We start from the raw sequence: 223230 nt of genomic DNA on the forward strand, positions 1-223230 counted from the left end.
GTTGTGGGAGGTAGGAAGCGGTGTCTGGAAGTCTGACCAGACGAAGCAGTGGCAAAAGGAACCAGCTGTGTTTCTTGGACAAAACCAGCTGGCCCTGTTCCTTCCTGGCCACCATTGAGGCATGGCTGTGGATCTGAGTCATCACAATGGACGTGACAAAGAAGGCAGAATAACCCAGAAGGGGTGTTCTTCCAGAAAGTGGAGAAGAAAGTCGGGTCACAGTAGGGCCATCTCGGAAGATCAGGAGCCCCATTGCTCCTGGAAACTTCCAAACTGGGGCAGGCATTGTCCTAGACTGGTACTATTCAATATGGCAGCCACTAGCCACAGGGGCTATTGAAATTCTAATTCAAGATCAGCTAAACAGAAAAATCCTCAGCTCCTTCACACTAGCCCTTGTTGGTGGTCTCCATGGCTGCCATTTTCTACTACATTGGTTGGCGCTGCTTCTACAAGTTGTTCCTGAGTCAGAACAAAGGTCAAGGTAGAGACAATTTTTTTTTTTTTAAGGTAGAGACAATTTGAATCCTTTTCCAGTTCATAAAGATTGACTGAGGTCTGGAATTTAATAAGTGGTTTGCATCTTGACCACCAAAAGGAGGGACCGTGTGGGACTGAAGAGAGGAAGGCGGCTCTGGGGACAGATGGAGGACTTGGAAAAGCCCAGACAGGGATTTCCCTGGAAGTCCACTGGTTAAGACATTGTCTTCCAATGCAGAGAGTACAGGTTCCATGCCTGGTTGGGGAGCTAAGATCCCACATACCTCTCGGCCAAAAAAAACAAAACATAGAACAGAAGAGGTAACAAATTCAATAAAGACTTTAAGAATGGTACACATCAAAAAGAAAGAAAATAAAAAGCCCAAATAGATTCAATCCTCTGTTGAGCATGCATTTTATAGGTGCCTCCAAGTTCACAAAGCCCCTCTGGGTTGTTGCCACTATTTATGGCTACAATAATATTCCTCTAGTTGAATCTTTATAAACAGACTCAGTTTTTTTTTTTTCAATTTTATTTATTATTATTTTTTATTTTTTGGCTATACTATGCAGTAGTAGGATCTTGGTTTCCTGGCCAGGGATGGAACTGGTGCCCCCTGCAATGGAAGCATGGAGCCCTAACCATTGGACCATCTTGGAAATCCCTAGATGCTGTTTCATAGATGATGGTAATTGGCAAAATTATATATTAATATAATAATATGTGATAATATATTAACAGTGAACTTAATTTCACCAATTATCACTACACACACACACACATACACATATACATATATATATGTAAAATGTAAAATAATATGCATCCTTTGAAATTAACTGGAGGGACAAAGACAGGAACAACAGCAGCTACAAAAGATAGAAAATACAGTAAACAGCAAAGATGAGTATTTTAAAGCATCATATGGGATTAGTTCATGGAAAACTAAGGCAGCAGTCATAGACCAGGCTTGGCTATATGGAGTCCCCACCTGGTTTTATAAATAAGGTATTATTGGTACCTGACCCTGCACATTCACCTGTATATCACCTATATAACACAAGGGGTAGTTGTCACACAGAAGCTGAAAACAGCCACACTCGGGCCTTCATGGGAAAAGTTGGCTAACCCCTGAAATTGAGGTTGATTCTCCTAGTAAAATATGAGAGTGTCACAGAAGTAAAACCGCGACCTTAGCACTTTCTTCTTTTCACACAGACCTAGACAGTTCTGTGTATGCTAGCCCCTGGGCTGTATGCTTTCCTTGGGAGAATCTCGTGCCTTCTATCCCAATAAAGTTCTTAAATAAATGGCATGGCACAGTTCAGAGTAGGTAAGCCCAAGTTATATCTAAGCAAAGCCAACCACGAAAAACCAGTGATTGCAATATTAATGCATACAAGAAACAGTATACTTATTTTGACCAAGTTTCCTGATTAATATTGCTATAGGGAAAATATATTAGAAAACTTTATGTATTGAAATACGTTGAATGAAATAGAAATTCAAGGAAGACTTAGAAAATGATACAAGTGAACTTATTTACAAAACAACAATAGACCCACAAATATAGAAAACGAAGTTATGGTTGCCAAAGGGGAAATGGGAAGAGGGATAAATTAGGAGTATGGGGTTAACAGATACACACTACTATATATAAAATAGATAATCAGGGACTTCCCTGGTGGTCCACTGGCTAAGACTCAGTAATCTTAATGCAGGGGGCCTGGGTTTCATCCCTGGTCAGGGAACGAGATCCCACATGCCGAAATTAAGAGTCCACAACTAAAGATCCTCAGTGCCATAACTAAAGATCCGTATGCTGCAACTAAGACTCGGTGCAGCCAAATAAGTAAAAAAAAATTTTTTTAATTAATGACAAGAACTTACTGTATAGCAAAGGGAACTATACTTGGGAGTTCCCTGGTTGCCCAGTGGTTAGGGCTGTGCATTTTCACTGTCAAGGGCTCAGGTTCAATCCTTGGTCAGAGAATTAAGATCCTGCAAGACACACAGCATGGCCAGGAAAGGAAAAAAAAGGGAACTATACTCTACATTTTGTCATAAGCTTTAAGGAAAAAGAATCAGAAAACACATACATACACACATAACTGAATCAATTTGCTGTACACCTGAAATGAACGCAACTTTGTAAGTCAACTATAGTTCAATAAAAAAAAAGAAATTCAAGGAAAACATGGCAGAATGACTTATTAAACATTTACAGTCACTTCTCCTGCCAGCTAAGAAAATGTATTAATTTAGTGATATGTCAATATATCACTCCCGTATTCTTGACTGGGAAATCCAATGGACAGAGGAGCCTGGCAGGCTGCAGTCCAGGGGGTCGAAAAAGAGCCAGACACAGTTTAGCAACTAAACAACAACATATCAATATATAAATTTATGGATAGATTAATTATAAAATGATATATTTATTTCTTAACATATTACTTTGTGTCCTATAATTCATTTACAAATTAATATATTAAATATTATTAAATAAAAGATGTTTTATACATAGGTCATTTATTAAAGTTTATTTGCTATCAATGTTTTAAATTTAAACTGGAGAGCCTCTCTTTTTGCCAGACTATCATCAAAGCATTTGTAAAAACTGATTTTCTTTTTTAACTGATGATCTCTTCGACAATAGGAAAAATGTCAAATTCCAAAAATACATGAGACAATACCCCCAACTGTACAGGCTGTCACCTCTAATCAGAAGGTGATGGTTGTGTGTGGGTTTCAGCTTCTTGATAACCAGTGTTGTGGCTGGACCAGCCCCTGTGGGTCTTACTACAATTGCAGAACAACCTGCAATAACTATCAGGAAACTTTTAGGGGGAAAAAAAAAAAAGTTTATTACTTACAGGACCTGGGCCCACACAGCGAGGTCTTGGGTAGAGAGAGAGCTGTCTGGTTCTGGTTTTATTGGGGTTGAGGGTGGGGGCCTAGGTTCCAAGGTCTCACTCTTTATTGGTGAATTTAAAACATACGAGCAGGAGTTTAAAGTGTGAGAAGAGGAAAAGCAAGCAGTCCAAATGGTCAGTTATGCAAACCAACCGAGGTTTAACTTCTAACTCAGTGGGGGAGGTCACCCGGTTTTTAACAAGACACCTTGTTGGCTGCAAGGTGTTCATTCCAGATGCCATCTTTGAAGTGGGTACCTTGGCAATCAAAGCGTGTAAGTCAGGCACTTGTGTCACGAGAAAAAGAAACAAAAAATGAACTGTCAGGGCTTACAGGACAGCAGTGAAACTAGAAATTAATAGCCCAAGGTTAAGTAACTCTCAGCCAATAGAAATATACTAAACTTTATCCAGAATGGATACCTCTGCATGAGGGGGAAGGGCCCAGATATTTTTTTATTAAAAAAAATTTTGGCCATATTGTGCAGGATGCAGAATCTTACTTCCCCAATCAGGAATCAAATCCACCCCTCTGCAGTAGAAGCTCGGAGTCTTAACCACTGGACCACCGGGAAAGCCCAAGAGCCCAGATTTTTTTTAAATTAATTTATTTTTTATTGAAGGTTAATTGCTTTACAGAATTTTATGTTTTCTATCAAACCTCAACATGAAACAGCCATAGGTATACATATATCCCCTCCTTTTTGAAACTCCCTCCCATCTCCCTCCCCATCCCACCCCTCTAGGTTGATACAGAGCCCCTATTTGAGTTTCTTGAGACATACAGAAAATTCTCATTGGCTATCTATTTTACATATGGTAATGTAAGTTTCCACGTTACTCTTTCATACATCTCACCCTCTCCTCCTTTCTCCCCATATCCTTAAGTCTATTCTCTATGTCTATTTCTCCATTGTTGACCTATAAATAAATCCTTTGGTACCGTTTTTCTAGATTCTGTATATATGTGTTAGAATACAGTATTTATCTTTCTCTGTCTGATTCATTTCACTCTGTATAATAGGTTCTAGGTTCATCCACCTCATTAGAACTAACTCAAAGGCATTCCTTTTTATGGCTGAGTAATATTCCATTGTGGATAGGTACCACAACTTCTTTATCCATTCATCTGTTGATGGACATCTAGGTTGCTTCCATATTCTAGCTATTGTAAATAATGCTTCAGTGAACATTGGGATACATGTGTCTCTTTCAATTTTGGTTTCCTCAGGGTATATGCCTAGGAGTGGGATTTCTGGGTCATATGATGGTTTTATTCCTAGTTTTTTAAGGACTCTCCATACCATCTTCCATAGTGGCTGTATCAATTTACATTCCCACCAATAGTGTAGAGTGTCCCCTTTTCTCCACACCGTCTCCAGCATTGATTGTTTGTAGACTTTTTAATGATGGCCATTTTGACTGGTGTGAGGTGATATCTCTTTGTAGTTTTGATTTGCATTTCTCTAATAATGAGCTATGTTGAGCATCTTTTCATATGTTTGTTAGCCATCTGTATGTCTTCTTTGGAGAAATGTCTGTTTAGGTCGTTTTCCCACTTTTTGATTGGGCTGTTTGTTTTTCTGGTACTGAGTTTTTTGAGCTGCTTGTATATTTTGGAAATTAATCCTTTGTCAGTTGTTTCATTTGCTATTATTTTCTCTTATTCTGAAAGTTGTCTTTTCACCTTACTTATAGTTTCCTTTGCTGTACAAAAACTTTTAAGTTCAATCAGGTCCCACTTGCTTACTTTTGTTTTTATTTCCATTACTCTAGGAGGTGGGTCACAGAGGATCTTGCTTTGATTTATGTCATCGAGTGTTCTGCCTATGTTTTCCTCTAAGAGTTTTATAGTTTCTGGTCTTACATTTAGATCTTTAATCCATTTTGAGTTTATCTTTGTGTATGGTGTTAGGAAATGTTCTAACTTCATTCTTTAACATGTAGCTGTCCAGTTTTCCCAGAACCATTTATTGAAGAGGCTGTCTTTGCCCCATTGTATATTCTTACCTCCTGTGTCAAAAATAAGGTACCCATAGCTGCATGGGTTTATTTAAGAGCCCAGATTTTAAGGGAAGTGTCCTGACTGTTGCTGCTACTGCTAAGTCACTTTAGTCGTGTCCGACTCTGTGCGACCCCATAGACGGAAGCACACCAGGCTCCCCCATCCCTGGGACTCTCCAGGCAAGAACACTGGAGTGGGTTGCCATTTCCTTCTCCAATGCATGAAAGTGAAAAGTGAAAATGAAGTCGCTCAGTCGTGTCTGACTCTTAGTGACCCCATGGACTGCAGCCTACCAGGCTCCTCCATCCATGGGATTTTCCAAGCAAGAGTACTGGAATGGAGTGCCATTGCCTTTTCTGAAGAGAAGCCGTTGGAGAAGTGAAGTCGCTCAGTTGTGTCCGACTCTTTGGGACCCCATGGACTGTAGCCTACCAGGCTCCTCTGTCCCTGGGATTCTTCAGGCAAGAACACTGGAGTGGGTTGCCATTTCCTTCTCCAATGCATGAAAGTGAAAAGTGAAAGTGAAGTCTCTCAGTCGTGTCTGACTCTTAGCGACCCCATGGACTGCAGCCTACCAGGCTCCTCCATCCATGGGATTTTCCAGGCAAGAGTACTGGAATGGGGTGCCATTGCCTTCTCCAAAGATAAGCCATTGAAGAAGTGGTCTCTCAGTTGTGTCTCTTGCAACTCTTTTCGACCCCATGGACTGTAGCCTACCAGGCTCCTCCGTTCCTGGGATTCTCCAAGCAGGAATACTGGAGTGGGTTGCCATTTCCTCTCCAGGAGATCTTCCCAACCCAGGGATTGAACCTGGGTCTCCCGTATTGCAGGCAGACGCTTTACCATCTGAGCCACCAGGGAAGTCCAAGTTATTAATAATGGAATCACTGTATTAGTCAGCTAGTGCTATATAACAAAACACCACACACAGAACAACTTGAGACAGTGCACATTTGCAATCTCACAGTTCCCGTGGGGCAGGAGTCCAGGCCCTGGCCAGCTGCATTCCCCTGCCTGGGCTGCAGTTAAGGTGGCAGTGAGACTGGGTTTGGAGGGGGCAGGTCTCACCTGGAAGCCCAGCTACGGAGGGATCCTACTCTATTTGAAGCTCTCGTGGTTGTTGGCAGAGTTTAGCTCCCTACAGTTGCAATACTGAGGGCCTCAGTTTCTCACTGGCCGTCAACCAGAGGCCACCCTCAGGCCCCTGCCACACGGGCCACCCCAGCATGGCCACGTGCTTCATCAGAGCCAACAAGAGAGACAGTGAGCCAGCCGGGCATTACAACCCAACATAACTATTGTCCCACTCATTGGTGTGGCTCACACTTGGGAGGGAATGGCACCAGGGCATGACCACCGGGAAGTGGGAACGCAGTGGCCACCTGAGAGCCGTCCAGCTTTTTTTCATTAAGTGGACATGAATCCCACCATTGAAATACTGGGTCACTCCATCACATGACAGGAACACAGATGGTGGCTATTTGAGGACATGAAAGCAATCAGTTATTCATCTCTAGAGAGGTCTTCCCAGATGGATCTTTCTGGGTGGCCCAGATGGTAAAGAATTCACCTGCAGTGCAGGAGACCTGGGTTCAATCCCTGGGTTGGGAAGATCCTCTGGAGAGGGGAACGGACACCCAAATGGTATTCTTGCCTGGAGAATTCCATGGACAGAGGAGCATGATGGGCTATAGTCCACAGGGTTGAAAAGAGTCAGACACAGCTGAACAATTAACACTTTCCCTACAGAGACATTGCTGATGCTTGCTCCTGCTCCCTCCTGAGAAGGCTCTCTGGACCAGGTTGTCCCCCTTAGTGCTGCTGGCATTGGGGCTGATCATCCTCTGTGGGGGGCATCCTGGGTGCTGTGGGGTATGGAGCTGCCTCCCTGGTGTCACCCCCTCGATGCCAGAAGCCCCCCACCGTCATCCCAGTGTCTCCTGGGGGCAGGACCCTCACGTGTGTGAAGGCTCCAGGGTACGCTCCTGGCACAGGAAGTTGACCCGGTCGTAGCATCCGGGGGTGCTGCCAACCTCACGACCCCACCAGCACCACCTCTGAGCCATGTCCTCTCTCACGTACGCTGAACTTTCTTGCAAGAGAGAGCAGGTGTTGTCTCAGTGGCTGTTCTCCACCATGCATGTTTTTGGAAAGCGCAGTCTTCAGCACACAGCTCCTGATCTGCAGCGGATGCTCACTGGTTTCCTCCTCTTTGTCCACCCAGACCCTTTCCTTCCACACCCCGTCAGAGCCAGGAAACATGAACTGTGTGGATGTTTACTTCACGTCCAGCCTCAGTTAAGAGGACAGCAGAGCTCTCTCCATGCGCACCTGGCACTGTCACCACACAGTCGCCAGCCGCCACTGGGCCATGCAACGTCTCTTGTTGACAAGCATCTCGGTGAACCATCGCCAACACACTCTGCAGTCCGTCCGTTTAACAGTGGACAGTTCTGGGCTTTCAGTCCACTCACAGGTCATCCAGCTGTCACCTTTTTCCAGTGCCAAAACATTCTCACCCCTGTAAAAGAAGTCCCATGTCCACTAGCAATCACCGCCCCTCTCCATTCCCCATTTTCTCTGTGGATTTGCTTGTTCTGGACGTTTCAAATACCAGTGACTCTGCTCCAGGCTCCCCCGACACTGAGGGCCTTGAATCCCCCCTGCTCCAGGAAGGCCACCTGGGAAACAGATGAGTGGGGGAGGCCACTCCCTACACCTGCCAGGCTTTCAGGGTCCCCCCACTGCCCACCTCCCAGGGGTCTGTCTGAGCACCTAGCCCATGATGGCCCAGGGGGACACTTGACCCTTTCAGCATTTTGCTGGAAAGTAGAGCTGGAGTCAGGTGGTCCCCTCCAAGCCTCCCAGCCCAGGCCCCCCAGCCCAAGTGACTGGAAACTTCTCCCTCTGGCCAAGTACTGGGCCCTAGTCCTGACCTCAGTGAGCAAGGCACCTGGTTGGCCATGAGTCAGGGAGGCGGCCTCAAGACGCCTGGCATGTGCTGGTCCCACCACCCTTCCACCACCATCTGGCCTGTTTCCTCACTTTGTGGGAGCCTGTCTCCCTGCTTGTTCCTCTGACTCCGCTCCGGGGCCCCCGCAAGTTCTTGCAGGGACTCTGTCAAGTGAATGTGCTCTTCCTTCAGTCCAGGCCCCCAACACCAGTACAGGAGCGGCTTCAGTTTGTTACAGCAGCAACAGCCAGTCAGCCCTGCATACTCAGCCCTTAGGCCGAGGTTGTTGGTTTCTCGTGACTGCTGTGATGAATCACCAAAACTTGGAGGTTTAAAACCACACGTTTGGGACTTCCCCAGTGGTCCAGTGATTAGGAATCAGTGCTTCCACTGCAGGGGGCATGGGTTTGATTCCTGGTCAAGGAACTAAGATCTTCCGAAAGATGCAAGATACAGCCAAAAAAACCCACACACATTTGTCATCTCACAGTTCTGGAGGTCAGGAGTCCCACATGGGTTACACTGGGCTAAAATACAGGAATGGGTAGGGCTAGTCTCTCTGGAGGCTCTGGGGATCACTGGGTCCTGCCTTTTCCAGCTTCTAGAGGTACCACTTCCCTGGCTTATGGCCCCTCCCTCCATCCTCACAGCCAGCAGCACAGCATGCTGGCCCCCTGGAAACAGACAGCCCACCCCAGTGGTACCTTCGTAAACCTCAAAGAATCCTGAACACGTGATGGGCTTCCTGCTGGCTGGGGCATCCCTGGAGAGTATGGACATTGTAGACAGCCCACCAGAAGGGTCTCAGGGGGCTAGGCGCCAATGGCCCTCCCAGCTCCACAGACCAAAGCCATCCCTCCAAGACAGGGCCTGCTTGGAAGCAGCAAAGGTCCTTCCAGAACAGCTGGAGGCCGTGGCTCTTCTGGAACATGTCCGGCCGCACGTCTTGGAGGGCAGTGCTGCACCTGCAGGTCATCTGTTATGGGTTAGTGGCGGGGGGCAGGCAGCAACAAAGTGTTTAGAGATTACTTAACACTAGTGGTGTGCTTTATCATTTTTGCTTCATGTTGAACTAGTTTCAGATTCACAGAAAAGTTGCCGAAATGGTACCACGAGATCCCAGATGCCCTCCACCCAGTTCCCACTAAAACTAACATCTCACAAGGCCAGAGGACAAAGACCAAAGCAGGACACCTCAGGTTAGTGGTTTTCCAGGTGCTGGGGTGAGGGGTGATTGAGGGACAGGAAAGAGGACCACCAGGGGTAAGCTGGGTCCACATCTCCAAGTCTGACATGGACCAGGGACCCTAACCAGCTCTTTGTCAATCTCCTCCCCAGATCTCTGGGCGCAGCCACCCCTCTCTATTCTTTGGGACCGGTCATGGCAGAGGCCCGGGCCTTGGGCATCTCTAGGCCCTACAGGCCACCCCTGAGGGCGCTCCAGGTGTGGGACACAGAGGGTGCAAGTGAATGTTTTTGTTTTTGTTTTTGGGGGGGGTCATTTCTGGCTGCTCTCTGCACCCAGGATCTGCCAATGTCACTTCTTACTCCTGATTTATCCTTCATTGACACGGACCACCAGACAGCAGACAGGAGGGCCTGTCCAGAGTGAGGGGACATTGCCCCCAGAGTCCACAGGAAACAGACCCACACCACCGACCCCCTTTGCTTTCCTCTGCAAGAACTGAGAAGGGGGTTGGGGGGGGATAGTGCGGGGGCATGAGACCTGGGCACAAGGGGGCCAACCTCCCGGACCTACAGGTGGAGACGGGGTCCTTGTGAGCGATGTTTCCTGGCCCTCGAGGAATAGGGATGGGTGCAGGGACCCAGGGCTGGGGACAAATCTGGTTCCCCAGCTGCAGTAGCGTCTTGGCGAGGGCAGGGGTGCGAGGGATTCGCCCTAAACCCCTGGGGCGTAACTGATCCTCCGGGTGGGGTTGGAGGAGGAGCGCAGCATGCTGAGCAGGGGGCGCCTTCTGGGGAGCTGCGGGCTCCGGATGCACTGCCCCCCGCGCTCTTGCTATGCTCACCTGGGGAGCAGACCCCTAACCCCAAACCATGTTCTCCCTGAACTCCGAGGCAAACCCGACGCAGTGAGGTTCACGCGTTCTCTTTAAAGAGGCGTGGCCCTCCTAGCACAACCTAGACAACAGCAATCCCATTGGCCCGAGAGCAGGCCACGGCCACGCCCCTTGAGTGCAACCTCTGGAATTCTATTGGCCTAACGCCAGGGCCCCGCCTCCCACCCGGAGGGAGCTCTAGCTCTGAGCCAGGTTCGATGACGCAAACGCGTTGCCCCGGCAACCGGTCCCGCTGCGGGGCCTAGGGACCCGCGCCAGAGCCAACGCGCAGGCGCGGCCTTCCAGGCCCCCGGGGCACCTAGTCCTACAGTTCACGGCGCCCCCTCTCCCGCCATCGCCCCAGGCCGACCGCCACTTCAGGGCAGCTAGCGAAGGGCGCCCCGGGAGGCCCCGCTACGAGAATGAGGAGGCGTCCGGGAAGGGCACGCCTGGCGGTGGTCACGGCGTGGGAACCGGCTGGGCGGTGCTGGCGTCCTGCTGCAGATTGCGGGGAGGGTTCAAAGGGGCCGGGTCACACGCCAGGCAGCAGATCGGCCCGAGCATTTAGCAGTACAAGCAAATCCAACACCGGGGGAGGACATTCCTGGAACCTGGTCCCTGCGCCAGCCCCAGGGTCATGCAGAACCCCCGCCTCCGGCCATAGAGGCTTCTGGGGCCCTTGGCAGGTCAGCAGACACTGGGCCCAGGTGTCCAGGTTACAAGGGCCACTGAAGACATTGCCCCTGTCCCCAGTACCTGTTCCTGGCCAGGAAGCCAGATTGGTTGGCCTTCTCCAGGCCTGGCTGGACTTGCCTCATTTTGCTCATCTGCTAAATGGGGACTCTGGGATGCTGCCGGGGTTAGTGCCTGTATGAGTCTCCGAGGGCCGCTGTAATAAAATACCACAGATTTAGGGGCTCAAAACTGACAAATTTATTTTCTGACAGTTCTGAAGGTCAGGGGTCTTCTGGTCTCATGGGGCTAAATCCAGGCATGGGCAGGGCCGGTCCCTCCAGAGACTCCAGGGGAGCACCGGCTCCTGCCTTTCCCTGGTTCTGGAGGTGCCGCCTCCCTGGATCGCGGCCCCTCCCTCCATCCTCACAGCCAGCAGCACAACATCTTCGTCTCTCTCTGCCTCTGACCCTCTCCCTCCTTCTTATAAGGACCCTGTGATGACACTGCCTGACCCCCTAATCCAGGATCATTCCCATCTTTTGGCCCTTGATCTCATTTGTAAAGTCCCTTCTGCCTCATAAGGTTTCATATCCACAGGTTCCTGGGAAAGCCCCTCACCCTCCTTAAAACCAAGGGCTCCTGTAGGTGATGCCCAGATCACTACTAGGGGGCAGGGGAGCCGGGAGTGGGAGACCTGACTTCCCTGAGAGCCACCAGGGTGACCACTGCCTGAGACCCAGAGAGAAAGCTGGACGACAAGCCAAACGACCCATATCAGTGGAAAGTATTGCCTTTGGCCATCCGTTAGGGCAGCACTGCTCAGCCCCCAACCCCACCCCCGCACCCCCTTGGGAACTTTCAGTGCCTGACCCCTGAGAGGCCACACAACTGCCACAGCAGAGCAGGCTCCACAGCTGCAGAGACACCCACAGCCAGGCTGGCAAGCCAGCTTGTGACTCCTGGCCACACCCGCCCCTGCTTTCCCTTTTCCCTGCCCTCTCCCCACCCCCACTGAGGACAGAGGGCCTGGCTCCCTCCCCAGGACTGCTGAGCCACTGGAATGGAGTGGGCTGTGAGTCAGCCAGAAGGAAGGGACACTTACAGCCACTTGCATCAGATGTTCCTGCCACCGAGCCTCATGTCCAGAGGCCCCAGCCCAGTGAAGGCCCAGTGATGACCCTAACCATGACCCTCACTTACCTGGGGATCTGATAAGACTGGGGACTGGTGGTTCCTGTCCCTGGAGGTCCAGACAGGTGAGAACATGCAGAGAAGGTATAGGCCAGACTGAGTGCCAGCCCGTGATGCCAACTCTACCTGCTCCTTAGAACCACAGCCACCCCAGCCCCAAGTACTGATCCAACTGATTCTGACACCCTGATTCTGGCTTGGAAGCTATGTCTGGAGCAGGTTTCTCCTGCCAGCCCTGTGCCCCCTCCAAGCCTCAAGCGCCTGAGCTGAGGAGGGAGGGACCCAGCGCTCCACACAAAGGCAGGGGCTTATGAGGGTACTGCAGTGGTCCCAGTACCCCCGTCCCCCACCAAGCACCGACACCTACTGCTCTCTTGTGTGTATGCACCCTCTCCATCCACTTCCACCTGCGCATAGTCTGCCCCACACGGACGAAGGCTTAGTGCCTCTCTAAACGTGTACACACATGCACACACTAGTCTGGTCACACTCGCACACACTCACACCCAACAAGTTCTGCTTTTATTTTTTGGCCTCACTACGAGTGGCATGTGGGATCTTAGTTTCCTGACCAGGGATCAAACCGGTGCCCCACACAGTGAGGCACTGGAAGCTCAGAGTCCTAACCACTGGACCACCAGGGAAGTCCGGGTACTTCTTTTTAGCACTGGAAGACAAAAGTCTTTACTATTACCCCTTGGTAGGATTGCCAGATAAAATAGAGAATACACATTTAAATTTTAATTTCAGACAAACAACGAATAATTATTTTGGATATACTAATGCATGGGATATACATGAGAATGATACTGAAAGGTTATTCGTTATATGAAATTCAACTTTAAAGTGGCATCCTGTATTTTTATTTGCTAAATCTGGGGGCTCTCCCTGCTGGGTCTGGAGGTCCTGAGCTGTCCTTGGGTCCCCTGGCTGCTGCTCTGGGAGGTGATCTCTGCACGACTGAGGCCCCAGGATCCCAGGGCTCAGCTACCCTGCCAGGCCTGGGAGGAGGTGGTCAGAGTGAATCCCACCAGCCAACCAGCATGCCTCCTCAGGCTCACAGAGGGCAGGGGGAGCAGAGGCCCGGGGGTTCAGGACCTGCCTGTTGTCTCCTCTAGGCTTTGGGGGAGATGCCCACATACAACAGGGGCAGAGTCACCTTGTAGAATCTGCTTCTCAGAGAGCTGGTTCCCTGCACCTTTGGCTCTGAGTCCTGCCAAGCCTCATACATGACTGAGGTGGAAGATGGAGGCCAGACCCCTCTCCTCTTGGCCACCTAGGATGCCACAAAGGAAGCTGGAATGGATCTGCAGTTGGGGAGGGGAGAGAAAAGCTGTGTAGCCCCGGAATTGCTTCAACTGATGCAGGAAACTTGTTCTCCTTGATCAGGCCAGTGCCTCCCAACTCCTGCTCCTTGAGGGCAATCCTGAGACCCCTTCCCCAGCTGTCTGCCTCCCTGCCATCCTTTGGGTGAGGGAGTATCCTTGTTCCAGAGTCTGCCCGTCCTGCCCACAGCTCTGTGTCATCCTTCCCCCTGCTGGACCGGCCCCTGACTAAGCCTCACTGCCCCAACTCCGACAGTGCCCCAAAGTGGGGAGGGGGCCAGGGCCCAGGCTTTCTGCCTCACCTCCTTGGCAGGTGGGGTCTCCTAGAGGCAGGCAAGACTCCTTGGGTTCCAGGGTGAGGCGGCCAGGGTGGCCAGCTCCCCAGGTACCTCCCAGCCCCTGGGCACCCAGCACCTCTGGGAGCTTGGCCTGTAAACAAGGGCTGTCCTCAAGGAAGATGGCAGCAATAGGTTGTCTGTAGCTGGCTGTGAGTCTGTGACAGGACAGGACTGAGGCCTCTGTGCCAGGAGCTCAGGCTCAAAGGTCCCTCCCCCTCCCCATTCCCATTGCCAGCACCTGCCCCCCAGTGCAGACTGAGCTGGGGCTGGCTGTCTCGCCCTGGCCAGCACAACCCAGGTCCCCACAACGGCCAGCACCCAGTCCAATTCTGCTCAGTCCTGGGGACTCAAGTGTCCCATTCCAGGGGACCTGCAGTGGTTGTTTGCATGTACCTGTATTTACCCATGGACACACACACACATGCAAGAACTCATGTTTCCAGCACACACATGCATGGCTCCTACCCTTGTTGAAAAGCCCATGTGTGCACCAGGACCCCTCCCAGCACCCAACGAAGTGCTCCCTCCTCAAGCACAGGATGGGGTCTGCAGGATTCAGGGCACCCAGAGGGCATAAGCAGTGTGTGTGTGTGTGTGTGGGGGGGGTGATCCTGCTCTCCAGGAGATGCTGGGAGGTGTCTGGTTGTCACGACTGGTAGGGGCTGAGGCTCCTGGCATTGAATGGGTAGGAGCCAGGGAGGCTGTTCAGCTGGGTTGAGGAGAGGAGATCTGGGTGGAAGGACCTTAAAGGTGGGGGCTATCTTCCCATCTCTGTTTCCTGTTTCCCCACCTGCAGTACTGGGCTCACCAAGGGACCACCTGTCCAGACTGTGAGAGTATGAGAGCTCCTCTGAGCAGTGCCCAGTGCTGGACCTGGCTTCCAGTTTAGGGAAAAAATTATGCCCCCACCAGCCAGACTCCCAAATCAAGCTGCACAGGACTGGAGCTCCACTGGACCTAGGAAGATAGCCCTGAGGCAAGGCCTCAGTTCATTTCTATTCCCTGAGGTCAGAGGCATGCATATTCTTTGTTGCATCACGTGGAATCTTGTTCCCTGACAGGGATCAAACCCAGGTCCCCTGCATTGGGAGCACAGTCTTAGCTACCAGACCTGCAGGGAAGTCTCCAGGTGTGATCAAATGAAAATGAGGTTGTACTAGATTCAGTTCAGTTCAGTTCAGTTGCTCAGTCGTGTCTGACTCTTTGTGACCCCATGAATCGCAGCACGCCAGGCCTCCCTGTCCATCACCAACTCCCGGAGTTCACTCAGACTCACGTCCATCAAGTCAGTGATGCCATCCAGCCATCTCATCCTCTGTTGTCCCCTTCTTCTCCTGTCCCCTATCCCTCCCAGCATCAGAGTCTTTTCCAATGAGTCAACTCTTCTCATGAGGTAGCCAAAGTACTGGAGTTTCAGCTTTAGCATCATTCCCTCCAAAGAAATCTCAGGGCTGATCTCCTTCAGAATGGACTGGTTGGATCTCCTTGCAGTCCAAGGGACTCTCAAGAGTCTTCTCCAACACCACACTTCAAAAGCATCAATTCTTCGGCGCTCAGCCTTCTTCACAGTCCAGCTCTCACATCCATACATGACCACAGGAAAAACCATAGCCTTGACTAGACGAACCTTTGTTGGCAAAGTAATGTCTCTGCTTTTGAATATGCTATCTAGGTTGGTCATAACTTTCCTTCCAAGGAGGAAGCATCTTTTAATTTCATGGCTGCAGTCACCATCTGCAGTGATTTTGGAGCCCCAAAAAATAAAGTCTGACAGTTTCCACTGTTTCCCCATCTATTTCCCATGATGTGATGGGACCAGATGCCATGATGTTTGTTTTCTGAATGTTGAGCTTTAAGCCAACTTTTTCACTCTCCACTTTCACTTTCATCAAGAGGCTTTTCAGTTTCTGCCATAAGGGTGGTGTCATCTGCATATCTGAGGTTGTTGATATTTCTCCCAGCAATCTTGACTCCAGCTTGTGTTTCTTCCAGTCCAGCGTTTCTCATGATGTACTCTGCATATAAGTTAAATAAGCAGGGTGACAATATACAGCCTTGACGTACTCCTTTTCCTATTTGGAACCAGTCTGTTGTTCCATGTCCTGTTCTAACTGTTGCTTCCTGACCTGCATATAGGTTTCTCAAGAGGCAGGTCAGGTGGTCTGGTATTCCCATCTCTTGCAGAATTTTCCACAGTTTATTGTGATCCACACAGTCAAAGGCTTTGGCATAGTCAATAAAACAGAAATAGATGTTTTTCTGGAACTCTCTTGCTTTTTCCATTATCCAGCGGATGTTGGCAATTTGATCTCTGGTTCCTCTGCCTTTTCTAAAACCAGCTTGAACATCAGGAAGTTCACAGTTCACGTATCGCTGAAGCCTGGCTTGGAGAATTAGGGTACTAGATTAGGGTGGCCTTAATGCAATGACTGGTGTCCTTAGCAGAGAGAGGAAACACAGGGAGACAGAAAAGATTGTCACATGAAGACAGGCGGAGATTGGGTGATGTGGCTACCAGCCAAGGAGTACTGGGGATTGCCAACAACTACCAGAAGGTGGAAGAAGTAGGAGAGGGTATGACCTTGATGATCACACCTGGATTTCAGACTTCTGGGCTCCAGAAGCAGCCTCTGGAAGCTCGCATCTTACCCAGCCCCTCTATGTGTGCACATAGACATGCACATATGCTTCAGTGGACAGGCTGAGGCCTGGAGGAGAGGGAGGACAGTCTACTCTGCAGACGTGAGACACTAAGTGTCCAGATACGGGCTCTGAGGATCATCCGCGGCAGGGCTGCGGGGATGGAGAGCTGGCTCATTCTCTCAGAGCCTGGGTCAAGGGCTCCAGCCAAAATGGGGCTGTGTTTTGCCTCCTGTCCTGGTCACCGCTACCCCTTGGGCTTTTTCTCCATCAGTCAAGGGAAACGTTCCTTTCTGCAGGACTGAGGGACGGTTCTTCACAGATCTGTCGCCAACCGCTACTGCGTCCCCTTTCCCAGTCAACAATTGGATGAACTCTTGGGGAGCACCCTGGGGAAGCAGCTGGGCCTATGAGCCTATTGCGGTGCACCTGCACGACAGCTGGTGCGCTTGCACGACAGCTGGGGCCAGGATCCGGGAGCTGAAAAAGAGAGCCACGGCAGATCCTAGAGCCGAGATATCCAAGTGGGAGCTATAGCAGGTTCTAGAGCAGGCGTGTTGCCCATAGAAGTCAGTGCATCCTAGGCCCTGACCGGTAGACTAGGGCTGTTGCCAGAGGGCAGGGCTGGGCTCCAGCTCAGAATCAGGGTCCCCCGGGTCTCCCCGAGCCTCCAGCAGACCTGTCCAAGCAAGCCAAGATCCTTCCCGGGTCCCGCGCCCGGAGCCCCGCGCCACGCACGGCGCAGGCGCGCCGACACTCCCCATGGCCCGAGGGGCCTTCCAGCCCCGCCCCTGCCGTGTGCGCATGGGCGGAGCCCAGAGGGGTGGGGTCTGCGTCGGGGCGGGGCCGAGCCTGGCCTATAAAGGCGGAGGCGACGCGACGCGCCCGGCTCCTCTCGGCGGTGGCGGCCCAGGCCGAGGAGTCCGCGGTGGTGGCAGCGGCGGTGGCGGCGCTGTTCCCCGCGCGGTCCGCGCAGCGGGGTCCGGGCTGCGCGTCTCGGGCGGCGGCACTGCGGCCCCGGCCCGCGCCCGACCCCGGTGAGTGTGGCCCTGCGACTCCGGCCCGGCCCGGCTTCGGCCCGGGCGCGGGGATCGGGCCCCACGGAGTCTCGCCGCCCTGGCCCGGGCTCCCGGCGCAGCCGGCCGCGGCCACTCAACGCCCTCCTTTGTCTGCTCCCGCCTTCAGGGTCCCCTCCCCTGCCGCCCCTCTCCCACGGGCCGCCCCCCCGGGCCCCGCGTCCCCTCCCCCGCTGGCGGGGCCCGGACAGAAGATGGTGCAGAAGAAAACAGCCGAACTTCAGGGCTTCCACCGTTCCTTCAAGGTGAGGGTCAGGTCGGTTTGGGGGCGCCCAGGGCTGGACCACTGGAAAGGCCGGTGGTGGGACTTGGAGCCCGCCCCCTGGTCCCACGGCTCATGCCAACCTCACCCTTTGCCTGGGACTGCCCCAAGCCTGGTATGCATTGTGGGGGAGGTGATCTTGGGCCACAGTCCTGTCTCAAGCACCCTGGGACCTGTGGGGTCTTTATTCCAGGAGCTCCCCAGTCTGTGGGGCCCCTACCCATGTGTACCCCTGAAGACCCCAGCCAGGCATGTGCTGGTATGGGGAGGGGTTCAGTATGCCACAGTCAGTTTCTAGTGCCCTGGGGCTTCTGGAGTCTTTACTCCAAGAACCCCAGGCAGAACTGGGGGCCCCTGCCCATGAGGGCCCCTGGCTGTGTGTCCCCTGCAGACCCCAACTGAGTGTGCACTGCTGGGGCAGTCAGCAGCCACAGTCCTGTCCCCAGCATCATGGGAGGGCTTGGGAGGGTCTGTTGGGTTCTTCCTCCAGGAGCCCCAGACTGGGCTGCAGTCCCTGGGACACCCTTCTGGGTGGTCTACAGAATGGGGCAGTGGATTGAATACCTTCCCAGCTCTGCATCTCCCAGACACCCCAGGCCCAAGTGCTATTTCCTGTCAGAGCAGGAAGTTTCTGTGGCGGCCCCATGGCCGTGGCAGCCGAGTTCTGGTCTCAGATGAGCGAGTCTGGGGGGGCGGGCAGGTGTTAGGCAGGGGCCCCACAGAGCCTGGCCCTGGGGAGGCAGTGATGTCAATGGCCACCCCACCCCGCTGGCCGGGTTATGTAATGGCTTCCCTGGGCCTTCTTGGGCAAGGACCTGTTGCCCTGTAGAGAAGGCAGGACCTGGGTGTGTGTGTGTGTCTGTGTGTGTGTCTGTGTATGTGCATGCTTGAGCTCCAGTGCCTACAGGTGAACTGCAACCAGGGTAGGAGGAGCAAGCTGAGACTAGGTTAAAATTCCCAGCCCATCCAGGCAGCGTCCCAGGCCAGCGCCCCACCCCTGCCCACATGCCTGTCATCCTGGCTTCCCCCTGCCTCCCAGGGCAGCTCCAGCCTTGGCATGTCCAAGTGTTTGGGGCTGGGCGGGAGCAGGGTGGATGAGAGACGTCCCTGGTAGTGGTCTGTCCCCTCTGGGGGCTGGGTGGGAGCCAAGATGGGGTCAGCGTGTGGGGCCAGCATGGTGGCCAAAACACACTTGAACTTTCTGGATGGTTCCACCCACCTCCTGCCAAGGCCTGCTGACTGGAGGCCTGCAGCCAGCCCTGGGCCTGGTCTGGCTACACTGCCTGGTAGCACGGACTGGCCTCTGGAGGCCACAAGACAGCCCTACACCGAGGTGGGACTGTGGGAGCCCTGAAGGAGTTGGAGGGACCCTGGGCAGGGAGTCCTGGCTCTGAGGTGGCCCTCTTAGTGGCCAGGGCTGGCCACTCTCAGCGTCTCCTCCAGCTGCACCCAGCTGCTCCCCTGGTCTGCCAGATGTCTTTGATGTGTTTTCCCCCTTTTAAGATGGGAAAGTAGAGGCTTGGAAGGTGTGGGCCTTCCCCCCACCCCACCCCGCAGGCCCTCTGCACATGGTGACAAGGACACAGGAGCAGACCTGCTGTCCCTTAATCTTGGTGGCTTGGCCATCTCTTCTCTCCAGGGTCCAGCTCTTTGCACTGGAGGCTAGGATGGGGCAGGGGGTTGGTCAGAACCCAGAGGCTCTCTCAGGTCCTTGCACCCTTCTGTGGTCCTACGATTCCCCTCAGGTGCTCAGATCAGTAGTCTGGGGTCAGGTAGCTGGTGAGGAGCCACTGGCCCCGAGCCTCACGTCCACTCCTGATCACCCCCACGGTGCCACCCCTCCTCTCCTCCCCGGTGGAGGTGGTCACCCAGTGCCAACTTATCGGAACACTGATTGCCAGCGCTGGCACAGCTGTGTCCCTGACCCCATGGGTGCCAGAGCCCTGGGCGGGCAGGGCAGGGGCTGGTGGCTGAGCCCGCGCACACTGGCTGCTGTGCTGCCTCCCTCCCTCGCCCCCGCCCGCTGGGCCTCCTAGCAACTATCTGCAGGCGGGTGGGGAGTCCAGGCGGGCCCACGCCTGTTTTTCAGCCGCTCCCTCTGACCTCTGCCTGCCCCTCTGCTGCCGGACTGGCTTCCGGGCCTCCTGTCTGAAGGAATCTGGCCTGGCCTCTTCTGCCGGTGGACCCTTGGGTGTTCCTGGAGGGTCTCCTGGCATTTCTTCTCTGTCAGATGGCCCTCCTGCCAAAGCCCTGGGTCCAGTTGTTCCAAGGCCCAGAGAGGAGCAGCAACTTGACCCAAGTCATCCAGCGTCAGGGCTGGCACCATGGCTGTGTGTGCAGGCCCCCCATACCCACCTGAAGCCCTGGCCACCCTGAATTGTGGAGCTCAGGAGAACAAGCTCCTAGAGGACCTGGTGGGCCTCAGCATCCCAACCCTCATGCCTTGCCATGGCTGCCAGTCGTCATGCTCAACCTGCTCTACAGGAACATATTTATCCCAGTTGTCTTTTGTTGGGAGGAACCCCAGCCGCCTTTGTTACTGGGTTAGGGTCCCTTGCAGAGGACCTGGAGGCCGTCGGGGGTGACCTTGAGCTGGCCCCTGCTTGCTACACGGGTTGTTTCCTTAGCTGGACACCAGGGCCTGTGAGGGGTTCCCTCCTGTGGGCTGTGGCCAGGGCAGGGCTGGGCAGGGAGCAGCCAGTGCTCATGTGGGAGACCATAGGCACCTCTCCCTTGTGCCCCTGCATGGGTCATGGTGGTGAGAATCTGAAAGCAGACGAGGAGTGGGGTCAGAGCAGGAGAGGAGGCTCAGAGCTGGGGGATGGGGGTACATCACAGGCAGTGTGGTGGCAAGAAGGTGCAGTGGGGACGAGAGGACAGGTGAGGCAAAGGGGACCTTGCTGCCCCATTTCACAGAGGGGAAAACTGAGGCCAGGAGGCCATGGGAAAGCAGGCAAGGCCACCTGGCTGGGAGCCCCACCCAGGGAAGCCAGTGATGCAGTCCCTCCCAGTGGCTGCCCCACGCCTTTGATCCCTGTGCCAGGTAATGGTGCTGGCCCCATCCTGCAGGTGAACAGACCAAGGCTCATGACACAGCCTGCGCCCCACGGTAACTCAGGCCTGGCCTGGGAAGCGACACTCCCTCCCTACCTGCAACTGACCTCTTCCTGTACCACATCCCCTCAGCATAGGCCCTGACGGCTGCAGGTGGGGGGTGAAGGCTCAATTTTCTGGTGGCCCGGCAAAGCCAGGCTTTGTGCCCTTCAGTGTGTGGACAGGGAGAAGGCCTGAGCTCTGTCCTTTCCTCTCCTGCAGGGGCAGAATCCTTTCGAGCTGGCCTTCACCCTAGACCAGGCCTGCCACGGGGAACCTGACTTCAGCCCAGAGTGCCCAACCCGCCCTGGTGAGGGGCTGAGGGGAGGGCACGTCTCTGGTGGTGGAGCGGGGGGGGGCTGGGCCGCCTCCTGAGCTGGGTGGGCCTCACCTCTGGCCCTCCTGGCACAGATATGCCCACAAGCCAGCCCATCGACATCCCTGATGCCAAGAAGAGAGGCAAAAAGAAGAAGAGATGCCGGGCCACCGACAGCTTTTCGGGCAAGTTTGAAGGTGAGTGGAGCAGGCTGGGGTGGGGGCTTTGGGAAGATGGGCTGGCCCAGGGAGGCTCTCACCCCCACCGCCGGGTTCACAGATGTCTACCAGCTGCAGGAGGACGTGCTTGGGGAGGGTGCCCATGCCCGTGTGCAGACCTGCATCAACCTCATCACCAACCAGGAGTATGCTGTCAAGGTGAGCCAGCCCACAGCACTGGAGCGCGCCCCTTGCCCCTCCCCAGCAGCGCCGGGGTCTGGCACCACCAGAGGTGGCAGAAGGAAGGGAGCTGGCATCTGAGCTGCCGGACTGACAGCCGGGGAAAACCAGTGTCTAAAAATGGCCCCAAGGCTGGTGACTCAGGCCACCCCTGGGAATCTAGGTCAGCCCAGGCTGAGCCCCCAAGTCCAGGTGAGAAGTGACCAGGGGTGGCATGCCGGCACAGGTGGCCAAGGATCTGCTGCCAGAGGGGTCGCCGAGAGCTGGGGGTTCAGTCAGAGCCAGTGCTCACCTGCTGGGTCATTCAGGCTAGGTTCCTGTTCCAGGGCTAAGGAATGCTTCTGGGCATTGATACAGAGATCAAAACCCTATAGTCTGAGTCTGGGGAGCTGGGCACCTGGGAAGACCAGGGCAGGCCTGTGAGAGCCTCCTGCCTGCCCTGTGCTGCCCTGACCCAGGGTGTGGCCACGAAGCCTGTGTGCCTGGCCAGGCATCAGACCCACCTTCTGAGAAGCCTTCCAGGCTTCCCTCGTGACCTCTGCATCTGGGCTGGGTGAGGTCATGGGAGGCTGGTTGCCCAGGAAGGAGGGCCAGGTACTCCAAGGCAAGCGGAACTGGCTAGAAACCTCAGGCCTTGGTGGAAGCCTGGTGACCTGGGTGGCTGTGGTCCCCGCCCCTTGGGAGTGCCTGGGTCGGGTGGATGATGGTGCCACAGGACTGGACACCTAGCATCAAGCACTCTCTGCATAGTTGGAGGGCTCCTGAACCCTCCTTTCTATGGGCCTTGCTGGGCAGGCTGGCTCCTGTCACTCTGACGGACAGGGAGACCAAGGCGGGGAGTGGTTAGGCTAGATGTCTGGGTGGGAACCCCAGAAGGCCACATCCCTCCTGAGAGGGACTGCTGTCTCCTTCATGGAGTGGGGGCCCTAGCCACGTTCACAGGAGATGGGATGAGGTTCAGTTAACTCTAGAAGGGCACGACTGGTGGCACTGTGTCAAGGAGCCCCTGGAATCTGTGGGGCAGGTGTATCTGTCACTCGACAGGTGGGATAGCACTTCGGGTGGTGGCCCAGGCCCAGTGGCCAGTGGACATGGTGCCAGCTTATTGCTGGAGCCTGGCCAGCAGAACATACCATAGGCATTCCCCTAGGCTGCTGGTGGGACGGAGCCCCGAGCATGCTGGTGACCAAGTCTGCCCACCCACCCAGTGAGAGGGAGCCCAAGGTCCAGCCTAGGAAGAGGGTCCCAGCAGGTGCTGGGGGTGTCCCCCCAGATTAGCGTAGGACTGGGAGACAAGATGTGGTGATATGGTGCCTGGGCAAGGAGGAGAGCTTGGTGGGAGCTCGGTGCCCCAGGTACCTCTACTCCCCTGGGTTGGGTATGAGTCACCACAGTGGCCCCCAGTGCTCCGGGCAGTGGGTGGGGGGCACCTCGTCTAAAGAACCTGCTGCCCTGAAGGGGTAAGTTGCAGGGGCCCCAGGTCCAAATCGGCCTGCTCCAGTAGGAGAGCTCCAGCTCCTCTCTGCCTCTCCTGCCATGTTACCCCTCCTGGGAGGCCTCTGGGGACACGCTACCCCATTTGTGCTGACACCACAGTTTGACTTCCGGTAAATTCTGGGCCCCCATAGGAGAGCTCTGCTTTCCAGAGCTTAAAAGTCCAAGCTCTGATGAGTTTCAGGCGTGACACAGGGGAAGTTTCTGGTGGGCTGTGGAGGACCTGGCTGGCCCAGTTGTGTTTCTGTATGTGTGTTTGTCCTCACCACCCCTATACCCCCCACCCCCGGCCCTTTCAGATCATTGAGAAGCAGCCGGGCCACATTCGGAGCAGGGTTTTCAGGGAAGTGGAGATGCTGTATCAGTGCCAGGGACACAGGTAACGTGACCTAGCCTCGTCACAGCACGGGGCCCCTAGCCACCTTTCAGTGGATGAATGGGCCCGAGAGCCTCCTCATCACCCACAGTGGCCACTTAGTGAGCACCCACTGTGTGCCAGGCCCTGTGTCGTGGGTGGGCCCAGTGGTGGGCAAGCCAGACAGTCTGAGGTGGGCAAGGTGGAAGCAGGCCTGTGGCTCTAGGCCCATGCCTCCTGCTGGCAGGTGGAGGTGGAGGAGGCACACCCCTCCTGGGCAGGGCTGTGGCTGTGGCTGCATGTGGGCCTGAGGAAGCCTCAATCCTTCCCCTGCTCCTCTGCCCTGCACCCCAGGAACGTCCTCGAGCTGATTGAGTTCTTCGAGGAGGAGGATCGTTTCTACCTGGTGTTTGAGAAGATGCGGGGTGGTATGTGCGGCCTGGCGCAATTTCTGTCTGGATCCCGATGGGCCTGGGGGCTCAGGGCCACCAGGGAGAAACTTCCAGGGGGCCTGCCCATCAGAGGGACCTTAGGGGTCCAGGGTGGTGGCCCCTGCCAGGGTGGGGTGGGTGCTGGGCGTTGGGCAGTGGAGGTGACACCAGTGTATTCTGGCCCAGGCTCCATTCTCAGCCACATACACAAGCGGCGGCACTTTAATGAGCTGGAGGCCAGCGTGGTGGTGCAGGACGTAGCCAGTGCCCTGGACTTCCTGCACAACAAAGGTGGGTGGCCCGGCCGCCTGCCCCAGGGGTCCACCCATGCACCCAGTCCACCTGCCCAGGACTCCTGAAAAACGTGCCCACCCTCCCTTGACCAGCGCTGGTGGTTCTTGGTTCTCTCCGCAGGCATCGCCCACAGGGACCTAAAGCCGGAAAACATCCTCTGTGAGCACCCCAACCAGGTGAGGGGCACAGAAGGGGGCGGCCTTCCTTTCGGACCAGGCCCCCAGGACCCAGCCCTCACAGCCCGTTCCAACCCCGCCCAGGTGTCCCCCGTGAAGATCTGCGACTTTGACCTGGGCAGTGGCATCAAACTCAACGGGGACTGTTCCCCCATCTCCACCCCAGAGCTGCTCACCCCGGTGAGGGCCTGCGAGGAGGGGCAGTGCTGGCAGGGGCGGAGGGGGCGGGAATGGTCCCGAATCCGGTCCCAGACCGCAGTTGCATAACCTCAAGGTGCGGATCCTGCTTGACTGCTGCGGCCTCAAAGTTTGAGCTTCCGCTTAGCAACAGCCGCTGATTGGCTGGGCAGGGCCGCAGCCGCGGGCTCCATGGGCCTGGGCGTGCTCCAGGCACCTGTTGATTGGGTGGGGGTGAGGGTTAGGGGTGGGGCCGGCTCCCTCGGTGGCTTCTGATTGGTCGGCAGGGCGAAGGCGGGGCTGTTTTCTTTAGTAGCCTCTGATTGGTCGGGCACGGGCTTCAGGAAGTCCAGGTCGGTGAGCCCCCTCCCGCCTCCGCGGGCCATAACGCCCTGCCCCCACCTGCAGTGCGGCTCCGCGGAGTACATGGCCCCGGAGGTAGTGGAGGCCTTCAGCGAGGAGGCCAGTATCTACGACAAGCGCTGCGACCTCTGGAGCCTGGGCGTCATCCTCTACATCCTACTCAGCGGCTATCCGCCCTTCGTGGGCCACTGCGGCAGCGACTGCGGCTGGGACCGCGGGGAGGCCTGCCCCGCCTGCCAGGTGCGAGTGGCGGCCTGCTGTGCACCCCTCCCCCAGCACTCCGCCAGGCCTGCCTCGGCCTGCGCGCACACACTCACACACAGGCTGCCACACACAGGCTGCGCACCTTCACCGCGGCCTGCCTGGTGCACCCCAAGGCCTGGTCTATGTACACACTTAACCCCCACCCTAGGGACCGGCTCGTGCTGCCCTGTGTGTACACAAACCCACATCCAACCGCAGGTCCTGTCTCGTGTACCTCTGAGCACCCCTTAGGGCTTGGCTTCCAACCGCTGGCCACATTAGCAGGCCACTGCCTCTGCATTTCCAGAGGCTCTTTGGGAGCCTGAGGGTAGGAAGCTGAGGTAAAGCAAGGCCTATGATTTGGGGTGGTCAGGTTCTAGCCTTCTACAGACCACCTGAGGCTCAGGCGTCATGGCCTGATTTCCCCTTGATTCACCTCACTCCAGCAGAGCCCAAGTGCCTCCTGGAAGCCACTCTCTGGCCCAGCCTCCCAGTACCCCAGCTTTGCTAGCTGAGCTCAGAACACTTTCCCTAACCCTAAGCCCAGGCCCAGGTCACACGGATGTGGTGGAGGAGGGTGCTCCTCCAGGTCCCGGCTTGCCCATCCAGGCGTTGGGGACATGGCCTCAGCCCTTGCTAGCTGCAGCTGACCCCTCTCCCTGTGTCCTCTCCAGAACATGCTGTTTGAGAGCATCCAGGAGGGCAAGTATGAGTTTCCAGAGAAGGACTGGGCCCACATCTCCTTTGCTGCCAAAGACCTCATCTCCAAGCTCCTCGTCCGCGATGCCAAGCAGAGGCTGAGCGCTGCCCAAGTCCTGCAGCACCCTTGGGTGCAGGGGGTGAGTGGGAGCCCCAGGAAGCGTGGGAGTCCTCAGACCTCCATCAAGCCTCTGCCGATGGGCCTGGGTTATTCAGAGCAAGGGTCGAAGAGCCCTAGAGTGAGCTAGGGCGCAGTAGGGAAACCCCCACTGCCTGCTGGCCAAGTTCAATCTGCACTGCAGGCACTCCTCGTTGCCAAGCTCTGTGTCCGGGAGGTGCTGGGGCCTCCTCTTTTCTCGAACAGCGTCAAGCTGAGGTCAGCCAGGTGGCACTCGGGCAGCAAGCCAAGGTAGACTCGTGGCCTGCCAACGGCAGTTCCAGGCTCTCTACCCACCAGTCTGGGAAAAGCGCGATGTGTCCGTCTTCTGCCCAGTGGTCGTCCCAGGGGGTAGGTGCTTAGGCCAAAGGTCGGCACCGTGGGGAGCAAAGACTCAAGGTGGAGGGGGCTTTCCACCCTCTTCCAGGAGCTGGGAACCACCTGGAAGGGGCAGCTGTGCTGAGAGGCAGGCCCCGCCCCCAACTTGGCGGGTCACCTGCAGGTGCGCTACGTTCACCACCCCTGTGCTCTGGTGTTCTCGGAGTCAGCCGGGCGGCACGCGGGCGGGCGGGCTCTCCTCTCCAACCTCGCCTCTCCTGTCTCCTTGCAGTGCGCCCCGGAGAACACCCTGCCCACGCCCATGGTTCTGCAGAGGTGAGGCCCCAAGTGGGGAGCCCTAAGTCCAGGAGGGGCGTAAATGTTAAGATGAAAAAACCCCTTTCAGTCCTGGAACAGGGAAGCTGTCCAAGCGCTTGGGTGTCCTTATATCAGGTGCAGAGTTTGTGACTCCAGGGGGGCTCCAACCTACTGCCGCCCCAGCCCCACACCCACCCATCCGAGACTGGGACCTCTTAGGGCCTGCGGCCCCTCCTCTGGAGTACTGCACTGGCCCGGGGAGGGCGGGGAGGCGAGGCTACTTCTCCCTCCTTGGTGACCCCCAACCCCGCCCGGTCCCCAGGAACAGCTGTGCCAAAGACCTCACTTCGTTCGCGGCCGAGGCCATTGCCATGAACCGGCAGCTGGCTCAGCGCGAGGAAGACGCCGCGGAGGAGGAGGCGGAGCAGGGCCAGCCCGTGGTCATCCGAGCTACCTCACGCTGCTTGCAGCTGTCCCCGCCCTCCCAGTCCAAGCTGGCCCAGCGGCGGCAGCGTGCCAGCCTGTCCGCGGCCCCCGTGGTCCTGGTGGGAGACCACGCGTGACGCCTTCCTTCCCTCTGTACATAGGCCTTCCCCACCCGTCAGATCTAAAAAGATTTTTTAAGCTATTGCCCGCCCGCCGTGACCAGCGGGCTCCCCTCCCCCCCTCCCCTCCTTCCCCCCTTCCCCCTCCCGGCTGGATTCCGAGGCGCTCTGCTCAGCTCGGGGGTCTTTTTATATAAGGTTTTTGCTGGGTTTTTTTTTTTTTTTCTTTTTCTCTCCCCCCAACCCCCACCTTCCAATAGTGTTAAAAGCAAAGCAGGCTCCGGGGGGAGGAGAGCGGAGGGCGCGCGGCCGGGTGGGCCCTCATGCCGCCCCGCCCGGAACGCCTCGGCCACTGTGAAGGCCCCTCCCTCCGCCCGCGGGACTCAGGAGAGGAGGGCGTGGCGTCTCCTGGGCCGGGCGGGGCCCCGCCGCCCTCTCTGGCCCTCGCGGTGTTTTCAGGGACCGGTCCACCCCCACCTCCCCTGGATGAGACGGTAGCTCCTTCCCTCCCCATAGACACCCTGGTGGGCGGCGGGGCCGGGGGTTTCTCAGGTCTCCGCGGTCGCGGGAGCGGGGACTGGGGCGGGGAGGGCGGAGTGACGCCCACTGGACACCCCACCCCCTCCCGCCGACTGACAATCGGGGCTCCCTCGAACCTTGACCTTAAGCTGCAGCTGATGGGCCCTCCTCTGGCCCCTCCACTGGGGACTGCCCACCCGGGAGGAGGGCGCCAGGGCAAGCGGGAGGGGCTGGACAGGCGCCCGTCAGCCGACGTGGGGGTCCCGCGGACCCCAGACCCGGGCACCCGAGTGCCCCTTCTCAGGGCTCAGTCTGACCACGGCCACGTCCTGCCCGGCCGCCCCTCGGGTCCGGCGTGGATGCCCCGTCAGCCCCCCTCCCCCGCCCCGGGCGGCGTCTCTGCCCCGCCCACCTTCAGGAAAAGGCCGCAGCTGCTGCCCCGTCCGCCCGCGCCCGAGTCAGACGTTGTCGCGTGACCCGCCGGTCTGGGGAGTCTGGGCCCTCCCCGATCTGACGCCTGGGCCCTCGGGTGGGAGACACTATGCAATACACAGGCTTCCTTTTCTACGTGCACACGGGCTTCTGCCGGGGCGGGGCGGGGGGGTGGGCGGTGTGTGTGGTGGAGGGCGCGGGCAGGGAGTCCCCAGGGTCCCGGCCGGCTTCTGCGGGTACCCCGATCCGGCTTCTAGTCGTTCGTTCTGTTTCGTTAGTTTTCTAAAACAAAAGTTGACTTCCCTTCCCTGTTCTTGAAGAATACTTGAATGTGGGGGGAGGGGTTCGAGGCGTGGGGAGCTCGGGCGCCGTCTCTGCGGTCCCCCCACGTCTGGATGTTGTCACAGTCCTAGGTGGCTGGTGGGGGCCGCCGCCCCTCCCCGCCCGCCGGATCTGTGGACTGGCCTTTCCAAAGACTCCGGGGGTGGGGAGGCCACCCCCCACCATCATTTCTCTCCCATTTGTGATTCCACGTTTTGCAGCCGAGAATTCTGCCTTTTTGTAAAAAAAAAAAACAAAAAAACAAACGGACTCTCGCCCGCTGCGAGGCGCCATGGCCATTTTACTCGGGAAAGCTGAGCTGTGAGCCGCTTTTTTTTTTTTTTTAAATCCAAAGGTGGGACATCCACTTCCTCCCCGCTGTCTCGAACAGTGCGGCCCGGAGGACTGGTCAGAACCGTTACTGTGAATGAGCCTGGCTCTCAGGCTGCTCCGGCGCTAGGGGAAGGGGGCACAGCAGTGTTTCAATGTTAAGATGGGTAAAAAAAAAAAAAAAAAAAAGATTTTTTTTAAAGTGGGGGAAAAACATCCAAGCACTTTAACTCCACTCTACCAGGTGAGCTGATACAGCTCAGAAGTTTTCCTTTACACCAACTGTCAATGCCGGAATTTTGTATTCTGTTTTGTAAGGATTTAATAAAAGTTATAAAAACCCGTTTGGGTGCTCACATCGTGGTTTTCCGTTGTCCTGAAACAAACTGCCCCAAACCTAGTGTCCCAAAGCCGTATTGTTATTCCTGACGGTGCTATGAGTCAGGGATGCAGACGGGGCTTGAAAGGCTCTGTTAGTCCTTGCGCCAGGACACCTGGGTCCTCCACTGGGAAGGTTCATCACCCACAGGTGTGGGCTGGGCTCATGCTGAGGCTGGAACCTGGGCCAGGTGCCCACAGGGGGTCTCCTGTGCGACTTGGGCTTCCTCATGTGGCTGGAGGATCTGAGCAGCCTGGCTTCAGAAGGCATGTTGCATGGCCTCCCCAAGTCCAAGGTCAGGTGGAGTTCAGCAAGCAGCTGTCCCAGGTCCAAAGGGAGGGAGGAAAACAGCTTTGAGTCGGGGCGGGGCACCTCTGGACAATGCAACCTAATTCAGCAAAACCCAGTAATTCAGACCTCCCCCTCATGGCTGGCCCTCCTCCCTCTCTAGACTCCTCTCAACCCTGATTATATTCTTGCCATCTGCAGGTCTTTGCTGGACAGCCCAGGGCTGACTTCAGATCCTTCAGGGGGGAAGCAGTGTGTCAGGGAGGGCTTCCTGGAGGCAGAAGCCAAAGGGTAGGGGGCTGTGAGGTCCAGTGGTTAAGGACAGCAGACAGGCTGGAACCCCAGGCCCTTTCAGACTGCTGTGCTTATCAGTTCCCTCATCTGACAGCAGGGGTCCTGAGAAAAAGCCAGGTGAAGCCAGCAGGTAGCACAGCAAGAAGGCAAGAAGAAAGCAGATGAGGGACTTCCCAGAGGTCCAGCGGTTACGACAACGTGCTGCCAGTGCAGGGGACATGGGTTTCATCCCTGGTTGGGGAACTAACATCATACCATGTGGTGCCACCAAAGGGGTGGAGCGGGGAAATCCTCTGCAGGGCCTGGAATGGGCCAGTCTAGGATCAGCCCCTGGAGCCTTCTGTGTCTGGCTTCTGTCTCCAAACATCACGTCCTCAAGAGTCACATGTGTTGCAGCGTGTGTTGGTGCCTCCCTCCTCTTCACACCTGAGTCATAGCCCCATTGTCTGGACCACACTGTGTTTATCTGCCGCCCACCGATGGACATTGAGGTGTCCTGCTTTCTGGAGTAGCGAGTTGTGCTGCTGTGAACACAGCATACGTTTGTCTGGATGTTGTTTCATTGCCCCTGGGTGGACACCCATAGAAGGAATGCGAGCAGGGCACATCCAATGGATGTCATTTCAGAAGGACTGATGTTGTCGCCATGTGGAGTGTGGGCTAGGGGCCAAAGGACCCCGTGGGGCACCACTGTCTCCCTTGCAGCCAGCCCAGTGAGGGCTGATAGGCCTACAAGGGTGGAGCCCAGAGAGCAGATGGATGCTTTGCAGGGAGTGGTATCTAGCAGTTCCTAGGGACAGCCTGGATGTTGTGAAGTGGGGCTCAAAGGGGGCTCTCCCTCCCCTGCCTAGGACCCCAGGCTTGGCAAGTGGCACCTCCTCCCTGACTTGGCCCTACCTGAGGAATCTTCAGGGATACCTTGGAGCCTGGCCCCGCTCCTGCATTTGCTCAGCCGCCCTGTGGAACCCTCTTCTCAAGCCCCACAGCTACCCTGCCCCAGCCAGGACCACGGCCCCCTGCCTAGTTCCCCCAAAGCCCGAACTCAATGCTGTCCCTTGCCTGGCCTGGCATATGTGGGGGAAATGGGGTGGGTGCCACATGCTAAACCACCACCCTCCCAGGTGGCATGGGGCCCTGTCCAGCCCTGCCAGGCCGCGCCACTGACCTCTGCCTGCCCCCTGCCGCCTGCCAAGACCTGGCCACCAGGCACAGCTTGTTCCCTGAGCTACAGCCCTAAGTTTGATGTTTGTGGTTTCCTCTCGGCCGGCCCCACCCCTCCCAGCCCGACCCCGCCCCTTTCACGGCAGGCCCCGCCCTTCCACGTCTCCTGTAGGAGTGGCAGGAAAATCCTGGAGACAGAGGAGCTGAAGGCTTTTCCGGGCTGGCCTTGGGGCCTCCTGTCTGCGCCGCCGGGAAACGGGGCACAGGGCAGGCAGCTGGTCCAGGGCGTCTGCAAACTCATCTGTCACCCCGAGATTACGAGGAATCATGGGTGATTCTGGAGCTTCCCTCCCCCAGCCTCCAGACAGCCACACACACTGATGTACAGTGCTTAGGATAGGGGAAACAGGACGAGTATACGTCCGGACACTTTGTATTATCGTCCCAGCCTGTAAAGTACACACGCCTGCCTGCATTGGAAGCCTGGAGTCTTAGCTGCTAGACTGCCAGGGAAGTCCCTTAAAACTTTTAAAAATATATTTATTTATTTATTTGAAAAGACCCTGATGTTGGGAAAGATTGAAGGCAGGAGGAGAAGGGGACGACAAAGGATGAGATGGTTAGATGGCATCACGACTCAATGGACATGAGTTTGGGTAAACTCTGGGAGTTGGTGATGGACAGGGTGGCCTGGCGAGCTGCGGTTCATGGGGTTGCAAAGAGTTGGACTCGACTGAACAACTGAACTGAACTGAACTGATTTATTTTTTAGGCTGCACTAGGTCCTGTAACGGAGAAGGCAATGGCAACCCACTCCAGTACTCTTGCCTGGAAAATCCCATGGACGGAGGGCCTGGTGGGCTGCAGTCCATGGGATCACGAAGAGTCGGACACGACTGAGCAACTTCATTTTCACTTTTCACTTTCATGCACTGGAGAAGGAAATGGCAACCCACTCCAGTGTTCTTGCCTGGAGAATCCCAGGGACGGGGGAGCCTCGTGGGCTGCCTTCTGTGGGGTCGCACAGAGTCAGACACGACTGAAGCAACTTAGCAGCAGCAGCAGGTCCTGTATAGTTCTGTGTATTCTTGCCACTTCTTCTTAATCTCTTCTGCTTGTGTTAGGTCCTTACCATTTCTGTCCATTATCATGCCCACCCTTGTATGAAATGCTCCCTTGGTATCTCTTAGACAGATTTTCTTGGACAGATTTCTAGTCTTTCCTCTTCTATTGTTTTTTTCTATTTCTTTGCACTATTCATTTAAAAAGACCTTCTTATCTCTCCTTGCTGTTCTCTGGAACTGTGCATTCAGTTGGGTATGTCTTTCCCTTTCTCCCTTGCCCTTCACTTTTATTCTTTCCTCCATTATTTGTACAGGCTCCTCAGACAACCACTTAGCCTTCTTGAATTTCTTTCTCTCTGGGATAGGTTTGGTCACTGCCTCCTGTACAGTGTTACAAACCTCCACCCATAGTGCTTTAGGCACTGTCTACCAGATCTAATCCCTTGAATCTATTTGTCACCTCCACTGTATATTCGTAAGGAATTTGATTTAGGTCATACCTGAATGGTCTAGTGGTTTCCCCTACTTTCTTCAACTTAAGCCTGAATTTTGCAATAAGGAGTTCATGATCTGAGCCACCGTCAGCTCCCGCTCTTGTTCTTGCTGACTTAGTTGTAGCAGGATCTTTAGTTGCAGTTTGCAGGATCTAATTCCCTGACCAGGGATTGAACCCAGGCCTCCTGCAAGGGGAGCATGGAGTCTTAGCCACTGGGTCACCAGGGAAGTCCCTCAAAACTGTTTTTTAAAAAAGAAATTTTATTTAAAAAAAAATAACATGAAATAAGCCAGATACAAAAGGTCACATAATGTGTGATCCCACTTCTGTGAAACGTCCACAAAAAGCAAATCCATGAAGACAGAGAGTGAGTTCCTGGTTGTCAGGGGCTGAGGATGACGGCCGGTGGCACTGGGTTTCTTTTGGGGTGATGGAATGTTCTGGAACTACAAGTGATGGTTACACAGCCCTGTGAATATGCTAAATGCCACTAAAGTCTTCATTTTATTTTATTTGGTTGTACCATGGAGTAGGTGGGATCTTGGCTTCCCCACCAGGGTTTGAACCTGTGCCCCTTGCAATGGAAGCCTGGAGTCTTAACCACTGGACCATCAGGGAATTCCCTGAAGTGTTCATTTTAAATGGGTGATTTCATATTCTGTGAATTTCCCTGCAATAAGAATGAAAAAGATGACGGGACCAAGTCTGTACTGAGTCTGGGACACAGTAAGTGCTCACTCAGTGTATGGAAAAGTGATTTATCACCAGCACAGGCGTCTCCACCCTAGAGTTTAGGGATTTGTTGCAGGGTTTGTTCCCAATGCTGTCACTAGTCCGCACACCAGGCCCTCCTGGTGGTTCATCCTCACAGCTTCTTTCATCATCCCGTCCCAGGAAACTGCAGCCTGTCCTGGTCTTTGACTCACCCAGAAAGAAGACAAACTGGTTTAAAGTGAAGCGTGATGAAATTCAGTCGGAGGAAGGACTTACCTCGTTGGTCGAAGCCTGGATGGGGTGAGCTGGCAAAGGAAGGAGGAAAGGAGGGCTGGGTTCTTGGGGCAGGGCCCATGAATGAGCCGGGCACTCCCAGCCCAACTCACTCGCCTCTGGATTTGGACAAGTGTCTGGAGCCCAGTGGCTCTGGGTTCATCATGTGCCGTGAACCCTCTCTGGTCCTAACACTGGGCTATGTTCGTCTCTTCTATCTGCTGGGATTTGTGCTCCCCTTCACACAGGGTTTGGGGTTTGTGGGCGACTTCGGGAAGATGCTGTGGGGTTTCCATGACATCTACCAGTTCCATCTCTCCCCTGCCTTGGTTTCCCTCTGATGACCTCTTGAGAGGATGCCAACCAGAGGGGGTCTGCCCAGTGCTGCATCCGTGGCACCAAGGGGGCCTCCAGGATCTGGGCCCTGGGATGGTGATGTGGAAGGCCCTTGGGGACAGCATCTGGCGGCAAGTCCCCAGCACAGACTGGGGGACAAACAGGGACGTGATCCTGTTGCCAGCATTTTTGTTTTGTTTTGGCTACACCACATAGCATGTGGGACTTTAATTCCCCAATCAGGGATCAAACCTGTGCTCTCACAGTGGGAGCACAGAGCCTTAACCACTGGGCCACAAGGGAAGCCCTGTGTCCAAAGGGGCATCCATTCCACAGGTATAAGAACCACATGAAGGTTGTGGGTTGGAGCCCTGGTGCCCCCCTAGCAGAGGTTATCAGCCCAGTGGGTCACCCTTGTCCAGTCTCTGGTCCCTTCATGGTCCTTACTTCCTGGACCGCTTCTCGCTTCACTAGGGAACTGATGCCAAGCACACCATGGTGAGAAAGCTGCTCATCACCTCTCCAAACCTGGTCCAGGTGCCTCACCTGGGCCTAAAATTTAAGGGGGCATCAACTGCCTGCAATGTAGGAAACTTGGGTTTGACCCTTGGGTCAGAAAGATCCCCTGGGGTGGGAAATGGCTACCCAAACCAGTATTCTTGCCTGGGAAATCCCGTGGACAGAGGAGCCTGGCAGGCTACAGTCCATGGGGTTCCAAAAAAAGTTGGACACAATTGAGCAACTGAGCAGGCACACACACAAATTTGGTCCTGGGGGTAATGTTTGTGCTGAGAATGTTTGCTGGAACACCAGTGAATTACCAGCAGTTGTAAGAACTAACATTTCCCCTAGTGGTAACATTTTGCAAAAGTCTATTACAATGTCACAAGCAGGATCCTGACATGCTACAATCTAACTAGCAAGTAATCACTTTCTCTCTTATTCACTTGCGTGCTTGCAGTTCCTCCTCCGTTTGGTCTCAAAACAAAACTCCACTTATTTCCTGTGCTCACTTGAAAATATTGGGTTGCCCAAAAAGTTTGTTTGGGTTGTTCTCTAAGATGTCCTGGAAAAACCTGAACAGACTTTTGGGCCAACCCAGGAGAAGGTATCAGGTGGGACCGTGGAAGCAGGTGCCTTCCGGTAGGACCTCCTGGAGCAATGAGCCTGTTCTCCGTCTTTGCAGCTACCAGCCACACGTGGCTACTGAGCGGGTGCAACGTGACCAGTGCAGGTGAGTTCCCTTTCATTTGTTTATTAATGCATTTCTTTGGTCTAGGGGGGCTGCTGTCCTCCCTACCCCTTTGGAGAATGCAGGTCACAAGGCCCGATATCTGTGTTTCACCCCCAGTCCTTGGTTGATCCTCAGACTGTTTGTCCTGAGCCCCGGCCATATAGTTGGTGCTCAATAAATGTGGTGGGACAGGCTGAGTGAGTGAGGGCTCTGGATGGGTGGTCTCTCCTGGCCTTCTAATCATCTCCATATGGTTCTGGCCCCGGCATGTGAGACTGAGTTTGTGCTCAATATGCCCATCTGGAAAATGGGTCAGGGCACTGGAGTACCAGGAGAGTGGGGTCCCCCATCCTTCACACCTTTACCCCTTGCTGGTGCAGATCCTTGGGCCTCATGCCCCCTGATGGCCACATAAGGGAATACACCCCATCTGCAGAGGCGTGCCACTGGTGGCTCAGATGGTAAAGAATCTGCCTGCAATGCAGAAAACCCAGGTTCGACCCTTGGGTCAGGAAGATCCTCCGGACAAGGGAATGCAACCCACTCCAGTATCCTTGCCTGGAGAATCCCATGGGCAGAGGAGCCTGGTGGGCTACAGTTCATGGGTTGCAAACAGTCGGACACAACCGAGTGACTAACACACACACACACACACACACCCCCGGGATGCACACCACAGAGCAAGAGATGGAAGCAGGGCACAGGGACCCAGTGGGAGTGGGAGCACCCTATGCCCTGCATTTGAGGCTGGGGGCGCTCTGGGTATCCCAGCAGGGAGGAGGTGTCTCAGGTGGGGACATGGAGGAGGTGCAGCCATGGGAGTCACCCACCCGCAGACATGGAGCTGATGTGTCCTTAGTTGGAGCGCGGCCTCCCTCGCACTCTCCTCTCTGCCTGTCTTCCTGTCATAAAGGAAGTTACGTATTTGTCGGCTCCACATCAGAACCACTTTACATCCCAGAATAAACATTTATAAAATATATTTGCACTGTGGGCTAAAAAGAAATCCCAAGGGAATAAGTGTTTTAATTTGTAATGTCCATGGTTTTCCTGATAGCCAGGGGTGGGGGATGGGTCCTGCCCACAGAGTAACCATCCTCCCACTGCCACGGGACCTGGGGGATCCCCACGCCCGGTGTGTCAGGTCACGTCACCTGCAGACCTACCCCTTTGGAGTGCTTGTCTGGTCTTGTTTGTTTTGCCTCCTTGGCTGGGCATGTTTAGTATCAGGGGCCTCCCCTGGCTTGGGGAGGAGCCAGGGACGGGGAGCTTCACCTTGTGAAGAATTTAGGTGCCCAGAACCTACCAGGAGATGAGGACTTGGAGGCAAGGAAGCAGCAGAGGTTGAGGGAGCTCAGGTGACTGAGCCCCAGACCTCCTACCACTCCAGAGGTGTGAGAGCTCTCTCAGTCGCTCATTTGCTCCCTTGCCCATTCTTCTTTCTTTTATTTTTGGTTGCACCTTGAGGCACGTGGGATCTTAATTTCCTGACCAGAGATCAAACCTGGGCCCCCTGCACTGGAAGCATGGAGTCCTAACCACTGGACCACTAGGGAAGCCCCAGGAGGTAGAAGATTTATCTTAAAACCCTGCACTGAGGACCATTCGGGTGGAACTGCCAGTCTTGGTTGCTTGTCATGTTCATTCCCTTCCATTTATTTATTTATTGAATTAAAAAATGTTTGTTATTGAATTATAAGTTGATTTACAATATGGTGTTAATTTCTGCTGTCCAGCAAAGTAATTCAGTTATACACATATATGCAGTTTTTTTTTTTTTTTTAAGTCACCACTTTTAATTAATTAATTTGGCTGCCTTGGGTCTTCAGTTTCGACATGTAGGGCTAGTTGGTCTTAGTCATGTGGGATCTTAGTTCCCTGACCAGGGATGGAACCTGCGTCCCCTGAATTGGAAGGTGGATTCTTAACCATTGGATCACCAGGAAAATGCCCACATTCTTTTATTTTTTGGTATTCTTTTCCATTGTGGTTTATCACAGGATATTAAATAGAGGTTCCTGTGCTATGCAGCAGGACCTTGTTTATCCATCCTATTGTAATAGTTTGCATCTGCTGACCTCAGACTCCCAATCCTTCCCCCTCCTACCCTCTTCCCCCTTGGCAACCATCAGTCTGTTCTCTATGTCTGGGAGTCTGCTTCTGTTTCACAGATAGCTTCATTGTGCTGTATTTATTTTTTAGTTTTGGTTGTGCCGTGTCTTCCTTGCGGCATGGGCTTTTCTCTGGCTGTGGCAAGGGGGAGCTGTTCTTCATTGCAGTATGCAGGCTGCTCATCGTGGTGGCCTCTCTTGTTGCAGAGCACCGGCTCTAGGGTATGAGGGCTTCAGTAGTTGCGGCACATGAGCTCAGTAGTCATGGTCCCCAGGCTCCAGAGCTCAGGCTTAGTACTTATGGCACACGGCTCAGTTGCTCTGTGGCACGTGGGATCCTCCTAGACCAGGGAGTGAACCCATGTCTCCTGCATTGACAGGTGGATTCTTTACCACTGAGCCTCTAGGGAAGCCCTGTGCCATATTTTAGATTCCGCATGTAAGTGATATCATAGGGTATTTGTCTTTTTCTGATGACCGCTTAGTATGGTCATTTATAGTTGCATCCATGTTGCTGCAAATGGCATTTCTTCATTTTTTTTTTAATGACTGAGTATGTCTGTGTATACATATACACTGTGTATATGTACCACTGCTTATTTATCCATTCATCTCTCAGTAGAATTTAGGTTGCTTCCAGGTCTTGGTTATTGTCGATGGTGCTGCCATGAACATAGGGGTGCGTGTATCTTTTCAAATTATAGTTTTACCTGGGTATATGCCAAGAAGTGGGATTGCTGGATCATATGGTAACTCTAGCTTTAGTTTTCCATTCCCCAAACTCCTGAGATGAGCTTCCAGCATGTAGAGTAGCTTGATTTTTCGCTTTCATGACTCACCTGGTTATCTCAACACCACCGATCATCACTGCTGTGACCAAGAATTTCATGAAGAGCTTCAAACAACTGGCTGGACTCAGTTGAAGCTGTCTTCTTCTTCCTTTCCCCAAATCCAGTCACATCCTCAGTTTATGACCTAATGAGGGTTGTGCTGTCTCTTGGGTGAATCTTCTACTCTGTGGTCTAGCAAACTATAGTCTGATAGAGTGTGAGAACTTAAATGGCCCCCAAAACTAAATCCAGACAGAGCAACTGGCCTGGGCTGGGTCCCACCTGTTTGGGGTCACTGTCCTCCTTCATAAGTGGTCCCCTTAGGATTTCAAGGAGAGGCTGAGAGCTAGCTTCTCAGAAGTGTTTCCACCTTGGACGCTGGCTGATTTAGGCCAAGTAGAAGCAAGAAGCATCAGCTAACAGCTGACCTCGTGGTATGGGCAAGGAAAATGTTTTCCTCTACCTTTTTTTTTTTTTAAATAAAGACTTTTAAAAGAATTATTTTTTTATTTGCCTGGCCACGTCTTAGTTGTGGCATGTGGGATCTAGTTCCCTGACCAGGGATTGGACCTGGCCCTTTGCACTGGGAGTGTGGAGTCTTAGCCACTGGACCACCAGGGAAGTCCCTCCTCTACACTCTTATATTTATGAGGGGCAGCCTGAGAATTAAACTGACAAAAGATATTTTAACAGGAGACAAAATGTACCGATGTATTCATTTTTATTTTTCCTTTGTGATGTTTAAAAACGTTTTATTAATTTTAGGCTGTGCTGGGTCTTTGTTGCTGCACGTGGGCTTTCCTCTAGTTGAGGTGAGCGGGGCTACTCTTTGTTGTGGTGTGTGGGCCTCTCTTGCGGAACATGGGCTCTAGGGTGTGCGGGCTTTGGGAGCTGCAGTTCCCGGGCTTTAGAGCACAGGGTTGGTAGTTGTGGCATGTGGGCTTAGTTGCTCCTTGGCATGTGGGATCCTCCCAGACCAGGGAGTGAAGCAGGGGAGTCCTGCCCCAAGGCCACAGGTGCAAGGCTTGCACCAAGGCTACAGAAGTGGGGCCCAGAGCCAAGGTCACCTCCAAAGCTGACTGAGTCCCTTTTATATCCATTGCCCAAAGCCCCCCCACCCCCTCACCCCAATTTGATTGTTGCCCAGAGATCAAATTGCCAATATCCGTTGGTCATTGAAAAAGCAAGAGAGTTACAGAAAAACATCTACTTCTGCTTTATTGACTACACCAAAGCCTTTGACTGTGTGGATCACAACAAACTGTGGAAAATTCTTCGAGATGGGAATACCAGACCACCTGACATGCCTCCTGAGAAATCTCTATGCAGGTCAAGAAGCAACAGTTAGAACCAGACACAGAACAACAGACTGGTTCCAAATTGGGGAAGGAGTACTTCAAGGCTGTATATTGTCCCCCTGCTTATTTAACTTCTATGCAGAGTACATCATGCAAAATGCTGTGCTGGATGAAGCACAAGCTGAAATCAAGATTGCCTGGAGAGAAATCAACCCAAGATATGCAGATGACACAACCTTTATGGCAGAAAGCAAAGAAGAACTGAAGAGCCTCTTGATGAAAGTGAAAGAGGAGAGTGAAAAAATTGGCTTAAAACTCAACATTCAGAAAACTAAGATCATGACATCCAGTCCCATCACTTCATGGCAAATAGATGGGGAAACAATGGAAACAGTTCAGTTCAGTTCAGTCGCTCAGTCGTGTCTGATGCTTTGTGACCCCAAGGACTGCAGCGTGCCAGGCTTTCCTGTCCATCACCAACTCCTGGAGTTTACTCAAGCTCATGTCTGTTGAGTCAGTGATGCCATCCAACCATCTCATCTTCTGTCATCCCCTGGAAACAGTGAGTGACTTCATTTTGGGGGGCTCCAAAATCACTGCAGATCGTGACTGCAGCCTTGAAATTAGACACTTGCTCCTTGGAAGAAAAGCTATGACTAACCTAGATAGCATATTAAAAAGCAGAGACATTACTTGGTTGACAAAGGTCCATCTAGTCAAAGCAATGGTTTTTCCAGTAGTCATGTATGGATGTGAGAGTTGGACTATAAAGAAAGCTGAGCACCAAAGACTTGATGCTTTTGAACTGTGGTGTTGGAGAACACTCTTGAGAGTTCCTTGGACTGCTAGGAGATCCAACCAGTCCATCCTAAAGGAAATCAGTCCTGAATATTCACTGGAAGGACTGATGCTGAAGTTGAAGCTCCAATACTTTGGCCACCTAATGCAAAGAACCGACTCATTAAAAAAGACCCTGATGCTGAGAAAGATTGAAAGCAGGAGGAGAAGTAGACAACAGAGGATGAGATAGTTGGATGGCATCACCGACTCGATGGACATGAGTTTGAGCAGGCTCCAGCAGTTGGTGATGGACAGGGAAGTCTGGCGTGCTGCAGTCCATGGAGTCGCAAAGAATCGGACATGACTGAGCAACTGAACTGAAAGCCCCCCCACCCCGACCCCGATCATTGCCAGCAGACTTCCTGACCACAGATGAGGCAAAGATGCCCACTCCAGTGCTCATTCTGTAGCACCCTAACCAATCACCTAACGGCAATCTTCCAGCAGGAATTTTATTTGTCTTAAGGCTATAAACATTGGCTACTAACCCATGAAAAGCATTGACTCTCCCTGATCTGTCATGAAGTTTACCCACTGCTCTTATAGAGCCCTCATCATCTCTGCTGTTTGTTCTTAATAAACTCACTTCTTTCTGAAATGCCTTGTGTCTGGAAATATTTTTCCAACCCATGTTTGAACTGCCACCACAGAACCCAAGTCCCCTCCATTGGCAGGCACATTCTTATCCAGCCCACCAGAGAAGTCCCTCCTCCACCCTCTTACATGTATAAGTGGGGACCTGCAGATTAACCTGACAAAGAATATTTTTTAACAGTAGACAGAGTGTATAACTGTATTGATTTTTAATTTTACATGCTTGGGGCATCAAAGAGGTGAATCCCCAAAGGAACAGTGAGATTTGAGAGCTCATAGACTGTCATATGTGCTTCCCTGATGGCTCAGATGGTAAAGAATCTGCCTGCAATGCAAGAGACCTGGGTTTGATTCCGAGATTGGGAAGATGCCCTGCAGAAGGGAATGGCAACCAACTCCTGGTATTCTTGCCTGGAGAAGTCCATGGACAGAGGAGCTTGGCAGACTACAGTCCATGGGGTCACAAAGAGTTAGACACAACTGAGCAACTAACAGTTTGGACACAACTGAATGACTAACACTTTCACTTTCACACCATCATATTAGAGGAGAGGTGGGGGAGAGAGGCCACTGATGGGAGAGCAGACGAACTTTAGGGAAGATAAATGGGCCTTTGGAGAATAGTTGAGAGACATGACACTTTATGACACTCTGTCTGGGAGCCCACTTGTCTCCTCCCAGAAGAGAAAATTAGAGTTGACTCTAGGCAAAGATATATGACAATGCAAAGCTCTGTGTTTAGGCAGAGAAGAAATTTCAGAAACTCAGAGGTTTTCAGCTCAGAGTCATTCTTATGCCAGAGTGGCATATTTTTGGATGGCAAAGCCTGATCTCCAGTTGTTATTGTTGTTGTTCAGACACTAAGTTGTGTCTGACTTTTTGCCACCCCGTGGATTGCAGCACACCAGGCTCCTCTGTCCTTCACTATCTCTCGGAGTTTGCTCAAACTCACGTCCATTGAGTCAGTGATGCTATCCAAACATCTCATCCTCTGCTACCCTCTTCTTTTGTTTTCAATTTTTGCCAGCATCAGGGTCTTTTTCAATGCATTGGCTCTTCACATCAGGTGACCAAAGTATTGGAGCTTCAGCATCAGTCCTTCCAATGAGTATTCAGGGTTGATTCCCTTTAGGGTTGACTGGTTTGATCTCCTTGCTGTCCAAGGGACTCTCAAGCACCACAGTTTGAAAGCACCAGTTCTTCTGTGCTTAGCCTTCTTTATGGGCCAACTCTCACATCCCTACATGACTACTGGAAAAACCACAGCTTTGACTATGTGGACCTTTGTCGGCAAAGGGATGTCTGCTTTTTAATACTCTGTCTAGGTTTGTCATGGCTCCAGTTGTCTCCTTCCAAGTTTTTTTCACTGCCTCTCCAAATTTTTCTTCAATATCAGGCATTTTTGGTGTGAGTGATATCCCGGTGGACAGCCCCAGTGTCCTAGAGTTGGCCAGGCGGGATAGGAAATGACCTCTCACCTTTCTTGCCTATGATGGTTTCCTAAAAATTTCTGAACCCCCAGAATGAATGAAAACTCCTGGGATTGGCTATGTAAACAGCGCCCTCTAAAGGCCACCACCAGCTTAGACAGGGCTGGGGGTGGTTCAGTGACCCTAAGTGTATAACTCAAACACCCTCCAGGAATGACTGAGGGTCCCTGGATGAACAAAAAGGAAACATGTCAAGGAGGTGAGGCAAAAAGGTTGTTGACCTTCCCTTGTCACTCCCGCGTCCCAGTGGGCTGAACTTTCTGCCTTCACAGATAATCTCTCTGCCTTTGAAAAGACTCTAGACATGAAGGTATGTTGATGGTTCAGTCGTGTCCAACTCTGTGCGACCCAGTAACTGTAGCCTACCAGGCTCCTCTGTCCATGGGATTTTCCAGGAGAGAACCCTGGAGTGGGTTGCTATTCCCTTGTGCAGGGGATCTTCCCGATCCAGGGATCTAACCTAGGTCTCCTGCATTGCAAGCAGATTCTTTACCACCTGAGCCACCAGGGAACTTCTGTTCAGTCACTCAGTCCTGTCTGAATCTTTGAGACACCATGGACTACAGCACGCCAGACTTCCCTGTCCATCACCAACTGCTGGAGCCTGCTCAGACTCATATCCATCGAGTTGGTGATGCCATCCAGCCATCTCATCCTCTGTTGTTCCCTTCTCTTCCTGCCTTCAATCTTGCCAGCATCAGGGTCTTTTCCAGTGAGTCAGTGGATCAGGTGGCCAAAGTATTGGAGCTTCAACTTCAGCATCAGTCCTTCCAATGAATATTCAGGACTGATTTCCTTTAGGATGGACTGGTTTGATCTCCTTGCAGTCCAAGAGACTCTCAAGAGTGTTCTCCAACACCACAGTTCAAAAGCATCGGTTCTTCAGTGCTCAACTATCTTTATGGTCCAACTCTTACATCCATACATACTAGAAAAACCACAGCTTTGACTAGATGGACCTTTGTTGGCAAAGTAATGTCTCTGCTTTTTAATATGCTGTCTAGGTTGGTCATAACTTTTCTTCCAAGGAGCAAACGTCTTTTAATTTCAAGGCTGCAGTCACCATCTGCAGTGATTTTTGAGCCCAAGAAAATAAAGTCTGTCACTGTTTCCATTGTTGCCCCATCTATTTGACATATAGTGACGGGACTGGATGTCATGATCTTAGTTTTTTAAATGTTGAGTTTTAAGCCAGCTTTTTCACTCTCCTCTTTCACTTTTATCAAGAGGCTCTTCAGTTCTTCTTCATTTTCTGCCATAAGGGTGGTGTCATCTGCATATCTGAGGTTATTGATACTTTTCCCAGCAATCTTGGTTCCCGCTTGTGCTTCATCCAGCCCAGCGTTTCTCATGATGTACTCTGCATATAAGTTAAATAAGCAGGGGGACAATATACAGACTTGACATAATCCTTTCCCAATTTGGAACCAGTCTGTTGTTCCGTGTCCAGTTCTAACTGTTGCTTCTTGACCTGCATAGAGATTTCTCAGGAGGCAGTGGTCTGGTATTCCCATCTCTTGAAGAATTTTCCACAGTTTGTTGTGATCCACACAATCAAAGGCTTTGGTGTAGTCAATAAAGCAGAAGTAGATGTTTTTCTGGAACTCTCTAGCTTTTTCTATGATCCAGCAGATGTTGGCAATTTGATCTCTGGTTCCTCTACCTTTTCTAAATCCAGCTTGAACATCTGGGAGTTCTTAGTTCATGTACTGTTGAAGCCTCGCTTGGAGTATTTTGAGCACTACTTTGCTAGTGTGTGAGATGAGTATAATTGTGTGGTAGTTTGAACATTCTTTGGCATTGCCTTTCTTTGGGATTGGAATAAAAACTGACCTTTTCGAGTCCTGTGGCCACTGCTGAGTTTTCCAAATTTGCTGGCATGTTGAGTGCAGCACTTTCATAGCATCATCGTTTAGGTAATGCCAAAGGATGTTGTCAGTTCAGTTCAGTTCAGTCGCTCATTCGTGTCCAACTCTTTGCGACCCCATGAATCGCAGCACGCCAGGCCTCCCTGTCCATCACCAACTCCTGGAGTTCATGCAAACTCACGTCCATCGAGTCAGTGATGCCATCCAGCCATCTCATCCTCTGTCATCCCCTTCTTCTCCTGCCCCCAATCCCTCCCAGCATCAGAGTCTTTTCCAATGAGTCAACTCTTCACATGAGGTGGCCAAAGTACTGGAGTTTCAGCTTTAGCATCATTCCTTCCAAAGAAATCCCAGGGCTGATCTCCTTTAGAATGGACTGGTTGGATCTCCTTGCAGTCCAAGGGACTCTCAAGAGTCTTCTCCAACACCACAGTTCAAAAGCATCAATTCTTCGGTGCTCAGCTTTCTTCACAGTCCAACTCTCACATCCATACATGACCACTGGAAAAACCATAGCCTTAACTAGATGGACCTTTGTTAGCAAAGTAATGTCTCTGCTTTTGAATATGCCATCTAGGTTGGTCATAACTTTCCTTCCAAGGAGTAAGCATCTTTTAATTTCATGGCTGCAGTCACCATCTGCAGTGATTTTGGAGCCCAAAAAATAAAGTCTGACACTGTTGTCATAGTCTTCAGCAATTGCAGCCCTCCAGTGTGAGCCAGTGAGCCCTCAGGGAACTCAGAAAGGAGAAGAATATCTGCTCTCTAGCAGCCATAAGGCTGCAGCCACTCCCTAAGGTGAGCCCTGAGGAAAGGAAGCTCAGGATGCTGGCCCCAGATAGGTGAGGTGCATATGAAAGGAATGATTTCAGTGAGTCCGACTCTTGCATCTTCCCATATATAGAAAAGTGCTAAATTCCTTGACTTAGGATATCTGTTTTTTTTTAACAATAATCTTTTGACATTTGGACTACCTGCCCTTTGTTACAAAGTTCTGTATAACCTGGCTCTTCCCCTCACCTCCTTGGAGTAGTGCTCTCAGGGTTACTTGAGATGGTGTCTCCTGGGCTTGAAGTCCTAAAAATTCCCACCAAATACAACATAATTATCAACTTTTAGGTTGTGAATATTTTTTAAGCCCACAGGAATATTGCAGCTTTTTCCCAATTTTCATTGTTTAAAGGACCTCCACACTGTCTCAGGGGGCTTCCCAGGGGGTGCTAGTGGTAAAGAACCTGCCTTCCAAGGCAGGAAACGTAAGAGATGCGGGTTCGATCCCCGAGTGGGGAAGCTCCCCTGGAGGAGGGCATGGGAATTCACTCCAGTATTCTTGACTGGAGAATCCCATGGATAGAGGAGTCTGGCAGGTTACAGTCCATGGGGTCATAAAGAGTCAGACACGACTGAAGCGACTTAGCATACATACACACTGTCTCCATAGTGGCTGTTCCCAACTGACATTCCAGCATCGATGAAGGATGCTTCTCATTCCTCCATACCCTCTCCAGTTTGGGTTCTTTGTAGAGTATTTGACAATGGCTATTCTGACTGGTGTGAGGTGATATCTCATTGTAGTTTTGATTTGGATTTCTCTAATAGCAATGTTGACATCATTTCCTGTAATTTTTTTAAAGGGTATGAATGAAACATCTTGCAACTGACTCTTGAACGTTTGCCCTGTGCTTTAATGAACACTCCTAGAACATTTCTTGAAGGCAGGTGTTGTTTACTTGCAACCTCAGGAGTCTTAGAATGTTATGTGCCCATCAGCGCCGCTTTTGATCTTGTTGTTACGATAAATGGCCACAAGGCGGCAGCATTTTTTCATGCCACCTTTTTGTTTTTCTTTCTGTGCAATTTCATTTTGATCTTATATTGGAATAGAGTTGATTTCCAATGTTGTGTTTGTATAAGGCATACAGGGACTTAATTCAGTCATGCCTAAATGCACATCTATTCTTTTTCAAGTTCTTCCTATATACAGAAGATCCTAAAAAGTACTGAGAAGCAAGAATCAGAGAAGAGAATAAAAATGCAGCAAGAGGTGGTGGAGGTGTTGGAAACAAATGCAAAATCCAGGAAATGTAATCTTGTAGAAGCAGGGCTCTACAAATTTAAATCAGGGAAACTGGATTCCGTGTCTGGCTAATGTCACTGAGCATAATGCCCTCAGGCTTCATCCACCTGTAGCCTGTGTCAGAACTGCCCTCCTTTCAGACTGGACAACATTCATAGTGTGGATGGACCACAGTCTTCTTGTCCTTTCTTCTGTTGAGGGACATATGAAATATCTACATTCATCTCTCATCTTATAATATTTGTGGAATAACTTCAGAAAGTCCCATGATCCAAACGTCATTCACCATTAACTACTTTATAAATTTTTATGTTTTGAAATCCATCAAAGCTCAGAATAAGGGAAGAACGGTATGTGAGTGCTGGGGTCCAGCCCTGGCTGGGTCCAGGGATTCCCTAGGGAGGATGGCGTTGGCGATTAAAAGGATAGCACAGCAGAGATCAGAGGCTCAATATAACTGGTTTCCGCGGAAAGCCAATAAAACCTGTGACACCAGGTTTGCACTGACCACAGAGGCTGCAGGTGCCCTCTCGAATAGCGGAAGGTGCCCCACCTTAGGCACCTTCTCGAGTGGGTCTTAGAAGCCCAGGCAAATAAGTGGTCTCAGAGAGCCCCCGCGCTCCAATTATTTGTCCTGAAGGAAGAACAGAGAAGAAAAGGAGAGAAAAGGAAGCAAGAAAGAACGACACGGGAAGACCAAGCTTTGAGCAAGGCCCATAGCTTTATTTTCAAAGGGAGCTTATATACCTTAAGTTGTGCATAGAGGATAATGGGGGGTGTAAAATCATGCAAAGTCAGCAGTCTTTGATCCCTATCGAGACCAGGCTTTCTTTTCTGCAAACTTATCGTATACAAATGCTTTAGGTGATTTACATCATCTTCTGGCCAGAAGGTCTGTTAACATTTTATGACTCTGGTAAAGGTTTGTCAACCATAAGACTTATTTTCTCTAAGAGTAATTATTTTAAAGTTTGGCGCCATCCTCCGAAGGTGTTAGATAAAGTTGCATTCCTATAGGGCAGAGGTGCAGTAGGTTTACAACAAGGAAATAATTTATTACCTTAAGGGTCTAAAATTGTTAGCACCAAGGCCACTACTTATTTTTTTCTATGTACCAACTATATTAATTAATATACTTCCAAGGATACAATACAGGGGATGTGGAAACTTGGCAGCAAGCATTGGCTCAACAATGAAATCTTCTACTAGTTCTACTCTAACAATTTCTAACTCCCCAAGAGGCTCTATACTATTTGAATATCTTAAGCTTCCCTTGCCTCTCGTGGTTGGGAGGCTGTAAACAATCGTATGTGTAGCTGTAGGAGTCCGGATAAACCTTTCAGGCAAGTTAGAGAGCCATCTGAGGGGTTTGGATTGAAATACTCCTATTATGCCCAGGAGGCTAATTAACTAGAGCTCTAAGTTGATTTCCTTCAAAGAAAAGGTAGTCGGGGATAGCCCCCCTTAATGTTAGAGGAGTTGGTAAAAGTCATAAAATAGTAAAACAGGCAGATTCTGGTTTTGGGGTAGACGCTCAGGCAGATCCAGGGGGGTCCTTGAGCCCTGACTCGCCTTGCCCATCAGGGCTCTCCCGCATGACCTTGTCATGGGTGGGAACTCCCGTGCTGGCTCCCGGCGTGTGAGCTTCACCTGTGTTTAGGAATGAACACTTTAGAGTATTCATTTTATTCCATGTGTGTGCAATGTGTGTGCGTGCACCTGTTTGCGGACATGTGCTATTCGTATGCACAGTGTGTGTAGGTGTGCAGTGCATATGTGTACGGGGAGTGGGGGGGAGGGCTGGTAGTGGGTCATGGGCTGGGGGCTTGGGGCCAGAGGTGGGCAGGCAGGCGCAGGTGGGAGCTCCCCGTGGGTCCTCTGCTCTGATGGCATCTATGCCCCACCTCTGCCCACATTTCTGCTTGGATGCAGCACGGTGCCCAGACTGGGAGCCTAGGTGCCAGCCCACCCTTCCCTCTACCCTGCGAGGAAGCAGGACCTGAGCACGCTCCACCCATAACTAACCATCAGGATGGACGGACCCGCTCTCCCCGCCTGACCCTTAAGGACTGTTCTTCCTGGTGATAGAGTCAGTTCCTAGACAGGTTGATAGGGAGTCTAGGGGTCCCCAAGGAGAGAGGGGTCTGAAATTCTCAAGGAGGAAGAAAGGACAAACTTTTTTCTTTCTCCACATTCCTTAGGATTATATACCAATAATGTATCCTGCCTAAGGACAGTCTTTGTATTCAACCTTCTGTTATTTTAAAATGTTAATTATGGGAGTATACCTGGTCTTTACAAGGATGTATCTTGCCCGAGGACAGTGTTATCTTAAAATGTAAATTATGGGAGTAGGTCGGAGGAGGTCTTTACAACCTCCAGACATTCTTTGGATTATATAACTTCATTATTAACACTAGCAAGCGGGTACTCTTTCTACCCCCTTCTGATGCCTATGTCAGAAGCTTTCTCTATCTCCTTTATACTTTAATAAAACTTTATTACACAAAAGCTCCGAGCGATCAAGCCTTGTCTCTGGCCCCGGATTGAATTCTTCTCCTCCGGGGGCCAAGAATCCCGGTGTATTCGTGTGATTCAACAACAACCTTTCACTGGGCGTCTGGGGCAGCACCTCCTGCTGGAAGCCTGGGACACTGCAGCCGGGCCACTTCCGGTCTGTCCTTGAACACTGCGCTGCGCTCCAAGAGGTTCCTGGCTCTCCCCTGGGCCCTGACCACCATATGGCCGTAGAACCTGGTCACGGTTTTGTTTTACCCATTGAAATGTTTAGTGACACAGCTTTTATTCCGTTTGCTGATGTGGGTGAAGTGTGGAGCCCAGTGATGATTTCTTCTTCAAGAAAGGTACACGTGGATGAGCCCCCTGTCCAAAGATGAGACACCCCAGGTGTGTGACCTGTGCCTCCTGGAGCGCAGCCCTAAGCTACTTTGAATCTACATGGTAGATTCAGACCTCTCTAAGTCCTGTCTACACTGATTAAGTTTAGATGAGACTGTGTGCTTCTACAATGAGAACATTTACACCTGACCGGGTTTTCTGTGCAGTAGGACATGGAGACGTGGGTAGAGACCCAGCCTGGCCTCTGTCCTGGAAAACTCCATGCCTGTGTCTGAATGTCAGTGCTCAGATGTCTGGGGTCTGGAGTTGAGGTGGATTTCTCTGGGTAATTGTGCTGTTCTCTGAGTGGGGTTCCATGGCCCTCCCAGGGGTCAGTGTGGAGGTAGGGCTCTTAGTCTTTCCCTCTGACAAGTTCACCTTCCCTGGGGCTCATCGAGACACCTCAGGCAGGCTACCTGGTTGTTGTTCAGTCTCTGAGTCATGTCTGACTCTTTGTGATTCCATGGACTGCAGCACACCAGGCTTCCCTGGTCTCCACTATCTCCTGGTGTTTGCTCAAACTCATGGCTGTTGCTTTGGTGATGCCATCCAGCCATCTCATTCTCTGTCATCCCCTTCTCCTCCTGCCTTCAATGTTTCCCAGCATCAGGGTCTTTTCTAATGAGTCAGCTTTTCCCATCAGGTGGCCAAAGTATTGGAGCTTCAGCTTCAGGATCAGTCCTTCCAATGAATATTCACAGTTGATTTCCTTTAGGATTTACTTGTTTGATCTCCTTGCTGTCCAAAGTCTCTCAAAAGTCTTCTCCAGCACCACTGGAAAGCATCAGTTCTTTGGTGCTTAGCCTTCTTTATGGTCCAACTCTCACATCCATACAGGACTATTGGAAAAACCATAGCTTACAATATGGACCTGGCTTGTTTACATATTGGGGGCCTGCCGCCGACCATAGCCATGGTGTCCTGACCAAGGGAACATGTGACCCCAGGTTAGGAGGGCTATCTGGGGACTGTGTCTCACCCCATCTGCGTGGGTCAAAATCATGTGCAGAGGGAGACCATATACACAAAACTAAGAAAAAGGGAAGGATACGTGTGAGCTTCACTTGCATTTAGGAATTAATGCTTTTCAGTATCATTTTATACAGGCCTGTACCTAGTCCCTCTGTACTCCCGTGAGGTTCCCCATCCCTGGGGTTCCTGGAGACTCCTCAGGTGAGCTACCTGGTAATTATTCCAATTCACCAGCACGAGCATGACAACAAGAGAGCAGGTTTACCTGGGCAATTGATTGCAGGGCACATGGATCAGGCAAAAAACTAATGGGCAGCAGGTGAGGTTGCTGCTGTGCTCTCCTTGCAGTAGACTGTCCATACTCAGCAGAGACCAGACCTGCCCCTCACCTTCCAGCCCAGCATCTGTGGTGTTTTCACAGCACCTCAGTGGGACAACAAAAGACCAAGACTGCCAGCACCAAGGTAGTGTGTTCAACATTATCACGACAGCTGTAAAAACAATTACTGTTACATAGAACTGAAGGGAAAAGAGGAGGACTTCTTTGGGACAAGTGTCGGGGGAGGAGACTGACCAAGTCTTCTATCTACCAAACCAGGAGGTTACAGGAACTCACTCGTTTCTGCCATAGGGGCCCAACCAGCAGACACCTGGTGTCCTAACCAAGGGTCTTGCCACCCCAGATGCAGGGTCTGGGAGGGGGCGTCACCCTAGAGACTGTGGATGTGTGACCCTAGGTGCAGGGTCTGGGGAGGTGGGGTCACCCTGGAGACTGTGGGCTTGTGACCCCAGGTACAAGTCTGGGAGATGGGATCACCCCAGAGACTGTGGACATATGACCTCAGGTGTGGGGTCTGGGGGGGTCACCCTAGAGACTGTGGACACGTGACCCCAGGTGCAGGGCTGGGGGGTCACCCTGGAGACTGTGGACATATGACCTCAGGTGCAGGGTCTGGCGGGGTCACCCTGGAGACTGTGGACATGTGACCTCAGGTGTGGGGTCTGGGGGGGTCACCCTGGAGACTGTGGACACGTGACCTCAGGTGTGGGGTCTGGGGGGGTCACCCTGGAGACTGTGGACACGTGACCTCAGGTGTGGGGTCTGGGGGGATCACCCTGGAGACTGGACATATGACCTCAGGTGCAGGGTTCAGGGTCTGAGCTATCACCCTGGAGACTGTGGATGTGTGAGCCCAGGAGCAGGGTCTGGCGGGGTCACCCTGGAGACTGGATGTGTGACCGAGGTGCAGGGTCTGGGGACTGTGTGGGTCTCATCCCATCCACATGGGTCTGGATCCTGTACCTGGAGGCCTCATATGTGCTCTACCTCAGTGTGTCTTGTCCGATCTGAGGTTTCCAACATCTGAATTGAGGGTGTTGCCCTGATTAGCCTGTGGTCCTTTTTCCTCTCTTCATACAGCTGCATTCACATGAGGTCAGGCACCTTTGAGTGAGTTGCTGCTCTGTGTTCTGCTGAGTAAAAGAGAACCTTCAGTGGCGTCATATTGATATCGTAGCATGTCACGTATCTAACTCATAGGGCCACCACTGTCTGGCCTCCTCTAGACTGAGCTCGTGGCATTTAATTTGTAAGTTATTGTTATTTTATATTGGGGTAGAGTTGACTTCCAATGTTTTGTTCGCTTTAGGTGCACATGAACTTGATTCAATTATACACAGATATATATTTATTCTTTGTTCAGTAGAGTCTCCAGTTCTATTCAGTAGGTCCTTTTTCATTATCAACTTGATATATATTAGTGTATATATTTTCATCCCAAGCTTTTAATTTATCTGTCCCTTCTAATCTTCTTTTGATAATCATAATTTGATTTTCTCAGTCTGTGTGTCTTTTTCTATTTTGTAAATTAGTTCATTGGTGTGAACTTATAGATTCCACCTGAACATGAAATCTTAGGATATTTGTCCTTTTCTCTCTGAAAAGTATTTGTCAAATGATAATTTCTTGATATATCAAAGCTGCTGCCAGTATTGTTATTTTGTTCTGTGTTAGGGCTGAGCAGCATCCCAGTGTGTAGCTGTACCGCAGAGTCTTCATTTCTCTGTCAGTGGACATTTTGGTGGATTCTGTGTCTTGGCTATTGTAATAGTGCTGCCCTGAAAATCCAGGTGCGTGTGTCATTTTGAAAGTGATTTTCTCTGGACCTAAGCCAAGGAATGGGATTGCAGGATCGTACGATACCTCTGTGTTTAGTGTTTCAAGGAACCTCTGTGCTGTTTCCCATCGTGGCTTCACCATTTACATTCCCACCAAGACTGTGGGAGAATTTTATTCTCTGTACATTCTCAGCAGTAATTATTCTTTGTAGATCTTTTCGATGATGACCGCTGGAGCCAGTGAGGTGGTACCTCATAGTTTTGTTTGGTATTGACTTAATAATTACTGATGCGGACTATCTTTCCATGTGCTTTTATTATGATTTTTACATCTTGTGAGAACAGTTTACCTCTTCAGTCTGGCTTCTTGAAAGTTGACCCTGTTTGGAATTTTTTCCCAGGACATTTCTTGAGGGCAGGTGTCATTTACAGCCCTCTTGGACTTGTGACTATTATGAGCCCTTTAGCATCTGTTTTAAGGTTATCTGAACCAGCTAATTACTCCCTGTCCCTCCGCCTTTCTTTTTTTGGTAACCGTGAGTTTCTATTCTAAGTCTATGAGACTGTTTCATTTTTGTAAAGGAGTTTATTTGTTTAGATTCCACAGGAAGTAATATCTTATACTTGTCTTTCTCTATCTCATGCACTACACTTAGCATGATTATCTCTAGTTTCTTCCTGGTAACTGGAAATGGGATTATTTCATGCTTCTTTATGTCTGAATAATATTGCATTGTGTACATGTACCCCATTTTCTGTCTTCATTCATCTGTCCTTGTACATTTAAGTTGCTACCGTGTCTTGGTTATTGTACCTAGCGCTGCCATGATTGTTGGGTACAGGTGTCTTTTTAAATTTTGACTTCCTCTGGATCTGTGCCTAGGTATGGGGTGCTGGGTCATTGGGTACATCTATGTTTAGTTTTTTAAGAACCTCCATAATGTTGTCCCTAGTCGGTGTACTGACTTACATTCCCCCCAACAGTGTAGGAGGGTTCCCTTTTCCCCACACCCTCTGCAGACTTTATTGTTGTAGGGTTTTCGATGTGGCCATTCAGATCAATGTGAGGTGGTACCCCATTGTACATTTGACTTGCCTTTCTCTAAGAACTAGTAATGCTGAGCCTCGTTTCATGTGCCTTATGGCCATCTTGATGACTTCTTTGGAGAAATGTGCATTTATTCTTTGGCCAATTTTTTATTGGGTTGTTTGCTTTTTTTTTTTTTTTTTTTTGATATTGAGCTGTACTAGTGGTTTGTATGGAGAGGGCAATGCCACCCCACTCCATTACTCTTACCTGGAAAATCCCATGGATGGAGGAGCCTGGTAGGCTGCAGTCCATGGGGTCGCTAAGAGTCAGACATGACTGAGCGACCTCCCTTTCACTTTTCACTTTCATGCACTGGAGAAGGAAATGGCAACCCACTCCAGTGTTCATGCCTGGAGAATCCCAGGGACGGGGGAGCCTGGTGGGCTGCCGTCCATGGAGTCGCACAGAGTTGGACACGACTGAAGTGACTTAGCAGGCAGCAGTGGTTTGTGTGTGTTGAAGAGAAATTCCCTATAGGTATCTTTGCAAGAATTTTTTTTCCATTCCTAGGGTTGTGTTTTTCTTTCACTGATGGTTTCCTTTGCTGTGTAGATGCTTTTAATGTTTATTATGTCCCATTTGTTTATTTTTGTTTTATTTTCATGATTCTATGAAGTGGATCAAAAAAGAACTTGCATTTTATGCCAAGGCGTGTGCTCTTTTCCTTAAGAGTTTCATAGTATCTGTCCTTTTATTTAGATCTTTAATCTATTTGGAATTTATTTTTGTGTATGGTGTTAGGGAGCATTCTGATTTCATTCTCATTTTCCTGAGAGGCTAAGGAACCTGCCCGGTGCCCTCCAGTGGCTGCTCCCAATTTCCATTCCCAGCATCTGTATAGGAGGGTTCCCTTTGCTGTACACCCTCTCCAGCAATTATTGTTTGTAGAATTTCCATCTATGGCCATTCTGACTGGTGTGAGGTGATATCTCCTTGAAGTTTTGATTTGCATTTCTCTCATATTTAGCGATGTTGACATCATTACATGTGATTTTTTAAAACAGTGTGAGTTAAACTTACTTATTAAAATCAGCTTCTTGAACGCCTGCTCTGTTTTTAATATTTTTCTGTTGTCCGCCCCTAGGACATTTCTTGAAGGCAGGTGTTTTTCACTTACAGCCCTCAAGTCTAGTGAATATTAAGTACCTGTGAGCAAAGGTTTCAAAGTTGTTGTTGTGGGAAGTGGCCACAAGGCGGCGACATGTCTTTATGCCCCTCCCTGGTTACTGGGGGAACCAGAGCCTTAGGGAAAGTCCTGTTCCTGGATTGTCAATTAGAGTGGAATGTGCTAGAAGAAACACCCCAGGCTTGCGTCCCACTCCTTCTTCCTTCCTTCCCCCTCTGCCCTGGACACATCCCAGCTCCTGCAGCACCACTCTGTGGAGGGGGCTTTCACCATAGGTGGGGTGACCCTAAGGAAGGAAGCTGAAGGTGGGAACCCCATCACCTGGAGACACGCAGCCCAGGGGGCTTTTCACAGCTCTTCCAGCCCAGAAGCTCCACATCCTTTGGGTGCAGTAGGTATAGTTTCACTGCGCCTACTGCAGCGAAACTGCCAGGATCTGGAGGCTGTGGGCCGGTGCGGAGGGGAGACACACCAGTCCATGGGACAGGGCTCATTGACTGGCACATCCTCCCAGCCTCCCTCAGCCCCAAGACCTTTCACCCAAGACACTCAGCCTGCCTAAGCTTCAGGGATGTGGCAGCAGCCCAGGTCACTAAGCCTGAAGGGAATAGCGTCAGCATTCTCTCTTTGTAATTTGTATTTTGTACTGGTGTAGATGTGACTTACAATGTTGTAGAGAGTGTTTGCTTTTTGTTTCAGGTGTACAGCAACATGATCCACTCACGCATAGCCGTGTACATGTTCTTTTATTTTTTATTTCTTTATTTTAATTGGAGGCTAATTACTTTATAATATTGTAGTGGTTTTTGCCATACATTGACATGAATCAGCCATGGGTGTACACATGTCCCACATCCTGAACGCCCCTCCCTCCCCATCCCATCCCTCAGGGTCATCCCAGTGCACTGGCTTTGAGCGCCCTGTTTCATGCATTGAACTTGGACTGGTGATCTATTTCACATATGGTAATATACATGTTTCAAATCATCCCACCCTTGCCTTCTCCCACAGAGTCCAAAAGTCTGTTCTTTACCTCTGTGTCTCTTTTGCTGTCTTCATTTAGGGTCATCATTACCATCTTTCTAAATTCCATATATATGCATTAACATACTGTATTTGTGTTTTTCTTTCTGACTTGCTTCACTCTGTATAATAGGCTCATTAGAACGGATTCAAATACGTTTTTTTAAAAAATAACTGAGTAATATTCCATTGTGTATATGTGTACATGTTCTTTTTTGGGTTCTCTTCCCATATAGTTTATTATTCAGTGTTGAGTAGGGGTCCTTGTCCTACTGTGGGTTCTTGTTGATTATTTTACAAAGAATCATGTGTATATGTTCATCTCCAACTTCTCGTTTCCTTTGCCCACCGCCTTTCCCTTTTGGTAACCATAAGGCAGTTTGCTATGTCCTGAGGCTGTTTCTGTTTGGTAGAAAAGTTAATTTGTATCCATTTTTAGAATCCACCTTCAAGAGGTATCATATGATACTTGTCTTCCTTTGTCTTCCTTACATCACTTAGTATGATCATCTCTACTTCCTTCCTTGTTGCTGGGCATGGCGTGATGTCACCCTCCTTACGGCTGAGTGACATTGCTCTGTGTGTGTGTACCCCACCTCGCTTACCCATTCATCTGTCCTTACTCACTTAGGCTTCATCTGTGTCTTGCCTCTTGTGCATAGTGCTGCCATGAGCATTGCGGTGTACCTGTCTTTTAAAATTTTGGTTTTCTGTGGATCTGTACCCAGGAATGGGACTGCTGGGTCCTATGGTACTTCTCAATCTGATTTCAGTGTTGACCATCTGGTGATATCCATGTGTAGAGTCTTCTCTTGTGTTGTTGGAAGAGGGTGTTTGCTATGACCAGTGCATTTTCTTGGCAAAACTCTATTAGTCTTTGCCCTGCTTCATTCTGTATTCCAAGGTCAAATTTGCCTGTTACTCCAGGTGTTTCTTGACTTCCTACTATTGCCTTCCAGAGCCCTATAATGAAAAGGACATCTTTTTTGGGTGTTAGTTCTAAAAGGTCTTGTAGGTCTTCATAAAACTGTTCAACTTCAGCTTCTTCAGTGTTACTGGTTGGGGCATAGACTTAGATTACTGTGATATTGAATTTCTTTGGAGGGAATGATGCTGAAGCTGAAACTCCAATACTTTGGCCACCTCATGCAAAGAGTTGACTCATTGGAAAAGACTCTGATGCCGGGAGGGATTGGGGGCAGGAGGAGGAGGGGATGACAGAGGATGAGATGGCTGGATGGCATCACTGACTCAGTGGACGTGAGTCTGAGTGAACTCCGGGAGTTGGTGATGGACAGGGAGGCCTGGCGTGCTGCGATTCATGGGGTCACAGAGAGTCGGACACGACTGAGTGACTGAACTGAACTGATGGTAGTTCTCTGTTTAGGTTTTCATGACCCTTTGTCCTGTTCTCCTTTGTGGATTTACTGACTTTCATTCCCACCAACAGGGAGGAGGGTTCTTCTCCTCTATTACCTCTCCAGCATTTATTGTAGATTTTCTATGCTGACCATTCTGACGTGTGTGAGGTGATGCCACTTCTGATTCACAGTTCTCTAATATTTACAGATGCTGAGTGTCTTTTCATGTGCTTCTTGGTTATCTCTATGTCTTCTTTGGAGAAAGATCCATTTAAATCTTGTGCCCCTGGTTGGCTGGGTTGTTTCTTTGATATTGAGGTGAATAAGCGGTTTGTATGTTTTGGAGAGAAGTTCCTCGTGTGTGTCTTTGTTTGCACATATTAGTTCCATTGTGAGCTTTGTCTTTTCGTTGTGTTTATGGTTTCCTCTGATGTGCCAGCGCTTTTAAGGGGAGTTAGGTCTGATTTATTTGTTTTATTTTTCATGATTCTAAGAGATGGGTCAAAGAAAAACTTGCTGCATTTTATGTCAAAGTGTGTTCTGCTTTTTCCCTTAAGAGTTTCCCATTATCTGTGCTTTTATTTAGGTCTTGAATCTGTTTGGAGTTTACTTTTGTGCATGCTGTTAGGCACTATTCTAATTTCATTCTCATGATCATTTCTTAAAAACCCTGCACACTGTTCTTCACAGTTCAGTTCAGTCGCTCAGTCGTGTCCGACACTTTGCAACCCCATGGACTGCAGCACGCCAGGCCTCCCTGTCCATCACCAACTCCTGAAGTTTACCCAAACTCATGTCCATTGAGTCAGTGATGCCATCCAACCATCTCATCCTCTGTCATCCCCTTTTTCTCCTGTCTTTAATCTTTCCCAGCTTCAGGGTCCTTAGTGGCCAAAGTACTGGAGTTTCAGCTTCAATATGAGTCCTTCCAATGAACACTCATGACTGATCTCCTTTAGAATGGACTGGCTGGATCTCCTTGCAGTCCAAGGGATTAAGAGTCTTCTCCAACACCACAGTTCAAAAGCATCAATTCTTCGGTGCTCAGCTTTCTTCACAGCCAAATCTCACATCCATACATGGCCAGTGGAAAAACCATAGCCTTGACTAGATGGACCTTTGTTGGCAAAGTAATGTCTTTGCTTTTCAATATGCTGTCTAGGTTGGTCATAGCTTTCCTTCCAAGGAGTAAGCGTCTTTTAATTTCATGGCTGCAGTCAGCATCCGTAGTGATTTTCACCTTTTCACTAACAGTGTGGGAGGGTTCCCTTTTCTTCACACTTTCTCCAGCACGTATTGTTTGTCAACTTTTGGACAAGAGTCACTGTGAACCATGTGAGGAAATACCTCATTGTAGTTTTAATTTGCATGTCTAATATTTAATGATGTTGACATCTTTTCATGTGGTTCTTTTAAAGGGTGTGAGTTAAACTTACCTCTTGAAATTGGCCACTTGAACATCTGCCCTGTTTTGAATTTTTTTTCAGTGACACCTAGGCTATTCTTGAAGGCAGGTATTTTTTACTTAGAGCCCCCTGATGTTTGTGCATATTAAATGCCCAGCAGCTCTGCTTTTCATGGTGTTGTTAAATTAAAAGGCCACAAGGGAGCAGCACTTCTTCATGTCCCACTCTTCTTTTTTTCCCCAGTAATTTCCTTGTTATTTTATGTTGGAATATTGTTGATTTCTGGTGTGTTTGTTTCAGTTGTACAGATACACGATTCAGTTATGGGTAGGCATTCATTTATTTTCTTTGTGTTTACTTTCCCGTATGGGTGATTACGATGTGTTCATCAACTGTCTTATGCTATTCAGTAGTTACTTTTTAATCATGTATTTGATGTATATTACTGTGACTATATTAACTCCAAACTCTTAATTTCTCCCACTTGTTTCTGAAGCTTGGGGTCTCTGCAGAGGGCAAGAGACACTCCAGGTCCATTGTGGAGGAACACTCCCTGCACATGCTCCCAATTCCCTCAGCCCCAGGACACTCCGGCCTTGGTCCCAAGCCAATCAGGCTCCAGGGATGTGACACCAGCCCAGGTCACTTATGGCCTCAGGGGAATAGAATCAGCATTTCTCTTCCATATTTTTCTGTTTTTACCCTATGATTTGAACTGGAGTATATAGGTGAATTACAATCTTGTGGGTTTTTTTTTTTTCCTTTTCAATCTAATGCAGCTTGATTTTCTTGGTGACCAGAAGTTTCTTTTCTAAATCCATTAGGCTGTATTTCTTTGGGAAAGAACTTAATTTGTATCCATTTTTAGATTATACCTAGAGGTGATATCATTATGATACTTGTCTTTCCCTGTCTCCCTTACTTCACTTGGAATGATCACCGCTACTTTATTTCCTGTGGCCGGACTTAGCATTATTTCCTACTTTCTTATTGTTGAGAAATATTACATTGTGTACATATGCCCCATCTCCTGTTTCCATTCATATGTAATTTCTACATTTAGCTTGCTTCACAGACTTGACTATTGTACCTTGTTGGGCTGAGATTGCAGGGGTTCCCATGTCTTTTAAATTTTTTATTTTCTCTGGGATTATGCTCATGTGTGGGACTGCTGGGTCCTAAGGTACTTGTGTTGCAGTGAAAAGGGGAAAAAGAGGAATTTGTTGCAGTAAAAAAGAAAAAAGAAATGAGTTTTTCTCTTTCTGCTTCCTGAGAGCAAAGAAGATAAAGGGAACAGTGAGCAGCCCTGAACATTCCTAGTTGGCTTTTTTTTTTTTTTTTACTTTAGCCACTCCTAATTCTGCATATCTATAATTAAGTTTGCTTTCCTGCCCCCCAACTCTGCAGGAGCTAAACTTTGCACCTATTTAAAGTCTCCTCCATACTGGGAGCAATTAAATCATACAAAGGATAATCAGTCTAATAACACTAGAAAGCTAGGCTGGGTGCCTTATGGACAACGCCAGTATATAGTTTCCCTAAAAAATAAGGTTTGGTGTGGAACAAGCTAAGGCAGATGACTTAGGTATATACTGGGCTACACATAAGGGAAGTTCTTGACTTAAGCTCTTACTGATGACCTTATTGCTACCTATATTGCCTGTTTCAAAAGTGTTGTCCCGAGCCTATTATACAGAGTGAAGTAAGTCAGAAAGAGAAACACCAATACAGTATATTAATGCATATATATGGAATTTAGAAAGATGGTAACGATGACCCTATATGCAAGCAGCAAAAGAGACACAGATGTAAAAAGACTTTTGGACGCCATGGGAGAAGGCGACGGTGGGATGATTTGAGAAAATAGCATTAAAACATGTATATTACCATAGGTAAAACAGATGACCAGTGCAAGTTCAATGCATGAAGCAGGGCAGTCAAGGCCGGTGCTCTGGGACAACCCAGAGGAATGGGGGAAGGGGAGGTGGGGTGGGGGGTTCAGGATGGGGGAACACATGTACACCCATGGCTGATTCATGTTGATGTATGGTAAAAACCACCACAATATTGTAAAGTAATTATACTCCAATTAAAATAAATTTTTAAAAATTAAAAAAAAAGTTTTGTCCCTTACATCACCAAGTATGTGACAAAACAGTTATGTAATGCCCCCATCTGTAGTCAGATTTATGACCTGAAGGGGCTCTGCCATCTACTTGTACAAAGATTAAATCATGGTGACTGAAGCTGCTGGCCTTCAACACCCCGGAAAGGAGTTCAGGGCGGAAATTAGGAATGAGACACTCTGTGCTTCGTCCAGTCTGGCATTTCGTGTGATATACTCTGCATAGAAGTTAAATAAGCAGGGTGATATTATACAGCCTTGACATACTCCTTTCCCAATGTTGCTTCCTAACCTGCATAGAGATTTCTCAGGAGGCAGGTCAGGTGGTCTGGTATTCACATCTCTCTCTCTTTTTTTTTTTTTTCACATTTAAAAAGAAGTTAAACCCATATTTATTTAACTAGCACTGTTAAACATTACACAAAACACATTCAAGTGGCAAGTAATTATAACGCAAGCCCTTGCACGGCAATCCAAATTTATTGAACTACTGATGCTAAGTTATACAAAATTGCACCACTTTAATTAAGGCTTTTAGTTTACATTTGGCCACCTCAAAAGTAGTTGTAACATTAGGTTGGTCAATTTAAATACTGTGGCTCCCTGTTGGATAGACACACAATCTTTACACCCAAAAGTTAATGCATACAAAGCAACAAGGCATTGTTAAATAAAACAGCAATAGTTACCGCAACTTAGGCCTTGTGACCAATTACACATGATTAAAATTACTCCCCACATTCACATCCACAGTACTCTTCCACCATTTAACATCTCAACCAAAACGTTACACATGGGAAACAATCACTAACAGGCAAAAAGACTAAACCTGTGTATTTGGTATTGCAAATACACTTATGCATGAGCAAGCAGGGGATTCACAGTGAGAATCTACAGCTGCAGAAGCCTGAAAATGATTTACAAAAATTGTTAAATCATTAAAAAAGTGTTTGAAAATATACACTTCTTGTTGTAGACCCCCACTGTACACACAACTATAAACATTGTTCCCTATGTAAACAAAAAAGGAAGCATATAATAAAAGATTTGAAAAGTCTGGACATTTCCTTCCCAACAGATATTAAAGGCAACGTCTTTAATCTAAGACATTATACTGAAAGGACTATCATATTTTAAAGACAAGATCACTGTCTCCACAGGTTTTTTAAAAATTAAAAAAACTATATAGCTGTGTTAATCAAAGCGCTTATTTGTACAAGACAATGATAATGACCTTGAATTTCTTAAAAAAAATTACAATAAGCTACAAGTATCAAAGAAGCAAAGTTATCTGGAGTAGTCTATATAGGAGCTCTTTGGACTTTCTTTTATTATGCTAAAATAGTGGTGCTTTTAGGATTTACATTATTGTACTCTCCAATACAAAGTATGGGGTGTGTTAAAGTATATAGTACACCATTTTCATACATGTACAACATTGGTGGATGAAAAATGTCTCTTAGCAGTAATATTGGATTGTAGCCTCTGGTTTTACCAGCTGCATACTCTAGGACTATTATATAAGTAAAAATCTCTCTGTGATACTGGAAAGTGATTAGAATGTGCAAACTGATGTAGTAGTTTTCATCCGCCTCTTAAAGGGTACCACCACAGAAAGTCCATTTAAGATGTTGGTAGGTTTAACAAAGTTGGAATGCTGGCACTGTTGAATTGGGCAACAGTTCTTCAGACCTGGCTCAGAGCTACAATGCATTAATATATTAAAGCAGCTGACATGACGACTTTTTGCGGGCCTTCCCAGGCACTGGAGTTTTTCTGTTAATTTGTCGCGCTAGGTCATAAAAGATCTCATTAACATTTATTTTTGATTTTGCAGAGGATTCTAAGAATGCACAGTTGTTCCACTGTCTTGCTAGATTTTGACCTTGTTCCTTTCCTACAACTCTTTCATCTTCCAAGTCACACTTACTACCAACCAGAATCATTGGAACATCATCTGTGTCTTTAACTCGAAGAATCTGTTCTCTCAGATCTTGTAAATCATTAAATGTGGACTGTGCTGTGATGGAATAAACTAACGCAAAGCCTTGTCCATTTTTCATGTACAAATCCCTCATTGCTGTGAATTGTTCCGTTCCTGCAGTATCCAAGATTTCAAGCATACACTGCTGTGCATCTACTTCAACTTGCTTTCTATAAGAATCTTCTATCGTAGGATCATATTTTTCAACAAAAATTCCTTGAACAAACTGTACAGTCAGAGCAGATTTTCCAACGCCTCCCGAGCCAAGAACGACTAGCTTATACTCACGCATGGTGCAAACTTGTAAAAACTAGTACCTCTCGCGCTGTCACCGGGTGCCTGCAGCCAGCGTCGCCTCACGCTCCCTCCGAGTTGCTGCTCCCGGCACCACGGCGGTCCTGCCGCTACCGCTGCCGCCGCCCTGGTATTCACATCTCTTGAAGAATTTTCCAGTTTGTTGTGATCCACACAGTCAAAGCCTTTTGTGTAGTTGATAAAGCAGAAGAAGATGTTTTTCTGGAACTCTCTTGTTTTTTTGATGATTCAGCGGATGTTGGCCATTTGATCTCTGGTTCCTCTGCCTTTTCTAAATCCAGCTTGAACATCTGGAAGTTCACAGTTCATATACTATTGAAGCCTGGCTCAGAGAATTTTGAGCATTACTTTGCTAGCGTGTGAGATAAGTACAATTGTGCGTTAGTTGAACATTCTTTGGCATTTCCTTTCTTTGGGTTTGGAATGAAAACTGACCTTTTCCAGTCCTGTAGCCATTGCTGAGTTTTTCAAATTTGCTGGCATATTGAATGCAGCACTTTCACAGCATCATCTTTTAGGATCTGAAATAACTCAACTGGAATTCCATCACCTCCACTAGCTTTGTTGGTAATGATGTTTCCTAAGGCCCACTTGACTTCTCATTCCAGGATGTCTGGCTCTAGATAGGTGATCACACCATTGTGGTTATCTGGGTCATGAAGATCTTTTTTGTATACTTCTTCTGTGTATTCTTGCCACCTCTTTTAATATCGTCTGCTTCTGTTAGGCCCATACCATTTCTGTCCTTTATTGTGCCCATCTATGCATGAAATGTTCCCTTCCTATCTCTAATTTTCTTGAAGAGATTCCTAGTCTTTCCCATTCTATTGTTTTCCTCTATTTCTTTGCATTGATCACTGAGGAAGGCTTTCTTATCTTGCTGTGCTATTTGGAACTCTGCATTTAAATGGGATGCATTTGAATCTTTCCTTTTCTCCTTTGCCTTTAGCTTCTCTTCTTTTCTCAGCTATTTGTAAGGCCTCCTCAGACAACCATTTTGCCTTTTTGCATTTCTTTTTCTTGGGGATGATCTTGATCACTGCTTCCTGTACAGTGTCACGAACCTCCATCTATAGTTACAGGGACTCTGTCTTATTCAATCTAATTCCTTTAATCTATTTTTCACATCCACTGTATAATCATAAGGGATTTGATTTAGGTCATATCTGAATGGTCTAGTGGTTTTCCCTACTTTCTTCAATTTAAGTCTGAATTTTGCAATAAGAAGTTCATGATCTGAGCCACAGTCAACTCCCCATCTTGTTTTTGCTGACTTTATAGAGCTTCTCCATCTTTGGCTGCAAAGAATATAATCAGTATGATTTCAGTGTTGACCATCTGGTAATGTATGGTGACCATCTGTGTCACCGTACTTGGTGATGGTTTCAGTCTAATGCCTTTGCAAAATGTTTCCTCTTCAAGATTTATGAAAAGGACTTAAAGTTTCTAACTTTCAGAACATAATACTGAGCTGAGTAAAAAAAGAATTGAAGCATTATATTGAGAAACCTGAGGACTTCATGAAGCTGTTTAACAAAAAGGATTAGTTACATAGAACTGAGTAAACTGGTAAGCATGATTGTAATATTATGGTTTCTATCTGAAAGAATTATTGGTTTAAATCTGTGTTTCCCAGATGTAAGAAAAACTTCTTCAATTCATTATGACTTGCAATAAATAGTTTGGTAGATTATGTCTTTTGGAACACTTATCTTTTTCTCTCTATTTGGTTGATTCTGCCAGTAACATATGCTTGTTTCAAAGATTAAGCTGTGAGTTAAGAGTGTGTGGCAATTTCAGTACAATGAAATTGCAGATACCTCATTAAGTCAATTATAGTTCCTTTGGCCACTCTATTATTATAAATGGATTATAGCTAGTTATACTAATCATTAGTTAAATTTGCTCTTTGTTTTCAAATCATGCTTCGTGTCTATGCTGCTCTATGTCCTTGTCTGCATTACTTACATCCTCTCTAATTTGTAAGATTGTTGTCTCTTACAGTAACCAGTGTGTAAATCAGGCCTCCAACAAAACTTCTATGACTAAACATTTTAGAAGAAATAATTGTAATAGTGTGGTTCTTGGTATGGGAAGAAGCAATGAGGGAAAATGTCTCCTGGATTATAATTAGACAGAATACAGAGAATTTTAATTATTGGTGGAAGCTGGTCCAAAACTTAACACCTGGAGTGAAAAAATCAAGAACTTTTTGACTGAACTGGAATGAAGCTCCCAGTGCCTTGGGACAAACTTTGATCATGAAATGTTTCCCAGTAATGGTCATTCATGAGCCAGAGGGGAAGGCCTGAGAAACGGAATCAGCAATTGCAGCCCTTCAGTGGAGCCCTTGTGCCCTGAGAAAGGGGAATGCCATCCCCCTGGCAGTCCTTAGACTGCAGCCACTCCACCCACTGTGGAGTGGAGGAACCTTGAGGAGACTCTGAAAGCAGGATGACAGGCCCCAGTTAGCTAAGACATATTAAATAGATTTAATCAGCCCTGACTCTTGCGTCTTCCCATGCATAGAAAAGTGATAAATTTCTTAACTTGAGATGCTGCCTCTTATGTTTAAAGTTAAATATTTCTAAGTCTACAGATGTAAAGTAGGCACTTTTCCAAGAGGAACAAAGGAAGGCAAGTCTTAACATTTAAAAACACCGGCACCAACGGCAGGCACTCCAGGAAGACCCATCTGACAAGCAAAACGGCCCCCCTTCTCCCACAAAATGGTGGGATGGACACTGAGACGGGGGATTTGTTACCAGGAAGGGTTAATTTTAAATTTACACTGGATCTGCTTCTGTGACGTTAATCCTTTTTTGTTATTATAAATATACATAAAGGCTTTCTTCAGGGAAATAACCCAAGCTGCCCACCTGTGAAAGACTCTAAGGAAGTGAAACTAACACGTTCCCCTGCCTGAGGCTCGCCATTCTAGGCGATATTTGCAAGGATTGAATAGTCTTTTTTTTTTCCCTCACCTTCCCCCTCATCTCTGATCCATAAAAGAACCTGGCAACCAAGCCCTGACAAGATGGTTATCAAGGTGCTAGCCTGCCATCTTCTTGCTCAGCTGGCTCCTCTATTGAAGTCTCTTCCTTGCCACAACCCCATCGGTCTGTCTTGCTGTGAGCGGAGCGAGCCAGGACTCCGAAACAGAAGCAGTGCTGCGGCATTCGTCGGGTGCGTGCGCCTTTTGATCGACGGTTTTCTCGGGATATAGGCCATGGTGTGAGGCCGTCAGATCTAGTTTTGATCCCTCTGAGAGGTTTTTTCCAGGTCTTCAGAGACTGTCCATTATGCTGACTATTGCCAGTGTATATTCCCAGAGACAGTTTAGGGGCATTCTTTTTCCTCCAGGCTCCCGCCTGCCTTTATTGTCTGTAGATTTGTGGTGATGGTGGTTGTGACTGGTGGGATTTATTTCCTGTTGTCATTTTGATTGGGGTTCTGGCAGGAATTCCGGATCCTTAGCATCTTGTCCTGTTGTGGAGGTTTATTTTGTCCTTTTTTTTTTTTTCCTAAGGGTGTCAGGACACTTTAACTTTGACAGTTGGGTTCCTGAAAGTCAGGTGTGTTTGGAATTTATTTCTCCAGTACACACCCCAGGACTTTTCCTGAGGGCATCTGTCATTAACAGAATCCCAGCCCTTGTGAATTGAGGTGCCCGTGAACACTAAAGATAAAGTTTTAGTTACAGAAAGTGTCCACAAGGTGGCAGCAGTGTTAAGTCCTACCTTTAGTTCCTGGGATAAGCAGAGCCTTCAACATATGCCCAACTGATGGAGGATACATCTGGGAAGATCTTGCTTTATGCACTGTGAATGTATATATATTTATACCATTCACATCACATTTTTAATGCAGAAAAAAGAGAACTGCAATTCTGGGTTAGGACACCTCAGTCATAAGTAAGGTTGGGTACCTTCTCATCCCACTTACTTCCTAGGGCTGGGAGTGCCCCATTTCGGTTATGGTTGGGGCCATGAGAGCCTCCCTTGTGGCTCAGCTGATAAAGAATCTGCTTGCAATGTGGGAGACCTGGGTTCCATCCCTGGGTTGGGAAGATCCCCTGGAGAAGGGAAAGGCTACCCACTCCAGTATTCTGGCCTAGGGAATTCCATGAACTGTATAGTCCATGGGGTTGCAAAGAGTTGGACACGACTGAGTGACTTTAGGGAAAGCTGTGGCAGAAATTGAAGAGGGACTAAAGAGCCTCTTAATGAAAGTGAAAGAGAGTGAAAAAGCTGACTTACAACTTATCATTCAAAAAACTAAGATCATAGCATCTGGTCCCATCACTTCATGGCAAATAGATGGGAAAACAGTGGAAACTCTGTCAGCCTTTATTTTCTTGGTCGTCTCCTTCACCTCCTGCCTTTAGTCTTTCCCAGCATCAGGGTCTTTTCCAAAGAGTCAGTTCTTCACATCAGGTGGCCCAAGTATTGGAGCTTCAGCTTCAGCATCAGTCCTTCCAATGAATAGTCAGGGCTGATTTCCTTTAGGATTGACAGGTTTGATCTTGCGGTCCAAGGGACTCTCAAGAGTCTTTTCCAACACCACAGTTTGAAAGCATCAGTTCTTTGGCGCTCAGCCTTCTTTATGGTCCAACTCTCACATCCATACGTGACTACTGGAAAATCATTCTTTAATTATTAAATTTTTGGCTGTGCTGGGTCTTTGTTGCTGTGAAGGCTTTCTCTAGTTGTGATGCGAGGGCTTCTCATTGCAGTATCTTCTCTTGTTGCAGAGCAAAGGCTCTAGAGCAAGCCCACTCAGTAGTCGTGGCGAGTGGGCTCAGGAGCTGCAGCTCCCAGGCTCTAGAGCCCAGGCTCAGTAGTTGTGGTGCACGGGCTTAGCTGCTCCACGGCATGTGGGATCTTCCCATACCAGGGATCGAACCCATGTCCCCTGCTTGGCAGGCAGATTCTTAACCACTGGACTACCAGGGAAGTCCCTTGGAGACTTCTTCCTAACTTGTTTTCCAGAAAAGTTACACCAGGAAATTCCCTTGTCTCTCCCTTGCTGATGTTGAGTAGTATCTTTTAGTATGTCATTTTGAAAGGCAAAAAAAAAAAAAAAAAAAAAATTGCATCTCATTCTAATTTCCATTTCTTACTAATGAAGTTAAATTTTTCCCCTTGTATTTATTGTCTTTGATTTGTTCTTTTGTGATTTGGTTGCTTTTTTTTTTCCCATTTACCCACATTTTCTCTCTGATATGTAGTTACTGACCCTTTATTATATACATTGTAAATATTTTCCTACTTTGTCATTTGTCCTTTAATTTTGTTTTCTGATGGCGCTTTCACTTTTAGACAACTAATCTTTAATTGCAAATATTGTATCCTTTTAACTCAAGAATATAAGTGAAAAATAAGAAGGTACATCTCCCTAGTAAAGGAAACTTTTAGCATCAATTTACTCTATAGCAACAAGCAGTCTACAACAGAATGACAACAATGCCCTTGGGAAAAGCCCTTGTGTTTTTAACCCAGAAATTATAACCGTAATCTGCTATCAGTTCTAAGTGTTGCCCCTTCTTTAAGCCCGGATCAAGTCCTACGCTGTCAAGCCTCTTGCAGCTGCCCCGGCTGTATCATCCTCATCACTCTTCTTTAATTTATTTCAGTGAACATCTATTGGCTATGTTTGAGTGCAAGGCGGTGAGCCAGATCTTCTGGGAAGAAGACACAACCTGCCTTTGAAGAGCTTACTGCTTAGTGGCGAGAAAACACAAGTTTGTTACACGTCCAAATGAAATGGATGCTCTATGTGATTTCTAACAGGTGGATTCTGGGAGAGGCACCTGGGAAAATCTTCGCAGGCAGGCTGTGAGAACAGGGTAGGAAAGGGCTTGGAAGTTGGACTGTGAAGATGGAATTTGGGGTAAAGAATGCTTAGTGTGTTTTCTATTTAGGATATGTGTCAGAGACACAGAAGAAGATAATATTCAAAAAGTAATCTGGGGTCATGGATGGAAGTCTTTATATGCAGTTTGGACTTTATCCTCTGCGGTAGGATGCCATTAAAAACTTTCTTCTTTTTAAAAAGTAGCTGAAATTATTTCATGATTATGAAATTAATAGTGATGTTTTCCCAATTCTCAGTAGTTTCCCAAATACGTAAAGAACAGAACACATGTTAAAGAACCACTCCTAATATTTTTCGTTTATTTTGTGAGGTTTTCTTTTTACATCCATAGATACAAATATACCATATATATAGCCATATATACCATTCTACTCAGATAGAATTAGACCACTAGCTGTCCCATAACCGATTCTCCCTTACTGCCTGTTGTAACCAGTGCTGATGTGGTGAATGGGTGGAGGAGGCGGCCCTGGAGAGGCTATGATAGGGTTTTTGTGAGAGATGGTGAGAGTCATCCGGCTAGGGCAGAAAGACAAGGATGGATGACAAAGATGTTTCAGGAGGAGAACTTGCATTATATTGCTGGGTTTCATTTTTAAAGCCACATTTCCTTTGTTGCAGTTTTCATTTCAATATCTACTTTTTATATTTTATTATCTTAGCTTTTGCAGAACAAATGCTGGGTCCCTTGAAAAAATCATTTCCATGATCTCATAGGTAGTGGAGCCTCAATCAACTTGGAATTTTGTTACTGCCCCTTCTCTGCAAGGGGAGGAGGGAGAAGCTTCCCCTGTTAAAGATCGTTATTGATTTATGTGGTTTGAATTCATTCTATGATCTGTAAGAATAGACAGGAATTAAATACTTTGCTTGTACTGAATTGCTGGTACAAGCAAAATTTATTGACAGTGCTTAGCAGGCTTCAGGCTCTGAGCTATACAAAGAAATGTGCCCAAGGTCACAGTTAATAATTCGCTGAGCCCAAACTCATACCCCAGGCTGTCTGATTCCAAAGCTCATGCTCGTTTACCATGCAAAATTGGATCACCCGTGCTTGAAATTGATGTTCTGTATGTTTAATAAATAAACTGGGGAAGAAGTCATCAAATAAAAATCCAGCTTATATAATTTATAGCTGTACATCTGAAAATACTCTGCTTTGATATATTAAGTGATTGGTTTACAGTTTGAGGACACATTAGGATGAGAATGCCAATGACATCCAGGTCCCCAGTCTGCTTTTAAATTTTGGTGCCCTGCTGCCAATGAGGCTATTCAATCATTTCTTCTAGTGACCCAGCAGTTTCCCAGTAAACATTTCCCAGGAAAATCAAATACGTAATGTATACTTACATCAAGGATAAAATTCTATAGTGTTTTGATCATGAGAGAAAGCAGTAAGAGGGACATTTGGTTCCTATCTCAGTATCTTAAATTTGGAGGAGGTCAGGGCAGACAGCTCTTTGCATTTTTAAAGTCACATTATTAAATCAATATAAAATTAAAATCCTTCATAACTATATATTTTTCATAACTATTATATTATGTAAGACCATAAAGAAAACTGAGCGCCAAAGAATTGATGCTTTTGAATTGTGCTGTTGGAGAAGACTCTTGAGAGTCCCTTGGACTGCAAGGATATCCAACCAGTCCATCCTAAAGGAGATCAGTCCTGAATATTCATTGGAAGGACTGATGCTGAAGCTGAAGCTCCAATACTTTGGCCACCTGATGTGAAGAACTGACTCACTGGAAAAGACCCTGCTGATGGGAAAGATTGAGGGCAGGAGGAGAAGGGGATGACAGAGGATGAGATGGTTGGATGGCATCACCGACCCAATGGACATGAGTCTGAGCAAGCTCAGAGATTTGGTGATGGACAGGGAAGCCTGGCATGCTGCCATCCATGGGGTCGAAAAGAGTTGGACACGACTGAGCGATTGAAGTGAACTGATGCTGCGTTGTTGTGTTACATTGCCTATTCCAACCCACCTGTGCTCTGAGCCCCATAGAGAGCTGTAGCATAGACTTTATGTTTGCAACTGTCTTGTCTTGGCATCAGTAGGCCCCTTCCATCAGGCTTAGTCCACCACAGCCTGTTTCCTCTGCCCACTGCGGTCTCACCAGTGCCTTTTTATTTTTTAGGAAGAGGAGTGTCTGGGGCCCCAGTAGGCAGGAGCCCCAGGGACATGAGGGGGATGGGCCACCCAGAATGGCTGTAAAGGGACTTTGTCCAGAGATCAGGCTTCTGTAGTCCTGACTCCAGGAACAAATCATCTTCTGTTCTTGCTTACCAGCCCAGAGGAAGCAAGAGGGGCCTCTTTTTTCTCATGCCTATGACTTGTTAAGGCCGTCCTCTCTGAGGTTCAAATGAACTTTATATCTAAATCTTAGTGACAAGTGTCAGATTCTTCACCTCTGAGTTTTCATATCTGGAATTCATTTTTCAGGCTGCTGTTCTAACTCCTCAGACTGTTACCTGGTTGCTCAGTAGGAAACAGGAGACTTGGCTGGGAGAGCTAGAAAGCTGTGTCCTGGCCAAGCGTAGCATGAGAGGATGCCTTTTGCTGCCTTTGGTCATCCCTTCATGGGCTATTTTATTCTCATAGGCAAGCTTTTCTTAAGCCCCCGGAGAGACCTTTAGGGGCTTTCACCTGGGTCAGTGTCTACTTTAGGAGGGCTTAGTTTGAGAAGTCTGCAAAATGCTGTTTTAACCATTTTCTTAATTGTAAATTAGAGTCCCTGCTTAGGTCAGGGTGGACAGATGAGCAACCCAGAGGCCAGCCTTGCATTCCATTATGGTTACCCATTCAGAAGGGCTTGCAGATGACAGCACCGCATGTTTGGAACTGTGAAATCTACCCATAGCATCTGGCCTTAGAGACGGACAGGCAGAACTAGCTCAGTCCTTCCCTGAACTTTTATTGGACAAGCACACCATGTTTTTCTTGCCTTCCATGTGACAGCATGGGTGAAGGTAGAAAGAATCCTTAGAGATCAACTTACCTAGTTTCCTAGTCACTGTTTCTTAGAGCCCATGCACAGAGAGCTGAAAATACAATAATTTGAAGTAAATTATAAGAAAAGACTGAAAGTTATATGTTGCCCGAGACCCTCCCTTCTAGAGGGAATGTGTTGGGGTCTAGCTGGGGTCTGTGTAACAGAGGGAGCAGCAAGGGGGGCGGGGTGGTGGGCAGGCAGCCAGAGGGCTAGTTCCCAGTCCTCAGGAGATCTGCGTGTTTGCCACTTTGAGACCATCCGCTAAGAAAATATTGGACAACTTTATTAACAGAGTAATAATTGGTGACCCTAAACAACAAACAAGAAGCAGGAAGATGAACTGTACTTCTGAGGCTGTGTGGTCGGGGAAGAGGTCATGAACAATGCTGGTTTTTCTTATCTAAGCATTAATAAAATGCCAGCAAGCACTGACTGAAAACGAGGACGAGATATGTCTCTCTTCATCAACTTATGCCCGCAATGGCTCAGGCTCCCGGGAGGAAGATGTTGTGTCCTTATCAGTTGGGATGTAGCTCTATATTCAATTAATATTGATAGTGATAAAATGGCAACAATTCGTCACACAAGAGTGACTTTCGTTGCTTTGATTTTTCTTCATCAGAGTGGAGCTAGAGGGCGCTGTCCACAGCAGTTATTCAGTAGTTATTCAATATGTCCCATAACTATTGATAATGACAAGACAGTAACACTTTGTCATGTGGTAATAACTCTCATCCCTTTGGCCCTTTCTTTTCGTATGGTATTCACTCTCATCCCTTTGGCTGTTTCTTTTCAAAAGTGGAGTCAGAGGTGACCGTCTACATCCCTGACTCTCAGGAAACAACTTGAATACGTTACAGCAGGTTATCATGGCTCACTAGCCACATGATTTCAGAAGCTAGGCGTGAGACCATGGAGAGGGCTGCCTTCCTGGACTTCTGGAAATGTAAACTTCTGGTTACCTTCCCAGCTGTTGATCAAATGGAGGTGAGCACAGCCTAGTAAACAACACAAACATCTATGCTGGCCTTGCGAAACTTCAATTTCAGATGAGAATGGCTGGAGCGAGAGCAAGGAACAGAAACGCAGAGGAATTTGGGGTGCTCTTCTAGAGGAGAGGTTCTGCTTTCCCACCCAGGCTCTGAAGCACAGACTACCGAGGATCTGTCTCAGTGGGAAAGGCTGGAGTCTGCAGCTGGGCTCTTCATGCGTGTGCTGGGTTGCTTCCTCTCTTCTTTCTCCTCCATCTTCTCTTTTTTGGCAATGATGATAGAATTTCCTGGGCAAAAATAATCCTTTCTTTTTTAACTGGAAAAATCTGGCATAATGTCACAGTGTTCTAATGTCCCCAGAGCTCAACATACTGGGCCTTAGAAAGTTTCCAGGGGAGAGACAATAAGACCACAGTCTGCATAGAGCCTTCTGTGCGGCTGTGGCCGCGAAGACAAAAACAATCATGTTAATGTTGCTGTTTAGGATTGGGCTTGTTTGCTGCGGCTTCTTTGTGAGTGTTTCACTATTCAGTCTAAGTTTTTAAAGGACATTGTGTATGTCTGCATTAAGACAAATTGTTTACATCTCAGAGCTAGCATGTTCTATATCCTCTTTGTTATATTCTGTTCAGAAGATGTAGTAGGTGGAATAGTGGACCCCCACCCACACCCCCAAGGACATACCTGCATCCCAGAGCTTGTGCATATGACCATATTTGGAAAAAAGCATCTTTGTGAATGTAATTAAGGATCCCAGGATGAGAACATCCTGGATTATCCAGTTGGGTGCCAAATCCAATGAAAAGTGTCGTTATAAGAGGCAGAAGTTGCAGAAGAGAAGAAGGCTATGTGAAGACTGACGCAGAGATTGAAGGGATGCAGTCAAGGAAGCCAAGGCATGCCTGCAGCCCCCAGAAGCTGGGAGAATTAAGGAAAGATTCTCCCCTACAGCTTTCGGGGGACTACAGCCTGATGACACCTTGATTTTATTTGTTTATTTTATGCTTTTAATTTTTTTTTTTTTTTTGCCAGATCACATGGCTAGCAGAATCTTAGTTCCCTGACCAGGGATGGGACCCTGGGCCTTGGGCCCTGGAGTCCTAAACACTGGACCATCAGGGTGTTCCCGACACCTTGATTTTAGACTTCTGGTCTCCAGAATTATGAGAGAACACACTTCTGCAGTTTTAACCCACCCAGTTCGTGGTAATTTGTTATGGCAGCTCCAGAAAACTAATCTAGAAGGTTAGGAGGACCCAGTGGATTTATCCAAACATTGTTGGAATGGAAGATTTCATCCCAAAGTAGCATTCCTCAAGTCTCTAGGACTCAGATAACCCAATGCTGTGACATGATCTGGCCCAGGCATGTCTCAACTAAAACCCATGGCTGTAGTTGCCAAGTCCTAATATATACATCAAATTTGGGGAGCAGAAATTCCTTGACGGTATAAAGGTATCCAGACCTGGAGGAACACTCCTCATTTTGCAAGGTATTTTATGTGATAGAATGGTAGACCCGCATGGTATTTTCACTCTGTTGGAGAGGGGTGTTTCTTGTGGGTTCATTCGCTGAACTCCTGGCTCTGTCTTCTCTCCGCTGACAGACTTTCTCTTTCCCAGAACCCACCACCGCCTTTCGGTGCCTGCACCCCTTCAGAGTCATCTGCAATATGGCATTCCATGTGGTCATCACCAAGCTAAGAGTGTTGGCAAACAAGATGAAATATCTTCATACTTCTAGTTTAAGGGGTAAAAATATAAAGGATAATAAGTGACAGTTCCTCTGTACTATAAACCATAGCCTGGGGGAGAAGACAGACACATAAATGGAGATCTATAGGAGACTATGCTTAGGGCCAAACAGAGATCTACTGGCCTCCTGGGGCACCCAAGGGTGGGAGCACTTCTCCTTGGGAGAAGATTTATGAGAAGACAAAAGATTTGTGCTAATGACCTGGAACTCTGCAAGCTGAGAAGGGAGAGGAAAGCATTCTCAAAAGAGGCATCAGCATAGACAAAGACGTATAGTCAATTTGTGGAATAGCAGGAAACTCAGGATAGCAAGAGAGTAGGGTGAGATTGGAGGTGAGTGAGTGCAGAAACACAGAAATGACGATCAGCCAGGCATTGGTTGTGATTCTTCCTCACCCTGTTTATTACTTCTTGAGCCCATCCAGCTCTCTCCATTCCTATGCCAGGCCGCCATCATCTCCAGCCTGGACACCTGTAATGGCCCTCTCGCTCCCTTGCCCTCAATGTCCTCGCTCCCAGTCTGCCCTGCTCTCCAGTCCATCTCTCTTAGCAGCCAGAGCAGTCCATTTAGAACACTGACCTGATCACATCACTCGATTGTCTTTGTAAAACTCATAACTATTTTAAATGGCTCACAAAGCCCTCTGTGATACACCTTCTAACCAAAGCAACACATGCCCAAAGGAGCATATAATGGGAAGCACCGGTGCCCTGACGTGACATTCTCTATCCCCGGGCTTTCTCCCTGCAGAAACTCATTTGACTAGTTCTAGATTTTGTACTTCTGGTGATTACATCTACATCCCAAGTTTTATGCTTGTGCTGAAGTCTCCAGGTTTATCAATCATGAATGTCCTGGTATAATAAATACCAGGGTTTAATTGACTTCTATTACCTTTTGTCTCCTTTCTCCATCCCCAGATTATTCCTGGTTCCTTCTCAGATCTGTTCTGAAACCTCAAAAAATATACTTAAGCCTTAATTTCTTTCTTTATCAATCTAGGACAGATTTACCTCTAATTTGTCATGTATGGATGTGAGAGTTGGACTGTGAAGAAAGCTGAGCACCGAAGAATTGATGCTTTTGAACTGTGGTGTTGGAGAAGACTCTTGAGAGTCCTTTGGACTGCAAAGAGATCCAACCAGTCCATCCTAAAGGAGATCAGTCCTGGGTGTTCTTTGGAAGGAATGATGCTAAAGCTGAAACTCCGGTTACTTTGGCCACCTCATGCGAAGAGTTGACTCATTGGAAAAGACTCTGATGCTGGGAGGGATTGAGGGCAGGAGAAGGGGACGACAGAGGATGAGATGGCTGGATGGCATCACCGACCCAATGGATGTGAGTTTGAGTGGACTCCGGGAGTTGGTGATGGACAGGGAGGCCTGGCATGCTGGGATTCATAGGGTCGCAAAGAGTCAGACATGACTGAGCAACTGAACTGAACTGAACTGAAGATGGGAACATTAGAGCTCCCACCCTACCCTCTGCCTTCCAAGCCCCATGTCTTGCCTACACCTTGACTTATACATTTGTCATTTGATGACATCTATATTCCACTTAACTGTAGTGAAATCGTCCACAAGTTCTTTTTTAAAATAATTAATTAATTCATTGATCTTGGCTGTGCTGGGTCTTCACTGCTGTGTGGGCTTTTCTCCAGTTGCATGGAGCAGGGGCTGCCCTCCAGTCGTGATGTGCGGGCTTCTCACTGCAGTGGCTTCTCTTGTGGATCATGGGCTGTAGGGCACATGGGCCCAGTAGTTGCGGCCCCTGGGCTCTAGAGCACAGGCACAGTAGTTGTGGCACACGGGCTTAGTCGCTCTGCAGCATGTGGGATCTTCCCAGCCCAGGGATCGAACCAGTGTCTCCTGCATTGGCAGGTGGATTCTTTACCACTGAGCCACCAAGGAAGCCCCCCAGCCCCATGAGTTCTTTTTAAGTTGAGTCTAAAAGGTAAAACAATTAAAAAAAATTTTGTAATAACCATGGAAACCCATTCACTGCAGCTCACTTCTGTGCTGTGTTTCATTTTGCTTTATATTTGAGTCCTGCCTTCTTATCTATTTTTTGTTTGTTTTCCTGGGAGTATAATTGCCTTTTTTTTTTGCCTTCTGTGGGTTTCCAGGGCTTCAGTCATACTCTCCATCCTATGGGATCCCTCCCCACAACCCCTTTCCAAGAGCCCCTTGGTCAGTCTGCCTGGTGGCTCCAGACTTGCTGCACAGCTCTCAGCTCTCATCCTGGGACTCCCCTGGACTGCTCTCCTGGCTTGCACACACTGTTTCTTAGCGCCATACCTTTCTCTCTTTCTCGGAACCTGCTGAAGCATGCTATCAAGTAACTTCCTAACAGAAGATGCTTAGGCGGTAATTTTTTTTTTAATCTTCTTGTTATGGAAAACTTCAAACATGTATAAAAGGGTAGAAAATAACAAAATGAGCCCATAACGATGGGTACATGACCCAACAACCAGCTCCAAAAATTGTCAACTCATGGTCAATCTTATTTCACCTATATTCCTAATCACTTCCTACAAAGTGAAAAGTGAAAGTTGTTCAGTCATATTCGACTCTTTTCAGCTCCATGGACTATACAGTCCATGGAATTCTCCAGGCCAGAATACTGGAGTGGATTGCCATGTCCTTCTCCAGGGGGTCTTCCCAACCCAGGGATAGAATCCAGGTCTCCCGAATTGCAGGTGGATTCTTAACCAGCTGAGCCACAAGGGAAACCTCAGTCAATTTGCTACACTCCCAGATTATTTTGAAGCAAATTCCAGATATCCTATTACTAGTAAATATTTATGTATATATCTCAAAAAGTAAGGATTCTTTTAAAAAAACATAATTACCATACCATTAACACATCTAAAAGTTAGCTATAATTTCTTAACATCATCAAAAATCAGTCAGTGTTCAAATTTTGATGTACCTAAATGTTTGCTGGTTTGAACTGAATCCAATTACAGCTGTTTGATACACCTCCTGAGTCTTTGAATCTATGGTTCCCCCGACTCTTTCTTCCTTACAATTTATTTGTTGAAAAAGAATTTTTTGTTTGTTTTCCTTATAAAATTTCCCACAACCTAGACTTTGCTCCTTGCATTCCTGTTGTGACATTTGACATAGTCCTTTATCTTCTGTACTTTCTATGGGTTAGTAATTAAAAACAGTCTTGAGCAGATTCAAGTTTGGTTATTGTGGATGTAGTTTCATAGGGGGTATCTTGTACTTCCAAAAGGAGGCACATCACGTCTACTTTTCTCTCTTTTATAATGCGAACAGTTGCTGATGATCCTTGCCTAGGTCCATTATTTTATCAGGGATTACAGCATGGGGATATTTTGTCACTCCTTCATGTACTAGCTGGAAGATGTCTGTATTAGGGAGAAATTTCCCCTCATTTACTATTTAGTTACTCTGAGGTTTCTATGGGAAAAGTTTAATAAATTCCCTTTCTTTCTTTTTTTTCATAAACCACAAGAAGTGTATGTAAGATGTAAGCTGTGGATTTTTCATTTATGACTCTTGGATTCCTTTAATTCCTAGTGTGTTGAGTTTTTTAAATTTTATTTTTTATTGAAGTATAGCCGATTAACAGAGTTGCGATAGTTCCAGGTGGACAGCAAAGGGAATCAGCCATACGTGTATCCATATACATGTATTACTTCTCCCCCAAACTCCTCCCATCCAGACTGCCACATAATGTAGACCAGAATTCCCTGTGCTATAGGACCTTGTTGGCGATCAATAAATTAAATTCCCTTTATCATTTTTTGAAATAATGGGTCCCTAGCATCTTCCAATGGAGAAGGCAATGGCACCCCACTCCAATACTCTTGCCTGGAAAATCTCATGGACAGAGGAGCCTGGTAGGCTGCAGTCTGTGGGGTCTCGAAGAGTCAGACACGACTGAGCGACTTCACTTTCACTTTTCAGTTCCATGCATTGGAGAAGGAAATGGCAACCCACTCCAGTACTCTTGCCTGGAGAATCCCAGGGATGGCGGAGCCTGGGGGTCTGCCGTCTATGGGGTCGCACAGAGTCAGACACAACTGAAGCAACTTAGCAGCAGCAGCAGCATCTTCCAAAGGCAACTTGTGAGTTTTGAAAGTTTTACTCATGAATTTAAACATATTTGATGAGCTTCAATTTGTTACAGTTATTATCAGTGATGCTCACATTGTATCTTATTTGTCAGTGGAAACTTTGTTCAGTTGGCTCCTGACCCTCTTGACTTAATTCTTCCTTGATATCTGAATAAGATGTTTCATTTCCATCTTATGTATATACGCTCCTAGATCTGGAATACATCATTTCTCACCGTTACTAGATCAGTCATTTTCCTAGTCCTTTTCAGTAGACAGAACTGGAAATATAATTTTTAAAGAGAAAAAATACATCATAATACCAAAATACTAAAACTTGTAAATCAAGTTGAAGACTGAGGAATTTTATTTAACTTCAAGGATCTTTTATTTCCTTTCTCCCACACTCTACAGAAGGTAAGCATTGTACTTTTTAAAACGTCTAAACATTTCTTTATTCTCCTTTACATTTAACTGACGGCTTCACTTGGCATAGGATTCTGGGTTGAAAATAATTTTCACTGAGAACTTTGAAGGCATTGTTCCATTTTCTTCTAAGAAACCAGTGCTGCTAATGAGAAGTCTAATACCATTCTGACATTTTTCTTGTGTGTGGCCTCCTATTCCTCCTCCTTCCCCTCCTCCTCCTCAAAGAGAAATTCTTTCTTTGCAAATATCTCCTCCTCTTCTTTTGTGTACTGTAGCAGAAAGAAATATACATAAAAATGTCCTTACAGTTATTGCAAATTGGAAAGAGATGGTAAGCATGGACTGGAAGGCTGGACGTGGTGTCTTAGCGCTTCCCCTGACCTCCAGCTCCTCTCAGTTCCTGGCACGGGCCTCTCTTTCTCTAAATGCTCTTTTATATTAGGATATTCTCGTCACCTCACAGCCCACATGGACTTTGTGTCTGGTTAACTCCTGCTCGTCTTCCATCTTGGCCCGGGCCTCGGCGTGGTCTCCTCTGATCCTTCGCTAGATTGGGTGCCCTCTTACATGTTCCCCTCACAGTCTGTTCCCCCATCACCACGTGGCTCCGTCTACAGTCATTGCTTGTTCAGTGCCTGTCTTCAGACTCTGAGTCCCTTGAAGTCTCATCTGCCTTGTTCAGGGTTGCAATCCTGCTTCAGAGAAGTGATGTGTGGGCAACAAGAAGTCAATGTGTGGCCAGTGTGGCTCCTAGCAAGCTGTCTGATGGCAACATGGGTGAGGAGCTGGAGAGAGCCGGGTTGGGGAGACCAAAGAGGAAGCTACTGCTGGAGCCCACAGGAGATGAAAAGCTCTGGACTGGGGCAGTGACACAAGGGTGGAGAAGAGAGCCTGGTTGAGGAGACGCTTCTGAGGGTGCAATCGGGATTTGGTGACCCTCCAAACAGAGGTGAGGGAATATGCGCATTCAAAGATAATTTCCACAGTTTAAGTCTTGTCAGAAGAGGAAAGCGGTGTTGCTGTTTGCTGAGATAGGAAGATTAAAGAAGGGGAAGGTTCAAGTTGAGTTTGGACAAGCTGAGGTTTCAAGTTAAGAGGTGTTTGTGTATCACCTGGAAGGTAGCTGCGAATGAGGATCTAGAGCTCAAGAGAGATGTCTGGGCTGGAGACACGGGAGTGAGCCATGAGCTTCTAGATGATGGAGGATATGAGACTGTGGGAGAGCCCTGCTAGGAAGAAGGTGTGGAAGAGCAGAAAGGAGTGGGTGGGGCCCTGGGGAACCTCAGTCCTGAAGGGGCAGGCAAAGAGCAGTCCATGGAGGAGAAGAGAAGAGAATGCATAGAGAGGCAGGAAATCCAAGGGAAGAAAGTGTTTCCAAAAATTAGAACATAGGCAGATGGCTAAAGGAGGAAAGGAATGGGGAAAGAGTGCTCAAGATGGCAAGGGGTCTAGTGTGACTTGCACACAGAGAGCAAGAGTAGAAGTCAGAGAAGTAATGAGGAGCTTACATCCTCACCTTGCAGGCCACGATAAGAACTTAGGCTTTTACTCTGAGGGAGGTGGGAGCCACTGCAGGTTTGAGAATGGCAGGGATAGGATCTAACTTGATCACCCATTAAGCAAGAGAACCGGTATTGAGAGTTGGTGCTTTGAAGCCCAACATAGTGATAGATAGAGTATGGGAGGAGAAAATTCAGAAGTTGGCGCCGAAACAAGATAAACATTTCCATGGGCCAGAAACAGAACACAAACCCATAGCCTCAAGTCACAGACCTGATGGCTTCAAAGTGCAGATGCAGTGGAGATACCCAGGAGCTTGGCTTTTGTGAAGTGCCAAGGGGAAGAACACGCCTCACAAGTCTGGGGGGTTAGAGCCTGGCCCACGGTGGGAAGTCAGGGCTGGGATGGAGCTTGTAGAATGAGGCATATAGTTTCTTATGTTTGTTTTTCTGAAAAATCAAAACTCTAACTGTGCATGAATTCTACTTTTGTTTATACCTGGACAAATATTTGGAAAGCCATGCATCAACCCAGGGAGTGGAGTGGGAGGCTGGGACAGGGGCCTCCCACTCTTGCCTTTTTATGTACTTCTGATATATTTGGCTTTTTTCCACCATGAGTATATACGGTATTGTTTCTCTCCCAGGTAGCTTAGTAATAAAGAATCTGCCTGCCAGTTCAGGAGATACAAGAGATGCAGGTTTGATCCCTGGGTCCGGAAGATTCCCCTGGAATAGGAAATGTCAGCCCATTCCACTATTCTTGCCTGGAAAATTCCATGGACAGAGGAGCCTGGCGGGCTACAGTCCATGGGGCCTTAAAGAATCAGAGCACATGCACACATATACGGTATCATAGAGAAAGTAACAGGAGCTCAGTACAGTGTGGGAGGAGTAAGATCAGAATTGAAAAGAAGCCGCTGGGTTTGGACACTAAGAAATCAGTAATAGCCTCAGCAAGCACAGTTTCCTGGGAGATATGGAGAAAAAAGACAGACTGACAGGAAATATGCGATGCCTGAGTGAGTTGACAAGTCGATTGTTCCTTCAAGGAAAGGGAAGGAGAGAGATAAGCAGGGGACACAAGGGGGCAGGTGGTTAAGACCGGAGGATGAGCAGACTTGTGGGTGTTGGCTAGGTAAGAGGGTAGGAGAAGGGAGGAGGGAGGGAGAGATTTAAGATGTGGGAAAAGGAGGGAATAATTGACACTATAAAAGGGAATGCCCGGGGAAGGGTCAGGGCCCTACTTTGTTGGATCCCAGAAGATGGTCCAGGTGGCGCTGATGGACACATGTTTTGGGCTGGGTGAGTCCTGGAGGGTGGGGTGTGGGATCAAGGCTTGGGAAGCTGGCTGAGCACCTTCACTTGTATCTGGCCCGTCTGTATTTCTCTGGCTCCTCTGTACCGCAGGAGGGCAGGAACCAGGCCTGATTCATCCCCATGGCTCTAGCACACTGTAGACCTCTAGTTAGTATCCGTTGACTGAATGAATGGAGTTTCTTTATAAAGAAGAGGTCAAAGTGTCAGTTGAGTGTGAAGGGGGATGGACTGGGGAGGAGTGACTGCTATTTGGAGCCATAGCCATGGGGAGTGGGCCAGGGTGGTGACTAGAAACAGGCGTGGGATTTCTAAGCAACCCTGGGGGTCTGCTGAGCATGGCACCACCAGGAGCTAGTGCTGTCAGGCAGCAGGGCTTGTGTTACTTTTTTTTTTTGTACAACTCCAAGCCGTGCAGGAGCATGCCGAGAAAGCAGATGGGATTTTTGTAATGTGAGCTGACCTGCTGTCATCCTCTCAGTGGAGGCCTGGAAGAGCTACTGTAGCTCCCCAAAGGCCCTGGCTGCATTCCTAGACAGTGTGCTGCCTAGGGTGGGCTCATCCTTTGTGTTAGTAACTGCCGGGGCCAGCGGAGATCCTGTGTCTGAATGTCAGCTCCGGAAGACTTCTTCCCTCTCCATCCTCACATCCTCTGGACCCCTGGCAGGGGGTACCGCGAGTCCCACTCGGAAGCTTGGGCTGAGGTGGAGATTGGCAGCAAGAGACTAGAGCAGGTTGTTGGTACATGGGGGTACAGGATTTGGGCTTCAGGATGTTGGTGCTCATGCCTTTCATTGGACCCCGACACTGCTTTGCTGAGGGCAGATTCTTAAAGGGGTGGCCAAGTTCGGCTATATGTTATTATCTTAAACACTTTTTATATTTGCTTTCCTGTTGAACTCTGAACTCCAGGAGGCAGTAACTGTGCCTCGTTATCTTCACAGCCACAGCACATGGGAAGTGCTCAGGAAATCTTTGTCGTGTAAATGATGAAATGACCTCAGTGTTTAGCCAGTCTAGGAACTTATAAAACCATAATAGCCTGGACCAGCAGGGCCCTGAGAAGTGAGCCAGGCCTTCCCTCCAAGAGGATTTCATAGATGACAACAAATTTGGAAAGCCTTGTGTCTGTAATTTAATCAGAAGAATAGACTCTGTCTCAAATGAACTCAGTATATCTGACCCCGAGTCAGAAGACTAGACTAAGTGAACTCTTGTGACTTCAAACAGCTGACTTCAGCCATTCTCCCCTTCTTTATAACAGGACTCCAATTTTATTTAGATAGTAATGCACTCAGTCCTAAAGGTTGACCATTATTGTCTGTCACATGGGAAATTATCTTGATTCCATGTGGCTTCCAAGTGCTTTATCAGGGAAGCTGTCCAGAGGTCATGAACAGAAGGACTCATAAATCAATTTAAGATGGTCGAATCACTTAGCTTAAGGATTCAGTTTAAAACTTGCAGTAATAAACAAGGGGAAAGAAGCGGGGTAGGTAAATCCACTTCCAATTCACTGTATGTAGAGTGGAAGGTGCACACTGCCTGAATCCTGAGTCCTGGTGTTCACATCCCCTCTCTCTCTCTCCCCCAGCATCCTTGCCCACTGACAGTATGCTTATGAGAACCAGAGTTGAGATTGAATAAAGGGCCTTAGCAAGCAGAAGGTGCCCGGAGCCAACACATGCTCTACCAGAGAAACACAGGCAAGTACCCCTGGCTACAGCTGTAGCATGTTGATGACCCTGCGGGAGCCGGGGAAGAGCAGGATGGGCCAGAATGGGGTGAGAATGGGTGTCACCAAGACAGTTAATTTGGGGATGACAGCTGTCAATCGGGCATTAACAGGATCCTTACCTTATAACTTACTTTTTCCATCCCCTTCTATCTGCAAATAACACTCTTGTGTTCTTGTATCCTTCTTATCTGTGTTCAACATCCATATGTTTCATTTATTCTAAATCTAGCACTTCTCACAAGTTACCAGCTTACTATCTGAAATTAACAGATCTTATTAATTTTGCATGGTTTTTTGTTGTTTTTTCTTCCATTCTACAGGAGATTCAAACATTCTCAATGATATAACCCAAACACATTACATTAGTCTGAGCCAACCTTTGACAATCCCCAAACCTCTGTGTGGCCAGGTGACTCATTTCTGGGGTCAGTGAGACCCCAGGAGGAGTTTTTAGGAGGCCATCTGGGAAAAATTTTCTTCTTCACAAAAGACAAGGGCAATGGAATGGAATGGAGGAGTGTCCCCTCAGGTCTTTGTCTGCTTTCTCAGAAGTTTTTTGTCTTGCCCCTTCCCCTCACCCCAGCTTGCCACTCCCCACAGAGGATGAATATCTGGCAAACCAGCAGTAGGAGCCAAACAGCTGAGTTATGGGGCCTTGGCTGGCCATTGGCTCATCTGGCTTAGGTTCTATACATTAATCAGGTCCTTTATTCTGTTTTCATTCCTCCATCAGCTGGCCCCATCCTTCTCTATGTGTTTTCTTTATTGCTAAGTTAGTTTTATTTCTGCTCCTAATACAAGTTAGAGTAATTTTTCTCAGCTCCCTCAGATTCATTCTTCCAATCTCTCTGGCCAACCCCTTGGTTCCAGGTAAGACTCCACCTCTCAGCGCTCTTGACTCAAACTCAGTTGTTCCCTTGGATCCCTTCCAGCAGCAGCCTTTTCCAGACCCATTTTGTCTGTCTGAATAAATTCCCCCCAGAGATGTGGTTTTCAGACTTATTTTTAGCTGCAGAAGAATCCTTTGTTGAAATGAAAACCCAATATATAAAGCAGATGGAATGGAGCTGTTTGGGAAGGGGGTAGGGCCTTCTCTTCCCCACTCTTCCCCAGGGCCCCTCTGGGCCCAGTTTGAAGACTATTGCTCTGCAGACGCCTCCTGCTCTAAGCTGTACCCTGCCGTTGCTTCTCCTGAGCTAACTGTCTCCTTTCCTGAAGTCTCCCTTTGGCACCTTGGCCAGAAGGAAGCATTCTTTCTCTCTCCACTTCGCATGTGGCCTTTGAAAGTAATTTTTTTCCAAAATTGCAAAATATTTTAACTTCCTCATCTCTGCCTCGCATATCACTATGTGGAGCTGCCTCCCACCTGCTTGTATCTCACCTGTTCATGGCTGCAGGGATGGAGAACATGCTGAAAGGGGCTGGCCAGCCAGCTGCTTATCACTGGCTATTCCATATGTGAGCATCTTAAGTCTAACATTTGTACAGCTTGTAGCTCTCTGGTCACTGGGCAGTCAGCATATTTTTCCCAGAGGATTCTTGTGATCACAGCTACCTTGGAGGAGCTGAAATGCTTCCACTATAGGGAAGCCTGTGCCTATTGGGGGAAGTGGGGGGAGGTAGGGACAGAGCCATGGGAGGAATCTTCTGACAAGTCACATAGAGTCCCTTGTAAACTTGGTATCAACCCCTGTCCTTGGCTCCAGGCCAGGTTTGGAGTGGGGTTTCCTCCCCATTGGGCAGCTCTGGACTATGGGGGTTGCTTCAGAAATCCCTGTGGACTCAGGGACTAGGCACCTATGGGTGTCTTTGTGGCCCCTTTACTAAGGACATCCTCAGTTCAGTTCAGTTGAGTTGCTCAGTTGTGTCCGACTCCTTGTGACCCCATGGACTGCAGCACGCCAGGCTTCCCTATCCATCACCAACTCCTGGAGCTTACTCAAACTCATGTCCATTGAGTTGGTGATGCCATCCAGCCATTTCATCCTCTGTTATGCCCTTCTCCTTCTGCTTTCAATCTTGCCCAGCATCAGGGTCCTTTCAAATGAGTCAGTTCTTCCCATCAGGTGGCCAAAGTACTGGAGTTTCAGCTTCAGCATCAGTCCTTCCAATGAATATTCAGGACTGATTTCCTTTAGGATGGACTGGTTGGATCTTCTTGCTGTCCAAGGGACTCTCAAGAGTCTTCTCCAACACCACAGTTCAAAAGCATCAATTCTTCTGGACTCAGCTTTCTTTATAGTCCAACTCTCACATCCATACATGACTACTGGAAAAACCATAGCTTTGACTAGATGGACCTTTGTTGGCCAAGTAATGTCTCTGCTTTTTAATATGCTATCTAGGTTGGTCATAACTTTTCTTCCAAGGAGCAAGCGTCTTTTTTATTTCATGGCTGCAGTCACCATCTGCAATGATTTTGGAGCCCCCAAAAATTAAGTCTGTCACTGTTTCCATTGTTTCTTCATCTATTTGCCATGAAGGGATGGGACCAGATGCCATGATCTTAGTTTTCTGAATGTTGAGTTTTAAGCCAACTTTTTCACTCTCCTCTTTCACTTTCATCAAGAGGCTTTTTAGTTCCTCTTCACTTTCTGCCATAAAGGTGGTGTCATCTGCATATCTGAGGTTATTCATATTTCTCCCAGCAATCTTGATTCCAGCTTGTGCTTCATCCAGTCCAGCATTTCTCATGATGTACTCTGCATTTAAGTTAAATAAGCAGGGTGACAATATACAGCCTTGACGTACTCCTTTCCCGATTTGGAACCAGTCTGTTGTTCCTTTTGTTCCAGGACACCCTGGAGCTCCTGAAACACATGAAGTTTAAGATTCCAGGCCTCTCACTTACATGGATCCCTCCCAAGTCCTGTTCTTTTCTCACTCAATTACTTCCAAACTTGTACTTGTAATTGTGTATCCTATTTTCTCAAAGAAAGCCTTCCATGTTCTATAAGCTTCAGGCTCTATAAAGCCTGGATGTGTCACTGGGAACCATGGTCTCTGGGTTCTCCTAAGAGACCCAGGGACTCACGTGCTATAGGAGGCTCTTCTGTTTAAAAAGGCAAACATCCCCATCTCCAGGGCTTTCCAAGGCACTCCTAGTACTTTGCGTATGAGGCGTCCATGCCATATGTTCTGGTGGAAGGCAGGGGGGTCTAAGCTCTGACCTGCTTCCTATTCCGCCCGCATCCTGCAGTCTCTACTGCCGGACTTGAGGTAGAGGACAGCCGGAAACCCAAGAGGCCAGGGAAGGGCTGCTTCCTGCTGGTCGTTCCCCCTATGCCACATGACTCCTGTATCCAGCCTTGGTGCAAACTCTGACCAGTTTCCTGGAAGGAGTTGGAACGTGGTTTCTTCCTTCAGGACAGCGGACTCCTGGCCTAGGCCTCAACCTGGCAGTATTGCCATTTGACTATCATTCCTAAATCTGGCTTGTAAGAGTCATGTTTTGCAAAATGGAAGAGTTAGCTTGCTTGGTTGGGACAAATTGGGACTTGTGAACTCTGTGCGTAGGACCCAGGAGGCTCCTTGGATCTGCTCTCGTTTTGGATCACTTCATAGCCCTCGATAACAAGGCAGCTGTGAAAGCCAGAGATGGCCAATGCCACTTTAAAATGGCCAGGGGCACTTCTAGATGTAGATAGTGGATGAAAGCTTCCCCATAGGATCTCTCTTTCTCAATTCCTAACAAAATACAATAAAGTAGATAAAAATCACAGGGAAAATTTACTGTCAGCAAATATAATGAACTGCAAATTTCGCATCCAAAGAAACAGCCAGAAGATTTTGGAGTGGCAAGAGGTGGCACAGCACATCTCTGCTCTGCACCCTGTCCTCAATGCCCAGAGATAGACAAAACCTTAAACATTCTCCCCAGTTCTCTTGACTCTGAAAAGAAACAGATATGAGTTATGCTTTCATAGTCTTCCTTTCCTGAATGAGTAGTGTTACAGAGTGTACTGGGGAGAAATAGAGGAAGCTTGCAGCAGGATCCATGGTGCTGACTCAGCAAATGGAAAGAAAGACTCCAGAAACAACACTCCAGCTTGAGAAATTGATCCAAAGCCCGAGTTATTCTCCTTCCCTGGAAAAGGTATATGGTGTCCCCCTATTCATCCCCATTCAGGTGACATGAGCCTTGGGCTGGACATTAATCAGAACCTCAGGGCAGGAACACGCACAGCGATTCCAACAAACACCGCACCCTGCTTTGGCTGAGTGCCCCTCTTCCCCCTGCGACCATTCAGACGACCAGAAAGTGTACAGGCTAAATCCCCAGCCTATTGCTTAGGTCAGAGGGAAAAACAGATTGGTCTCAAACCTGGGGAGATGGTCAGTAAATGCCCCTCTTTGCCATCAAGTTATAGCAGCATAAAGAAGGTCTGGACAGAGCCAGCAAATCAAGATGAAAAGAAATGGATGCAAACACATAGCAAATGAAAGATGATAAATAGAGGGAAAACATGGCCAAAAACACACCAAGGGCTCCTCTCCTCCTCCCCAAAGGAAATTTCTTACAATGGCTTCATATATAAAGCAACTTAATAAGAATGTGAACTTAATAAATTAGAGGCTCAAAGATGGGATGATAAAATAAGAGCATTGGTGGAAAGGCAACAAAATAAAGACAAAACAGCATCATTATAGAACAAATAGATACATAAAAACTAACAAGAAAGAGAACTGACCCCACAGAGGTTCAAATTACTGAATTGGGATAACTAAATAAGGTAAACAGATTTAAGAAATTAGAAAGAATAGAAACGGAATACGGATAAAGATGATCCAATATAAGGATTAATTGATATCCCCGAAGAAGAGAAACCAAAAATAGAGCTAAAAAAAGAATGTTTAATGCAGAAAAAGCAAAACTAAAACTGCTGGTTGAAAGACATTATATTCCAGAAAAGCTTTATTCAGAATGGTCAATACGAAAGCATGTTTTAGTTACATTACTGAACTGGAAAAAATAAAGGATGAAGAGGGACTGCTTTAGACACACAAGCAGGAAAAAAATAAGTCACCCACAAGGGGGAAAATTCAGGCTGGCCTCAGACTTCTTCCCAGAAAAAAAGGAACAAAACCTACCACATTCTATGGGGAAAAAAAAGTGAGACCTAAGAATATTTTATCCAGCCAGGATATGGTTCCAATGTAAAAGCAACAGACAGACATGCTTAAACATCCAAAACCCTTCTTGAAAGAACAACTTAACAATGAGATTCAGTCCATTAAGAGATGAGTTGAAATAAAGACCTCATAAATGGAGAATCTTTGATATTAGTTAAAGGACCAGTCACTGAACACTAAATTTATTTAAATCTAGAATGTATACTAAGTAACTAGAACAGAATATGATTATCATAAGCTTGGACAATGTAACATTAATATGTAACAAAAGTCAGGATGCAGGGTCAAGAGCTGTGGAAAGACGGAAAGAATCATGAGAGCTAATCCACACACACATACAGAAACGTGCAATTAAAATGCAAAAAAAACCCCCAAAACCTGACTCCAGCCTCTTAATGTTTTTCACAGTTTTTACTTTAACCTCAGAGGTATCTTTTAGGAAGTAATTTCTCTTGTGGTGAAGAAGCATTATTTAAATCTCAACGTTCCCTTCAGTTTCACTTCTTTAAATTAAACTTCTTTTAAATTCGAGTAAAATTAAATTATTGAAATGGTATCTCTATTACTGTTCAATTCTTACAAAATATCTCTATGATATTTTCTCCTGTCTATAACTAGGCATGGTGGGTTTTCTGGAATGATGTAATATTCAGGTCATTTCTGTGGTTGATTCTGAAAGGTGTATATAGCTGATTATTTTCTTGTCATTTTTTAAATTTTTAATTTCTCAATAAATAAACAAATTAAAAATTAAAGAATTAGAAAAAAATTTCAGGCATCTTACTCAACACATTCAGAAACAGATTTAGCAGAGATTGCTACCATCTCCCAAAGTCTACTCTCCTAACATTTTGTGGAATTTTTAGCTTCTCACATGATGGCCAAAATAAAGACCCCATTTCCCAGCAGTGGCCAATAGGATATAAACAGATGTGCCACGTGGCAGTTTCTGGAACCATCTGGGAGTGTTTGCTCATTGTTCTTTATTACCTTCATTCCCTCCCGCTGTCTGGAATGCTGACTTCACCACGTGGGACCATGAGGTCCAGACTTTTCAAAGCAAAGCGACATGGGAGGTGTGGACAGAATGTCGCAACACCGAGACTGCCTAGCTGGATGACGTGAGAAAGAAATATCTACCTTATTAGAACAAGTAAACCTTATCCTCACTGAGCCACAGATCTACACACACAAATAGAAATTTAGTCTTTGATACTATTTGCATTGTACATCAAGTGATGATGAAACAGTGGGTTTGGCACACACATAAACAAACCACTGAGGATCTAAATGTGAAAAAAATTAATGTTTCATTAGAAGATACAAAGAGAATATCTTTATGCATTTGAGATAGGGAAGGACTTTTTTTTAAAGGGGGCTTCCCTTGTGGCTCAGCTGGTAAAGAATCCACCTTAAAGGAGATTTTATGGTGAAAACCATAAAGGAAATAACAGGTAAATTTTACAACATCAACATTTTAAACTTTTGTATGACAAATTATAAACAAAAGTAAAAGACAAGCAACAATGAGGACTGTCAAGTTCAACTTCAGTGTGTATGTGGGGTAGGGGCATGCTACTGCTGCTGCTGCTAAGTCACTTCAGTTGTGTCCGACTCTGCGACCCCATGGACTGCAGCCCACCAGGCTTCTCCGTCCATGGGATTCTCCAGGCAAGAACACTGGAGTGGGTTGTCATTTCCTTCTCCAATGCATGAAAGTGGAAAGTGAAAGTGAAGTCGCTCAGTTGTGTCTGACTCTTAGCGACCCCATGGACTGCAGCTTACCAGGCTCCTGCATCTATGGGATTTTCCAGGCAAGAGTACTGGAGTGGGGTGCCATTGCCTTCTCATAGGGTAGGGGCATAGAGATGGTCAATTAAGTTTGAGGAGGGCTGCATATTCCCTTTACCACTCCGACAGTGACAATGCATATTACCTTATCAAAAGCTCTGAGGACTTGTACAGAAACATTTTCCTGTATGGAACTAAGCCTTCCATACATACAGTTGTTTAACTATGGGACCTCTGTGTGTATATGTGTGTGTAACAGCTATGAAGTTCTCCAGGGTTTCTAAGAAACACTAGGAAACGCTGCCCTGCTGGTAAACAATTTGCCTGAAATGCAGGAAACGTGGGTTTGATCCCTGGTTGGGAAGATCCCCCAGAGAAGGCAATAGCAACCCACTCCAGTATTCTGGCCTGGAGAATTCCATGGACTGTATAGTTGATGGGATCGCAAAGAGTTGGACACAACCAAGCGACTTTCACTATCACTATCGGGAAATGCTGCCTTGAGAAATAACATTTCGCCTCATGTGAGAAACGATTGCTGTATTCAGCTTTGCGTCTTCACAGATAACTCTCCCTCCTTCAGTAGTTCTGACCAGCAGCAACACTGAAGGAGGATGGGGTAAAGAAGGAGGAGGAGGAGAATGTGATGGAGGGAGCGAAGGAGAGGAGGAGGGGAGGGGAGGAGAAGGAGCAGAGAATGAAGCAGAGGGGAAGGAAGGAGAAGAAGAGGAACAACAAGGAGATGGACAAGAGGAAGAAAGAAAAACAAATTTGAGGTTTGGGGAGTAGATGTAAATTTTCCTAGTAAAGCCAAGCAAACATATCCCAAGAGAAGGAAGTCAGCTGTAATCTGGGCTCTTCCTTCTTACAGCCAGCAACTAGCGCTGCTAGAAGTAGATCATTTTGAAATATGCCCCACTGGGGGCTGGTGGGGAGGAATCATTTTAGAAATAATTTAGGGCAGGTCTCAGAGAGTTGTGATGCAGAAAATGGTAGTTGGGACAGATTTCTGGCCAGTTACAGTAGAGAAAAAGGAAATAACAGATCTGGTCTAGGATGATCAACTCAACACTGATTGGCCGCCCCCCCCCCCCCCCACACACACACACCCTCTCTGGATTCTGACATTAGGGCATCTGTCATCTTGACAGGAAGATTTTATTATGCATTTTATTTCAAATATAGTTTAAAGCCCTTTACTTATTTTATTGTGTTTAATGTGGCAGAGGTACTATACGTGAAAGTAGTTCAGTCGTGTCTGACCCTTTGGGACCCCATGGACTACAGAGTCCATGGGATTCTCCAGGCAAGAATACTGGAGTGATTTGCCATTTCCTTCTCCAGGGGATCTTTCCAACCCAGGGATCGAACCCAGGTCTCCCGCATTGCAGGCAGACGCTTTAACCTCTGAGCCACCAGGGAAGCCCAGGGAAGCCCTAATTATTCTCAGTTTTAATAATTTCAATGTTGTAGTTATCTACAAGAACTGGGCAAAGCTGTGGTTAAGGAAGCTGGACTTAGAGCAAACTGCCGGGGTTAGAACCCTGACTCTATCCCTTGCTATCTTTTTAACTTTAGGCGATTTACTTACCTATGCCTCTCTTTCCTCCTAAAATTGAGGGAAGCCCTAATCATTCTAATCATAAAGTTAAAAAGATAGCAAGGGATAGAGTCAGGGTTCTAACCCCGGCAGTTTGCTCTAAGTCCAGCTCCTTTAACCACAGCTTTGCCCAGTTCTTGTAGATAACTACAACATAGCTTGTGAAACACCGCGATAGGGAGGAACAAAGTGAACACACTGAGTCAGAAGGACCAGCAGGATGTCGGTTCACCTTAGTGAGTGTTTGCCCTGGAGAGAAGGGAGGGGAATGCCACTTCAGGGTGACAGGATCAACTACCCGAAAGTCAGCAGATGGGACAGGGAGGGGCTCCTCTTAAAGCCAGGTGTGCCAAGTCCCCATATGGTCTTTGGGCACCTTCAACCAGAACAATTTCCTGAGTCAGAGGGACAGGCTGGGTTGTTTCTCAGGAAACTTGGTGGGTGGGAGGGGTGTGGAGAGTGGATACACCCGGGATGAGGCCCTGGAGGAGCAGGAGGCAAGCCTTGCTATATATATTTCCAAAAGAGAGAGCAGAGAGAAAGGGAGAGAGAAGGGAAAGAAAAAGAATATCACAGGATTTAGAGATGGATTTGATATAGTCAGTGAAAAGGTCCAGAACCCCCTGAGGCCTCTGGCTTGGGCAAAGGTATTCGTTTTTCTACGTTTTGTACAGGTTTTCAGCAGTGAGATTATCAGAAAGAATGTGCATGCATAGGGAGCCGTAGTCCTTTCTGCACAGTGCCTAGATTCCATAAAGACATTTTCCCAAACCCTTGGGGGCAGGAAGGGTGACAGTCATTCGCAATCTGATGTCCTGACTGTTGAGCTCGGCTTTTCTACTGCATGAATCCCGAGACTGAAGTGCGCATCCTGAGCATTCGTTGCGCAAGAAGCTGAAGGCTGGTCCCTGGCCCGGGAAGGCCGCCTGGCCGGACGCGCGGGTCCCGCCCTGTATGCCGCCCTGGCTCGGACCGGAGCATCAGGTGGGGCCCAGGGACCCGTCATTCGAGGCTGAGGCTCCTCTCCTGCACCCCACGGGCCACAGGCAGTCCGTCGACATTCTGGCCGGTGGTCCCAGTGCACTGCAGGCTCCGGCTGACCGGTTGGAGGCGGCTTGGTGGGGGAGACCCTTAGGGCGCACGCGGCACCCCAATCTTCTCCGCACAGAACGGACTTCCCAGCGCGCGGAAGCCGGACACTCCCTCCGGGGCTCGGCCCCAGCCTCTCGGGGACACGCGGCAGGCCAGCAGACACCGGTCCCGGCCACCAGGCACTGCCCTCCCGGCCCCCCAACTTGGAGACTACAAGTCCCAGCAATCCCCGTAGCTGGCACCTCCCGCCTCGCAGCGGAGACCCCCGGCCATCCCAGCTGAGGGGCTTGGGCTGCGCTCGTGGCCGGACGGGGCCAAGCGGGGAGGCCGGTCCCGCGGGCGGGGGCGGGGGCGGCTCCGCGGCTTCTCCCGCCGCCGCCGCCAAGGGGAGTTTCCAGGAAGTGGCCATATTGGATCCATTCAGCCGCAGCCGTCCGGGCGGAGCGCGTCCCGCAACCGGCTTGTCCCCGTCGCGGCCCGGGTGCTCGCCCCGGCTCGCCCGCCCGGTGCGGAGCTCGCCATGGCGGCCACTGACCTGGAGCGCTTCTCGGTGAGGGCCCTGCTGGGCCGCGGCGCGCGCGGGAGGCGCGGGGCGCGGGGAGGGGGCCGCCCTGCTGCTGGCCGGGGGCGCGAGCCGGGCTGTCAGCGCCGCGCGGCCGGGCCTTGACGCCGGGCGGGCCGGGGGACCCTGGAGCGGGCTCTTCGCGGCGCTAGTCCCGGGTCCTGGGGCGTCGGGCGCGAGCGCCTTGCCGGAAGGCTGGCGGGGTCGCCCTCCGTGGGCGAAGAAAAGCAGACCCTTTTCGCGAAAAGGAGCAGATAAATACCCGCCTGGTTGTGGCCCGGTGTGACGATAGACTGGGGCCCCAGGGATCAGAGGGAAGATCTAGGATACTCCGGAGCCCCCTCTCCCTGAGTGTTCTTTGCACGGCTGGGGAGATTCCTGGCCGCGCAGGTGCTGCTGGATGGGCACAGTCGGTGACGATGAAGCCCTAGGGATCCTAGGAAGTCCCTCGGATGAGCTCAGGGCAGTTGCAGAGTTGGGTCCTGAAGACCTTGGCCTGCTGCTCCTTCCTGCTGCAACCCCCGCCCCCCACCCAAGCGCCAGGATCCAGGGGCGATTCCAGTGGGTGCCTCAGTGGTCGGGTCTGAGGCAGCCGTTCCCCAGGAACTGGAGCGATTCCACATTCAACCCAGTGGATGTGTGTTTGGGCCCCAGTCCGGGTATGCCTTCTGCAGGGGTATCGTCTCTGGTGGTCCCTGCAGAGGTCTCTCTGGGCTTGAGCCAGCCAATAACCAACTTCCTAAAGGCTATTATAATCTGTCCCCCTACCCCACTCCCCCCGGGAAGAGAGGCCTTTTGGGGATTGTATCTGCGTGTCCCCCAATGTCTAAGGCTGGGTTTGGGTGTGTCTGGGAGGTTGAGCTGTGACAGTGAAGGAAACTGTGTCCTCTTGCCAGCATGTGAGGCCCTGGTCGGTGCTAAGGGGGAGGGAGGAGGGCCCAGGGATGTTGTGGGTAGGGGGTAAATGCTAAATATGTGACTGATAAGGTATTGGTTCTGGGGCTAAATAAGGGATTCAGGACTTATGTAATTAATGCTATAAATATTGTCATCTGAATTTGTATATGTAAATTTTCTCTTTAATCTGAAAATACATTTGTTGGTCTATTTTGGAAACATGCGTAACTAAAGCAGGAACTCTTGGTGTCATAATTTTAGACTTGAATGTTTTATGAGGGGGCTGCGAGTCAGTTCAGTAAGTTTAAATACAGGAGGAGCAGATTCAGAGGTTGGGCAAATCAGAGATTCACCCCAGCCCTGCACTCTAAACGAGAATTTATGTACCCCAGGAGGGCTGGGCCTGAATCCCAGCAGACCTGCTGGTTAGCTGGAGACCAGCATACCTGTGTGTTTGCACATCTCTGCCTGCATGCCTGTGTGCATTTTCTGTGCCCAGCTGACCAGAAAGTTATGTCTGGGTCTTGTCTTTCTGTGGCTAGAGGTTGTTTTAACAGTTGGTCTTGCAGGTGGGAGTGGTATGTAGAGTAACTGGAATCAGGCTACCTGACATGAATCCTAGATTACTACTTGTTGGCTGTGTGATTCTGGGCAAATTGTTTAACCCCTCAGTGTTTTCATCTGTATAATGGGATAAAAATACTACCTCCCTCATAAGATTATAGGAAGGATTTAATGAGAGGGTCCAGATGAGGTACTTAGAACAGTGTCTGGCACATGATGAAGACACAGTAAATGATACATGAGACTTAGTACCCATGTGGATGTGAAGACTGGCCCTCTGTGTAAGAAGGTAGCAGAGAATGAATTTGCTCTGTTCCAGGGCACCCTCCCTAGGGGCTCCCACCACTACCCACCCAGAGATTATCCTCAGAGGCTGAGCTGAGGGGTCTAGCTGCAGTGCCAGGCAATGGGCTGGAAAGGCTCTTTCCCTTAGATTCCTGTGTTTGTAAGGATTTCTGGTATTATCACCTTGGTAATAATGACTGAGGCACAGAGAGGGAACCGACTCAAGTAAGGATGTGCAGCCTGAGTTCAGGATGGATACCTTCCACACCCTTCACACTCTGAGCCATCAGCCTCCTGGGAGGACTTGGACATGGTTGAATTTGGGTGGAGACCTTGGGTTGGGTTTGGCCTGAATCTCGGAGTCTGGACTCCATTCTCCTTTCCTATCTTGTCATCCTGGGAAAATGATTTCTTTCTTTCTCCAGCTGTAAAGTGGAACAACCCTACTGATACTCTTCAAAGCGTTTATGAAGATAATTGCAGTCTGTGACATGTTTGGAGATATGTTTAGCTGTCTTACCAGCTGCAGGGTTGAACTGGGTGTTAAGCAGTAGCCATGAAGTTATAATTTGATTGAACTGTGGCAGGTTGACACTGTTCCTCAGGCTAGCTTGGTGGTCAGACCAGCTCAGGAGGGCATGGGAATTGACCCAACCTGGAGCTTAGATGAGCGTATGGAATGATACTTTTTCTTGGGGGTGGGGGAGTCACATTGCATGAAATGTGTGATTTTAGCTCCCTGACCAGAGATCGAACCCACACCCTCTGCATTGGAAGCATAAAGTCCTAACCACTGGACTGCTAAGGAGGTCCCTGGAATGGTACTTTGCAATCAGTATGTGCTGGGTTCCTATTGTCCACAGGCTGAGCGACCTTTACATTTTGACTGGGCCTTGCTCAATCCTAGATCAGCCCTGTGGTTATGATCAAAATCTCCTAGGATGTGCATGTCTGGGACAGCCCTCTGGGGAGTCTGTTGCCTCTTGTCCTCCTTGGGCAGCCAGATTCCTATCCACTCTTCCTCTGCCCGTCCTCCTTACTGGATCCCAGACTCTCTTTCTGCCCCAGGGGCCATCTCCTGTGCCTCTCCTGTCAGAATCTCATGGGACAGGGTTCAAACTCCATGGTGGGGGTGGCCTGAGGAGGGGCTGGAGAAAATGAAGATCTGAGGGAGAGAGGGAAGAAACGTGTGGCATGGCAGCCTGGAGCCTGGCACTCCTCCCAGCCAGTTACTCCCCCTCACCCCCATCTCCACTTTATCCCCAGCACCATCTGTCACTTCTGCTGTCACCCCTGTAATCTTGACACTTTCCCAAGAAGCAGGCTATCCAGGGAATGCCTATTCTGTCCTCAAGGCAAGAGCTGGTGGGAAGGAATGTAGATAGCAACCCCTTACTCAAGTAGGGGTGTCACAGAGGGTGTCTCCCTGTCCTATAAAAATGGCCAGAGACCTCTTTGCTGAGCTGCTTGGAAGGAGAAGTGAGAACCGAGCAAGGGACATCGGTGCATCTCTCAGTGCCTGGTGGCGGGGAGGGGCCATACACGAGCACCACCTGCAGAGCTGAAGCTCCACGCCCTTCCCCAGGAGGCTGGTCCACCCAGCTCTGCCCCCCGCCCCGCCATGGGCATTGTACCATGCTATGGGTGTTCACTTTAGGAAGGTCTGCCCAGGATCCGGATTGGCATGGACCAGAGCAGGGACACTGATGAGAAGGCACTGGTGATCCAAGGGGGCACCTGACAAGGGGTTGACCAGAGTAGCAGCAGAGAGTCTGGTAAGAGGGAGACTGGCCACAGTGCAGGAGAACAAATGGAGGCTGGGAACCCAGGGCCAGATATTTATCAAAAGCTTTGGATGGCACGGAGGGTGCTGGGTGCTTTGTGCCCATCATCTTGATGCCAGCAGCTCGCCTGAGACCTACCCTCAGCCCCCATGGACCCCTTGTGATGACAGAGAGGGTGGAGCCCTCTGAGTTTGGAGCCCAAAGAAGAGCTAGGTGGAGGTATGTATTTGGGGCAATAATCACCACGAAGGTTTCTGTGGCTCTGGTCCAGCTCCCAGAAGGAAGCTGCTGCAGGATGACGGAGCAAAGGGCCTGAGGACCGGCTGGCTTCTGTGTGTCCCCTGCAGCCTCTCCGGTCTTCCTGCCTCTCCGCTGCCAGGTTGATTCTCTCTCAGGATCCCAAGTCCCGGCCCCCAAGGCACAGGCTTTGCCAGACAACTAGGTATGGAGCTCTGCAGGCAGGAGGGAGACACATGTGCCTGGGGAAAGGATGCCTCCCAAGGTCGACATGCCCTTATGACAGAGCTGGGGTGTTCTTTACTGGAGCTGTTGGCATCCTCAGGGCTCACGTGAGGAACTGTGGCTGGGAAGAGGTGGTGGACGACAAAGCACGGGGCGTGTGGGCTGTAACATCCATTGCCCCTGATGGCACTGGGGCAAATCAGACATTCTCCTCCTCAGAACACATGGCTTGCAGATGGTTCTTGGTCCTTCTCTTGGAAGCTGCATTAGAAGGACAGAACCAGGGGAGGAAGTAGTACGAGCCTATTTCAGATCACAGGTGCTGGCTTCTTTCTGAAGGCTCTCCTGGGCTTGGGCCACCTGAGGGCTGTGGTTCGAGAGGGGCTGTGGGCCATGGATCCAGGTCCACTCACCAGATCTGGCTGTGGGGCCTGGGTGCGAGTGTGACACTGCCTGGTGCTGGGGTGAGTGGTGCAAGCAACAGAGAAGTATCGCCGTGCTGCCCTGAGCCCCTGCTGGCTCACGTTGGTGCTCATGTAGCTCTCTGCTGCTTCCCAGCACCGGCATCCTGGGGTAGGAGGGGGGCGTGGTCACCTTTGCCGCCCACATTCTTCTTTCCGAAGTTGCGTGGAACAAAGGCCACCTCCGTACCACGATGTCTAGACCCCTGTGGTCATCCCTGCTGCGGGGAAGTCCCCAAGTCCCAAGTGGGAAAGTACGAACACCTGGGCTTCCAGTACCTTCTGTGGCCCAGAGTGCCTTCCCCATCTGCTCTGTGGTAGGATGGACCATTCCCTCCCATGGGAATGTATCCCGCACAGCACCACAAAGCCTAGGAGCATTTTTGTGTCCTGGGTCTGGGGAGGGCTGGGTGGGCCCAGAGGCTGATAACTGGGCTCTTGGCTTCTGGAAATCTGATTTTGACATGGGAAGTGTGAAACAAACCATCCCAAATTCCTGAGTGGCAGTCCTGGCTGTCTTTGTGCAGCAAGAGGGAGGAAAGTGCCCTCAGTGAAACAGGGAGCAGGGAGACTGAAGTTTTGGGGTCAGGGCACTGCGTGGCTTTGGACTCCTAGGGATAGTTTTGTTTCCAAAGTCCCTTCACTTCTCAGGGTAGGGGAGAGGATGACTGGCCTTGAGAGAGTGACTGGCAGCCTTCTCCTGGGTCCCAGCTGCCACCTTGCCATTCTTACCTCTTCTGCTACTGTGCTGGCACCAAGAAGGCTGATCCTGGCTTGTGTCTTTTTCTCAGGTTTGTAGCCGCCATAGGAGAGAGACATTTTGGTTCTCTGGTGTCCTCTTGAGTGGGGACAGGTATATCCTGCCTCTGTTCTTCCCTCCTGGTCCAGGGTGGCAGCATTCCCCCCGCCCCGTTCCCACCACCCTTACCCCACGCACATCCCTGTGGTTATTTCCCGTAACCTTTGACCTGGGTTTAGAGGCTCGCTGTGGAATCCTGGGACTAGAGCCTAAGCCTTTCCTGGGAAAATTCTTAGGATTCCTCTCAGACTCAAGGACAGTTGCGCCGTGACCATGCGTTCTGGCCAGAGGCCTCTGCTCTGGCTTATTTAAGGCCCAGGCTGCTGAGAATGGTGAGATCCAAGGGGAGGGTGGTTTGTGCCAGGAACATGGGTGGAGGAGGTTCCCAATGGCACAGTGACTCCTGGGTCCACTGCATGAGGACTCTATAGGGCCTCCTAGAGCTGACTGGTGGCCTCCTGGGGCCCAAGTGCCCAAGCCTTCTCCTGGGGAGAAGGCTTCCTGCCTGCCTGTGGGGTGCTCAGGGTGGCAGGAACCTGAGGGGAAAGAAGAGTCCGAAGTCTGATGCTCTTGGAGAGAACTCTGTGGAAGGCCTGAGGGGCTGCTCTTTGCCTAGGATTTAGGAGCCAAATGCTTGAACGGCGGAGTGTCACCTCTACTGCTACCCCAACAACTAACTTCACTTGGGAGGTTTGTTCTCAAGGGGCTCTTTTCACCCATAGATTCTCTGACTATGTTGGTTCAGACATCCAGCAGATTTCCATTTCCTTCTGGATAAAAGCCTGTTTCTGTGTGGGCAAGTGCAAGACATGGTTTCCCCCCAAATCCCGCCTCTCTTCTTGGTAAAAGGGGCGGCTTCTTTCGGCTGGCGATTGGGGCTGCTCAGAAGGCTCAGACAGCATTGCCTGGTCAGGAAAAGGACGTCCTATTTATCCACTGGGCTGCGTAACAAAATGCCATCCTCCACTTTGTTCTGGGTGACCGGGCATGGAGGAACGCAGTCAGCCTGAGCAGTTATTATTTTGGTTGTTGTCTTTGATGTGCCAAAGAAATGATGACATAGAAGCCCGGAGCCTGGCTCAGGAGCCAGAAGCTTGTTAGTGATTAGAAGGGGGATAAAGGCCCTGTGGAGTTTCCCATTGTGTGTGTAGAGCTCAGAGCTGCCAACTCTCTATCCTGGAGCTTTGAGTACAGTTGGAGCCCCCTGAACTGGCCCCCTGGGAGCTGGGTGTGTGGAAAGAGTCAGGAGCAGCTAGGTCTGCCTCTCATCAGAGTCCAGGTTAAGTTGGCCAGCCCAAAGGCTCCTCCCACAGAGCAGCCTCCTGTAGGTGTCCTTGCCCCAAGGGTGCACCCTGGGGGTTTTGTCCTTCCAGGTCAGCATCTTGCCAGTCCTGGGGTTGCAGACTATCAGGCCACGGATCAGGTTCAGCCCTCAGACATGTTGACCTGGGCCCTAATGGTTTTCTCCTTTGGCAGTTGTTGCCAACTTTTAAAAACTAGTGCGTTTCACATGAAAATCTGGATTTCTGGATTCTCTTTAAAAATTGGAAGATCTGGCAGCACTAGGTCTACATTCCCACCGTTGGCTGGAGTCGCGGGACCCTAGCCACCATGGACTGAGCCCAGCCTCTGCAGTTCCCCGCTGCTCCTGCCTTTCCCCGAGGGCCCCCATGCTCCTCCAAGTCACCGGGTCTTTCATCCAGCAGAGAGCGGAGTTGTGGCTGGAAGTGTGGCTTGTGCCGTCACACCATCACCCAGAGATTCTGCCTTCGCCCTCCTGAGCAGTGTGATCTTGGGAAAATTACTTCATCTCTTGGTGCTTCAGTTGTCTCTTTCTATACAGTGGGCATAATATACAGCCTACCTCACAGGGCTGATGTGTGGACGAAGTGAGATTAGAGTCATAGCGGATCAGCAGTTGATAACTGTTCCGTGTGGTGGTTGCCATTTTTGTTACTATCCTTCACCCATTTACACCACCTGCCAGGCCGCCACAGCCATTTGAGTCTAGACTAAGACTGGGCCCCTGAGGTCAAGGATCTGGTGTCTTCGTCTTTTCATTGGCTGCCATCCACTGACACCCAGTGGATGTGACCAGTGAGCCTGTGTTTTGTGGCTGAATGAATGAGTTGGGAGCATAGTAAGAGTAGGGGGCAGTATAGCTCAGTGTTCTGGAGCATGGGCTTGGCTGCTCTCAGATCCCTACTCTACCCTGATTAGTTCTTTAGCTTAGGTGCACCTCAGTGTCCTTACCTGTACAATGGGCATAATAATAGTGTCTGCCACACAGGGTGGTTAAGGGCTATATAGGAGACTGTAGGTCACTTGGCTTAGCCCACACAGGTGTCCTTGGTGGGGTGTTGGTGTCATCATTTGATGTTCATTCTTTCCTGTGGTTGTAACACCACTTTTCTTCCCTGTCTTTACTCTCCTTGCTTTCTCTCTGTTCCTCTGTGTTCAGAGTTTCACTTTGGGGACTGTAGCAGTCAGGATATTTTCAGTTGCATGTAATAGATAGCCGCATTCAGCTAGCTTAAGCAGTAGAGGGGAGATGTGGCTGGGGTAGAGGGAAACACTAGGGTGGGGGATGCTGGCTGTCTCTCCTCTGTGATGTGCTTGGCTCTGTAGTCCTCGGTGAGTGGGCTTCAGTCTTAGGCTGACTCCCCTGATGGTTACAGGATGGTCACGAAGGTTCAGTCAGGGTCGCTTGCCCCTGCCTGTACCCATCGTGGGATCGTGCTGATTGGCTCAGGACTAGTAGGACCCAGCCCTGGAGCTGGAACTAGGGGCTTCCCTGACAAATTGCAGGTAACCAGTGGGAGATCTGATGTTCCTTCCTGAGCTGTGGTAGCTGTGTCAGAGGGGCTTTGTAGGCTCCTGGCTCCTCCTGGGCTGAGACCCCATGCAAGTCAGCAGACACACCTGGGCAGGCACCTTGGAGAGAGCGGTGCACCTTGGGTCACATGTTGTTGATGCCAAATGTAGGATCAGGGAAGCTGGCATTAGTGGGAGTCACGCCTCAGTAGAGCTGGGAGGTTACACCAGTCTCTCAAGACCAGAGAAAAACACTCTGTCCCCATGAGGCCATTCTCTGTGTGCGTGTGTGCGTGAGCTCTGGAGATTGGTGCTCCAGGGGTCCCTGAGGCTCCTGAGCAGCATCAATTGCCCCAGGTCTGTGGCCCCTGGATTGACAGCACAGCTTCGGCTACAGCTTGGGGATGGAGACTGCCTTGTGCTCCACACACTTCTCCGGAGAGCCCAGCTGCATGAGGAAGGCAGGCAGGGCTCACTGAACACGGGTAGGCAGGCTTGTGTGAGACCCCCGAGTGCTGCTGTTAGAGTCGGGGAGACTCAGGAGTAGGATAGCGTCTGAATCTTTGCAAGGACTCTAACTGGGGGAGTGCGCGTGCGTGTGGCTTCCAGACACAGCCGACTTGGTGGGTTTTGGCGGTAGACTACAGGATGTTGGATTGCATCCTGATTGTGTCACCCTTGGAAGAAGAGGATGAATAAACACATAGCCTTCTCTGCAAGCACAGCACGCCTTAAATTTTGGAGATTCTCAGTCTCGCCCAAAAAGAAAAAAGCTCTAGACTAACAGCTCTGTCCTCCATTTGATCCTCAAGCTGCCATGAGCAGGTGGGACAGAGACGGAATAATGAAGCTCTGTGTAAGGTGGGCAGATGTGCCCGATGCTGTGGCAGTGAAGCCGTGCCCAGCGATTTATAAATGGTAGTGTTGTCTAGCACGTCGGCCATGGTGGTGGGAGGGTGGGAAGAACGGGAACACTGACCTCCCCCAGCCTGCGGCCCACTTTGAGGAGCTCATGGAAGAGGTGAAAGTCACGATGCATATCAGGACAGCTAATAGTGTGAAGAAATGGGGTCACAGCCAAGTGAAGGGTCTGCAGTAGGGGTACTTAGGGGCCAGGGCAGGGCAGGTGCCAGGGAAAAGGCAGTGAGCTCCAGAGCCCAGGGAGGGGGCCGAGTTTGAAAAGTATATCCAGAGATAACCAGCTGTGCAGGAACCGAGCCTGGGAAAAAGGCCTCAGATGATAAAGGGCCTGGAATGCCCTGCTAGGGAGTTTGGACCTGACCCAGCACATCCTATGCTCCATTTACTGGTTTTGCTGCGGCCTCCAGTGAGAGGAAGCTGCCTTTGGGGCCTCTTTGTTGTTATGTTTGCAGCCCTGGGGGGACCTGACTTGATTGGGAAGGTTGTGACTCAGTTCCCTGGGGATAGGGGACTCCAGCTTTGAGAGCAGAGACTCTGTGGAAAGAGGGTCATTGGAGAGAAGAGCTTAGGGGTAACTGACTTTTGGGCTTCCCCAAGGGGCCATGGAGGTCTAGGCTGCCCGTGTGCACACTTGGGAGTCTGTGATGCAGGGGTACTATGACTGAGCTGGGGAAAGGGCTTGGGGAAGGGCCAGGGGGACTTAGTTAATGAAGAAGAGAGGGTTGGGTTTAAGTGTCGAGGGGCTCTGGTTGGGAGGAAAGAATGGTTGGAGGGTTCAGGCTGAGACAACAGGCTGTGGCTGCAGAGAGACTGAGGGGCCACAGATGCTCCGGAGACCCCTGCGCTGGAGGGCAGGCAGCCGGGGCCCTACTGGCTGGTCCTCAGCCTCCTCTGCCCCCTGGGCCTGCACCCACATAAGGGCTGCCACTGTCCTAATCTGTGCCCCTGGGACTGTCTTCAGCTGGGCCTGTTTCCTCCCCTCTGGAGCTGTGGGCTGGATGGCAGGATAAGACTCAGACCCATCGTCCTGTCCTTGCTCTGTGTGGCTGGCAATCAGGGCAGAAGGGCTAGGGGACAGAGGAGGTGTGTTTCTGCCCTATACAGAGCTGCCTGGGGTCTGCCCTCGACGGGGCCAGTCCCAGGAAGGCTGAGCCTGGGAACCTTCCCTCAGGACAACATTCCACCCCCATTCCCAGGGAAGCAGAGAATCCACACAACTTGGAGCCTGACCTTGACCCTCTGCTTAGGGTCCTGCTGGGTCTTTTTATAGTGCTGTGGGCCAGCTCAGTGACCCTTGCTTGCTCAGGACCTGCTGCCTGCCTCTCTGGGCAGGCCTCCACATTCTCACCCAGAATCCTCTGTCTAAGCAACCAGGACTGGGGCGGGGCTGGGAGGGGGTCATGAGCCAGAGCCTGGGAGTCCCTAGAGAGTACCACTGAGGCCCCCAAGACCAGTCCTGAGACCCAGTGGTGGGTCTGAGTGAGTACTGGCCCCTTTAGCAGGGCTCAGTGTGCATTCCCTGCTTGGGTGCATGAGGAGCAAGGGGTGCCCATGGAGGACTGTGAGCCCACCTGAGGGAGAGCCCTCCAGCAGTGTGAGTGTGAGGGGGTCAAGCCAGACCTGCCCTTGTCTGCATCCTACTTTAGCAGGAGAGGGCCACAGGAACGTGCACACCCTCAAATCTTGGCCTTTTGAAATCTTTAAGATCTAGGGAACATCTGGGGCCTCCTCCCAAGCAGGCAGGCAGGTGAGCCCTTGGGGTAGCAGCCATGGATCTGGGGCCTTCTGCCAGGTGACACCTCGGGCTCAGGCATCCCTTGCCAGCTCAGCAGATGCAGAGCCCCAGGTGAAAGGGCCTTTCCCAGGCAGAGTCATGGGTCCTGAGGCCCATGGGACTCCCTGTGTGGAAACTTGGCCTGGAGTTGGAGTTCCAGTGCCCTCAACGATGTGTCTGGAGATTTGCTGAGAACTGAGACAAGTTTGAGGGGCGTATTGACTCAGGTTTAGCCTCCCCTCTTCTCAACCCCTCTTCCCCAGTGGGCTCACTGCGTCTTTTCTTTTCTCTTTGCAGAATGCAGAGCCGGAGCCCAGGAGCCTCTCCCTGGGTGGTCATGTGGGTTTCGATAGCCTCCCCGACCAGTTGGTCAGCAAGTCGGTCACTCAGGGCTTCAGCTTCAACATCCTCTGTGTGGGTGAGTGTCATGCCTGGCCAGGGGACAGCCTCCACTGAGGATGGACGAAGCCCTCCTGGGAGATGAGATGCCGCTGTCCTGACTGCCTGATGAGCTGCAAGGGGACCTCCCAGGCAGAGTGACACTTTGAGGGGTCAGGATGAGGCTTTGGGGTGTGTCTCTGCCAGGGTCAAGGACAGAGTTGGAGCCAGGGCCTGACTCAGCTTCCATGAAGAATGGACAGGACTAGGTACCTGAGAGTGCTTTGTACACTGAGAGTATCTGTCACAGTGGTCGGGATCCATGTGTTTGCTTTAAGAACATGTATTGTTGTTCATACCATGTGTCAAGGACACTGTGGTAAACCAGACTGTCTCTCCATTACGTTGTCATGTAGTAAGAGCTCCAGTACTCATCTAAACAAATACACCCCCCAACAGGGAGGCGCTGGAAGGTTCTATGTGTCTCAGGCCACAAAAAGTTCTGCCAGACCCTCCACAGGTGCTCTGGGAACCCCTTGGAAAGCAGCCTCTCCTGAACCTCCCCGCCCCAGTTAAAGCTTCGTGGAGTCGAGGCCACCCATGACGTGGGCTGAGCCACTGGTTCTTGTAGACCTCGGCCCTGCTGGCCCCATGGCCTTCCTGGGCCCAGGAGGAACGGCATGCAGAGCAGGTGACCAGGTCCCATTGAGGCCAGAAGAGGCCAGGGTCCATTGGTGTCTCCCAGCTGCCTGGCTCTGCCTCTTCTCACTCCCAGCAGAAACACCTTACACAACCTACATAGCTACGTCTTATGTCCAGGCCAGCCTTTTGGCTCTTCCTTCCACATGTTATTTCTGAGGCCACTAAGAAGGGATGGTTCTTGGGGTTACGGACAGTAAGGGATGGAGTGGGAGGCCTGCCCCTCTCTTGTATGGAGACCAAGGGTGCCTGAGCCCCTCCTGGCTCAGCTAGGAGCCAGGACAGCCCCAGTTCCAGTCTGTGACACCCCTCTGCCCACTCCCCGCTCCCCTAGGGGAGACTGGCATTGGCAAGTCCACACTGATGAACACGCTCTTCAACACGACCTTTGAGACCGAGGAAGCCAGTCACCATGAGGAGTGTGTGCGCCTGCGGCCCCAGACTTACGATCTCCAGGAGAGCAACGTGCAGCTCAAGCTGACCATCGTGGATGCCGTGGGCTTTGGAGATCAGATCAATAAGGATGAGAGGCAAGAGGCAGGATGGGCGGTGTCTTCCCCGTCCCTCCATGTTGGCCGTGGTTCTAACACTCTGCCCTAGCGCTCCGCACTCCTTGCTGCCCCCAGACAAGTGACCAAGCCCGCACTCCATGAGGTCCATGGGAGGGCTGCCTGGAGAATGTCTAAGGTCCTGAGGACCCCATGGGGGACCAGGAGACGGGGTCAGCCACCTGTACCCAGGCAGGAATCCCCAGGCAGAAGCTGTTTGTTCTCACAGAGAGAAGGCTGGCCGCTTGGCTGGGCTGGGCTCCGGGCCCGGGGCCGTGGCTCCGCTGTCTGCCTCCCTGTGACGGAGCTGTCTGTAGTTACAGGCCCATCGTCGACTATATCGACGCGCAGTTTGAAAACTATCTGCAGGAGGAGCTGAAGATCCGCCGTTCGCTCTTCGACTACCACGACACGAGGATCCATGTCTGCCTCTACTTCATCACGCCCACGGGGCACTCCCTCAAGTCCCTGGATCTGGTGACCATGAAGAAACTGGACAGCAAGGTGTGGCCCCCTTCCGGTGGATCCTGTGGGCGCCCTGTCCACGGAGGCGGGGTGTGGTCGCTGCCTGTGACTGTCCACTGCATTCCCCGGGGACTGGGGCTGGGGGCTTGCAGAATTGGCTTGGTTCTCTTGCTGTATCTTCTCTTGTGTCTGTCCCTGTGCCTCCAGCCGGCCCCCGTTGATCTGACCTCTTCAGAGCTCTGTCCTTGCCTCTGGCCCTGGGCACCTTCCCTCCAGCTGAGATGATTCTTATTCTCAGCCTGGTGGCTCCTTGCATCCTCCCCGTCCCCCTAGAGTTACTTCCCCACCTCGCCCCTGCCCCTCTGCCCCTCTGACCTCTGCTCCCCAGAGCATGCTGATTCTTTGCTCTTTTTCTCTCTCTCAATTCCTAGTTCCTCTGCTCCCTTCACTTCCCTTGCTCTTCCTTCTGTGACTTTCCCTTGGGGTCCTCCTGAGGCCCGCAGAGAGAGGAGAGTTAAGCCCCAGAATTGGAGTAGGCATGAGGAGTGTGTATTTAAAAGGCAACTTCATGTGAATGACAGGAGCGATGAGGGGTTGTGGAGGGTGTGCAACCCCAGGGTCACCTGTCAGCTCTCATGTGACTCTGTTCCCCATTTCAGGAGTTAATTTTCACTGTGAACAATGAGATAACTTTGGCCTGGGAGATACTGAGGTCTTCCTGTGGCTACTGCTAATGGGTCATCTAACTTGTGTAGGGGCACAGCCCCCTGGCTGCCACCCCTGTCAGGCCCCACACTGGCTAAGACCTTCAGAGCACTCTGGGTCAAAGCTGGATATGCCCACAGGACAAATTTGGGGCTGGATGGAGGTTTAGCAGAGCAGGGAGGGGCTGTAAGAAGCACTGCAACCAATTGTCACAACCTGTCAGAATGGTCCCACCTGTCTGGGTTCAGGCTGGGACTCCACTGGGGAGCTTTGGGAGCAGCTCCATCTCTTTGGCTTCCTGCCCCTCTGCCCAGGGGTGTGACCTGAGAAGGGCTATCCACAGTCAGGGAGCAACTCACCCCTGACCCCTCTCCACGGTCCTGGCAGGTGAACATTATTCCCATCATTGCCAAAGCTGACACCATCTCCAAGAGTGAGCTCCACAAGTTCAAGATCAAGATCATGGGTGAGCTGGTCAGCAATGGGGTCCAGATCTACCAGTTTCCCACGGATGATGAGGCTGTTGCCGAGATTAATGCAGTCATGAATGTGAGCACTGGGCAAGGGCCTGAGGGCTCTGGGGTTGGAGGGTTTGGAGCTAGCCCCCGGCCACTGTCTTTTCCCTGGGTTCTAGCCTTAGCTCTCCAGGAAAGATGGCTGGGAACCAGGAGCTGGCCAGTCCTGAATCCTCCGGACAGGGGATGGGAAGAATCGGGTATTGGGCTGGTCCTGGAACTTCCCCAGGTTTAAGTACCCCAAGGTATGAACTCAAGGCAGGGACCTGAAACCTGCAGGATTGAGCAGGCAGGATGCCCGGACTTGGGAACCTAGAAGAGAGGCCCAAAGGTCTTTTCAGGGAGCTTCTACCCCTGGGGAGCCCATGGACTGAAAGAATACCCTATAACAAGAGGAACAGGGTTGTGGGTTCAGCCCACTCCCTTGTTTGGAGGTCCCAGGATAATTCTCTAAAGGAGAGCCCCAAAGTGAGCATCTGGCCCACCTTGTTCGGGTCTGGGCAACCCCTCCCTGGGGCCCAGGGGCAGCGAGGGTGGGTCTGTCCACTAGCCCGTGTCTGCACAGTGCTCACATACACCTGGGCCCCTTTCCAGGCTCACCTGCCCTTTGCCGTGGTGGGCAGCACCGAGGAGGTGAAGGTGGGGAACAAACTGGTGCGAGCGCGGCAGTACCCTTGGGGCGTGGTGCAGGGTGAGTGTGGCGGTGAGAGCACAGCCCTGGTTGGGAGCCTGGACTCAGTCCCCTGTCCTGTGTCCTCCCCATGACCATCTGCTGCCTGTCTTCCCTCTGGGGTCGGCCTCTCACACCCCACCGCTGTCCTGCACCCTGTCCCCTCCGTGCTGGTGGCCGGGTCCCTGTCTGATGCCCACGTGCTCTCCACTTCCAGTGGAGAACGAGAATCACTGCGACTTCGTGAAGCTCCGGGAGATGTTGATCCGGGTGAACATGGAGGACCTCCGCGAGCAGACACACAGTCGGCACTATGAGCTCTACCGGCGCTGCAAACTGGAGGAGATGGGCTTCCAGGACAGTGATGGTGACAGCCAGCCTTTCAGGTGACAGCCTGTCTCCCCAGCCACAACCAGACTTGACTTGTGAGCCAGGTGGGGAGAGAGGCTGCTGGGACAGTAGCATCCTCCCCTGACCCCATGTGTCCACGTGATTCCAGCCCTCTGGCTCTGGCCAGCCCCCTCCCACCGTGATCCCCTCTTTGGCCTCTTCTCTCTGGGTCTCCACAGCCTCCAGGAAACATACGAGGCCAAGAGGAAGGAGTTCCTGAGTGAGCTCCAGAGGAAGGAGGAAGAGATGAGGCAGATGTTTGTCAACAAAGTGAAGGAGACAGAGCTGGAGTTGAAGGAGAAGGAGAGAGAGGTGTGTGCTGGGCTCGGGGGGTGTGTGTGTGGCAAGGCCAGGCCAGAGAGGGCCCAGGCTCCTCCGGGGCCCACACAGAGCCGGCCTCCCCACCTTCTGCTCCCAGCTCCACGAGAAGTTCGAGCACCTCAAGCGGCTGCACCAGGAGGAGAAGCGCAAGGTGGAGGAGAAGCGCCGGGAACTGGAGGAGGAGACCAACGCCTTCAATCGCAGGAAGGCAGCAGTGGAGGCCCTGCAGTCTCAGGCCCTGCACGCCACCTCGCAGCAGCCTCTGAGGAAGGACAAGGACAAGAAGAAGTAGGTGGTGGGCTCCCTGCCCCGCGCTGGCTGGCTCGCTCTCGCTCTTACTCATTCTCGCTGGCTCGCCATTTTGCTGTCTCCTTTCACTCGCTCTCCACCTCATTCTTGCTCACCTTTCTTCTTTCAGTGGTGATCTTCACATCCTCAGGCATCAAGCGTTCATGCCCACTCTTGTGTTTGTGCACGAGTGGCTCCTCTCCCCACTCTTCTACCCCACACCCTGTTTTTTTCTCTATCTCTTTTTCTCTTTCTCCTGCAGACCCCTCAAGAGCTGGGTGGAGAAGGCTGGGCCACACAGGCAGGGAGTGGCCCCTAAGAGGGTCCTAGGGTCTCAGGGAAGGTCCTTCAGGCCAGGAGATGGTCAGGGCTTGGGAATGTCAGCCTTTTCAGACAGATTCCAAATGCTCCTGTGGTTTCTGCTTGGACAGCTGTGGTGCCTCCCCCTCAGTCCTGAGACTGTGGACGTGGGGCCCGTTTTGGCAGGTGGGTGGTAACTGAGGGCAGTGGAGACCTCAGCCCAGCCAGCACTGATCCCCGGACACCGTGGTTACGACCTGCTGAAGGAAGGACAGCAGCTCCCTGGAGGGGCTGTGTGAGTCCTACCGAAGAGAGGAGCTGCTCCTCAAGCAGAGGCTGGAGCTGTCCTCCGAGCGTAGCTTTAGAGGAGAGAGAGTGATGGGAGAGGGGAGGAGATGGAGTGATGGGGGAGAGCAGGAGGCTTTTCCCAGCCTCCAGGAGTGCAGTCAACTTTGGCAAGGTGGGGGCCGCTCTAAGCCTCTTCTCCTTGGCATAGCCTGATTCCATGCGCACAGCTGGATCCCAGATGCTCTGGGTAGGGGTGGGGAGTGCCTCCCTTCCCTGCCCCACTTCATTCAGTGTCCCCCAGAGCATCTCTCCATGGGGATCCTGTCTGCCCCGGCTTCTCCCTGCCCCTGGTCTGTGTCTGGTACCTTCTTTCTCTTGCCAGCCTGGAAACTAAGCAGGTATACTCACCTTGGCCCTCATTCTTATTCTCTTGGAATTCCAGTTCCTTCTTGAATGTTTGGGAACGTGTGTGTTCAGGCTGTTCCTTCCTTGGTGGCAGTGGAGCCTTGTGGTTAGGGCCATGCAGTGCATAGCTGTGGCCCTGGGGTGCTGCCTGTGGCACTGGCCCTCCCCCTGCCCCCAGGATTGCGTTCCCTAATGCTGCACACATGCATGACACATGTACACTGTCTCACTCTTGCCCCATCACATACACAGATCCAGACACATCTCCACTAACACACACAGTCTCCGAGACACACAGGCACAGAGGCACAGACACATCAAAGTTTAAAAAGCTTCTCCCTGGGGAAGACCAGGGGACAGAACCAGGCATTTAGGAACTGGATGCCAGTTCTCATTCCTGAGGCCTGTCTCCTGCTTTGGGACAGACCCTGTAGTCTCTCCCACCCTGCTGACTGGCCCCCCTTCCCTCACCCCCACCCACACCAGCCGTTGGTCCTGCTGCAGCAGATAAGCCCCTGCTGGTCCCCAGCCCCACACTCCTCTCAACTGTGCACATTTCCCTTCTGCTTTGCATTTACTTCCGGCCCTGTCTAGATGTTGGTGAGCTTGGTGAGCACGCAGGCTCTGTGAATTGCAACCCATGTGGATTTTGAGCTGGTAGCTCAGAAATCTGGTTTCTCCTGGGAAGCGGTATGCTATCCATGACCCAGTGCTGGCTCCCAAAGAGACTTTGCCTTGCTCCCTACCAGCTTAGCCCAGGCCATCTTGTTTTCTTATTATTTTTTTTCTTTTTCTTAAAAAAAATAAAGGCAGGCAGAGTCCCCTAGGAAGTAAGCTATGAAGAAGCCACTCAAAAGCAGCTCAAGGACCTGTGGCCAGGTCAAGGTGTTGAGGGCCAGTGGGGGTGGGGTGCAGGCTGGCTGCAGGGGCACCAGGCCAACTCAGGGTGGGGCTCATCACTGATGTCAGATCTCCCTGCTTTTTTTCGTGTGATGTGGGCCTGGAGAACAGGTCTTTTCTGTTTGCTGGACATTCCAGAAAGCTTCAGTCAGTTTGGCCTCTGGGAGAGAGCCCTCTCCTCCCATGCTGGCTTTGCAGAGGCCAGGAGTGGGGTGGGTGGGCTGGCTGGGAGCACCCCTTCCCTTTGCCCTGGTCGGGACGGGTCAGGAGTACATTTGGAGGGGGGATGTTGTTTTGCGATCATTTAGTTGAATGGCTTTGATTGATTGTACTTATTCTTCAAATTTTAATTCATTTTTACAAAATTATTTCCCAATCAGATCTTGACCCCTCAGCCTGGGATGCCATAAGCTGAAGTGAATTCTCTGCTTTGCTCGTCACAAGTGCCAAACTGACTGTCCTTTCCCAGTGTTCATCTTGCTGTCTTTTGCTTCTGTTTGATTTGGTCGTCTGTGTATCTTTTAATGTGTCTGTTTTTGTTCTGTTTGTTTTATTTTTATTTTTCAGTTAACGCACGCACAGACTTACATGTCAAGAGCGGACTTTAGACTTTCATGTGTTAAGTTGCTTGAGTTACACCTTGTGACCCTTCTCCCATATCATGGTGTGAGGACGGACTGGGAGCCGGTACAGACTCCAGTGTTTACAGCCCTGCTTTGTCCCCTACCCCTATGCCCCAGGCTGCCCAGGCCTGGCGGGCCACCCTCTCTATGCAAACTTGTTAAAGCCATGAATGCTGGAATCCAAAACTGATGAGGTTTATTTTTTTCAGAGCCAGTGGCTGGTCTTCCATTTACAGTGTCACTATTCCTTGACGGAGCAGTTTTGTGCCGCTCTAGCAGAGGCCCCAGCCGGCGATGCTCGGCCTAATTGTTCAGCGTCAAGATGGCAACTCATGCAGCGCCCTAGGTGTGGCCACGTGGTGTGGTATACGTGCTGCAGAACTCCGCCCACTCCCCTTCATTTTAATTTTTCTAACCTAGAGCTTAATTTCAATAATAACTTTTAAAGCACTTCTAAATTTTTATTTTGGCACGAGCGTAAAGACAAATAATACCCCCTCCCGTTATTTTCATAAGTAACACAGATGCCCTGGTTTTTAAAGACTAAAAATATCTCTAAACCTTTCTTCTGTATAAAGTCTCCCCATAAAGTATAGGGAGAGGCGGGTAATAAACGTCCTGTAATGACAGTGTTTGGGATTTCTTTACGAATGAAAGTGGATCATGAAAAAGGCCACGTTCAGCGTTGTTACTGTGAATGTAAATGGAACAGCAGCCCGAAGCCGTTATCTCTGTGCTCCACACCCCAGGTGCTACCTGTGAACAGGGACCAGCCCCATGAGTGCGTGTTAAGTGTTTGACTCTTAACTAAGACCGCCAGCACCCCACCCCATGCCCACCCCTGCATATTCCAAATGCAAAGAGTGCTCAGCGGGAACAGGTTTCTCTCTGGGTCGTCCTTTCCTTTTTCCTGGCTGAGTTGTAGGGAAAGGGATGAAGGTGCCTGTTGTATGTGAACAATTAAGAAAAAAACTACCAGCAGAGGAGCTTTTTCCCCTTCAGCTGCATTCTTAAAGAGAACCTTCTAAGAAAGTACAGCATTCTTCTGTGTTCCTGTTGGTTGGCAAGCCACTGAGACCATCAGGGTCGAAAGCATGGCCTGATAACATGGGACATAAAAAATAAATAGATGAAAGGAAGGATTCCACTTAATGTTGATGAAGCACTGTGCTGGGCACAGGCTACCCAGAGTCCTGCACAGCTCTGCCCTCAAGGAGCTCACAGTCTAGTGCACTCCCTAGTTGGAAGCCTTAGGAAGCTGTGCTAATACATTGTTGGACTGGCGGTTTGTGTTTTTATGTCCTTCATTTTCTTTCCCATCATCGTTTCCCTCTTCCTGCCTTGGCTTGCTTTACTGATTTCCAAGGCTAGGTTCTGGTTCCCTCTTGACCTTCTCAGATCATGTTCCATTCAGAGAGGGGTGGAGGGTGAGCTGTATGTATCCACTGAGGTATGACCAGGAAAAGGTGGTCTTTTTCGCTTCACCTGGAGCAGAGCAGGTTTTGTTGAGACTCAAAGTGAAAATTCTCCAAAGTTATGCCATGACCACGGGTGAATACAGATTTTTGAAGGGCTCAAACTACTTGAGAAGCCTTCTTAAGAGAACATGAGTATAAAATCAGGTACAGGGCCTTGGAAGAGGCCCTGAGAATTAAGTTTCATTAGCTTTAGAGTAAACCCACTTGTGGTTGAAACTGGTAACTGATGCTTCACTGTGGGTATCTAAAAAGGTAAATCAGCATATCTAAGGCAGATGTGGACTGCAAGTGGCTTAACTCTAGGGTCATTATATGTCTGAAAGTGTATTCAGTTGGATGGAAGTAAGACCTTTACGCTAGCCTGGGTCAGCTAGTGTATTTCTGAAGATGAGGCTCAATGACCCAGCAGGCTCAGTTATGTAAGAAATGAGGACTCCTGGCCAATCGGGACTCTTACAGCGGGCAGATCCTGCTGCCCATCCACCCCCGTCTGAGTGTGGGCTGCACCCAGGGCATACTTGGGTGGCCAGAATTGTGGCTGGCTACCTGCCTGCAGGCCCCAGGCTTCCAAGAATCTCGGGGGAGACCTGTCCTTGTTACATTTTCTGGGGTCTGGGCTGCCTCGGCAGCACCCTTTGACTTTAGTGAGCCTCACTGCACTTTTCTCTCATGCTGTTTGTGTTTAGAATTTTGTCATTTTTAGCTGAGACCAAATTAATCTTTGGTGCACAAGGTGAGCTTAAAAGCTTACCATTCATTGTTTAACAAGCTACCCGCCTCATGGAATGTGACCCCTGTCTGCAGGATCTGACTTCCCCCTCATTTTCTGTCTCTGTATCATCTGTTGGCATTGTTAGGGCTGTCAGTGGGATCGCTGGCATTTACTATCATGTCTTTCATGAACCAAGTTGATTTTGGGGTAGAATCACCATATAATTTATTGCCCAAGCTGAGACTTTTGAGAGTGAAAGGAGATTTTGTTAATAATGACGCCAAGTCGACAAGCATAAGCCATGATTGTCTCAGGCAAACTGGGAGGTATGGTCACCCCAATTATGGGGAACCTGAGTCTAGGTGGTCTTTGCTTGTGCAGACCAACTCCATATATGTTGTGTATGTCTTTGTGTGGGTTCCCTGTTAAGTGGGGCTCCTGTTACTGGATAAGAGGCCCGAGGGAAGTGTGGCTTGCTAGTCTGTTACGTTAACATGCTTCTCTAAAACTGCTTCACTTGTTAATTCATTTATTCCTTCATTCATTGACTGTTTTTGTTCCTTTCCATTCACTTTGTACTCATTTTTTTCATTAAATTTTGCATTTATTTTGAGTTTTTGTGGTGTCTTTTTTGGGCAGTGGCTTTTCTGATTTAATGTTTCCTCTATTAATCTGCTACAGCTGTGGTAAAATACAGCTTGTTTTTTCCATGAACTTTGTGGGGTTGATCAGCTTCTATAGGAGTTACGTTTTAATAGTGAATCCTGCCACGGGCATCTGTGAACGGCTCTTGAATGAGTGTGGGATGGAGGCAAGATAGGAAAGAGAAGTTGCAGCCTGTGGTCAAAGGATCTTTATCAGGCAAGACACGAGAGAAGGCAGACCCTGCCCTTGAAAAGTTTACATCCTTGTGGAGGAGGCTTGACATAGGACAACTAACATTTGAGTTCTTACTGTGTGCTAGTCATTGTTCTAAAGTGCATTACATGTATTAATTCCGCTAATCTTCACAATAATCCTATGATTAGGTACCATTCTCTCCTTTTTATAGGCAAGGCACGAGAGGTACCCAAGGTCACACAGCTCGTAACTGGAGGAATTGAGGTTTAAATATTGCTATCCTGTACCCTTATTCCTGTTCAGTTTGACAGTGTAGGTTGGTGGACCTAAGAAGGTTTTGCTGAGGTGGGATGTTGTAGGAAGTAGGCAAATATTTGTTGAGGAAGGGATGGCAATCTCCAGGGCCCATTTGTGGAGGAGCTTTCTCTGTTGGACACTAGGCTAATCTCTGGGGAGACCAAAATGAGGAGATGGAGGACTAGGCCCAGCAGGGAGACTGGCATGCTGGCCTCCCCAGGGAAGGTACAGCACAACTCTGCCCCTGGGCAGGCAGGTGCAGGGAGGCAGTCTTCACCAAGCTCTGAAGGACCAAGACTTTCCAGGAAGCCAGGGGAAATAGGGCCACCTTGGTGGAAGGAACTTGACTCACCCAAATGAGGTAATATTTGGACAAGTTTAAGATGTGTCTGTGCTACTCATCTACTGTGTTCTTCTCTTAGCCCATCTGCCTCTGAGCCCTGTCCCATCTCTGTTTTCAGCAGTCACAGCCCAATCTCTGCCCTATGTAAATGGTGACAAATGGAAGGTGGATCACATCCTTATTTCTCCCACCACAGTGAACCCCAGTCTCTAATCTGAAGTGGGAGAGAAATTCCTAACTGCAGGGAAAAAATGTTAGAGGAGACTAAGATAGAACTTAGGGCTCCAAGGCAAGCTTGAACAACATAAAAACTTAAAAACCGCTCACAAGTGGTACTTTGGCAATATGAAAGTTTGCTTCCCCAGAAAAGGGAATACTATTTACAGAAAGATGAAGCAACAAGGCTGTCCCTTACCCCCATATTGTGGCTCACAGGTTTACCTTCTTCTTTTCCCAAGAGATGGAGAGTTGGTTTAGCTCTGGGGAATGAAACTTACATCTAGAGCTAGGTTCGGGGGGTGGGGTCCAGGTAATTCCTACCTGTTTTCTGAAGTCAAAAATAGCCTGAGTTGGCGTGGGCCCTCAGGCTTAGCCTCTGTTCCACCAATGACAGTGCTGCTCACAGTGGAAGGAAGGAGGCAGAGGAAGCTGAGGCCACGAGCAGCAGGCTGCCCCCCAGCACGTTCATTTGTGCTGGGCTGCTGCTGCTACTGCTAAGTCGCTTCAGTCGTGTCCCACTCTGTGCGACCCCATCGACGGCAGCCCATGAGGCTGCCCCGTCCCTGGGATTCTCCAGGCAAGAACACTGGAGTGGGTTGCCATTTCTCCAATGCATGAAAGTGAAAGTGAAGTCGCTCAGTCGTGTCCGACTCTTAGCGACCCCATGGACTGCGGCCCACCAGGCTCCTCCATCCATGGGATTTTCCAGGCAAGAGTGCTGGAGTGGGGGGCCATTGCCTTCTCCATGTGCTGGGCTAGGGGACAGTTACTGATAGGGTTTGAGAGACTGCATTTCACGTGTGTTTGACTCTATCAAATCTCAATGCACGGTATCTAATACATGTAAAATAAGACACAGAAAGGATTGAAAGGAAGTGTATTTCAACAAAAGCTCCAACAAGCAAATTTGTCTTAACAAAAGGCAGAGATTTGTGCTGACTACAGGACAGACACTAATACGGTATAGCTAGTATTGCACCTAGCAGCAGATCACCTTCCCCGCGGCTTCGCACATTTACAGAAAACTGTTCACTGCGGAAGGACTTCACAGATGACCTCTAAATGTGTGGCTCAGTCATTTGCATCCCCAGCACTACCTCCACAGTCCCAGCTGGCATCACTGTCAGCTGGACTCCACTGCCTAGAGAATGGCTCCATAGTGTCACTGCTTCCCAGGGGCAGCTGGCTCCTCCCTCACGGCCATGCTAGTGGTCCCTCCCTCCTCCCTGCAGTAGTGGGAGCTCAGCCTCAGGACCCGCTCATCTCAACCAAAACTTGGGGAGTGCGGCTTCCCAACACAAGGATCACCTCGAAGTGTCATTTTCTAAACACAAAAATTCCTCTAGTTAAGCCTGTAAACTAAGAGTAACCAAGCAGAAATATGCCTAAAGCTTGATTTGGTTACTGTATATGAAATAAAGCACTTTATGAATCGAGTTCTTACAAAGAAAAGACTTAGATGCTGGGCGAGTCAGGGTAAATCCCGTTTGTGCAAAGGCGGGCAGAGTACTTGGGACTTGAAGCCTGCACATGCTCTTGGTACAGGCCTGGGAAGCTGGAAAGACGCGGCCAGTTCTGGCAGGTGGAGCAGCAGAAACTTGTCTGTCAGCACCAGCCTGGCCCTTCTGCCCTGAGCAAGGCCTGCCTCTGACCTCATCGTCCAGCTGTCTTATAGGCTGCTACAGCCCTTGATGAGGAAGAAAAAGCAAGCTGCACTATGAGCATTTATTCCCTCCCCCTGGTTTCGGGCCCAGGGTTGTGAGAGAGGCAGGAGTCTGAGTTTGATTTATCAGACTACCTTTCCCTTTAGGGACCCTGACCTGTCTTTTTGCCCCCTTGTTTTTTCCTGAAGAATCAGGAGTGTTTTCTCAGTTGCTGTTTCAAGGCCTTCTTGCTTTCTTGTTACAGGACCCATAAAGCCTAGAATATAGAGGAGTCCAAGTCCAGATTTGGCATTATGCTGTAAAGGGTTCTGGGGTAGGGCACAGACACTGGCAGGTGAGCCAGAAAGTGGCTGTTCAGGAGGATGACTAAAGGCTTGCCAGTTGCTCCTTTACAAGTTCTTTGCAGCGGTTCCACTGCCTAATACCAACCTGTAATTAAAACGGAGCGGTCATCCTTGAGGCAGAACCATTTTACATTCTAAACAATGAGTAACTGAGTGCCAGAATGTCAGCATGGAGCAATTCCAGGAAGTTCCAATCACCCAACTTGAGAACATTAACCCCACCGTCTCAGGGACACCCATCTTCAACCTCAGTAAAAACTGTCATTTTTCTAACTGCATTCCATCTTATGCTGTCCATCCTGAGTGATTCTGACCTCCCCATACCTACCTCATAGTACCCTGGTGCCTGGTGCCATATAAAGGGTAAAGGGTCTGAAATTTACACTCCCCAGTGTTAAGCTCAGCGTTGTTTTCTCCTGAGCTCAACATGTCCCCACATCCTCTTGACTACCAGGGCTGCCACTGAGATACAGCTTCACTCAGTGTCAGAGAAGCCCATTGTGGTGAAGGGAACCTAATACTCAAGTCCAGAGGATTTGCCATGTGTGGAAAGCCTAGCCCTTAGGAAGACTCTTCAGAGTCATCACAGCCAGAGTATCTCCTGGAGCCCACAAGGGCCGAGAAGGGGCCACAGGTACTCTTTTGGGGGCAGAGTGCATCAGCTGAAGGGGCAAAACTGAGAGCCTGGTGTGGGGCAAAGTTGATGTCTACCTGTGCTTTCTTTAGCAGATCAGATATAGGAGTACAGCAGTCGGGCATGAGCCTCTCCAGCTCTAAGGTGATGATGACCAAGGCCAGTGTGGAGCCCTTGAACTGCAGCAGCTGGTGGCCCGCCATACAGTGCTGCAGCTGCCTGGTCAGGGACGCGACGTGGAGGGAAGGATTCCTCTGAGGCATCAGCTCCTTCACGTGGGGCCAGCCCAGGACCACCAGGGCGTGGAACTGGAGACCGTGGTTTTTATGTTAGAACAGAAAACCCCATACTTTTCATAGATCAAAGACCAAAAGTGCAAAAAACAATTTAAATTTTCATCAGGGAACATTAAATATTGCCCAACCCTTTTCGTTCCCATCCATGGCCCCAGAAGGGGATTGAGGCTTAATACCCACTGTGCGGCCAAGCTAAGCTTCAACCCTGGTGAGAAAAAGACAGTCTGCTTTGTGACATGGTCATTAAGAGCCTAAAGTACCCACTTGACAGTGTTTCAGTTCTGAAAAACAGAAGCATACAGTTCAAGATTAAGGTAGCAGAGAAGTTACTTGTACGTGCTCGACATGAGAAGAAATGCTGCCGCTTGGCCACAGTGGTCAGTTTTTATAATGGTACAGCCCTTCGTGATTTAATCGTCACACTTCATAACAGACCAAAACCCCATGACATTTCCATATTACATAATTTTGCCTTACTAACAGAATCCTATCTTTAAGGATGACCATCATTCTCTAACTAAAACAAATACAAACTAACATGACATTTTTAAGTGCCAGATCAATATGGTCTAAAGCCTCAGTAAGGACTGTGTGTAGGTGAATAAAAGACAGCTAAGTGAATGTGTGTAAAGTGCAGCAAAAGCAGACAGATTTTTATGTACAGTATTCATAGAATGGAAAGTTAAATATTTTTGCAGTGTGTATTTAAAAGAGAAGCTCACCATAATAGTGCCGTCTAAATATCTTTGTAAAGTTAATGTCCTTTAGAAGCGGGAGTCTGGCGGAACCGTGTTGGATGTAAGATAATATTTCACTTTGCCGTTATGTCGTGAGCCTTGTGGGTCACGTCACTGTGCTGCATGTGTAAGGACGTGTGCTTTGCCGTCCTATATTGTGAACAGCTGTTCCAAAGGCACAATGAGTCCAGGGTAGGCTCTGGAAGTTCCTCGTACTTACTATGGACAGAAAGTCCAGCGGTGTCCCGATGTAGAGGTCCCAGTGCAGTTTGTCCAAAATAGCCAGCTCCATCCTGAGGAGCTCATTCGGGGAATAGCCAGAGCCATAATGCTTTATGAAGTCTTTTATGCGTGGAATTAACTGTAAAAAGAAAATAAAAGAGGCCAAAGCCCTACACTCTGTCACAGTAGCTTTTGTTTTCTTATCGCTGGGGACTGGGCATCCGTGACCCTAGTAGAACTGTCTTCCAGTGACCCACCACAGAAAATGCTTCTGAAAGAAAAACCAAACCAGATCTTGGCTATCTGTCAAGTCCCCAGGTAGTCGTGACAGTGCGTAGTAAATGTCACATGGTCATCTGCTGCCAGCAAGTCTTGATCCCCAACTGCACTGCAACGCCTACCCAAAGGTGCTTTGGAGGCTGGGACTGTGCCGTCTCCTACATTCACCTGTAGGAACTCACTCAAAGCTTTCCAGCTGTGGACTCTACCCATTCCTGGTCCTGATCACTACCATGCTTGTTAGTCATAGAGAGAAGTAGGCCTTTGAGCTTCCTGGTCTGCGTCAGACAGACTCACTGATAAAACCTCCCAGAACCAGGTAACACCATAGCTGCAAACACATTCCTTTCAGCCTCTATTGAAGGCTATGACTTTTCCCCAGAGAAATTATAAGGCTTGTCTATGAGTAAACATTCAAGTACCAAGTGCATTGAAGACTTGGTCCTACTCTTTTAGATAAACAAAGTATTATATAACCTCTAGAAATTGTTCTTTTAAGGGTTATTTACTTGGTTCTTAGTTGGACAAAAGCATCTTTGCGGGGCACACATTACATTCTAACAAACAGGGTTAAAATAGTTTTTATTGCAAGCTTGGAACTGGACACACCATGCCTTTTTCTGGCCCCTTGGACCTTGAGATCAGCTAAGGGGACCTTGTATAAATGGCAGTGGTTCCACAAAGGGGGAGAGGTTGGAGGGAGGGAAGTAGGGAGAGAGGTTTGGGAAGGATACTGGGAGAGGATCTTCTGAACAGGAGCCATAGTGAAACGGAGAAATTCAAGCAAGCCTGAAGCACTTACGGGGGCTTCTCTTCCACCCACTGCTCGTGGCCCTCCTGCCCGTCCCAGATGAGGGTCCCAGACTCCCTGAAGACCAGTTTCTTTGACACAGGCAAGTCCTTAAGTCTCAAGCAGCTTTCTTGGATGTAGTTTCTGGGGGATGGCTATTAGGCCATATGGTCTGGGAGGCCACTTTCCTCTGCTTAGTGGGAAGTGACATCTTCCATCAACCAATGCAGCAAGATATATCTGCCAGGAGGTCAGGCTTCCGGGTTTGCTGGGCCAGGACAATTCAGCTGTTCTATTTTCCCTTTTGTGGGGTACCAGAATTCCCATGGCTCAGATGGGTAAAGAATCCTTCAGGAGGCCTAGGTTTGATCCCTGAGTTGGAAAGTTTTCCTGGAGAAGGAAATGGCAATCCACTCCAGTATCCTTGCCTAGGAAATTCCACAGAGGAGTGTGGCAGGCTATAGTCCATGGGGTCGCATGAGTCAGACAGGACTTAGCGACTAAACCACCACCACCAGCGTCTGACAAGCTTAAGGAAGGGACAGCAGAGATCCTGGGAGGTGTGACTTTTCCAAAATGTCCATTCCCAAGATCACAGACCTTTCAGGAAACTCGTGTTTCCAATGTTAAACACCCCTAAACCTCAAAAGCAGCCCTTAACCAGCTTCCAGGGATGCATACCTCCTCTTCTTCATTAACTTTTGTAGCAAGTCTCAAGGAAGTAATTGTGACACAATGGAGTAAATGCTTTTTTATCTGCAGTATGGAAGAGACACATTTGAGAATATGAGTGTCAGAGACTAACCATAAAGCATCTGTGGGTTTTTTGTTGTTTTTAAGAAATCGAGTTTTTTTTTTTTTTTTTAATTTTTAAAAAAGACATTGTATTTATTTGCAAGGAATTTAGCCCCATTTTTCGATGTGACCAGTGAAAACCTCCTGGTTTCAGAACCACAGATGACTAGTCAATAGCTCTTTGTTAGAAGACTGACTGGAGATGGGAAATACAGCATCATCTCAGGTAACACACAGCCCCCTCCTGGCCTCAGGCTGACCACTGATGGCCATACAACACGGAACCAGACAGGTAAGGTGGTAGGATTTTCCAATTCCAGTCCTATTCTTGGAGCCATTGACTTATTTATAATGTTGGGTTTGAGCACCTGGGATGGCTCCCCTGTCAGGTAGCAACAGGAAACAAAGGTCAGTTTCCACACCCAACCATCTGTCACCATCCCTCATAACTCCTCTACCTTTACTGAAACTATGAGGCGGCTGAAGATGGAGAGAGCCAGGTTAAACGTGGTCTGAGAGAAGTCAAAGATGTTCTCAACTCTCAGGAGCCACAACACAACTTCTCTGAAGGCTTCGCAAATCTCAGCCTGCTGAAAGGAGGAGGTGGGAGAGAGCAGAGAAGGTCGTCGGTCTCAGTCCATCAGTGGCTGGACCAGAGGGGTTGTAAGAAGCCCCTTCACCATAAATAGCGGTCACGTAAAAGTGTCTCTCTCGTGCAGTTGTTCCCCCATTCAGGCCCTCTCCTTCCTGCGCCCGTTTTTTGGGTCTTCAGCCGAATTCCCCAACTCAAGCCCTCTTCCAAAGCCCTCTAATGAAGCACCGTTTCAATGAGATAAGCTGGGGAATCTCGTCTTTCGCCTCGTGAGAGGGACGCACCTGGGGAGGGTGCAGGCTCCAGGGTGCGGCTCACCTGGTCGCGGGTGCACGTGGAACCCGGCCTCGTCCCGTGCGCGCGTGAGGGAGGGGGATGACCGTGATTCCGGGTGGGCCCCGCGAGGGTACCGGTACCTGGAGTTGGCCACCCCGCCACAGACGCGCCTCGCGGCCCTGGGCCTGCGTCAGGTAGGCGAGCAGCCGGCGCTGGTCCGGGAAGCCTCCCCAGGTTTTCTGCATGAGCCTGGGGGCGCTGGGGACAGGGGGCTGCGTAGATGGTGCGGGCGACGGCCCCCGAGCTGCGGCGGGATCGGGGCCTGCAGGTGGCCGAGCGCGCATTCCCCCCCGCACGGATCTGGTCCACGAAGGAGGCGCGGGGAACCGGAGCGCATCGCGCAGGCACGCCTCCGAGAAACTTTTCTGGATCGCCGCGGAGAGAGAGACGTTCCACGGCCGTGGGGGGAGCGGACAGCGAAGGGCCATTTCGCCTAGACTTTCGTCCGAACTCTTACCTGGACACCGGGAGGGTCTCACCTCCGAGGCCGAGTTCTGCGGCGCATGCCGCCCTCCGGAAGCCATGGCTGCGTCAGATCCTAGGTCTGGGTCCCGGCTTAGCTCGGCGTTTTCTACCCAGCGTCAGTGACTTGCAGCTGGGGAGGCCACGAGGCGGGGCGGGGCGGAGCGGGCCCAGCTGGCCCACCCCCACCTCCTGGCCCTGGGACTGTCCTGGCGCGCTGGGGCCCACTCCTCCCGGCCCTGGGACGCGGCGGGAGGGAGAACGCGCAGGTGGGTGAAAGATTCTCTCTACTCTTACTCCACCCCATGCCCACCTACCGAGCCCCTCTTCCGCACCTAAAGCCCTAGCCCCAGGTGCAGAGTCCCCAGCCGGGGTGGGGCGGCTGGGGAGAAGGTTATCTATTGAAGGCTGCAATGTGTTAGGCGCTGGAAAATAACAGTGAATAGAAGAGAAGTGAAGTGAAGTGAAATCGCTCAGTCGTGTTCGACTCTGCGACCCCATGGACTGTAGCCTACCAGGCGCCTCCGTCCATGGGATTTTCCAGGCAAGAGGAGTGGGTTGCCGTCTCCTATCTCCAGGGGATCTTCCCGACCTAGGGATCGAACCCGGGTCTCCCGCATTGTAGGCAGACGCTTTAGCGTCTGAGCCACTAGGGAAGACCTATATGAATAGAAGAGAGGTGGAACTTATATTCTAGTCAGGAAAGAGGAAAGCTTGCATAGAATATATGAAAATCCCAGCAATTCCACTCCTAGATGTATGTCCAACAGAAATGCATATGTGAGCCTACATGTTCATAGAAGCACTATTTGTAATAGCCCTAAACTGGATACAACTTAAATGTCCATCTATAATTGAATGGGATAAACAAATTGTGGTATAGTCACACGATATAGGGGATACTATACCACATTGTAAGGAAGACTCTTACAAACATAATATTGAATGTTGGAAGACAGATAAAAAAGAATTCATGCTGTATGATTTCATTTATAAAAAGCATGAAGAATGGATCTATAATTTTAGAGTCAAGATAGTGGTTGCTGCTGCTGCTGCTAAGTCGCTTCAGTTGTGTCCGACTCTGCGTGACCCTATAGACGGCAGCTCACCAGGCTCCCCCGTTCCTGGGATTCTCCAGGCAAGAACACTGGAGTGGGTTGCCATGTCCTTCTCCAATGCAGGAAAGTGAAAAGTGAAAGTGAAGTCTCTCAGTCGTGTCCGACTCTTAGCGACCCCCATGGACTGCAGCCTACCAGGCTCCTCTGTCCATGGGGTTTTCCAGGCAAGAGTACTGGAGTGGGGTGCCATTGCCTTCTCGGAAGATAGTGGTTACCCTTGGGGAATATGTGTGTATGCTACAGAAAACTACAGAACATTACTGAAAAAAATTAAAGAAGATCTAAATAAATGGAGAGACATTCCATGTTTATGAACAGGGAGATTTAAATTATTAAAATAGCAATAGTTCCAGAACTATCAATTCAACATAATCCCTGTTAAGTTTCTAGCTGTCTTTCTGATACCTATATCATATCATATACAAAAATTACTGAAAATAGATCATAGATCTAAACTAACAAGGTGTTTTAAAAATTCCTATGAACAACCAAGGAATTCAGAATGACCAAAACTACCTTGAAAAAGCAGATATATAGGCTTCGCAGTATCTAATTTCAAAACTTACTACAAGCCTATGATAATCAAGACAATATAGTACTGGATGGACATATAGATCCATGGAATTGAATTGAGAATCTGGAAATCAACCCTCATATTTATGACCAATTGTCATTTGCCCAGGTTGCTACAATAATTCAGTGGGGGAAAGAACATTCTTTTCAGCAAATGTGATAGGACAGATGAATATTCATGTGCAGAAGAATGAAACTGGATCCCAATAACATATCATATACAAAAATAACTCAAAATAAATCATAGATCTAAATGTAAGAGCTAAAACTAGAAAACTGTTAAAAAAGAAAATCTTCATGTCTTGAGTTAGGCAGTGGTTTCTTAGATTTGCACCAAATGTACAAGAAAATAAACAAGAAAAGAAAATTTTGGACTTGATCAAAATTTAAAACTTTCGTGCTTCAAAGAGCAGCATCTAGTGATTCAAAAGACAACACACATAACAGGAGAAAGCACATGTATATCATGTATCTGAAAAGAGACTTGTATTTAGAATATACAAAGAATTCTTACAACTTAATAATGAAAAGGGCAAAGAATTGATTAGACATTTCTCTGAAGAAGATATTCAGATGGTCAAAGAGTGTGTGAAATCATGTCCAACATTACTAATCATCAAGGAAGTACAAATAGAAACTACAATGAGATGCTATTTTACATCAGCAGGATGGTCATAATAAGCAATTCAAGACAAAAGCAGGTGGTGGCGAGGAGGTAGAGAAAATTGTAAACCTCATAGCTGCTAGTGGGAATGGAAATCCTCTTACACTGCTGGTGGTACAGCCACTTTGGAAAACAACTTGAGAGTTCCTCAAAATGTTAAACATTAGAGTTACTAAATGATCCATCAATTTCACTTGTAGTATATACCCAAGAGAAATGAAACATGTTTACAAAAACTTATTGTCCATAGTACCAAAAAGTAGAGACAACCCAAATGTTCATCAATTGATAAATAGATAAAAATGTGGTATATTCATACAATAGAACATTATTCAGCCATAAAAAGGATTATTGTTATGTTACAATAGGGGTGATGCTTGAAAATATTATTCTAAGTGATAGACATCATTTCACAAAAGGTTACATATTATATAATTCTATCTATATGATAAGTCCAAAATAGGCAAATCTATAGATACAGAAAGTAGATTAGTGGTTGCCTAGGGCTGGGATGTTGCAAGGGGGAAGGGGGAGTGATAGCTATAAGTGTTTCTTTTGGGTGTGATGAAAATGTTTAAAATCAATTGTGGTTATGGTCACACAGCTCTGTATACAGTAAGAATCATTGAATTGTATAAACTGGTGAATCTCAATAAAGCAGATATATATTGTATCTATCATATATCAGAGAGTGGTAAGTACTATGGAGAAATATAAACTAGGGAGGGAAGATAACAAAGCTGGGACTGAAGATAGGAATTTTGTTTTCTTCCTTAGATTTTGGCTGTACCATGTGCCATGTGGGATCTTAGTTCCCTGACCAGGGATGGAACCTGCATCCCCTGCATTGGAGAGCAGAGTCCTAACCACTGGACGACTGGGAAAATATCTGAAGGTTGGCATTTAAGTAGAGAGATCATTGGTGGGGTTCACCAAGGAGGTGATATGTGAACAAAGATATTCTGAAGGCAATGAGGGAGTCAGGCAATATTTATCGAGGAGCTTTCTAGGCAGGGCCTGGCTTTGGATCTGGGCTTTGTTGCTGCCCATATGTATGACCTTGGACAAGTTACTTACTTAATGGCTCTATGCTTCAGTTTTTTAAATCTGAAATAGTTCCTCCTATTTTCTATAAAAATGACTAATAGTACCTATTTTAAAAAGTTTTTATGTGAATTAAATTAATAATTAAAAAGGAATTAAAGCACTTAGAACAGTATGCTGACACTAAGTATTTTTATTAGCTCCTACTGCAAGCATAGAAGGCCTTGTATTCTATCATGAAACCATGCCTGCAAGGTCAGATGAATCAAGGAGGCCAACTGGAGCTGGTTCGAGAGGGATCAGATCAGATCAGATCAGATCAGTCGCTCAGTCATGTCCGACTCTTTGCGACCCCATGAATCACAGCACGCCAGGCCTCCCTGTCCATCACCAACTCCCGGAGTTCACTGAGACTCACGTCCATCGAGTCAGTGATGCCATCCAGCCATCTCATCCTCTGTCGTCCCCTTCTCCTCTTGCCCCCAATCCCTCCCAGCATCAGACTCTTTTCCAATGAGTCAACTCTTTGCATGAGGTGGCCGAAGTACAGTTTTCAATAATGAGTAAGAGGGAAGATTGCAGGAAACAGGGATTGTGATCCAAGCCTGTGACTTTTATGCTGGGAGATGAGAAATCACTGGCAGGTTATGAATGAAGGCAGTGTTGTTTTAGTTGCTAAGCCATGTCAGAGTTTTTGCAACCCTACCCACTGTAGCTGCCAGGCCATTCTATCCATGGAATTTCCCAGGCAAGACTACTGGAGTAGGTTGCCATTTCCTTCTCCAGGGGATCTTCCTCACCCAGGGATAGAACCTCCATCTCCTGTATTGGAAGGCGGATTCTTTACCGTTGAGCCACCAACAGTATCTGACTCATTTTAACACCAGCACTCCGTCTCTTGTGTTGAAAGTAGACTAGGATGGGCAAGAGGATGCACTGCAAGGAAACCAGTTCTGAGCTGTTTAGTAATACAGGCGAGAGATGGTGGTGCTCAAAGTGGTCAGATTCTGGTTCTACTTCTGAGATAGAGACTACTAGTCTAGTTCTATAGAAAGATTGGATATTAAGTATGAGAGAAAAAGACTGGTTTTAACTTTATCAATTGTCAGAATCCAGCTTACATTATTGTGATGGACTTTTAAAATTGTTTATGTTTAACAGATGTGGCGTAGGTACTAGTAGGTGATAGGAAGTGGGAATCAACGTTTCAATTTTGTACATGATAAACTTGAAATGTCTATTGTACGTCCAAGCAGAGCGGTGTTCAGGGGAGAGGTTAAGATAGATCATTCTTTCTTTCACAAATATTTATTTATTTATTTTTAAAATTTTATTTTATTTTTAAACTTTACATAATTGTATGTTTTGCCAAATATCTTTCACAAATATTTATTGAAAACCCACCTTGTGCCAGCTTCTATTCTAGGCTCTGGAGGTAATTGTGAGAATACTAACAAAGTTCCTCAGCTAATGGCGAGACAGGTCATAATCAAGTTGGCAATCAAGCACAATAACATATGTAAGGTGGCTCTTCTGAGGAAACACAATGTACAATTGCTATCGTTGTTTATAATATTTAGAACACAGCAAGCGCTAGAAGATGGGCGGCGTTGCCGGTCTACGACTGCCTCTTCTTCCCCATCGGTAGTAGTCAGATACCCCACCTCTAAATCCGGCCAGATTTCCAGCGGCAGCGGAATGGCAGCATTGCGCAAGCGCAGTGGCTTCCTAGGAGACGGACTCGGAAAGTTCTGGCGCAGGCGTAATACAAGAGGCGGAGGAAGCCTCGTGCCCGGGGACGGGGCGGGGCGAGCTCGGAGTGCGCCTGCGCACAGCGAGCTTTCACCAGAGGAGCCGCAGTCTTGGGTGCGCCAAGGTAGTGTTTCAGTAGTCTCTGATCCGCCTCTCCCGCGAGCCCGTTGTCGTTGGACTGCACCCCGGGCGGGGACGTCCGCGGGGCACGGGAGGAAGCCGCAATGCCGGTAAGGAGAGTCATTCAGCCGCTGGGGTTCCTCCTCATCTCTGCGGCCTGGCCGGGTGGCGCGGCCGTTACCATGGAGGCGAGGAGCAGGCGGGCGGCTCGGGTGGGGTGGGGTGGGGTGGGGTGGGGTGGGGCGGGGCCGGGCCGGGCCGGGCGGGCCAAGCGGTGTGGGAGCCAGGCGGTTGGGCCCGGGCATGTGGGGGTCCACACGACCCTGGGAGGGGCCCGGAGCAGGCCTTGCGACCTTGGTCGCTGGTGCATCCCGAAAGGCCTGGGGTGCTTGACATAAAGGCGCTGTGCCAGAGGATGCGCTCTCGCTCCCAGCCCTGTTCTCTGGGTAGGCGGTCTAGGAGCGGCCGCGGAGGGTTGGCTCTTGGATGCCCGGTGGATCTCTGCGTCGCGGAGCCAAGCTCCGGAAGGCAGCAGAGCACGGGTTGTCTGTCCCTACTCCAGGCCTCTGACTCGAGCTGTCATCCCTCTCGTGGCGCTCTAGCTTACAGTGCAGAATGTAATCCGTAGGTGTCTTTGTGTGTGAGGCGGGTGAGTGGTGGGTGATGGTATGCTTGTCTTGTAGGATTTCACAGATTATTATCGTGTGACTTAATAAGGGGGCGTCGTAAGTCCAGTCATGGGGAACACTTCAACTGTGGCCGGTTATTTACGTGAGGGCGTGAGTGGTGGGTGGTCGTATGTTCGTCTTGTAGGATTTCACAGATTATTATCGTTCTCTCAAGCAGGCGTCGTAAGTCCATTATAGGGTCATGGAGAACACCTGAGAAGTGGCCGGTTGCGAGGCCCTGGGTAATTTATCTTTCTGGGTTCTTCTTTTCTGCATAATTAAACTTTTCCTCATGGGGGTATCAGGATGAAATAAGATAATGCGCAGGAGGTTTGAAGGACAGTGCTTGACTTTTAGCATTAGACGCTTAATATTTGTTCCTTGTTGCTTTCTATTTAATTATCAATTTATTCAACAATTTATTACTGGGCACCAGCCACACTGGTGGCTCAGTGGTAAAGAATCCCCCCGGTAATACAGGACTGAGCGACTGAACTGAATACAGGAGAAGCTGGTTTGGTCCCTGGTTGGGGAGGTTCCCCTGCAGAAGGAAACGACAACCCACTCCAGTATTCTTGCCTGGAAAATCCCATGGACAGAGGAGTCTGGCGGGCTACAGTCCATAGGGTCACGACTTAGCTACTAAACAACAACAACAACTACATACTAGGCACTGGAGATACACTATTGAGCAAAACCAGCCAGGTTCTTGAACTTGGGAAGGGAAAAGCTTGCCCTGTAGGGCAGAGGTGAAAACCACACATGTTTACAGTGATAGGACGCTTAACTAAGTGAAGTGGATAGGTGGCATACAGTAGATAGAAGTAGACTCTGGTGAATGGTCTGAATGTTGCCATGTAGGAATGCTGGCTTACAAATGTCAGATATCTTATTTTTTTCAGAGAATCTAGAGATTGTTATTTTAATGAGATTTCTAATTTTTAAATTTAGCAACTAACTTAAAAGATTTTTAGATAATAGGAGCCAAACAAAAGACATTTGTGGGCTAAATTTAGTCCCTTGACTGAGTACCTGTTTGGAACTTCTCATTTAGATACAGACAGGGACTTTAATAGAATAAGAAGCCAAAAAATAAATAAATAAATAAATAAAATTGTAACCAATGCAGAAGAAAGAATGGTGCTATCAGGACCTATATTAGGTCAACTCTAGTCGGGGACTTAGCAGTCAGGGAAGTCTTCCCAGGTGAAGGAGCTATTGAGCTGAGCTCTGCAAAGTAATTGAAGAGGGTGGAGTATGTTTTAGGCATAAGAAACAGCACCTGGAAAGGAGTGTGGTGAGAGGAAGCATGAAGACAAGAAAAGGCCTAAAAGAAAGCCAGTGTGGCTGTGACTAAGAAAGCCAAGCAGAGTAACTTGTGAAATAAAGCTGGAGAAGTGGACATGGGCCAGAACCAGACCTCACAGACCACTGTAAGGATTTTGACTTTTATCCTGAAATCTGTGGGAAACTAAAGAGTTCTGAGTAGGGGAGTGACATAATTAGATTTGTTGAAACCAACCGCCAGGTAGAGAACAGACCATAGGGGAACCTAATTAGATGCAACAGTACAGTTGGTGGTGGTGTTTAGTTGCTAAGTCATGTCCAACTCTTTGCCACCCAATGGACTGGAGCCTCCCAGGCTCCTCTGACCTTGGGATTTTCCCAGGCAGGAATACTGCAGTGGGTTGTCATTTTCTTCTCCAGGGGATCTTCCCAACCCAGGGATTGAACCTGAGACTCCTGAATTGCCAGGCAGATTATCGCTGAGCCACCAGGGAAGCCCAGCAGTACAGTTAGGAATCTCTTATAATTCGGGACAAGATAATAACCTGGAATAAGGTGGTGAAAGTAGAGATGGAAAGAAGTGTGTTGAATTGATATCATCTATTCCTTGTGAATGACAGTGGCTCATGTTTGTTTCTCTGATGCTTAGAGTATCTGAAAGAGTAGGAATTTAGTATCTGTTCAACTTAACTGTTAAACTGGATAATAATTGGATTATATTTAATAATTGGATTGAATTTTAATATAGATGCTTAATCATAGAATTTCAAAGTTTGAAACTTGACGTATACAAATGTTCATAAGGGTAGAGTCATTTAAAAATTTTTTCCAAAATATTTTTTCTCTGCCATTAGGCTTTTTTTTTTTTTTTCTGTCTTTCACTAATATAGGAAAAGTAGACCGTATGTGGATGTATTATTTGATTAATATCTTTTTTTAAACTAATGCATTGTAGAAAAGAAAATTGAAAGTCTGAGAGGGCACAGAGGACCTACTACTGGATTCTTGATTAAAGTTATTAACCACATTCATGTTTGTTTTTCTATAGGCAGGAAACTCAGAGGAAGTCAGGGACTTTGTGCAGAAAGACAAGTCTCCTACAGATTCTGATTTTCTGCCTGAATAGCATTAACTATAAATGTAAATTAAATTACTTCTTTCCTTATTTGTATTATAAAAGAAACTATTTTTATACCTTTTTAATAAGTTTTTCTATATATCTGTAAGATCTTTAATTAAATTTAACAAATAATTATGGAGTGTTTAATGTGTGCAAGGCACTGAGGTGGCAAAGTAGCCTTTTCAGGTTTTAAATTTAATCTGTTGAAGGTAAAAGTAAATGTTCTTTTCGTTATTTGTAAATATTTTCTCCACCAGATCAATAAATCAGAGAAGCCGGAAAGCTGCGATAATGTGAAGGTGGTTGTTAGGTGCCGGCCCCTCAATGAGAGAGAGAAATCAATGTGCTACAAACAGGCTGTCAGTGTGGATGAGATGAGGGGAACTATCACTGTACATAAGACTGATTCTTCCAATGAACCTCCAAAGACATTTACTTTTGATACTGTTTTTGGACCAGAGAGTAAACAACTAGATGTTTATAACTTAACTGCCAGACCTATTATTGATTCTGTTCTCGAAGGCTACAATGGTAAGTACTTTAGTTTACTTCTAAACAACTTTTTATCAGGTTATTAATAATACCCGGTGATTTCACCCACTGTAATTGTATAATTGAATTGTACAGTTTGAGTTGTAGTAAATACATACAGTTGTGAAACCATCAGTTTTATCATCCCCGTAAGTTCCGTGTCCCTTTGCAGTCCTACCCCCAGCAACCATGGACCTGGTTTCTGTCTAGTTTTGCCTTTCTTTAGAATTTCATATAAATCAGATTGTACACTATTTTGTCTTTATCTGTTTTCTTTGACTTGATCAGTTGTATTCGACTCTGTGCCACCTCGTGGACTGCAGCATGCCAGGTTTCACTGTCTCATCGAGTATGCTCAAACTCATGTCCACTGAGTTGGTGATGTCATCCAAGCATTGTGACTCAGACAGTAAAGAATCTGCCTGCAGTGCAGGAGACCGGGGTTTGATTCCTGGGTTGGGAAGATTCTTTGGAGAAGAATTCTCCAGTATTCTTACCTAGAGAATTTCATGGACTGAGGAGCCCGGTGGGCTGCAGTACCTGGGTCTGAAAGAGTTAGACGTGACTCTTTATATGAAAACACCACCTTTTGTGATCTTTGGGGATTTGAATGATGCCAGTTTTTTTGCTATTAAAAATGATGCTGTTAGGAACATTCTTTTGTCTTTTAAAAACGTTAAGTCTTTGTGCAGATAAGTTTCAAAATTGGTCTTGGATAGATACCTAGGAGTGAAATTGCTTGTGTCTTGTGGTTTATGTATGTTTATCTTTTGAAGAAACTGCAAAACAGGTTTCCGTAGTGGTGACTGTACTTTTTTCCCGACAGCATGGTATGAGAGTTCTAATTTCTTTACATTCTCACCAACTCTTAAACTATCATTCTTCTTAATTATAGCTATTCTAGAGGATATGTAGTGGTATCTCATTGTATTTCCCTAATGATTAACAGCATGAAACATCTGTGTACTTATTGGTCATTTATATATCTTCTTGGTAAAATATCTCTTAAAATATTTTACCCATTTTAAAATTCGGTTGCCTGTGTTCTTATTATTTAGTCATGCTCTTTATATATTGGACTCATATACATGATCAGATATGTGATTTGAAAATATTTCTCCCAGTCTGTGGCTTGTCTTTTCATTTTCTTAGTGATGTTTTTTGAAAAGTTTTATATTTCGTTGAAGTCTCACTATCAGTTTTTCTTTTATCACATGCTTTTTTGGTGACATAGCTCAGAAATTTTTTCCAAACCCAGGACCACAAAGATTTTCTCCTGTGTTTTTATCTAGAAGTTGTAAACATGTAGATCTTCATTCAGTTCAGTCGCTCAGTCGTGTCCGACTCTTTGGGACCCCATGAATCCCAGCACGCCAGGCCTCCCTGTCCATCACCAACTCCCAGAATTCACTGAGACTCACGTCCATCAAGTCAGTGATGCCATCCAGCCATCTCATCTTCTGTCGTCCCCTTCTCCTCCTGCCCCCAATCCCTCCCAGCATCAGAGTCTTTTCTAGTGAGTCAGCTCTTTGCATGAGGTGGCCATGGTATTGGAGTTTCAGCTTCAACATCAGTCCTTCCAATGAACACCCAGGACTGATCTCCTGTAGGATGGACTGGTTGGATCTCCTTGCAGTCCAAGGGACTCTCCAGAGTCTTCTCCAACACCACAGTTCAAAAGCATCAATTCTTCTCCGCTCAGCTTTCTTTTTTTTTTTTATCTTTCCTGATTGCTCTGACTTAGACTTCCAATTCTATATTGAATAAAATTAGCAAAAGTGGGCAGCCTTATTTTATTCCTGATTTAGAGGAAATACTTTTTTCTTTTCACCATTGAGCATGATATATTGGCTGTGGGTTTGTCACACAAAACTATTATTATGTTGAGGTTTGTCCCCTTTAATTGCACTTTATTGAGAGCTTTATCGTAAATATCTGTTGAATGTGTCAAAAGCTTTTCTGCATCTATTGAGATAGCTATATGATTTTTACTATTCAATTTGGTTTTTTAATATTTATTTATTTTAATTGGAGGCTAATTACTTTACATTATTGTATTGGTTTTGCCATACATCAACATGAATCCGCCATGGGTGTACATGTGTTCCCCATCAGCTTTCTTTATAGTCCAGCTCTCACATCCATACATGACCACTGGAAAAACCATAGCCTTGACTAGATGGACCTTTGTTGGCAAAGTAATGTCTCTGCTTTTGAATATGCTATCTAGGTTGGTCATAACTTTCCTTCCAGGGAGTAAGCGTCTTTTAATTTCATGGCTGCAATCACCATCACTGCATTTAAGATCTTAAATTTCTTAAAAATAATTTGATTTATTTTTTGGCTGTGCTGGGTCTTCATTGCTCCATGGGCTTTTCTCTAGTTGTGGTGAGCCAGGGCTACTCTCTAGTTGCAGTGTGCAGGCTTCTTGTTGCAGTGGCGTCTCCTTATGCAGAGCACAAGGCCCAGTATATGTGGCACATGGGCTTAGTTGCTCCATAGCATGTGGGATTCCTGACCAGGGATTGAACCTGTGTCTCCTGCATTGGCAGGCAGATTCTTTACCACTGAGCCACTGGGAAAGCCCTCTGGCCAATTTTAATTTTTATATATGATGTGAAGTTGGGGTCTGAGGTTTTTTTTTTTGCTTTCTCTGTCTCACTCCCTTTTTTCCCTATCTTGCTTGTGGATGTCTAATTGTTCCAGCATCATTTATTGAGAAGACTGCTGCTGCTAAGTCACTTCAGTCATGTCCGACTCTGTGCGACCCCATAGATGGCAGCCCACCAGGCTCCCCCGTCCCTGGGATTCTCCAGGCAGGAACACTGGAGTGGGTTGCCATTTCCTTCTCCAATGCATGAAAGTGAAAGTGAAGTCGCTCAGTCGTGTCCGACTCTGTGCGACCCCATGGACTGCAGCCCACTAGGCTCCTCTATCCATGGGATTTTCCAGGCAAGAGTACTGGAGTAGGGTGCCATTGCCTTCTCCAAGAAGACTACTCTATCTCTATTGAATTAACTTGGTGTTTTTATCAAAATTCAACTGACCACAGATCATATGACATCAGTTGCTCAGTCATGTCCGACTCTTCGCGACCCCATGAATCCCAGTACGCCAGGCCTCCCTGTCCAACACCAACTCCCGGTGTTCACTCAGACTCACGTCCATCGAGTCAGTGATGCCATCCAGCCGTCTCATCCTCTGATGTCCCCTTCTCCTCTTGCCCCCAGTCCCTCCCAGCATCAGAGTCTTTTCCAATGAGTCAACTCTTCGTATGAGGTGGCCAAAGTATTGGAGTTTCAGCTTTAGCATCATTCCTTCCAAAGAAATCCCAGGGCTGATCTCCTTCAGAATGGACTGGTTGGATCTCCTTGCAGTCCAAGGGACTCTCAAGAGTCTTCTCCAACACCACACTTCAAAAGCATCAATTCTTCGGCGCTCAGCCTTCTTCACAGTCCAGCTCTCACATCCATACATGACCACAGGAAAAACCATAGCCTTGACTAGACGGACCTTTGTTGGCAAAGTAATGTCTCTGCTTTTGAATATGCTATCTAGGTTGGTTATAACTTTGCTTCCAAGGAGGAAGTGTCTTTTAATTTTATGGCTGCAGTCACCATCTGCAGTGATTTTGGAGCCCAGAAAAATAAAGTCTGACACTGTTTCCACTGTTTCCCCATCTATTTCCCCTGAAGTGATGGGACTGGATGCCATGATCTTCGTTTTCTGAATGTTGAGCTTTAAGCCAACTTTTTCACTCTCCACTTTCACTTTCATCAAGAGGCTTTTTGGTTCCTCTTCACTTTCTGCCATAAGGGTGGTGTCATCTGCATATCTGAGGTTATTGATATTTCTCCCGGCAATCTTGATTCCAGCTTGTGCTTCTTCCAGTCCAGCGTTTCTCATGATGTACTCTGCATTTAAGTTAAATAAGCAGGGTGACAATATACAGCCTTGACGTACTCCTTTTCTATTTGGAACCAGTCTGTTGTTCCATGTCCAGTTCTAACTGTTGCTTCCTGACCTGCATACAGATTTCTCAAGAGGCAGGTCAGGTGGTCTGGTATTCCCATCTCTTTCAGAATTTTCCACAGTTGATTGTGATCCACACAGTCAAAGGCTTTGGCATAGTCAATAAAGCAGAAATAGATGTTTTTTCTGGTACTCTCTTGCTTTTTCCATGATCCAGCGGATGTTGGCAATTTGATCTCTGGTTCCTCTACCTTTTCTAAAAGGAGCTTGAACATCTGGAAGTTCACGGTTCACATATTGCTGAAGCCTGGCTTGGAGAATTTTGAGCATTACTTTACTAGCGTGTGAGATGAGTGCAATTGTGCGGTAGTTTGAGCATTCTTTGGCATTGCCTTTCTTTGGGATTGGAATGAAAACTGACCTTTTCCAGTCCTGTGGCCACTGGTGAGTTTTCCAAATTTGCTGGCATATTGAGTGCAGCACTTTCACAGCATCATCTTTCAGGATTTGGAATAGCTCAACTGGAATTCCATCACCTCCACTAGCTTTGTTCGTAGTGATGCTTTCTAAGGCCCACTTGACTTCACATGCCAGGATGTCTGGCTCTAGGTCAGTGATCACACCATCGTGATTATCTGGGTCGTGAAGCTCTTTTTTGAACAGTTCTTCTGTGTATTCTTGCCATCTCTTCTTAATATCGTCTGCTTCTGTTAGGTCCATACCATTTCTGTCCTTTATCGAGCCAATCTTTGCATAAAATGTTCCTTTGATATCTCTGATTTTCTTGAAGAGATCTCTAGTCTTTCCCATTCTGTTGTTTTCCTCTATTTCCTTGCACTGATCGCTGAAGAAGGCTTTCTTATCTCTTCTTGCTATTCTTTGGAACTCTGCATTCAGATGTTTATATCTTTCCTTTTTTCCTTTGCTTTTTGCTTGTCTTCTTTTCACAGCTATTTGTAAGGCCTCCCCAGACAGCCATTTTGCTTTTTTGCATTTCTTTTCCATGGGGATGGTCTTGACCCCTTGTGGTCTTGACCACAAATAGGTGGGCTTATTTCTGGATTGTCAGTTCTATTCCATGTCTGTCCTGTTTTATTTACTGTAGCTTTGTAAAATGTTTTGAAATTAGGTAGTGTATGTTTTCTAATTTTGTTACTCTGTCAAAATTGTTTTTACTTTTCTAGGTCCTTTGCATTTTTATATAAAAGTTTTAGGGACACTTTGTCAGTTTACACACACAAACACACACACACACTCAATACCACCTAGGATTTTGGTAGGGATTGTGTTGAATTACTATTCTGACACTATTGAATCTTCCAATACATGAACATGATGTATCTATTTATGTCTTAATTTCTTTCATCAGTATTTTGTAGTTTTTAATTGCAGATCTTGTACTACTTTTGGTAAGCTTTCTTAAGTATTTTTTGATGCTTATTGTGAACAGAATTGTTCTCATAATTTTCTTTTGGGAATTGCACATTGTTCATGTATAGAAATGCAATAGATTATTTTAGACTTTTTAAATTGAGATAAATTTTAAATAACATGAGTAAGTGGTAAAGCGTTCATCATTTCAGTCATGTTTGACTCTTTGCGACCCCATGGACTGTATCCCGCCAGGTTCCTCTGTCCATGGAATTCTCGAAGAATACTGGAGTGAGTTGCTGTTCCCTCCTCCAGAGGATCTTCACAACCTAGGGATTGAACCTGGCCACCAGGGAAACCTAATAAGTTCACTATTTTAACCATTTTACACTGCACAAATTAGGGGGTTTTAGTACCTTCATACATGCAACTATGTATCTGTTCCCAGAACATTTCCATCACCCCTCAAAGAGACTCTGTACCCATTAGCAGTTACTCCCAATTCTCTCTTTCCTACCCTGGCAATCACTTACTTTGTGTGTATGAGTTTGCCTCTTCTGGGCATTTCTAATATATAGAATCATACACCATTTATTCTGGTGTGTCTGGCTTCTTGTTAACGTGATTTAAAATTTTTATTTATTTATTTATTTATTTTTTGGCTGCACTGGGTCTTGCTGCGCTTGGTCTGTCTCTAGTTGCAGTGACTTCTGTGGTTGCAGAGCCTAGGCTCTAGGGCATGTGTGTTTAGTTGCCCCATGGCATGTGGAATCTTCCCAGTCCCAGGACTGAGCCTGTGTCTCTGGTATTGATTGGCAGGCAAATTCTTAACAGCTGGACCATCAGGGAAATCCTAGCATGATATTTTTGACGTTCATCCATGTTGTAAGTATCCATACTTCATTCTTTTTTTATGGCCAAATGATGTTCCATTGTCTGGATACGCTATATAGTTTATTCATCAGTTGATGAACATTTGGGTTGTTTCCATTTCTTAGCTTTTATGAATAATGTTGCTATGAACATTGTACAGGAACATTGTACAGGAACATTGTACAAAAACATTGTACAAGTTTTTATGTGGACATATATTTTCAGTTTTCCTAGGTACCTAGTAATATAACTGCTGAGTCAAAAGGCTAACTGCCTTCATGTTCATGTTTGGCAGAAACCAACAAAATTCTGTAAAGCAATTATCCTTCAATTAAAAAATAAATTAAAACAAAAACAAACCAAAAAAAAGGTAACTGCCAGTCTGTCTTCCACAATGGCTATACCATTTTTACATTCTCACCAGCAATATGTGAGATTTCCAATGTCCGCATATCTTTGCCAAAGCTTGTTATTTGTCTTTTTGATTATAGACAATGTGGTGGGTGTGATCTCTCATGTGGGAGCTCATGTTTTTCAGCTGATTTTTGTATGTTAATTTTGTATACTGCAACCTTGGTAAATTTATTATTTCTAGTAGGCTTTTTTTTGGGGGGATAAACTCCCTAGGATTTTCTACACACGAGAGCTCACCTGAAAATGGCTTCTTTCTTTCCAGTCTTTCTGTTATTTGAATTGCCCTGACTGGAATAGAACCTCCAGTACAGTGTAGAATAGAAATGGTAAGGGGGACATTTTTGTATTGTTCCTAATCTTAGGGAGAAAGCATTCATACTTTTACCAATGTGACGTTCTCTGTAGATTTTTCATAGACCCTTTACCAGATTGAGTGAGTTCCTGTCTGTTCTTAGGTTGCTGAGTTTTTTTCAGAAATGTATATCAGATTTTGCCAAATGCAATTTTGTTGCACTTAAATTATTTTTAAAAGTTTGTCCATTACATTGATTCATTTTAAAATGTGAAATCGGCATGCCCTTGGTCATGGTATATTATCCTCTCATATAATGTTAGATTTGATTAGCTAAAATGTTTAATATTTTTGCAACTGTGGCCATGAGGGATGTAAGTAATGTAGTTTTCTTATAGTATCTTTATCTGGTTTTGGTATCAGAATAATGCTAGTGTCATAGAATGAGTTGAGAAGTATTCCCTCCTTTTTAATTATCTGGAAAAATTTGCCTAGGATTAGTAGTATATCTTCTCTAAGTGTTTGGTAGGATTCACCAGTGAAGCCTACTAGGCCGGGAAATTTTTTCATGGAAAGGTTTTTAGCTACAGATTGAATTTCTTTAATGGATACAGGAATATTCAGGTTATGTTTTTTATTTATTTATTTTTTTAGTGAGCTTTGGCAGTTTGTCTTTAATGGAATTTGTTTCATCTAAGTTATGGGCTTTATTGGAGGACAGATGTGTGTGTTAATCCTCTGTTCTTATGTTAGAATGTAGTGATGTAACCTTTTTCATTCCTGGTATTGGTAATGTGTGTTCTCTTTTTCTCCTGATTAATCTGGCAAGAGGTTTATCAGTTTTATTGATCTTTTCTAATTTTCTCAAAGAAGCGACTTTTGGTTTTACTAATTTTTCTTCATTATTTTTATGATTTTCAATTTCATTGATTTCTTCTTTTTTTTCCTCTTACTTGCTTCTTTTTCTGCTTTCTTAAAGTAAAAGCCAAGGCCATCATTTTGAAACCTTCCTTTATAATATAGGAGTTTAATGCTCTAAATTACCCCCTAAGTACTGCTTTAGTGACATCATACAGATTTTGACATAGGGTGTTTCATTTTTATGCATTGCAAAATACTTTCTATTTTCCTGCTTGATTTCTGGGTTATTTAGACATGTCTTAGTTTCCACATGGTTTGACATCTTTTCTGTTACTGATTTCTAATGTAATTCCATTCGTCAGAGAACATACTCTATGTAACTTGCATCTTTTGTTTTATGGCCCAGAATGTGGTTTATTATTATTCAGTGTTTTGTGTATATCTGAGAAGGATGTATATTTTTGCTAATGTTGGAGTTTTTGTAAATGTCCATTAGGTCAGTTTGTTTGGTAGTGTTCAAATCTTCTGTGTACTTAATTATTTTGTACTTGGTCTGTTATTGAGAAGGGGGTATTGAATTCTCTATTAATCTTGTATTTTCCTATGTCATTAAATCTGTCAGTTTTTACTTCATATATTTTGAAACTCTTTGAGTAGCTGCATAAATGCTTAGGGGTGTTATGTTCTCTTGATGAACCTCTTTTTCAGTATTAAATGATTCTCTTCATCCTTGGTAATATTCTTTGCTCCAAAATCTACTTTGTCTGATATTATTATACACATTCTAGTTTTCTTTTGAATGGAATTAACATGATATATCTTTTCCATCGTTTTAACCTATATGTGTTTTTATATTGAAAGTTCATTTCTAGTAGGTAGTTGTCCTGGCGATCACTGAGATCACCCCAGGTTTGATGATAGCTAGGAGGATTCATGGAACTCAGCATATGGTTTTTTTTTGGCTTTGGTTACTAGAACAAAAAGGATACTGGAAAAAACAATCAGCAAAGAGAAAAAGTGCATGTTGTGAAGTCTGGAGGAAATCAATTACAGACGTCTAAGAGTTGTCTCCTGGGGGACCCTCAGGATACACTTAATTCTCTTTGTGAGAGTACTTGTGAATGTTGTCTGTGAGAAAGCTCTGCAGAGACACAGTGCCCAAGGTTTTTATTGGAGGCTGCTCATGGAGGCAGCCTCAGCCTGGCACATGCAAAGATCCCAGACTCTCATAAGAAAAGCAAATGTTTAGTATAAACCACCATGTTTATACAAACAGTTTGGGCATAGTGAGTCATTCTCAATAGTCAGTGATTGGTAGGAACCCTTCCTAAATCTGAATTCCCGGATATCAGCCAAAGGCCAATTTTGAAAGCTGGACTTTGAAAGTATAGCTTTCTCAGGTCTGCTAAGTTAGCGATTTTCTGTGCAGCAGCATGTGACTGGTCTTGGGTTTTAGTCCAATCTTATCTCTGCTTCTTAATTAGGGTATTGAGACAATTTCTGTTTATTGTAATTACTTGCTTAGGTGTAAATCTGTCACCTTGCTGTTTGTTTTCTCTTTGTCCCATTTGTTCTTTGTTCCCTTTTTCTCTTTTTATGCTCTTTAAGGTTAATCAAGTGTTTTTATTATTCCATTCTATGTTCTTTGTTGGTTTATAGCAGTGTATCTTTGTTGCATTTTAGTGGTTGCTTTAGGGTTTATAATATAAATATTAAATATATTATGGTTTTTCAAGTGATATTGTACCACTTAATGGATAATATAAAAACTAACACTATACTTCCATTTCTCTCCTCCTAAGCTTTGTGCTCTTGTTGTCATACATTTTACTTGTACATGTTATAAACTGCAAACCATATTGTTATTATTTTTGTTTAAACCATCAGTTATATTTTAAAGAGATATATATTTAAGGAGAAAAATTGTATTTATTTACCCATGTAATTAACATTTCTAGTATTCTTCATTCCTTTATGTAGATCCATATTTCCACCTAGTATCATTTTTCTTCTGCATTGAAAATTTTTGTTTAAACATTCCTTAGAGTGCGTGTCTATGGGTGATAAATTCTTTCAGCTTTTGTAGTCTAAAAAAGTGGGTTTTTTTGCCTTTGTTTTTGAAGGATATTTTCACTGGATATAGGATTCTAGATTGATGGTTTCTTCCTTTAGTACTTGAAAGGCAATGCTCTTCTTTCTTCCCATTTGAATTAGTTTCTGACCAGAAATCTACTTTCATCCTTATCTTAGTTCCTCTTCATGTAACATGTCTTTCTCTGGTTGCTTTTAGGCTTTTCTCCTTTGTCACTGGCTTTGTCAGTTTGTTTATGATATGCTGTAACGTATTTTTTCTTCATGTTTCTGTGCCAAAGTTCATGAATCTGCATGGATCCGTGGGTTTAATCAAATTTGGAAAATTTTCAGTTATTTTTCTTCAAATATTTTTTCTGTCCTTTCCGCTTTGGAGCAGGGAGGGGGGGGGGTGGATTCTGTAATGACATATATACTTGGCTGCTTGAAATTGTCCCACAGCTCACTGATGCTGGTTTTTTACTTTTAATTTTTTTCTGTGTTTCGTTTTTGATTGTTGGTATGTTTTCAAGTTTACAGATCTTTTCTTCTGCAGTGCCTAATCTATTATCCCTGTGTGTTGTATTTTTCATCTCATACATTGTAGTTTTCATCTCCAGAAGTTCGATATGGGTCTTTGTTATATTATATCTCCCATGCAAGTTTTTCCAAATTTCCATCCAGAGTTTCCACTGAACTTTATTGTATATAGAGTACAGTTTTTATAACTGTTTTAAAGTCATCTGCTAGTTCTAACATTGTGTTAGTTATGAACTAATTTTGATTGATCGATTAATTGATTTCTTCATTATGAGTCATCATTTTGCCTTTTTTTTGCAAGCTTGGCAGTTTTTGGTTGAGTGTTCTGAATTTAACTTTGGGTCTTGGATTTTTTTTTCATTCTATAAATATTCATGGCTTTGTTCTGGGATGCGCTTACTTGAAAGCAGTTTCATCCTTTCAGATCTTTTTTGGAAGATTTTTTGGTTAGGACTAGAGCAGTGCTCAGTGTGAGGTTATTACTCCCCACTACAGAGGCAAGGCCCTGCTGTGTACTGTGTGTTCCTAATGTCCTGTGAATTATGCCTTTGTGAGTGCTGGGGGCTTTTCCTTCCCATCTTTCCATATGATTCCCTCCCCTACTGGCCATATTTAGATAGTTTCCTTATACTTTTGTGCTAGTGAGTATCCCGCTGAATACTTGAGGAGGAACTTCTGTGGATCTCTGGAGCTCTTTCTGTGCAGCTTTCTCTTCTCTGGGAATGTGTCCTCCAAATTCTAGCTATGTTGGCCTCTCTGGACTCTCAGCTTCTTCTCAACTCAGGGAATCTGCTGACAGCTACTTGGGTTCTTCCTCCTCCTCCATGACTTGGATTCTGTCTCACGACAGGAAGCTGGGCAATCATATGACCTACCTTACCTTTCAGGAACCGCAGCCCTTTGTTGACTGATGTTCATTCTCTTGAAAACTATCATTTTATATATTTGGTCTGCTTTTTGTTCCATCAGGAGAGTAAATTTGGTTCTTATTCCATCTTTGTTGGAATCAGAAATGCCACAAGTTGAATTTTGAATTAACAGTTATGTATATATATATAAAATAAACATTATAGAGGGTAATATGTGAATGTCAAGGACTTTCTGCCTGTTTTCTAGTGTATTATGCTGACTGAAGATTGTTGATAGTAAAAATAGAAAAATATTTTGCAAAAGGACAAAAATTAGGCATGTATATATAATGCAGTTTACTGTGCATTATTCACATGTAGTTTAATTGTAACTTTTTGGATTCTCAGTAGCAAGTACATAATCCTTCTACCATTTAAAAAAGATTTTTAAAATGAATAAGCTATTTTTAGAACATTTTATGTTTGCAGTAACATTGAACAAAGTACTGAGAGTTCCCCTGTGTCCCAAAATGCACAACCTTCCCCGCTGTCAACATCCTGCACCACAGTGGTTACATTTGTTAAAATGGATGAGCCTGTATTAACATATCGTTATCCTCCAAGCCCCATATTGCATTAGGGTTCACTCTAGATATGGTACATTCTGTGAGTTTAGACAAATATACACTGACAGTTATTCACCACTGTAATATCATACGCAGTTGTTTTGCTCCGTTCTCTACCTGTTCATCCCTCCCTCCCCCTTAAACCCTGGCAGTCACTGATCTTTTCACTGTCTCCACAGTTCTGCCTTTCCCAGAGTGTCACATAGTTGGAGTTTTATATCTATATATATAGTATGTTGCCTTTTCAGGTTGATAGTAACATTCACTTAAATTCCCTCCATGCCTTTTCATGACTTATTAACTCATCTCTCTTTTTTTAATCAGCAATAATATTCCATTGTCCTGATGTACAGCGATTTTATCTGCCTACAAAGGAAATCTTTGTTGCTTCCAAGTTTTGGCAGTTATATGTAGCTGCTGTAAATATCCTTGTGCAGTTTTTTGATGAACCTTCTGTCATTTTAAGTATTAGCGATAGTTAGAAACAAGGAGATTGGGTAAAATCTCAGGATGTTTTTAGTTTTTAAAAACTAACATTTAAAAAAAAAAATAAATAAAAACTAACATTTAAAAAGTCCATATGAAGGAAATGATAGCATTAGATTTTTTAAGAGTGACATTTAAAAAGTATAAATTTGGATTCTCATTGCTGAGAATAAGATGAGATTCTTTAATTTTAGGAGATTTGTGGTCCTTCTTTCTCAGTTTTAATATTGTAAATTAGTACCCTTTTATTTTAAAATTTTTTAAAATTTAATTTTTATTTTATATTGGAGTATAGTCGGAGAAGGCAGTGACAACCCACTCCAGTACTCTTGTCTGGAAAATCCCATGGATGGAGGAGCCTGGTAGGCCGCAATCCATGGGGTCGCTAAGAGTCAGACACGACTGAGTGACTTCACTTTCACTTTTCACTTTCATGCATTGGAGAAGGAACTGGCAACCCACTCCAGTGTTCTTGCCTGGAGAATCCCAGGGACGGGGGAGACTGGTGGGCTGCTGTCTGTGGGGTCGCACAGAGTCGGACACGACTGAAGTGACTTAGCAGCAGCATAGTTGATTTACAATTGTGTGTTTCAGATATACAGCAAAGTGATTAGGTTATATGGATATCCACCTATTTCGGATTCTTTTCCCATATAGATTATTACAAGTAATTGAGTTCCCTGTGCTGGACAGTATGTCCTTGTTGATTATCTGTTTTATATAGAGTATGTGTATTTATTAACCCCAAACTCCTCACGTAGCCCTGCCTGCCAGGTTTCCCCTTTGGTAACTGTAAGTCTGTTTCTGTTTTGTAAACAAGTTCACTTGTATAATTTTTTTCCAGATTCCACATGTAAGTGATATCATATGATAGTTGTCTTTCTCTGACTTCACTTGGTGTGATAATCTCTAGATCCATCCATGCTGCTTCAAATGGCATTGTTTTATTCTTTTTTATGGCCGATTAGTGTTCCATTGTATATAGGTACCACATCTTCTTTATCTGTTCTGTTGTTGATGGACATTTAGGTTGCTTCCATGCCTTGAGTATTGTAAATAATGCTCTAATGAGCATTGCGGTGCCTATATCTTTTTGAATTATGGTTTTCTGTGGGATTACTGGATCATATGGTGGTTCTATTTTTAGTTTTTTAAGGACCCTCCATAGTGTTCTCCATAGTAGTTATACCAATTTACATTCCCACCAACAGTGTAGGAGAGTTCTCTTTTTTCCACACCCTGTCTAGCATTTATTATTTGTAGACATTTTAACAATGGTCATTCTTACTGGTGCGAGGTGATATGTCATTATGGTTTTGATTTGCATTTCTCTGATAATGAGTGATGTTGAGCATCTTTCATGGGCCTGTTGGCCATCTGTATGTCTTCTTTGGAGAAATGTCTGTTTAGGTCTTCTGCCCATTTTTTGGTTGGGTTATTTGGTTCTTTCATATAGAACTGCATGAGCTGTTTGTATATTTTGCAGATTAATCTCTTGTCAGTGGCATACTTTGCAAATATTTTTTTCCCATTCCATTTAATTTTGTTTATGGTTTCCATTGTTGTGAAAAAGCTTTTAAGCTTAATTAGATCTGATTATTATTATTATTATTTTTATTACCCTAGAAGGTGGATAGAAAACAGTCTTGTGATTTATGTCAAAGAATTCTGCCTATGTTTTCCTCCAGGAGTTCTCTAGTGTCTGGTCTTACATTTAGATCTTTAATCCATTTTGAGTTAATTTTCATGTATGATGTTAGGGAGTGTTTTATTTCATTTTTCTTTTCTTTTTTTTTTTTTACATGTAGCTGTCCAGTTTTCCCAGCACCATTTATTGAAGAGATTGTCTTTTCCCCATTGTATAGTTTTGCCTCCTTTGTCATAGGTTAATTGACAATAAGGGTTTGGGTTTATCTCTGGACTTTTCTATCGTATTACATGGATTTATATTTCTGTTTTTGTGGCAGTACCATGCTATTTTGTGACTGTAGATTTGTTGGATAGTCTCAAATCAGGGAGCCTGATTCCTCTAGCTCCTTTTTCTTTCTCAGGATTGCTTTGGCTATTCTGGGTCTTTTTTGTTACCATATACATTAAAATTTTTTTTGTTCTGTGAAAAACGCCATTGGTCATTTAATAGAGATTGCATTGAATCTGTAAATTGCCTTGGGTAGTATAGTCATTTTGACAGTATTGATTGTTCCAATCCAAGAACATGGTATAGCTTTCCATCCGTTTGTATCACCTTTGGTTTCTTTTGTCAGTGTCTTTCAGAGTACAGGTCTTTTGCCTCTTTAGGTTTATTTTAGGTACTATATGCTTTTTGATGCGGTGGTAAAGGATTGTTTAATTTCTCTGTCTGATCTTTTATTGTTAGTGTATATAGAATTGCAACAGATTTTTGTGTTTTGACTTTGTATTCTGTAACTTTACCAAATTCATTGAGTGCTAGTAGCATTCTGATGGCATCTTTAGGATTTTGTATGTATAGTATCATGTCATCTGCAATGCTGACAGTTTTACTTCTTTTCCAGTATGGATTCCTTTTATTTCTTTTTCTTCTCTGATTGCTGTATCTAAGACTTCCAAAACTGTGTTGAATAAAAGTGGCAAGAATGGACATCTTGTCTTGTTCCTGATTTTGGAGGAAATTCTTTTAGTTTTTCCCTGTTGAGAATGATGTTAGCTGTGGGTTTGTCATATACGGCCTTTGATTATGTTGAGGTAGGGTCCTTCTGTGCCCGCTTTTTGGAGACTTGATCATAAATGGGTGTTGAATTTTGTCAAAAACTTTCTCCGTCTATTGAGATGATCATATGGTTTTTATCTTTCAGTTTGTTAATATGGTTTATCACACTGATTGATTTGTGGTTATTGAAGAATCCTTATATTAACCCCAGGATAAATCCCTCTTGATCATGGTGTATTATTCTTTTAATGTATTGTTGGATTTGGTTTGCTGAGAATTTTGTTGAGAATTTTTGCATCTATGCTCATCAGTGATATTGGAGCCTGCAATTTCCTTTTTTTTGTGTGTGGCGTCTTTGTCTGGTTTAGGTGTCAGGACGATAGTGGCGTCATAGCATGAGTTTGGGAGTGTTCCTTCCTCAGCAATTTTTGTAAAGTTTCAGAGGTGTTAACTCTTCTCTAAATGTTTGATAGAATTTGCCTGTGAAGCCTTCTGGTCCTGGACTTTTGTTTGTTGGGAGTTTTAAAATCAGTTTTAATTTTCAGTTCAGTCGCTCAGTCATGTCAACTCTTTGCGACCCATGGACTGCAATATGCCAGGCTTCCCTGTCCATCACCAACGCCTGAAGTTTGCTCAAACTCATGTCCATCGAGTTGGTGATGCCGTCCAACCATCTCATCCTCTGTTGTCCCCTTCTCCTCCTGCCTTCAGTCTTTCCCAGCATCAGGGTCTTTTCCAGTGAGTCAGTTCTTCCCATCAGGTGGCCAAAGTATTGGAGTTTCAGCTTCAGCAACATTCCTTCCAATGAATATTCAGGACTGATTTCCTTTAGGATGGACTGGTTTGATCTCCTTGCAGCCCAAGGAACTCTCAAGAGTCTTCTCCAATACCATAATACAAAGGCATCAATTCTTTGGCACTCAGCTTTCTTTATAGTCCATCTCTCACTGGGAAAACCATAGCTCTGACTAGAAGGACCTTTGTTGGCAAAGCAGTGTCTCTGCTTTTTAATATGCTGTCTAGGTTGGTCATAACATTTCTTCCAAAGAGCAAGCGTCTTTTAATTCCATGGCTGCAGTCACCATCTGCAGTGATTTTGGAGCCCAAGAAAATAAAGACTGTCACTGTTTCCATTGTCCCCATCTGTTTGCCATGAAGTGATGGGACTGGATGCCATGAGCTTAGTTTTTTGAATGTTGAGTTTTAAGCCAGCTTTTTCACTCTCCTCTTTCACTTTCATCAAGAGGTTCTTTAGTTCCTCTTTACTTTCTGCCGTAAGGATGGTGTCATTTGCGTATCTGAGGTTATTGATATTTCTCCTGGCAATCTTGATTCCAGCTTCTGCTTCTTCCAGCCCAACGTTTCTCATACACTCTGCATAGAAGTTAAATAAGCAGGGTGACAATATACAGCCTTGATGTACTCCTTTCCCAATTTGGAACCAGTCTGTTGTTCCATGTCTGGTTCTAACTGTTGCTTCTTGACCTGCATAGAGATTTCTCAGGAGGCAGGTCAGGTGGTCTGGTATTCCTATCTCTTGAAGAATTTTCCACAGTTTGTTGTGATCCACACAGTCAAAGGCTTTGGTGTAATCAATAAAGCAGAAGTAGATGTTTTTCTGTAACTCCCTTGCTTTTTCTATGATCCAACAGATGTTGGCAATTTGATCTCTGGTTCCTCTGCCTTTTCTAAACCCAATTTGAACATCTGGAAGTTCCTGGTTTACGTACTATTGGAGCCTGGCTTGGAGAATTTTGAGCAGGAGAATTGAGCATTTTAGGAATCAGTGACCATTTCAGGAATGTTTTGGGTTTTAGTTCTAGAAGGTCTTGTAGGTGTTCATAGAACCGTTCAACTTCAGCTTCTTTAACGTTACTAGAGGCAGTGATCAAGACCATCCCTGTTGTAACTTGTAATTGGTCTGTTTGTATTTTGTATTTCTTCTTGGTTCAGTCTTTGAAGGTTGTATATTTCTAAGAATTTGTCCATTTCTTCTAGGCTGTCCATTTCATTGACATATAGTTGCTTGTAGTAGTCTCTTATGATGCTTTGTATTTCTGCGGTGTCCATTATAACTTCCTTTTCATTTCTAACTTTATTGATGTGAATCGTCTTTTTTCTTAATGAGTCTGGCTAAAGATTTATCATTTTATCTTTTCAGAGAAGCAACTTTTAGTTTTATTGTTCTTTTCTGTTGTTTTCTTTGTCTCTATTTCATTTATTTCTGCTTCTCCTCTGATTGTTTGATTTCTTTCCTTCTACTAATTTTGGGTTTTGTTTGTTCTTCTTTCTCTAGTTACTTAATATACTTTTAAAATTAGTAATGTTCATGTATTTAATACATTCATAGAAATTGCATTCATTTTATTTATGTATTTTTTTGGCTGTGCTAGATCTTCGTTGCTTTGCATAGGCTTTCTCTAGTTGTGGCAAGCGGGGGCTACTTTTTGTTGTGGTGCTTGAGCCTCTTATTATTACAGTGACTTCTCTTGTTGCAGAGTATAGGCTCTAGGCACACGGACTTCATTAGTTGTGGCCCAGAGGCTCAGTAGTTGGAACTTGTGGCCCCTAGTGTGTGCAGACTTACATAGTTGTGCCACACAGCCTCAGCAGTTGTGGCTTGTGGGCTCTAGAGTGTTGGCTCAGAGGCACACAGGCGTAGTTGCTGCACAGCATGTGGGATCTTCCCAGACCAGGGATCCAACCTGTGTCCCCTGTGGTGGCAGGCAGATTCCTATCCACTGCACCACTAAGGAAGTTCTGCATTAAGTAGGTATTAATTTTGAGTTAAAAATTTTTTTTTGGTCATTATATACTGGTAAAAATACATGGGCTGTGCAGCCAACTGGAGTGTGTTCAGATTTTGTGTAAAATGACATAGAGCAAGTAATTCAACCTCTCTAAGCCTTTGTTTCCTCAGCTAAGCTGTGGGGATATAAATATTGCCTAGCTCTTAGGATTGGGGTGAAAATTAAATAGGAATGCATATAAAGTATATGACATAGCACATCAGATGATCAGTAAATGATGGCTGTTTTGTCTTTTCTAAGGTGCAGTATATGAGTTCATGGTATTTTTAGCTCCTTTTAATGTAGTAAATTATATTCTTAATGAATGAATTTGAAATATTTAGGGAGTTAGACAAAATTTACTTCTTTATTCCCACATATAGAAATGGTTTATGTTGTGATTATTTTCATTAGAAGTTTGACGATGATGACATTTGTATTAACCGAATAGAGTGGTAGTAGTTAAGGAACCTTTTTCGTTTATGCTGTCACTTCCTAGGCTACCTACTGTAGTCTCTCCTGAGGAAATCTCACCCAGTGCCATAGCTTCAGTTGGCAAATGAGTCTCACCCATCCGCCTGCTTGCTTGGCACATCCATTTGAGTGTATCGTAGACTTAAAGCTCAGTACCTCCAAACTCAGGGCATGATCTTCCCGTTCAAACTGTTATTTCTTCCAGTGGTGTTCACCATCTCAGAACATAGCTTAGCATTACATTCCCTTGGTCAGGCCAGAAATTTGAAAGTCACCCTCAGTTCTTCCTTTTCCCTGGTCCCCTTTTGACTAGTTCTTTCCCAGGCGTCTTGATTCTAACTGCTAAATACCTGTGAAACACTTTCCATCTTTCTCAGCCCCTGCTGTTGTCAGCACCATCTCTTACCTGGTTAACCGTGTCAGCCCTCTAACTGTTTCTTCACTTCTCCCATGCTTGTTTTCAGTTCTTTGTATACAGTATAGCCAGTGATGGTGACACTCTTCTGACTGAAAAATCATTGTGTCTTCACTTTGTTTTTAAGATAAGCTCTAGAACCTTAACATGTTCTTCATCACCCTGTGTAATTAATCAGTTTTTTCAGCTCTAACCGCATCCACTGTCCTTTTCCATCTCTGTTTCTTCCATTCTGGTCTCCTTGCATTTTTGCAAAATCTCCATTTTCTTTTTTGCCTTTTGCTGCCCATCTGTTTCTAACTCATGCTCATATATTAGATGGACTCTTCTGGAAAGCCTTCTTTGACCTCTTCCCCTTTCCTTCTTCCTTAGTTTTCTTGCCTTGATTATGTCCCTGACTCTCACGTAGAACTCTGTGTTTCTCATTCCCAACACTCATCTTGGTTATAATTATTTGGCTAATATGTCCTCCCCAAGATGACACATAGCATGAGATTAAAGATTGTGTTTGTCTTTATCATTGTGTCCCTGAATCATAGCACCATGCCAGACTCAGGTGTGTAGTATTTGTTAAATGAATTAATTTGCCTATTTAGAAAATTTAAGTTGTATCTGTAATTACTTTTAATATATTGTCACTTCTTTTTGTTAATTCCCCCTATTCCTTACAGCTGTTACTTAAAACTTTTATTTTGAAATAACATACTTATTTTAGGATTAAGCTATTTGCTAGGTGTCATGTTGGTTGCTTGAAGTAAATTGTTTCATGTGATTCTTACTTGTTTCATGTGATCAATGCAGAATAGTTATTCTTATCCTCATTTTACTATTGAGTTAATCTTTGGGTAGATAGTTTCTAAGGTCATACGTCGAAAAGTGGCAAATGTGTAGATTCACGTTGAGGTCTTTCTACTCTGGGACCTTTGTTCTTTTGCTGTAACTATACTACCTTCTCCAATTTAATGTCCGCATTAAGTAATTAACAAACATAAATTTCTTAGGATTAGCTAAAATGTTCGATTTTACATTTATCTCATTGGCTCTAGAACTTCAACAGTACTGTGCTCGTGTGCTACACAGTTCATGCTGTAATTGCTGATAATAAAGGAGAAATTTATATTAGAATAAACTTTAAATCCAGGCTAGAAATTGCATCACAGTGTCAAAAGAATTAATTTTAAGAGCTATTGTTCTGTAGCATCAGACTCTACAAAGTGATTGATTCTCTTCATTGTTTTCAGGGACTATTTTTGCATATGGACAAACTGGAACTGGGAAAACGTTTACCATGGAAGGTGTTCGAGCTGTTCCTGAACTTAGAGGAATCATTCCAAATTCCTTTGCTCACATATTTGGTCATATTGCAAAAGCAGAGGGTGATACGAGGTAAAATAATTATTTTCTAATATCGAGAAGTACAAACATAAGATGTACAACCTTTATAAACACGTTTTTAAAACTGTTCTAATAAATATTTCACTGTTTTCTTTACAGATTTTTGGTTCGAGTGTCTTATTTGGAAATATATAATGAAGAAGTTCGTGACCTTTTGGGCAAGGATCAGACACAGAGGTTAGAGGTAAGGATAATTGAAATTGGAATACTTACCAGAGCAAGAGAATGTGTACTGAATTAAGTTCTTTTTTGAACAAAAGGTACTCTTAATATTTTATTATTTTTGACCAGGAAACTTGGTAACATGCTTCAAAAATACAACTATTTTAAACACTTATGCATTGAAAAGTGTTGGTTCCTACCCTATTTCTCCCCACCCTAAGATAACCACTTTCGGTATCCTTTCAGTGTTATTTATGTAAATACAAATATAATTTTAGTTTTACTTTAAATGTAGCACCCTATATACATTGATCTGCACCTTTTTTTAAACTAAAATTTTTATTGAGATAAATTCACATGCAATTGTAAGAAATAATACAGAGGATTACCCTTTACACAGTTTTCCCCAGAGATAACATTTTACAAAGCTATAATGCAATATCATAATCGTGATATTGATCTTGATATAATCCACAGATATAATCTGTTTGAATCCATTGTTCAAATGCCCCAGTTTTTCTTGTAGTCATTTGTATTGTATACTGTTTTATCACATGTGTAGATGATTATATCCACTACTGCAACAAGGTACTAAATTGTTCCACATCAAAGATGCCCTTTTATAACCATATCCACCTCTCTGGTGACTACTCCCTTCTGTCCCCATCCCTAACCCCAACAACCCTAATCTGTTTTCCAGGGTTATGGTTTTGTCATTTCAAAAGTGTTACGTTGTAACTTTTTGGAATTGGCTTTTGTGACTTTGTATAACTCCCTAGAAATTCATCTAACTTGTTGCATGTATCAGTTACTCATTCCTTTTTATGTCTGAGTAATATTGCCTGGTGTGTTTAACCATTCACCTGCTGAAGGACAGCCATTCACCTGCTACGTACAGTTTGGGGCTGTTAGGAGTAAAGCTGCGATGAACATCCATGCATAGATTTTTATGCAAACATAAGTTTTCATTCTCTGGTGTGAATGCCCAAGATACTCCAGAATTTAAAGTCAGAAGTTGTGGGCTTTTTTTTTTAATTTAATGAATGAATTAATTTTTGGCCGCGCTCGGTCTTCGTTGCTGTGCATGGACTTTCTCTAACTGTGGCAGGTGGGAGCTACTCTCTGTTGCTGTGTGTGGGGTTCTCACTGTGGTGGCTTCTCTCGTTGCAGAGGACGGGTTCTGGGGTGCCTGGGCTCAGTAGCTGCAGCTCAGGGGCTTGGTGGTTGCAGCTTGTGGGCTGTAGTGCCTGGGCTCCGTAGTTGCGGCACATGGGCTTAGTTGCTCTGTGGCATGTGGAGTCTGCCTGGACCAGGGATCAAGCCCACGTCCCCTGCATTGGCACGCGGACTCTTTACTAAGTTTTTACAGGGTCAGAAATGTAGGTATTAATACAAATTATGAATGTTGTCACAGATATTTGTGCTTTTAATCTTTCTTTCACCTGAAGGAAAAACCAGACTTTGTGATTGAGAAACTCTGGTTTGTATACTTTTGGGTAATATATTGGCACTACTGTAATCCTACATCTTAGAGAAAGGAAATGTGAGATTATATACATAACTATCAGATAATCACAGAAATTGTGGATTGGTTCATTAATAGCTGATTCACATTCAGTATTTTTTCTTTTTTTCCCTCAAACTTTAAACTTTTATTTTGTGTTGGGGTATAGCCAATTAACAATGTTGTGGTAGCTTCAGGTGAACAGCGAAGGGACTCAGGCTCCATTCTTCCTCAAATCATTATTTTTTAAATTGAGATGTAATTTACATCCGTAATATTCGTCCTTTTACAGTGTACAATTTAGTGACTCTTTGTATATTCAGAAAGTTATGCAAGCATCACTACTATCTAATTCTAGAACATTTTCATTATTCCTGAGGAAACTCCATGCCCATTAGGTGTCACTCTGCATTCCTCTTCTCCCTCCTGGTAACCAGTAACTTTCTGTCTCTATGAATTTGCCTATTCTGGACATTTCATTTAAATGAAGTCACACAATTGTGGTCTTTTGTGTCTGGCTTCTTTCACTTTTTATGATGTTTTCAAGATCCATTCATGTTGTAGCATGAATCAGTATTTCATTTTTCCTTTTAACATCTTGTAAAAGTTTTTGTATGAATACAAGCATACCTCACGTTATAGTGCTTCACTTTATTATATTTGTTGATACTATTTTTTTTTTTTTTAACAAATGAAGGTTTTTGGCAACCCTGCATGGAACAAGTCTGTGCAGCTCTGTATTTCCAACAGTATTTGCTTAATTAATTCATGTGTCTGTGTCACATTTTGGTAATTCTTGCAGTATTTTAAACTTTCCACCAGCAAAAAGATTATGACTGACTGAAGGCTCAGATGATGGTTAACATTTCTTTTAGCAATAAAATATTTTTAAATTAAGGTACAAACATGTTTTAAACATAATGCTATTGTACATTTATAGTCTATGGATGGTATAATGTAAATATAACTTTTATATCCACTGAGGAAACAAAAATTCATGGTACTCTTTATTGTGGTAGTCTGGAACTGAACCTGCAGTATCTTTGAACTGTATATTTTTAAAGTTCTCTTGGTTATATATCAACGAATGCAGTCATTAGATAATGTGGTAATTCTACTTTTAGATCCTGCCAGACTGTTTCCCACAGTGGCTGTACCATTTTACGTTCCTATCAGTAATGTATGAGGAGTCCAGTTTTTCCATATCCTTATTGACACTTGTTATTGTCATTTATTACAGCCATTTTAGTGGGTATGAAGTGTTATCTCATTTGTGGAGTCTAGTTTTTCCATATCCTCATCAAGACTTGTTATTGTCATTTTTTATAGCGATTTTAGTATAAAGTGGTATCTCATTTGTGGGCTTGATTTCCATTTCCCTGATGGCTAATGACATTGAACATCTTTTTACACCATCTGTGTGTCTTCTTTGGAGAAATTTCAGTTCAGATCCATTGTTCATTTTTAATTGGCTCTTTATTTTTTTATTAAATATTAATAATTTTTTATATGGAGCTTCCCTGGTGACTCAGTGACAAAGAATCCACCTGCCAATGCAGGAGGTGTGGGTTAGATTCTTGGGTCAGGAAGATCCCTTGGAGCAGGAAATGGCAGCCCACCCCAGTATTGTTGCTTGGGAATTCCCATGGATAGAGGAGCCTGGAGGGCGATGGTTTGTGTGGGTCGCAAAAGAGTTGGACATGACTTAGTGACTAAACAATTCTTTATATGTTCTAAGTGCAAGCTTGTTAACAGATAATAGGAATTTACAAAAATATTCTCTTATGGATTGTCTTTTTACGTTTTAGATGGTGTCCTTTTGGAGCATAAAAGTTTAAAATTTTGATCATATTTGCTTTATCTACATTTAGTTTTGTTTCTTGTGTTTTTTGGTGTTGTATCTAAGAAATCATTGCTTCATCCAAGGTCACAAAGATTTATGCCTTTGTTATCTTCCTAAGAGTTTTATAGTTATTTAGGTCTTTGGTTCGTTTTGAGTTAATTTTTTATATGCCTTGTGAGTTAGAGGATCAGCTTCACTCTTGCATACAGATATCCGGTTGTCTCAGCACCATTTTAATTTTTTTTGTAACTGCGCGATGTGTGGGGTCTTAGCTCCCCAACCGGGGATCCATCCCACGCCCCCTGAGGTGGAAGCGCAGAATCTTTTTTTTTTTTTTTTGGAAGTGCAGAATCTTAACCACTAGACCGCCAGGAAAGTCCTTCAGCACCATTTATTGAAAAGACTTTTCCCCCCTCATTGTACTTTGCTTTTTTTTTTTTTTTTTCAAATTGAGCAATGAATTGTGACAGTCTTTCCATGTGAGTAAAGAGAAATGCTTCTTCATTTTTTTGTCTTTTTTTTCCCTTTCTGCCTCATAGTATCTTTAGTATGGACATAACTTTTAGTTTGCTTAGCCACCCCGCTATTGATAGTTGGGTTGTTTAAAATCTTTTGCTCTTACAAACAGTTCTGTACCAAATAACCTTGTAATTATACCATTTCATATATGTGCAGGCTTGTCTGAGGATAGATTCCTGAAACAGGATTGCTGAATCGAGTGGTAGATGACTAGTAATTATTGCCAAATATATTAAAATTGTGGTGTATAAGACAAAAGGTTAGCCTTTAAAATATTGGAATTTTGATTGGAATTGTATTGTCAATAATTAGAGAATAATGTGTTTAGAATAACAGTAGAATAGAATATAGAATCGTGGCAGCCTCTATTGTAGAACAGTGTGGAGTATACTGAGAATAACAGTAGAATAATAGAATAACTATTATTAAGAAGCTCTTATAATGCAGCAATAGGCATTTAGTGTAGTAAATGATGGTAGCAGTACATATTTTATTTCATTTAACCTTTCAGCAGTTCAATTTTGTTAATGTAAAAAAATGAAACCTAGAGGAATTTCCTGACTTGCTTGGGTTAAGGTAAATGGATTAAGGATTAAAGGGTGATTTCTGAGGTTTTAACACCTTAGCTTGAATATTGGCTCTGATCTCTTAAGCAGGTTACTTACCCTCTATGAGCCTTAGGTTTGCCACATGAACATGGAAATAATAATAGTATCTACTTTATAGGATTATTGCCAAAGATAACAAAGATTATTGCTTGACACATAATAAAATATTTAATAAATTTCAGCTTTTTAAAAAAAAATTTACTATATGAACTGAACTTTTGGAGCAATATGTTACAGGCTTAGGTGTTAATATTATTTGAATTTGTTGGACCTTATTGAAGACTTAATCCATAATGATGTATAGACAACAAATATACAGATAAGTTTCTTTTTTCTGGTCATCTTTGGTTTTGATGGATCCCTTAATTCTATGCTTTTTACCTTTTAAATGTTTGTTATTTGTACAGATTATTAGAATAAAAACCATTTGGAAAGAACATTTCCATTTTTATAATAGTAATTATAGATCACATTTATTCTCAGAAACAGTCTTGTCAGTGTTTCTCAAGTACAGTAGAACCAGTGTTCCTTTTTTATAACATATATTTTATAATGCCCCTTTGATTATCCTGAAATAAAATTCATAGATGATAAAATCTATCTACACACATAATTTTAAAGATATCAAGGTACTGTCCAATTATAATTTACTTTTAAAAAGTACTGGTATTTCAATATATAATATAAATGCTTACATGTGATCATACTCAATGACATATATAAATAGAGGCATATTTAAATCATTATGACTGCAATACCCACAAATGCAGACTGTTACAAGTATGTTGAATTGGTAATCTAAACACCTTGTTTGGTGTTACTCAATGACACGGTCCTTTACAGTAGTATCTAGCTCTTGGCAGAGTTCTGAGGAAAATAAAGTAGTTCTTTCCTCAGTTTTCCTGCATTCCTATATTATTATTACCAAGGGAAAGCACTTTGTCTTTATATGTAGAGTAGAGTTAGGATCTAAATTTAGATAATTAAATTAATAAGTTGTTTTTTTCACCCATCTGACTATCTGGTAGGACATTCAAAGTTGCATGGGACCATTCATGATTGTGACCATCCTACCTACCTCAGGGTGTTCAATATCCCAGTCTCCTGCCTGCAAATACTAATAGTTTCCTTAACTGAACCAGAAACTCCCCCTCAAGTTTCTAAAACAGTCTGGTCAGGGGAGTAGCTGCCTTCATTGAGATCTATTGTTTTGGTGTCACAAGCTATTTGTTATACAAATTAAATTTCTTTGTTTTTATGATGAAAATTCTTTGCTAGAATTACCATCCAATTTTTAAGAGCTTTCATAAACAACTAGTAGTCATAGACAGTAATATATAACACTCACATTCACATGCCTCACTTCTAGATGAACTTGCCAGCTCTGACAGCCTCTTGACTGAATTTAAACTGTTAGTTTCTATGAGTGTCTAAGACTACATTTAAGTTACCAGGACTCTAACAAAGGTAAAGACCAGGGTCCTCTAATGAGGATCAGTGTCAGGGGTGTCTCTGAGAATGATTAATCCTTTCATTTCCTTTCTCTCCTTATGGTGGGGTCTCCTCCCAAATCAGGTCCAGGATCCCGTAATGAGGGGGGAAACCAGAGAGGAAACAGAATTCACACTCATGTACTGAGACTCCCAAGATAAAAGTCAAGTTCATTTTGATGCAATGCCATAGAAACCTTTACATAAGGAATTTTATCCCATTTTCTTTCCCTTTTACAAAACAGTTCTAGTTGAATGTAGGTGTTATAGTCTACAGACAATTGAGGGGTCATTGTTCATCAGAGCCTAAAGAATACTGGGGCCATGTGGTGTTACAGTTAAATATCATTGTCTTTCTTTTCATGGGAGTACAACTTAAGATCTTCCAGGTTTGCAAAATATACCTTAGGGAACTACAAGATGGAACATAGCTTTCATTACCCATTGTTCTTTCACATGACTGATGTTACCAGAAACAGACTAGCAGATCCGTGTCTGGAGTCTTCTCAGGGTCAGTTACCTGGCATGAGAATAGGGGTGCAGATGAGCCTTGCTGTAACAGGGAGTTTCTCGATTACTGCTCAGGTGGTGCTGGACAACGAAGGGACTCTTTGATCTGGAAAGGAAAGTCCAATTAAAGTGGTAGTGTGCTCAAAACCAGGTGACAGAGTCCTACACCTCCCCCCCTCCCCAAAGTAAAATTCCAGTCAGGGCAGCCCACTAGGGAAGAATGCCCTGGACATGAGTGGTTGCACCACTTACTAGAGATCTCTTACAGACCAGGACCAGAACCTTGTTTCCTTTACCAGGGCATTGAAAACACTGCAGGCCATTGATGCCATTAGTGGTAAACACTTGGGGTGTCCCTGAGACAGAAGTGCTCAGGCACCAGGTGGACAAGATCTGAGTGCCACTGTCAGTCGGGGGTTGATGTACAGTGGATGAGATGCCTCTCAAGATGGCTGTGCCTTCATGGTCACCAAAATTGTTACTGAATCAAACTTAGATCTGCTTGCCTATCACACAGCAAGGCCAATCTATTGACAGGGGTTTGTGTTGAGGGAAAGTGCAGTGTTTTATTGCATGGTGCCAAGCAAGGAGAACGAACAACTCATGCTCAAAAGGCACAAACTCCCTAATGACTGTTTTTTGGGGAAGGTTTTTTTTAATTTGGCTGCCTGGGGTCCTAGTTGTGGCATGTGGGATCTTCTTTGCAGCGCACAGACTCTCTGGTTGCTGAACTTGGGCTTAGCTGCCCCGCGGCATGTGGGATCTTAGTTCCTTTACCAGGGATCAAACTCATGTCACCTGCATTGCAGGGCATATTCATAACCACTGGACCACTAGGGAAGTCCTCAGGAAAGGGTTTTTAAAGGCAACATTTGGGTTGAGGGTTGCAGGGTGCTTCACTTTCTTCTGATTGGTTGGTGGTAAGTTAACAGGATGACGTTTTAGGAATCTTAATCATTAACCCTAGTTTAGTCCAGTCTGGGGTCTAGTGCTTGTGGTCAGCATGTAGTCGTCATCGTCAAGCTGGATAGGGGTCTTAGTTTCTGCAGAACAGTTGTAAGATATGCATGAGATTGTTGAATATATTCCTCGAGGAGGAACTAGGACTCTGATTATAGATGAACTATTGTTTCAACTACAAAGAGCAATTTCTTGGCTTTTTCTTTGATTTTGTATTCCTTCCCTTCCTTAATTAGTGACTGCTTGACTCTGCTCTTTGGAATTCAGAAAAGGCTTAGCAGACTACATCCTTTCTGTACAAACAAGAAAGGAACATGGAGTGGCTTTTGTACATGGGAGGGTCCCACAGGGTTCTGTCTTTTTCAACTTTTTTCTTTTATATTGGAGTGTGGTTGATTTACAGTGTTGTGTTAGTTTCAGGTGTAGTAGTGTAGTAGTAGTGAAGTTGCCCAGTCATGTCCGACTCTTTGCAACCCTGTGGACTGTAGCCTCCCAGGCTTCTCTGTCCATGGGATTCTCCAGGCAAGAATGCTAGAATGGGTTGCCATTTCCTTCTCCAAACAGCAAAGTAATTAGTTGTACATGTATCTATTCTTTTTCAAGTTATCTTTCCATTTAGCTTATTACAGAATGTTGAGTAGAGCTCCCTGGGTCCTTGTTGGTTATCTGTTTTAAATATATTAGTGGGTATGTGTCAGTCTGAAACATTTAATTTATCCTTTCCACCCCGCCCCCCAGCTTTTCCATTTTGGTAACCATAAGTTTGTTTTTGAAGTCTGAGAGTCTCTTTCTGTTTTGTAAATACATTCATCTGTACCTTTTTTTCCTTTTTTTTTTTTTTTTATTTTATAATATTCTGCATGTAAGCAAATGTATTTGTCTTTCTCTGACTTACTCAACTTAGTGTGATAATCTCTGGTTTCATCCATGTTGCTGCAAATGGCATTTCATTTTTTTTAACGGCTGAATAATTTTCCATTGTACAAGTGTACCACATCTTTTTTAATCCATTCCTCTGTTGATGGACATTCAGGTTGCTTCCATGTCTTGGCAGTTGTAAAAGTGCTGCAGTGAACAATGGAGTGCATATATCTTCTCAAGTGCCCAGGAGTGGGACTGCTGGATCATATGGTAGTTTTTTTCTTCTTCCGTTTACTTATTTGGCTGTGCTGGGTCTTTATTGCTGTGTGCGGGCTTTCTCTAGTTGCAGTGGGCAGGCTTCTCATTGCAGTGCTTTCTCTTGTTGTGGAGTATGGGCTCTAGGGTACATGGACTTTATTAGTTGTGGCGCTCAGGCCTAGTTGCCCCACAGCATATGGATTCTTCCCAGACCAGGGATCAAACCTGTGTCCGCTCTGGGAGGTGGATTCTCAACCACTGGACCACCAAGAAGTCCCATATGGTAGTTCTGTATTAGTTCTTTAAGGAATCTCCATACTGTTCTCCATAGTGGCTGTACCAATTTACTTCTCCACGAACAGTGTACAAGGGGGTTGCCTTTTCTCCATGCCCTCACCAGCATTTGTTATTTGTCGACTTTTTGATGATGGCCATTCTGAGGATGTGAGGTGATATTTCATTGTAGTTTTGATTTGCATTTCTTTAATGTTGGATATCTTTCAATGTACTTCTTGGCCATCTGTGAGTCTTCTTTGGAAAAATATCTATTTAGGCCTTTGCCCATTTTTTTATTGGATTGCTAATTTTTTTGTTACTGAGCTGCATGAGCTGTTTGTATATTTTGGAGGTTAATGCCTTGTTGGTGGCATACTTTGTAAATACCTTCTCCCTTTCTGTGGATAGTCTATTTGTTTCGTTTATGGTTTCCTTTGCTATGCAAAAGCTTTTACATTTAATTAGGTTCCATTTGTTTGTTTTTGTTTTCATTTTCATTACTCTGGGAGGTGGATTGAAAAAGATCTCTCGAGCTCCTGTTACCAGCCTCGAGGTTCTCGCGAGATCCGCCTCCTCAATACCAAGCGCCTGTGTCTGGCAGAGCCGGTGTGAGACGAAGAGACAATCCTTCCCAGCCGCCAGGATAATCAAGAGTTTTGGCCGGACCTTCGAGCACACACCGAGATAGTGAGGAGCCAGACGAAAAGCACAGACTATGGCGCTGAAACGGATTAATAAGGAACTTAGTGATTTGGCCCGTGACCCTCCAGCACAATGTTCTGCAGGTCCAGTTGGGGATGACATGTTTCATTGGCAAGCCACAATTATGGGACCTAATGACAGCCCATATCAAGGCGGTGTATTCTTTTTGACAATTCATTTTCCTACAGACTACCCCTTCAAACCACCTAAGGTTGCATTTACAACAAGAATTTATCATCCAAATATTAACAGTAATGGCAGCATTTGTCTCGATATTCTAAGATCACAGTGGTCTCCTGCTTTAACTATTTCTAAAGTTCTTTTATCCATTTGTTCACTGCTATGTGATCCAAACCCAGATGACCCCCTAGTGCCAGAGATTGCACGGATCTATAAAACAGAGATAAGTACAACAGAATATCTCGGGAATGGACTCAGAAGTATGCCATGTGATGCTACCTTAAAGTCAGAATAACCTGCATTATAGCTGGAATAAACTTTAAATTACTGTTCCTTTTTTGATTTTCTTATCCGGCTGCTCCCCTATCAGACCTCATCTTTTTTAATTTTATTTTTTGTTTACCTCCCTCCATTCATTCACATGCTCATCTGAGAAGACTTAAGTTCTTCCAGCTTTGGACAATAACTGCTTTTAGAAACTGTAAAGTAGTTACAAGAGAACAGTTGCCCAAGATTCAGAATTTAAAAAAAAAAATGGAGCATGTGTATTATGTGGCCAATGTCTTCACTCTAACTTGGTTATGAGACTAAAACCATTCCTCACTGCTCTAACATGCTGAAGAATCATCTGAGAGGGAGGGAGATGGATGCTGAGTTGTCACATCAAAGGAAGCAGCATTATTCTAGCAGCATCCATTCTTGTTTAAGCCTTCCACTGTTAGAGATTTGAGGTTACATGATATACTTTATGCTCATAACTGATATGGCTGGAGAATTGGTATTGAATTTATAGCATCAGCAGAACAGAAAATGTGATGTATTTTATGCATGTCAATAAAGGAATGACCTGTTCTTGTTCTACAGAGAATGGAAATTGGAAGTCAAACACCCTTTGTATTCCAAAATAGGGTCTCAAAACATTTTGTAACTTTCATTTAAATTGTTAGGAGGCTTGGAGCTATTAGTTAATCTATCTTCCAATACACTGTTTAATATAGCACTGAATAAATGATGCAAGTTGTCAATGGATGAGTGATCAACTAATAGCTCTGCTAGTAATTGATTTATTTTTCTTCAATAAAGTTGCATAAACCAGTGAGTTAGCTGCCTGGATTAATCAGTATGGGAAACAATCTTTTGTAAACGCAAAGCTGTTTTTTGTATATACTGTTGGGATTTGCCTCATTGTTTGACATCAAAGATTATGTAAAGTTCAAGAGAGTGAATATTTTGCCATGTTCAGTTAAAAATGCGCAGTCTGTTACAGGTTGACACATTGGTTGACCTGATTTATGCAGAATTAATAAGCTATTCAGATAGTGTAGCTTTAGTATGCTGCACATGATACTGGCAGCCTGGGAGTTCATAGATGGACTTGGGACCCAGCAGATTTGAAACATGTATATGGAGTTTAAGAAATTTATTTTCCAGGTGCAACCCCCATCTAACTAAATTTTTTCTTTACCTTGTACGCTTGACAGCTGAAAAGACCATAACATGGGAGTAATAATGGGTCAAAATTTACAAAATAAAGTACTGTTTTGGTGTGGGAGTTGTCATGAGGCTATGTTGAAGTGACTTTAACCATGTGGGATATTGAGTTTTTTAATGGATTGAATATCCATTAAAATGGATTTGTTCAGCCATTTACATTAATGAGCATTTAAATGCAACAGATACCATTTCAGGTGACTTAACGTGAATGAATAAAAGTCAATGCTATTGGGAAAAAAAAAAAAAAAATGATCTCTCTGTGATTTTTGTCAGAGTGTTCTGCCTATGTTTTCCTCTAAGAGTTTTAAAATATTTAGCCTTAACATTTAGGTCTTTAATCCATTTGGGGTTTATATTTTTGTGTATAGTGATAGGGAGTGTTCTAGTTTCATTTATTTAATGTAGTTGTCCAGTTTTCCCAACATCACTTATTGAAGAGACGGTCCTTCCCCCATTGTATATTTCTGCCTCTTTTGTCGTAAATTGCGTGACCATAGGTACGTGGGTTTGGTCTGTTCCTGTTTTCTCATTCTTCCTGGTTCAGTCTTGGAAGGTTGTGCCTATCTAAGAATTTGTCCACTTCTTCCAGGTTGTCCCATTTTATTGGCATATGGTTGCTTATAGTAGTCTCTTATGATCCTTTGTATTTCTGTGGTATCCATTGTAATTAATCCTTTCACTTCTAATTTTACTGATTTGAGCTCTCTTTTTCTTGCTGAGTCCAGGTAAAGGTTTATTAATTTTGTTTACCTTCTCAAAGAACCACCTTTTAGTTTTATTGACCTGTTGTTATCCTTGTCTCCATTTCACTTACTTCTGCTCTGATCTTTATGATTTCTTTCCTTCTGCTGACTTGGGGTTTTGTTTTTTCTTTTTTTTCTAATTGCTTTAGGTACAAGGTTAGGTTGTTTATTTGAGATTTTTCTTGTTTCCTGAGGTAAGATTGTATTGCTGTAGATTTCCCTATTAGAGCTGCTTTCATTTCATGCCATAGCTTTTGGATATTCTTGCTTTCGTGTTCATTTGTCTCTAGGTATTTTTTGATTTCCTGTTTGGTTTCTTCAGTGATCCATTGGTTGTTTAGTAGCATATTGTTTAGCCTCCAAGTATTTGTATTTTTTACAGTTTTTTTTTTCTTGTATTGATTTCTAATCTCATAGCATTGTGGTCAGAAAAATGCTTAATATGATTTCAATTTTGTTAAATTTACCGAGGCTTGCTTTGTGACCCAGTATGTATGTGACAGAGTTTTGCCAAGAAAATGCACTGGTTATAACAAACACCCTCTTCCAACAACACAAGAGAAGACTCTACACATGGACATCACCAGATGGTCAACACCGAAATCAGATTGATTATATTCTTTGCAGCCAAAGATGGAGAAGCTTTATACAGTCAACAAAAACAAGACTGGGAGCAGACTGTGGCTCAGATCATGAACTCCTTATTGCCAAATTCAGACTTAAATTGAAGAAAGTAGGGAAAACCACTAGACCATTCAGGTATGACCTAAATCAAATCCCTTATGATTATACAGTGGAAGTGAGAAATAGATTTAAGGGCCTAGCTCTGATATAGAGTGCCTGATGAACTATGGACTGAGATTCATGACATTGTACAGGAGACAGGGATCAAGACCATCCCCATGGAAAAGAAATGCAAAAAAGCAAAATGGCTGTTTGGGGAGGCCTTACAAATAGCTGTGAAAAGAAGAGAAGCAAAAAGCAAAGGAAAAAAGGAAAGATATAAGCATCTGAATGCAGAGTTCCAAAGAATAGCAAGAAGAGATAAGAAAGCCTTCCTCAGTGATCAGTGCAAAGAAATAGAGGAAAACAACAGAATGGGAAAGACTAGAGATCTCTTCAAGAAAATTAGAGATACCAAGGGAACATTTCATGCAAAAATGGGCTCGATAAAGGACAGAAATGGTATGGACCTAACAGAAGCAGAAAATATTAAGAAGAGGTGGCAAGAATACACAGAAGAACTGCACAAAAAAGAGCTTCACGACCCAGATAGTCACGATGGTGTGATCACTGACCTAGAGCCAGACATCCTGGCATGTGAAGTCAAGTGGGCCTTAGAAAGCATCACTACGAACAAAGCTAGTGGAGGCGATGGCATTCCAGTTGAGCTGTTCCAAATCCTGAAAGATGATGCTGTGAAAGTGCTGCACTCAATATGCCAGCAAATTTGGAAAACTCACCAGTGGCCACAGGACTAGAAAAGGTCAGTTTTCATTCCAATCCCAAAGAAAGGCAATGCCAAAGAATGCTCAAACTACCAGACAATTGCACTCATCTCACACGCTAGTAAAGTAATGCTCAAAATTCTCCAAGCCAGGCTTCAGCAATATGTGAACCATGAACTTCCTGATGTTCAAGCTGCTTTTAGAAAAGGCAGAGGAACCAGAGATAAAATTGCCAACATCCGCTGGATCATGGAAAAAGCAAGAGAGTTCCAGAAAAACATCTACTTCTGCTTTATTGACTATGCCAAAGCCTTTGACTGTGTGGATCACAATCAACTGTGGAAAATTCTGAAAGAGATGGGAATACCAGACCACCTGACCTGTCTCTTGAGAAATCTGTATGCAGGTCAGGAAGCAACAGTTAGAACTGGACATGGAACAACAGACTGGTTCCAAATAGGAAAAGGAGTATGTCAAGGCTGTATATTGTCACCCTGCTTACTTAACTTACATGCAGAGTACATCATGAGAAATGCTGGTCTGGAAGAAACACAAGCTGGAATCAAGATTGCCGGGAGAAATATCAACAACCTCAGATATGCAGATGACACCACCCTTATGGCCAAAAGTGAAGAGGAACTAAAAAGCCTCTTGATGAAAGTGAAAGAGGAGAGTGAAAAAGTTGGCTTAAAGCTCAACATTCAGAAAACGAAGATCATGGCATCCGGTCCCATCACAGATGGGGAAACAGTGGAAACAGTGTCAGACTTTATTTTTCTGGGCTCCAAAATTCACTGAAGATGCTGATTGCAGCCATTAAAAGACACTTCTTCCTTGGAAGGAAAGTTATGACCAACCTAGATAGCATATTCAAAAGCAGAGACATTACCTTGCCAACAAAGGTCGGTCTAGTCAAGGCTATGGTTTTTCCTGTGGTCATGTATGGATGTGAGAGTTGGACTGTGAAGAAGGCTGAGCGCCGAAGAATTGATGCTTTTGAAGTGTGGTGTTGGAGAAGACTCTTAGTCCCTTGGACTGCAAGGAGATCCAACCAGTCCATTCTGAAGGAGATCAGCCCTGGGATTTCTTTGGAAGGAATGATGCTAAAGCTGAAACTCCAGTACTTTGGCCGCCTCATGCAGAGAGTTGACTCATTGGAAAAGATTCTGATGCTGGGAGGGATTGGGGGCAGGAGGAGAAGGGGACGACAGAGGATGAGATGGCTGGATGGCATCACTGACTTGATGGACGTGAGTCTGAGTGAACTCCGGGAGTTGGTGATGGACAGGGAGGCCTGGAGTGCTGCGATTCATGGGGTCGCAAAGAGTGGGACACGACTGAGCGACTGAACTGAACTGATGTATGTGATCAATCTAGAAAATGTTGCATGTATACTTGAGAAGAATGTATATTCTGCTGCTTTTGGATGAAATACTCTATAAAAATCAGTTGTCTATCTGTTCCAATGTCATTTAAGGCCTTTTTTTCCTTATTGATTTTCTGTCTGGATGATCTGTCCATTGTTAAAAGTGGGGTGTTTAAGTCTTCCACAATTACTGTGTTACTGTTAGTGTCTCCTGGTCTTAGCATCTGCCTTATATATTGAGTTACTTCTGTGTTGGATGCATATATATTTACAATTATTATATATTCTTCTTGGATTGATCCCTTAATGATCATGTTAGTGTCCTTTGTTTCTTGTAACAGTCTTTAATTCTGTTTTGTCTGATATGAGTATTGCTACTCCAGCTTTCTTTTGATCTCCATTTGCATGGAATACCTTTTTCCACCTCATCACTTTTAGTCTGTATGTGTCTCTAGATCTCAAATGGATCTGTTGTAGACAGCATATATATAGGTCTTGTTTTTGTGTACATTCAGCCAGTCTGTGTGTTTTGGTTGGAGCATTTAATCCATTTACATTTAAAGTAATTATTGGTATGTATGTTCACTGTGTTGGATTTTTTTTTTTTTTTGGTCTTTTTGCTCCCCTTCTTTTATTCTCTTTTTTTTGTGATTTGATGGTTAATTTTAGTGTTGTGTTTGGAATCCTTTTTCATTTTTGTGTGTGTATCTATTGTAGATTTCTGATTTGCTGTTACCGTGAGGTTTTGATATAGTAGTTTGTATGTAAAGAAGATTGATTTAAGTTGCTGATCCTTTCCAGTACCCTGCTTTTGTGCTGTCCTCTTCTTAGGATTATGATATCATATTTGTGTGTGGGTATTTCCTACCTTTACTGTGTGTTTGCCTTTACTGATGAGTGCTTCCATTTGTAATTTTCTTTTTTCTATTTGTGTCCTTTTCCACCTGGGGATTTTCCTTCAGCATTTGTTGCACAGCTAGTCTCCCAGTGCTGAATTCTCTTAGGTTTTGCTTGTCTAGTAAGCTTTTGATTTCTCCATCAAATCTGAATGAGAGTCTTGCTGGGTAGAGTATTCTTGGTTGTAGGTTCTTCCCTTTCATCTCTTTAAATATGTTTTGCCACTCCCTTCTGGCCTGCAGAGTCTCTGATGAAAAATCAGCTGATGATCTTACAGAGTCCCTTGTATGTTAATTGTTGCTTGTTTCTTGTTGCTTTTAATATTTTCTCTTTGTCTTCATTACTTGTCAATTTGATTACTATTTTGTTTTGGCATGTTCCTTCTTCAGTTTACCCTGCATGGGGCTTTCTGTACTTCTTGGACTTGGGTGACTGTTTCCTTTCCCCTGTTAGGGGAATTTTCAGCTGTTCTCTCTTCAAATATTTTTTCAGGTCCTTCTAAGACCCCTGATGCAAATGGCAGTGTGTTTAATGTTGTCCCAGAGGTGCCTGATACTGTTATCATTTCTTTTTTTTTCTGTTTTCTGTTCCACGGCAGTGATTTCCAGTATTCTGTTTTCCAGCTTACTTACCTGTTTTTCTGCCTCATTTACTCTGCTACTGATTCCTTCTTTTGTGTTTTTTATTTCAGGTGTTGTGTTGTTCATCTCTGTTTTTTAGATCTTGTAGCTTTTTTAAACATTTCCTGTATCTTTTTGGTCTGTGCCTCTATTATTTTTTGAGATGTTGGATCATCTTTACTCTCATTACTCGGAATTCTTTTTCAGTTAGAGTACCTATACTCCATTTCACTTAGTTGTTTTTCTCTAGTTTTATCTTGTTCCTTTGTCTGGGACATACTCTCCTGCCATCTCATTTTGTCTGCCTTTATGTCATTGCTGTTTCCATTCCACCATCTGCAGGGTTATAGTTATTATTGCTTCTGCTATCTGCCCACTGGTGGGTGAGGCTGATCTAAGAGGCTTGTGCAGACTTCTTGGTGGGAGGAACTGTTTCTTGCCCACTGGAGGGTAGAGCTGGACCATGTATCTCTGGTGGACAGTGCTGTGTCAAAGGGTGTGTTTAACATGCAGCTGTAGGCTTGGTAAGATTTTATGCAGCCTGTCTGCTGATGGGTGAGGCTGTGTTACTGCCCTGTTGGTCATTTGGCCTGAGGTGTTCCAGTACAGGAACCTACTGGCTGTTGGGTGGGGTGGGGGGTCTTGTGAGAAAATGATGGCCTCCAGGAGGGCTCACATCAATAAGTACTTCCCAGAACTATTGCTGATAGTGTCTTTTCCACACAGTAATCCATAGCTGCCCCTGACTCCCTAGGAGGCTCTCCAAGACCAGCAGGTAGGTCTGGCCTAGGCTTCTATAAGGTCACTGCTTTTCCCCCTGGATACTGTTCTGCATGAGACCTTGTGTGTGCCCTCCAAGAGTAGAGTTTGTTTCCCTTAGTCCTGTGCTCTGTGGGCTTCTCCTCCCAATGCCAGACCCCCAGGATGGGATGGGAAGCCTGATATGGGGCTCAAAACTTTCACTCTTGTGGGAGGACCTCTATGATGTAATTATTTCCCAGTTTGTGTGTTGCCCACCTGCTGCATATGGGATTTGATTTTATTGTGATTGCACCCCTTCTGTGTCTTGTGGCTTCTCCTTTGTCTTTGAATACAGGATATCTGTTTGGGTAAGTTTCAATGTTTTTTTTTTTGTTGGTGGTGGTAATTCACCAGTTAGTTGTGACTTTGGTGTTTTCTTGATACGGTGTGAGCTCACATCCTTCTGCTCCACCATCTTGTCTCAGGGTCCTGCTTTATTTCAGAATCATATTCAGTTTTTTCATTTTTCATATATAATTTATCTGTGCTTAATAATTGTATATAGAATTAATAACTTGTTATTGGAAATGACCTTAGACTTTGCAGACTGATGCCAGTTTGAAGAATGTTTCCCATCTGCAGTAACATAAGCATAGAAAGTGAAAGTACATGATTAAAAACTTTCACTGCAGTTAGACGTTTTCATGACATCCAAGGGCATGATTTTTTTTCCAGAGATACCACTTTTCCACATTAGACATATACACATTATTTTTTAACATAGATTTTCTAAGCGTTGATATAGACCAATAATGTTCAAACGAAGGTTTAAAGCATTTTAACACTTGAATCAAACCAGACCTTATGTGGAAGCCCAGTCTATAAAATACATGAAAGTAAAGTTCTCTTTAGAATTTGTCTGGACCTGAAAAACCCCAGACTCACACTGTGGCCCCTCATTGCCAGCACTAGGCCATCTAGTGCTTGTCAGAGCACAGTCTGAAACCTACTGCTTTATAGAGACCAACACATTTATTTACTGCAACTAAAATTAGGAATAACATATATCCCATGACAGAGAAAAGGCAGTTTTTGTAATGTATAAATATATCTTATAATACAGCCCCCAAACTCTAATTAGATTTAAAATCAACACCTAGAATTCAGAGTATTTGCTTTTGTGACTTTGTCTCTGATATTGTTTTTTAAACTTTTGTCGTCTTTGTCTGTGAGGTCTTACTACCTGTGGAAATGGCTTGCCCCACTGGCAGCCCCTCTAACTCAGTTTCACTTTATTCTGTTGATTTTTGGAGGTGACTTCTAGTCCATGCAAAATGAGTTTTATATTTCTATGTATATTTTACAGGTAGTATTAAAATACTTTGTGTATTTTAGATACACATATCCTAAATACAACCTTCAAGTTGGGTCAAAGTTCTCATAAAGTTACTCACAGAAAGATAATATTTTTACATAGATACCATCAGATCAGATCAGTCGCTCAGTCGTGTCCGACTCTTTGCGACCCCATGAATCGCAGCACGCCAGGCCTCCCTGTCTATCACCAACTCCCAGAGTTCACTGAGACTCACGTCCATTGAGTCAGTGATGCCATCCAGCCATCTCATCCTCTGTCGTCCCCTTCTCCTCCTGCCCCCAATCCCCCCCAGCATCAGAGTCCTTTCCAATGAGTCAGCTCTTTGCATGAGGTGGCCAAAGTACTGGAGTTTCAGCTTTAGCATCATTCCTTCCAAAGAAATCCCAGGGCTGATCTCCTTCAGAATGGACCAGTTGGATCTCCTTGCAGTCCAAGGGACTCTCAAGAGTCTTCTCCAACACCACACTTCAAAAGCATCAATTCTTCGGCGCTCAGCCTTCTTCACAGCCCAACTCTCACATCCATACATGACCACAGGAAAAACCATAGCCTTGACTAGACGGACCTTTGTTGGCAAGGTAATGTCTCTGCTTTTGAATATGCTATCTAGGTTGGTCATAACTTTCCTTCCAAAGAGTAAGCATCTTTTAATTTCCTGGCTGCAATCACCATCTGCAGTGATTTTGGAGCCCAGAAAAATAAAGTCTGACACTGTTTCCACTGTTTCCCCATCTATTTCCCATGAAGTGATGGGACTGGATGCCATGATCTTCGTTTTCTGAATGTTGAGCTTTAAGCCAACTTTTTCACTCTCCTCTTTCACTTTCATCAAGAGGCTTTTTAGTTCCTCTTCACTTTTGGCCATAAGGGTGGTGTCATCTGCATATCTGAGGTTATTGATATTTCTCCCGGCAATCTTGATTCCAGCTTGTGCTTCTTCCAGCCCAGCATTTCTCATGATGTACTCTGCATATAAGTTAAATAAGCAGGGTGACAATATACAGCCTTGACGTACTTCTTTTCCTATTTGGAACCAGTCTGTTGTTCCATGTCCAGTTCTAACTGTTGCTTCCTGACCTGCATACAGATTTCTCAAGAGGCAGGTCAGGTGGCCTGGTATTCCCATCTCGTTCAGAATTTTCCACAGTTGATTGTGATCCACACAGTCAAAGGCTTTGGCATAGTCAATAAAGCAGAAGTAGATGTTTTTCTGGAACTCTCTTGCTTTTTCCATGATCCAGCGGATGTTGGCAATTTTATCTCTGGTTCCTCTGCCTTTTCTAAAAGGAGCTTGAACATCAGGAAGTTCACGGTTCATATATTGCTGAAGCCTGGCTTGGAGAATTATGAGCATTACTTTACTAGCGTGTGAGATGAGTGCAACTGTGCGGTAGTTTGAGCATTCTTTGGCATTGCCTTTCTTTGGGATTGGAATGAAAACTGACCTCTTCCAGTCCTGTGGCCACTGGTGAGTTTTCCAAATTTGCTGGCATATTGAGTGCAGCACTTTCACAGCATCATCTTTCAGGATTTGGAATAACTCAACTGGAATTCCATCACCTCCACTAGCTTTGTTCGTAGTGATGCTTTCTAAGGCCCACTTGACTTCACATTCCAGTATGTCTGGCTCTAGGTCAGTGATCACACCATCGTGATTATCTGGGTCGTGAAGCTCTTTTTTTGTACAGTTCTTCTGTGTATTCTTGCCATCTCTTCTTAATATCTTCTGCTTCTGTTAGGTCCATACCATTTCTATCCTTTATTGAGCCCATCTTTGCATGATATGTTCCTTTGGTATCTTGGATTTTCATGAAGAGATCCCTAGTCTTTCCCATTCTGTTGTTTTCCTCTATTTCTTTGCATTGATCACTGAGGAAGGCTTTCTTATCTCTTCTTGCTATTCTTTGGAACTCTGCATTCAGATGCTTATATCTTTCCTTTTTTCCTTTGCTTTTTGCTTCTCTTCTTTTCACAGTTATTTGTAAGGCCTCCCCAGACAGCCATTTTGCTTTTTTGCATTTCTTTTCCATGGGAATGGTCTTGATCCCTGTCTCCTGTACAATGTCACGAACCTCATTCCATAGTTCATCAGGCACTCTATCAGATCTAGGCCCTTAAATCTATTTCTCACTTCCACTGTATAATCATAAGGGATTTGATTTAGGTCATACCTGAATGGTCTAGTGGTTTTCCCTACTTTCTTTAATTTAAGTCTGAATTTGGCAATAAGGAGTTCATGGTCTGAGCCACAGTCAGCTCCTGGTCTTGTTTTTGCTGACTGTATAGGGCTTCTCCATCTTTGGCTGCAAAGAATACAATCAGTCTGATTTCCATGTTGACCATCTGGTGATGTCCATGTAGAGAGTCTTCTCTTGTGTTGTTGGAAGAGGGTGTTTGTTATGACCAGTGCATTTTCTTGGCAAAACTCTATTAGTCTTTGCCCTGCTTCATTTCGTATTCCAAGGCCAAATTTGCCTGTTACTCCAGGTGTTTCTAGGAGAAGGCAATGGCACCCCACTCCAGTATTCTTGCCTGGAAAATCCCATGGTCGGAGGAGCCTGGTGGGCTGCAGTCCATGGGATTGCTAGGAGTTGGGCACAACTGAGTGACTTCACTTTCACTTTTCACTTTCATGCCTTGGAGAAGGAAATGGCAACCCACTTCAGTGTTCTTGCCTGGAGAATCCCGGGGACAGAGGAGCCTAGTGGGCTGCCGTCTATGGGGTTGCACAGAGTCGGACACGACTGAAGCGACTTAGCAGCAGCAGCAGTCAGGTGTTTCTTGACTTCTGCTTTTCCATTCCAGCCCCCTATAATGAAAAGGACATCTTTTTGGGGTGTTAGTTCTAAAAGGTCTTGTAGGTCTTCATAAAACCGTTCAACTTCAGCTTCTTCAGCGTTACTGGTTGGGGCATAGACTTGGATTACTGTGATATTGAATGGTTTGCCTTGGAAACGAACAGAGATCATTCTGTCATTTTTGAGACTGCATCCAAGTACTGCATTTCGGACTCTTGTTGACCATGATGGCCACTCCATTTCTTCTGAGGAATTCCTGCCCGCAGTAGTAGATATAATGATCATCTGAGTTAATTTCACCCATTCCAGTCCATTTGAGTTTGCTGATTCCATAGATCTGATTATTTCACTTACCTGTGTGAAATACTCTAGTGGTTTCAAATTGCTCTTAAGATAAAGACCAATAATTAGAGAAGTGCAAATCAAAACTACAGTGAGGTATCACCTCACAGCAGTCAGACTGGCCATCATTAAAAAGTTTGTAAATGCTGGAGATGGTGGGCAGAAAAGGGAGTCCTCCTGCACTGTTGGTGGGCATGTAAATTGGTGCAGCCACTATGAAAAACAGTGTGTAGATTCCTCAGAAAACTAGAGTTGCCAAGTGACCCAGCAATTCCATTCCTGTGTATATATTCAGTCAGAACTCTAATTTGAAAATATACATGCTCCCTTACCTCTTCTGAACAGTCCCTCAGAGCCATCTGAGAGACTGTCTCTTGGGCTTAAATATTTAGTATGTCCACTGAATAAAGACACAGTTCTTAACTTTAGGTTGTGCATATTTTTAAGTGGACACTCATTTCTTGGTGAAGCAGAAAGGATGTGGATAGACGGTCCAAGTCAGAATATAAACAGCAGCACTATTTATAGTAGCCAACACATGGAAACAACCTAAATGTTCATCGACAGATAAATGGACAAAGAAAATGTGGTATATATATATGCAATGGAATACTACTCAGTCGTGAAAAGGAATGAAATACTGCCATTTGCAGCAGCATGGATGAACCTAGAGACTATCATACTTTAAGTGAAGCAAGTCAGACAAATACTACAATGTTGGTTTTTTTGTGAAATCTAAAATATAGCTAAAAATTAACTTATTTGTGAAACAGAAACAGACTCACAGACATAGAAAACAGACTTGTGGCTGCCAAGGTTGGGGGAGTGCAGGAGGGATGGATTAGGGGTTTGGGATTAGCAGGTGCAAACTATTATATATAGAATAAAAAGCAACAAGGTCCTACCATATGGTACAATATCCTGTAATAACCATAATGGAAAAGAATATGAACAAGAATGTGTATGTGTGTATATGTATGTAATCTGAGTCACCCTGCTGTATACCAGAAGCTAGCACAACAGTGTAAATCAACTATAGTTAGTTCAATAAAATCAAATTTGTCCAATAACTATGCTTAGTCTTATTTTTGCTTACCTCTTTAGCCAGATATCCCACCTGTTTCCCCTGTGCTGCCCACTCTTTACTTGGCTTTTGTTTGTTTAGTTGGTTTTAATTTTTTAAGTTACCTAGTTTTTCTTATTTCAGGCTTCTTGCACATACTCTTTTCTCCTATTCTAACACACAGATTGAACCTGCTGTTTCTTCAGATCTTAGCTTAAACATCATCTTGGGGAAACTTACCCTGTCCCTGTTTCACTAGCTTAAGTCTCTCCATAATGTATTCTCCTGTAGTTTCCTGTATTTTTTTTTTCATGGCATTATCACAGTTAAAATAATTTTTGTGTGTAATTATTTATTTGTATGTTTTCCCTGCAGATTTTTGCTTCCACCGTGTAGAAACTCTGCCTCGTTCATCACCCTGTCCTCACTATCTAGCAGCGTGTGACATGTAGTAGATATTCGGTAAATACCTGAGGAAGAACTATGGATATATGTGTAAAATCTGTATTTTTATTTTTTTTTAGGTGAAAGAAAGACCCGATGTGGGAGTTTATATCAAGGATTTATCAGCTTATGTGGTCAATAATGCTGATGATATGGATAGAATTATGACACTGGGCCACAAGAATCGTAAGTGTAGTGCTTAATTGTGATTAAACAGTTACATGTCGTGTAGTCTGGTTTAGAAGCAAAGTTGCTATGACACTTTGCACCATAAAGAGTGGATTTTTCAGTTTCTTGTTAACCATTTCTCTTTGATTATTTACTGTGTGGAAAGGATACACGAATGAAAGATATCACAGATTGCTTTCTATGTTGTCCAAAATTTTGTTGCTTATTGATAATGCTGTATCTGAGACACTCATATCACTGTCTCTTGTTAGCTGTAATAATATTGGTAACATTTATTGAGTTCTTACCATGTGGCAAGTACTTGTGCAAATGCTTTGTAAGAATGGTCTCTTTTAATCCTCAGGATGGACTTTATTAAGGTATTAAATTCCTATATTATGGCTGAGAAAACTGACATTTAAAGTAAATTATCTAAGGTCATATACTGTTTAATAAGTGTCAGAATGAGTATGTGAATCTACACTGTTAGTTAGCAGTAACCACTCAGCCACAAAAAGGAACCAATGTGAATTAGTTGAACTGAGGTGGATGAACCTAGAGCCTGTTACACAGAGTAAAGTAAGTCAGAAAGAGAAAAACAAATATTGTATATTAACACACACATATAGAATCTAGAAAAATGGTACTGATGAACCTATTTGCAGGGCAGCAGTAGAGACACAGATGTAGAGAACAGTCTTGTAGGCCACAACAGGGGAAGGAGAGGGTGGGATGTATTGTGAAAGCAGCATTGACATATGTATACTGCTGCTGCTGCTAAGTCGCTTCAGTCATGTCCGACTCTGTGCCGACCCCATAGACGGCAGCCCACCAGGCTTCCCCGTCCCTGGGATTCTCCAGGCAAGAACAGTGGAGTGGGTTGCCATTTCCTTCTCCAATGCATGCAAGTGAAAAGTGAAAGTGAAGTCACTCAGTCGTGTCCGACTCTAGCGACCCCATGGACTGCAGCCCACCAGGCTCCTCTGTCCATGGGATTCTCCAGGCAAAAGTACTGGAGTGGGGTGCCATATGTATAGTACCATGTGTCAAATAGCTAGCTAGTGGGAAGCTGCTGCATAACACAGGGAGCCCAGCCTGGCGCCCTGTGACACCCAAGAGGGGTGGATTGGCTGGGGGAGGTTGGGAGGGAGGCTCAAGAGGGAGGTGATATATATATGGGCTTCCCTTGTGGCTGGTAAAGAATCTGCCTGCAGTGTGGGAGACCTGGGTTTGATTCATGGGTTGGAAAGATCCCCTGGAGAAGGGTACGGATACTCACTCAAGTATTCTGGCCTGGAGCATTCTGTGGACTGTGTAGTCCATGGGGTTGCAAAGAGTCAGACATGACTGAGCAACTTGCACTTCACACTTCAATTCACACACACACACACACACACACACACACACACACATACATATAGTCATGACTGATTCATGTTGTTGTAAGGCAAAAACCAACACAACACTGTAAAGTAAGTATCTTCCAATTAAAAAATTAAAAATATATATTCAGCTTAAAGAAAACTCCAGCACTATAATGTCTTCCTTTTATTGCTAAGAAGGCAAACAAAGTGGCATTCTTTTTAGTAATTTTCAGGTTTTTTATAAAGAATGAAAAACTTCTGCAATATTGCTGATCTCCCTCTCCCTTGCCTCCCTGTCCCAGTACTAATGATGTTGCTAACAGCAATTAGAAGTTTGAGGTAAAAGATAAGAACATAGAAAGTAAACTTTTTTTTTTAACATGAAACTTTGTATTTTGTATTGGGGTGTAGCCCGTTAACAGTGTTGAGGTAGTTTCAGGTGAACAGCAAAGGTACTCCGCCGTAGATACACATGTATCCATTCTTCCTCAAACCCTCCTCCCATCTAGACTGGCACATAACATTGAGCAGAGTCCCATGTGCTGTACAATAGGCCCTTGTTGGTTATCCATTTTAAATATAGCAGTATGTACATTACCTTCCTAAAGTCCCTAAGTCCCTCACCTCCTCCCCCGCAACCATAAGTTCCTTTTCTAAGTCTGTTTTGTAAGTAAGTTCATTTGTATCATTTCTTTTTAGATTCCACATATAAGGGATGTCATATGATATTTCTCCTCTGACTTACTTCACTCAGTATGACACTCTCAAGGTCTACCCATGTTGCTGCAAATATCATTATTTCATTCTTTTTAATGGCTGAATAATACTCCATTGTATGTATGTACCGCACCTTTATTCGTTTCTCTGTTGATGGACATTTAGGTTGCTTCCGTGTCTTGGCTATTTGCATACAGTGCTGCAGTGAACATTGTGGTGTGTGTATCCTTTTGGATTATATTTTTCTCTGGGTATATGCCCAGGAGTGGGATTACAGGATCACATAGTAACCATTTTTAGTCTTTTAGGGAACCTTCATACTGTTCTCCATAGTGGCTGTATCAATTTACATTCCCACCAACAGTGCAGGAGGGTTCCCTTTTCTCCACACCCTCTTTAGCATTTGTTGGTGAATTTTTTGATGATAACCATTCTGACTGGTGTGAGGTGATATCTCATTGTAGTTTTGACTTGTATTTCTCTAATAACTAGCTACACTGAACATTTTTTCATGTGCCTATTGGCCATCTGTATGTCCTCTTTGGAGAAATCTCTATTCAGGTCTTCTGCCCATTTTTTGAGTGGGTTGTTTGTTTTGATGCTATTAAGCATCATAAACTGTTTGTAAATTTTAGAGACTAATCCCTTATAGGTCACATCATTTGCAAATATTTTCTCCCAATCTGTGGGTTGTCTTTTCATTTCGTTTATTGTTTCCTTTGCTGTGCAAAAGCTTTTGAGTTTAAGTAGATCCCATTTGTTTATTTTTGCTTTTATTTCCATTATTCTGGGAGATGGATCAAAGAAAATGTTGCTGTGATTTATGTCTGAGGGTGTTCTGCCTATGTTTTCTTCTAGGAGTTTTATGGTATCCCTTCTCACATTTAGATCTTTAATCCATTTTGAGCTTATTTTTGTGTATGGAATTAAGGAATGATGTAATTTCATTTTTTGACATGTGGCTGTCCAGTTTTCTCAGCACCATTTGTTGAAGAGACCGACTTCAAACATTGTGTGGTCTTGCCTCCTTTGTCATAGATTAATTGACCATAGGTTCATGGGCTTATTTCTGGGTTTTCTGTCCTGTTCCATTGATCTGTATTTCTGTTTTTGTGCCAGTACCATACTGTTATAATGATTGTGGCTTTGTAGTATAGTCTGTGGTCAGGGAGCCTGATTCTTCCAGCTCTGTTTTCCTATTTCAAGATTGCTTGGCTATTTGGGGTCTTTCATATCTCCATACAAATTTTGAGATTTTGTTGTTGTTCTAGTTCTGTGAAAAATGTCATTGGTAATTTGATAGGGATTGCATAGTCATTTTGACAATATTGATTCTTCCAGTCCTTGAACGTGGTTTATCTTTCCATCTGTTTATGTCTTCTTTGATTTCTTTCATCAACATCTTATAGTTTTCAGAGTACACATCTTTTGTCTCCTTAGGTATTTTATTCCTTAGGTTTATTCCTAGGTATTTTATTCTTTTTGATACAGAGGTAAATGGAATTGCTTTTTGAATTTCTCTTTCTGATCTTTCGTTGTTAGTGTATAGAAATGCAACAGATTTCTGTGTATTAATTTTGTAACCTGCAACTTTACCACATTCATTAATGAGTTCTAGTAGTTTTCTGGCAGCATCGTTAGGATCTTCTACTTACAGTATCATATCATCTGCAAACAGTGACGGTTTAACTTATTCTTTTCCAATTTGGATTCCCTTTATTTCTTTTTCTTCTCTGATTGCTGTAGCTAGGACTTCCAAAACTATGTTGAATAAAAGTGGTGGGAGTGGACATCCTTGTTTTGTTCCTAATATTAGAGGGAATGCTTTCAGCTTTTCACCATTGAGTATGATGCAAGCTGTAGGCTTGTCGTATATGGTCTTTTTTAATGTTGAGGTATATATCCTCTGTGCCCACTTTCTGGAGAGTTTTTATCATAAAAATGTGCTGAATTTTGTCAAAAGCTTTTTCTGCATCTGTTGAGATGGTCATGTGGTTTTTATTCTTCAGTTTGTTGAGGTGGTATATTACAGTGATGGGTTTGTGGATGTTGAAAAATCCTTGCATCCCTGTGATGAATCCCACTTGATCATGGTGTATGATCTTTTTAATGTATTGTTGGATATAAATTGCTAGTATTTTGTTGAGGATTTTTAGATCTGTGTTCATCAGTGGTATTGGCCTATGATTTTCTTTTTTTGTAGTATCTTTTTCTGGTTTTGATATCAGGGTGATGGTGGCCTCATAAAATGAGTTTGGAAGTTTTCCTTCCTATGCAACTTTTTGGAACAGTTTCAGAAGGATAGGTATTAACTCTTCTCTAAATGTTTGATAAAATTTGTTTGTGAAGCCATCGGGTCTTGGGCTTTTGTTTATTGGGAGATTTTTAATCACAGTTTCAGTGCTTGGGATTGATCTGTTCATATTTTCTGTTTCTTCCTGGTTCAGGAAGACTGTACCTTTCTAGGAATTTGTCCATTTCTTCCAGGTTGTCCATTTTTTGGGCATACAGTTGTTCATAGTAGTCTCTTAAAATCCTTGGTATTTCTGTGGAGTCAGTTATAACTTCTTTTCCATTTCTAATTTTACTGATTTGAGTCCTCTCCCTTTTTTTTCTTGATGAATCTGGCTAAAAGTTTATCCATTTTGTTTATCTTTTCAAAGAATCAGCTTTTAGTTTCATTGATCTTTATGATGGTTTTCTTTGTCTCTATTTCTTCTCTGATCTTTATGATTTCCTTCCTTCTACTAACTTTAGGTTTTGTTCATTCTTCTTTCTCTAGTTGTTTTAGGTGTAAAGTTTGGTTGTTTATTTGAGATTTTCTTGTTTCTTGAGGTAGGATTGTATTGCTGTCAACTTCCCTCTTAGAACCGCTTTTGCTGCATCCCATTATTTTTTGGACCGTTGTGCTTTCATTTTCGTTTGTCTCTAAGTATTTTTTTTTCTTCTTTGATTTTTTTCAGTGATCCAGTGGTTATTTAGTAGAATATTATTTAGCTAAACACACATGTTTGTGTTTCTTAGAGTCTTTTCCTTGTAGTTTATTTCTAATCTTGCAGCATTGTGATCAGAAAAGATGCTTGATATGATTTTGGTTTTCTTAAATTTACTGAAGCTCGCCTTGTGGCCCTGCATGTGGTCAGTCCTGGAGAATGTTCTGTGTGTGCTTGAGAAGAATGCATAGTCTGCTGCTTTTGGATGGAATATTCTATAAATATCGATTAAATCCAACTTGTCTATAGTGTCATTTAAGGCCTGTGTTTCCTTACTGATTTTCTGTCTGGATGATCTGTCCATTGATAGAAGTGGAGATTAAAGTACCCCACTGTTGTTATGGTACTGTCTATTTCTTCCTTTATGTTTGTTAGTATTTGCCTTACATAGAAGTGCTCCTGTGTTGGGTCCATATATATTTATCATTGTTATATCTTCTTGGATTAAACCCTTGATCATTATGTAGTGTCCTTTGTCTCTTATAACCATCTTTGTTTTAAAGTTTATTTTCTCTGATATGAGTGTTGCTGCTCAGATTTCTTATGATTGACGTTTGCATGAAATACTTTATCCCATCCTCTTACTTTCAATCTGTAAGTATCCATAGGTGACATAGGAGACAGCATATAGACAACATATGTATAGGTCTTATTTTTGTATCCACCAAGCCAGCCAGTCTGTGTTGGTGCATTTAATCCATTTACATTTAAGGTAATTATCGATATGTGTGATCCTATTACCATTTTGTTAATTGTTTTAGGTTTGTTTTGTAGATCTTTTCCTTCTCTTGTGTTCCTGCCTAGAGAAGTTCCCTTAACATTTGCTGCACAGCTGGTCTCATGGTGCTGAATTCTCTTAGGTTTTGCTTGTCTGGTAAGCTTTTGATTTCTCCATCTAATCTGAATGAGAGTCTTGCTGGGTACAGTATTCTTCATTGAAGGTTCTTCTCTTTTATTACTTGGAATATATTGTGCCATTCCTTTCTGGCTTGTAGAGTTTCTGTTAAGAAATTAGCTGATAACATTATGGGATTTCCTTTGTATGTTGTCTTTTTTCCCTTATTGGTTTTGTCTTTAATTTTTGTCTGTCTGATTACTATGTGCCTTGGTGTGTTCCTCCTTGGGTTTGTCCAGATTCCCTTTGTATCCTGGACTTGGTTGACTATTTCCTTTCCCATGTTAGGGAAGTTTACAGTTGGTATCTCTTCAGATATTTTCTCAGGTCCTTTCTCTCTCTCTTCTTCTAGCATCCCTACAGTGTGAAAATTGGTGCATTTAATGTTGTCCTGGGGTCTCTTAGGTCTCATTTCTTTTCATTCTTTTTTCTATATTCTGTTTTGCAGCAGTGATTTCCACCATTTTGTCTTGAGTCACTTATCCATTCTTCTGCCTTAGTTATTCTGCTGTTGATTCCTTATAGTGTATTGTTCATCTCTGTTTGTTTGTTCTTTAGTTCTTCTAGGTCTTTGGTAAACATTTCTCGAATCTTCTCCATTCTTTTTCTGAGATCCTGGATTGTTGTCGCTGTCATTATTCTGAGTTCTTTTTCTAGAGGGTTATCTATCTCCATTTCATTGTTTTTCTGGGGATTTATCTTGTTCCTTTATCTGGGACATAATCCTATTTCTTTTCATTCTGGTTAGCTTTCTGTGATTATGATATTAGTTCTGGAGAACACAGGATTATAGTTACTGCTTTTTCTGTCTGCCTTCTGGTGGATGAGGATAAGGGGCTTGTGCAAGCTTCTGGATGGTAGGGATTGGTTTTGGGGAACAGTGGGTCTTGCTCTGGTTGGCAGGGCCATACTCAGTAAAACTAATCCAGTTGTCTGCTGATGAAGGGGCTGCACTCCCTCCCTGTTAGTTTGGCTTGAGGCAACCCAGTCCTGGAGTCTGTAGGTTCTATGATAGGGCTCTTGGCTACCTCCAAGAGGACTTAGGCCGAGACGCATCTCCCAAGACTGCTGCTCTTCATTTCTGTGATGGGCCACCGCCAACTGACACTTCTGCAGGAGACCCTCAGACACTCACATCAGTCTCCTGTGGGCTCACTGTTTCTTTCCCCTGGGTCCTGGTGCACACAAGGTTTTATTTGTGCCCTCCAAGAGTGGAGTCTCTGTTTCCCCACAGTCCTGTGGGAGTCCTGTAATCAAATCCTGCTGGCCTTCAAAGACAGATTCCCTGGGGATTCCCTGTCCCATTGTTGGATCCCCAGGTTGGAAAGCCTGATGTGGGGCCTAGGTATTACTGTTCTCGTTTGTGGTTTACCCACCCAGTGGGTTTAAGATTTGATTTTATTGTGATTGCACCCCTCCTACCGTCTCGTTGAGTCTTCTCCTTTGTCTTTGGATGTGAGGGTGTCTTTTTTTTTTGGTGAGTTCCAGTGTCTTCCTGATGTTGTTTGTTCAACAGCTAGTTGCAATTTTGGTGCTCTCGCAGGAAAAGATGAGTGCATGTCCTTCTACTCTGCCATCTTGAACCAATCACAGGTAAACATTTTTTTAAAAAAAATTTATGATTAGACTAAAATCTAGCAAACTCAGGGAAATGAAGCAAAAATTTAAAAAAAAATCAATTGCCTTCTTAGAAGCCAAATAATAGAAAAATAGAAGACCAAAATTTTTTACAGGAAAATGAGCAAAAGCTATATGTGAATATGTTGTTCACAGAAGAACTATCCACAGCAGTAAGTATATGAAAGGATGTTTAACTTCACAAGTAATCAGGAAATGTATATTAAAACAACAAAGGGAGATATTTTACTCATCAGTTTGGATGAAAGGATATCCAGGTTGGTGATACTCTGAAGAAATGGTCAGTGGTGATGGAAATATACAGCATTTTTGAAGGGTAATATAAGTGTATCTGTTGAAATTTTAAGAATGCAGTCCTTTGACCCACTGTTTCTATTTCTAGATATATTAAATATATTCTAGAAAGATATTTTTTGATGTGAACAAAAAATACCTTATTGCAGCATTATTTTTAAGAGCAAGAAGTTTGATGCAATCTAATTATCAGTAAAATATTGGTTATATAAATTATGGTGCAAAAATACTATGGACTATAATGAAGCTATAAAAAACAACCCTGGGTTAAATCTACATGTAGAGACTCAAAAGACTTTATAGATGCAAGTGAAAAAGAAAGCTAACTAGCAAAGTATGTACTGCATTATCCTATTTATATATGTGTTAAGAAAGCCAAGTTATTAAACTATTATATATTTAGGTATTGTGTGTGTGTGTTTACATGTGTGTATGTGAAGTACGAATGAAAAGACATTTAATAGTTGTTAACTTTAGTGAAAGGGAAATAAGATTGAAAGAAAGGGCTGTAAGGGAGCATTCTCTTTGCTTTATGTATGTTTGTATTTTTAAATTTTTGTATTAGGAATATGTTCATGTATTGTTTATTTAATTAAAAAATTTAACATAATATATTTGTAATAGTGACCAAAACCTTCCATTAACTACTTAAAAATTAATTTAACTTGATATGTGAGATTTGTCCAAGGAAAATGAAAAAATTCTAATGGGAGAAATAAAATGAAAGGAAGGTAAAGAGATTTGAAGACCTAAGATAGCAGAAAGGAAAATAATCTTAATAAATACATTGAGTTCAAAAATTAAATATTCAGGGTGGAGTGGGAGGGGGGAAGGGAATCCTACACTATTGGTGACTGTAAATTTGGTGCAGCCACTATGGAAAATAGTATGGAGGTTCCTTAGAAAACTAGAGTTGGCCATATAGGTGAGCAGCCCCACTCCTGGGAATATATCCAGACAAAAGTATAATTTGAAAAGATACATGCAGAGAACAAGATGGTGGAGGAGCAGGTATGTGTGGAGTACATCTCTCTCCAGGACTATACCTTCAGACACAGAAGTGTGTGCGGAACACCAGCTGAGAGTGGACAGGAGTAACTGACGGGCAGAAAAGGATGTATTGACTCATGCAAAACTCAGTAGGAGGAAGGAACTAGGGGGAAGAACAGTAGTGTTAGTAGGACCGGACCTTTGGCAGGTGGGGGAGCTGAAGCAGAGGTCCGGTCCCTACCTCGGGGCAATTGTCTAGACAGAGGAGAAACATTTAAGGCTGAGAGTGAAACAGCTGATCTGTGGCAGCCTAAATGGAATGAGAATCAGTCCTTGCTGCAGCCATACGTACCCCAGATGGCGTAGCGGCTGGGGGCTGGAGTTTAGGGATTGTGGAGCAATCCCCCGTGGCGAGGGCTGTGGAGAGACGGAGGGGATGTGAGGGAGGAGATTATGGTGGGAAATGCCTGTGGAGGAAAGCGGGGCAGCTATGGAAGCAAGGTCATACTGCTGAGTCACACGTAGTGGGTGGAGCCATTACCATAGCCTCTCTCCCCCCACATGCCAGCATGTGCAGCTGAACAATAGAGAGGCTGGCCCATCAAACGCCTGATGCGCCAAACTACAGAGTAGGACCCCAGCCAGGGGGGCCCTTCTATGTGCCTGATGCTCTGAATAACAGAGAAGGACTGCAGGCAAGCCTCTCAGCGCCTGATTGTGCGGAGAGAGACTGGCCAAAGAAGTCTTCTGATTGCCAGCTATAAGAGGCTAGAAAAAAGACTCTGATAGGGCCATAACTCCTGCGGCAGAGGCAGTCCCTGTCCCTGCACACTTGGCACCGCAAGGGTCCCCGCAAGCCAAGCAGCCGCGCCATTTTCATGTTCAACTCTCACTGGGGCAAAGCTGCCACAGGCAAAAAAATCTTGGGCCTATGCATGCAGGGTCGCTTCCGTAGTGTCTGACTCTTTGCGACCCTGTAGACTGTGGCCTACTAGGCTTCTCTGTCAGGGAGGGGGCTTTTCCAGGCAAGAATACTGGAGCATATTGGCCAATATGCTATGGCCAAAGGGTATTGTCATACCTTTCTAGAGCACTATATCTCCTGCTGCCCTAGCCGCTGACTCCCCTGAGTACCAGGTGCTTCCAGAACCCCTGTGACCCAAGCAGCTGCACCACCTCCTCACCTGGTCCTCACTGGGGCAGACCCAAGTCATCCAGGGTAGCCTCAGGAGCAAACCCCAGTGGACGACCCACATGCAGAGGTGGAAATAAAACCACAGTTGAAACCCAGGGGCAGTGTAACTAAGGAAGAAGACCCAGAACCCTCCCACCAGCTGTATAAGCTGCAGATTAAATCCACATGATCAACTAGGCAGACTCTGTCTCTGGAATATATAAAGGGTCATTGAGAGCTCCCACAAAAGAAAACGCACTAGTTCTGATAGCTGTGGACATTGGAGGCAAGAACACAGAGAAGTAGGACCAGATTAGGATCTGGGCTGACCCCACAGCAGGTCCAGAGATCAGCACAGTGTTGGAGGGCATCCTAGGGAGGTGAGGTGGACTGTGACTCCCAGCGAGGGAAAGACTGACAGCAGTTATTCAAGAAAAACATCTATTATTCTTATGTTTTGACTTGTTCTGTATATTCTTTTGGATTTTTTTCCCCTTTTTTTCTCTCCCCGCCCTATTGTAGTTGTCAATTTTATTGGCACTATGAAATCTAATTAAGCTTTTGAGCTTTTTTTCTTTTCTCTTTTTTCTCAGTCACATTTTTTTAATTGTTGTAAATCTCTGCCTCTGTGTTGGGCTTTTGCAGTTCTGGGGAGTTTTCCTTTTTTTTTTTTTTCTTTTCTCTTTAATTTTAAAAATCTATTATTATTTTTCTACATTTATTCCCATGTTTGCTTTTCCCACTGTTCTTTTCCCCTTGCTAATCTTTAATATATATAAATCTTTATCTACTTCTATTTAACTTTGCATATCTATTCTTTCTTTCTTTTCTTTCTTTCCTTTCCTCTCAACATATTTGTTAGTTTTATTTTCATTGCTTTATACCCCAATTGACATCTTGCCTTAGTTTTGTTTTTCAGTTTGTGCTTTAGTTAGTTTTGTTCTGTGATGTTGGAGAAGACTCTTGAGAGTCCCTTGGACTGCAAGGAGATCAGTCTTGGGTGTTCATTGGAAGGACTGATGATGAAGCTGAAACTCCAGTACTTTGGCCACCTGATGTGAAGAGCTGACTCATTGGAAAAGACCCTGATGCTGGGAAAGATTGAGGGCAGGAGGAGAAGGGGACGAAAGAGGATGAGATGGTTGGATGGCATCACTGACTCGATGGACATGGGTTTGGGTGGACTCTGGGAGTTGGTGATGGATAGGGAGGCCTGGCGTGCTGTGGTTCATGGGGTTCCAAAGAGTCGGACACGACTGAGTAACTAAGCTGAACTGAGACATAATTTTTGGTTCCCTTTGTTCCCTGGATCAATCTATTGTACTTTATTTTTGTTGTACTGTTTTGATTTTGCTTATAGGTATATATGTAGATGTGTATATTCAGTCACACTTTTTGTTGTTGTTATAAACCTCTGCATCTGTGTTGGGCTTTTGCAGTTCTGTGGAGTTTTCCTTTTTTCTTTCTTCTTTTGTTTTTATTTTCTCTTTTTTATAATTTTAATTTTTAATTTTTTAAAACCTGTTACATTTTTTCTACATTTATTCCTTTGTTTGCCTTTCCCACTGTTCTTTTCCCCTTGCAGTTAATCTTTAATGTATATAAATCTTCTTCATCTGCCTCTGTTTAACTTTGCATATCTAGTCTTTCTTTCTCAACATATTTGTTAGTTTTCTTTTCATTGCTTTATTCCCCACTTGCCACCTTGCCTTAGTTTTGTTTTCCAGTTTGTGCTTTAGTTAGTTTGTTCCTAACTGGTAAATATAATTTTTGATTTCCTTTGTTTGCTGGGTCAGTCTATTGTACTTGATTTTTGTTGGACTGTTTTGACTTTGCTTGTGGGTATATATGTATATGTGTATGTTCCATTATTGTAATTATTATTTGCCTGATTTTATAACTGCCATTTGGGGCTCATCTTTGGTTTCTCATTTTTAGATATTTGTTTTAATCTCACTTAATGCCATAACAAACCACTTGTGGAATCTTTGTTCCTGACCAGAAATCAAGCCCTGAGCCTTTGGAGTGGGAGACCAAGACCCTAGACTATCAGAGAACTAACCCGGTATCAAATAGTGATAACTCACACAGAGGAAACCACTGGAATACAAGACCCGGCATCACCCAACCATCAATAGCAACCTGTGCAGGAACCCTCATTTAAACAACAAACCAAACAAAAATACAAACCCAATCATCAGCAGACAGGGTTACCACCTCACTCAGCCTGCAATGCGGGAGACCTGGGTTCGATTCCTGGGTCAGAAAGATCCCCTGGAGAAGGAAATGGCAGTCCACTCCAGCACTCCTGCCTGGAAAATCCCATGGACGGAGGAGCCTGATAGGCTACAGTCCATGGGGTCGCAAAGAGTCGGACACAACTGAGCGACTTCACTTCAGCCTTGCCAATCAGAGGAAAAACAAACAAAAACTCATAACAAATTTCACCCTATACAAAACTTACACAAACCACTGGACCAACCTTATGAGGGCAGAAACCAAAAGGAAGAAAGAATTCAACCTTGAAGCCTGAGAAAAGGAGACCTCAAACACAATAAGTTAAAAAAAAATAAAAGGCAGAGAAATACTACACAAATGAAGGAACAAACTAGAAACACCGAAGTCCAAATAAATGGAGAGGAAATAGGCAAACTATCAGAAAAAGAATTCAGAATAATGATAGTAAAGATGATCAAAAACCTTGAAAGAAAATGGAGAAAATGCAAGAAGCAATTAACAAAGACCTAGAAGAATTAAAGAATAAACATGAAGAGACAAACAACACAATTACTGAAATTAAAAATACTCTAGCAGGAATCAATAGCAGAATATCTGAAACAGAAGAACAAATCAGTGACCTGGAAGATAAAATGGTGGAAATAACTTCTGAAGAGCAGAATAAAGTAAAAAGAATGAAAAGAACTGCAGATAGTCTCAGAGACATCTGGGACAATATCAAACGCACCAACATTTGAATTTTAGGGGTCCCAGAAGAAGAGCAAAAGAAAGGATATGAAAAAATTTTTGAAGAGATTATAGCTGAAAATTTCCCCAACATGGAAAAGGAAATAGCCAATCAAGTACAAGAGGCACAAAGAGTCCTGTACAGGGTAAACCCAAGGAGAAACACCCCAAGACACATACCAATCAAACTAACAGACTAAACACAAAGAATATTATAAGCAGCAAGGGAGAAGCAGCATGTGACATACAAGGGAAACCTCATACGCTTCACAGCTGATCTTTCAGCAGAAACTCTGCAGGCCAGAAGAGAATGGTAGGATATATTTAAAGTACTGAAAGGGAAAAATCTACAACCAAGATTACTGTACCCAGCAAGGATCTCATTCAAAATTGATGGAGAAATCAAAAGCTTTTCAGACAAGCAATAGTTAAGAGAATTCAATACCACCAAACCAGCTTTACCACAAATGTTAAATGGACTTATATAGTCAAGAAATACAGAAGGAAAAAGATCTACAAAATCAATCCTAAACAATTAAGAAAATGGCAATAGGGACATATATATCAATAATTACTTTAAATGTAAATGGATTAAGTGCTCCAACCAAAAGACACAGACTGGCTGAATGGATAAAAAATTAAGACCCATGTATATGCTGTCTACAAGAAACCCACTTCAGACCTAAAGACACACACAGACTGAAAGTGAGAGGATGGAAAAATATATTCCATGCAAATGGGAAGCAAAAGAAAGCTGGAGTAGCAGTCCTTTTATCAGACAAAATACACCTTAAAATAATGAAGATTACAAGAGATAAGGAAGGACACTATGTAATGATAAAGGAATCAATCCAAGAGGAAGACATAGCAATTGTAAATATCTATGCACCCAACATAGGAGCACCTCAATACATAAGACATACTAACAGACCTAAAAAGAGTAATTGACTATAAACGCAATAATAGTAGGAGACTTGAACACCCTACTCACACCAATGGACCGATCATCAAAACAGAAAATTAATAAGGAAACAAAAGTCTTAAATAATGCATTAGATGAGATGGATCTCATAGTTATCTTCAGGACATTCCATCCAAATGCAGAAGAATAAACCTTCTCAAGTGCACATAGAATATTCTCCAGGATAGTCCACATCTTGGGTCACAAATCAAACCTCAGTAAATTTAAGAAAATTGAAATCATATCAAACATCTTCTCTGACCACAACGCTATGAGACTAGATATCAATTACAAGAAAAAAAACTGTAAGAAACACAAACACATGGAGATTAAATAACACATTTCTAAATAACCAGCAAGTTTCTGAAGAAATCAAAAGGGAAATCAAAAAATTTCTAGAAACAAATGACAATGAAAACCTGACAACTCAAAACCTGTGGGATGCAGCAAAAGCAGTCCTAAGAGGGAAGTTTGTAGCAATACAATCCTACCTCAAGAAACAAGAACATAGACTAGACAACCTAACTTTACCCCTAAAACAACTGGAAAAAGAACAAAAAACTCCCCCAAAATTAGTAGAAGGAAAGAAGTCATAAAGATCTGAGCAGAAATAAAAAAGAAATGAAAGACACAATAGTAAAGATTAATAAAACTAGAAGCTGGTTCTTTGAGAAGATAAAATTGATAAACCTTTAGCCAGACTCATCAAGAAAAAGAGGAGAATCAAATCAATAAAATTAGAAATGAAAAAGGAGAGGTTACAACAGACAGTGCAGAAATACAAAGGATTATAAGAGACTATTATGAACAACTATATGGCAATAAAATGGATAACCTGGAAGAAAGGGACAGGTTCTTAGAAAAGTTCAGTCTTCCAAGATTGAACCAGGAAGAAATCGAAATTATGAACAACCCAATTATAAGCACTGAAATTAAAGCTGTGATAAAAAACCTCCCCCAAAACAAAAGCCCAGGACCAGATGGCTTCACAGGAGAATTCTGTCAAACATTTAGAGAAGAGCTATTGCCTATCCTTCTAAAACTCTTTCAAGAAATGGCAGAGGAAGGTACACTTCCAAACTCATTCTACAAGGCCACTATCACCCTGATACCAAAACCAGACAAAGACAACACCAAAAAAAGAAAGCTATAGGCCAATATCACTGATGAACATAGATGCAAAAATCCTCAACAGAATTTTAGCAAACAGAATTCAGCAACACATCAGAAAGCTTATACAGTATGATCAAGTTGGGTTTATTCCAGGAATCCAAGGATTCTTCATTATATGCAAATCAATCAATGTGATATACCATATTAACAATTTGAAAGATAAAAACCATATTATAATCTGAATAGATGCAGAAAAAGCCTTTGACAAAATTCGCCACCCATTTATGATTAAATCTTTTCCAGAAATGGGCATAGAAGGAACCTACCTTAACGTAGTAAAAGGCATATATGAAAAGCCTACAGCAAACATTATTCTCAATGGTGACAAACTGAAAGCATTCCCCCGAAGATCAGGAACAAGACGAAGGTGTCCACTTTCACCACTATTATTCAACATAGTTCTGGAAGTCCTAACTACAGCAATCAGAGGAGAAAAAAAAAATAAAAGGAATCCAGATTGGAAAAGAAGTAAAGCTCTCACTGTGTGCAGATGACATGATACTGTACATATAAAACCCTAAAGATAGTATCTGAAAATTACTAGAGCTCATTGGTGAATTTAGCAAAGTTGCAAGATACAACATCAATACACAGAAATCACTTACGTTTCTGTATACTACCAGTGAAAAACCAGAGGAATTAAGGAATCAATCCCATTGACCATTGCAACAAAAAGTACTAAATATGTAGGAATAAACTTACCTAAGGAGATAAAAGAACTGTATACAGAAAATTATAAGATGCTGATCAGATCAGATCATATCAGTCGCTTAGTCGTGTCCGACTCTCTGCAACCCCATGAATTGCAGCACGCCAGGCCTCCCTGTCCATCACCAACTCCCGGAGTTCACTCAGACTCACATCCATTGAGTCAGTGATGCCATCCAGCCATCTCATCCTCTGTTGTCCCCTTCTCCTCTTGCCCGCAATCCCTCCCAGCATCAGAATCTTTTCCAATGAGTCAACTCTTCGCCTGAGGTGGCCAAAGTACTGGAGTTTCAGCTTTAGCATCATTCCTTCCAAAGAAATCCCAGGGCTGATCTCCTTCAGAATGGACTGGTTGGTGACGCTGATGAAAAAAATCAAAGACAACATAAACAGATGGAGAGATATTCCATGTTCCTGGGTAGGAAGAATCAATATTGTGATAATGACTATACTGCCAAATGCAGTCTACAGATTCAGTGCAATCCCTCTCAAATTACCAATGGCATTTTTCAGAGAACTAGAACAAAAAATTTCACAGTTCATATGGAAACACAAAAGACCCCAAATAGCCAAAGCAGTCTTGAGAAAGAAGAATGGAGCTGGAGGAGTCAACCTTCCTGACTTCAGATTATGCTACAAAGCTACAGTCATCAAGACAGTACTGGAACAAAAACAGAAATACAGACTAATGGAACAAGATAGAAAGCCCAGAAATAAACCCATGCACCTCTGGGTACCTTATTTTTGACAAAGGAGTCAAGAATATACAATGGGGCAAAGACAGCCTCTTTGATAAATGGTGCTCGGAAAACTGGACAGCTGCATGTCAAAGAATGAAATTAGAACACTTCCTAACACCATACACAAAGATAAACTCAAAATGGATTAAAGACCTAAATGTAAGACCAGAAACTGTAAAACTCTTAGAGGAAAACATAGGCAGAACACTCGATGACATAAAGCAAGATCCTCTATGACCCACCTCCTAGAGTAAGGGAAATAAAAGCAGATGAATGGATAAGAAAGCTGTGGTACATATACACAATGGAGTATTACTCAGCCTTTAAAAAGAATACGTTTGAATCAGTTCTAATGAGGTGGATGGAACTGGAGCCTATTATACAGAGTGAAGTAAGCCAGAAAGAAAAACACCAATACAGTATACTAACGCATATATATGGAATTTAGAAAGATGGTAACAATAACCCTGTGTACGAGACAGCAAAAGAGACACTGATGTATAGAACAGTCTTATGGACTCTGTTGGAGAGGGAGAGGGTGGGAAGATTTGGGAGAATGGCATTGAAACATGTATATCATGTATGAAACGAGTTGCCAGTCCAGGTTTGATGCACGATACTGGATGCTTGGGGCTGGTGCACTGTGACGACCCAGAGGGATGGTATGGGGAGGGAGGAGGGAGGAGGGTTCAGGATGGGGAACACATGTATACCTGTGGCGGATTCATTTCGATATTTGGCAAAACTAATACAATATTGTAAAGTTTAAAAATAAAATAAAAATAAAAAAACAAAAACTAAAGTAAATAAGTGGGGCCTGATTAAACTTAAAAGCTTTTGCACAGCAAGGGAAAGTATAAGCAAGGTGAAAAGACAACCCTCAGAATTGGAGAAAATAACAGGACATGAAACAACGGACAAAGGATTAATTTCCAAAATATACAAGCAGCTCATACAAATCAATGCTAGAAACTCAAACAACCCAATCAAAAAGTGGGCAAAACACCTAAACAGCCATTTCTCCAAAGAAGACATACAGAAGGCTAACAAACACATGAAAAGATGCTCAACATCGCTCATTATTAGAGAAATGCAGATCAAAACCACAATGAGATATCACCTCTCACCAGTCAGAATGGTCATCATCAAAAAATCTACAAACAATAAATGCTGGAGAGGGTGTGCAGAAAAGGGATCGCTCTTGCACTGTTGGTGGGAATGTAAATTGATACAGCCTCTATGGAAGATGGCATGGAGATTCCTTAAAAACCTGGGAATAAAACCACCATATGACCCAGCAATCCCACTCCTAGGCATATACCCTGAGGAAACCAGGGTTGAAAAAGACACATGTATCCCATTGTTCACTGCAGCACTATTTACAATAGCTAGAACATGGAAGCAAGCTAGATGCCCATTGACAGATGAATGGATAAAGAAGTTGTGGTATATATACCCAATGGAATATTACTCAGCCATAAAAAGGAACACGTTTGAGTTAGTTCTGATGAGGTGGATGAACCTAGAACCTATTATACAGAGTGAAGTGAGTCAGAAAGAGATAAAAATCGTATTCTAATGCACATATATGGAATCTAGAAAAATGGTACTGAGGAATTTATTTATAGGGCAGAGCTGGGAATACCAGACCACCTGATCTGCCTCTTGAGAAATCTGTATGCAGGTCAGGAAGCAACAGTTAGAACTGGACATGGAACAACAGACTGGTTCCAAATAGGAAAAGGAGTATGTCAAGGCTGTATATTGTCACCCTGCTTATTTAACTTATATGCAGAGTACATCATGAGAAATGCTGGGCTGGAAGAAGCACAAGCTGGAATCAAGATTGCCAGGAGAAATATCAATAACCTCAGATATGCAGATGACACCACCCTTATGGCAGAAAGCGAAGAGGAACTAAAAAGCCTCTTGATGAAAGTGAAAAAGGAGAGTGAAAAAGTTGGCTTAAAACTCAACATTCAAAAAAATGAAAATCATGGCATCCGGTCCCATCACTTGATGGCAAATAAATGGGGAAACAATGAAAACAGTGGCAGACTTTATTTCTTGGGCTCCAGAATCACTGCAGATGGTGACTGCAGCCATGAAATTAAAAGATGCTTACTCATTGGAAGAAAAGTTATGATCAGCCTAGACAAAGCAAGGCGTTACCTGGCCGAGAAAGGTCCGTTTAGTCAAAGCTGTGTTTTTTCCAGTAGTTATGTATGGATGTGGGAGTTGGACCATAAAAAAAGCTGAGCACTGAAGAATTGATGCTTTTGAACTGTGGTGTTGGAGAAGACTCTTGAGAGTCCCTTGGACTGCAAGGAGATCCAACCAGTCCATCCTTAAGGAGATTAGTCCTGGGTATTCATTGGAAGGACTGATGATGAAGCTGAAACTCCAATACTTTGGCTACCTGATGTGAAGAACTGACTCATTGGAAAAGACCCTGATGCTCGGAAAGATTGAAGGCAGGAAGAGAAGGGGACGACAAAGGATGAGGTGGTTGGATGGCATCACCAGCTTGATGGACATGAGTTTGAGCAAGCTCTGGGAGTTGGTGACGGACAGGGAAACCTGGCGTGCTGCATTCCATAGGGTCACAAAGAGTCGAACATGACTGAGTGACTGAACTGAATTGACGCTGTGGAAGTATGTATAGTGTGTTTCTTCTGATTAGATGAGTTGAAGTGATGTCAGATTGATTTGTTTTATTTATATCTTGTGGAAAAATTCATAAATTTGATTTTTAAAAATTCATGATTTGAAAGAAAATGGGAAAAGATTATGTACGAGGAGTCACAAATCATTGCATTTCCCTCACTGATTTCCATTTACCTTCTTTCATTGAGCTTTACTTTTCTTTATCTATGCAGTTTACATTCTAGTTCTCTGACTTCTAATATAGCTATTTGCTGATAAACAGTACCCTTTCAGTGTTTAAATTCTAAAATCACAGCTGGCCTGTACATGAATATATAGTAGGAAAATAATTTTGGTGTTGGGTGAAATTAACATATTGCTTTTAAAATACTTTGGAATTTAAGGAAAAAACCCATACATGCCCATTGTGAAAAACAAAGCATTTATTTATTTATTTATTTTACTTTACAATATTGTATTTGTTTTGCCATACATTGACATGAATCCACCATGGGTGTACATGTGTTCCCCATCCTGAACCCCCTTCCCACCTCCCTCCCCATCCCATCTCTCTGGGTCATCCCAGTGCACCAGCCCTGAGCATCCTGTATCATGCATCGAACCTGGAGTGGCGATTCGATTCACATATGATAATTTACATGTTTCAATGCCATTCTCCCGTATCATCCTGCCCTCGCCCTCTCCCACAGAGTCCAAAAGACTGTTCGATACATCTGTGTCTCTTTTGCTGTCTTGCATACAGGGTTATTGTTACCATCTTTCTAAATTCTATATATGTGTATAAGTATACTGTATTGGTGTTTTTCTTTCTGGCTTACTTCACTCTGTATAATAGGCTCCAGATTCATCCACCTCACTACAACTGATTCAAATGTATTCTTTTTAATGGCTGAGTAATACCCCATTGGAGAAGGCAATGGCACCCCACTCCAGTGTTCTTGCCTGGAGAATCCCAGGGACGGGGGAGCCTGGTGGGCTGCCGTCTATGGGGTCGCACAGAGTCGGACATGGGCTGAAGTGACTTAGCAATACCCCATTGTGTATATTTACCACAGCTTTCTTATCCATTTGTCTGCTGATGGACATCTAGGTTGCTTCCGTGTCCTGGCTATCATAAACAGTGCTGCGATGAACATTGGGGTTCGCCTGTCTCTTTCAATTCTGGTTTCCTCAGTGTATATGCCCAGCAGTGGGATTGCTGGGTCATATGGAAAGCATCTTTTTGTTTGCACAATATATTCATGTAAAACATTTATACACACTCAGATTCTTAGCATACTTTGAATGGATGCTTTTGTTTTGCAGAAATGGGATTATACTCTATACTCCTAACTTTTTTCTCTCTAGTTCATATGTTTTGGGTATCTTTTCATGTCATTAAGATCTACCTTATTTTTTTAAGAGACTGCTTCATAATGCATAGTATGACTATTCTATTAACATAATTGATTAACTGCTTCCCTATTGATTGTTTTTGATGTCTTGCTGTTGCAAACGGTTTTACTCTGACGATTTTTGTTACCATCTAATGTATATATGAAAGTATTCCTGTGATTGTTTCCCAGAATATAATACCTTTTAGAGACAGCTGAAACAGAAGTTTATTTTTTGAACTATTTAACATATATTTTAAAGTCAGTTAATTTTTTGAGTCAATAATACTTGAAATTAAGTATTTTGTCCTAAAAGTACCTCTTTAATGTGAAAAAATTAGTTTTTTGTTACCAACATAAATGTCAGAAATTTCATAGCTAAATACACCTAAGCTTTTGTGTCTTAACCATGTTCTCTGGCTTTTGGCTGTGATGAAATTTAGTATTTTGGATATTATTTTTAGAGGCACTCCCTGTTGTTAATAGTTTTAAAGACTTTCCTTCTTTTATTCAAGGTTCTGTTGGTGCAACTAATATGAATGAACATAGTTCCCGTTCCCATGCCATCTTTACAATCACGATAGAATGCAGTGAGAAAGGTGTTGATGGTAACATGCATGTCAGGATGGGGAAGCTTCATCTTGTAGATCTTGCTGTAAGTAAGGGGATGCTAGTTAAGAATAACTCTTGTAGTTTCTTTTTATTTTATAAATGAGTAATAACTCAAGTGAAAAGGAGTGATTTTATATATATATATAAAAGTTTTATATGTGTGTTTAACTTACTATTAATTATGGACTGTTTCTAACCTATATAAACAAAAAATAGTATAATTTTCCATGTACTCATCACCTAATTTTAATAGTTATCAGTTCATGTCCAGTTCTATTTCTTCTCTACCCTCAGCCACTTCTTCCCTTCCAGTATTATTTTGAAGTGAATTCCAGATATCATATTAGAGTTTTTACTGTTAAAATACTTTTTTTAACTTTGGGAAGAATATTCTGTCTTTTTTTGTTTTAGCTTTACTTCTGTCTCTGTTTATTGCTAGGGTTCAGAAAGACAAGCAAAAACTGGAGCTACTGGACAGCGCCTAAAAGAAGCTACAAAAATCAATCTTTCGCTTTCCACCCTTGGTAATGTTATTTCTGCCTTGGTTGATGGAAAAAGCACTCATGTGCCTTATCGTAACTCTAAATTGACTCGTCTTCTTCAGGATTCCTTAGGAGGAAATTCAAAAACCATGATGGTAAGACTTAATTGGTTGTTTAGTTACCATCAGGAAAATTTTAAGATTCTGATTTATGCCAGCAATTGATATTCATAACATTTTAAAAACTATCGATTATTTCACTTTTTAAAATTTGTGGTTATTTTGACTCATTGGAAAAGACTCTGATGCTGGGAGGGATTGGGGGCAGGAGGAGAAGGGGACGACAGAGGATGAGATGGCTGGATGGCATCACTGACTCGATGGACGTGAGTCTGAGTGAACTCCGGGAGTTGGTGATGGACAGGGAGGCCTGAAGTGCTGCGATTCATGGGGTCGCGAAGAGTCGGACACGACTGAGCGACTGAACTGAACTCAACTTTCTAGCACACCATGTGTGCTAGCCTATAATTGGATTGTTTGGAAACCCATGGGGTGATGCCCTCTTTTTCACAGCCAGAGTGGAAATATGTTCCAGAATTCTTTGATATATTCATAATGGTAGTAGTTTTAAGTGTGTTGGAACTTCCCTGATAGTCCAGTGAGTGATTAAGCTTCCACTGTAGGGGATGCTGCAGTTTCCATCCCAGGTCAGGGAACTAAGGTCATGCATGCCATGCAGCGTGGCCAAAATATAAATAAATTTAAAAAATTAAAATATAATAATAAAAATAATATTATAAATATTATTTATTTATAAAAATAAATTAAAGTTTTAAAACTGTATCACATGTACAGCAAAATGTTTTGTGTTCCTAATTCAACAGTGTGCAAATATTGGGCCAGCAGATTACAATTATGATGAAACCATCAGTACATTGCGGTATGCTAATCGTGCTAAGAATATTAAAAATAAAGCTAGAATTAATGAAGATCCAAAGGATGCTTTGCTTCGTCAGTTTCAGAAGGAAATAGAAGAACTGAAAAAAAAGCTTGAAGAAGGTAACGTTTTCCTGAAAATATTAATCTTAATGTTGGTTAAAAATGTGTTTTTAAGCAATAAGTGTTCTAATAAAACCACCCATTAAAAATTCTCTGAACCTCTGATATTGATGTTTAAGGGAATATTTTTGCACAGTAACTTGCTACTTACATTATTAAGCATTTTCACATCAAGCTCAAGTAAAATTATGTAATGTTTGTGTAGTGATTTAAAAATTCATTTGATTTACAACCTCTATCTCAGTCCTCATGATCTTTCATAAAGATTTTATATGATCACTTATTAAACAAGGAATTTTTGATTCTCTCTCTGAGTGAGTTCTACCATACATGTATTAGTTATGACCAGAGTTCTTTGTAATAGATCCCAGGCACTATTACTTGAAGTCAATAAAGCAATTACAGAGTTATGGGTAAACACAGTTTGTTGTTTGTTGTTGCTGTTCAGTTGCCAAGTTGCATTCCACTCCTTGCAACCCCATGAACTGCAGCACACCAGGCTTCTCTGTCCACTATCTCCTGGAGTTTCCTCAAATTCATGGCCACTGAGTCAGTGATGCTATCTAACCATCTCATCCTCTGCTGCCCCCTTCAGTCTTTCCCAGCATCAGGGTCTTTTCCAATGAGTTGGCTCTTTACATCAGGTGGCCAAATTATTGGAGCTTGAGCGTCAGACCTTCCAATGAGTATTAAGGGTTTGTTTCCTTTAAGATTGACCGGTTTGATCTCCTTGCAGTCCACGGTCCTCTCAAGAGTCTTCTCCAGCACCACAATTCAAAAGCATCAGTTCTTCGGCACTCAGCCTTCTTTATGGTCCAACTGTCACATCCATACAGGACTACTGGAAAAACCATAGCTTTGACTATGTGGGACTTGGTTGGCAAAGTGATACCTCTGCTTTTGTATCTCTGCTTTTTCATATGCTGCCTAGATTTGTCATAGCTTTCCTTCCAAGGAGCAAGTGTCTTTTAATTTCATGGCTATAGTCACCATCTACAGTGATTTTGGAATCCAAGAAAATAAAATTTGTCACTGTTTCCACTTTTCCCTTCTATTTGTCTTAAAGTGATGGGACCAGATGCCATGATCTTAGTTCTTTTAATGTTGAGTTTTAAGCCAGCTTTTTCACTCTCCTCTTTCACCATCATCAACAGGCTCTTTAGTTCGTCTTCACTTTCTGCCATTAGAGTGGTATCATCTGCATATCTGAGGTTGTTGATACTTCTCCCAGCAATCTTGATTCGAGCTTGTGATTCATCTAGCCCAGCATTTCTCATGATATACTCTGCATAGAAGTTAAATAAACAGAGTGACAATATACAGCCTTGTTGTACTTCCTTCCCAGTTTTGAACCAGTCATTTGTTCTGGTTCTGTTTTTTCTTGACCTGCATCCAAGTTTCTCAGGAGGCAGGTAAGGTGGTCTGGTATTCCCATCTCTTTAAGAATTTTCCACAGTTGTGATCCACACAAACAAAGGCTCTAACATAATTGGTGCATTGACTGCTCATGGAAACCTAGTTTACTATAAGTGAAAATTGGTTGCATGGCCTTGAAAATATGCTTTCATATTTGAACATGAGATTCTATTTTGGAAATCCTTTTCTAACAAGATATAATGTTAGATGTTTAGAAAATTTGAAGACCTTGTCATGAGGGTGAGAAATTTACCAACCATTGTTAGGTGGTCAGTAACTCCCTGAATCGTAATGCTATGAACTAGCTGGCACAGGGCTCCTTTGCATACCTGGTGAATAAAGGGCTTTGAAATTGCCTTTCTCCAGTCTGTGGGGAAACTGGTTAAATCAGATGTAAAATTCAGATCCAGACATCATAAACATTTGAAGAAGGTGCTGATTCAGTAAATTTGAGTAAGATTTTTGAGGAAGAGCTATAATTTAGCTGCCTCTTAGATAATGAAATTTGGTATTTTAACTGTGACCACTAGGTGGTATTTATAGTCAGTATGTTTCAAAGATGTAAAATTTCTTAGATTTGTTAGTATTGAGTTCATACCTTTATATTTCTGACTCAGTTTTTACATTTTAAAAATTGTGGTAAAATATATAATACATAACATAAAATTTACCATTTTAACTATTTTTATGTTAAGTTCTGTGGCATTAAGTACATTGGCATTGTTCTTCAGCTGTCACCACCATCCATCTCCAGGACTTTTTAATAATCCCAAAATGAACCTCTCTCTGTACCCATTAAATGCTAAATCCCTATCCCTCTCTCTCCCTCAATCCCTGGTAATCATTATTCTACTTTCTGTCTCTATGAATTTGACTGTTCTAAGTACCCCATATAAGTAGAATCATACAATATGTCTCCTGTTGTGTCTGGCTTATTTTACAAAGCATAAGGTCCTCAGTAGTCATCCATATTGTGGCATGAGTCAGAATTTTCTTCCATGTTTCTTTTTATCCTTTCATCTGTTAATGTATACTTACGTTGCTTCTACCTTCTGACTATTGGGAATAATGCTGTTATGAATGTGGATGTACAAATATCTGTTCGAGTCCTTGCTTTCAGTTCTTTTGGATATATATCCAGAGGTGAAGTTGCTAGATATATGGTAATGCTAACTTTATTTTTAATTAACTTCATTTTATTTACACTCTTAGGACATTTCTTATAATCCAGTTAATAGAGTTGATCATAGGAGTAATCTAAAAATAGGCAAAACTATTAAAAGAATAACTTTTTAACTTTTATTTCAAAATAATTTTAGGTTTATAGAAAACTCACAGTATAGCAAGGAGAGTTCCTATGTACCTGTTACCCAGCTTCTCCTGATGTTAACATCTTACATTATCATACCAGGAAATTTATAGTGATAGAAACTTTTTAACTAATCCATAGATTCTTACTAGAATTTTGACAGTTTTCTCTTCACTGCCCTTTTTTTTGTAGTTCAGGATCCAGTTATAGATCATGCATTGCATTTACTGATAGTTGTCATGTCTGTTTAATATCCTTCAGTCTCTAATTCCTCAGTCTTTGTAATCATGACATTTTGAAGAGTATTGGTCATATATTTGTAGAATGTTCCTCAATTTGAATTTATCTGTAGTTTTCTCATAATTATTCTGCAAATGTTCACCACTGAAAGATTCCTTGGAGAAGGGAAAGGCTACGCACTCCAGTATTCTGGCCTGGAGAATTCCATGGACTGTATAGTCCATGGGGTTGCAAAGAGTGAGACACAACTGAGTGACTTTCACTTTCACTTCTCATAATTATTCTGCACATTTTCTCCACTGTAAATTTATTTTATTATTTCCTTTGTAATTTATATCTTGTGGAGATATACTTTGACACTATACAAAACTTCTGTTTCTCATCGTACTTTTCTTCCCGTGATTTTAGCATCCAACAGTAGTTCTGTGGATTTGCTCAGTGATAACGTTTTCTTCCCATTTTTCTTTCTAATGTTTAGTGTTCTGAATTTTAGTGTAAGGAAGATCAGTCTCCTCTCCCCTATTATTTTTTAATGTCAGTATGGACTCATGGATATTTATTTTAGTCTGTGGGTTTATAATACAATAATATTATTTATTTTATTGTTCAGATTTTCCAGCTTTGGCCATTTAGTTTCAGGGTAGTTCCTGTATCCTTTCAGCATGCTCTCACCAGTTTGTTTGCTTATCACTTCCTCATTATCTGGCACCACAGATGTTTGGGGCTCATTTTTATATTTTTTTACCTTGTTCTTAAAATCATCTGTTTCTCCCTGGTTCCTTTCATTGGAGAATGGTATTTAGAAACCAAGATTTAGGCATTAGGTGTACTCATTGCTACCAGGGTGTCATTGTTTGTGGACCTGAAGAAATATATGTTTAATGAATTTCTTCTCCCAAGACTCTGAATTCTTTCTACTTTTTGTTTTTTAGGTTCAACTATTCTGAAGGAGATCAGCCCTGGGATTTCTTTGGAAGGAATGATGCTAAAGCTGAAACTCCAGTACTTTGGCCACCTCATGTGAAGAGTTGACTCATTGGAAAAGACTCTGATGCTGGGAGGGATTGGGGGCAGGAGGAGAAGGGGACAACAGAGGATGAGATGGCTGGATGGCATCCCTGACTCGATGGACGTGAGTCTGAGTGAACGCCGGGAGTTGGTGATGGACAGGGAGGCCTGACGTGCTGCAATTCATGGGGTCGCAAAGAGTCAGACACGACTCAGCGACTGATCTGATCTGATCTGATTATGATTAGTATATATTTTACTCCCTCCCACCCAGTTATCTTTATTTTCCTAGACATTTCATATGTGGACAGTGGTAATTTTAAATAACTACTTTGAAGGTGCCATAGCACTGATCTGCATTAATATTAGCTTTGTAATTTCCTTTTTAAAAATTTTTTTTAGATTAACATACTTGTTGTACAAATAAGCCCTTCTTCTATTACTTGATGCGATATAGTCCTAAAAGTGGGATCGTGTGTTAGATGACCGTTGTATGGCTCTTAAACTATAAAAAGGTTGGATAAATTATTTAAAATCTTTGAGATTTTCCTGGTGGTCCAGTGGATAAGACTCCATGCTCTCAATTCAAGGGACCCAAGTTCGATATCTGATCAGGGAACTAAGATCCCACGTACCGCAACTAAGCCTGTGCGCCATAACTACAGAGTCCACGTGCTCTAGAGCCTGCCAGCTGCAACTGGAGAAGCCTGCACATGGTAATGAAGACCCAGTGCAGCCAAAAAATAAAGCAGCAAAAGAAATGAGCCAATGAGATGTGGCATTTATAAAAATAAATAAATGAAATCTTAAACAGAAAACTGAGGAAAAAATGCATTCCAAAAGTGATCATATTTTTCAAACATTGAAATAATACCTCTAACATGTAACATTTAAAACTGTAAACTAATCACTTTAAAGTTTAAATAGGTCAAAGTCTTAAATTCTCTTTCCAGTTCAGTCCAGTCACTCAGTCGTGTCCGACTCTTTGCGACCCCATGAATTGCAGCACGTCAGGCCTCCCTGTCCATCACCAACTCCCGGAGTTCACTCAGACTCACGTCCATCAAGTCAGGGATGCCATCCAGCCATCTCATCCTCTGTCGTCCCCTTTTCCTCCTGCCCCCAATCCTTCCAACCATCAGAGTCTTTTTAAAGTTTGAATAGGTCAAAGTTAGGGTTAGGCTTGGGGTTGGGGTTAGGGTTGGGGTTAGGGTTAGGGTTAACTCACTTTTTCCAATGAGTCAGCTCTTCACATGAGGTGGCCAAAGTACTGGAGTTTCAGCTTTAGCATCATTCCTTCCAAAGAACACCCAGGGCTGATCTCCTTTAGAATGGACTGGCTGGATCTCTTTGCAGTCCAGGGGACTCTCAAGAGTCTTCTCCAACATCACAGTTCAAAAGCATCAATTCTTTGGTGCTCAGCTTTCTTCACAGTCCAACTCTCACAGCCATACATGACCACGGGAAAAACCATAGTCTTGACTAGACGGACCTTTGTAGGCAATGTAATGTCTCTGCTTTTCAATATGCTATCTAGGTTGGTCGTAACTTTTCTTCAAGGAGTAAGCGTTTTTTAATTTCATGGCTGCAGTCACCATCTGCAGTGATTTTGGAGCCCAAAAAAATAAAGTCTGCCACTATTTCCACTGTTTACCCATCTATTTGCCATGAAGTGATGGGACCGGATGCCATGATCTTCGTTTTCTGAATGTTGAGCTTTAAGCCAACTTTTTCAGTCTCCTCTTTCACTTTCATCAAGAGGCTTTTTAGTTTCTCTTCACTTTCTGCCATAAGGGTGGTGTCATCTGCATATCTGAGGTTATTGATATTTCTCCCGGCAATCTTGATTCCAGCTTGTGCTTCTTCCAGGCCAGCGTTTCTCATGGTGTACTCTGCATATAAGTTCTCTTTAGGAACTTTAAAAATAAAACCTCTGTGTATATCATATCTGTTTCTGAGGCTAACATATCTGATATACTCTCTAGGAATATTAAAATAAGGTTTGTTTCGGGCACAAAAACTTAATGAAGAAAGTTGATACAGGCGTTTCCTGAATAGGCAGTGACCTGGTACAGAATAAATATCATTGTATTAAATTTCTGTTCAAGGGGAAGAAATATCAGGCTCTGATATCAGCGGTTCAGAGGAAGAGGATGATGAAGAGGGTGAGGTTGGAGAAGATGGAGAGAAAAGGAAAAAAAGGAGGAGTAAGTTCATTTCAGTGTTCTAGAAATTAAATGAAATTGCTGCCTAATGACGGTTTAACATTCCTAAGGCTGTTGAGTACATGCTTTTTATTTTGCTATTTTTTATTGTGGTAGCAGTTTGAACAGAGGATTTGCTATATACCTCGTTAACTTTGCATTATTTTTTCTTCCTATACTGATCTGTTATTTCTAGATCAATCAGCATACAGTATGTTCTAGTTTTTTATACTACTTAGAATTATAAAAATCTGTGATAGTGGATATTCCATTTTTAAATTTCATGTGGGATTTTAATGTGGGGACTTTTATCTGTGTTAGGGATCTGAATATTTTAGAAAGTTAAGATAATGTGAATTTTTTTCAAATATGATTAAGCTTTAAAAGTCATTGAGTTTTTAATAAATTTGTAGAAGGATTCTATTATATAATAGCATGCAAAATGTATTTTCTTTATAAAATGTACTGATCTGTTAACAGAGTGTTCGTTTCCAAGTATCAATTAAAACTGTATATTGTGATAAAGATATAGATGACAGTGCAAAAGAAAGACAAACATTATAATGGGCTACATTTCAGATCTTTCTATCTGAGTATTTATTTCAGAACTCTCTTCCATTAATGTGGATCATTGTTTTCGAGCTGGTGCATATTTTGCTTGTCTTAGTAAGATGTTCTTGCTGAAAATAACTCATCACTGTTTGATCAGGTGTCCCAAATTTAAAAGCCATAGAGAGTCCTTCAAAAGGCAGGAAAAATATAATTTAGAGCAAGAGTTGCCAAGTAGTCTGCTGACCAAAATCAGCCCACCACCTGTTTTTGTAAATGTAGTTTATTAAGCAGCCATGTTCATTTGTTTACATACAGTCTACAGCTGTCTTCACATATGTCTGTATGGCCTGTGAAGCCTAAAGCACTTATCTTGTGTCCCTTTACAGCAAGTGATTACTGACCCTTGATTTAGAAAAACGGTTTTGTGTCCATACATATTTTTTCAGAGTAAGCTATTCAAAGCTGAAACAGATAATAGATTTGTTTAAAAATGAAAATTTGAATTTAGAAAAATGCCATGGCTTACTTACTATATTAAAATATTTAATAGTAACATCTTCCTTCAAGGCTTAGAAATTTTCAAAAATTCAGTAAGCCTTCTAAATTCTGTGAAACTTTAAACATGTATATCTGATAGTTTGATGTTTTGGAGATGAAAGAGTGAAATTGGAGACATACCCAAACTGTTTGTATTAAAGGGTAATTTATCATTCCTATAACTTTAACTGTGCATGACTTTTAAGCTCAGTTCTGTTAGTTTATCAACGTAAATGGTTTAAATAGACTTATTTGTCACCAAGTGACTTATTTTTTATTCTTGTCATTCCAAACCTCTGAATTACTATACTTTAAGTGAATAGTGAGGTTTGCCTACAGTGGATACTTAAAGGAATACAGTTTCTAATTCCCCTGTATGGCTTTGTAATTAGAGAATACTACATAGACTGCCAAGACTGATTTTAAGGGAAAGTAAGTTTTGGTTCTTTAATACAAAACTTGATTGTCCTTTAAAATTCTTTCTCTGTGTATGTGTTCATTTTCTTGTTCCTCTTTCTTTGGTTCCCGTTGGGCTCATTTCTTTGTCTTCCAGGCAGTAGCAGCAGCAGTAGTTCAGACTCCACATGTTCTGTCATAGAGAAACCTCTGGATAAGTTCTTGCCTAGTGAGTGGTAGCTCTTAAATTCTCTAACAGAGCTTTGGCTTTTCCATAACTCATGGGCTTCATTTGAGAAATGCTGCACCGCTCCCTGTCATGACTTAAAGAATACATGTTGGACTTCTCAGTAAAACAAAGCATGTGGTGATATTTCCTCCCCTCTTCATTGCTTCCAGTTAACCATAATTGTTAAAACATATGCTTAAGCTTATGTTTGAGACAATGGAAGAGAGATTCATGCTTTTGCAGTTGAGATAATGTAAAGAGAGCTAGTAAGCTGTATAGGAGAATAACTCTTAAGGTTCCTTTTCATGTTTCGTCATACTCCTAGTCAGTGTAAGGGACCTATCTATAATAACAAAATTCTGAATTTCATAAGGTACACATTATGTTTGGAAGTACAGTGGTGCCAATTATAACATATCTTGTAGTTTAAAAGATTTTATGCTTTGGCGTCCTATTCTTAGGGGTAACTTAAGACCAAAAGCTCCCAAATAAAGAAAAATGTAAAGTTTGAAGCAAGTAAAGATAAATTGAATGGTATTTTATATCAAATTACCATTTATCTCTATTTCTAAATGACCTGATTGATTTTAAGAAACTTTCTATGTTATGATTAGAGAATTCAGATCCACAAAAAATTGTGCAGGATCTGTCTTATTTCAAATCTAAAGCTTTTTCTTAAACCATAATTTTGACAAGTATTATTAATTTTATTTATATTTTAGTTTCAGAAGAAAAGAGAATTGATGCTTTCTTGTACTAGCTTGCAGCTTACTGCTTTTTAAAGCATTATCTATATATTCTTACCTTTCCAAAACTAATAACAAAAACATTTGGTTGTTGTTCTCATGCTTTTAGCTTTCTAGAGGAAGAATTCTCAGAATATTAGGAATTATTTTCTCTATTGTCCTTATATTTTTTCAAGACAGTTAATTTCATAAGCTAACTCAAAAGACATAACATTGCTTTAGAAACCATATAGAAGTCTCATTTTGTATTATAAATTGCTAAATGTAAGAAAATATCTGAGTGGGAGGTATTATAATTTAATTTTCTGTTTTAAAATTTTACTTTAATTCTTAAAAGGTATTTACATGAAAATTTGTTATGAAATGAATTGTAGTTCAAGCAGTTTTAGTTACTCTTTGTGTACCTAGTGTATAATGTTCAGTTCTTTTGTTGCACTGTGGTATGTTGATGACGTGGAAAGATGGTTGCCCCAGCATGTGGTTGCTGTGTGTAACTTGTATGTACCTTCCTTTTTAAAAATATGAATGGCCCTTTTTTTTTTTTAGGTGTTGTTTGCTTGAATCATCAATTGATCATTTACTTCTATAGAATCATTATAATTACCCTTAACAATCTACTAATAGATTGAATGCAAGTTTGTTACTGTACAGGTGTACTTCACTTTATGCAATAAGCATTTCTTGAAAATGCTTATAAATCAAGTTGGGAAATCAGTTGTATTGGGAGAATTGCTGTCCTTAAAAATTCTTTATTAAGTGCTTCTGTTAGTTACATGATCACTGCAAATTTCTCCAGTTTATTTGTTTAGTTGGTTGAAGGTTTTGCGTTCGATTTTCTTAAAGGGGGGCACACCTGTAATGTATCCTTATTAGAGGTCATTGAATTGGGAAATTTTGAAAATGGACAGTGTGACTTCTGCTACTTTTAACTTACTAATTTTTAAAATTGGCTTTATTTCCTGTTTTGCTCTTTATATTACTTGCCAGGTCTTAGCAGGTTCCCAATTCCATGTCCTCTATTTGTTGCTCAACTGTTATATTTGCAAGTTTGGGAGTCAAGGTTGATTAGAAATATGACTAAATTAATCTTACTGTCCTTGCTTAAATTATCATCTCTGATTATGTTGCATATACTTTTCTTTTTGCATAAAACTGATCTATTTCAGTTTGTATAATGATTGTACTCCTATACTTATACTATAAATAAATGCTATAATACATTTTTCTTTGTTTTACAAAAGAAATAATGTTTTTTTCTTTTTTTCCTCTTCATCTCTGTGCATATGCTTCCTGTCTCCGATTTGCTTACTACTTCTTGTTGAAAGATCAAGCAGGTTGGTGTGATTGATTTGCACTCCACATGGTACAATTATTTAAACTATAGAGAACTTTTATTTAACCACATTACAATTTTTTAATTCATTTTTTTACAAGGTAAGTATGTGTCTTGTATTTTAAAGTATATTTCAGCTTTAGCATTTTTTAAATTCCTTTTTTATTCAATTCTTTTTTAAAAAGCTTATTTCAGTTTTTATTAACAAAGGTATTAGGAACATTTTAGTTTCCAAATTATCTTCTTAAGGAAACAATTCTGAACTACTAGCTTGACAGTGACACATTGTATATTCTAGACCTAATTAACAAAATAAGCAATAAAAATAAATATATCACCAGAACCACATGGCATAATCATTTCTCTCAATTCTTAAAGACCTAGTAAGCCAAATTTTAGAAATATAAATGATTTCATATACAAGCATTTTCCTCCTTTTTTTAAACCAAGGACTCAAATGCCTGGTTATGGATGGCCATGGATACTCATGTAATGAAAATGAAGTTAATTCAATAACACTTCCTAAAATTCTTCCCTTTAATTTTGCCTTGCCGAAGTTCACCTCAGTTTTGGTTAGAGGATGTGGTAGATGGGAATTAAAATATTTATCACTCCTCTTTGGCTCAGTTAAATATTCTGTGGCATTAACATTCTTTTTAGATTTTTTTTACCTGAAACTTTGTGTTAAATTTTTACAATTTTAGAAGGTTTTTTTTTTTTTTTTAAATTGGTTGGTTGGTTGGTTTGATTCATTAATATATTTTTAAAATCTTAAAAAAAAATCCAAAAGTGACTTTTCATAATATCATGTTTTTAAGTGCCTTGTTAAAGTTGCTACATATGCACATTTAGCTTACAGTAAATGCAATTCATCAGACTAATTCTGGCTAAAATAATATATTACTTAAATATCAGACTTTTGAAACTGAAACTATGTATATATGGTCATTTTTATGAAAATGCTGTGAGGACACAGTAAGATTTTTGCTGCTAAAACATCAGTTTGAAAATATTACCTGAATAATTTTGAATAAGTGAAGCAGTTCAGGCATAGTAGTAATTCATCAATAGGCATGTACTTTTGTATCTCTACACATACATATATTTTCTTATTTAGCTGCTTTTTAATGCATTTGGAAACTATGTATTTTTAACTAACAACACAGTTGCAACCCTAGAAGCCTAAAAAATGAATGTACGTGTGTTGAGGGGACCATTTCCTCTATACACATACAGTTTTCACACATACAATTTTTAACATATTTTTCATTTTTTCTTTACCATAATTTTAGAGTCTAAAGGAAATCATAATTATTTTAGCGCATACACTTACTTTATACTTGAACTTACACTTCCCCCCCTCAAATTTCTAAGAAATAGTTACTACTGATGGGAAATCCTTTCTAGGAATTCATTGGGAATAAGAGTTAAATTACTTTTTAATATTACTTTCTAGCAGTATAGTTCAGAGTGTTCAATACAGGTGATTGTGCTAAAAAAGCCAATAGAGTCAGGTCTGTAACCTGACTTTGGGATGCAATGAATCACACCACACCAAAGCATGAATTTGGATCAGTGCTTTTGTTTACTCTTTTATTTAACTTATTCATCTTGTGGCTTTAGTTTGCTCTGGACTTACATTTCTGAAGAAGTGAAGGGTAATGTATTTTAAACCTTTGGGGGTTTTATATGATTTTAACCCAAAGAATTAAAGCTTGTGAATGATTCATCATTTTGTGGTTCCTGAAAGAGTTTATTCAGATATATATATATCTCCATCATCTTTATCTTTCAGTTCTCTTTCCTTGTCAGCATGTGGGGTTAGTTTTTGGGTGGAGACATTAACAGTTTATAAATTCTTCTACACTCTTCTGTGGTCCTTTGGGAAGGAAGTTAAGAATGACAGAAAGCTTTCAGGAGAGCCTCAGACCAGTTCTACGAAAAATTTGATTGTTTTTTCTGAAGGAAAGTACATTTCAAAGAAATTGTATTACCAGAAATGAATTATCTTTAATTCGGTTTCATAACGAGTTTAATAAGCTGGTTTTTCTTTTTTTCTTTTTCATTTTAATTTCATGATTTTGAAATTCATTAAATCTTTAGTGAACATTTACTATACATATATATATATAAAAAACATTGTGTTAGGCATTATAATCAAAATAGTCATTTGGAAATTATATTTCTAGCTGTATTATTTGATAATATTTCTACTTATATTTCACACTTGAAATGTTTAATCTGATTTAGGGAGATTTAGGATCCTGAATTTGACATAATAAGTTACTTTAGTTGTTCATTTAAGATTTGATGATATGTCATAACAGCTCAGCAACTAAAAAATGACTGGTTAATTACTATGTAACTGTTACATAATCAGTATAGCATTACTTCCTTTAAAAGTATGCTATGAAATAAAATACTTTCAAGTAATTTTATCAAGTAAAATTTTTAAAAACCTCTGGAGATATATTCAGTCTTAAAAACGACTTGATATAAATTCTGTCTGATTTGTGTGTGACTTTTACTTATTTGTTCATTTTAATAAATTTTGTGGGAATGTGTTTTGAGAAGTGACTTGATTTTGTACCTGGTTATCAGAAAAAAGTACCTAAATAATGATACTGCTTTTTTGGTGAAATATGTCATTTGGGGATACAGAGATCTTTGCTTTTTTATTTATTTGGTTTTCCTGTTAATCTCTCTCTTTTCCTACTCGTCTCATTTTCTCTTTTACGTACTTTTGTTCTTAGTTATCATTGCACAGTTGGATAACAGTTTGCATTTAGCAGTTAAAAAATCTTTTAGGAACATAATAAGTAGAAATAAAAAATACTGTTCAGTTGATTTCCTTAAAATGTTGAGATTTGATTTTGTATTCTTGAGGAGTGTATCTTTGAAGGTAATGTGTATGTCTGAAATACTGACTCTGAAGTGATTGTTGCAATTAAATGACTCAAACAGGTAAAAAGAAAGTTTCCCCAGATAAGATGGTTGAAATGCAAGCAAAAATTGATGAAGAGAGAAAAGCACTTGAAACAAAGCTTGACATGGAAGAAGAAGAAAGAAACAAGGCTAGAGCTGAGTTAGAGAAACGGGAAAAAGATCTTCTTAAGGCCCAGTGAGTATTACTGAATTGAGATGAATTTGTGATTTAAATTTCTGGGTTTTTTCTTACAGTATGCATAAGCAAGAAAATTGAATTGTAATTAAAAGCAATACTACTACCCAGTTGTGTAATTTGAGAGAGATGTAATTACATTCCTATTATGAAATTATATATCTAAATTTTTGTTACATTTGGGTAAATTTAGTAGAATAGTACATAATTGATGGATATTGTGTATTCTCATTTTAATTAACAGACAGGAGCATCAGTCTTTGCTAGAGAAATTATCTGCACTGGAGAAGAAGGTAATTGTTGGTGGTGTTGATTTGTTGGCAAAAGCTGAGGAACAAGAGAAACTTCTTGAAGAATCCAACATGGAACTGGAAGAAAGGAGAAGAAGAGCAGAGCAACTTCGTAGAGAACTTGAGGAAAAAGAGGTGATGTGAATTTTTATTGTTGGTTGATGTTTCATCTGAGGTATTTACTTTTATAGTGAAAAGCTGAGCGTCTATAGTCTTAATAAAATTTTAAAGCATATCTATGGATTGCTTTGAAAGATAATACTTGCTAAACATTTATATCATTTGTTAATTAAGCTTTAATGAAGAAAATTATTCTGAAGTTCACCACTTTTTGTCATAGCAAGAACGCTTGGATATTGAAGAAAAGTATACCAGTTTGCAAGAAGAAGCACAAGGAAAGACCAAGAAATTAAAGAAAGTTTGGACTATGCTGATGGCTGCAAAGTCAGAGGTTGATCTCTTAGAAATTACCTGTTGTTGTTGTTTGAATTTTTTAGCTTTGATTAAGTATGATTAAGAATCCTAAAGGAGTCATAAAGTGTGCTTACAATTTTACAGAAATAAAATTTTCACCTTTATGTGCAATTTTAAATTTCATCTGTTAAGCTAGTAAAAATAGTTTATTTCAGCCTTAACTACTAATGTGGTGGAGTGGACAGTGATAGTGTTAGAATATTCTGTCCATTATTTTTGTGAAAGAACTGGGTAAGCTTTTACAAAGTTTCCTTGACTACTGCCCTGTCAGATGAAATTGTTTTGTATTTAAAATCTTACTTGTCCTTAGTATTTTCATTGATTCTGGTAGATGGCTGATCTCCAACAAGAACATCAGAGGGAAATTGAAGGCCTCTTGGAGAACATTCGACAACTTAGCCGGGAACTGAGACTTCAGATGCTTATTATTGATAACTTTATACCTCAGGATTATCAAGTAAGTGGGAAGTTCTCTGACTTAAATATTAGGTCATTTGGCTGGGGTTAAGGACTAAAGAAATGCAATTTCTAATTTAATTAGCAGTAAATATTTACATTTCAGTTGTTGCTGATAAAATTTTCTTTAATTCCATCACATTTCACTCCAGCTGTTAACTTTTCTTAATATATATATTATTCTCCGTTTGAGTAACTAAGTATCTGAACAAGAATTCCTCATTCCTTAGGAGGAAGGCCAGATTCATGTAATTCATGTAAAGGCATAGGTCCTATTTGTTTTTTCAACATTCTTTATCCTATGAATAAAATAAACAGAACTCCTGTGCTAATTTTTTTTCCCTGTTTATGGATGCTAATTCTGTGCGTTTGAGGTGAAGTGGTAAAATAGACATATGAAATTTACCATCTTAACTTTTTAAGAGTACATTTCATTAAGTACTTCACAATATTGTACAATGATCACTACCATCCATCTCCAGATAGATGCTAACTCTGAATACTACTATAATTTTAAAATCAGAGCCTCTATTATTCTTTTCACCAAATACTCTTTCCAGTACATTTTAGTAGACTTTAACATTGATTTTTAAATTTTATTTTAAATCTATGTACAGTTTTAAGAATTGTCTAAATATAAGCTTTAATTTTTTTTCTTTCTTTTCCTTTTCTTTCTTTTAAATCTGTGTACAGTTTTAAGAAATTTGTCAATTTAAGCTTAATATTATTTTCTTTTTCTCTTTAATTTTCTTTTCTTTCTTTCTTTCAGAATTAATATTTGGTTCACAGTACACTGTCCTTGATGGTCCTTGGATGGCCTCCTTTTATTTACTTATTTTGTAGTTAACTTGTCACCCAGAACAAAATCTAGGACCATTATAGTGACCTATTTTTAACCAAATGGTTTCTCTCTCCCCTCTTCCGTCCCTTTACCTCTTCACACTCAAGGTATCCACCATCCTGAATCCTAAATTCTTTATTTCCTTGCTTTATATTTTTATATAGTTTAATTGCATCTACTTATATTCCTTGAAGGTATATATTTTTAAATTTATAAAAGGGGCATCGCATGTGCTTGCTCAGTTGTTCAGTCATGTCCAGCTCCTTGCAAACCCATGGACTGTAGCCTGGCAGTTTCCTCTTTTCATGGGATTTTCCAGGCAAGAATATTGGAGTGGGCTGCCATTTCCTTCTCTAAGGGATCTTCCCAACTCAGGGATTGAACCCTCATTCTCCTGTGTCTCCTGCATTGGCAGGCAGATTCTTTACCACAGAGCCATCTGAGAAGCCCAAAAAGGGCATCATGCAATACATAATGTTTTGAAACTTAACTTTTTTCACTTAATATATTAAGATTTTAGTTCCATGTTTAAGTCAGTATTTTAAATGTTACTAAATATTAAAAGTAGATCATCTTTGACTCTTTTAAAAGGAAATGATTGAAAACTATGTCCATTGGAATGAAGACATAGGAGAATGGCAGCTAGTGAGTACTAACCTTCATCCTTTTATGAAACAGTTAATGGAATACTTCCTATAGACGGGAGTTGTGCTGGCCACAGTGGGGAGGTTGGTCCAGAGGATGAATCAGATGATCATCCACTAGGGTGGATAAGATGATTAAAGGTTACAACACAGAATATTCAGGAGAGATGGTGGTATTGGTTGGTGTGTAGGACCAAATGACCTCTGGGTCTACCTTTCTGTCCCAGCATTCAAGTCATGTTTTGTTCTTTTTTAAAAAAAACATTATTTATTTACTTTTTGACTGTGTTGGGTCTTAGTTGCCCCATGGCGTGTGGGGTCTTAGTTTCCTGACCAGGGGTTGAATCCACATCCCCTGCGTTGGCAGGTAGATTCTTAACCACTGGACCACCAGGGAAATCCCTCAAATAATGTTTTATGAGTGTACCATCAGAATATCTCATAGTAATTTACCTCATTCATAGTATTAATTGCTAATTAAGATAATTCTCCTCCCCCTCTTTTTTTCCTTTTTTGAGAAATGTGTTGCCTACACAGGAAATAACATGAGAAAGCAGACTCCAGTTCCAGATAAAAAGGAGAAAGATGTAAGAGTGCTTTTTTTTTTTTTTAAAAAAGAAAACAAATTACAGTTGATTCTTTATAGGAATGTGGTCACTAAATTGTGTTATCATGATATCTGTTGATCAGCTTTGCTGAAAAATAGGCTTATATTTTGAGAGTAGAGGCTCTAGAATCGGGTGATTATTAGGACAGTTCTGCTTACCTGCAGTCATGGGGGCAGCTTATCATTTCTGTATCACAAGAGGGGCATGGAGTCCTCTTCAGAAACTCTTTCACCACCTCTCTGGGTCTTGGGAATTTGTTTAGAGACTAGAATGTGTCTGTCCCTCTCAAAGCTGGTCCTAATCTTAGGTTAACAAGAGAAAGCAGCAGCTTTAGGGAAAAACCAACGGTTTTTATTTACTACTGAGGAATTTATAGTGGGTCAGGGCTTCTTCACCAATGATTGGTGAATACATTTGAGATATATGGCATTAGAAAAATATATCTGTAGATATTTATTTGGTTTTGTCTCTGGCTTTTTTCTAGGAGTTTATTCAGCATTTTAAATCTTCCCTCAAATCTGTGTGTTAGAATGTCTTATTCCTTTCCTTTATATAGCCCTTTGAAGTGGACCTTTCTCATGTGTATCTCGCCTATACTGAGGAAAGCCTTCGGCAGTCCTTGATGAAATTAGAGAGGCCACGGACTTCAAAGGGAAAAGCAAGGCCAAAGACTGGGAGAAGGTAAGAACTGTCTTTGGGTTCCACGAGCCAAGGCAATGAGATTTTCAAATTAGGTACATTGATGCTAAAGCTGAAACTCCAATACTTTGGCCACCTTATGCGAAGAGTTGACTCATTGGAAAAGACTCTGATGCTGGGAGGGACTCGGGGCAGGAGGAGAAAGGGACAACAGAGGATGAGATAGCTGGATGGCATCACCGACTCGATGGACGTGAGTCTGAGTGAACTCCGGGAGTTGGTGATGGACAGGGAGGCCTGGCGTGCTGCGATTCATGGGGTCGCAAAGAGTCAGACACAACAGCAACTGAAGTGAACTGAACTGAAGGGAAATTTAATTAACATGATAGTGAAAGTCACTCAGTCATGTCCAAGTCTTTGCTACCCCATGGACTGTACAGGGGGTATAGTACTCTCCAGGCCAGAGTACTGGAGTGGGTGATCTTCCCAACCCAGGGATCGAACCCAGGTCTCCCTCACTGCAGGTGGATTCTTTACCAGCTGAGTCACAAGGGAAGCCCAATTAACATGATAACTATTTAACTAAATAATTCAAGTCCTTATGTAGTTCGGATTTGAGTGAATAAAGACCTGGCTAAAGAAATAAGGTCTAACTTCTTTAGCCCTCCTGACTAGTAGAATTTATTTCTAATTTACTTTCTTCTTTACAAATGTGTAATAAGGCAAATTCCTCGATCTTTGTATTAATTTTTCTAGTGAGATGCAAATTAATTTGCCTGGTTAGACTCTCAAGGTATTGTATTCAACTGATTCATTTTTCTGTCATGAACATTGTCTCAGGAACCTTGATTTCCTCAGTTACCAGTTAAAGAAAACTTCTCTGACTACCATTCCCTCTCCTTTGTGGTCTAGTTTTGACTGTTGAGTAGTTTAAATGTATTGTAATGTAGCCCAGGGAAACCAGGATATGAAATTGCTGGGCTGGAGCTTGTTTATTCTCTTCCTTCCTTACATCAAATACTGTTCAGCTTAATCAAACTGACTGTAAGACTTTGAGTGTAAAATGATAGGAAATAATAAGCTTTTATTTTTCCCTACTTTGAGTACATAGCCTTCACCCTACATGTAACTCAAAAGTCTTAAGTTTTAATGTTTTTGTGTTACATAATCTTATAGGTATAACCCAACTTTTATAAATTTTGGAAGGAGAAATCAGCATATTAAAAGTATACAAATTTTTACGTTCTCCAGCATTTAGATGTCAGACATGAAAAGCTTTTCATATGCCAAAGGAAGCTATGCATGTATTATTAATAAATGAAGCAAATTGGTTCAAAGAAATACAAATTCCTCTAATCATTAAGTTTTTCACTTTTAATGGAGGTGTTTTCCTCCTAACTTTACAGTTATTAAAAAAAAAGTAACAGGCAAGTGTGATGATAAATGGTAAGACAGTTGGCCTCAATGTAGGAGAAAAATAGGCATTGGTATGCTGGGATAAAATGGAACAGGGTGTGGTCTGAGTAGCTGCTACCCTGTTTCTAGTGAATTTGGGGGAACAGGGCCCATTGTTTCTGGATCTTCCTATGTCAAAGGAGAAACCAGAAATAAGAATTATTTATATGAAGTCTCTGTTTTTAGTCACTTTTAAGAAACTATGTGGACTTAAAACAGCCAAGCAAATAATAAGATATTTGGATATAGATTTCAGAATGCTCATTTTAAAATAATGTACTTTTTTGTTAGTCTAAAAAAAAAATGTGAGTGAACATTAGATGAGCCAAACCCAGCACCTCTGTGTACCAGAATTAGCCTGCTGTATTGTGAAAACAGTACATGGCCATAAATACAGACAAATATGCACATTAAATGGTTTTTTGATATTAGGTTACATTACTTGATAATGTTCGATGTGATGTTCCTCATTAGAAACACACAGTTCAGTGTACTAAACAAAACTGCAATAAACATGATACATTAATGGAGCATTTCCATCAGTTCCTACACAGTCATCTATGAGGTGTTGCTTCAGGTGATTTGTGGCTCTGATTTTCACTGAATAAGCTGGAACCTTTAGCACACTCCAGAAAAGATAATCAAGGAGTTCAAATCTGGCAGGCATGCAGACCACTTGGCCTATCCACATTGTCTAGTCTGATTTATCATTCACTCATTCCCTCATCACTGTGGGTGGTGGAGTGCAGTGCCATGCTCTTGGGCTCACTCTAAGTGACTTGCCCTAGCCTGAAAAGGCAGGCATTAATTGATCTCTTAACATAGCATGTCAAACCTTGACTGGTTTCTAGATTCTCTGGCTGCTTGATATTATCTATTACATAATGTAAAGTGTTTGTACTTTTGTCTTTTAGGGAAGCATTCATGTTTTCTTTTTCTCTTCTCCAAACAGAAAGCGTTCTGCAAAGCCTGAAACTGTAATTGACTCTTTACTTCAGTAAACGTTACAGACTTAAAGTCAAAATAAAAATTAGTGATATTCTCATGCCTGGATAAAATATTTAATTAAAACATTGAAGACTTTTGTGTAATTTCCTGTAATGCAACTTGTAAATCATGGAGTAAGACTGGAACTAATAATTTGCTTAATATCTTTTAGTCCATATATATTAAGTTAATATAACATTAAAATTGTACCACTGGTAATTGTTCAAATTGTCATAATTACTTTTTCAACTTACACTGTGCAGGGAAGTTGAAGGAGCAGTTCATACTATAGAGAGTTGCAGTTTAAATGTATACATAAGTCTACTAGTGATTTACTCAACTACTATCTATTTAGATAACTGGACAGATATTCAAAATAGAAAAAAAGAATAAGTCCTGTTTTGCACATAGAAAGTTGCAGGTCTAGTTGTCCTGTGGTTTCCTGTTACATATGAATATATGGGCTGCATGTCTAAGAAATAATGGAATCCTAACACCCACCTGGCCTTCTAAAATATATTCTAATTTTTATACTCACATTCATTGCATTTAGTGTATGAGATGGGTGATCTTATTGACCTATAGAACACTTTTACGATTTGATAGTCTAGAAGTATACATGTTTAAGACACAAAAGCTGAAAATATGTTTCATCTGGACCTCTCTTGACCTTTTCTGCCACTTTAACTTCAGGTCAAAAATTTTGTTTGATTTCATGTTTCTTGAAACATTGAATTTGTACCTAAATATAAAGGAGTCACCCAGTTACAGAAAATTAAGAAGCTAAATATTGGTCACTAATATTTGCCTCTGTAGGTATTATTTTTTAAATTCACTTTGAAGCTTGATTAATGGATACTTTCCTGTGTCTGACTTCTAAATTTTGATGGCAATTGCTCTGTCTCTCCCAATTGAGAAAGATCTCCGTTTTCTGGAAAATACAACCAAAGCAGGAAAAATACCTTTTAATTCTTTGCCTTTAAAACACTTTGTTTTGTCTTTCTTCTTATTTTATAAAGAAAATAGTCTTGCCTGAATTTCTTCCATTGACAATTCCAATTAGACCATACCTCTAAAATAAAAATTATTTTTATTTTATAGTAAAAAAGAAAAGTTGTCATAGATAGAATTATTGTTTTTTTGTTGGCTGCTTGTAAAATTTTTATTTTTTTAAGTTATGCTACTCTAAAACCACTATATATATATATATATATATATTTATCTTTTATGAGTTTTAAAATTATGTAATCACCCCTGAAATACATTGGCTACACATTTTAAGACTGCATAAATTAGTAAGTTTGGTTAAATATTGTTTTACAATTACAAAGCTATGTATAGAATGGGAGTGAAGGTAGCATACTTGTGAATTGTGTAAAAATGTGTCCATAAACTTAAAGTACATTTCAAAGGTGATGTACTAAATATCTTATGTATGGTGAATTTTTTCTAGGTAAGAATTGGATTTAACTAACAGCATTCTCTTTGTGATGTGCAAGATAGTTAGACATTTATAACCTTGTGGGGCATTGTTTAGATACTGTGAAGACTTGAGGTGAACTTATGTCTTGTAAAAGCTTTGTGTAACCAGAATATCTTGGGAGTTATAGATGCACATTTAAGTCTATTAGTAATTAGAGAAATCTTAATTTTACCAGTAGAAAAAAAAATGACTATGTCTTTTTTTTTTTTTAAAGTCCACAGGTCTAGCCTTTAACCATCCATTTAATAGAAAAGGGATAACTTTTGCATTAAGCTTTAAAACATTAAGGAAAATTTAAGTCAGCATCTTAGATATTTTTCTTTTCCATGTCACTGCAGTAACAAAAAGAAAGCTATAAAAAGTCAAAACATTGATAAATTTTAAAAATAGGCTGCTTTAGCATTACATTAGAACTGATATCAAGATTAGATATTGGAGCCAGGCCTGAGTCCCCATGTGAAAGCATGGGAACCTAGCGTTAAAGCTGTTCACTTAGCTCCAATCATAGCAGTCCTGTGGTTCCTTCACATTTACTTTGTGTCATTGTCCACAAATGAAATATTTGTAACTTCAGTGTTAGTTTCATGAAAAGATAGATAAATTTGCTCATTATTTGAAATAAGAAACATTTAAAATGAGTGTCACATATAAGTAGGTTATTGAATGTGAATGGCGATTTTTTCTCTTTAATTTAAAAAAGTAATATTTATTAAGAGGAGCCTTGGTAGAATGTTGTTTGTGGTATGTTCTTTAGTAAACCTTGCAAATATATGTAGTAATAACTGAGATATTAAAATATGATAGTATTCCCCATTTCTGTTTAGATTCTTGTGAGGTGTAGGGTAATTAAGGTGGGAGGTTTACCTCCATGTGTTCGTCCCACAAGTAGAATCAGTTTCACATGCTGTGTCATCTATTTTTTGAGAAAAAAGGACCTTTTTTTGCTGCACGAAATTTAAGGTTACTTTGGGGGAGAGGGTGGTGCTACTTCAACTAACATTTTTTTTTAATTATGATTGTAGCTTTAGTTTGTTGTGTTTCTTTTTCATCTTTTAATAACATTTTTCCCTTAACTGTTATCATAAGCAAAGTCCCTCCCTTTCCTGCAGGGCTGTAAATTAAAGGATGGGTAGAGTTTACATTTAAGTACGTCAGTGTCTGCCCAGTTTATTAATGTATGCATCTGTGTTCCTTTTTAGTTACTCTTTGATATAAATGCTAGACTAAAACATAGATCTTCCTAGTGCCTTTGAACTTCTACTGTAGTCTAATTGAAATCATCAGTAACTTCAATAGCATTACTACAATACTGTATACTGGCCAGAATTACAAATTGTATGATGAGTTTGTTGCATTAATTTCAAAAGCCACACTTTCACTGTATTTTATGTATAAATTGTATTTGTTCAAGTTGTATATATTAATATTGTATGTATACATACAGCACGCTTAAGTAAGAAATAAAAATCTTTAGCCTAATGCCTGTAATTGTGGTCTGCTGCTTTACTCAACTGTTTTTGTGTTTGCATCCACCTTGATCTTAATAATTAATAAGCAGGTTCTTGGTGCTTGACATCTCAATTTCATGAGGTTAAGAGAAGCCTGTGTAGTTTTGCACCAGAAACTCTTAATGTTGTGGGCCTTTAAACAGAAGTCATCCTGATACAGAAACCTGGGAGAGATGTTTTTAAAAATGCTTCTCATTGATAAAAATTTATTTTCACCAAAAAAAATTTAATCTAAGTTTTATTATCCTTGTCATTAGGTATTTGAGAACAGAAACAAGTCTATATGGAAAATGTATCTCACTAAGAGATAAAAGACATATCTTAGTGGTGACAGTATCATCATCTCTTTCAAAAACTTAATTTGCTCAAAATATCTCAAGCCATAATATTGCTTGAATTATTGTTAATGATGCATTCTTTTCACAAACACTTATTGATTATTAGGCAGCCACAAGAAGTTCACAGTGGACATTACGAAGTTTTGATTTGTCGGCAAGTTTCAAAGGATTTCTCTATACAAAAATGTGCTTTTTGTATAGAGAAGGGGACTCCTCTGGCCATTTTAGATCTTGCTCTCTCGCTCTTCCCAACTGCTTGTTGGTGTAAAACTGCTACACATGTGTAGAATATGAAAGTAAGATTAGAGGCCTGCCATAGTGTAAGCAAGAGAATCAGTAGTGCACCGTCGCACTCGCTGCCCCTCCTCCCCGGTTGAATTCTGGAGCTATGATACTCACTTTGACCAAGCAACACCACTGAGGCACACCCTCAGGGAGCCTGTTGCTGCTTGTGTTGTCAGGATGCTGCTGAGGTCATTGTTCATCCCGCCTTCCTATGAAGACCCTTGAGAGTCTGTTTTAAATTCAAATACTAAAAACAGAGCAAAATAAAAATCCCAAGTACCAGCCTAAGGTACCTCAGTTCGCATGTGCCTACAGGAACTGTTAACACAGTTCTGAAGCTGCAGCCTAAACTTAAAGTGAGCCTTCTAAACAAGCTATAAGATTATCTGAATGTCTCATTCTTAAGCTGTTTCATTTGCAAAGCAAATCAAGTATTCAGTTCTCCTTCGGAAGTTGAACACATGTGTGGGAAAATGATTATGAAGAGGCTACTTCAAAAAGAACCTGTTTCCTCTCTGCATTTATCTTGGGCTTCCTGTGACCCAATCTTAAAGTTACTTTTATCAATGTTATCAGAACATCACTTTGTCTTACCCAAACACGTTTATGGCTCTGACTAAAGAATATGACAGATCAGACATTCTTCTACACCTGCTCCCCTCCCCCACCCCTCTTTAGAGGCCTGGGGAAATTTTAGTTTTTAATCAAAGACTTTATTTCTCCAGCTTTACAAAGGAATTTAACTGGGACTTTACAACTGAATAAAATATTTCTCAGAGTTGATACCAATCTTAACAAGAGGATATTGCCTAACCCAACCTAAACTGCTAGAGTCGTTACAGAAATATTATGTTGACCTTGATTTCTATTCCATCATGGGTTATGCCGCTCAATCACCAGGTGTCTTCTGCATTTACTGTGGACCCATGCATGGCTCATGGCCATATGAGTGGAGAATGACATGTCAAGGGCTATACTGAAGGAGGGTGAATGGTGAGCTACCAGGCACAGCATTCCTCCCTAGCAGCTGACCCAGTGCCTAGCACATGTCTATCTGACTGGAGAGTCAGAAAAGGTTCATCCCAGGAGAAGTGCTGTTCAAGGTGTTAAAGCAGTGGAATGGGTGCGGCAAGGCATTCCAGGCAGAAGGAGTAATGTGAGTATCATGTGCATTGGTGGCCTGCTTGAAGTAAGGCAAAAGAGGTAGGGACTGATGATCCTGAAGAGGAAAGAGACAAGCCAGGATCCAGTTGTCGAAGAGTTTTCTTTAAGCAATGAGAAGCCACAGAAGGATCTTAAGGGGGTGACTCACGTTATTTGTGTTTTAGAAAAACAACCGCTGAAAAGATTGTGAAGGATTAGATTCGGAGGAGCTGGGAGAGCAGATGATGTACTCACCTGTGCCTTGGAGGCTGGGACAGTCATGGGCCAGAGGAACCAACCTCCTCCTCTCCTTGCTGGCTGTCTTGCCCTCAAGACCGGCCCCTAGGCTGAGGGAACCTATGTATCTTTACTTTTCTTTACTGATGTTGCTAACAGGTACCCAGGTATGCAGTCACCACCTAAAACATCTGAACATGTTTGTGTTTGGTTTAATGCTGGCTAATAGGAAGCAAGCAAGGAAGAGACAGCCTAGAGACTGAACATTGAACAAGGAAGAAGTTGACATGAAGGATGGATCAAAAGAAACACTAGAGCTGAGGAGAAAATTTCTTGAGTGTTCAAGGGCAAAGGCAGCTAACTAGGAGGTTTGAAAACTCCACCTGGGAATGGAGCTCCAGTTGCACTAATCACTTGAACCAGGAAATCAGCTCCGAGACTAGGCAAAGTACTTGCTTTGCCCTCAATGGAAGGTAGTAGGAATTGCAAGGCTAACCTTGTATGCTGAGAGGCCAGGCCATGAGAAAACTGTGCCCTGCGCTTTGCCCTGAAATTCTGCATTCTCAGGTGATTTGGGCACCCTAAGAAGCTGACCAAGAGGACCTGCCGAGAAGGGTGGGAGAAAGTCAGGGCACTGGCGACTAGCGAGAGCCCTTGGTGCACTTTTATCAGTGGCTGGCATTTCTAACTTGCATTTCAGTGAAGATCATTCAGCTATAGATTGAGCAACCTGCTGTTTCTTTGACTTGCT

The 223230-nt window shown here is 44.3% G+C and overlaps 5 protein-coding genes, 2 long non-coding RNA genes and 1 pseudogene across 20 annotated transcripts; 5 read left to right on the forward strand and 3 right to left on the reverse strand.

Annotated features, from left to right (window-relative positions):
• Nucleotides 1-17473: 17473 nt before the first annotated feature.
• Nucleotides 17474-29253, forward strand: MKNK2 (MAPK interacting serine/threonine kinase 2). Of its 3 annotated transcripts, XR_011567578.1 has the most exons (15): nucleotides 17474-17617; nucleotides 17766-17901; nucleotides 21234-21321; nucleotides 21423-21524; nucleotides 21607-21704; nucleotides 23519-23598; nucleotides 23929-24002; nucleotides 24192-24296; nucleotides 24420-24475; nucleotides 24560-24655; nucleotides 25061-25255; nucleotides 25933-26097; nucleotides 26542-26616; nucleotides 26725-26768; nucleotides 27073-27138. XR_011567578.1 is itself a non-coding variant. In XM_070793185.1 (14 exons), the coding sequence occupies exons 2-14, from the start codon at nucleotides 17851-17853 to the stop codon at nucleotides 27311-27313; spliced, it is 1395 nt and encodes a 464-aa protein (XP_070649286.1). In that variant the 5' UTR covers nucleotides 17474-17617; nucleotides 17766-17850; the 3' UTR covers nucleotides 27314-29253. The 3 variants fall into 3 exon arrangements, 2 of the variants coding, with proteins under 2 accessions (XP_070649286.1, XP_070649287.1); XM_070793185.1 differs by lacking the exon at nucleotides 26542-26616 and having other exon boundaries at nucleotides 27073-29253; XM_070793186.1 differs by lacking the exons at nucleotides 17474-17617; nucleotides 21607-21704; nucleotides 26542-26616 and having other exon boundaries at nucleotides 17800-17901; nucleotides 27073-29253.
• On the reverse strand, nucleotides 29065-31089 carry LOC109561808 (uncharacterized). The gene is made up of 2 exons (XR_002181091.2): nucleotides 30114-31089; nucleotides 29065-29594 (listed from the first exon to the last, which is right to left on the reverse strand). It is a non-coding gene; the product is annotated as an uncharacterized lncRNA (long non-coding RNA).
• A 157-nt stretch (nucleotides 31090-31246) lies between these two features.
• Nucleotides 31247-36835, forward strand: LOC139184110 (uncharacterized). The gene is made up of 3 exons (XR_011567579.1): nucleotides 31247-33593; nucleotides 35089-35136; nucleotides 36604-36835. It is a non-coding gene; the product is annotated as an uncharacterized lncRNA (long non-coding RNA).
• A 24025-nt stretch (nucleotides 36836-60860) lies between these two features.
• On the reverse strand, nucleotides 60861-62741 carry LOC109561809 (ras-related protein Rap-1b-like). The gene has a single exon (XM_070793187.1). It carries the CDS (start codon nucleotides 62637-62639, stop codon nucleotides 62085-62087), a length of 555 nt encoding a protein of 184 aa, XP_070649288.1. The 5' UTR covers nucleotides 62640-62741; the 3' UTR covers nucleotides 60861-62084.
• Nucleotides 62742-92842: 30101 nt separating this feature from the next.
• Nucleotides 92843-119749, forward strand: SEPTIN8 (septin 8). Of its 8 annotated transcripts, none has more exons than XM_019964549.2 (10): nucleotides 92843-92864; nucleotides 104593-104713; nucleotides 105707-105902; nucleotides 106238-106424; nucleotides 107478-107639; nucleotides 108200-108296; nucleotides 108493-108661; nucleotides 108845-108977; nucleotides 109084-109274; nucleotides 118414-119749. In XM_019964549.2, the coding sequence occupies exons 3-10, from the start codon at nucleotides 105736-105738 to the stop codon at nucleotides 118577-118579; spliced, it is 1272 nt and encodes a 423-aa protein (XP_019820108.1). In that variant the 5' UTR covers nucleotides 92843-92864; nucleotides 104593-104713; nucleotides 105707-105735; the 3' UTR covers nucleotides 118580-119749. The 8 variants fall into 8 exon arrangements, with proteins under 8 accessions (XP_019820108.1, XP_019820110.1, XP_019820107.1 ...); XM_019964551.2 differs by lacking the exon at nucleotides 92843-92864 and adding an exon at nucleotides 93237-93522 and having other exon boundaries at nucleotides 106244-106424; XM_019964548.2 differs by lacking the exon at nucleotides 92843-92864 and adding an exon at nucleotides 93240-93522.
• On the reverse strand, nucleotides 118996-123137 carry CCNI2 (cyclin I family member 2). Its single transcript, XM_070792273.1, has 5 exons — nucleotides 123128-123137; nucleotides 122351-122820; nucleotides 121899-122030; nucleotides 121327-121401; nucleotides 118996-119715 (listed from the first exon to the last, which is right to left on the reverse strand). The coding sequence occupies exons 1-5, from the start codon at nucleotides 123135-123137 to the stop codon at nucleotides 119461-119463; spliced, it is 942 nt and encodes a 313-aa protein (XP_070648374.1). The 3' UTR covers nucleotides 118996-119460.
• Nucleotides 123138-125996: 2859 nt separating this feature from the next.
• KIF3A (kinesin family member 3A) lies at nucleotides 125997-220456 on the forward strand. 5 transcript variants are annotated; one of them, XM_070793188.1, is made up of 20 exons: nucleotides 127913-128211; nucleotides 128948-129011; nucleotides 131434-131707; nucleotides 151669-151813; nucleotides 151922-152006; nucleotides 175110-175215; nucleotides 196364-196503; nucleotides 196900-197097; nucleotides 197826-198000; nucleotides 204082-204180; nucleotides 205820-205891; nucleotides 207963-207971; nucleotides 210935-211091; nucleotides 211336-211516; nucleotides 211722-211832; nucleotides 212187-212312; nucleotides 213744-213797; nucleotides 214315-214383; nucleotides 214961-215085; nucleotides 217451-220456. In XM_070793188.1, the coding sequence occupies exons 1-20, from the start codon at nucleotides 127928-127930 to the stop codon at nucleotides 217497-217499; spliced, it is 2523 nt and encodes an 840-aa protein (XP_070649289.1). In that variant the 5' UTR covers nucleotides 127913-127927; the 3' UTR covers nucleotides 217500-220456. The 5 variants fall into 5 exon arrangements, with proteins under 5 accessions (XP_070649291.1, XP_070649289.1, XP_070649290.1 ...); XM_070793190.1 differs by lacking the exons at nucleotides 127913-128211; nucleotides 128948-129011 and adding an exon at nucleotides 125997-126080; XM_070793189.1 differs by lacking the exon at nucleotides 207963-207971.
• On the forward strand, nucleotides 161338-162569 carry LOC139184111 (ubiquitin-conjugating enzyme E2 D3 pseudogene; annotated as a pseudogene).
• Nucleotides 220457-223230: the final 2774 nt, after the last annotated feature.

This window comes from Bos indicus, chromosome 7 (genome assembly GCF_029378745.1).
Source record: "Bos indicus isolate NIAB-ARS_2022 breed Sahiwal x Tharparkar chromosome 7, NIAB-ARS_B.indTharparkar_mat_pri_1.0, whole genome shotgun sequence".
In the NCBI taxonomy this organism is placed as follows: Eukaryota; Metazoa; Chordata; class Mammalia; order Artiodactyla; family Bovidae; genus Bos; species Bos indicus.

What these genes read in the sequence shown, in the direction of transcription:
- MKNK2 (XM_070793185.1), top strand. Translation starts at nt 17,851, where the DNA reads ATGGTGCAGAAGAAAACAGCCGAACTTCAGGGCTTCCACCGTTCCTTC. An exon ending in TCTGTGAGCACCCCAACCAG is followed by an intron (nt 24,476 to 24,559) that starts GTGAGGGGCACA and finishes AACCCCGCCCAG; the next exon opens with GTGTCCCCCGTGAAGATCTG. An exon ending in CCCCAGAGCTGCTCACCCCG is followed by an intron (nt 24,656 to 25,060) that starts GTGAGGGCCTGC and finishes CCCCACCTGCAG; the next exon opens with TGCGGCTCCGCGGAGTACAT.
- LOC109561809 (XM_070793187.1), bottom strand. Translation starts at nt 62,639, where the DNA reads ATGCGTGAGTATAAGCTAGTCGTTCTTGGCTCGGGAGGCGTTGGAAAA.
- SEPTIN8 (XM_019964548.2), top strand. Translation starts at nt 93,493, where the DNA reads ATGGCGGCCACTGACCTGGAGCGCTTCTCG. An exon ending in CTGACCTGGAGCGCTTCTCG is followed by an intron (nt 93,523 to 104,592) that starts GTGAGGGCCCTG and finishes TTCTCTTTGCAG; the next exon opens with AATGCAGAGCCGGAGCCCAG. An exon ending in TGAAGAAACTGGACAGCAAG is followed by an intron (nt 106,425 to 107,477) that starts GTGTGGCCCCCT and finishes CGGTCCTGGCAG; the next exon opens with GTGAACATTATTCCCATCAT.
- CCNI2 (XM_070792273.1), bottom strand. An exon ending in GCCTCATAGTTTCAGTAAAG is followed by an intron (nt 121,402 to 121,898) that starts GTAGAGGAGTTA and finishes TCCATACTGCAG; the next exon opens with ATAAAAAAGCATTTACTCCA. An exon ending in AAGTTAATGAAGAAGAGGAG is followed by an intron (nt 119,716 to 121,326) that starts GTATGCATCCCT and finishes TTCTTTTTACAG; the next exon opens with TTAATTCCACGCATAAAAGA.
- KIF3A (XM_070793188.1), top strand. Translation starts at nt 127,928, where the DNA reads ATGGCAGCATTGCGCAAGCGCAGTGGCTTCCTAGGAGACGGACTCGGA. An exon ending in GGGAGGAAGCCGCAATGCCG is followed by an intron (nt 128,212 to 128,947) that starts GTAAGGAGAGTC and finishes TCTCTCAAGCAG; the next exon opens with GCGTCGTAAGTCCATTATAG. An exon ending in CAGATAAAAAGGAGAAAGAT is followed by an intron (nt 214,384 to 214,960) that starts GTAAGAGTGCTT and finishes TCCTTTATATAG; the next exon opens with CCCTTTGAAGTGGACCTTTC.